A 279,388-nucleotide genomic window follows, 5' to 3' on the forward strand; every position below is an offset into this window, starting at 1 on the left:
TATTTTTTGGGTATTTGGGCTATGTCTCTTACATAAATGTAGCATAGGCTGGAATAGTAGGTACTTACTTCATGCAAATACACAACATATTCCTCACCATCCTTAACTGTATAAGAGCTGATTTAGAAAGGAACCTTTCAGATCTGGAAATCAGAATGAATAGGTAAATCTAAACTATTTAATACTAATAACTACAAGAACATTCCAATTAAAATATATTTAATTGTCAACCATGAAGAATCTTGTTCCATTTTATACTCCCATAAAACTTTCAAGTAACAGTGCACCGAACTACATATTTTATATTACGTGGCAGTGTAATTTGTTATTTGTTAAAGGCAATACTTATTTCAACATTAATTTTCCATCAGATTTCTTAAGATATTGTGTTCAGTACTTTACAATTCTGATAATAGTTTTGTATATATATATACATAAAGAAGACATCCAAGAAAATTCAACAACAAATTGGATTTAAAATAAACTCATTTCATAGTAAACAAAACATTCCAATAAAGTTGTATTATACACATTAACTCACACACAAGTTCTATACATATTACAGAGTTAACTTTTTCTCACTCATTTTATTCTTTCTATAATTCATTTATTTATGCAGTCCTTATACTTCACTTTTCATCACTTTAATCAATGCACCCACATCCACAGTTACACATATTTGCAATACAGTGTCACATACCTGGACAGGATATGTTTATTCAATTCATTTTGAATGCAAAAGTTCAATCACAACACAATCATGCCAACTTCAAGGCAGGCTGTTAAAGAAATTTGGCACAAATGCAGTCTGTATTTACTAACAAACCACAACTACCAATGACATACTCAAAATATATAATCCTTCTAGAAATGCTTTGGTGAATGGCAACCAACAGCAACTAGCTTCAGTACATTCCATATAAAAGAGACTCTTGGGACCAAATGTAATCCAGTATGGTACAAATGGCACACTGTGTGTATAAACACAGTGATTATCAATGGGACTGATATATATTTTTACAGGGGCTCATTAGTAAGCTGCAGGCTTAAAGCTAAATCAAACCCAACACTGTACTCAGGCAATTCAGCTCTTAGTCATTAGGTACATATCTACACTGGATCAAGAATGGCACTTTAGAATGCATACTATGTATTAGTTCCATTAACATGGTTATTAATTTTCTGACTCAACCACTCTTTTCATTGTTCTCTATGTCTTCCATTGCAGTGGCACTAACTTTAAATCATCATCATAGTACTGGCAGTTTACACTTTACTCTGCTTCTGTGACAATTTACCTTGGTACTAACATAAATATGATACCACAAAAAACTCCACAACTGACCCATATGCAACTTTCATACTGTCAACTTCTGCATAAATATGTTTTAGTACATGACAGATAAAGGCTGACTTGCAGAGAGATCACTCATTATTAAAATACAGGTGCAAAATTTTTACTTTTGTACAAACCAGAACACCAGACTGGCACAAAGAGAAACAAGATAACAAAAGTATATAACAATATTGAAAAATGTTTGTAATAACACCATTTATCAAAATACTTCTATGGAGTCTTCTATAAGCTTACCATTTGCTCATATTTGAGAAAGTAAAACATTTAACAGTTTACAAAAGAACAACACATCTGACAACATAGAAAATGTTATATACACTGTACCTGTCAGTGCAAATATAAGGTAAGCACATCGTGTCACAAGCCTTTTCTTCTCCCTCCCCAAATTGTACTTACTTTTCCTTTCAAGTATTAAGAATTTGATTAAATCTCTAGACATTTCACATATGCCAGTGGTTACATGAGCTATCATCTGTATTAAGAACTTCTTGAATCTGCTCCAATATCTACACTTCTTGCATCTGTGCTGGATTCTGACTGGCTGCCATTTTCTGAAGATGCACTACTTGACTGTCCAGACTCATCAGACCCATTTTTCTTCAGTTTAGGTTTGTATTCAGTAATAAACACAGTCACATTATTTACAGTCACTTCACGAGTTTGCGCTGTGCTTCGATCCACATTTTTCAACCTAGGACTAATAACAAAACAGAAAAGAGAAATACAACAATGTACCAACCAAAACAAATTACACATTACCTAAACATCAATAACAAAAGTTTTCATGACAATACACACTGAAAATTATTAAGTTTTCAATTAAAAAAAGAAGACAGGAATAAAATACTAACATTAACATGAAGTTGATGCAGTTAACAAATCCTACAGAGAAACAAAATTTCATTTAGACAGTAGCGTAGCCAGGATCGACCAATGGCGGGGGTATTGGTTACAAAAGGACGATAGAACATAATGAAGGTGTGTGTGCATTGCGCATAGAATGGGTGTCATTATAAGGGCACTGACACAAGTGAATTATGTTAATATTCAGATTGCAGTACTAGTACTGTACACTACAATATTTTATATTAAGATACAAGAACAATACGTTCAAGGTCAAGTGCTTTACGGTGAATAGTATGTTCAGATTACAATCTAAAATCCAACTTTTGAGTCTTCTTAGAAAACAGACTCAAGAGAACTGTTTGTTTTACAATTATGTCTCTGAATGTTCAAAAGAGCAAACCAAATGAGTTAAATTTTACATGTTTATTGTCAGTTTCTTTTTATTTTATTTTGTAAAACTTCCAAGGGAGAGGTGTCCAACTCCCAGTAACTCAATCTTGGCTATGCCCCTGCAATTAACTAACAATATAACAAACCTCCATTATCTACACATAACCTCCAACACAAAATATCAGAAATACGATTACGATACTGGTGTCCTTAACAAGTCCTCTTACAAAACATGTACCTGTTGCAGTAAAAAAAGTTGTAGGGCAATGAGGATCTCAAACAGGGAGAACATGGTACTGACCAAAATACCCTCTTTGTGCTATTGTTATTAATTTCCCTATTCCTTGTATCTTCACCTCTCTAGACCAGACGTCATCACGTAGTTGCTCTAGGGAGCCAGTATTACTTGCTCCGCTCGGGACGGCTGTTTGTTACGTAACAAGAGAGCAGCGGACAGGCGGGTTGCATACCGTGGCCGTACTGTACTTGCCGCTCGGAAATGTTCCCATATGAACAACAGCTTTTATAATAATAATAATAATAATAATAATAATAATTTGGAGCATGGTTCATGTGAGACGAATAGGACACAGATTACAGAGTATAACAGGACAAGAAAATTATTTATTTATTTATTTATTTATTTATTTATTTATTTATTTATTTATTTATTTATTTATTCCTGACTTACACTTGTGGCGAAGTTAGGGCTCACGGCCCTCTCTTACACTTAAACACTATAAACAAAATTTAAAAATGTAAACATAAAAGGACATAGAAATTCTAAAAAGAAATAATACTACAGACAGATAATTCTAAGAGTAAGTTAGGCCTACATATCAGTACATCAATTAATGTGACAATAATAATAATAATAATAATAATAATAATAATAATAATAATAATAATAATAATAATAATAATGAAGAAGAAAACCCATTCACACAACATACATACAATCACTCACACAACTCAGTTTTATGTTCCCAGGAAAAACTTTCTGCAGGCAGATTTGAATTTATGAGAGGAAGTAAGCTGCCGAATGTCCATTGGGAGTGTATTCCAGAGTCTCGATGCGGTAACTAAAAAGGAATGATTGTAGGAATTTGTTCGACTTAGTGGAATTTCAAGTAGGGAACCAGAACGGGTACTAATTTCATGGAATGAGGAAAGGAAACGAAAATTAGAGGAATGTTCGTCGAGAGCACTTGGTAAACAAGTGTCATTAGGTGAAAATTCCTTCGTTCATTTATGCGTAGCCATTCCAATGTTTTGAAATATGGTGTAACATGAGCGTCATGTGGCAGTTGGAAGGCATATCATATGCATGAGTTTTGTGCTCGCTGAAGTCTCAAAGCTTGTTCAGCATTTAGATTGACTAGTACCGTATCACAGTAGTCTAAAATTGGGAATAGTAGTGCTTGGATTAATTTTAATTTAAGTTTTTGAGGAAAAGAATTCTTGTGACGTTTCAGGGCATATAGAGCTGCATGAACCTTTCTACATACATTTGTTACGTGTTCATTCCAGGTCAGATTCTCATTGATGGAGATTCCAAGATTAGTTACATTTTTAAGGTAAGGTACAGTAATGTCCTTGATTATGATTGGAGGAGGATTGATATTGCGTATTATATGTAATAATTTAGAGTTTCCTATGATAATACTTTGTGTTTTACGAGGATTTAGGAGTAAGTGGTTGTTTTTAGCATAGGCGGTAAGCCTTTCAATAACCGAATTAATATGCTGAACTGTTTCATGTAAATTGTTTGTATATCTGCATATCATCAGCATATAAGTGGTAGTTGCAATACTTAAGTGTGGAAGAAATGTCATTAATATGCAAGGCGAACAGTAAGGGCCCTAGAACAGACCCTTGAGGGACACCGGACGATTTTACAGCCCATTGGGATCTTTGATTGTTTACCACTACGCACTGGCGACGATTTGTAAGGTACGACTTAAAAAAATTAAGGGCTATCGGGCCAATATGCAGAGAGCGTAGCTTGGATAATAGTATGTCTGTATTTACCGTGTCGAACGCACTACTAAAATCAAGGAGTGTCAGTATCGTCACCTGCCGTTTGTCCATTGCTAGTCTTATGTCATCTGTTACCCGAAGAAGTGCAGTCGTAGTACTGTGTCCCTTTCTGAAACCAGATTGCAATGGGTCAAAAAGAGAATGTCTGGTTAAGAATTCTACTAGCTGCTCGTGTACAACTCGTTCAAGAACTTTCGAAAGAGGGGGAAGAATCGAAATAGGCCGATAATCAGATGGCTCATTTGCTGTGGTACCGGTATGCTTTAATATTGGGGTTACTAGAGCATCCTTCCATGCAGTTGGAAACGTCCCTGTGGTGAGACAGTGATTTACAATGTGGGTAATAATTGGTAGGACCACGCCAATAATGTTTTTTATAAAGCCTATTGGGATGTTATCTGCTCCTTTAGCTTGTGACTTAACTGAATTCAAAATACGCTTTACATCATTTACGCTGACAGAGTGAAAAGAGAAATTATTTTCGTTTTCTGTAGGGTCACTGATTCTTTTATTTGGATTGATATGATTTTGAGGTTGAGATTCCTTTATTGGGTTAGTTACGAAGTGAGAGTTAAGTGTATCAAGAGATATAGTTGGCATGTGTGGCTCTTTGCATTTTCCAACACCCATAGCTCGAAGTTTGTTCCAGGTTTCACGTGCATTTAAGTTCCTTGTTACATTGACAAAGGAAATATATAGCAGTGTGCAATATTTCCTGAATAAATACACTTTCACGATTAACTGATGTATTGAAAAGGTGGCAATTGGCAAAACTAAAGGAATTGTATCACAAGTAAATCTTCAATACGGACAAGGAAAATGAATTTTATAACCTGCAATAACTGAAGTTTTGCGACACGTACACTTACCGAAACAAACTACAATTTATGTGACTTGTACATATTCTTTGCACTCTCATTAACATACATTTCAATATTTGTATGTCATTTATGACTATGACAACAAATTAAAACACACGAACTGAAATATATCACTGGTGTATTACTCCTTCACGGGACTTTTGGGCTCGTTTAGACAGTATTGTATCGATGTTTGGTACTAAACTTATCGTTTGCGTATTGGCAAGTCGCAAAACATGAAAAATTAACGTAAAATTCAGTCAAGCTGTTTGTGTTTGCAAACCCATCTTTCATTTGAGCATCGCACTGTAAGTCCATCAGTTCTAGCTGCAGTTCTGGTCTACCACTTTGCACATACACTGAGGAGGGCATAGCGAACACCTGCACATCCTTTTGTAATGCCTGAATATAGTGAAACCTACTCTCAAAATCGTCATTAAAAACCTCTTTATATTCTTCTCATGGTTTTTTTCTTTTTCTTTTTGCTCTTTGCTTTACGTCGCACCGACACAGATAGGCCATATGGCGACGACGGGATAGGAAAGGTCTAGGAATGGGAAGAAAGCAGCCGTGTCCTGGTGTGAAAATGGGAAACCACGGAAAACCGTATTCAGCGCTGCCGACAGTGGGATTTGAACCCACTATCTCCCGGATGCGAGCTCACAGCTACGCGCCCCTAACCGCACGGCCAACTCGCCCGGTCTCTAATTTTTTTTTTTTTTTTTTTTTGCAAGTTCCTTCACGTCGCACCGACACAGATAGGTCTTATAGTGACGATGGGACAGGGAAGGGCTGGGAGTGGGAAGGAAGCGGCCATGGCCTTAATTAAGGTACAGCCCCAGCATTTGCCTGGTGTGAAAATGGGAAACCACGGAAAACCATCTTCAGGGCTGCCGACAGTGGGGTTCGAACCTACTATCTCCCAAATACTGGATACTGGCCGCACTTAAGCGACTGCAGCTATCGAGCTTGGTTCTAATGTTTTTAATGTGATTCAACATTTTATTACAAATTAAACATTTTGCTGTGTTATTTTCTGGAAATATTAAACACTCTTCTTCCCAGGAAGTTTTGGACCTTGTTGGCCTACGCTGTGCTGAACTCTCTTCCATAGTAAATGCAACATTAACCGACTATATCTGAACGCCATGTGGTGTGAGGATAAAGACGGAACACACTACTGTCACCTCACACGAGTTCACGCGTATCGTGTCACCTGCAGTACGTACTACGTCATGCACTTCCAATACTTGCTCGCCAATCTACTGTCATTACTCAGGAGTGGGGAGCAAACTGACTCCGAAGGCATTTCGCTCTCGACTGACGATGCCTGCTCTAGACCATAAGCCATAGACAAGCAAGATTATGACATGATATGAATCAATGCAAAATTATGATGGGATATGAATCAATGAAGTGATCATTTATTTTGCAAGTTTCATTGGTACCAAACCTGATTCAAATCATCACCTTGAAGGACAGCTTATATTATACAAAGAATGGGATGGCTTAATGCTAAAATCGAGGATGGGCAGATTCTCACACATTGTGCACTGCAATGAGCAGATAGAATACCGTACATCCCTGCAGTACTGCAGAACCGAATTCAACTGGCCTTCACAGTGATTCAGGGAGAAAGAAACTGCTGTAGATTTGACTGCAGATAAACTGAAAAAGTTGTAACAATGTTTGAAATCACAAACACTGCTAGTTTATTTGAATGAAATGTAACAAATTAAACTATACAATTTCACATCACGTTGTACTTGATGGTAGTGACTTTTTTTAATGACAACATACTTCACCAAATGGCCATGATACTGCGACACACTTATTTTTACTACTATTATTACTATGAACTATGTAAAATAAGACATTCACTGGGGTAAACAGACTGATGATAACATGCCCTCCCTCCACCGTTTCCAGCTCCAGCACCACCACCAAAATATAGCTGGTCCATTCGCACTCGCTTTCTTCCAGTCTAAATACAAACAAGACCACTGCTGACATTACCCCGTTCACTTCGCTCAAGCTTGCATACAACCAAGGCCAATGCCAACATCACCCTAAAGGAAGTTGTGGCAGCATAACAGGTGCTTACTACATCCATCCGTACAAGGAAGTTTATTGTGCCCTTAGGACATGTTCGCAGCCATGCCGTGTGAAATGTATTCTCTTCAGCAAAGAATAGCAATTGTGGAGGTGTACTCGCGTACTGAGTTCTATTAAAGAAACGTGGGAATAGTTTGCAGCCAAATTTTCTGGTGTTCCTGCAAAGACCCGTATGAAACTTTCCACTACAATGAACTAATAACTGATGCTTGTAGGAAAGTATATGCTTAACTTCACACTCTCAAAATTCACCACTCGCTTCTTCCACATAATTTGAAAATAAGATAAATTCAGATACTTGTATTATCCATATTAATGTGATATAGTATTAGCTGATGCTACAGAGGAACAAACAAACTGCAGAAACCAATGAACTCTTGCATCCGTTTTATTTTTTCATTAAAGCGCACAACTAATACCACTCCCTATCGGATGGTTAAGGATTACGCAAATGATATGTTTACACACTGCTACACTCATATTCCTACTTTTGAATGAAGTAAAACTGCAGTACGTTTCCTCAAAACTTAGCTACCTCTCCTCCCATCATCACATTACACATTAAACCCTTGCTTATACTATTGTATCTATAAATTGTACATCAGTATTCAACCATTATTTTTCCTGTTTGATGCTACGCTATGGAATTCTCACCTGTTGAGAGGTAGGATCTGCACTACAATAGCCTCTTTTAAACAATCACGCCAAGATTTTCTCCAAGATGCATAGCCAACTTGTATGAATGCATGGGTGAATGTGAGAATGAATGACGTAGTGTGACATTTCTCTTCAGTATTTACTTATTTTTTCTCTCTTCAGCGTGTTACAGTTTACTGTATCTTAACCGAGAAAGCTGTAGTAAAAGACTACTCGCACAAAACACAAGTGAGGACACCATCCTACAACAGAATTACTCGTATGCGAATTCAGCGAAAGTAATTTCAAATCATCCAGATGGTGAAATACAACATGTGTCATGAGAGATAAGAAATATAACCCAGATTTACAAAGGGAAGATATATTTATTGTATCATTAAATAAGGAGAGCGTGTAAAGCATCTCCAAAAGTACCTTCTCCCAGATGACCATGCCAGCAAAAAAACAGCAGCGCTGACAACGACACACTCTGTGGAGTTTGCAAGAAAGACCTGAGAGAGACAGATCATTGTAGGATGCGATGGACCATGCAACTCATGGTTTCATAAGGATTGTACCGGGATATCCAGTGGCGAATTTGACATTTTAAAACTAAAATCGTGCTCTCTGTTGTGGATGTGCCCTCAATGCAAGACACTCATAAATACGGACGCTAAGAACCTGAAAGACCGTCTGAAATAAATATGAAACAAGAGAAAATTGCGACTCAAATAGAAAAAATACCTGAAATTGACCAAAAGATATTTTAACTCGCAGCTTGATTCAAAGACTGATGGAAGGATAAAGATAAAGGTTATTTTGAATGAAAAGGGTGCAATCCCTGTTCACTCTTCACCCATGAGAGGACCCAATCGGGCAGGATCAAAAAATGACAACAAGATATAACACGACATAGGAAAGACTGAGGAATCCAAGGATGCATAACAGTTGTCCGACTCGTTGGCTGAACGGTCAGCGTACTGGCCTTCGGTTCAGAGGGTCCCGGGTTCGATTCCCGGCCGGGTCGGGGATTTTAACCTTAACTGGTTAATTCCAATGGCACGAGGGCTGGGTATATGTGTTGTCTTCATCACAATTTCACCCTCATCACGACGCGCAGGTCGTCTATGGGTGTCAAATAGAAAGACCTGCACCTGGCGAGCCGAACCCGTCCTGGGATATCCCGGCACTAAAAGCCATACGACATTTCATTTCATACAAAGCGTTGACAACACTGGATCGCAATAAAGCTTTCCTGATTGGAATAGACTTCCAGGAAAAGGAAAAGGCTTACGAACCGTCCTTCTGGCCAAAAGACGTCACAGTGCAAAGATATCAATTTCGCCCCTCACATCACGGGGTCTCGCTCAACAGAGGATAATAAAGTGGGTACCAGCCAAAAGCTGACCATCCTACTATGGAATATCGAAGGATTGAAAAGCGTAGCAAAGATCACTACTAGTCAAGTACTTTTCACAAGTGATATAGTTATCCTAACAGAAACCTTTCTAACTAAACCCATGGACGTTCCGGGCTACTACGGAGTTCACACTTTGGCAACCCAAAAGCAGGAAGGCCGACCCTCAGGGGGTATCTCCTGTCTTTATAACAACAAAATGGGCAAAGTAACGAAAACACACACAGAGGACAACATGGTTATTGTCTTCACAACTAATACACAATCGTAGGACTTTACATACAGCCACAATCATCAATGGAAGATGCGTTTGAGTCGGTTGTCCGAGCAATCTCTCTAATCGAATCTGAAGAAAATGTTGTAATTGCTGGGGATCTAAACTGCAGGCTAGACAAGCCAGACCATAAAAGCGAGTTAATCTTTAATCTAATGACAGAAGAGAATTTCAAACTGGTAAACAGCAAAGAGCTCCTAACATACTTTGCGCACAATGGTGCGAGTGGCATAGATCTCGTGTTTATCAAGGGAAGATCACTAAGCTCTATATCACAAGGTGGACTCTGGTCGTCGGCCAACACACCGCTCAGGAAGCACATTCCCATTAAGACATGCTTTGAAATTAAATCAACAGTAAAAGAAAAACAAAATACCAACACGGCACCCACACTGGTGAGAAAAATCACTGAAAACAGGACGGAGAACTTACAGAAGGGTGCGGAGGAAGCGATGCACCACCTTAAAACCAACAACCTCGATCTGGCTGTGAAAACCATAGAAGACAGCATTAGGTCAGTCACCATCCCTTATAAGAAAAGAAATGCGAAGCATGGTTTGACAGGGAATGCTATGAACTAAGACGTATAACACTGCAGGCCCTCCATAAAGCGAGACATAGAGGAGAAACAGAGGACATTAAAGAATACTCAATGAAACGAAAAAAGTACAAACTCACTCTAGAAGACAAAAAACGGCATCATCAGGAACAAGAAGCAGAAAAATTAGTCGAAGACGCAAACGGAGTCCCGTTTGTTGTCTTAAAACGGAACAAAGTCCAGCAAACCACGACAATACAAATGGACGTATGGGAAAACCATTTCAATAACATCCTCAACCTGAAGTGCGCCACTCCAACCACAAGTGTATCAACACGAACAGGAAGTCAACTAAAGTTGCACCCAATCCCAATAACGACTCATGAGGTGAAACAAGCCATATCAAAAACCAAAAGCAGGAAAGCTGCTGGTCCTCATGGGATCTACAATGAACTAATCAAGGCAACCGAAGATGTACTCCAAGAAGTGTGGACTGAGTTATTTAATACCTGAATCTTGGAGGAGGTCCATGATTAAAAATAATCTATAAAGGAAAAGGAGACAACATGGACCCAAACTCATTTAGAGGCATTGCCCTAGAAAACAATGCTTTCAAGATCTTTATGAGAATAATTACGGACCGATTAGTGACAGAAACGGACCATCTCCTCCCTGAACGTCAGTATGGATTCACAAAACATCGCTCGACACTGCAGGCAATAACAAACCTAATAAGTGAAATAGAACAGGCCGCAAGATTTTCAAAAGGAAAATACTATGCAGTATTCATCGACTACACAAAAACCTTCGACACCCTAAAAAGAAAAGTAGTGACTGAGAATCTAGCACAAATGACTGAAGAAACACACAGCATTACAGTCCTGAACTATGTAATGCGAGTGGAATGTATTTTTTTTTAAGACTTTGTTTGTAAAATATCATGATGTTTTATTTTTATTGACCTAACCTGTACTGTATAATGTTGCAACATAGGCATTTGTAAATAGTAGAATTCTGCCTATAGTTACTGGAAAGATCCAGAAAGTTACATAACTTTTGTACAGGGTGTGTTACTTTGTTGGTATGTGTTCTAGAAAGTGTGTTCTGTCTATTCTGGAAAAATACGACTTTCGCGATCATGCGTATTCTAGAATGTTAGTCAAAGTTCGCGATCGAAAGTAAGGTTGTATTGGTGAGTCTAGGTGGCGATAGGGAACACGTGCACGCTGATTGGCTGCCTCCAAGGCCAGTAATTCCTATATATAGTGAGCGAGGCAGTGTTCGAATTAATTCTGTATCCTGAATTTGGTCGGTCTTGGTCTATCTGCCTGCAAGCAGCCTAGCTAGTTGACGTCCCCCTGTTTCCGGGATGGCACACTCCTCGGGTAAGCATTCTTGAATTCCTTTCCTGTGAAAATTTCGGTAATGTTCCAATGTGCTTTTCATACAGGGGTCTGCCCTAACCTCCCCTAGATTCACCAAATTAGTTACTTATGACGCCTTAGTTTTTCAGCTGGACTTACCTGTTCGTTTCCGAGGCATTCCCATTTCTTGTTTCACTAAAAATATGTATATTGTAGTTTAATATTATTTCCCTTGGGGTTTGCCTCTGGTAGTTCTGTATCACTTGAGGTACGCTAGATTTTGGATAACCTGTAAATTGCATTGTACTACTGCATTGGTAACTAGATGTATAGTTGTTTTGAAATTTGAATTTACACTGCTACAAAATAAGCTATGGATACCACTGAACTTATAGCTCGCAACTTGGAATGTATTTGTAAGATTATTTTGTAAATAATATTTTTCAGATCTAAGGATCACGGGGATTTATTTCAGAATCCGCTATCTAAGCCATGTCCATGCCTTTGGTAGGTTCCCAGCCCTTCCATCTTCCCGTTTTTGTCGTTCACTAGTTGGCCCTACTGATAGTTACGTACTTGTTTTGTTGGAGATCCGCGTAACGCTAGCTACTGTTTTTCCGAGTGTGTAGTGATTTCTTATATTGTGTAGTTTGCTCTTACCCTCCCCTTTTAACTCTGTTTGTGCCTTGTTTTGTGTTACCCCTGTAGTCTGAGGTAGCAAAGAACAACTAGAAAACAACATAGTTAACATAAGTGATGGCATCTCTCTTTCCCAAGATATTTACCAGACCAATGGAGTAGTTCAGGCAGACCCAATTAGTCCAATACTATTCAACATTGCAACTGCAGACGTATCGAAAATAGTCGTTCAGTGAAACAGTATCACAACACATATATGCTGACGACATGGTAATTGGGTCATCCAACCTGGAAGACCTTCAGGAAGTAGTGAACAAGCTGGAAACATGGGCAGAAGAAAATGATCTGCAGATAAACGAATCAAAGACAGTAACGATGATCTTCAGTAAAGGAGGAAGAGCTGCAACAAAGGACAAAATGAAATTTCAGAACAGAGACCTAAACATAACAAATTCCTTCAAATACCTTGGAATAATCTTACACACGACAATCAAATCCTACAGAATGCACATAAAGGAAAGGGCACCAACAACCATCAAAGCGATATACAGAATTAAAGACCTCCAAAAACTATCTTTAAAAACAGCAAAAGAGCTATTTCATGCTGCAATAAGCCCAATTGCCAGCTATGGCATTGAAATTATTTGGGAAAAGTTATCTGTTGCTGACCTTAGGACTCTAGAGAAACTAAAAGCCAGATTTCTAAAGCGAGTATTAGGTTTGCCTACAAACACGAAGTCCAGATTAGTGTACGAACTTTGTAAAGAACCATTCTATATTGAGGATCTAAGAATCAGTCTAGTTCTGCCATTCACAAGACAAAGCGCAAAGATAATTGAAGAGAGAAGAATGAAACGAGCCCAAATCGAGCTCGAATTCTATGCCACGACACCATGCTGGAGCGAAAATGGACAGAAGCGAACTACGAACAGCGACATATAGTTACAAGAATGGCAGTCCATGGCTTCCACCATAAGCTGTGTGCGACTAAGCGATTCCATGTGGTGAACGACAAGTGTGTGTGCTCTCTATGTGAGGAAGTGTGTGATCGCTACCACATACTTAAGTGCAAAAAAAGAACAAGATCAATCAACGAGTACAGTAAAGACAAATAACTATTAAACTCTTTGCACATTTGTGCGCATTTCACTTATTATTAAACCTGGAAAGTCAAGAACTACAGTGTCCTGCTAAGAGTTGATTAATGAGGATTAATTACCTGCACGATCTTTCTGTATGGTTTCCAAACACTTCCAGATGTTACCTTGATAAGTTACAACCATTTAAAAAAAAAAAAAGACTTATTTTTACATACAATGCTGTTCCATCATGTTTTCTTATATATATACACATATATATATCAATGATATGAGTAAAGAAGTGGAATCGGAGATAAGGCTTTTTGCAGATGTTATTCTGTACAGAGTAATAAATAAGTTACAAGATTGTGAGCAACTGCAAAATGACCTTGATAATGTAGTGAGATGGGTATGGTATGATGATAAATGGGGTTAAAAGTCAGGTTGTGAATCTCACAAATAGGAAAAGTCCTCTCAGTTTTAATTACTGCGTTGATGGGGTAAAAGTTCCCTTTGGGGATCATTGTAAATACCTAGGTATTAATATAAGGAAAGATCTTCATTGGGGTAATCACATAAATATGATTGTAAATAAAGGGCACATGGTTATGAGGGTATTTAGGGGTAAAGGATGTAAAGGTGAGGGCATATAAGTCTCTGGTAAGACCCCTACTAGAGCATGGTTCCAGTGTGTGGGACCCTCATCAGGATTACTTGATTCAAGAATTGGAAAAAATCCAAAGAAAAGCAGCTCGATTTGTTCTGGGCGATTTCCGACAAAAGAGTAGCGTTACAAAAATGTTGCAAAGTTTGGGTTGGGAAGACTTGGGAGAAAGGAGACAAGCCGCTCGACTAAGTGGTATGTTGCAGGGTATAAATTTTATTTTTTGTCCGTATTGAAGATCTACTTGTGATAAAAGTTCTTATAATTTTGTTAAATACCACCTAATCAATACAATAATAAGGTAATAAAAACTTACATATTTATTAAATTGATAATATGGTACATGTTTCGCTCCTTTTTGTGACCATCATCAGCCAATTATCATTTACTTAAGGTTATATAAGATCGTGAATCTATTCTATTGGATTAAAATATGCTTTGTAAACCTGACTGACAAATCTTATAATATTTTATAAGTCATATAACAAATAAAACTATGTTTTTAAGTTAAAACACATTTGTCTAAAATCTATCTAAGTCTACAATTTATTGACGAAACTCATCTCGTGAACATCCTTTTAAAATCATTTTTAAAACCTTTTGAGATCTTTCTAATTGTACTGATTCGATCTTGCTTGACTTGTATGATTGTCGCTGAAACTTCATTAACTATAATAACAATTTTCTACAGTTGATAAAACATTTCAATTGTTCTTGATGTTACTGGAGTAACATTTGTACAAAATATGTTGGCATTAATCCTATGTTGTCAATACCAGAGTGTAGTTTATGAACAAACTTATTGGTGAAATGGAACTTTCTAATGTGAGGTAGAATTTGAATGGATCTCGTATGTCTAGACAATTACGCAGAAGCAAGAAAAACATACCAACAAGCCCAATTTGGGAACTTACGAGATCCATTCAAATTCTACCTCACATTAGAAAGTTCCATTTCACCAACAAGTTTGTTCATAAACTACACTTTGGTATTGACAACATAGGAGGATTAATGCCAACACATTTTGTACAAATGTTACTCCAGTAACATCGAGAACAATTTAAATGTTCATAACATAGGCAATTATCAACTGTAGAAAATTGTTAATATAGTTAGCGAAGTTTCAACGACAATCATACAAGTCAAGCAACATCAAATCAATACAATTAGCCAGATCTCAAAAGGTTTTAAAAATGATTTTAAAAGGATGTTCACCAGATGAGTTTCGTCAATAAATTGTAGACTTAGATAGATTTTAGACAAATGTGTTTTAACTTAAAAACATAATTTTATTTGTTATATGACCTATAAAATATTATAAGAGATGTCAATCAGGTTTACAAATCATATTTTAATCCAATAGAATAGATTCACGATCTTATATAACCTTAAGTAAATTATAATTGGCTGATGATGCTTACAAACAGGAGCGAAACATGTACCATATTAACAATTTAATAAATATGTAAGTTCTTATTACCTTATTATTGTATTGAATAGGTGGTATTTAACAAAATTATATGAATTTTTATCATAAGTGGTATGTTCCGAGCTCTCAGTGGAGAGATGGCGTGGGAGGACATCAGCAGACAAATAAGTTTGATCGGTGTCTTTAAAAGTAGGAAAGATCACAATATTAAGATAAAGTTGGAATTCAAGAGGACAAATTGGGGCAAATATTCATTTATAGGAAGAGGAGTTAGGAATTGGAATAACTTACCAAGGGAGATGTTCAATAAATTTCCAATTTCTTTGCAATCATTTAAGAAAAAGGCTAGGAAAACAACAGATAGGGAATCTGTCACCTGGGTGACTGTTCTAAATGCAGATCAGTAGTGATTGATTGATTGATTGATTGATTGATTGATTGATTGACTGATTACACGACAAAACTCTTGAAAATCTTCTATAGCAATTTTGTTTTCATTAGATATTTCCCTCGTCGCCATAAGACCTATCTGTGTCGGTGCGACGTAAAGCCCCTAGCAAAAAAAAAAAGATATTTATCTTTCTAAAATGTATACATAATAGACCTCTCTGCTCTTGCAAGACCTACTGACCTGGAAGCATAAACTGAAACTGACCAATACGTCTGATAAATCTAAACCCTCGGTTTTTGCAACATGAGAGTAAAAAGTAAGTATTGTAGCAAGTGTTCACTTGCATTCAAACTATAGCCAGGCAAAAAATTAAACCCTCCATTAATGCAAGTGTTCACTGCTCACTGGTAAAGAATGTCTCAAAATAAAATAAAATTGCCAGGCTGAGTGGCTCAGACGGTTGAGGTGCTGGCCTTCTGACTCCAACCTGGCAGGTTCGATCCTGGCTCAGTCTGGTGGTATTTGAAGGTGTTCAAATAAGTCAGCCTCTTGTCAGTAGATTTACTGGCACATAAAAAACTCCTGTGGGACTAAATTCTAGCACCTCGGCATCTCTGAAAGCCATAAAAAGTAGTTAGTGGGACGTAAAAACCAATAACATTATTAAAATAAAATTTACTGCATTAAAGGTTGCAAGGTAAATGTAAAATGCATTCCAGACAGACTTGCAGGATGGTATAAAATTTATTTTTCAACTGTAAAATTTTGCAACATACGATGGGGCTGCATGAAACATCAGTGTGTCATGGCTGACCGGTTGCAAACCCTTGAATTAATCATTAGCAACAAATAAATAAAATAGCAAGTTACACCATAAATGCCTTGACCTTCGCCAAACTTTCTTTTCAATGACATGCCGTATGCTAGTTGAAGCAATGCTAACAGGTGCATATCCTCAAGTCCATTCCCCAAATGGTTCTTGTTTATTTTCATTACTGGAAATAACTCTTCACTAACAGAGTTATTCAGGTGGAACTAGATAAAAACATATTTTGCAGCTGAGTTATGGAGCTGTGGAAAGCATTCTCTAGGGAATTGTTCCCAAAACCATGCCTTTTCCTATGTCATAAATCATTAATGCCTTGGAACTCATGGTCACACCTTAGATCGTTCAAAAAACATTATGAAGCAACTGGAATGTCCTCTATTACTAGGGGTGTGTGATACTTTGGTATTAACGATATACGAGAACATTTTGGAAACTTGATTTATGTTCAGAAAACCTGAATCTCATGAAGAAAGTCAGGAAACTCTGCACTTTTTATTTGCTAATAATCATAAAATCTATTTCATGAAATCATGCCACTGGCATAAACTTAGCACAAGAAAGTCATATTCACCATGAAATACTTGCAAGAACAAGATTTGTGTAGACTAGAAAAAGACACCACCATCTGCTTACGCATGTGATGAGGAAGCGGAAAGTGGCCCAATCTTTACCAGTAGAAGTAGTAGTCGGAAAGCAAGTAACCTTAACCTCAAAAATGAACCATACATAGAATTAATCACGAAATGAGACCTACAGGCAAAATAAGCCGACCAAAGTTAGCATTCATATGTTTATGGATTAAAGCTGCCTGGGATCGCATTCCTGAGGATCTAACCATGAAATCCTTCGAGAAATGCAGCATTTCAAATGCAATGGACAAGACGGAAGATGATGCAGTTTGGAACCCGATGACGAGGCTCCAAGTTGTGCATGTGAATACGGCAGTGCTGGCAAAAGATTATTGTAGGCCTATCTTTGAATGTTGAGTAAAATGCTTTAAAATATTTTTTTGCAGTACTCGTTATAACGTATTTAGTCATTTCTTCACATTTACCAATATATATTAGACATTTGTTTTAGATCGAATTCCGGTTTCCTGTGGACATCTTGTATTGATTATTGCGTATTGCGTGTCTGAAGTCTACAATCTGCAGTTTATCTGGTCACATGTTCTTGTGTTTGTCTTGAGTTGTCATATCTTCTGGCGCATTTCAAGTCATGAGGAAGCCGTCCATGGTTACGGAGCATTCTCTTGTATTAGAATGTAAAGAATTTGATTCCAAAATGACAGTGTTGATGTGCAAATTATGTAACACGTGAGTAACATAGGAAAGATTTGTGCAACAAAGACCTGAATAGTGCAGTTGTCGATCGCTGAGAAGTAGAGGCATGATTATTCGCATTAACGATAAACGCGACAAAAAATATTTTGAAGCAATTTTGCGATATCTTCATGAATCATATGTTTATCGTTAAGAAGATATGAATATTATGTTCACAAATTAAAGCGAATTAAAGCGATAAGGCGATTTTAAAGCGAAATTCAATTATTTTGCGATAAGCGCGATATTACAGCGAAATCTGTAGTGAATAACGGACTTGACATTTTGTTCCAAGATTATGTATGAAAAGAAAAGGAAGAGCAAACAAAGATTCATCAATAGGGAAGAAATATGTTATCATGAATGTTCTGGAAAATCTCTATAAGACACGGCATCAAAGAAAAGGGCTTCTTGCCAAACGAAATGTTTGTAATGTTGTTCTTGTGGTGGCTGGTAATCCCACCCCAGCCTGTCTCCTCACGGCATGACATCTACTAGCAGCACAATTGACTGATGTATTTCGGCTTCGTGGTCAGGTAAAATTAAGAAAGTGATCACAGACAGTAGCGAAGAAAGGTCGCTCGGCAAGTGTTACAGTGCACAGCAGAGCTAAACAGTTTGCGAGTGAAGGTTTATAACATTTCGGAAAGCAATATTTTAATGTGTAAATTTTGTAATGTTTGTATCGAGTGGGAGAAAAAAGATACTGTCTCAAAACATTGTTTTAAAAATAAGGAACATTCAGGACGTAAATTTAGCACTTCAACAGTGAAACGGCAAGTAACAATAGAACCCTCATTAGATGTGCAAAAGAAAACTAAGAGTGAAAAAATAGAATTTAGTCACGAAACAACAGCGATGCTACTCAAAGCCAACATCCCGCTGGAGAAGGTAGACGACCCTGCAGTCCGGAAATGGCTTCAAAAGTATGTACCAGGTATGTACAGTCTACCAATTAAACCTCCACAATCAACGTTCAGTGACTAGGTTTTCTAAGACCTCTTTCTGATAAAGATTTTTCTTTTTTCTATTGGTTAGGATCTGGGGACCTTTGCACAGCCAACCAACTAAGGAAACAATACGTCCCCCCGTTGCTCAAAACAAAGTACTAGCAAGCAGCAAACAGTCTTTGGAAGGGAAAACGGACTTGGCTCTTAGTAATTTTTTTTTTTTTTTTGCTAGGGGCTTTATGTCGCACCGACACAGATAGGTCTTATGGCGACGATGGGATAGGAAAGGCCTAGGAGTTGGAAGGAAGCGGCCGTGACCTTAATTAAGGTACAGCCCCAGCATTTGCCTGGTGTGAAAATGGGAAACCACGGAAAACCATCTTCAGGGCTGCCGATAGTGGGATTCGAACCTACTATCTCCCGGATGCAAGCTCACAGCCACGCGCCTCTACGCGCACACATAGTAATTTATACATCTACCATTCATATAAATAATTCAGAACCACAATAATGAAACCTTTAAGGATTAATTTTAGAATTTCATTAAAGTGAAATTAAAGCGATACGGCAATATCTATTTTGCGAAATAACACAAAAATTAGTATCCTTCTCGCGAAATCATTAAAAAATTAATGCGAAAAAATCATGCCTCTCCTGATAAGTCTTGAAAATGCCAAAAAAGATTAAAATGGATAAAGAAGAATTCATCAATAACATGGTGTCAGCCTTCCTCGGAGCAAATATTCCTCTCAAATAAGCTTAACCGTCATAAATGTGAGCTTAGATGTGCACACATATACTGAGGATAAGGAAATAATATATTGTTTTTGGCATATAGGTTATATCCACTCTCAAATTTCAACCCTGATAATCATTTGTATTGTTTAAATTTTAAGAGCTGGAGATCTTCCACTCTCAAACCCACTACGCAAGAATTAAGTTCTCAAAGAGAAGAATGATTTATGAAAATAGTGTAGGAGAAGTAGTAAACATGAAGAAAATAACTGTGCACTGTGACGAGACAATGAATGGAAAGGGAAAGGCGATGTTCACTATCCTCTTCAGAGTTTCTAACTTCTTGTTGCAGGAGTCAAGATTCTTGAAAATGTGAATGTATTTTCATGCTGTCAGGCATTGGAAGTTTTCACAACATTCTCAGCAGACTACAAGAATATTATGGCGATAGTAACAGATGGAGCGATGTGCATCACCAATTGTGTATGTACACTGAAGGATCTTCTATCAGAAACTCTCATCCCTGTCCACATAAATTACATGGACTAGCAAAAATGCATGCCAGCAGACTTAAAAACATAAATGAATGTGTCATTGAAACAAAAAATGCTTTCCTGAACACACAAAAGTATAAGGATAGTTATGTTAGATACCTAAGGGGAAAGTTTCCAGATGCTGAAAAATCAGCCAAGTTGTTTCCCTCCCCGGTTGTAACTCCCTGGGGTTCCCGAACGACGTCTTTTCTCTATACAGAAGAATATCTGGAAGATATTACCAGCTATTTCAAAGAGTTGAACAGCAAATCAGTTTCAGCTGCACTTTCATATTTTAGCGGCTGTACTCCAGGAAAAATGAAGGCTATAAAGCAAGAAGTTACATTTGCAAGAGAACACTGCAGTTTTGTCATAAAGCTGATCATTACTCTGGAGGGAGCAACTTATCCATTAGCTCAAAAATTATATCCAATGCTTCATGAGCTATTAGAGGTGAGTGGCAACTTATCAAAAAGTCCATATCAAGTTGATTTATGTCGCAACAACACAGATAATTATTACAGCAACGATGGAATAGGAAAGGGGTAGGAGTGGGAAGGAAACGGCCGTGGCCTTTTTGCCTGGTGTGAAACCACGGAAAATCATCTTCAGAGCTGCCGACAGTGGAATTTGAACTTACTATCTCCTGAATGCAAGCTCACAGCTGCACGCCCCTAACTGCACAGCCAACTCGCTTGGTACAGAAGAAAGAAGCAGTCAGCAGTAGGATGGAGCAAGTGGCAAAGAAAGCTGTTGCCAAGGTGTAAGAACAACTGAAAAATCATCCTGCAGGTAAATTTTTCAAAGCTACTGCTGAACTCTTATCTTCCTTATCTTCTCAGCAACTCTGTCCACAGCACCCTTCTAGATAAAGTGAAAAACATTGCTGCACTAGATGGTATCTCAAAATCAGATTTCTCAAGGGGTTACCAGGTTCTACAAAGCCTAGCAAAAGAATCTGCAGGAGGAAAGAGTGAATGCGATTTGGTAAACAGTATTTTAACAGGCATGTTCCAGGACCGCAATAGTTTTGCCTCTAAATGTCTACGTTCACTGTGAATCTGTGTGTCAAACGTTGACAGTGAGAGAGAGTTTTCAGTGTATAGAGATGTTTTATCTTATATATGAGTTAGTTTGTCATACGCAAGTGTGGAAACTGTTTTAAGTCTTTTCATTCAGTGTCATGAAGGTTAGGCAATGTTCAAAAGTACTCCATGGTTTCTTTTTGTCTCTGCCTATAGATATGTATTTAGGATGCAATAATAATGGTTAGTAGGCATATTTTAGTAATGAGATTACCGCATATACATTGGTAGTCCACTTGGGCAAAGCCATTTCCCATGCTAGGAAAATAAATGAAAATGCACAACGTACATTCAATTTCAATACACGATGCCATTTAGTTTCAACTTAAAACATTTATTACCATCAGACAGTAGTAAAAATATATTTCCACTGAAGCTGCAAATTAAATTAGTTTCCAACCCATGAAAAAAAGCTTTAAAATATTGATTTTCCCACACATTTATGACTTAATTGGGATAAATCATAAGTAACAACAACAACAACAACTTACAACCATAGAAACTGCATATTCGCTAATGGGAACAATGCCCATGTATGTTCGTACAAGTCACTTGTCACCCCCCTTTCAAGATGGCATCGGCAGTGCGAGCTTCTAATGAGTGCTCCCAGATTTTGTTAAAAAACAAAGTGAAATATGTTGTACGATGTACAGAAAATGTTACAGATGATGAGAAGAACAGTCAAGGTATTCTCAGTAGTGAAAGTAATCACTCCTTCTCTCCAGAAGAAGACATTTGTACTGGTAATATCTATGAACGTGTGTGTGTGTGTGTGTGTGTGTGTGTGTGTGTGTGTGTGTGTGTAGACCTAAAATGACTCCATCTGTCCATGAAACTGTTGAATCACTACACAAAATAATAGAGGTGCTACATAAGGATTTGGTAGAAGCAACCTTGAAATTAAAAAATTATGGCCTGAAAAGGCAAATCTGATTGAAGAGGTGGAAAAACTAAAAAATTGTGACAGTGTTGGCGTTGGCGCATTGTGGAGTGAGGTTACGTTGCAGCAAAGGAAAGTGTCGCTAACTAGGCCTAATTCATCTGGAAATCATTCTGCAATAACGAACAGATTCAGCGCTTTACACGAAGTTCAGGAAGAGCAAGGAAGCACTTATTTCTCCCAATACACTGAATTCACGCCCATAACGTGGTCAAGAAAGTACGGAAGGAGAAGAAAGTGAAATTGTTTGGCGATAGTCACGGTCAAGGCCTTTCGGCAAATCTAGTAAAATTGCGAGCCGACAGTCAAGTGACAGGTTTTATTCAACCACGTGCCCCCTTTTCAGAAGTAGTGAAACCCCTCGAGGAATGCTGATCAACTCTCATCAAACGACGTCATAGTTATTGTCGGCGGAACCAACAATGTAGCGAGAAATGAAGGCCATCAGGCTTCAAGTAATCTTAAAAGGACTCCAGGTAAGCTCACCCATACAAATGTGATAGTGACAAACGTGCCCCATAGATATGATTTAAGTGACGGGTCAATTGTGAATAAAGCTCTCAAGGACACAAATGAGACATTCAGGCAAAATATGTAGTCATTTCAAAAATTTTACATTAGTAAATTAAACCAAACTTCTCATACGAGACATGGCATGCACTTGAATAGACTGGGGTAGCAATATGTAAGCAAGTTAATAAGTAACATCATTACAAGTAAAGATCAGGAAAAGACTGTCCTAGAACTACCTAGTCTGGGAAACGTGTTAGATTATGGACCCAATAACATTTCAATCCAGAATGTGGGTCCAGAATTAAATAATGACTTGGAGGATGGGAATAGGCAGTTCAAAATATTTCATGAGAACATTCAATGTCTTAAAAATAAAATTTTAGAATTACAAGTAATTTTGAATTCAATACAGGATGTTATGTTTATCTGTTTGGATGAACATTGGTGTAATAATTATGAACGTGAACTCATTAATATTGAAGGTTATTATCTGGCAAGTAATTACAGTCGGGTTAATAAAGAGCATGGGGGAGTTTGTATTTTTGCTAAGTCAGGAATTGAATGTAAAGAATGGTAAAAGGGTAATTCGCCTGTGTAGGGTCCACCAAGTTAGTAGTATGTAATTTGGCTTAGGCTGGACATTGTTATTTTTCTTTATAACGGATCAAATGGGTATTATTACTGTAGATCTAAAGAAAAATAATAAATCTAGTAAATCTAGTAAAAGGGTAATTCTGTTAACCATGTACCGTTCACCAGAAGCTGATGTGGAGATTTTCTTAGGAAAATTAGATCAAGTCCTTCATAACATTTTCGGTAGGAATAGCAGCACAGAAGTAATACTTTGTGGTGATTTTAATATAGATTTCGCTGAAGATAACCTTCCGTCAACATCACAACTACTGCATGTTCTTCAAAGCTGTAATCTAAAACACTTCATTTTTACACTCACCCGGGTAACTGCCGCCTCAGCTACAACGATAGACAACATTTGTATTAATTTTCATTGTTCTAAAATGCAACCGTCCAATATACATTTTGGATTATCAGATCATCATGCTCAAATTTTGCAAATAGAAATTGAGAATATTAACAAACATTCAACCAAAATGAAGCAAACACAATTAACTTTTTTTCTCTGCAGCTGCATGTGGCAGTTTCATTGAAAGTCTTAAACTTCAGACCCCCCCCCCTTTTTTTTCTTTCACTTTTACAGCCCAAAAACGTAAGGGGTCCAATATGTGATAACCTCAAATTTCATGCAGTGAACACATGGCTTCTAGGCTATAAAGAGCTATAAATTATACACGTAAACATTCTACACTATTCTTTAACAAACTTATGAATATATTTGAGTTGAACTAGCTATTTTCGTTAGAAGAGAGTATTTCTAAATGTAAAAAGACAATAAATGGTGAACACGACTTTAGGCCTACATATAATGTAAATATAGTCAGTTTTAGTTACTCACATCACGTCATTTGTTTCATCTCATTAATTCCTTTGATTGACGTCAGGAAGGGCACATGGTCGTAAAAGCTCGCTACGAAGATTCATCTCACTTCATACTCGACCCAGTAGAGAAAAGGGATAAGAGTTACATATTACCATATTATGCAATATTGATACAAAAGAACTTGATGGCCAGTCATTTGTCTCTGTCAGTTAGGCCTACCACACAGTAAGCCTGAGTAAACCTAATCACTGCTTTCATTTGAATTATAGCCTTGTGCCGCAAACTTCCCTGCTACCGGCATGTCGTCATTCCAAATGACTTCATCTTCACTGCCATCTCGTCAGCCATGCGTCAAGAGCATTCGAGGTCCCGTCATTTTTGAAACTTTTAAAAATAGTTTTGTTCACGACTATAGAGCCCAAACAGTGAGAATCTATTCCCAAATGGTTTCTGGAGATGGTCTCCGATATTCGCAGTTGGTGTATGTGTAGCAGAAGCCACTCCTTCTGAATAAAGCTGTGCTTTGATAGAAAGCGTGCCAAACAACCAGCTGATAACTACCGTATGTTACGAGTTGTACTTCCAAATGTACCACATAGTGACTGGAAGCATTCTTTGGATAACTGCTGCTGTTGAAAGCCAAACCCTTATTTTTGAGTATATTTCATGCTTTTTCTCCACATTTATCACATCAGGATTTACCTAAACAGCTATAAATGAGATAAGAGAGTTTAAGTTAGGTATAATATCAAGTGTCGCATAGTGCAAGAAGTTCCACGATGGTAAGATTAAAAATAAATAACAGGAAAGTTTGCTGCATTTATGGATATCTACAGGTGTAGTGGTAATGCATTTTGTTATCATAATATCATCATCATTATTATTATTTGTGATGTATGTTGGCTAGTAAAACAATCATTATGATTGAATTGTTTTTATCACATTTTAAACCAAATTCTCTCAACAACAACAACAACAACAACAACAACAACAACAACAACAACAACAAAAAACCTATATTGGCCCAAGTTACGAGATATTAAACGATCATTTTGTTAGTGATCTTGCCTGCTAAATTAATAGCAACAACCGTGAATATTTCTTAACTAAAGTAAACTCGTTTCCTTATCCCAAGGTCGTGCAGCTCTTTTTAGACAGGCCCCCAGTGGTAGGGAGTTGCATGTACAATTTTTACCGCATATCAACCTTCCCGCCATTTGTACATCTCTGGCAGTACGGTACTGGGAATCGAACTCAGGCTCCCGAGAATGACAGCTAATTGTGCTAACCATTACGTTGGCGGACATTCTTAACTACAAAACACAGATATGACTGATGCGTGCTTGCAATGCGTGGGTCAGACACGGAAGTATTCACCTATATGTGCGACATCATCAGAGCTGCAGTAGGCCTACGCTACGGAGGCAGACATTTCTTAACTATGGAACACAGATGTAACGCATGACTTCGACGCGTTTTCATTGCGTGGGTTGTACAGACAAAACTATTCACATTTTTGTGTGATGTCATCAGAGCTGCAGTAAGGCTTGTACCTGCTTCAAAGCGGAATCGTTGTTCTTCTTTGACAAGTTACGTTGGGGGGGGTCTTGTATGCAAGATTCTTTTTCCATTTTCTTTGTCTCGAAAAGCCAAGGGGGGTCTAATACACAAGTAAATACAGTAATATATGTTCATTCCGGGTCACTGTAGGCCAGAAAATGGTGGATTGCATTCGTCCTTTTTTGCCTTTTTCAACGATTTTTGGCATATAGGTCATTTTTAGGTCTTTTTTTAGCCTTTTTAAAGTCTTAATGGCTTTTTTTTTTGCATCTTCACCTTCTTTCGACTACATTTGTACCGCCCATTCTTAATTCGAATCATCATTAGTTCATCAATCACCTCTTAAAGATCTTTTCTGTAGTAAGACAGAAAATGCAATGACAAAATTAAACTATTACTTGAAAAAAATCAAATTGTGTGCAAGATAAGTGAAATATTAAAAGGAGAAAAAATTTTATGCGAGTGTGTTTGAAGAGGAAGATCTCACTTGCTTTAAGTGTGAACCCTTAACATCCGTTGATGTGGAGAGAAGTTTCCAAATGTCTTTCAATGTGCTGTCTAAAACACAACGATCCTATACACCTAAGAACCTGGAGATGACTATTGTGATATACTGCAAAGCCAACTGAGGTATGGTTTCCGAATTTCAATTTCTTTAACCCTAGTGTGGTTAAGACAAATATAATTCCAGTTACACCAATTTAAATTTCTTTCTCTAGTTTGTCTAATTCTAGGTGGGAAAAAAAAATCATTCTAAATTCTGCAAGTATTTAATATATAATATATGTTTTAATATATAATATTTTAAAATCCAAAATTCTGGTGATACGCAGCATACAGTATGGTGCAATAATTTGTGAGTGAAATACTTCTTTCAGACATTATATATTTTTGGATTAACCTAATTTTGAAGAAGGAATTCTGTGGTTGTTATTTAAAACATTATATTCAGTAAATATGCATTAAAAACTAAAATTATGAATGCATTTGGATCGCATTTTTACGCCCTTTTTTTTCCAGTTTTTAGGTCCTTTTAAAAAAATATATATATTTTAGGTCTTTTTTACAGGTCTTGTTTAGGCAATATATAGGTCTTCAACTTTCGAGCCCTAGTCATCACCATATCTCTTTCATATTCCCGATGTTTTTTCATTAACTGCCCCATACTGATGATGGGCTCTAGCCTTGATTTTCCATTCCGAAAGCCATACTGCTCTTCTTGTAAAAGTCCTTCCACCTTTCTTCTCATTCTCTTTTCAGTACCCTTTTAAATACCTTTGCTACCTGAGATATGAGTGTGATTCTTCAATAATTATAACATATCTTCTTGTCCTCCTTATTTAATTATTTCTTCCCAATTTACTGGTTGCCGAACATGACAATGTATACCATACCAATAGTGTTGAAAATCATAATAAACAGTGGTTGTCAAAATGGGTTGTAAATATGATTGCGAATAATTTGAAGCGACCCCCTTGATCGCTAATATCGATATTTAGGAGGACGTTATTAAGAAACCCCAGATTTTGCAGATGATTCACAAAATATTTAGGCATTGTTCCTTTCGTGCCGATTAACAGCCCAACAACTTAAATGTGATGACAATGATTGTTTTTTTTTTTCTTTTTTTTTTTTTTTTTTTTTTTTTTGCAAGTTGCTTTACGTCGCGCCGACACAGATAGATCTTATGGCGACGATGGGAAGGAAGGAAGGAAGCGGCCGTGGCCTTAATTAAGGTACAGCCCCAGCGTTTGCCTGGTGTAAAAATGGGAAACCATGGAAAATCATTTTCAGGGCTGCCGACAGTGGGGTTCGAACCCACTATCTCCCGATTACTGGATACTGGCCGCACTTAAGCGACTGCAGCTATCGAGCTCGGTAAAATAGTTATTAAAATAGTTTATTTGTTGAACATTACCAAGTATATGTACCGTATCCTCCCTTGTGAACCATGTGACCTTACCGCAGTGGGGAGGCTTGCGTGTCCCAATGAAGCAGGTAGCCGAGCCGTTGGTGGAACCATATCGGATGGGAATCTGTCGAGAGACCAGATTAAAGAATGGTTCGTCGAAAGGGGGGGGGGGAGGGGAAGCAGCCTTCAGGAAGTTGCAAGGGCGGCAGTCTAGATGACTGACTGATATGGTCTTGTAATAATGCATGGCTTAGCTGTGTTGATACTGCTACACAACTGAAAGAAACGGAAAACTACTGCCGTAACTAACTCCCAAGGACATGTAGCTCTCTCTCTGTATGAATGATCTACTGATGATGTCTTCTTCCCAGGTGAAATATTCCAGAGGTAAAACAGTCCCCCCACCATTCGGATCTCCAGGTGGGGACTACACGAGAGGGGGCAATCATCAGTAAGATGGATACTCACATTCTGCGAGTCGGAACGTGAAATATTAGAACTCTGAATCATTGTGGTAGGTTAGAGAATCTCAAAGGGGAAATGGGTAGACTAAAGTTAGGTGTAGTTGGTATAAGTGAAGTATGTTGGCAGGAAGAGCAGGATTTTGGTCAGGTGACTACAAAATTACCAACACAAAATCAAACTGGGAAATGCAGGAGTTGGTTTAATAATGAATAGGAAAATAGGGCAGCGGGTAAACTACTAAGACCAGCATAGTGAAAGGATTATTGTTGTCAACACAGACACCAACCCAATGCCCCGTAGACATTCGCTACATTACAAGTTGTAGGTTAGAATTGTGTGAAAAAAGAAAAATATCTTTTTTTAAAATATTATCATTTAAGTATCAGTAGGTTTGTTGAAAGAATGCTTACAAAGACAGGATATTAAAAAGTTGTATTTCAAATAGCGTATTTACGACTTGCCACTTTCACTCCATTTTCTGCAGCATATTCTAACAAATTTGACTTGGAAGGATGCCCTATAACTTGTTCTCTTGATCGTTTTCACTCCTGCCTGTGTAGTGAACACTTCCTAATCACACACTACGCCATAAGACCTATCTGTGTCGGTGCGACGTAAAGCCCCTAGCAAAAAAATCACACACTAAACGCAGCCGTGCACGACGTGGGCCGAGAAGCTGGAAGGGCATTGAGAAGTCTATAGTAGGGGGAACAAGTGGCTAAGGCCAAAGCACAGGTGGTACAGAAGCGTGGGTTTTACCATTAACTGAAATGCTGGACTTGCTGCCTAGTCACTTGAAAAATATTTTTTCGCATCTGGGAGACAGTGGGTTCGAACCGCACTGTCGGCAGCCCTGAAGATGGTTTTCCGTGGTTTCCCATTTTCACACCAGGCAAATTCTGGGGCTGTACCTTAATTAAGGCCACGGCTGCTTCCTTCTTATTCCTAGGCCTTTCCTGTCCCATCGTCGCCATAAGACCTATCTGTGTCGGTGCAACGTAAAGCAAATAGAAAAAATAAATATATTTTTTGCAATTTTTTTCCTCCAAAACTAGTTGAAAATTAAGGTAGAGGGGGTATGTGTTCATGTGTTAAAGGCAAGTAAATATGGTAAATGTAAAGAAATTCTGCAAAAGGTGAGCATAACTGCTGGTACAACTATGCTGCCTTTCAGCCTCGTGTAAAAATCTCAGCCCCATTTTTTAATTATAAGAACAATCTGAAGAAATCTAATGATTTCAAACTCTCATATTAGCCTAACAATATGCTTCAATTACATAAGCCCAACTTGACAGGTCGCATCGCCTGCATTATATTATTATTATTATTATTATTATTATTATTATTATTATTATTATTATTATTATTATTATTATTATTATTATCGCTCAATAAACTCACCCTAAGTAAGTTGCTTGTTGAAATGTCACACAGGGATATGAAAGATACTTACGGGTACCAACTCTTCTTAACAGATTTATTTTCTGGTCCAGAATTTTTTTTCTCAGGTTTTTCTTTGGCTGCAGATTCTTTGCCACCACTACCTTCCTTAAATACTCCTTCCTTTTTATTTGTCTTCGGAGGCGTGGGGCTATACTGCTGGGCCACTTGCTGGGCCACCAGTTGAGGGTTGATCCTGGGTTTCCTGAAATATGATCAATATATGGCATTTATCTCAACACTATCTGTTATATCATCCAAGAATGTTTACAATATGGTATAGAAATGACAAAAATAGATCAATAGCAAGTACAGTATATGATACAATTATTTTTTAAATGCCTGATAAGGACAAAATTAGATGCAGGAAAAAATTATCAGGATGATCAAGAAATCACACCTTTTTTAAAATAACATTTAGAATAAACCATAAACTTCAGCTAACGATGGGAACCCGCCAAGTGTAATTACCCGATTTCCCAGGAACTCTATTCAGTGAAAGAGGGGTCGAAATAAGCAAATAGGTGTTTCGGCTTATCCGTAGATATTCAACCGTTCTCGAAAAAATTACTGTCAAAGTCTCCAATTTGCTTTACGTGCCTATTCCTGGGCAGCAAGTTCAACCGATGTAGTGGCTCAGTGGTTTTCGCCACAGCTTCACACCTCTACGCCGTGTGTTCAAATACTGATTTCTTTTTTTGTTTCCTTTATTTACTTTTGTCCATGCACGACTACTACACTACCTTATTTGTCTACGTTCTGTTTGGTAGATGAATTTTAAAACATCAACAAATGAATTAAACCACTTACTCGAAAATGTTTTAGAAAAAATTATCTGTTATGCGTGGTTTGTCACAAACTTATTGCCAACATGTGAAATCTTCAATAATATTAACAACGTTCCTATCCTGAGTGATATTCCTACCCAGAAATATAACTGTGGCAAAATAGCCTCTGCGCAATGCTCGTGGTGTGCAAAATTTCTATGTTTCTATGACTGGTATCATTCAAGGAAATGCACTGTAACTCCATGAAGTGTTACTATAAGAATGAACATACAAACATTGTAATCCCTGAAAGATATATAGGCTATACATAATAAATGTATAAAACTTTTTGTGAAACCCAGTCATAATTTTACTATCAACATAACGCCCTTGTATCCACTAACTTGATTAGAAACATTTGTGTAGTAATTGTCAATGGACATAAGCAGATAAATGAAATGAAGAAAAAACTATTAATTGAGATTTGAACATGGTCCGCAAAAGTTACGCACTAAAAGGCACATAAAGCACGTCAGAAACTTCAACCGCCATTTTCATGGAAACAGTCGAGTGCCTACGGATAAGTCGAAACATGTTCGCTTATTTCGACCCCTCTGCCATTTCTGGGAAATCAGGTTGTTACACTTGGTGGGTCCCCTCGTAAGTACCAAATACAGAGTGATAAGTAGACAGCAGATTTTAGGCGAAAAGCCTATTCCCCCCTCCCTCAGTATATATTAGGTTAGGCTTTTATATTTGCATCTTTTGTACACATTTAGACCAAAATTAAGGGCTAATGCCTACTTGCCTTTAGTGCCTATAATGTGTGCTTTTGGCCTTAAATGGCTTTTTAAACATTTTCCACAAGAGTTTACTTGGTTTCTTTTTCACAGGATAAAAGTATTGGTAGTCAGCTTGCTGTTTATAAAATAAAGGAATGGACTGTATGACTTTGGTGATTACAAATACGGTATGCACCAAAATATACAGTACTCATTTTCGCGCATGCGCACACCTGAGCGTCTGCATGTTGTTACATCGCCATGATGAATTGTTAGTTGTGTAAAGAACGTTGTGCTCTGTGATTGGAAGTGACAATGGGTCTCGCGACGGAGGAAAAAGTCGTTGCAAGTTATGAATCTCATTCCGTATTGACTGTTATCACTTTACAAAAGAAAATATTTATAAAATCCTCCTATCAATACAAGTCAAGTCATCTGTTAGATGAAGCAAAGTCTATACATGTTTCAGCCTAATCTCAAGGCCATCTTCAGTAGTAAAACAATGATTACATAATATACAAACAAATTAAAAATCGTAATGATGTGAAGTGACAGTGATCATGATTGGTGAGTTAAAAACACGTTGATGTACAAAGTCCTCTCGTCTAATAGATCTTGCTGACTGTTAAATAAAAACACTATGCTGAGGAGTGTAGTGAGACCGTCAATACTGCGAATAAAACGTGTATAACATCTGTAATGAGAAAAATTTGTTTGTATATTATGTAATCATTGTTTTACTACTTAAGATTGCCTTGAGATTAGGCTGAAACATGTATAGACTTTGCTTCATCTAACAGATGACTTGACTTGTATTGATAGGAGGATTTTATAAATATTTTCTTTTGTAAAGTGATAACCGTCAATATGGAATGAGATTCATAACTTGCAATGGTAACGCCATCCAGGCTAGTAAGAAAGCAAACCTATATTGTAATTTTAAGATAAAGGTTGCCAAATTAGGTAAAGCTTTTTTTTTTTTTTTTAAGAAAATGCTTAACTAATGACGTCACACCTAATTTCTTAAAATTAGCTAAGAAAAATCATAGAGACACGGCTAAAACCCGCGCGACTCAACGAAAAACGGATAAAATTTGGATAAGAGAGGAAATTAAATTCCTTCAAAAGAAAAAAAAGCTCTTCTTAACAATAATCTTTACGACACTCATTTAGAACTTTCGACCTTATTATGTCCTCTCGAATGGACTTCTTTTCAGGCTCACGTCACCAATTGACTCGATAAGGTTTTATCGAAAAAACAAAGCACTCTTGACAAGAAGTGGAATAACTTAATAAAAGCTACCCACAATACCCCAAACACGCAGAATCACGCGGAATCGAACGTTTTTCACCCGCCGGTAGTGAAACTCAGTCAAGTTGACCTTGATCCTAAGGACCTCAAGATATTAAATAAGGGACCAAAACACAACTGGGACACGTCCTTCAACCACGACGATTTAATCATTACGTTGGTTGAATCTGAATTAGCGGTTAATAGGTTACCTACAGACGTTCAAAATGAGGTTAGATATGAAGTTAAGCGAAAGTTACTTTCATCTTTCGATCAGAAACATACCGGTTCTGGCAAACCCAATAAAGAACAAGTCACCAACATACGCAATCTCAAAAAGAAAATTAAAGATAACGATTTAATAGTAACTAAAGCAGATAAAGGTAATGCTACTGTAGTTATGGAGAAAAGTGACTACGTAAATAAAGCACAATTCTTCTTTACTAACAATAACTTTAACGCAGTAAAAAAAAAAAATCCCTACTAATAGAATACAAAGAGAGCTGAAAGCTTTAATTAAGAAGTTTTTATTTTTGTTTAATGACGTAGAAAAATCAAAACTGATCATCATGAATCCCAAGTTACCTACGGCGAAAGCGTAACCGAAGATTCACAAGGCGGATGTCCCCATAAGGCCCGTTATTAACTTCAGAAGTAGTCCGACGTACCAAATATCCCAATTTATTCACAATTTTCTTAAAACACATTATTCCTTTCAAGCTAACACGTCAGTTAAAAATTCCCTGGAATTCTGCAATAGAATAAAAAATCTCACGTTACCGAAACATTACACCCTTCACTCCTTTGACATAGTAAATATGTACGCGAATGTACCCGTCAATAAAACCATCGAAATAGTAAAAAACAATCTTTCCAAATTCAGTAAATTGACTATAGGGGAGATAGAAGAGTTTATTCAGATTCTCAAGTTTACATTAAATAATGGCTTCTTTACTTTTAATAACATCATATACCAACAGAAAGGGCTTCCTATGGGGTCACCGGCCTCGGGAATCCTCGCTGATATTTACGTAGATTTCCTCGAATACACTCACATTATAGGTAAAATTAATGGGATCAAACACTGGACTCGGTATGTGGATGATACTTTTATTATCCTGGATTCTCACATTACTGACAGCAGCACCGTTCTTGAATTACTTAATAACCTGGATCCACACATAAAGTTTACGATAGAATCCGAGAACAACAATTCCCTTAATTATTTCGATTTAACTATTACTCGCAATCAGAATAAAACCATTTCTTTTAATATTTACAGGAAGCCCACTCACACAATAAACACAATCCACCAAACTTCTCTACACCCAGGGACACAGAAGAAGACAGCTTACAATAGTATGATTTTCAGAGCTCTTAATGTTCCTTTATCCCGTAAGAATTTTAGAAAGGAAATCAACACCATTTATGCTATAGCCGAAGGTAATGGTTTCAGTAAAGCTTTCGTGAATAAAATTATCAATAAATTTAGAAATAAACCCAAGACCACCTTAGAAAAACGATCTTCCCATAAAGAGAAGTTCACCACATTTACCTTTAATAATAATAATAATATATATCCTATTTCAAACATCTTTAAAAAGCACAAGTTAAAAGTAGCTTTCAAGACCGTTCACACCAATACAAAAATGTTTTTTAATTCTCATACTGTCAACAGCAAAAAATTTTCTAACTCTGGAATATACAAATTAAAATGCCAATCATGTCTTTCAACGTATATTGGGCAAACAGGCCGCAGTTTCAATGTAAGATACTCTGAACATCTTAATGCCCTAAAGTATAATCGCTACTCAGCCATGAGCGAACATTGTAGAGAGAAAAATCAAAAATACACAACAATTGATCAAGACTTAAAGATCCTGCATTACGAACAGAAAGGTCCCTTACTTAATATACTAGAGAATATATATATAGATATCGACCAATATAACAATCCCGTCTATAACTTAAATGAAATCAACGAAATGAAAAATATTTTATTGGAAACCTTTGTTCCACTCATCTGCGAACAGTTCATTAATAAAAAAGAGTTTCACTACCGACATTCTAGAACAAGACCCGCCCTTCCATCAAAACCCTCCTTCTGCGAATCACAACGTCCCTCCCTCCCTGCCCCTCCCCCTCCATTACCCCTCCCAACCACATCGACAAAGATACACAGTAAGCCACACACAGGCTTAGTTGTCAATGTGACTTGAGACCGACAAGGTCATCTCCATTCGAGACGACAAGTTTTAGTTACAAGTAAGTCATATGAGTTTTCTTTTCGTACATCATTTTAACTTGTTTCTTCATCCACTCATATACTCCTTTTTTTTTTCTCATTACAGATGTTATACACGTTTTATTCGCAGTATTGACGGTCTCACTACACTCCTCAGCATAGTGTTTTTATTTAACAGTCAGCAAGATCTATTAAACAAGAGGACTTTGTACCTCAACATGTTTTTAACTCACCAATCATGATCACTGTCACTTCACATCATTACGATTTTTAATTTGTTTGTATATTATGTAATCATTAAACTACTGAAAATGGCCTTGAGATTAGGCTGAAACATGTATAGACTTTGCTTCATCTAACAGATGACTTGACTTGTATTGATAGGAGGATTTTATAAATATTTTCTTTTGTAAAGGAGGAAAAAGTGTTTATAGTGGAGTAATATTTTTGCTTGTATGGAAACGGTTATCAAGGTGGGCCGAGTTTAAAGTTAGTGGCGGAACAATATCGTAAACACTTCAATAAGCCAGCACCTAGCAACACAGTTATGCTATCTATTGTTAAAAAATTTCGTCGTACGGGTAGTGTATTGTGTCAACGCAAGGGACAGTCTGGCAGGGCAGTAACTGTGTCCACAAATGAAAATTATGGACGTGTCCTCAATCAGGTGTTGCAGTCTCCTAAGTGAAGTCTTTGGCGAACAGCCCTGAAATTAAACATCAGCCCTACGTCACTTCGATGATTGTTTAAAGACATACATGGATTTCCGTACCGAATACAGGTTGGGCAACGAATGACGGAGCACAATAGGCATGTCAGGGTGGAATATTGTGCACAATTTTTGGCCATGGTGTACGAGGATCCAGATTTCTTGTTTAACGTGTGGTTCTCCGACAGAAGTAACATTCACTTGGACGGTTTTATCAATCGCCAAACAACTCCCTTTCTTGGTTTCGAGAGGCCAGACATTACAGTCCAGAAACCGCTACATAGTGTGCGTGTGACGATTCGGTGTGCAGTGTCAGGAAACGATGTGCTAGGTTCGTATTTCATAAAGAATGATGATGGTGCACCTCTTACTGTTAACCAGGAATGCTATAGGAACATGGTGATCAGGCCATTTATTCCGGATCTAAGAAGGTCTTGTCGTGCCAGGAACATGCAGATGAATAGATAGTGGTTCCAACAAGACGGGGCGACCTGCCACACTGCTCAACATACTATGGCTTTGCTGCAAGAAACCTTTCCAGTACGAGTAATTTCCCGCAGGGCTGAGTTCCCCTACCCATCACATTCTCCCCATCTCACACCACCTGATGCTTACGTGTGGAGAATGTTAAAGGAGCAAATTTTTAATTGTCCAGATCCACCCAAAACTGTGTCCGCATTATGTCAGAAGATAGTCTCCTTCTTTGGGACTCTGCAGCAACCTATGTTCCAGAATATGTTGGAAAATCTGTGTGATCGTTATGAACACTGCCTACAGCGCAATGGAGCACATTTTGAACAATTACACTATCATCTCGATAAGTAAGGTAAAGACACTACGACGAACATAATTTCCAGTACTGTATATTTTGGGGCATGCTGTATGAAGAATATTTAAATAAGTATTCCCTGACTTCAGAAGTTTGTTTTGTGACCAATGTCATCTCAACATCCGATGTGTGCAGTCCACAATTAGCTCCTGCTTTTTTGGTCTGGTGCCCTTTCATTCTGGCACAAAATCACTTCTGTTCCATTTGGCCTACAAGCAACTTCCCACATCCTGAAATATACTTAATGCAAGCCTTTTCCCAACTGTACTGCTAAGCCAGTAAGGTTAACAACCAGTCACTCCCACCCCATGGTTAGCGGCATTCCCCCTTCCGTCACCAACTTGTAAATTTCAAGCTTTCACCAGAATTCCACTCTCAGTCCCCTACTTGAGTTTAGTTTTCCTCTAGACCTTGTAGTGTACTCACTTGTGAAAAACTCTATTGAAAATGCCAAAAATTAAGACATCCAAACTTCTTTAATTCAACAGTGGCTTCAAGAATTTCCACATTACACATCGGATGGCAATATTATTTTCTGCAATAAAGAAGTTAGTAAAGTAATATCATGACTAATTGAATACCTAGTGAGATCACTAACAGCGTTCAAGCGTGCTCCCGCCGAGAGGTGCTAGTGGAGCCAATCATCAATGCTACACGGTCAGCTATTTTAGTGGAGGTTACAGTGATACACAAATAACCAAATACAACACCCAATTGTTTAGACTTAAGAATAATACTGTCATAAAGTTATAAATAATCTCAGTCCCCAAGAAATAGACTGGCAGTGAATATGACTACAACTAGGCTGACCTTGAAGCTTACCACTCACTGTTGCCATCACTGCTTTGCTCACATCGTGGTTCTTGTTCCTTATCCTCTTGATACTGTCTTCATTCCTTTTCCTACTGGATGCCTTTCACGATTTTACCTCAGTGGAAACGTACTTTGGTAAATTTGGAAAAATATGGAGGCACCGCTCCTCGTTTTAATTTCCACCTCAGACAAGGAAGTTCAATGTTTTTACCATTCACAACGAAACAGCCCACCTTTATAAGTTAATTAGATCTGCCGAAACATGCAGGTCACACATATTCTGCTATTGCCCGACAATTGCTCATCTTTTCAAGGAGGGGCCAATGACCTTCAATGTTCGGCCCCTTAAAACAACAAGCATCATCATCATCTTTTTAAGAAATAACTCTCATCCACTTCGCAAGCAGATCATTTTCGCTTGGCGGTATAGAAAAAAAAAAAAAAAAAAAAAAAAAATCGCCCACCATCTTCCGTAACCCGATTTACAACCAGAAACAAAACTGCAGGCATTTTTCTCAAAATAACAGAAAACTAGTTGATTGCACACACAAAGCACTACACAGATACGAGGGTTGAGTCATAAGTCATGGCAACTATTTTTTTTTTTTTCTTGCGAACAGGAGACAACACGGAAAATCTAAGATATGCATTTGGAAATATAGGGCATGTACTTATGCACAGTGCCTGAAGACAAGTTCTGACTTCAGGAGATTCTCGTAGGAAAAAGACAGAACACAGGTCAATGGTAAACATTGTTTTATTATGGTGTAGACAGCAAATAAACAAGACTACGTACAAAGGACAGGTCTCCACTGGTTACAGGCCTTCGAAATAATCACCCAAGGTTTCCACTGTGTGTTGCCAGCGGTGGGGCAGGCACTGAATACCGTTCGCTGCATGTGTATCGCTAACGTGTGACACCTCTCTCCGAAATGCTGTTACGATGTCCTCTTTGTTAGCAAACCGTTGTCCACGTAATGGCTTCTTGACTTTGGGGATTAGATTATAGTCACACACGTAATGCTTCCTGCAGCTCTGCATGGCATTGGCGTGCATTTCTGCCACAGAGAACTGCTATTTTAATATATGATCATTGCTCCTGCTTGTTGATTTCCATTTTGTGATGCTCTCACTCACACATTGAACTTGAGGGCATGCTTAGACCCACACTGTTGTTTACATACACCACCTAGTGGCATCATACGCAAGTATATACCGTACATTTCCAAATGCATATCTTAGATTTTCCATGTTGTTCCCATTCGCGAGAAAAAAAATAGTTGCCATGACTTATGACCCGACCTCCATATTAATAGACTTTCAGAAAACATCAAAACAAATCCCCTAGATAGGCACACTCACAGCGGCACACTCCAGCGGGGCCACCAACGACAATGTTATGAGAGCAGAGTGATCAAACTAGGTATTCTATTCATCACGGTAACATCATTCTCGTTGTTGATGTTGTTGTTATTTTAATAAAGAAAGTAATGAATGCTTTCTATTATAGTGACATTTATAATTTTAAAATTTAAAATGACTGCTGAATTCCACATGAGTAGGCCTGCATATTTAAACGAGTTTTAAAATGTTCTGAAAGAAAATACTATAAAAAAGGGAGTAAATTGTAATAAAATTTAACAAATTTTTTTCAGCTGTCCAGTGAGAAAAAATGCCAACACGCACAAGGTGCTTTGCATCAAGTCAACATGGAAAGAAAAACTAAAGTAAAGCACATGCTGTTGATGCAGACGTCGGAGACTTCTTCAAAGAAAAATGAATTCAATAGCGATTTGTGTCACACTATTATAGCAGCAAACATCCCATTCAAAGCAGTGCAAAATGTTCAATTTGGAAATCACTTAGAAAAGTACTGCCACCAGATAATCCCTTCTAAGTAAACATTAAGAAAAAGTTCACTACAAGTTGTGTATGAAGATGCTGTTTTCAGGATAAAAGATCTTGAAGATGCATATTTGTGGATTTGTTGACAAACTAACAGAGTTTTGGGCATAACATTGCTGACTTAATTGCAGAAAGCTTAATAATGATGGACCCTCTAGAGCTCACCTGTTACACACCAAACACTTGGCTAAGACCAATCAAGACACAGTGGGCCAATTGTGGAAAAGATGACTAGTTTTAAGCCTTAGACAAGGTCTACCTAAGCATCATTTACAGTTCAAATACAGGATGGCCCACTTAAATCTTTCGCCGCAGATATATCTGGAACAACAAGAAATACTGAAAAATGACTTTCACGAGCATAAAAGCAGGGAAGGGGCTAATTAAAGTAAATACTATGAGCCAATCCAAAACTTAGGAAAATAGTATTTTCAACATCAACTTATGTTTTTTTAAACGAACACCCTGTATTATTCCTTGCGCAATCATTAACATGGAAAATCACATAAGTAACAGAGTTTGTTTCATCGCAACAGGTCAATTACATCCCAAGATATTGCAAAATTAAGTTGACGCTTGAGATAAACAAAACGCGCAGCAATTACACATCCCAGGACTCAAGCGCGAACCTCACGGTCCTCTAATCACGATGTGATTAACGTACTGCGATGCGACAAGCACTGTACTTAATGCTATTTGCACTGTTATCAAGAGGAATGAAAATAAGAGAAGGGTTTCCTGCCACAGCAAAAGGATATGTAAATAACGGTTTCTCTCTTGCGTATTTTATTTACCTACACAGTACAGTCCAGTACTCTGTATTGTACTACTTCAGAAAGTACATAATTCGTACAGCAAAGTTACAGTAACGAAATTTAATGTCACCGGTCAGTGTAAGCCGACCCATCACACTACCCAATACACCCCTCGCCTTTGAAGGTCTGTACTGGAACGGAACGATATGACATCACCGCTGTGTAGTGTGCGAAAGGTTCTCTACGAAGAAGGTTGACTTGTTGGAGGTACATTCGGATAAATGACAGGGGTGTACTGTACACAGTAATTGGTATCTGTTTTAAACCTGGGATTAATATAACTGTCCATCCTTTCTAGGAGTTTGACATGGATTTCACTAAGGAAGAAATGGTTGATGTGTTATTACTTTACGGAGAATGTCGTCAAAATGGCACACGAGCAGCACAACTGTACGCACAGCGTTACCCGAATAGACATTATCCAACCCGTCCCACCTTCACTAATATTGTTAGAAGACTTTGCGCGACAGGAAGCTTGTCTCCACGACCTCGGGTCCGAAACAAGAGAGTAACACATGAAGCAGCAGAAGTCGCTGTTCTGGCAACCGTTGCAATAAATCCTCATGCCAATTCTCGTGAAACAGAAAGACAGATTGGAATCCCTCGAACAAGCGTGCTACGCATTCTTCACAGGCACAAATACCACTTGTCACTACATCAAGAGCTTCACGACAATGATGTTTAAATTTGTGTGGAATACTGTCGGTGGGTTCTGCAGCAAGTCCATGACGTTATGCGTAGGGTACTATTTACCGATGAAGGCACGTTTACAAACCATGGGAACTTACACAATATGCATTACTGGGCAACGGAAAACCCAGATTGGCTTCATGGTATCAGCATGATGGATGCCCTGCGCATAACGCCATAGTGGCAAGAAATGCACTAAATCAACAGTTCCCAAATCGATGGATAGGACGAGGCAGTCCTGTTCAGAGATTTCCAGCACGATCGCCGGACCTCACCCCATTAGATTTTTTTCTTTCGGGACATGTGAAAAATGTGGTGAATCAGCAGGTTCCAACAACAAGGGACAACATGAAAGACCGTATTCAGTATCCAGTATTCGGGAGATAGTTCGAACCCCACTGTCGGCAGCCCTGAAAAAGGTTTTCCGTGGTTTCCCATTTTCACACCAGGCAAATGCTGGGTCTGTACCCCAATTAAGGCCACGGCCGCTTCCTTCCCACTCCTAGCCCTTTCCTGTCCCATCGTCGCCATAAGACCTGTGTCGGTGCGACGTAAAGCAACTAGCAAAGAAAAAAAGACCGTATTACCACTGCATGTGCTGCAATAACACCAGAAACACTGGCAGCAGTGAGTCGATCAGTGTTGCGGTGTTGCCATGCTGGGTAGAGTTTCGGTTGTGAGAAATCCGGTTGCATACCGGCGTACATTATCGTGTGTTTCTGAGAATTGTGTTCATTTTGTACGTACTACTATACAAACATACATTTATGTCATCACTTCACCATGTGCAAATTTTCACGTGTAATGTAGTAATTAAAAATGTTAAGCAACATGTCCAGTACCTGTCATGTAACATTATGTAATTGACGTTCAACTACGTACAGTAAACCAGCATTTTTTCTCTTCCGCTAGATCCTCGGTCAGCAATTGATTTTGCAATACCCCGACCGATCATATTCAGTTTCGTTACCGTTATGTCCATTCCAGTACTGTACAGTAGTAGAGATCAATAGAACATGAACAAGCAACTCCGTTCTTTATAATTCCATTGTGTGTGACTGGAAATAGGTATTGTTTCAAGCCTCTTCATAACAGTGCAAATAAAATTAAGTACAGCGCCTGTCGCATCCTAGTACAGCAATCATATTGCGAGTAAGAGGACTGCGAGGTTCGTGCTGGACTCTCGGGATGTGCAACTGCTGCGCGTTTTATCTCAAGCATCAAGTTCACGTTACAATATCTCGGTATCTAATTGACTTATTGCGATGAAACAAACGCCATTACTTATGTGATTTTTTATGTTAACGACTGCGCATGAAATAATACAGGGTGTCCATTTAAAACTATGTAAGTTGATCTTGAAAATACTATTTTCCTACGTTTTGGACTGGCTCATAGTATTTTAATTAGCCTCTTCCCTGCCTTCATGCCCGTAAAAGTCATTTTTCAATATCTCTTGTTGTTCGAGATATATCTGTGGTGAAAGATTCAAGTGGGACTAAATGCAACTATTTGCTTGTTGCAACCAATGAAATTTGTCGGCGCATGCACCAAACGTTAATCAGCTATCGTCTTCGTACACAAAGTATGGCTAAGCATGAGTAGGACTTGCCCACAGATAAGAGTATTGCTTTCGGTGAAAATTAATTTTCATAATATTACCAAGACACCTCCGTACAAGGAAGTGTACCTTTGATTACAGTGTTGTCACGGTGAGTGTATTCTAAATAGCTTCGGCGAAGTGAAGATAAAACTATAGTACTGTGTAACCGAGTGAGTTGTATGGGCCATATAGATGTAGCTTGCATTCTGGACACCATAGATGCAAAATGCACCATTTGCAGCCCTGAAGATTGTTTTCTGTACTTCCCCCATTTATACACCAGGCAAATACTGGGACAGTGTGTTATTTTCAGTGTGCCATGCGTACCGACGCTAAACTTTGAAACTGCGTGTACTTTGTGCATCAAATAGAAATGAGTATTTGAACGTAAACTCCGAGAATGTAACTTGTAACACGAGTATTGACTGTGAAATATAAACTAATATAAAAAGTTGATAGCTCATCCGAGCTGTTTGCTAGTTCGAGCTGTATGGAAAACATAAGAGTTCGTGGAAATTTGAGTGCTCATTGTACGGTCTTAATAAACTTGTCTGTGACCAATTATCTTTAATCCATGTGGGCACTACTTTTGACGGACAAATTCGGAAGTAGGAGATTTAGCAAATCAATCTCGCCCAGGTCATAGCATCATGCGATATTCGCACAAGGCAAATATAACAAAGAGTGTTCGTGTTTACAGACGCCAGTTCCAGAACAAGACTAGCTCAAGAACGAAGACGATGACCACGCAGCAGCCAGTCCCGAGGATCAAAGCCCAGTGTTCCAGTCTTGACGTCCACAGCGTCATGAGGGGCTAAGCCAACCACGAGTCCCGGCAGGTGGCCGTGAAGCGATGATGGTGGAAATCAGATGAGTAAATCTACACCTTCTAAGAATGATACATAATTTAAGCTCGAATTGTGCCCTGTTTAAATTAAATGTTAAGATTGTAGATATTCATTTTTCTTTAAGTAATTTATATGCCTTATGCATATTATGTTAAAGTTAAATTCATTTCACTTGGGGCTGACAATTCGAGAGTTCATTTAATAACTTTGATCAGAATGGTTTGAGGGAAAAGTAGTTTAATAGTTATGTGTTGTTTTAGTGTATTTCGGTGACACCTTTTTCTATGGTGCAAGCTTACCGATGTCATGATCATTTACATAACAAGAGGTAACACAACCTCATATGTTGTGCGGGGATATTGGCTAGATTACTGTGTAGTTAAGGCTAGGGAAACATGCTGCATGATTTGCAGTTTGGACCCAGGCCAGCAAGTCATTTACTTTACCACCATTGTAATGAGCCGAATTCTTTAAGAGTAATAGCCGAGGGTAAGAGGAGAATATTGGGGACATGTTTTAATGAGGCCGAGATGCGCCTGAAGTCTTTAGTACCGCCGCAGGTGGAGATATTGTTCGAGTTGCAAGACAACCATTTGAGAGGCTGATTGTAAGCCCGAGTTATGAACCTGCGTATTGTAAGATGAGAAGCCTATAGTGCTGATGAATGTTTGCGTCAGCTACGAAGAGCTAACCTTTTTATAAGTGAAATAGGGGAGCCTGAGATGGCCTAATTATGCTGCAAGTGAGATAAATTGCGAGGAAGGCCCATTGTGTATTTGCTTCTCTGCATGCTAGAAGAGAAAGCTGGTGTATTTTTGTCAGCCAAGAGGGCTGGTTTGTGTGTGAACTGGAGGTTGGAAGGTTGTTTGCGGGCGGTGTGGTATGATGCGTAGTCCTGTTACTCTGTATCTCGAGCGAGAGGTGGTCTGTCAGCTGATAAGCTTTCGTTTTCTTTGGCTCATTCATTCGTTCGCCCAGCTGTTGGACTCTGCCATGATGTTTCCTGAATCTCGCCACGTGGGCGCAGCCCATGTATTGACATCCTAGGAGTGTAGCGGAATGTCATACTGTATGATATTCAAGAGTGGATTTACATGTGTTTATTTTTCAGGAGGTGTATTTCAATGGTGTGTATATATTTTTGTTGTTGTCATATTCTTGTGTGTGTACACAACCTTGATTAAAGTTGTGTGACAGCACGGGCTGTTTTATTGGTCAGAAGTTTTGCCCTCTTCATTTGCATCCGGGCCATCCCGAGATTGTAGAAGCAGTGTTTTTGGGGGTCAGTTACGTCAGTCCCAAGACTGCATCTTATTTATGTGTTTGCCAACAAGTTCGGAAGATTTGTATGTAAATAATTGGGCATGTCAATGCGAGTCCTAATACTGTGTATCATCATTACTGTGTTTAGATTTTCTGAAGGCTGTATCCCATTCCGTAGATATATTCATCTGATTTATTTCCACGCAAACATGTGAACCATCCAATTATTCACCACTTACGACGCTGTATTTGGGTCTGTAACCCATATTGCAGCTCACATTTTGTGACGTCGATTGATGTTTATTATAAATTCATGTTAATGTGTGTGTGTATTTGATTGAAGTTATCTTATCTCATGCAAATTAGATTATTAAAATTTTGTTCAAACATCTAAACATACGACTTCTCACTTAATTAAGATATGTAGACTTATACCTGTCCTACTTTAAGTAAACTTTTAGTTAGATTTATCACCCACGTTTCTACCGGACGATGCACGCAGCTTCTCTGCTGAGCTAAGCCAAGGCATATAGGACAGGGTAAGGTACAGTACATTATAATACATGGTTTGGCAATATAGCAAGCTTCATAGCCTAAGTCACACCAAAGAATAATAATAATAATAATAATAATAATAATAATAATAATAATAATAATAATAATAATAATAATAATAAATTACAATTGAAAGTTTAATTAATGTTATTTGATTTACGTCCCACTAACTACTTTTTACGGTTTTCGGAGACGCAAGGTGCCGGAATTTAACCTGCAGGAGTTCTTTTACGTGCCAGTAAATCTACCGACACGAGGCTGACATATTTGAGCACCTTCAAATACCACCGGACTGAGCCAGGATTGAACCTGCCAAGTTGGGGTCAGAAAGCCAGCGCCTCAACCATCTGAGCCACTCAGCCTGGCGTTTGAAAGTTTAGAAAAAGAGCTTTTTTATTGTGAAGCAAACTATAGGAAATATGAGTCGTCTATTTGCAAAACCGGCCATCTCTCAAATGGTTACATTTTCCAGGAGAACAAAAAAAGTATAAAATCTAAACAAAGAGATTTAGAATAATTTGTATTTGCTATATCACTTATAAATAGCATTGTAATGAATGTTACAGAATGCCAATGTTATTCATATAATTATTTGAACTATTTAAATTTCAAACTAAAGAAAATGAAGAAATGAAAATGTACAAAAAATGCTTTATTTAAAAGTTAACTTTAAAAAGTCAATGCAGTATAAAAAGGCAATATATTTACACAAAATGAACCGGAAATAAATTTTCAAAAATTAAACACTAAATTAAACATTAATGCCATTGTCTGCACTGTGCTCATATGCATCTCCCTCATTTTCTGGGTTGTTTTGTGGAAGGTTATTGTTATCAATGAGTACTTTGTAAAACTTCAACATTTCTCTACTGAGTCCCAAAATGTTTAGTCAGTAGAGATTCAACATCTTTTGCCTTTAAATTCTTTACTATTTTACCAGTATGTATAACTTTTGGATTCATCATCAAAACATTTTTGCCTTTCTTACAAACGCCTAATTTTGTTTCAACGTCTATTCTGTAGTTGGGTTCACCTTGATTTAACACTGAATTGCCTCCTTTTGATTTGGTCAAAATAACCCTTTTCGCAGCAGAAAATCTGAAGTTCCATTTCCTGTAGGCTTGAAAATAGAAGTACATTCTGTATTCCAGTCAAGATCGGGTTCATTGTCATCTGTTCCTAGATGAAATAATTCGCCATACTGAGAAAGAACATTATGAAATTCCTCAGGTTGTATTAAAGTTTCTATTTTCTTTGTTTGTTTTTCAATGAGCCCGAAAACTCTATCGGATGGTAAAAATGAATGGCCTGTCACAGGGAAAATTAACTCAATTTCCTTAATGCTTTTAGGTGCCTTTGTGACGAACCAAAAAGAGAGCATTGATATAACAGAATATTTGTTCTGCCCCCCCCCCCCCCCATCCTCAGCAAAACACCTTATAAAATGAAACATTGGACATATCAGTAGTATTTAGCTTATGATAAAGCACTGATGCTATTTCACTGCCTTTTTCTGGCCCTTTCAGGTGTCACTTCATCAACCTTAGTGTCCATTTTTCCCAATATAATTATAATAGCTGCACAGTTCTAAGATAAAAACCACAACTTTCCTTACAACAGAACTATAACACCTACAATAGTCACCATGAATAAGCTGTTCTTTCCCACACAGTTGCTGTGATTCCTCTGCCCTCCAGCGTTAGAGGAGATGGCCGGTATTGCAACTCATAACCATACGCGGACAGCAGTGTTTGCAACTAACTCCAATTTTTGATGAAGTTGTAACGTTCCAGACGTTACAGTGTAATTATATTAATTTTATTATGTGTAATTAATTAAGGAATTTAACGTCATGATATTTATCTTAGTATGTAATGGTATTATAATTCATGTTTAATCATTTGCTCACTATCATTTCATTACTTTGTAACTACGACTTGTAAACGAGGGCTGAATATCCTAATATTCACTTAGATTCTTGCGACAGTCGGTTAAAATTAACTTGCAGTAGATTTCCTCTATCTTGCCACATCACCGAGGAGAAAGGAAGGACAAATTTAGACATCAAGTTCTGAGAAAAGCGAGCACGTGTTCAAGCGTGGTAACGTAAGCTACCGTATTACGACCAGAATTATTCGAACTGATCAACGCCTATATTTTCAAAGGAGCGTCATGTTGCCATGGATACTGAGTGAAAGGACGAATAGAAGAACAGTTGATATCTTGGTTATGGCCCGTCAACTCTAATATCTGGAGTGGGGAGAGACGTGTCATCTGATTGGACCACGTGTAGCGACCTGTAATTAGCGCGAGAGAAGGTTATAAAAGGGCGTGTTGGAGCTCGTGGCTTCATCTTATGATCTTATGATCTTCTACGAGATTCTCTCTACATTATTCTGATATACTTGATCTTCTACGTGATAATCTACTTGATTCTTCGTCTCAATACTTAGAAATTCTGAATGAGGGGTGTAGAGCCACTCTCATCAGGAATTACGTACAGCACGGCTACAAGACCGGTTTGAACCAGTCTAAGTCAATAGATAGTTTTAATCTAGATAGAAATGAAACTTCAGAGAACATTTTCAGTAAAGTTGGAAGGATTCTTAATTGAGTATCCTCTCCATATAACCCAAGGTGGTTCTTCTAACTATGACTTAGGGCTTATCTCCAATATATGGGATAGAACATAATAGGGAGTGTTAGTTTTGAAGTCATCTTCCAATTAGTGGTGGGTGCAATTTGCAAGGCAGGAATGGTACTTAGCTGCAGATGAAGAGATCTCAAAGACGACCGATGATGTTCCCGCTACAAGGATGGAAGCTTTCCCAGGACCAGCAGAACAAGACTACATGGTGAGCAAGCGAGTTAAAGATATTGCAAGTTTTCGCGAAGTAGAGTCATTCAATTTTTTGTTAAATTCATTTTCTATTTTTAATTCAGTTCTCGTTAAACCGTCGTCATTTATATTAAATATAATAAATAGTATTTTTCTTGTTCACTTTAATCAATCTGCCTTAATTAGCCTTTTGATTTTTAATTCTCCTACTTAATGATTAGTGCACTATCACCCCACCCCTGTGATAAGAGTCCGTCCAAGCTTGATTATAAATTTTTATCTTTAAGTCCTCAACTTAAAGATTGGCGCCCTTTGCTTGCTTGGTTGCATTTCTCATTCGATGATGGTTCTCCGAGAAGGGAAGTCACATAAATGCCGCTCCAACGTGTGGCGAGAAAATCATTAAGTACGGAGCAGTTAATGACAGTAACAATATCAGAATTCGTATTATGGGCAAAATTTGGATATCCACGTTTCATTAGGAGTGTTTGATTGTGGGAAGGGTCATGGCTGATCAGACGAAAGAGGAGAGGATGTTGCGCAGTGGACGGGCGATAAAAGGCAATAATGTATTGAGTTCAGAGGAAGAGTTGTGTAGTCTAGGAGAGGAAATTGAAGATAGAAGTGTAAGTAGTATGGAGAGTGAAGGCAAGCAGAAAGAAGTCAATATGGAGTCAGATGATAGTAGGATGGGGGGCGAAGCGGAAGTAAACACTAACAATGAAAGTAATAATAATGATCAGTTAATGGGAATGATGCAGTTAATGTTAAGTAAGATAGAGGACAGTAAAACTGAAATAAAAAATGAATTGGAACAAACTAAATCTGAGCTTAAAAGTGAATTAGAACAAACTAACACTAAAATTGAGAATATTAAATATGAACTTAAAGAACAGTTAGAGCAAACTAAAGCTGAATTAAGTAGGGAGATGAGGGAAAATAAGGAGGAAGCGAATCGGAGAATGGACGAACACAGTAGGCAGTTACGCGATCTGGTGGTAAAAAATGAACATTTTAATAAGCGATTAGAGGACCAGGAAAGTGAATATGTACGGCAAGGGAAAAAGGTAGAAGAAAAGTTTGCGGAACAGAGAAGTGAATTCCTGGAATTAATAGGGAAGGAAAACAACTCTACTAGGGAGGAAGTAATGAGGCAGGTCACTAGTATTGATAAGAGAGTTGAGACTCAAAGAGGGGAAATACGGATATTTAAAGACCACGTACAACAAGAGATTGATACGGTAAAGCTTAGAATAGAAGATGAGACCCGGGCAAGTGAAGAAAGGTTTGCGATAGCTGAAGAGAATAAGATTGAAATTAGGACATTGAAAGAGAAGCAGGTTAATTTGGAGAGAGAAATTGATAGGAGAGACAAAGATGTAGAATGCCGGATGGAGAAAGCAGAAAATAAGTTAAAACAGGTGGCAAAGGATAAACAGGTTTTCACGGGAAGGCAATGTCTAGGAAATAGCTACATTAGGGAAATTGAACTACCTAAATTTAATGGGAAACAAACGAACCCGCTAGATTTCCTTAAGATGATAGAAAAACGATTTGAAAAGCGTCTAGAGGAAGGGTCTATGGACTGGGAAGACGTTATGGAAAATATTGACCATGCTTTTGTAGGAGAAACTCTGTCTTGGTTCATGGTATATAGGCAGACGATGACGAACCTGAAAGAATTCAGAAATAAATTTAGAGAGAAATTCTGGAATGAAGCGATACAAGCTAGGGAGAGAGAAAGGGTGGTATTTGGGAGGTACAAACAGCATGAGGGAGTTACTATGACCGAGTACTTCCTGGCACATGTCATGATTTGTCAGAACTTAGATGGTATAACCGAGGGGTCTGATGTAGTAAGACTACTTTTGAGACATTTTCCAGACAGGGTGAGAGAAGCGGCCTGCATGCAAAAAGTTGGAACTATTCAGGAGATGGAGAACCTACTAGGCAGTTTTGATGCGTTAGGTAACCTTAGAAGTAGAACGGAGAATATTCAGAACTTTAGTCATCACAACGGAATGAGACATAACGGTAGAACACAGAATCACGAAGCTCGCAATCAGTTCAGACCTCAGCAGAACAGCAGGAGCGGAGCACCGGAATATAGGACAGGAAATCCCCAACGGAGGCCAGAGCAATGTACTAATGAGTCCAACGTCAATACACAAAGGGAACCTTTAAACTAACTAGAGGCTGTAATGTTAGGTCAGAATTCCAGCCTAGTACGAAGGTAGCGAAGTGTCTTGCCATGAAAGTGTTACCATATGACCTAGATGTTAGAAACGATTTGTTGTATGAACCCGAGCAGAATAATGGAGATTCAAGTAATAAAGTAGTCAATCCCGTTGTTAAATTGAAAGTCTGGGGGGCGTGGGTTAAAGTTTTGATTGATTCTGGTAGCCAAATATCATGTATTAGTTCTCAGTGGTATGAGTCATTAGTGAAACAGGGTATTCAGTTGGAGGAAATGCCTGTTAAGTCTACTTTCATCATTACGGCTGTTGGAAAGAGGTCTAAGCAAATTTGTAAACAAGTAGCTGTCCCGATCTGTATTAATAATTCTATTAGCGTTCAGATATGTTTGGTAATTCCGCATTTGATATATGATCTTATCTTGGGATCTGACTGGTTAACGTTAAAATTGGCTCAGTTAAATTACAATGATCTAGTGCTAAATTTGAGGTGAAATAATGAGGATATCAAGGTCAAGTTTGAGGAGGAAATTCAGAGGAAAACGGAAGTTAGTACAGTGTGGAGAATGAGAGAGGTTTCTAAAGTTAATGAAGAGGCTAGTGAGGGCCTGAAGTTGTGTCAGTTGTGGATTCATGAGGATAAAATATGTGGCTTGAAAGAAGCCGTAAGTAGAAATGAGTTAAATAAAATCCAGAAGGACAAGTTATTTGAAGTGTTATGTGAACACGTGGAGATTTTCTCCGAGAAACCTGGTGTTACCCATCTGTATGAACATTCTTTTTCTGTGCTGGATAAGACTCCATTCAGCGGACCGCGGTATCCGATACCACACAAATATGCAAAAGCCGTAGAGGATCAAATTCAAGCTATGTTAGCAGACGATGTGATTGAATTATCAAACAGTCAATATGTTAATCCCTTAATTGTCGTGCCTAAGTCTGATGGATCAATACGTTTGTGTATTGATGGCAGGGAGATGAACAGACGTATTGGTGCTGATCAGTTGAGATCACAAACCATTGAAGAGTTGATACAGAGTTTTCAGGGTAAGAGTTGGTTTTCTACGTTAGATCTTAGGAGTAGTTTTTGGCAGATACCTTTAAGATCAGAAGACAGGCCTCTTACTGCTTTCAGCTATAAGCATAGTTTGTACCAATTTAGGCGTGTTCCTTTTGGGACCCGTACGAGTTCGGCAGCTCTTATTCGCGCACTTAGTATTGCCTTGGGGGATGATACTGGAGATTATGCTACTATTTATATCGATGATTTGGTTATAGGATCTAGTACCTTTGAACAGCACTTGGACCACTTGGAGAGGGTTTTTTCTAAAGTAGAGTATGCTGGTTTTACTCTGAAACTTGACAAATGTGTTTTCAGTAGACGAGAGGTGACTTTTTTGGGGCACCGTGTATCGGCAATGGGAGTGACGCCTGAGAGCACAAGAATTGAAAAAATATTGAATACTACGACACCTAGAAATATTAAGGAGCTCAGATCGTATATTGGTGTATGCAATTTTTTCAGACGATTTGTAGTGAGATTTGGTAACTTACTAGAGCCATTTAGAGAACTATTGAAAGCTGGCAGTAAGTGGGAATGGACACAAGATCATGATAGAGCTTTCCTAAAATTAAAAGAAGGATTCAGGCAGGCGGTTGTTTTGAGATACCCCATGCCCGATAGGAAGTATGTGTTGCTGACGGACGCATCTCACTGTGGTATCGCTGGTGCATTATGTCAAGTAGATGATGATGGTAATTTAGGGATTGTGTCTTTAGCTTCCAGAGGTTTAAGTGCTGCTGAAAAGCGTTATACTATAACGGAACTTGAATTCCTAGCTATCGTATACTCCCTGAGTAAATTTAGGATGTATGTTTTAGGTACCGAATTTGAAATTAGGACGGATCATCATGCTCTTTCTTTTGTATCCAAGTGTAAATTATCATCTAACAGAGTTAGTAGATGGATACTCGCCCTACAAGAGTATGATTTTAAGGTAACTCACATTAAGGGAAAGAATAATGTCCTTGCTGATTTATTGTCACGTGATCCGAAGTTGTGCGAAGAAGGTAGCCTTCTAGAGCCACGTGAGGGCATTATTATATGTACATGTCTGTCTAAGGAAAATGAAACTGCTCTAAATAGACTACGTAACCTATTGGTTGAACAGTCGGTAGACGAAGAATGTCGGGAACCTTTGTCTGTACTTCAGGGAGGAGAGCAGCTCACTGTGTCGCATGGTAGGCACACGTACAAACTGGTTAACGGGTTTCTAGCCAGGAAATGTGGCGAGGATCTCTGGGGGATTTGTGTACCCAAAGCGCTACGTGTGGAATTGATTTGGTTTATCCACAAGGAATTAGGACATTATGGAGCTAATAAAGTTCTGTATGAGATCCGACAGAATTTTATATGGGACAAGATGGGAAGAGATATCAGAAAAATTCTTTCCACTTGCGATCTGTGTCAGCGTAGCAAAGTTCCTAACCGCTATTTAGAAGGACCTCGTCAGGCAGTAATCTCAGAAAGACCTGGTGACTTGGTGTGTACTGATTTATTTGGACCTGTGGTTAAGGGACAGTTCGGCTTCCAATATATTTTAGTCATTATTGATGCCTTCTCGAAATTGGTCAGATTATACGGTATGAGAAAAGCCACTGGAAAATCTTGTAGTCGTATAATCAAAGAGAAGTATATCCCTGAATTAGGTACTCCTCTTAGAATATTATCAGACAGTGGACCGCAATTTATTTCGAGAAAATGGAAGTCCATAATTAGAGAGCTAGGTATTACACAGGTTCATTCATCTATTAGATACCCTCAGGGCAATATGTGTGAGCGCGTTATGAAAGAGTTATCTCGCATGTTTAGATGCTTAGTGTTCGATAAGCATACAGCCTGGGTGGCTCATTTATCCCGCATAGAGACATGGATCAATGCTGTTCAACATGAAAGCACTAGATTGACGCCGTCACAAGTTCATTGTGGTTGTAAGCCTCAAAATGAACTAGTGAGAGTGTTAGGTTTGCCTGAGGAACCACCTCGTAATGCTGAATTTTACGTCCGACTGGCACGGGAGAACCTGATTAAATCTGGAGATAAACGTAAAAGGCAACAGAAACGTAAAGTACTTGATAACTTTGAGGTAGGTGAGATGGTTTTGGTGAGAGTTCCCATGTTATCAAATAGTGAGGATAAGGTAACGAAGAAATTTTTTCTTTTATATCAAGGCCCTTATAAAGTACATAGAAAACTTGGACCCTGTGCTTACAAGTTAGCGGATGGCGAGAGCGTAATGAATGGTTCATATAACATTAGTAGTTTACGGAGATACCTGTCGTGTGAGGTGGCTGAACCGGATTGTGAGATATAGGTCAGTAACGCGGGGAAGTTGCTACTTGTTATGTCAGACTACGAGCGGTATGTGTTTACGTCTCAATTGTGGTGGTATTTCCTAGTTGTGTTTGTAAACAAGGGAGGTGTTTGTGTGGCGGTAGATTTACGCTCGTTCATTGACAATAGATCATCTGTTTTCTGTATGTGAGGCCATGAAATTTTATATATTTGTTTTCTGAGATGTTACAGAAGGCTAATTAAAGCTGACGACGGCAAATAATTAATTTTCCCGTATGTGCATTTCTAACTTGCAATAATTTTACCGTGAGCTTAAATTACGTGTGTATTTGTGCGAAGTGTATTGCATCCTGCTTCAAGATAAGGTTGAAACATTCGAAAGAGTGATAAAAGTGTAAATTGTTTGTATCATTTGTTTTCCATAGTTTTAATGTAAAAGATTGGAAGAGACCGTGTTACTGCTATCTAGCAAAGAATGTCGGAGAGATGGGAAGTAAAAAGGACAAATAGACACTCGGCAGAGTCAGTAATCTGAATTGTATATATATTATGTTATATTCTCTAGGGTAATCTTGTTTTTTTACAAAAATGGAAAGTTGCTTATGTTGGGCATAATTTAGTGGCTAAACCTCAAGATGAACTGAAATAACAGACAGTCGCAATGGTAAGCAGTCTAAGCGAGATATGGAAAAAGAGAGATATAATTAATTGTATGAAAATACTGTCGCACGTAATGGGCAGGTAATTGAGGTATTTCAAGTCAATGTGGGAGTAAGTGTGTGAGTTCTCAACTCATGTAATATTTGTTAAGAACTCATGGGGGCGTGTGTAACGTTCCAGACGTTACAGTGTAATTATATTAATTTTATTATGTGTAATTAATTAAGGAATTTAACGTCATGATATTTATCTTAGTATGTAATGGTATTATAATTCATGTTTAATCATTTGCTCACTATCATTTCATTACTTTGTAACTACGACTTGTAAACGAGGGCTGAATATCCTAATATTCACTTAGATTCTTGCGACAGTCGGTTAAAATTAACTTGCAGTAGATTTCCTCTATCTTGCCACATCACCGAGGAGAAAGGAAGGACAAATTTAGACATCAAGTTCTGAGAAAAGCGAGCACGTGTTCAAGCGTGGTAACGTAAGCTACCGTATTACGACCAGAATTATTCGAACTGATCAACGCCTATATTTTCAAAGGAGCGTCATGTTGCCATGGATACTGAGTGAAAGGACGAATAGAAGAACAGTTGATATCTTGGTTATGGCCCGTCAACTCTAATATCTGGAGTGGGGAGAGACGTGTCATCTGATTGGACCACGTGTAGCGACCTGTAATTAGCGCGAGAGAAGGTTATAAAAGGGCGTGTTGGAGCTCGTGGCTTCATCTTATGATCTTATGATCTTCTACGAGATTCTCTCTACATTATTCTGATATACTTGATCTTCTACGTGATAATCTACTTGATTCTTCGTCTCAATACTTAGAAATTCTGAATGAGGGGTGTAGAGCCACTCTCATCAGGAATTACGTACAGCACGGCTACAAGACCGGTTTGAACCAGTCTAAGTCAATAGATAGTTTTAATCTAGATAGAAATGAAACTTCAGAGAACATTTTCAGTAAAGTTGGAAGGATTCTTAATTGAGTATCCTCTCCATATAACCCAAGGTGGTTCTTCTAACTATGACTTAGGGCTTATCTCCAATATATGGGATAGAACATAATAGGGAGTGTTAGTTTTGAAGTCATCTTCCAATTAGTGGTGGGTGCAATTTGCAAGGCAGGAATGGTACTTAGCTGCAGATGAAGAGATCTCAAAGACGACCGATGATGTTCCCGCTACAAGGATGGAAGCTTTCCCAGGACCAGCAGAACAAGACTACATGGTGAGCAAGCGAGTTAAAGATATTGCAAGTTTTCGCGAAGTAGAGTCATTCAATTTTTTGTTAAATTCATTTTCTATTTTTAATTCAGTTCTCGTTAAACCGTCGTCATTTATATTAAATATAATAAATAGTATTTTTCTTGTTCACTTTAATCAATCTGCCTTAATTAGCCTTTTGATTTTTAATTCTCCTACTTAATGATTAGTGCACTATCACCCCACCCCTGTGATAAGAGTCCGTCCAAGCTTGATTATAAATTTTTATCTTTAAGTCCTCAACTTAAAGATTGGCGCCCTTTGCTTGCTTGGTTGCATTTCTCATTCGATGATGGTTCTCCGAGAAGGGAAGTCACAAAGTAAATAAGCTGGTTGGAGGCCGAGCTTGCAGCTAATAGTTTGCTACCTTGTGTAAAAGTGGACAGAGAACACATTCAGCACAAAAAGTGGTTTTCAATTTTTTTGGGAGATGGCTGGTTTTGCAAATAGACCACTCATATATTGAGTAAGGGACATTGTATTTTATATTTAGGTATACCACGAGTTCCGTGTGAATTTGTAAACGCACCATTTTAAAATGTGAAATACATGTCCAGTTCTTCTCAAATAAAACATAGTTATGGAAAAACATTTTTTGGCAAATACTATTAAAGACTCCTCCTAATCCTGCTTTCTCCTCACATCTGCAAGGTCGCGGGTACGAACTGTGTCGAACACGTGGATTTGGCCCTGTTTAATGGCTGGATGCCTTGCCTGACACAACCCTATGGAGGGATGCAAACACTAATGTGTGTTTCTGTGGTGTGATGTCTGAACATGAAGAGGAGAGTGTTGGGACAAACACAAATACCCAGCCCCCGGGCCAGAAAAATTAATCAGACCAATTAAAATCCCCGGCATGGATGGGAATCAAACCTGGAACCCTCTGAACCAAAGGCCACAATGCTGAAAATTCAGCCAAGGAGTCATTTAATGACTATTAATGACTGTATGAAGAAAATACAAGTGCATATTTTTTAAAATTTGAAAGCCTAAAAGCAGCAATGAAAGAGCCTATTTTAGGCGGCAGATAGAACACCTTAGGTGCCTGAGACATCTCCTTTTAGGGGCTAAAATTCTGCTGTTAGTGATAAGCAATCTTCCTTTTCACTACAAGTATGGTCCTACAAAGCATACATTAAAAGAATTCATCACAACCTATTTAAGAAAATGCTGTAAAGGATGTAAGATCTGTCCAATTATAGAATCGTTCAAAGAATTATAGATAACTGGAATTAAGAGACAAATGTAGGACAAACCTCCCTCCCACCTCAAACATGAAAGATTCCATTCAATATGGCTCATCCGGAGTGTGGATTACTTGGAAACGATGAAGGGATTTCAAGAGAGGTTAAAAGTCATTTCATCTGTCAAAGCATCTAATTTCCAAAGAGATCCTTCCATCCCACTGAACAACATTCTTAAAATCTGGCTTGAAAAATAAAGGCACAACTAATAAAAGGAAGGTTTTTATGTCAATAAAGACTATGAAGTTGGGGAATGAGTTCCAAAAAATCTAAATGCCAAAAAATCTGAAGGAAGCATTGTGACAAATTATGATTATGATGACGAAGTTTGTTGTTTAAAGGGGCCTAACACCTAGGTCATCAGCCCTTAATGGTATGAAGTGCAACAAAATGAACCAATAATTAAAACTTCAAAATGTACCCACTGACTAAAATCTAAAACAAATGATGATTAAAAAAATGACCATGAATCCAAAACAATAAGTGGATTCAATTCACAATGCCTCATATTCTGAGATGATGTTTGTTGTCCAAAGGGGTCCAAACTCCACGTCACCGGCCCCTCATTGTACTAATCACTGGTAAAACAAAACCACAGTGTTCCTCCTATAGTGGTACCAATCACAGGTAACATACTGATGGTGTTCCTTGCATGGTGGTAGTCAACCACAGGTAATGTAGACTCATGGTATGTCACACATAATGGCACCACTCACAGGTAACACAAATCCATGGTGTTCCTCACATAAGGGTACTACTCACAAGCAATGCAGACTCATGGTGTTCCTCACTTAGTGGGACTAATCACCGGGCGCCAGTATTCCAATGATGTTCCTCATGTAGTGGAACTAATCACAAAGGCCATGTATATGCATGGTGTTGCTCGCACATTGGTACTAATCATAGGCAATGTAGACCCACGGTGTATCACACATTATGGTACCACCCACAGGTAACACAGACCCTTGGTGTTCCTCAGATAAAGGCACTACTTACACGCAACGCAGACCCATTGCGGTCCATACATAGTGGTACTAATCACGGGCAATGCACAATCCCGTGGTGTTCCTCACATAGTGGTACCAATCACAGGCAATGCAAACCCATGGTATGACTCACAGGTAATGCAGACCCGTTCTGAATACAGGGGAACCAACGCAATTCAGTGTGGCGCACAGCAGCTCCTCCCGCACTGACGCCAGTCCGTGATGCCGCACGCCCACTTCCCCACCTCGATGGAATACACAAGATGGTATTAATCACAGGCAACGCCCAGACCTATGGTGTTCCTCACATAATGGTACTAATCACAAGTAATGTTGACCCATGGTGTTCCTCATTTAATGGTACTAATCACAAGTAATCTCATGGTTCCAATTCCATCATCACTTGGTTGCCCCTTTTAGTTGCCTCTTACGACAGGCAGGAGATATTGTGGGTGCATTCTCTGTCTGCAACCCCCACCCACAGGGTGAGTGATGAATTAAGACACTGGTATGTGAATGCCACAGAACAATCTTTGATATTTTCATCACAAATTACAAACAAAAGTGCCAAAATTTGTCATAAAAGAAGTGAAACACTGTGCTTGGTTGGGATTAGACAAAGTAGCTACATAGTTATTCAAAATTTAAAAGACTATTATCACACATCACACAATTATCCAAGCTAAGAATTCTGCAAAATAGTATATATATTAATTTGGTTAACTGAATAGTGTTAAGTCTATGCCTACTTTATTGATTACATCTTCATAATGTCATGACTGACAGAGATAGGACGTTATGGGAGGTTGGTCGGTTAATTGATTGGTTTGTTCCCGAGCAGACGGAACGAGATGGTTCGGAAGTTCCAACTAGGAGAAAAGCAGCAGCTTGCTGTTCCCTTGAAGAATATTTAATTATCTTGTGAAGACTGAATTATGTACACTATGTACACAGAAGTATGATTCTAAAGTGGCTGAGTCTCAAGTAGAAATCGTCTATGCGAATCTGATTGCTACAAGCTTAAATCAATGAGAACCTTATGATTATTATCAATTGCATAATCTCTTTGTCGTCTGACAGAGATTTTTCTGGCACCTGCCCTGGCGAGTTCTTAACAGAAGGCCATGGGGTAAGGCTGCCTAATATTGTCATTTAGACTTTCACGGCCCCTGTAACTATTCATGGGGTATATTTTTGGGCTTATGCCGTGTAATTATTTATAAAAACACACTCAACGCGTTTCGAAAGGAACCTTGCCTTTCTTCATCACGAGACACAGAGAAATGAAACGACGCGTAACAGGTTGCTAGGAGAAAGCAACAAGGAACTTGAAATGGTGCCCTAAAATGTAAACGGGACGCCTTTTTAGCCCCAGATAGAGACAACGAATGGCAACAGTAAAGCACTACTCTCTAATAATTCTGATAATAGGTAGCCATGATTCACTGAGGTTGTAGCCTGAATCGCGGTTGAAATTATCTGGGTGTTTACGTATTTCAACAGCCTCCCTGATAATTCTTGGGCGATATTGCTTTATACGGGCAAGAACATCCACTTCTTGGAACAAAACATCATGTCCAGGTGTTAAGGCATGATCAGCAACAGCTGATTTATCAGGTTGGTTGAGTCTGATACATCTGGTACATACCGATCTTGAAGTCTGCCCAATATAAACCTTGCCACAAGTACAGGGAACTCTGTAGATACCAGGTTGTTGCAATTTAAGCAAACTATCCTTAGCTGGTCGCAGGAGTTGCCTAATCTTAATTGATGTTCCAAAAACAGTTCGTACACGGTACCTACATAAGATTTTAGCAACACGATCCATCGTGTTATGTATGTAAGGTAGGTAAGCAGTTCCTTTTACATCTTTTTCCTTAACAGACGTAAGAACCGTTGAGATCAAAGCTCTGCTGTAACCGTTGCTCTCAAAGGTGGTTCTCAAGGTGTTAATTTCCTCTTGCAGAGCTGACACTTCACAAATCCTCCTGGCCCTGGTAGTCAGAGTTTTAAGGATACCATGTTTCTGGGCAGGGTGATGGTGAGAATCTGCGAGGAGATATCTATTGGTGTGTGTAGGCTTACGATAAACGCTGTGTCTTAAGGATCCATCTTCTTTCTTGGAGACGAGAACATCTAAAAATGGTATTTTGCCATGATTTTCCATTTCCATGGTGAAACAAATGGAAGGGTGCTGGCGATTAAGGTGATCCAGAAAGTGACTAAGATTGTCTTCACCTTCCGTCCATACGACGAACGTATCATCCACATAACGCCACCAGATCTTCGGTTTGCAAGGTGTCGACGACAAAGCTTTCTCTTCGAAGTTTTCCATGAAGAAATTAGCCACAACAGGAGAGAGAGGACTTCCCATGGCCACGCCATCTGTCTGTTCATAATATTTCCCATTCCATAGAAAATAGGAGGTCATGCAGTGGTAGAAAAGCCTTGTGATCTCTTCAGTGAAAATATCATTAATGAGAGACATAACACCATCAACAGGTACTTTCGTAAACAGACACACCACGTCGAGACTCACCAAGATATCGCCTGGCTGAAGTGACATAGTTTTTAACTTCTCAATGAAATTTGTGGAATCCTTAATATAGGAAGGTGTGTTACCCAGGTGTGGTTGAAGTATACTACTTAAATATTTAGAAAGGGAATATATCGGGGAACCAATCATACTCACAATACCTTCCTTATGTATTTTGGGAAGCCCATATAGTCTCGGAGGAATAGCATCCCCTGGATGGAGACTCTTCGCTGTATCTTCTGGAGTAGAAGATTGCTTGACCAATTTGAGGGTCGCATTTGAGTAGCGGGTTGTGGGATCACGTCTGTTAATCCTGTATATAGGATCAGCTAACAAAGACAAGATCTTGTTGTCGTAATCATCCTTATCAATCACCACTGTCGCGTTGCCCTTGTCAGCGGGGAGAACGATTATATCAGAATTGTTCCTTAGATCTTTTAGCGCCTGGATTTCACCTTGTTTTAAGTTGGACTTAGGTGGATTAGTGGTCTTGAGAACTCTGGAACATTCTTGCCTAAGCTTACATAAACTTCCAAGCCCCACCCAATGTTCTAGAGGGCTATAGAAATCTCCTATGTTTCCATAACACAGAACATTCAACATAGTTATGGGATCCACCAATCACAGGCCTGGAACCCCATGTTCTTCGTCTACGAGTTGGCCAGCTCCTGAGTCTGACCTATGTTCTGTGGACACTGAATTATCATCCTCGTGACTCCTACTGTATTCCTTGTGAGTCTCAAGACTCTTAGCTTTTAACTATATTACATTATTACATGGAATAAATAAAAGTTGCTTAGTTTTTATGCCCAATTACACATACAATAAATCCCAGCTCCTTACGCTGGTTCGGCGGTTGATTCTCAGGGAAAGCTGCCACCCCGAGTTCATACCTCAGGAGGAGTACATGACAATAACAAAAAGCTATACATTCTGATAAAAGCTTTACCTTTCAGTATTCAGTCTGCAAGCCTCTGTGATTAAACCTACAAAATCCTTTATTTGAATTAAGACTTAACTGATCTCAAAGCCGATCCGTTAACCCTCAGCAGACGACTGTCGGGCACTTCATGACATCCTAGTTTCCTGTTCTGGACATATGTCAGAATATACCTGCCAGCTGTTTCCACAGTAACATATGCGCGTGAAGCTATTACGCATGCTGCTGCCATTTGTAGTTACTATATAGAACTTCCAGCAATGTCACAGCCTTCTAGGCATGTTTAAACTTTGTTCCATATGTTTTACAGGTAAGTAAAGAAAGAGTTGTTGTTTACGTTAGCAGGCTGTGACTATGGCGGTGCAAAGACAGGGTAGTGTTACTTTGTTTGATATAGCTAGATTTTTGGATGAAATTGACAGCACTGATGATGATACTTCTGAGTGTGATAATGACAGTTCTAGCAAAGTGGATATATTTGAAAGTGAGAATGAAGGCGATATAAATAGCAGTGATTCAGACAATGGTTGGAGAGTTTATCGCCCAGCTGACCTGGACTTCATAAAGAAACCACACACTTTAATTAGTGGTTTCTCATGTCCCACACTTATGAAACCATCTACTCCCGTACAATTTTTTTAATAATTGTTGCAACAAATTGTCGATGATACTAACCGCTATGCAAGAGAAAAATATAAATGAACACACCATTGACGGAGAGGAGCATCTGAGCCACTTGGACTGATAAGATAAATGCAGAAATGAGGGCTTTTCTTGGTGTAATACTCAACATGGGCATGAATCCTAAACTAGATATAAAGGATTATTTTGCTGAAGACTGGATAGACAAATGCTCATTTTTGAAAGATGTATTTTCCAGAGACAGTTTTCTAACCACTTTTGGGTGCTTCACGTGTGCACTTCTAGCCCTGCTGATACTAGAACCATGGGTGACAAAATATGTAACGTAACTATATGGAAATTTGGAGAGTATTATATTTCAGGGCTTAAATATATCTGACAAGAGCAAAGTGGACTTCAAAGGATCCATCATTTTCAAGTGTTACAATCCCAAGAAACCCACTGTGTGTGGACTGTGTATATTTGTAGCAGCAGATTCATAATAATAATAATAATAATAATAATAATAATAATAATAATAATAATAACAGTAGCCTCCGTGGCTCTAGACAGCAGCGCAGATACCGTGGTTCAAATCCCGGTCACTCCATGTGAGATTTGTGCTGGACATAGCGGAGGCGGGACAGATTTTTCTCCGGGTGCTCCGGTTTTCCCTGTCATCTCTCATTCCAGTAGCACTCTCCTTTATCATTTCATAGCATTCATCAGTCATTAATAAATCACTTTGGAAGTGGCGACCCTATTGTACTAATAGCCTATATATGGTTCATTCGTTACATCCCTGACCCGGTCAAAGACTGGAAAACAGGCTGTAGGTTTAAATTTTCAATAAAAATGACAGCAATAATATTTTGGCTTTACATCCCACAAACCACTTCTACGATTTCTAAGTGCCAGTAAAATTACCAACACAGGGCTGACATATTTGAACACTTTCAAATTTCACCGGACTGAGCCAGGATTGAACCTGCCAAGTTGGGGGTTAGAGGGCCAGCGCATCAACCATCAGAACCACTCAGCCTGGCAGCAAGTTCAGCAACAGCATTCATATGCTCATTCATTCCATACTACGGTTGTCCCACAACAAATGCTCCAACACATTCAAATCATCCATTTCCAACAAGAATTGTTCTTCAGTTACACTAACAGATGCTTCAGAATATGAATGGTATTGCTGGCTTCCACATCGACAATGACAGATTCTAGACCAGTTGTGATCTGGCAAAGGAACTGCTGAAATTAGGTTTTGACATAACAGGAACAGTGAACACCAACAGGAAAGGACAGCCAACTCAAATGAAGTCAATGGCTTTGAAGAAGATGAAGCATGATGTTTGGCATTTAGGAAGGAAGAAAAAATGGTTGCTCTTTCATGGAAGGTCAAAAGGATTGTGTCGATGTTGAGTACATGGCAAAATAGCAGTACACACACCTAAAAGTAGGAAGAATGTTGATCCTATTCCGAAGCCTGTAATAATGTACGATTACCCTGAACATATGGGGGATGAATGGATATCTTCGACCACTGTACGTCAACACACAAATTTGGGAGAAAATCTTACAAATAGTGGCATGAACTTTCCTTCTGTTTGCTGGAAGTCTGTGTGGTAAACAGCTTCAAACTGTTCAACATGGACAACAAATCACAGCAGCAGAAGCCATAAAGACAAGGGTAATACAGGAAAGAACTGGTATAATGTAAAACAAAAGCTAAAAGGTTTCCACCTACTGAATACTATTTATTGTAACTCAAAAAAAAAAAAAAAGTTACATATATTTGATGAAAATAGTGTTGGTCAAAATCAAAAAAGTTAAGGCAAGACATGAATTATAGATAGATAAAATTTATTAAACAAGCATGTGTTGCTGATATTTGGTGCAAGACAAATAGAGAGTTCAATGATAAACACTCATCACGATCACACGTCTTGTGTAAGTTCTCAAAGTTTTATTCCAGTCTGAAGAATGCACTTCACAAAAGACTAGGTGAAACACTTAAAATACTAGCACTTGGAGAATCTTCCTGAATTCAGTTCAGCTGAAACAAGTGTGAATAGAATAATGCTGATGGGAAAGTGTTGAGATGTTCATGTGTTTCCAATATGGATCATTGAAAAAGGAGAAAGAGCAAAATAAGAAAGAAAGAAAAAAAAATAGAATAGAGCTGAGTTGTAGATGGTAGGAGGAAGAGAAGGGAGGTATAGGGGAGGTATAGTGTAGCCTAAGGTAGGGTTGAGGGATGTGGAATGGTAGGTGATTACTGGAGAGAATTTGGAGAAAAATAAAAAAGGGAGGTTAGAGAGTTATATCCCTCGCCGGGAATAGAACCTTCACCCACTAATACTAGTGGATTCGGCTTCTAAAAGCTACTTTTATTATTACTGTTGCTGGGATACTGTATGAGTGTCAAGCAGTTAACAGACCTTAGATAAACTAGTGACCAATACTGTTCAGTCAAGACGTGAGTAACTTTTCAATAACAACTCAGAGTCCAGGATGACACATATCCTCAGGCTTGGCAGAATCAGCCCAAACCTTTCCGTGACGTATGTGCCCCACTCCCTGGTGCTATCAGAAACCCCTTCCTAAACTCCTAACTGTTTGCTACACATATTCCCCTCTTCCCTGGTAATCAACCAGTATGAAGGCAATGTATCCCACCCAGAGAGATTGACACATGACTGCCCTAAATCATATAAAACCCTGGACTCCAAACGGAAAAGGTCTCTTGTAATGTAGTCTCTTAAGAACTACCAACTGATTGAGTTGGCTGTTAGGCATCAGGCCTCAGAACTTGTAAATATACTTTAAATCTTCAAATGTAATAAGTGTTAGTCGATTAATAAATACAAACTTGGACATCTTCATTTCATTTGGAATAAGATATATACTCAGACTCGTGGAGGACCTGTGAGGACCTAGCTTAACAACTCAACAAGCTAACCACGAACTTGTTAGGCGACAAACTTAACTAGAGTACTTAATTCTTTTTCATTGAAAATAAGAATGAATAGATCAAATAAAGGGATTGGTTTTTCTGATATCTCATTAAGGCTGAAATTGGGATTAAAGTATTGATCCAGGTGGATGAAACAATTTTCAAAGATATTGAGCAGAGAGCTCTTATTAACTATTTTTACGATTTTTAGATCTTGATCAATATTCATGAATTTATGATTTCCATCATATGTTTTCCATAGCTGAAAATCTATTATATTTACAGGAATTTATATGTTCTAAGTACCCCGTGTCAAAGTTTCTACCTGTTTGGCCAATATAGGTGGAAGGACAGCTACTACATTTAAGCATATATGAACACCTGATCTAGAGAAATTATTATTATTAATTGATTATGTGCTGTGTAGAATTGATGCATTATTATTGTCTGTTTTAAAATATATTTTGATATCATGTTTTTTGAAAATGTTAGAAATCTGGTATATCCGTGGATTATTAAAAGTGAAAGTGGGAAATACGGTTTTATAGTTTTGTCTTATTTAGTGAGGGTAGTGGAAAGTCAATGTCTGACTTTACTTATTATTCCTTCAATGAAATGTTTATTATATTATGGCCTTGGCTATGTTTCTGATGGTGTTTAATTCATGCATAAGATATTTTTTTTAACATTGGGATATTGAATGCACGATGAACCCTACTGTAGTATGCAGCACGTTTGTGGACTTGTGGATGTAAAGAGTCTTGATGGATGGTGTTTATGGTATGTGTAAGTTTTCTATAAATTCTGTAACTAAGGGTATTATGGTGTCTTGAGATTGTTATGTCTAAAAAAATTGATTTTCTGTTCAATTTCTGATTCTAGAGTGAATCTGATATATGGATCATGTGTGTTTTAAGTTTGAAGGGTGGTGGTAGCATCGACTAAGTTCTCATCCATTATAACTATAGTATCATCTACGTATCTGGTCTCAAATTGAATATTGTTGAAAATACTGTATTACTGTTAAAAATTCTGGTATGTTCTAAATTATCAAGGTAGATTTCAGCTAAAATTCTATTTCTTTGCTTTTGCTCTTTCAACTTTTTCAATGATCCATATTGGAAACAAATGAACATCTCAACACTTCCCCATCAGCATTATTCTTTCCGTTCACACATGTTTCAGCTGAACTGAATTCAGGAAGATTCTTGTTCAAATTGAAAGAAAACTTTGAGAACTTGCACAAGACGTGTGATCGTGATGAGTGTTTAACATTGAACTCTTTACTTGTCTTGCACCGAATATCAGCAACACACACTTGTTTCATATATTTTATCTATCTCTAGCAAGACTGAAACTAGTTTCTTCAAATATCTGCAACTTCCTTTTTTTAATACAATAAATAGTATTGAATAGGTGGAAACCTATTAGCTTTTGTTTCACATTCATACCTGCCAACTTTACAAAACCTAAACTCAGGAGAATTTGATATGAAAACCAGGAAAAATCAGGTGATACAATTGGTCACATATTTACAGGGAAATTGAGTGGAATCTAAATCCACAAATATTTTACTCCCATATGTATTCTTATTCAATGAAACCTAAACATACAACACCGGAAAATTTATAAAAACATGTATGGTATGGTAGGCCTACCTTCCTTCCCACTTACCAGTTCACAGAAGCTTCTCCATCAGCAGAATATCCCTGTTGATGAAAAGAAGCGGCAAGGGCAGATTTTGCCTGTCTGAGAAACCCTCTGTCAAAGGTTTGTGGAAGGCAGTTACCCTGTAGCCTCTTTCCACCATGTGACACAGAAATATCACATCGACAAACAGTACAAAATGCAAAAAATAAAACTTTCCTGGATTCAATAATGCACGGAAACTGTTCCGAATACTGTTTCAAGAAAACAGAATATTGTATTTCTTGGCCATAGTGAACAATCAAACACCAACTAAAAACACTACAATATGACAAAAATTTGTATTATAATCTGTAAACAGCTGCTTAACACGAAAACAAACCACCTTCCGGGATTCGGGAAACCAAATAACATTCTGCCCTCTAAAAATTTCAATAAATACTGGATATGCTTTACTGAAACACGCGCGCACTTCAAACCAAACAGGACAGAACACCACTGAACACAAATATATAACAGAACACTCAACAATAGAAGCATCCGAACCAGTGTTGCCAATCACCGTTAGCCAAAAGTCACCAAATTCTAAATTAAAAGTCGCTAAATCGAATTAACTACCATAATCCACATGCACTTTATTTGTATGATAATTAATCATTCAAGAAATTAAATTCACGTATCTAGCCAGATGAAAAATAATTCTTAATTTTCCAACTCCTCCACAGCAGACAATGATGGTTGCATGTATACGCTTTCCTGAAAGTTCGGACCAATAACACCTTTTTCCTAAAACCCTTAGTGCATTTTTGCAATGCAGAATCGCTGAGACAGTTCAACACTTATGCCGATTGCTTAGACTTTTTTTATTCTTTTACTATCTGGTTTACCTCGCACCGACACAAATGGGTCATATGGCGACGATGGGATAGGAAATGGCTGGGTGTGAGGAGGAAGTAGCCGTAGCCTTAATTCAGGTAGAGCCCCAGCATTTGTCTGGTGTGAAAATGGGAAACCATGGGAAACAATCTTCAGGGCTGCCGCCAGTGGGGTTCAAACCCACTATGTCCCAAATGCAAGCTGACAGCAGCGCCCCTAACTGCACAGCACCATCTCACTCGGTTCGATTCCTTAGCTTTGTACATAATATGTATATAATATCATATTATGATGGTTTCCCCATAATCACACATTAAACTCTAAAACACTTCTAATAACTATTAAGAATACTAACACTGAAACTTCAAACAATACAGGAGTACTATGGTACATTATTATAACACTAAATGTCTCAAAATCTGACTGTTGTTATACGAGGCTACAAGGCTAAAAATTACAGACCTCTGTTCCCTCACAAGAATTACTGTATGTGAGCGAGACGATCAGTCTGAGATAAGCCTTCCAAAAATAGTATGAACTCATGCTCTACACGAGTGAATCAGTCATGCACTTAGATGCCATCACTTACCAAATGCACAGATTAATACACTACATCACGCGATTGCGTGCTTATGCGAAGCACAATCCTATTAATCAAGTAATAAAATTTGCTAGAATTGATTCCAAATGGCTCCTAAAATCTCTAGAAAAGTCCCTAGTCGCTATCTTTAAAATTCTGTCACTAAATCACTTTAAAAAACTCCGAATCTAGCGACTAGAATCGACTAGACTGATGTGAACGAACACTAACATACCATGCGAGAACAAGAGAATGACAATCAATATACGCGCCGCAATATATAGGTTTCAATAAACATTGCACACTCTTGAACATTTCTCGTATTAACAAACATCGATATTTCATTTGAATGCGGACGAGTGAAGGACTTCCGGCCACTGGTGTACAAAGTTGAAATGGCGGGATTTTAAAGCAAATGTTTGAAATTCACCAAAAAATAAGCCAAAATCAGGAGAATAATTGGAATAATTGGGATGCGGGAAAAACTGTTGAAAATCAGGAGTCCCCACCTAAATCAGGAAAGTTGGCAGGTATGTACATTATATTGCTCTTCATTACGGAATAATATGAAATTCATTACCTATGATTAAAGAACTGGTACGCAAGTTGGTTGGTGCTGTCCGTAACCAAAATGTCAACAGGAAAGGACGACCATCAACCAGTAATGAAGAATGACTGAATGGGAAGCCTCACTTCATATATTCTAACCCCAAGGGAAATTCTGTTGTGCAGTTTGCATCAATAGGCACAGAAAAAGGCAGAAAAAGAGAAACAGCATATTTCTGACACACATGCATCAAGAAACCTGGACTCCATCCTGGAATTTGCTTCGGGAAGTACCACACGGAGAAGAAGTAGGAAAGGGCCAAACTGTCTGTTTAAATACATGTTTATTGCTTATGCAGTGCATCTTGATTGCTAAATTAATCGTATTTTCATTTTGCCTTAATTGTAGACATACAGCATCTCTTAAAAAATGAAATTTGACTAGTGTAGGACCACACTGGGAAAAAAATTGTTTGCAAAGGGTTAACAAAAGCCAGTTCATATGCAGACATTGCTAGTTGCTTAACGTCGCACCGACACAGATAGGTCTTATGGCGACGATGGGACAGGAAAGGGCTAGGAGTGGGAAGGAAGCGGCCGTGGCCTTAATTAAGGTACAGCCCCAGCATTTGCCTGGTGTGAAAATGGGAAACCATGGAAAACCATTTTCAGGGCTGCCGACAGTGGTGTTCGAACCTACTATCTCCCAAATACTGGATACTGGCCGCACAAGCGACTGCAGCTATCGAGCTCGGTATGCAGACATTGACTAACATATACCATTCTTACTTTAGCCTTTATATCCTCATCATAAAAACCCTCCCAACCAAGTGTACCATCACTCCTGTTATGCTAACCTTTGCTAAATCAATCAATCAATCAATCAATCAATCAATCAATCAATCAATCTACATCTAGTGCTGTCGCCCAGCTGATATACTGTATTCCCTATCAATTGTTTACCAAGTCTTAAATGATTTCAAAGAACTTGGAAATTTATCAAACAATTCTCTTGATAAATTATTCGAATCCGTAATTCCTCTTCCTATAAATGCATCTTTGCCCCAATTTGTCCATTTGAATTCCAACTTCATCTTCATATTATGATCTTTCCTATATTTAAAAGCTCCACTCAAGCGCATTTGTCTACTAACGTCATTCCAAACTATTTCTCCACTGAGAGCTCAGAATATACTGCTTAGCCGAGCAGCTTCATCTCCTTACTCCCAAGCCTTCCCAGCCCAAAGTTTGCAACACTTTTTTTTTTTAACACTGCTCTTTTATTAGAAATCATCCAGCACAATCCCTGCTGCTTTCCTTAGGATCTTTTCCAGTTCTTATATCACAAAATCCCAGTGTGGTTCCCATACACAGAAACCATACTCTAATTTGGGGTCTTACCGGGCGAGTTGGCCGTGCATTTAGGGGTTTCCCATTTTTACACCAGGCAAATGACGAGGCTGTACCTTAATTAAGGCCACAGCCGCTTCTTTCCCACTCCTAGCCGTTTCCTATCCAATCGTCGTGATAAGACCTACCTGTGTCGGTGCGACGTAAAGCATATTGTAAAAAAAAATTTGGGGTCTTACCAGAGACTTATATGCTGTCTCCTTTACATAATTTCTTCTTCTTCTTCTTTCACAGCCTGTTTCCAGTCATTCGAGCGGGTCAGGTATGGAATGAATGAAGCGCCATCTAGCAGCGAGGATAGGAAATGTGCCGGGGCACACTCCTCTGGGGCAATGATTTATGGCTGACAGATGAAATGAAATGATATTGGAGAGTGTTGCTGGAATGAAAGGTGACAGGGAAAACCGGAGTATCCGAAGAAAAACCTGTTCCACCTCCGCTTTGTCCAACAAATCTCACATGGAGTGACTGGGATTTGAACCACAGAACCCAGTGGTGAGAGGCCGGCGTGCTGCTGCCTCTGCCATGGAGGCTGACCCACATAACCAGATAAAGAGATCTGTACTGGGCAAGTTGGCCATGCGGTTAGGGGCGCGCGGCTGTGAGCTTGCATCCGGAAGATAGTGGGTTCGAACCCCACTGTCTGCATCCCTGAAGACGGTCTTCCATGGTTTCCCCATCTTCACATCACATCAGGCAAATGCTGGGGCTGTACCTTAATTAAGGCCACGGCCGTTTCCTTCCCACTCCTACCCCTTTCCTATCCCATCGTCACCGGTGAGACCTCTCTGTGTAGGGTGCGACGCAAAGCCAAAAAAAGAGAGATCTGTAACCTTTATTTACAAGCTCATTAACATGATTACCCCAATAATACAGAGGTACTTACAGTGATCCCAATGAGTTCCTGTTATCCCATTCACTCAGTAATTAAAATTGAGAGGACTTTACATCTTGGTGAAACTTTCGAACTGATTTTTCAAGCCATTTAGCATCATACCATTGTCTGCTGTCCATCTCACAACTTTGTTGAGGTTTTCCTTGCAACTGCTCACAATTCTCTACATTAATTACAGTACTCTACACAGTATAACATCATCTGCAAATAGCCATATCTGCGATTCCAGTTCTCTACTCACTTCACTGATATATTTACAAAATGCAAAGTCCAATAATACCGCCTCGTGGGACCCCTGATTACAGGATCGGATCAGATCAGATCAGATCCCAAATTTCAAATAGTCAGCACAATGAGTCCTTGGATGTGCTGCTTGGCTTTTATGACTTAGGTTGCTGCCCCTCATAAGATAGCAGCTCACTTGATATTATGAAGTTCAGTGAACTGCTGTTCCACCCCTAAGACCTGGATTAAAACCCTTGGATAAGCAAGGGTAAGAGGCATCAATGCTACTTCTACAACACAGGGCTAGTAGTAAAAGGATGCATTAAAAGAAATTATCTTATTTCTAACAAATCTTTAGTTACTACAGTGTAATGTATCATAAACGAGTGTCTAATGATGTTTAGTGGTATTCCATGAAATTCTTACTCACCTGGTGGAAGTTCCTTTTCGAATGTCACACATTAGGCATTTAAATGCTTCTGCCGTATTCCTGTAAGTACAGACACTGCAATCCCAGAAGTGGTCTTCTAAAACTTTTGCGTGGCGTTTAGTTTTTCTGCAACAAAAATGAAATAACCTAAATCCTATTATATGACTGGATAGATAAAAGGAAGCATCAGAAAATAAAGTATTTCCTATTATGGACAATATATTTTCTTCAGTGTCTACTAAAGTGGTTTACAACTATGCATGCTTCCCCTAGTAAGAGTTCCTAACAGGCTATTTGAAGTGATGACATCCAACAAGTATGACACGTTTTAAGGTCTGCTCAAATAGGTACTCAGTAGTATTTAAAACTGAAATTATCTAGCTAGGCAGTTTGCTGTAATTGTTTCAGGTAATCAATGAAGGTGTCAACAGTGTTTGCATACATTTTTACATGTACAATACAGAGAACCATGATTTTTGCCTGCCCTTTATAAAATGAGCCTCAACTAGTATTGAATCTACATGCAAACTCGCTTTCTCAAATTCTAAAATGACATCCAACATTAGAGAATTCTGCTCTTGGATAACTTCTCAATATCACTATGTCATAACTAGAGCCCTGCATGGATATACAAAATATTATCCGCATCCGCACTTCCTCCATCCATACCCACATCTGCGAATGGTTATCCACATCCGCAAATGGTTACTCGCAGATAGATCTGTTAACATAATACAATAGGCCAGATACCTGGCACCGGAACCCCTACAGTCACCGGTTTATGATGGATTTTTTCTTGAGACAACTACCAACGTACTGACCTTTGTTCCTTCCTTCCTTCCATTAATTGCAGGCAGGAGCCAGTTAGGCTTAGGTCAGATTTACGGCTCTATGGTCTCAAGGCTCTTTAATATCACCATTCTCTCATACCACTGTCAAGGGTCACATAACCAAAAGCAAAAATATAAGAGTATACCAAAGTGAAAATCAATAAACTTATTTATAAATTATCAGCAAACTTATCTGCACTGCCATACAGTTTGCATCCGCGAAGACACTAACTTTGGGATATCCACATCCACGCAGGGCTCTAGTCATAACCCTTTGATTACACTGTAAATATGGGTGATACAAGCTTCACAAGTCCTGTATAGTGCACTATTTGGTATGCAACTTTCTAGAAAGTGAACAAGGATGGACTAAATTTGCACCTGAATATGTTCCTCATCCATTTATGAATCTACCAGCATTTACAATTGCAAACTGTCAATGACTTGCTATGCTAGGATATATAAGATATACCAGCAACAAACTACACCCATCTATACTACAATTAGTATACAAAGTCTCATTTGAATTCAGTGTGTGTGTGTGTGTGTGTGTGTGTGTGTGTGTGAGGAAGGGGGGGGGGGGGGGAAGGGGGAGTAAGTTTAACATGGGACTTATGGGGAGCTTTCAAATTTGAAATACACCCCAATAATATGAATAAGAATGATGGGTGCAGAACACAGAATGATCTAAAAAATTCTGATAAACTCAAACCAAAACTTCTGTTGTAAGGCACAAAACTTATTGAGAGGGACGGTACGGTTGTTTAAAATGTATTTCTTTACTTCAGTGATACTTGATTGTACTTGTCCCTCACCTTTCTTTCCTACCCTGCAAGTATGGTATTACAGATGCCCAAGAGAGATTCAGTTTACTATCTAGTAGGCCTAAGGTAAAACGGGACATTGAAATTGATGGGCAGTCAGATGGTTTGTTGTGGTTTGAGTAATCAGTCCATAGACTGGTTTAATGCAGCTCTCCATGCCTCAGTATCCTGTGCTAACCTTTTCATTTCTACGTAACCGCCACATCCTACATCTGCTCTAATTTGCTTGTCAAATTCGTACCTCAGTCTACCCCTACCATTCTTACCACCTACACTTCCCTCAAAAACCAACTGCACAATTCCTGGGTGTCTTAAAATATGTCTTGCCATTCTATCTCTTCTTCTGGTCAAATTTAGACAAATCGATCTTCCTCTCACAATTCGATTCAGTATCTCTTCATTCGTGATTCGACCTATCCATCTCACCTTCAGCATTCTTCTATAACACCACATTTCAAAAGCCTCTACTCTCTTTCTTTCTGAATTAGTTATTGTCCATCCATGTTTCACTTCCATACGTCACGCTCCAGACGAAAGTCTTCAAAAACATCTTTCCAATCCCTATATCAATGTTCGAAGTGAGCAAATTTATTTTCCTAAGAAAGGTTTTCCTTTCTGCAAAGGTTTCCTTAATATTCCTGTATGCAGCATCTACTTTTCCTAGGACCATACAACTCTCAACATCCTTGCACTTCTCCTTCAGCCATTCTTCCTTAGCTGTCCTGCACTTTCAATCCAATTCATTCTTGAATTGCCTGTATTCCTTTCTGCCCTCTTCATTTTTTGCATTCTTATCCTTTCCTTGTTCATGAAAAATCAAATGTCGTATGGCTTTCAGTGCCGGGATATCCCAGGACGGGTTCAGCTCGCCAGGTGCAGGTCTTTCTATTTGACTCCGGTAGGCGACCTGCGCGTCGTGATGAGGATGAAATGATGATGAAGACAACACATACAAGCAGCCCCCGTGCTGTTGGAATTAACCAATTAAGGTTAAAATCCCCCACCCGGCCAGGAATCGAACCCGGGACCCTCTGAACCGAAGGCCAGTACGCTGACCGTTCAGCCGAGTTGGACCTTGTTCATCAATCAGGTCTAGTATCTCCTGAGTTATCCATTGATTCTTAGGTGATTTTTCCTTTCTTCCTAAAATTCCTTCAGCAGCCCTGGAGACCTCATTCTTCACGACTGTCCATTCTTCCTCTATTGTGTTTCCTTCAGCCTTTCCATTCAGTCCTTGTGCAACATGTTCCTTGACACAATCCCTCACACTCTTTTCTTTCAACTTGTCTAGATCCCATCTCCTTGCCTTCCTTCCTTTCTTCATTTTCTTCAACTTCAGGTGGCATTTCATGACCAACAAGTTGTGGCCAGAGTCCACGTCTGCTCCTGGGAAAGTTTTGCAATTCAACACCCGGTTTCTGAATCTCCGCCTAATCATAATGAAGTCAATTTGATACCTTCCGGTGCCTCCAGATCTCGTCCACGTATACAGCCGTCGTTTGTGGTGTTTGAACCAAGTATTAGCAAGGACTAAATTGTTATTGGTGCAGAATTCAACCAGCCGACTTCCTCTTTCATTCCTTTGTCCCAATCCAAGTTCTCTTACTGTATTCTCTTCCTTGGCCTACCACTGCACTCCAGTCTCCCATCACAATAAGGTTCTCGTCACCTTTTACATCTTCTATCTCTTCATTTGTTCTTTCGATTTCTTTCTCATCCGCTGAACTAGTAGGCATATAAACCTGCACTATTGTGGTGGGCGTTCGCTTGGTGTCTATCGTGACAACAATAATCCTTTCACTAAATAATCCTTTCACTATGCTGGTCATAGGAGCTTACCCACTCCCCTATTCTCTTATTCATTAAACCAACTCCTGCATTTCCTCTGTTTGATTTTGTGTTTATAATCCTGTAGTCGCCTGACCAAAAATCCTGCTCTTCCTGCCAGCGTACTTCACTTATACTAACTACATCTAACTTTAGTCTATCCATCTCCCTTTTTAGATTCTCTAACCTACCACAACGATTCAAACTTCTAACATTCCACGCTCCAACTCACAGAATGTCAGTGTCATTCTTCCTGATGAATGTCCCCTGTCGTGTAGTCCCTACCCGGAGATTTGAATGGGGGAGTATTTAACCTACAGAATATTTTACCCTGGAGGAAGCGATCATCAGTACATTATTCATACAGAAGGAGCTGCATGTCCTCAGGAGTTAGTTACGACTGTAGTTTCCCGTTGCTGTCAGCCGTGTAGCAGTATCAACACAGCTACGCCATGTTGAGTATTATTAAAGGCCATATCAGTCAATCATCCAGACTGTCGCCCTTGCAACTTCCGAAAGCTGCTACCCCGCTTTCAATGAACCATTTGTTAGTCTGGTCTCTCGACAGATACCCAACCAATATGGTTGCACCTCCGGCTCGGCTATATGGTTCATTGGGGCATGCAAGCCTCTCCACCGCGGCAATGTCACATGGTTCATAGAGGAGGAGTCAGATGGTATCAAATTAAAATGCCTGTTCACTACTGTTGAGGGTATACAATTATTTGTACAGTATTATAAATTGGTCCTACATTTCTACATTGGTTTTCAATAGTGAGGATATATTCCAGGTTTCCTTCACTATTTTGATCTTCTCATTTTCCTTTCAGTCTCAGCATTACTAGTGGTAGAATTTACTGTATTTACGCTAATAATCCCCACACCATAATTTTAGGAAAGCTCATTTTAAATAATTAAATGAACTAAACTTCCTCCCATTAAAGAGTAACATAGGCATAAACAAACATTTCATATCACTCCACGAGGTCCACATGTTCCTTACGCAAATATGAACACGTAATTTACGGATATAGCTGCTTTGCCTGAACATATTTGAAAAATACATTATCACTGTTATAAAATATATTTGCCATGAAAATTATCAAGTAGGCCTAGGCATTTAATTAACCTGAACTTGCAGCAGGCTCAATTCCCTGTAGATCGAAAGATTCGTTGTTTCTTGCATCACTAGTATCCTCTCCTAAATTACTTATAAATTTGTTACACACCACGTCAAAAACACTTTTCACACACTGTATTTTCTTTATGCAGATATTAACACGACTGGTGATGGATAATTCTTTTTCGTGCAATGTAAACAGATGAAACAGACACACCGGCGAACTTGAATATGGTAAAACCTTGTTAATTCGAAGTTGCTGGGATGCAAAAATCGGACTTTGAATTACGTGATTTTGAATTAACCACCAACTCGTACTTCAGAAATGCCCACGTCAAAAAATATTCTAAGATCCGTTATTGCATGCAATTAACATTGATTCACAGTTTAAACCTTTCAAATGCAATGGAAAAGAACTACACCACAATGTATCCAACAAGGTGCATTTAAAATAATGCCCTTGGATAACTCACTGACAAACATTACCTCACGCAACGAAAGAAAAAGATCAAAGACGAGAAGTCTATGCTGGCACCCCTGTGCAAGTACTTTATTAATTGGATTACTGTACTGTATGCATTTTTAGATGCCTTGTATTTGCACAGAAAGTACCCGACGCCCTTAAAACATTGTGGCTTATCAAACTTTCCTATGGCGAAGAGAGAATATATCAAAGTATAATAAACATATATGTTTCGGTTGGGTGCGAGGTCATTCCGCAATAAAAGGGAACGAAAGAGCTGACCAATTGGCCAAAGAAGCTTGTAATTCTAACTTGTCAGAGAGTTATACTAAATGCCCAATTTCTTTTGTCAAAAGAACCGTAAAGGATGAAATGCTGTCTCGCTGGAATGAACTGTGGTTAGCAAGTAAGTATGGCTCAGTAACCAAAGACCTGTTTTTTCCAAATGTATATAGTAGGCTGGGATGTAAATATATAGTGTGCAACTTTCATTTAACTCAAGTGCTATCAGGTCATGGTAAATTTAATGCTTACTTCGAGCGATTCAAAATTCCAACACAAAATGGCTCACTATGCTTCTGCACTGAAGACATTAAAACTGTAGAACACATTCTGTTCAACTGTCCTGCTTTTGAGAGAGCACATTTTGAACTTAAGATGCATTTGTTAAAAAACATATATAATTTGATACTGTCTGCTTATTAGCTACTTAACATATGTATTGTATATATATTGTATGTCTGGTATTTTAAATATTAGTACGGTACTCTTAGTATTAAGGATTGTATATATCATATCTCATACTTTTATTTTTCCAATTCTGTTCATGTCTATTTTGCTGTTTATGTATTTTGAATTTTATCAGAGAAATTGTATATTTTGTATAAACTACAACCCTAACATACCTCATGGTAAAATAGGGTTCACAGCACTTTGGAGATTAAATAAATAATAATATGACGAGGGGAGGAAGTCTTTCGCTTCTGTCTGCATTGCAACACCTTTTGAAAGGTCTGTTTGGACTAGGCATAAAAATACAATGCAGTTTCATAGGCATTGATAATATTGTTCGTTGGTTACGAATCGATTATAATTATGAGCCACGCTTTTACGCCAACTGTCAGCATTGCCAGCGTTCGCGGATTCTGCTTCTTCGCACACTGCCTGTTACGTGATACTGTGGCATTATTTAAAACGCTGAATACAAAATAATTATGATTTCACTTGAACTTAGAAGTTATTAAACAAACTGTCAACACATCGAAGTGTGAGAAAGTGCAGAAAGCTACCTCTACACTTTCCGGAAGATGCATTCTATTATGACATGGAGAAATTTTGAATTTAAATTACCGAGTAAAATACTTTTTTTTTAATGTAAAGGCAGTTTTTAATTAAAAGTCTGAATTGTTTTCCATTTAAACATCTTCCATCTGCAGTTACACAAAGCATAACTGTACACCCAATATCGAAAAATATCGAAAACTAGGTGAACCAGGAGCGTTGCCCACATTGACGGAAAAAGCACCCCAATTTCGTGCCTCAATTTTTTTTTAATATGCAGGGATTATTAGTGTAAATACGGTATATCTCTTGCAATTTTTGTTCTTTGAAGTGATGTAGGGTGTTCTAATTTGGACTATTCATCATCATCATCATCATCATCATCGTTGGTTTGCCCTTCCAGCGAGCCGGGTAGTGTGTTTGAAAACGAGCATCTTCCACAGTTGCCTATTCAAAAAGATTTTGTTGTCCATGACAGATTCCCAATTCCATCCTCTTCTCTCCACATCTTCACTCATCTTCTTTTTGCTCTTCCAGCTGGTCTTCTAACTGTAATTCTTTTTAACAAATAAGCACATTCGTTTAACATGCTCAAACCATTTATGACCTAAGTCTTTCCTCCATCGATTTTGACTATTGTTCTTAATAACTAACTAAATTTTCTTTGCTTTAAGAAGCCTAATATCAGTATTTCTGTAACTCTTGAGAATGATCTATATCTAATAATCTATGGTTTTCGGAGATGCCAAGGTGCCGGAATTTAGTCCCGCAGGAGTTCTTTTACGTGCCAGTAAATCTACTGACACGAGGCTGACGTATTTGAGCACCTTCAAATACCACCGGACTGAGCCAGGATCGAACCTGCCAATTTGGGGTCAGAAGGCCAGCACCTTAACCATCTGAACCACTCAGCCCGGCAATCAATATCTCAGTCACACCATCCCACCCTTTCACATCCTAATAGTTTCAATGTAATATATTATATGATATATTATACAGGGTGAAGCGAAATTCGCACACTCGGGTGTCACAGCACGACTCCTCACATGCCAGCAATAAAAAAAAGTATCTCACAAAAATTCATCCTGCAAGTATATCCAGCAGAAAAAGGATGTTGAAGAGTGGCAATCTGGCAACACTGTAACCACATGTATGGTAACTACCTCTGTTAGCACATATTAGTCATGCTGTACAGTTGGTGCAGTGGATAGAGTCTTGGGTTAGCATGCAGAAGGTCGAGGGTTCGATCCTGGGTTGAGGCGCATTTTTTATTTGTTAATTTCCATCAGACATTACATACTGTAATACAGCAAGACACCGTATCTTAGGTCACATGTATCCTACATTTACAACATTTTGTAATGCTGAACGCAACAAATACGTGGTTAGACAAATAAGAAATAGACAGTTGAAACAAATGACCTGTCATAGGACAGAATAACTCCACAAACAATATCACTTTTGAGATGCTAAAGACGATAGCACAGTACAATAACACAACATCTACTAGTCATTTACATACTAGATGTAATTTTTATGTGCGCTCATATGTAGCACATTAGCAATAATACTGTCCATATTCATGACCGCATGACCTTCACAACAGAATACGTTGTCCTCAGAACAACAGATGTTCAAAGCGACCTCCCTTCACGTCCAAACCTTGTGCAACCCGCCGGATGATACAGCTCTGGACCCTTCGCAGCATAGCCGCATCCACAGTAGCAAGAGCAGCATGAACACTTGCTACCACTTCTTCCACATTTGTCGGCGGATAGTGTACACATGCTCCTTCAGGTGTCCCCACAGGAAGAAATCCTGGGGAATTAGGTCAGGTGAACGCGGTGGCCATACAACTGGACCTCCACGTCCAAGCCATTTCCCTGGAAATGTTCTGTCCAAATACTGTCGCACATTAATTCCAGAGTGTGGAGGTGCACCATCATGTTGGAACCATATCCTCTGCCGAACATGTAGTGGAACATCTTCCAGTACATCAGGCAGACAGTTTCAGAGGAATGCATGATACCTTTGTGCAGTCAACCGGTGGGGCAACATGTAGGGACCCAAACATCTGTCGCCCAATATTCCGGCCCAGACGTTGATACCAAAGCATACTTGATATCCACAGTTGCGGGTGATGTGCGTGTTAACCTCATAACAATGGTGGGCATTGTGCATATTGAAGACACCCTCACGAGTGAATGCTGCTTCATCCCACAATAGTACGGTGTTCACGAAGTCATCGTTGGGTTCATGTTGTTGTTGGAACTATTCACAGAATTGCATCCGCTGATGGCGATCTGCAGGATGCAGGTGTTGCGTGAAACAATAATAATAGGGGTGCAGCCCATGCTCGTGCAGCACGTTAACGACGTGCGTTGCGAGACACACAGCTGCCTTACTACGCTACGTGTACTTCGCTGAGGTTCTTGGTGTATGACCTCCAGAATAGCTTCCTCAGTAGCTGGAGTACGGCGAGTCCATGGACAACCTCTGTCACGCAATGGTGGAAGGAGAGAACCTGTCTCCCACAGGCGCAGCTCCAGAAGAGGAAACACATTTTTATCTGGATGGCGTCGACGAGCATATATAGCAGCATATTCACGAGTGGCAACACCAGCCCAGTTATCAGATGCACCAAGGACCAGAAGCACATCCACATATTCATCGTTTGTGTATGCCATACGCCTGCCACACTGGTTTAGAAGTTTACAATGACATTCGATACGTGTACACACGTGCATTGGAGTCTGTCACGGGCGTGTTACTCCGCTCGCCATACACTATGTAATAAACACACTGTCAGTCCTACGCGCTGTTCCACCTAACGCGCATTACCCCTCTGACAGATATTGTTCTGCATGATGCATCCCAACACCGCTACTTGTGAAATGGTTGGTTTCGAATTACACTGTTTCCCTAACAGTAATAGATGTTATGTTTCCACAATCCCATCAATAGAATAATAATAATAATAATAATAATAATAATAATAATAATGCATTGAGATACGTACTAAACAGCATGCAGTTACCAGACGCAATGTTGAAAGGCATAATTAATAGGACCATGGTGATAACACATACAAATTTTAACCGAGTTTGGGCATTGTTCGCAAAGCATATTGCTAGGCCTACTGGTAACATAAGGCTCTAACGAAATGTAATGGACCTGAATGAGGCAAGAATAATAGTTGGTACTAATATATGGGACCACTGGAGTAGGGTACAAAGAAAACTTGTTTTGCATCTAGTAGATGAAGTGGTGCGAATAAATTCACGTCCACAACGTGGAAAAGGCGTCTTTCAAAGCTGACCAATGAAAACGACTGTTCGCCCATTTCTAGGATCGTAGTATGTAAATGCAAATGGTTTCTAGAGGACCCGCTGCAATCGCTATTGACGATATACCATACCACCTGGACTACATTTACGAAATAAAACACATACGCCTCAACCCTCGATCGACCCCACGACCTCCTGCATGCTAACCCAAAACTCTATCCACTGCACCAACTGTACAGCACGACTAGTATGTGCTGACAGAGGTAATTACCCTACATGTGGTTACAATGTTACCAGACTGCCACTCTTCAACGTCCTTTTTCTGCCGGATATATTCACAGGACGAAAGTTTGTGAGAGACATTTTTTTACTGCTGGCATGTGAGGAGTCGTAATGCGATGCCCGAGTGTGCAAATTTCACTTCACCATGTATATTATATTATATTATACTACTGCAGAGTTTCTTTCTTGAGTAACTATTGGCTGATTGTAAGAGTGTAACTCTTGCCAGTATAAATCATAGAAACAAAGACAGTGCCAGTAGACTACCGGTACACATTTACGAAGCCTTACCTTCTGCTATCTCCAACCTCACTTCTGATTATTACCAGCATTTTTCGTATTATTTCCGGGCTATCCACAGCATCTTCTTCGTACCACACTAAAAGTTTAACTCTCACTGACCTTCCAGACTTTTATGTATGTGGAGTCACTTGGTTGATGTAAAAATTTCTTTCAAGAACATCCTTCTTGCTCCACTCTCTCTCTCTGACTGGTTCACCAAGGATATATATTACCATGTGCCTCTATCACCCATGTCCGATTATCCATTTGAGTACCTGCACCTTCCTGGGCAATATGTATTACTCTAACCTTAAAATCTTGGTTTATCCTTTTGTATTTTTTTTTTTAATGGGGAGATGGCATGACAATAGATAAGCGAGTTTAAGCAGGAAGTGCTTTGTAAATTAGATACTATCTGTGCTACATTTGGTATCTCCAATTATCCACTCTCCACTAATACTAGTTATGGCAACTAAATAAGAATTATGGGAGGATAGTGATGTACATTTCTGAGGAATCTGTCTTGCCCAGTGATTTTCGTCTTATTTGCGTTCTTGGAGTCTTCATCCAGGTCCTACGTCATTCCTACTTGTTCTTCTGTACTGAAAGTGTGAAACATTAGCACTGTATCTTTATTTGGTCCTCCTCTTACTTACTGTTTCTCAAGCTTTCATCTTTTTTGTGAATCTTCCTAACCATGTACTAGTTGAAGAAATGAAGTAAATTCACTAAGATTCAATTCATCCTTGCACAATCGTATCAATTGTTGAGTTATGTATGATTAAAAATATGCCTTCCTTACCAAAGATTCAGGAGAATTAATACGAAATTTAACCAAGCTGGAGTTTAGTCTAAGTAAGATATGTATAAGTTCTTATTTGCATATATCCAGTTAAATTTATGATAAGCTCAGGCTTTCACCTTTTATTTATGGAAAAGCCAAGTAAAGTTAATTCACAAAATTTTATTTTTCATCAGTCGTCATGTTAGTATAAGTTAGTAATGTATGTATATGTGCGTTGGCATATCTAGCCAAAGATTTGGAGTTTTTGTAAACAGAGCCAAATTCAGAGCTGAAGTTTGTAAAAATAATGTATTTTGCACTCAAATTGTATAATGCTGAATCTACTGAAAATTTGTGCTAAGCTTGTCTAGACTCCCTTCATGTTGTTCAGCAAAATTCATAACTTTGGTAGAATTCAAGCTGTGTAATTATAAAATTTTGTACGTGGTTGTGCGCTTCAGATAAGTGTAAAAAGGTCATAATGTTTACATATGGTCAGTTTCCATATTGAGCTGGTCTCGAGCACTCCTATTTTATGGTGTTTGTATTACAAATGTAATTGCTCCCTTGTTGATGCTTCACATTACTGACACATTAGCTTACCAATTAAATAGTTTAAATTTGGCATGTTAAAAAACTGAACTCCATTTTTCACCTTTCTTTATTTTGTCCTACCCACAGATAAGTTATATTTTGGGTCCCACATTATCCATTACTGCACTGTAATTTAGTATGATTCACATTTTCCACAGCGCATTCTCTCTGGTGTTTTGAGATGAAAAGTTAAGAGATCCGCTAGTATAACGGAACTCGCTCTGCGATTCCAGGTAGCATATCTAGTAGGAAGGGTTTCCAAGATATCTAATGTGTAGCATGATAAGTGTTCCTAGTGTACCTAGAAGAGACCAACTGTGTAGCACTAACACAGTAGCAGACAAAACATCAGTATTTTATTAAAGCTATTACAGAGCACATTATCTGAATATGTAAGAGCACGGTTGGTAAGAGGCACAACAGCTTTGAACAGGAATTTCATATATCTATATAAATAAAATTACCATTATGTCTGCACACTTCAAATTTTTGCCTCATTCTTAGCTTTTATGTATGATCAGGTATACAGAAGTCGAAAGTAGGTCCAGTTCTATTTTTATCAGTCTGTTTGTTTTTGTCAACGTAATAGGAAAATGGCTGAACCAAATTTCTCAAAACTCTGTATTTAAGTTCAGTGAGAGCTGGGGTGTGCACTAGGCTGCAAATTATTTGACTAATATACAGTAGTGTAGCAATAATAAGGGGAACAAAGAGAAAATGTCAAATTTCTCCATTAATTTTTTATGTACAGTTTTACGATACAGCTAAGTTGTGAACAATATAATTCCATTATTTGATATTTCATACTTTTTTACCACACAAGGAATAACAACTGAGATATTTGTGATTATTACATTTTTCACAAACATCTAAATATCCATTGAAATATCTATAAGACATACAACAAATATGACAGATAACCTTATTTCCAAGCTTTTATGTCCAATAAAATTTAGCCGCACGAGCTATAACAATGCACATATTCACAAATTTTCATTTTTATTGCAAAGTCCATCAAGGGCAAGCATCGCTGATGTGGGAATATTATACTATCGGCCAAGGTAACAAACTAACAGGAAATGGTGGTGGTTATAAGGTTTGTTTTGATAATCCAAAAATCCATCTAGTTATTAGCTCCTACTGATCAGGAAGATCTCCGTCGAAATAAAAACATGCAAGGAAGACCACTCTACGAATGAGTGGGAAAAGGAATCAATAAGACCCCATGCCTCAAATGTCCTAATACTGTTTAGCTGGAAGAAAACAAAATGTGATGGCCTACTATGTCATGAGCCCCTAAAACTTAGCAATAACAAAGAATGACTATTATTGTTAGCTGATGTGTGTTCTGTCTCTACTACCCCTCTTCTCTGCCAGATGCCATCACTGCTGTAATTACAAAAACTAACCAGTCAATAACAGGTATACAATAGTTACTAGTACCGCACTGGTAACTTCTCGACATTCTTAAAGCATCCTTTTTTCGCTGCTTAGCTTACGATGACAGGGATACACTTGTCTGGTAAAGATGTTGATTCCCATAGGGAACCTGAAATATTTGCTCCGAATGAGTAAATTTATAATACCAATATAGTTGGTCTGTTATTGGACATTATAAATCTTCCAGCTAACTCATTCCTGATTGCCAGCATTTTGCCCCAGTGTGCTAAGTTGGGTTCATCAGTTGGTAAATAGCACAACTAGAGCCCAACTTAGCACACTGGGGCAAAAGGCTGGCAATTAGGAATGAGTTAACTGGAAGATTTATTATGTCCAATAACGGACCAACTATATTGGTATTACGCTTGCCTGGCGCATCACTGTTACAGCACAACAAATCAGTCATGCAGTCCTTTGGACTTTTTTCCTCTGTGACAAGTTTCTCCTTTAACTGCCAGTGTGCAATCCAGTTCATAGTTGAAAAATAGGTGAGCTTCATCCACATTAAAGACGTCCTTTGGTTTGAATCATACAACCAGCTTTGGGAGATTTTCCTCCCATAGCTGAATTGTTAGGCAACACTCTCACCAGTAAACATTTTTTTCACCAGCCCATGACTCTCCATAAACCAGAAAGTCCATACATTTGAAGCTGAAAAATGTTCTCAACACCCACTTTTTTGCAGTCCTTGAAGCTTTTTCTCACAGGACGTTACCATCCACTGAAGTTCTCGACTGCCAAACTTGTTGATACCAAGAATAGAGGACTGCTCCCATACCGGAATACCCCTATTCCTTCTCTGTTTCTCTCTTCTTTGTATACATCCCACATTTTTCCACCTGTTCCTATTATCTCCTGTTTTTTCTCTACTATAGTTTTCAGTACGGAAGCAGGTAAGCGAAACCATTTTTAAACTTCAACTTTCTTTTCGGTGGGATTTCTTTCGACTTACTCTATAATCCAAAGGTTTCTTCTTTGCAAGATTTCACATGCTTTAAAGGTCGTTTCATCTTATAATAAGTAAACTGAATCACTCTCATGTAAAGTGCAAGTTTTCACCAGCTAGCAACACATAATAACAATGTTATTGATTATGCATCTCATTAACTACTTTTACAGCTTTTAGAGAAGCTGAGGTGCCGAAATAATGTCCCTGCTGAACAATAAAGCAAGTTCACCCCCTACTGCTTCCCCAGTGCTTGCTGTAATTACCACATAGAAGGGATGATAACATGAAGATTCATAGTTATCTCGTACCTGTCCTTTTGTGAGATACTGTTCCTTGAAAACAGTTTGATTGAAGATTTGGCGTTGATAGGACTGAAACTTCTGTAATCTGAAAAAAATCTTATAATGAAATAATAAAGGTCAAATCCACCTCTTCAATACAATTTATATAAATCAATATTTCAATCAATCAATTAAATTGCCTATTATCTGCAATTAGGGCTGTCGCTCAGGTGGCACTTTCATTATCTATTATTTACCTAGCTTTTTCTTAACTATTTTCATAGAATTTGGAAATTCATTAACATTTCCTTTCATAAATTATTCAAAACCCTTACTCCTCATCCCATAAATGAATATTTGGCCCACTTTGTCCTCTTGAATTTAAACCTTATTTTCATATTATGATCTTTCCTACTTTTAAAACCTCCGCTCAAGCTTATTCATCTACTAATGTCATTCCACGCCATCTCTCCAATGACAGCTCGGAACATGCCACTTATTACAAGTAATGAAAATCATTGCGTTTTATTGAGTTGTACTGAACAGGTGAAAGAGAAATAAATTTCTTACATTTATCATAACATGCCACTTAGTCAAGCATCTTGTCTCCTAACTTCCAAATCTTCCCAGCCCAAAATTAGCTACATGTTCGTAACACTACTCTTTTGTCAGAAATCTCCTAGAACTAATCATGCTGCTTTCCTTTGGATCTTTTCCAGTTCTCATATAGAGTAGTCCTGGTGAGGGTCTCATACACTGGAACTATACTCTAATTGAGGTTTTACCAGAGACACATATGCTCTTTCCTTTACATCCTTACTACAGCCCCTAAATAAGCTCAAACCCAGGTGAAGAGATCTGTAGCCTTTCTTTACAACCTCATAAATGTGATTACCCTAATGAACATCAAACACACAGGTATTTATATTGATCCCCATGATGTACTATCACTCCAACAACACAGTAATTAAAATTGAGAGAATTTTTCCTCTAGGTGAAACTTACAATCTGACTTTTTTCATCCTATTCACCATCGTATCACTGTCCACTGTTCACCTCACAACAAATGTATTTTCTTGTCTAGGTCTTTTTGTAGTCGCTCACAAGGCTGTAACTTATTTATTACTCTACACAGTATAACATCATTCAAAAATAACTTTATCTATGATTTCAGTTCTTTACTCAATATAATTTATATATCTGTACCCTGGAAGCAAACTACACTATGTCACAAAAGCAATATTTTTCAGGAGAGCCAAATAAAGAATTTGTTTGTCAATAAAGTTTTATCGCAATTATCCTGTGGCTGAAATGAAGAGCACTGACTAGTGTACATGTGCCAGTGTGAAAATTTAATGAAATAACATTGTTAGTATTTGAAAATGGGCTTAAATGGACATGATGTTCTTTGCCTCTGAAAAGAATTAACTTAGAAGTAACTTCTTGTGTAATGTCTCCAAATTAAAACCTTTATTTACTGCATACTTGGAAATTACTTAGACATTATTTTAGCAGTTTACACTTATTCAGATTCACAGTAGTAATGATGATGATGAATAACAGTAAAACCTCAATAGACACATAAACAAACATGGCAAGAATGCCCACAATTCAGTCATCATCGGAATCGGAATATTTCAGGTTCCAGTAAAACGCATGACACTCTGATGGTAGAAATGACAGTAATGACAACAGACCATGGTATTTGTCCTTGGAGATTGGCTTACTTGTTTCACTAATCACATTAAGGTCCACAGACAGCTTTGAAAATTTTCATGCATTCCTTTTCAGATTCACGTCCAGAAAGTTGATATTTGTGTCTAAAGATCTCTTGAAGTACAATACACCTACATTTTCTTGGTGAACTTCTAAGTGAACACATGCTGAAAGCAATAGAGGCTGCCTACTTGTGGTTACCTTTTGAAATATGAATGGTGAATTCTGAGAGGAAGTGTAAAGAGGTTTAAAATCCTTGAAGTCCTGCAATTCCATGTTGCAAACATTGTATTTGGTTGAGCATTGATGAACCAATTGCTGCCAGTCCCAAGGCATCACAATATAAAGTGCTTTCATTTTCTTCCCCTTTCTTTCAATCATGGCAAGCACTGCGTCCACCTCCATGTGTGTGCATGTCCTTTCAGTAAAAAATTTCTGCATTATGGCATTGATTTGTGGATACTTATGTTGAATCCAAGAAAAGCACATGATCATACACATATTCAACAGTTGTCAATCCAAATAGTAATTTCCTCCGCATCTGAATTTGGAATGGTGCAGCTAGCCCATTTCCAAAGAGCTGAAGCTAATTCGTTGCCTCCTCGGCCCCCTTCGGATTTGTCCCACATCAAGCAACAAGCAGAACTATCAGAGGAGTCAAATATTGTAAAATTGAATGCCTAGAGTTTTTGTTTGTAGAAACGAATGCATTTAGTGAAAAGAGGAGTAGATAGACAAGACACTTCTGAAGATCGGCCGTTATTACTTTATGCTTTGGGTTATCCTTTGCTATTTGTGTATCCATGCTTTTCATATCATAACACGTTTTAGATTCCCAAAGATGTGCCTCATATGCACATTGTAAGATTTTTTTTTTTTTTTTTACTACTGAGACACATAGCCTTCCAGTTTTACTGTAAAAGAATCATAGGTGTCGCAAGTATCTATCCCTGGTGGTTTGAAAGATAAATTAAATTTCTTATTAAATACATCTGCATATAGTCAATTTTTGATGATGATGATGATGATGATGATGATGATGATGCTTGTTTAAAGGGGCCTAACATCGAGGTCATCAGCCCCTAATGGTACGAAATGAAATAACCAAAAGTTCAAATTCATCCACTGACAAAAATAAAATTAAAAATGTCATGAAGAATGAATGGATGGACTGAACCCAACAAAAACAAACAAACAAACAAACAAACAAACAAACAAACAAACAAACAAACAAACAAACAAACAAACAAACAAACAAAAAACAGTGGATCAGACTCAAAAAAAAATCGTAAATAATAGTATTACTGACCAAGGGACCACTTATAAAGCACAATGATGCTTGATGTCTAAAGGGGTGCAAAATCCACGTCTAAGGCCCCACAGAATGGTACATGTCGTGAGTAAAGTAGAACCATAGTATTTGTCATGTTGGGGTACCAATCAAAAGTAGCGAAGACTCACGGTGTTCCAAACAAGACGGTACTACTCATAAGTATTGCACTTTGTACAGGGAATGCAGACCTATGGTGTTTCTCACACAATGGCACCACTCATAGCCAACGCAAACCGATAAGGTTCCTCACCTAGGTGTACTAACCACAGGGACTTGCACTATCCCGTGGTGTTCCTCACATAGTGGGTACTAATCACACGCAACGCAGACCCACGGTGCCGCTCAACTCTACGCCCAGACCTGCGGTGTTGCTCACATGGGTACGACGCATGGGTACGACGCATGGGTACTGGAAACCCCCCGGCCAGCCTATTTACTGCTACTAATCACAAACTTATTTCGTACCTACTTTAATGGTACTACTCGCAAGTACAGGCAATCCATGGTGTTCCCCGCATGATGGTACGAATCAAAAGTAGTTTATGGTTCTAATTCAATCATCCCTTGGTCGCCCCTTTCAGTCGCCTCTCACAACAGGCGGGGGATACCGTGGGTGTATTATTCGTCTGCGTCCCCCACCCACAGGGGGTAAAGAGAGAGAAAGAAGAAAGAAGGGATCCGTCACTTTGAAAAATGAAGTAACGGACGAAGAAAGGCAAGGGCCACGAAGGGCGTGAAAATGAAAGACTCCCTAGGCCTCGAATGCTCTAATACCGTCGGGGTCGGAAAAGAACAAGAGTTGACCAAGGGAGGTCGGATAGGATAGACGAAAGTGAGGAACCTGGCACAAGTGGAAGCAATGCCACGACTCAGCTAAGGGTCCCCGTGGTCGCCAATCCACACTCCCAAGTTGAGAGCCCCTTGAGCCCCTTTTAGTAGCCTCTTACGACAGGCTGGGGATACTACGGGTGTATTCTACATGTGTGTCCCCCATGCGCAGGGGTTAGTGTGTTTGGTCCGCGAGAGGTATTTTATTTCCCTCAAGTCCGCCGGCAAGCCAGTTAGGAACCCACTATCCGCCACCTGGGATGCGCCATGTGGGTGTATCACCTCTCCCCCTGCTACGCCAGCGTAGTAAGTTCGCGGAGTCTTTTTTTAGCCATATTGTGAGGTTCAATGTTATTTTGTTCACAGAATTCCTCATATAAAGCATACATTTTCTCAATATTTAGATGTGACTCCAAGAACTTCCTTTCCGATCTTTCCCTACTGTAGTAACTGTCGTATGTTGGAAAAGAATCAATATGATTGCAAACGTTATCTATAATCACTTAGGTAGTTTTCTTACTTGGAGTGTGTTTTCCTCTTTGATCAGGTTCTACCAATCCACCTGGCATTTACTTCTTGAAGGCAGTAATAGCAACTGTGTTGGAAATACAGGAGTGTATTGAGAAACATGGCTTTTTATACTGGTACTAGTCTCTTATTCACAGAAAATCTGTATAAGAAAGAATTGGCTTTCGATTTAGAACCCAGTCTACTCCTACAACGTGCAATTAGTTTTGTTTCTATGCACAAACAAATAAATTGCCTTTTCATATCATTACTTTTTTGTGCATCCCAGTATGAATGGAAGATTTCCGTCCTCTCTATTTCCGTAATTTTTTCATGACAACGCATCCTACAGGAACATGGTGGTTTCATTACTCTGTCCTGTACAATCTTGCCTGTTCCACTTTCATGAGCTTTCCCTGTTGCGTAGCTTGCTTTGCGCTTGTTTCATAGCCACTGACTTGGATTTCTAATAAGTTTATTTCCTTGCTGACGAATTACTGTTTTGTTTAAAACCTTGTGACTAACCGTGGGTTCACTGTCAGTTACACTATTCACAGCCCTAAGAGGATTATCAAAAATGTCAGTAGTGTGATTGTTCAGATGAAGAGAGGAACCATTATCAGAATCTTTTTCAGAACTTTCCTATTGTTCAGATGAAGAGAGGAACCATTATCAGAATCTTTTTCAGAACTTTCCTCAGGAGAAGGCACGTAACCTATATCATTTTCAGAGTTATCAGGTTCACTGCTGCTGCTACTTAATAGTAAATCAACATTCAATACATCTACAGGTGGCACTTGTTCCCTTACTTGTTGACTTAAAAGTGGGACACGAAGCCTGTCCTGATGTTGCAACCGTACCCTGATGTAACAGCACAAGACTGGTTAATGACATCTACTAAAGTAACCTTGCTTGTTCATAAGTGGATTACGATATTGTTGCAGAAGATGCAAGCTGTGTAACTGTTCGCCTCATGTCCAGTATAACTTTATTGCTTACCTGGCAAATCTATAGGATTTCTATCCTATACATATCCTCTGCTGATTGTAGAATCCTTTGTCCCCTGGACAACAATTTTTCATCAACTAAATAGGGTATTTTAAATTTCACTTCAGAATTAACTCATTAAACACACTGCACACAACACTGCAGCTTTCTGTTTAACAGTCTCACATTACTCTGACAACAGCTGTCGCATTACTAGTGTTACACAACACTCAACATTATCAACAATGTGGATGAGTCAGAGCCAAATGACGTTATGTCCAGATGGTGTTCTTTGCCTCTGCTCGGCATTGGACACTGTTGGCATAGTGTTGCACACAGTGCCCTATATCACTAGAAAGAGCAGAAAGCACATAGTAGCACTATCAATCAATCAATACTAATCTGCATTTAGGGCAGTCGCCCAGGTGACAGATTCCCTATCTGTTGTTTTCCTAGCCTTTTCTTAAATGATTTCAAAGAAATTGGAAATTTATTGAACATCTCCCATGGTAAGTTATTCCAATCCCTAACTCCCCTTCCTATAAATGAATATTTGCACCAATTAATGAATATTTACCCCACTATGCCCAAACATGAAAAATGTAAAAAACTGGACATAGTGTAGTTTGCTTTAGGGGTACAAATATAACAAACATAAAGGTCCAATAATATTCTCCTACTCTTATTCTCTGACTTCTATTTCCTAGACATTTAGCTGCCCATTCAACTACTCTTGTGTAGTCCAACAGCCCTCATTTTTGTCAGTAACCTCCTATGATCTAACCCATCAAAAGCCTTGGATAGGTCAATAGTGATAGACCATTTGATCTCCTGAATCTAAAATATCTGGTATACCTCGTTGGAAACCTAGAAACTGGGCTTAACTGGAATAACCTTTCCCAAACATGAACTGTATTCTATCACACCAGCTAGCAATTTTGCAAACATGTCTAATATAATCAGAATAAATGCTTTCCCAAAGCTTACAAAAACCACATGTTACACTGCCTGGCCTGTAATTATCTGTTTTATGTTTATCGCCCTTTCCATTGTACAGTACAGTAGGGCTACTATTGAAACTTTACACTTACTTGGTATCACTCCTGCATGCAAACAGCCATCAAGTGATTATTTCAGATATGGCACTATATTCCAATCCATTGCCTTTAAATAACTCCAGAAATCTTATCAATCCCAGCTGTTCTTCTGACTTTCAACTTTTGTATCTCATTTTTAATGTCATCATCATCATCATCATCATCATCATCATCATCATCATCGGTACATTTCAATAAACATCCAGTATTAGTCATCTCCTCTATCTGGTAATTCTTCACATATACACTCCTTCCATTCACTTATGATCCTTGGAATATCCTTCCTGGAACCTGTTTCTGCCTTAAAGTATCTATACATATCCTTCCATTGGTCCCTATATTCATGTGGCTCCCAATAATATTTGCCATCATGGTATCGTTAGCTGACTTTTTTGCTAAATTCAATTTTCTAGTACCAGTACGTTCTAATAGTACTAATAGTACTACTTTAATGACTTTCCTCTCTATCACATGTATTTTCAACTTTGACAAAGACAGCTTCATGATCATTTGCACTATCTATCACTTCAATTTCCCTATAGCGCTCATCGGGTTTTATCAGCACCACATCTAGAATTTTTTCCCTCTAGTTGGTTCCGTCACTTTCTGATTCAGCTGTCCCTCCCATATAAACTTATTCACCATTTGTCAATCATGATTTCTGTCGTTTGCATTACCCTCCCAGTTTACATTTTGTAAGTTTAGATCACCTACTACAATAACTTCCCTTTCTGGGTCCTTCACCCCATAATAGCTGATTATCTTCTCAGATAATTCAGCATCAGCACCAGCCTTGCGAGGTCTATACACCCCAAAAAGACCAAGTTGCCTAGAATTTCATGTTCCTCATCCTTAACTTTTTTGCAGCTTACAAAGTCTTCTTCCACCAGTATGAATACTACCCCTTCCATCGTTTTAAACTTGTCCCTACAATAAATCTAGTTCTGTGAGAAAATTTCCGCATCCATAATATCACTTCTCAGCCATGATTCAATTCCTATTACAATATATGGTAAATATACTGTATATCTATTAAATTACTTAATTCTATTCCTTTCTAAACAATAATTCTACAGTTTAACACTAACAATTTTATAACATCCTTACTAGACCCCCTGCTTCCTATATTGTCATCACCACTCCCTAGTCCACTGGGCGAGTTGGCCGTGAGGTCGGAGGCACGTGGGTGTGAGGTTGCATCCGGGAGATAGTGGGTTTGAATCCCACCGTCGGCAGCCCTGAAGATGGTTTTCCGTGGTTTCCCAGTTTCACACCAGGCATATGCTTGGGCTGTACCTTAATTAAGGCCATGGCCGCTTCCTTCCAACTCCTAGACCTTTCCTCTCCCATCGTCGCCATAACACCTATCTGTCTCGGTGCGACGTAAAGCCACTAGGGAAAAAAAAAACTCCCTAGTCCACCCATTTTCCCTGACTGTAAATCCTTATAACTCTTTTAAACAAGCAAGTGAAAGTGAAGGCCATCTGAACGTAGATCCCTATATCCTACACACTCATTAGGATCTACAAATCTCGCTCCCAATTTTGTACATACCCATTCCATAGTCTCATTAAAATCCCCAATCACCCCCCAGGCAGTATCCCACTGATAAAAATCCCTTCTTCCTTAAACTTGTTCTGTGCTGTCATAACCAGGTCCCACACATCCCCAACTACGTTAGTACCTATTCCTGCTTTCCTTACATTGTTGGTACCAACATGGAAAATTACCACCATGACCTTACCCTCCCCCTTCCCTTCTACTTTCCTTAAAATCTGCCTTAACTTAATTTCTGGATAACACTCTACCCTGGTTCCCTATCCTCCACACACTTACCCCACATGCCTAAAAATTGAATCACCCATGCCTAGAGCCTCAACCCCACCCTCCTTTTAGATCCCCTCCTAGTCTCCCTTAACTTCCATGGCTCCTGAAGAACCTACTTCCTCCTCCCTTCTCTCCCTCCCACTAATATGTTCCACATCTTTTTTCATATCCTCTACGTTCCCTTTTCCTGTTGCCTTGCACCTCCTCCATAACACTTCCCTGATCTCCATCTTCCCTCTGCTGATCTAGCTGCATTGACTCAATCTGATTCTTCACCGATAGCTCTCCAGGGCGCACTCACTGAGAAAAACCCATAGCCCTAATTGTCTTCCACAACTTTTCCCTTTCCTTCCCCTCTCTCCAGCCTTTCTATCGTATCCTGTACATTGACTGAGGAAAAGCTATCTTCATCCCGGTTTTCCAAGATAAGTCTAATTATCTTCCTCAAACTCGCTATCTCTTCGCTCATCTTCCTCAGTTCCCACTCACACCCACAGTCCTTAAATTTTCCTTCCTCAGCCATTCTTTTATCTTTTCAAAGAAATGTGAAATAATATGGAAATATCAACAGAAATAAAATAGCATACTCCATGAATAGAAGTATATATGTCAGAGGAAGGAAATAATGAATACTACACAAAGATTTCATGACATTATCACAAGCAAGAAAACAATTGTTAAAATAACTGCACTACAGTTATTCACCTTAGATGTATCCTAATTATAAAATACAGTGGAACTTTGAATTGCGAGCATAATTCGTTCCGGCAACATGCTCGTAATTATTACAAGTGATGAAATTCATTTTTTGTCCGTAATGAGAGTGTCATAAAATGTATATAGGAATATATTTAATCATTTATTTCACCTACTCAATACAATATAAGATGTTGGCATTTAAGTTAAGACATTTTTTAAATGTGAGACATGTTTCGCCTCTTACTGTGAGGCTTCTTCAGTCACTATCAAAACCTTATTATTTTTGTCAGGCAACAGGTTAAAATTATCCTAAAATGTGTTTGATAATGATTGTAGGTGAGAAAAATTTTACAGTTATTGTAAAAATGTTCGTGAATAACTAAAAATCTAATATAATGATAAATTCATGTGTAATTCACTTCATGAATAGGACGTCATTTGATGCTACAGTAGCAAGAAGATGGCTTCAAGCCTTAGTCAATAGCAAATATCCAACACATAGTGGAAAGCTTATAAAAAAAAAAAAAAACATTACAGTGAAGATATACTATACATTTAAATGATATTTAAAGAACTAGTGGATTCCTAGGTACTACACTTAAAGATAGAGGTGTCATATAATTATGAGTGACAGTTGATGGCTTAAAGCCGTAGTCAAACTTTGAAGTATAAGTAAAATAACATGCCAATATATAGTGAATAAATATGAAAAAATACATTGTTGAATATAAAATGTAAAGGAAAAAACATTCCAATTTTGCTGGGTAAAATATTATTTAACGTTAGCGTACATTTGCAAGTGAGGTTTAATGGTCAACAGTTCGTAGGTTATATATAGATTTGATCGGCGAGATTGTGTTGACACGAAGTTTGTAGTTAGCTTAAATTTATTTTAAGACATCCAAGTAAGTTTGTAGAGATGATGATGAGCTGTTATTCTCTAATTTTGATGAGAGGAAAAAAAAAAAAAACCTTGGGAATGTATTGCCAAAGTGTTGTTGGAGAGAAGATGTTGGTGCTTACCTATGGCGTTGTTAGTCCGTTTGACTTGTTGTGTGAAGCGTTATCAGGATACTAGTGATCACTAACGTTTTTACTTCTAGTGTTTTATGTGTGCAGTCTGGGCGGAGGGGGAAGGGTTGAAGGGGCGGGGTTGTAGGCTTGTGATTGGCGAACGGGGGGGGAGTTGTATAGTGGGGGAAGCGGGGGGGAGCATTTAATGGCGTAAGTTTGGCACGTGGAGGGGAATTACGTAAGTTGGGAGGGGAAGTGGGGTGTGATGTATTTGTTGACGTGGAAGGAGTGTTTACTGATACAATTTTGAAAATATTAAAAAAATGTTTGTCCTGAAAGTGTACTTTATTGAATAATGTTACTATTTGATCATAAAAAGGGCTTCTATTGTCTATTGGATCATTCAAATTCTTATTAGTATTGAATTTTTGATCCAAAAATATGTATAAATTTTCGAATTCGGTCATGAGTCCACCTTTTTTAGTCTTTTTAAAATTTGAAGGTCCTGTTCAATTGTGGTAAAGTTGTGCCCAGTTTCTTTCATGTGATTGCTCATTGCTGAGTGTTTATTGTGTTTCTGAGCATTGAAATGCTCGGTGTACCTAATTATGAAGCTTCTTCCTGTTTCTCCGATGTATGAACTGAGGCACTGATTACATTTTAATCTATAGATACCGGAGCCTGAGTATTTTTATTTTCAGAATTTATTGTATTTTGGTTGAAGAACATTTTTTGGTTTGAATTTTGAGTTTTGAAAGCTATTTTGATCTCTTGATTTTTTAAGGTATTGGTTATTTGATGTATGGGTTGGTGTATGTAAAGGTTGCGTACTTTGATTTTTCATTTTTTATTGGGGAGAGGTTTGTGGATAGTTTCAATTTAACCTTATTAATTAGTTTGTCTATGATGGAGGGGTTGTATCCTTTAAAAGTGGCTATTTCTTTTATTGTATTTATTTCTTTTTTTAAAATGGTCGTTGAAAGGGAAATTTTTAGAGCTCTGTATACCATACTGTAAAATGAGGACTGTTTGTGTGATTGTGGATGTAGGGAACTTTGTTTAATAGTTATAGGTGTGAATGAGGGTTTTCTGTAAACTTGAAAATCAAACTTATTGGAAGTTCTTGTTATTGTGATGTCAAGGAAATTAATTGAGTTTTGGTTCTCATCCTCTTTCATAAATTTAATACTATTATCTAGATTATTTAAATAAGTTCATATGTTTTCACTGTTGTTGAGATTTTTGTCAATTATTACTAGCGTGTCATCAACATAGCGTAGCCAGAGATTTAATCCATTGATGTTTTTTATTACTTTGCTGTTTTTGAGGTTATCCATATAAATTTCAGCAAGGATTCCGGATAAAGGGTCTCCCATGGCCAGGCCTTCCTGTTTGTATATTTTATTGTTGAAAGTGAAATAGTTGTTTTGAACGACAATGTTTAGTACTTGTAACAGTTCTTCTATTTCTATTTTGCTTAAACTGCTGTGTTTGGAAAGATTGTTTTTTATTATTTCTGTAGTTTTTTTAGCGGGAATGTTTGAATACATGTTAGTGACGTCGAAAGAGCACATTATGTGATTATGTTTTAAGTTGAATTTTTTAAGGGTTTCATATAGTTCTATTGAATTTTTGGGGTGTTTGTTACGGAATTTGAAATGTTTTTTGAGAAATTTTTGGAAGAATTGTGAAGTTTTATATGTCGGGCTATTTTGGCTGTTTATGATCGGTCGAATGGGAACGTCCTTTTTATGTACCTTCGGTAATGATATGACGGTGGGTAGTTTGAGGTTCATGTTAATGAGACTTTGGTATTCATGTTCATTGAATAAAAATGAAGAGTTTTTTAAAAGTGTTTTTAGATTACGTTGAGTTTTTGTACTGGGATCCTTTGGGATTGTTGTGTATGTCATTAGTGAAGAACTCTTCTGTTTTACGGATGTAATCCTGTTTTTTCATTAAGACTATAGTATTGCCTTTTTCGGCTTTAGTTACTATGATGTTATTAGTGTCCACTTTTTTTCTTAATTCTTGGATCTGTTTTTGTGAGGTAGAGTTATTATTAGAAATTTCTTTTACAAGGGCAGGTAATATCATTTTAATTTTGTATTTTACATTGCTCTGTTTGTCTGGTGGAATTTGTTTATTTATGTTTGCTTCAGCTTCGGCAACTGCGGTGATTGTATCTTCTGCTTTATGTGGGTTGGGCCAATTATGTTTTAGGCCTTGGTTGAACAATTGTGTTTCGTTATCTGAGAAGGTGATGTCAGATAGATTGATTGTAGTTGGAACATTGTTCCAAGGGGAGGGGGATATTTTTATATTACTGTTCTGGTTTAGCGATTTTGCTTTTTCTTCTTTTAAATGTGTTAATTTATGGTTTAGGGTTTCCTGTTTTTTGTTCAATGTAATCTGTATTTTATATGCAATGTGTTGTTGATAAGAATTCCATTCTAGAGGATATAACGATTGCGCGATAATCAAATGTTCATGATAAAGTTGTGTATTTAAATAGGATTTCTTTCTATACATTAGTTTTATTTCATTTTCGAGCCAAATGTTGTTAATTTTGTTTTAAATGTCTTTAAATTTATGTGTCAGAATGTTTTTCCTTTGAGTTGATTTCAAAAACTTCGGCACTAGATTGGATCTTACACATTCTTTCAGGAATTGAATATCTTTTGGGATCTTACTAATTTCAGTTTTAAGTTTTTGATACTTGTTTTTATTAGCCTGGTTGGCTTTATTATTACAAGTGATGAAATTCATTTTTCGTCCGTATTGAAAGTGTCATAAAATGTATATAGGAATATATTTAATAATTTATTTCCACCTATTCAATACAATATAAGATGTTGGCATTTAAGTTAAAACATTTTTTAAATGTGAGACATGTTTTGCCTCTTACTGTGAGGCATCTACAGTCACTATCAAAACCTTATTATTTTTGTCAGGCAACAGGTTAAAATTATCCTAAAATGTGTTTGATAATGATTGTAGGTGAGATAAAAAAATTTCCAGTTATTGTTAAAATGTTAATGAATAACTAAAGATCTAATATAATGAAAAATTCATGTGTAATTCACTTGATGAATAGGATGTCATTTGATGGTACAGTAGCAAGAAGATGGCTTGAAGCCTTAGTCAATACCAGATATCCAACACACAGTGAAAAAGCATATAAAAACAACATTACAGTGAAGATATACTATACATTCAAATGATATTTAAAGAACTAGTGGATTCTTAGGTAGTACGCTTAAAGATGGAGGTGTCATAATTATGAGTGACAGTTGATGGCTTAAAGCCGTACTCAAAGTTTAAAGTATAAGTAAAATAACATGCTAATATATAGTGAATAAATATGAAATAAAGTACATTGTTGAATATAAAATGTAAAGGAAAAACATTCCAATTTTGCTGGGTAAAATATTATTTAACGCAAGCGTATATTTGCCCGTGAGGTTTAATGGTCAACAGTTCCTAGGTTACATATAGATTTGATCGGCGAGATTGTGTTGACACGAAGATTGTAGTTAGCTTAAATTTATTTTAAGACATCCAAGTAAGTTTGTAGAGATGAAGATGAGCTGTTTTCTCTACGTTGGTATGATTTTGACGCGAAGGTTAAATGGCCGTTTTCTTCATCTGATGACAATATACTTCTTTTTTTTTTTTTTTTTTTTAAAAACATTGATAGTGGAAATTTATGTTATTGAGATATTGTGGAGGTTTGATGGGGCTATTGAATTATTGTTGTGATTGGTTGGTTCTGAAATGAAGAAAACTGTAGTTAAATTTGATGAGAATGAAAAGAAAAAAGAAAAAAAAACTTGCGAATGTTTTGTCAAAGTGTTGTTGGAGAGAAGATGTTGGTGCTTACGTTTTTACTTCTTGTGTTGTATGTATGCTGTCTGGGCGGAGGGGCATGGGTTGAAGGGGGCAGGGTTGTATGCTTATGATTGGCGAACGGGAGGGAGTTGTGTATAGTGGGGGAAGCGGGGGGGGGGGCGCATTTAATGGCTTAAGATTAGTACGTGGAGGGGAATTACGTAAGTTGGGAGGGGAAGGGGGTTGTGATGTATTTGTTGACGTGGAAGGAGTGTTTATTGATACCGTTTTGAAAATATTTAAAAAATGTTTGTCCTGAAAGTTTACTTTATTGAATGATGTTACTATTTGATCATATAAAGGGCTTCTATTGTCTATTGGATCATTTAAATTGTTATTAGTATTGAATTTTTGATCCAAAATATGTGTAAATTTTCTAATTCGGTCACGAGTCTACCTTTTTTCGGTCTCTCTAAAATTTGAAGGTCCTGTTCAATTGTGGTAAAGGTGTGCCCAATTACTTTCATGTGATTGCTGAGTGTTTATTGTGTTTCTGAGCATTGAAATGCTCGGTGTACCTAGTTATGAAGCTTCTTCCTGTTTGTCCGATGTATGAGCTGAGGCACTCCTTACATTTTAATCTATAGATAACGGAGCCTGAGTATTTATTATTTTCAGAATTTATTGTATTGTGGTTGAAGAACATTTTTTGGTTTGAATTTTGAGTTTTGAAAGCTATTTTGATCTCGTGATTTTTTAAGGTATTGGTTATTTGATGTATGATTGGGTTGGTGTATGTAAAGGTTGCGTACTTTGATTTTTCATTTTTTATTGGGGAGAGGTTTGTGGATAGTTTCAATTTAATCTTATTAATTAGTTTGTCTATGATGGAATTGAACAGGACCTTCAAATTTTAAAAAGACTTAAAAAAAGGTAGACTCATGACCAAATTCAAAAATTTATACATATTTTTGGATCAAAAATTCAATACTAATAAGAATTTAAATGATCCAATAGACAATAGAAGCCCTTTATATGATCAAATAATAACATTATTCAATAAAGTAAATTTTCAGGACAAATGTTTTTTAATATTTTCGAAACGGTATCAATGAATACTCCTTCCACGTCAACAAATACATCACACCCCTCTTCCCCTCCCAACTTATGTAATTCCCCTCCACGTGCCAATCTTAAGTCATTAAATGCTCCACGCCCCTTCCCCCCGCCTACCCCACTATACACAACTCCCTCCCGTTCGACAATCACAAGCCTACAATCCCGCCCCCTTCAACCCATCCCCCTCCGCCCAGACAGCATACATACAGCACAAGAAGTAAAAACGTTAGTGATCACTAGTATCCTGATAACGCTTCACACAACAAGTCAAACAGGCTAACAACGCCATAGGTAAGCACCAACATCTTTTCTCCAACAACACTTTGAGAAAACATTCCCAAGTTTTTTTTTCTTTTCATTCTCATCAAATTTAACTACAGTTTTTCTTCATTTCAGAACCAACCAATCACAACAATAATTCAACAGCCACATCCAACTTCCACAATATCTTCAATAACATAAATTTCCACTATCAATGTTTTGAAAAAAAAAAAAAAAAAAAAAAAAGTATATTGTCATCAGATGAAGAAAACAACAGCCATTCAACCTTCGCATCAAAATCATACCAACGTAGAGAATAACAGCTCATCTTCATCTCTACAAACTTACTTGGATGTCTTAAAATAAATTTAAGCTAACTACAAACTTTGTGTCAACACAATCTCGCCGATCAAATCTATATATAACCTACGAACTGCTGACCATTAAACCTCACAGGCAAATATCCGCTTACGTTAAATAATATTTTACCCAGCAAAATTGGAATGTTTTTCCTTTACATTTTATATTCAACAATGTACTTTATTTCATATTTATTCACTATATATTAGCATGTTATTTTACTTATACTTCAAACTTTGAGTACGGCTTTAAGCCATCAACTGTCACTCATAATTATATGACACCTCCATCTTTAAGCGTACTACCTAAGAATCCACTAGTTCTTTAAATATCATTTGAATGCATTGTATATCTTCATTGCAATGTTTTTTTAATATGCTTTCCACTATGTGTTGGATATCTGGTATTGACTAAGGCTTGAAGCCATCTTCTTGCTACTGTAGCATCAAATGACGTCCTATTCATGAAGTGAATTACACATGAATTTATCATTATATTAGATTTTTAGTTATTCATGAACATTTTTACAATAACTGTAAAAATTTCTTCTCGCCTAAAATCATTATCAAACACATTTTAGGATAATTTTAACCTGTTGCCTGACAAAAATAATAAGGTTTTGATAGTGACTGAAGATGCCTCACAGTAAGAGGCGAAACATGTCTCGCATTCAAAAAATGTTTTAACTTAAATGCCAACATCTTATATTGTATTGAATAGGTGGATATAAATTATTAAATATATTCCTATATACATTTTATAACATGCTCGTAATCCAAAGCGCTTGTATATCAAAGCAAGTTTTCCCATACGAAACAATTGAAACTCGGATGATTCATCCACAACACAAAAATATTCATTCGCATACCATTTCTGAAACAAAATATAACGTAAAACAAATTATGGTGCACTTTACCTTACAACAGAATCATTGTTGGTGTGAGGGAGACGAGAAATTACATGAGAAGTGTTACTCTGAAGCACGAATTTCACGAACGGAATCACTGCTATTCGTTGGCTCACTAGGATTGTTTCCTTTTCGTGCAACTTTAACGAGGAACCTGTCCAATGACTGTTGCTTTTTTGTCTTTTTGATGATTTCATGAAAATGTGACATTGCATTGTCATGGAACTGATTCATTGCTCGTACTGCTACTGCCTTACTCGAGTAGTGTTTTTCTGCAAAATTTTGCACCATTTCCCACATTTTGCACTTCTCCCGAATATCAATTGAAGTGAGAGATTCCATTGACTTTTCCTCCTCCTCTTCCCCGCGCGAGATCTCCTCCACAAACTACTCCTGTTATTCGCGATGCACATCCAACAGTTCGTTGGTGGACAGTTCCTGGCTATGTTCTTCCACAGTTCTCGAATGTCCACGTCATTCACCTCCAACACCATAGTCTTCCCTAAGGACACAATTTCATCGACAACCGGCGGCTCATTTTCCACCAACAATCCCCTCAAAGTCATGTCCAAGAACACAGTCAGGCCACAGCTTTCCACAAGGGGAAATGAGAGTTCTCTTGGTGACTCCATCCAAGGCTTTATTGATGATCTTCAGGCAGTTCATGGTGGGGAAATGATTTCTCCCAAACTCTCGGAGGGTAAGGATTGTTCCTTCGGTCACTTCAAAGCACCGCTGAAATAGTGCTTTTGTGTATAGCTTTTTGAATTTCGAAATGACTTGCTGATCCATAGGTTGGAGTAGTGTTGGCGGAAGGAACTTAACCTTAACGAACTTGAATTCCTCCAGTAAGTCGTCCTCAAGGCCTGTAAGATGAGCATTGTCCATAACCAGAAAGACTTTGAGCAGCAAATTATTTTCTGAAATTTATTCTTCACCACAGGACCAAAGACCTCGTTCATCCATTTAACAAAGGCACAGGGGAGGGGAAAACCTAGGCACACGTGACGCTTGTATTGCGGAACCTGACTCACTTATCAAGTTACAATTTATTTGAAATGTTTGCTCGTCTTGCAAAACACTCGTAGACCAAGTTACTCGCATTCCGAGGTTTCACTGTACTAGAAATAAGAAGCTAACCATAGAAATGTGTAGCTATTTAAATATGTATGGATATAGACTTATTTTTTCTTTTTTGCCTTTTGCTACTGGCTTTACGTTGGACCGACACAGATAGGTCTTACGGCGACGATGGGAGAGGAAAGGGCTAGGACTGGAAAGGAAATGGCCGTGGCCTTAATTAAGGAACAGCCCCAGCATTTGCCTGGTGTGAAAATGGGAAAAGCCTGTAATGTTCACCATTCAATAAATAATTTTTCCTACTATATGAGCATAAATTAAAACTGCCCTTAAATGCTGAAAAAAGTAAAGAGGATGTCTAAATTTCTCAAAATACTTCTGTCATAACTACACCAGAGACGAAGTGCAATTACTGGGATATAGGAATTAGATTATAAATTTTTACTCGAATGACTGAAAGCGGAGAGTACTACTATGCAGGAGACTTGGAAATGCCAACAAAGGGAATACAATAATCATTATTAGTACATGTTTTGGAACCTTTCAGGCCTTCTTTAGCTAATAATAGATTCAATAGCTTAAAATATATTTTTTTGTCCACAAATCAATTTTTTTGTCAATCTTTAAAAATCTTACTTTTAATTAAAAATACGTGTCAAAATAACAGGACGGTGAATTTTAAACATCTAGTTCAAAATGATATTGGAACCGTATCATTCATGGAAGCATCAAACTTAGGAATTCTTCATTAAAATTACTTCAAATCCACACCTTATAGACTATAACTTACTTTAATTACATTCTGTTATGTGGTATTCAAATAAATTTAATGATGAATTTAGAAGTTTTATGCTTTCTTGAATGATTCAATTTCAATGTCATTTTGAACTTTATGTTCAAAATTTCTCCATCCTATTATTTTGACATGTATTTTTAATGAAAAATAGGACATTTAGGGATTTTGAAGTGTGTGTGTTTGGACTTGACAAAAAATTTTAGTGTGTTTATTTTAACCCTTTCCACTCGTGTGTTGACCAAATAGGAGTGTTTTAGTTTCTCTTTGCTTGGCAAGACTGCTCCGTTTCCTTGACAATGGAAAGCAGTCGCAGTGAAGCAATACGGCAGCGCACAGTCTGTCCAAAGCCGAGATTCTTGCGTCTATTTTGGCTGATTTTGATGATAGTGATCATGAAAGTGATGAAAACTTTGAATCTGGTGATGAAAGTGATGCATCCGTTAGTGGTTCAAGTGACTATATGCGTCGCAAGAAATTATGGAGGAGGCGATAATATTATGACTCGTCCCGGTCCCAGTCATACAGCGCTAACTTCAAACATCGTGGAGAATGGGTGATGCAGGATTACCCAAATTTCCTTACAGGTTAGTCAGTAGATTCGTAAGTTATGCAAATAGACCTAAAATAGAACTAGAGCACTGGCAGCTATTTTTTACTGATCAGTTGCTAACCTCTACTGTCCACGAGACAAACATATTTACAGAAATGAAAATACAGCAACATACTCCACTTAGGAAGAGATCTATCTGGTTTTCTTGGAATGCTGTGACTTTAGAAGAGCTGAAGGCACTTATTGGTATAATTATCAACATGGGGACGAACAGTAAGGCAGAAATGCAGGATAATTTTAGTGAAGACTGGTTGGATAAACAAGTGTTCTACAAAGATGTGTTCTCTAGAGACAGATTTCTATAGATATTCTGGAATCTCCATCTTCTTCTCCTAATGCTGATAAGGCAGGCCCACAATCTAGAGGTTCACAGGTCAGAAATATAGTGTCGTACCTGGACACGAAATTCAGGGAACACATCATTCCAGGAAAGAATCTGAGTGTTGATGAAAGCACTGTAGACTTCAAGGGTCGCATCGTGTTCAAGTGTTACAATAAGCAGAAACCAATAAAGTGGGGACTCCGTATTTATGTACTGTCAGACTCGAGTACTGGACACGTATGTGCGATTGAACCATATTATGGTTCAATAACCACACAATCACTTGTTAGGCCCGATTTACCCTTCATTTGGTTACAAAAGATTTGCAAGCCACCAATCAAAAGGTTTCATGTCTTTACGGACCGGTTCTATACTGGTTACGACCTTGCAGCTGAGCTACTGAAACTAAAGGTCCATATTACGGGCACTGTAATGGTAAATAGGAGTGATCTGCCATTACAAGTGAGAAAAGCCGCAACAAAGAGAATGAAACAACATGACATTATTGCACTCCGAACAGATAACACTTCACGCTTGGTTTGGGAGGACAAGCGGATTATTGCTATGCTGTCTGCTTTCTTTGACAATTTCACTCACCCTGTCCAAAGAATAAAGCGTCAAGGTGCCGAGAAAATTGTAGAGAAACCTACTGTCATATGTGCCTATAATCAATACATGGGGGGTATTGATCTTTCTGACCACTATGTTAGCTCATACCCATTCACATGTAAGTCAGTGAAGTGGTGGGAAAAAATGTTCTTCCGGCTTCTGGAGATCACAATAGTGAATGTCTTCCTACTCTTCAAAGAAGGTAACAATGGAATGACCCATCTGAAGTTCAGGAAAAACTTGGTAAGACAACTTGTAGGAAATGTGCAGAACACACAGAATAGGAAAAGGGGAAGACCCTCCTCAACAGATGAAGAAGTGAGGCTGAATGGCAAGCTGCACCTGCTGTACCCCCATCCCGAAGGAAATACGAAGGATTGCAAGGTTTGCAGTAACAGGAAAGTTGTTGGAGGGAGGCGAGAGACAGTCCATTTCTGTAAAACCTGTGAGAAGCAACCAGGGCTCCATCCAGGCATTTGCTTTGAACACTTCCACACACTCAAGAAATACCATTAAGGAAGTGAAAAACATTTTGTGAAAAACATTTTGTGTGATGTAAATACCATAGATTCATTAATTTTGTAGTTCCTTCCTGCATATATTGTTACAATCAGTACTTAATACAAGGTTTTAAAATATGAAGAATGCTGACAGAAATAAATACGAGTTGGAAAAAATCAGGACTTACAAATAATTCGAGTGGAAAGGATTAAGCTAACTCTATGATTATTAGCTGAAGAAGGCACAAAAGTATCTGAAACATGTATTAATAATAATAATTGCTAATATAAATTTTAATGAATAGGTGGATTTGACTTTTATAATTTATAAGAAATTTTGTCAAATTACAGTTGTTAGTTAATACGGAACACATCATGAAGTTTATCACATTTCTGGATGGTTGATGTGGGAAATTATTTCTTCAAGGAACGGAAAAATTAAGGAATTTTAATACAGGATTTAATTAGGACGCTTGTGGGACCACATAATTTGAATGAATTATCTGAAAAAATATCTTCAGGAACAAATAATTGAGGTTCCACTGTATTTCCTCCATTGAAGGTATAGCTGAATGTGTTGGGGTAACACCATACTACCATATAAAACTCTCCTGAAATTCTAATATATCTAAATAAGTGATAATTACAGCCAATAGTGAGATTTCTCCATTTTCTTCAAAAGCTCAAACTCAGTCCAAGAAAATAAACTTCGAGAATAATAAACAGAGAATGCCTGTAATGTACAGTAAAATTTACTTATAAGGAGTCATTCTTCATCTCAGTTTAATTTCCGACTGACAAAGAAGGGAACTAACCAATAGTGGCTGGTGGTATCTGAAGCTGGGTGTTGCACGAAAATTTTCAGTGTCACGTTTTCATAGTTTCTAGAAACAACAAGAAACTCTATTATTGTTAAGTACATTCTTACTAGGTCGCCTATGTGGTGTAGTGGTTAGTGTGATTAGCTGCCACCCCCGGAGGCCCGGGTTCAATTCCCGGCTCTGCCACTAGGGTCTAAATTTGAAAAGTGGTACGAGGCCTGGAGCGGGGTCCACTCAGCCTCGGAAGGTCAAAATGAGTAGAGGTGGGTTCGATTCCCACCTTAGCCATCCTGGAAGTGGTTTTCCGTGGTTTCCCACTTCTTCTCCAGGCAAATGCCGGGATGGTACCTGACTTAAGGCCACGGCCTCTTCCTTCCCTCTCCCTTGTCTATCCCTTCCAATCAACCCATCCCCCACAAGGCCCCTGTTCAGCATAGCAGGTGAGGCTGCCTGGGCGAGTTACTGGTCATTCTCCCCAGTTGTATCACCTGACCCAGAGTCTGAAGCTCCAGGACAATGCCCTTGAGGTGGTAGAGGCAAGATCCCTCGCTGAGTCCGAGGGGAAAACCAACCTTGGAGGCTAAATGGATTAAGAAGAAGACATTCTTACTAAAACTGAAATATATCCTGGCAATTACAACTCAGGAAATAAGAGGTTAATTATCACTATAACTACAGCCACTCTTATTAAAAATGTTATTGGCTTTTTTACTAATGACTTTTTACGGTTTTCAGAGACGCTGAGGTGTCGGAATTTAGTCCCGCAGGAGTTCTTTTACATGCCGGTAAATCTACTGAACTGAAGCTGACGTATTTGAGCGCCTTCAAATACCACCGGACTGAGCCAGAATCAAACCTGCCACATTGCGGTCAGAAGGCCAGCCCCTCAACCGTCTGAGCCACTCAGCCTCGCACAGTTACTGTTGCCTCACATGAATTGAAAATTTGCCCTCCTGTTTTTCATTGAAGCAAGATGTCGGTAATATTGTGGGTGGTCTGGTATGGCGTGGAAAAGAAATTACCCAGTAAGTTGGCCTCGCGGTTAGGGTCGCCCAGCTGTGAACTTGCATTCGGGGGATAGTAGGTTCGAACACCACTGTCGGAAGCCCTGAAGATGGTTTTCCGCGGTTTTCCATTTTCACACCAGGTAAATGCTGTGACTGTGCCTTTATTAAAGCCACGGCCGCTTTCTTCCAACTCCTAGCCCTTTCCTATTCTATCGTCGCCGTAAGAATTATCTGCGTCGGTGCAACGTAAATGAAATTTGTAAATTGCAGCATGGAAATGAATTACCTTTGCGAGAGGAGAGAAAGTAAGAATGAAGTAATCTCCACAGAGTGGCGCAATCTAACGGAGATATTCGGAACTGGTTCTCGATAGGGGACTTGCTAGTCTCGTGCAACTCCCTGAGACCGATACTGGCGAGCATGCTACCTGATGCTATGCAGGCTTAGGCTCGTCCCTGCTGAGGTACATTGCGCTGCACTGTCCGCTAGAGAGTTGCCGTAAGAAGGCAAACCCCCTGAGTTTGATTCGAAGCCAGCAGCGTTTGTTGGTCCGTTACGAAGCATTAGTTCAGCGAACGACCGAAGATGGTTGATTTTAACATGTTTTCGAATATATGTTAGGTTTATTAAACTAAAACATCAGAAGAATAAACGACAAATGAAGAGTAAAATTATTGGGAGTTGTGCAACACTGCAACAGTACCACGCACCGCCCCTGGAACTAACTCGATCCATTTCAGATTTCTGAATATGGCAATGGGAAGAACAATCAGTAATGATATAGGTAAGACCAATATGAGACCACGACAACATAAGCTGGAGCTATCTATAAAAAAGATCCTATAATTTACAGGGTTAACTTATGTACAGATTTGCAGTGACTCAAAACATACTCTGGCTAAACCGTTCATAATTCTTGAATTTACTTTTGTACATTACTAAACTGTACCCCATTGGAAATAGTTCCATACAAAACATCGAACTCACACCAAGCTTTCTCTACACAAACATTCAGAATATGCCATAAATTTTCAACATCCTAGTCTCCCATCCTAAAAGAAATGTGTCAGGACAGTCAAGAAAATGAAGGACAAGTACACCGGGCAACACATTTGCACAATGGATAGTTTAATTAGTAAGAATCTGCACAGCTAGGAACACAAGGCTACGAGTCTTTGCAGACAAGAAACAGAAACAGGATGAACTGCATACAGTAAATCATCTCTTGGACTCTCAAAAAGATATTGGTCTTTTACCTTGTGTTGAACCCTTGAAGAACGTATGTCAGAAATGTTCCGACATCACGATTTTCTGCTGTGTTTGTATGTCAGAAATGTTCAGACATGGTGTTTACTCCATGAAAAAAGTGTTTTAATGGAAGAATTTAAGTAGGTAGTGATTCCTGGGCAATACCTAGACTTTAGAGAATCCGTGGCCTTTTGAATATAATTCCTGGCATGACTTTGGCAGGCAATCCGTAGAACGTATATCGAACGCCGTGTTTACAGTTGCAAAGTGCAAAATGGCCACAAGCAAATCAAGTGGGCTGAGCAGTACTGACGTAAGCACGATTGTGATTTAACTTGAGTGAAGATGATTATCTTTCCAAACTTGATTTGGGAAGTGAGTATCGGGGTGCTTCAGAAATAGTCAGTAACTCTGAAGTTAAAGAAGGCTCCAGTTCATTAGAAGATTACTGCTCTGGCTTGGTATCCTAGAAGCCTACAGACACAGCTTTTACAAAGTTTCTGCATAATTTGACAAACGAATACAGCCAGGGACATTTGTAACTTCTGCATATCCAGTGTTTGTGTAAGCCTGTAAAGTCATTTATTCCGTTTGATTTATGCAAAATAAACTGTTTTAGGGTTAGGAACAGATAGTAGTATAGCCATACATTTTCAGAAAAATAAATACAAGTAGAAGTATGTGACCACCTAAACAAATTCGAGCGCTAAGGATTTTTTAAAAAAATTCTGAGGTTAATGTTGTAACACATACTAAGTTAATGTTTTCTTTAATACCAACAAACAAAAGAGATGTTTAAGTTTTCTCTTTCACTGAACCAGTTTCTTCTATATATACTCAAAAACACTAGCTTTCTATGCATGAGCGTATGTGTTATAGGCCTATTGCTCCTAAGCTTTGAAGGTGTGTCCCCCGGGACTAATGTGGAGAAGTTCCATGCTTATCCATAAATTAGTATGCCACATGCTGAGGGCAGATTATCGTAAGGAATAGTACCGTAACTTCTGCAGCAACTTCTCCGGTATTTCGTATAGATATCCGTTCAAACTATCGCGAAGGTTATAATTTACTACATTAAAAAACACGATACGCCTGCAAACTTCTATTTAAAAAGAAGTTAAAGAGATTACACGGTAATAGTTAACAGTCGTATTGTTATTGATTATTGTCGCTCCTCATATTCAAATATTGCATTGTTGGCTACAGTCGTGAACAAAGGGTGTAGTGTAGTCAAGTAAATATAAATAAAAATCAGCTGACCTTGTATTCCATTCATTTGTACTTCTGAGTAGGTAGTTAGTATCCGGAATTTATATTTCGTTCCCTCGATCTTTCAGTATTTGTGAACGGTTAGCTAATAATAATCAAAGTTCATATATCCCAGTAATTGCAGTTCAAGTCCCCGGAGTAGTAGTAGTAGTTTTGATAGAAATATTTGAGAAATTATTGTAGACAACCTCGTATTTTTCAGTAGGCCTAATTAAGGACACTTTTTTTTTTTCTCCGTCCCGTGGAGTAGGGAAAATAATAGTAATCCACCAGCTGTAATAATCACATAACCACATTTCAGTAGAATTGAAGTGAAGATAAGGTATAATATATTAGATAGTATCTGGCCAGTTATATTCGTGTTTTTCTTCGTGTACGGCGAACCTTTTGATATTTAAGCATTTAACCAAACGCAGTGTAGTGTAGTGTAGATACATTGTAGTATAGATACAGTAGGCCTACATTTAGATAGTGCCGTATCTTGCCTGCTATATTCGTGTGTTATCTTTCGTGTATATCTATTAGACCGTAATACTAATAATAATTTGTCTAAGCATTTAGCTTCGTTGGTAATCTTTGAGTACAGTAGTTCTTGCAAATTTCATTTCTGTTGTGCTTACTAGTGACATACGGTACGGTACCGGTATCGTAATTAGAATAGTCTGAAAGTAGTTTAAAAATTACTGTAGTGTACTGTACAGTAGTATACGAGTAATATCCTATTAGAATTGAGTGTGCTTATTTTATTATTGTAAAATATTTGTGTGGTACTGGTGTAGTAGAGGTATCCGTAGAAACTCTTAATAAAATATTGTTGAAATTAGGATAGGCTTAATTGCAGTTTGGAATTGTGTAGTTCTTGTGTATTACTTTCGATATTCAGTAATTAACAGCAGCTTTTATCCTGTTAGGGGTTGTAGGATAAAAAAATAGAGCACGACTAAGTAGTATTGTAGTGTAGTCGTATATTAATTACCTTATTGTTGTGTACTATCCCAGACAATATATCCCTCCGTTCATTTATTTATTTATTTATTTATTTATTTTTTTTGCAAATAAGTTATTTTATTTTTTAATTTAAAATTTCCCCCCCGTAAAGAATGGCTAAGGAGCGCGAGTGTACTTATTGTGGGTGTGGTGAGGCATTGAGGGATATGAGGGAGGAGTTGGAAAGTTTGAGGGAGATAATTAGGATTCTCACAGAAGACAGGAAGGAAGATAGGACTCCCTCAAACAATGTACAGGTTACAGTAGGTGTACAAGAGGGAGGGGAAGGAAAGGGAGGAGTTGTAGAAGACAGGTGGTCTAATGTTCTAAGGGGAAGGAGATTGCAGGCCAAGGGCTCTATTCAGGATCAGAATGCAGGACAGGTGTCTGTGCGAAATCGGTACGAGTCACTCCAGGTAGAACAACAGAGGGAAGATGAGGAACAGGGAACTGTTGCTGAGATGCGTGGAAGTAGGAGGAAGGGAAAAGGTAGGAAAGGGAAATGTAGAGTAGAGGATAGGAAAAGACAGGTGGAACAGGGTCATGGGAAGGAGAAAAGGGAGGAGGAAGTAGCTTCTGCAGCTATCAGGAAAGATAGGGCTGACCAGGAGGGGAGGGGATCAAATGAGGTGGGTAGGGTTGAGGCTCTGGTCATGGGGGATTCCATCGTTAGACACGTGGGGAAAGTGTGTGGAGGAAAGGGAATCAGGGTAGAATGTTATCCAGGAATTAGATTGAGGCAGATGTTGAGGAAGGTAGAAGAGAGGGAGGAGGGGAAGGAGAAGGTGGTAGTGTTTCACGTTGGTACCAACAACGTAAGGCAAGCTGATATAAGTACCAACATAGTTGGAGATGTGTGGGATCTGGTAAATGCAGCACGGGTGAAGTTTAAGAAAGCGGAGATTGTTATTAGTGGAATACTGTGTAGGAGGGATACTGACTGGAGGGTGATTGGGGATTTAAATGAGACTATGGAGTGGGTATGTGGGAAACTGGGAGTGAAATTTCTAGATCCTAATGGGTGGGTAGGAGATAGGGATCTGCGCTCGGATGGCCTTCATTTAAACCGCAGTGGTACGTATAAGTTAGGAAATTTGTTTGGAAGGGTAATAGGGAGGTACATTCAGGGAAACGGGATGGCCTAGGGAGCGGTGATAAGGGAACAGGGAACTGGAAATCAAGTAGGGATGACATAAAATTGTTAGTGTTGAACTGTAGAAGTATTGTAAAGAAAGGAATAGAATTAAGTAATTTAATAGATATATATTTACCAGATATTGTAATAGGAGTTGAATCATGGCTGAGAAATGATATAATGGATGCAGAAATTTTCTCACGGCACTGGAGTGTGTATCGTAGAGATAGGATAGGAAAGGTGGGAGGGGGAGTTTTCATTCTGGTGAAAGAAGAATTTGTAAGCTACGAAAAAGTTAAAGATGAGACACATGAAATTCTAGGTGTAAGGCTCATTTGTAAAGATAACAGGCAACTTGATATATTTGGAGTGTACAGATCGGGAAAGGGTAGCACTGATGCGGATTCGGAATTATTTGATAGGATAGTCAGCTATGTGGGAAATGACATGGAAAGAAATGTGATTGTAGCGGGAGATCTGAATTTGCCAGATGTAAATTGGGAAGGAAATGCGAACGACAGGAAGCATGACCAACAAATGGCAAATAAGTTAATATGGGAAGGACAGCTGATTCAGAAAGTGATGGAACCAACCAGAGGGAAAAATATTTTGGATGTGGTGCTGATAAAACCAGATGAGCTCTATAGGGAAACTGAAGTAATAGATGGTATTAGTGATCATGAAGCTGTTTTTGTGGTAGTTAAAAATAAATGTGATAGAAAGGAAGGTCTTAAAAGTAGGACTGTTAGGCAGTACCATATGGCTGATAAAGCAGGTATGAGGCAGTTTCTAAAAAGTAACTATGATCGGTGGAAAACGGTAAATAAGAATGTAAACAGACTCTGGGATGGGTTTAAAGAAATTGTTGAGGAATGCGAAAACAGGTTTGTACCTTTAAGGGTGGTAAGGAATGGTAAAGACCCACCTTATTATAATAGAGAAATAAAGAGACTAAGAAGGAGGTGCAGACTGGAAAGAAATAGAGTTAGAAATGGCTGTGGAAGTAAGGAGAAATTGAAGGAACTTACTAGAAAATTGAATCTAGCAAAGAAGGCAGCTAAGGATAACATGATGGCAAGCATAATTGGCAGTCATACAAATTTTAGTGAAAAATGGAAGGGTATGTATAGGTATTTTAAGGCAGAAACAGGTTCCAAGAAGGACATTCCAGGAATAATTAATGAACAAGGGGAGTGTGTATGTGAGGATCTTCAAAAGGCAGAAGTATTCAGTCAGCAGTATGTAAAGATTGTTGGTTACAAGGATAATGTTGAGATAGAGGAAGAGACTAAGGCCAAAGAAGTAATAAAATTTACATATGATAACAATGACATTTACAATAAGATACAAAAGTTGAAAACTAGAAAAGCGGCCGGAATTGATCAGATTTCTGGGGATATACTAAAGACAATGGGTTGGGATATAGTACCATATCTGAAGTACTTATTTGATTATTGTTTGACCGAAAGAGCTATACCAGATGAATGGAGAGTTGCTATAGTAGCTCCTGTATATAAAGGAAAGGGTGATAGACATAAAGCTGAAAATTACAGGCCAGTAAGTTTGACATGCATTGTATGTAAGCTTTGGGAAGGCATTCTTTCTGATTATATTAGACATGTTTGTGAAATTAATAACTGGTTCGATAGAAGGCAATTCGGTTTTAGGAAAGGTTATTCCACTGAAGCTCAACTTGTAGGATTCCAGCAAGATATAGCAGATATCTTGGATTCTGGAGGTCAAATGGACTGTATCGCGATTGACATGTCTAAAGCATTTGATAGGGTGGATCATGGGAGACTACTGGCAAAAATGAGTGCAATTGGACTAGACAAAAGAGTGACTGAATGGGTTGCTATATTTCTAGAAAATAGATCTCAGAGAGTTAGAGTAGGTGAAGCTTTGTCTGACCCTGTAATAGTTGAGAGGGGAGTTCCTCAGGGCAGTGTTATCGGACCTTTATGTTTTCTTATATATATAAATGATATGAGTAAAGGAGTGGAATCGGAGGTAAGGCTTTTTGCGGATGATGTTATTCTCTATAGAGTGATAAATAAGTTACAAGATTGTGAGCAACTGCAACGTGACCTCGAAAATATTGTGAGATGGACAGCAGGCAATGGTATGTTGATAAACGGGGCTAAAAGTCAGGTTGTGAGTTTCACAAATAGGAAAAGTCCTCTCAGTTTTAATTACTGCGTTGATGGGGTGAAAGTTCCTTTTGGGGATCATTGTAAGTATCTAGGTGTTAATATAAGGAAAGATCTTCACTGGGGTAATCACATAAATGGGATTGTAAATAAAGGGTACCGATCTCTGCACATGGTTATGAGGGTGTTTAGGGGTTGTAGTAAGGATGTAAAGGAGAGTGCATATAAGTCTCTGGTAAGACCCCAACTAGAGTATGGTTCCAGTGTATGGGACCCTCACCAGGATTACCTGATTCAAGAACTGGAAAAAATCCAAAGAAAAGCAGCTCGATTTGTTCTGGGTGATTTCCGACAAAAGAGTAGCGTTACAAAAATGTTGCAATGTTTGGGTTGGGAAGAATTGAGAGAAAGAAGAAGAGCTGCTCGACTAAGTGGTATGTTCCGAGCTGTCAGCGGAGAGATGGCGTGGAATGACATTAGTAGACGAATAAGTTTGAATGGCGTCTATAAAAGTAGGAAAGATCACAATATGAAGATAAAGTTGGAATTCAAGAGGACAAACTGGGGCAAATATTCATTTATAGGAAGGGGAGTTAGGGATTGGAATAACTTACCAAGGGAGATGTTCAATAAATTTCCAATTTCTTTGAAATCATTTCGGATAAGGCTAGGAAAGCAACAGATAGGGAATCTGCCACCTGGGCGACTGCCCTAAATGCAGATCAGTATTGATTGATATTGATTGAACTTCACCAATTTACTAAAGAATTATTTTTAACAGATGAAGTATCATATAGAAAAACATGACACCTGTCACGATGACTGGCTCAGACAATACAAGTGCTAGCATTCTGAACACAAACTAGCAGGTTTAATCCCAGTTCAGTCCGATGGTATTTAAAGCTGTTCAAATACACCAGCCTCGTGTCGGCTGATTTACCAGCATATCGTCCCTGCTCTGGCAAACTAACGAATCTGAAAATTGTCAAAAGGTTAGGAGAGCTGAAAGAAGTTGTGATTACTCATGTCAAATCAATTTTTATATTTAATTATTGGTTTTATGTGTTAGGCATACATAATGAGCTGCAAATGTGAGACTTTGTCAGAGGGTAGACAATATATAAATAACAAAATCTAGACCAGAACTTCAGAACTACAGATTCCTTAGTTTGTCAGTTTCGCTAGTTTGCCAGAGCAGGGACGATATGTAAACCAACTCCTGTGGGACAAAATGTAAGCACTTCGCAGTCTCCAAAAGCAGAAAATGTTAATGGAATGCAGAACGAATAACACTTACTAAAAAATTATACTTACCCTGATGAAGATGACCATAGAATAAAATGCCCAAACACTAGAACTTTGAATGAAAATGAAACACATTAGAATGGCTACCCCAAAGTTTGGGAACATAAAATCATAACAGTATAAGGGACAAAGGTCAGGAATCCCTTGGTACCACCAACATAAAAGCCTACAAATATGAGCTGGAAAAGCCACTTATTCCCCAAGAAAGCATCACATTGAACTGACAATGTACTCATCATCATCATCGGTTTGCCCTTCCAGCGAGACGGGTAGGGTGTTTGAAAACGAGCGTCTTCCAAAGTTGCCTATTCAAAAACATTTCGTTGTCCAAGACAGATTCCCAATTCCATCCTCTTCTCTCTACGTCTTCCCTCGGTTGGTCCATCCATCTTCTTCTTGGTCTTCCAGCTGGTCTTCTACCTGTTATTCTCTTTTCCAAATAAGCACATGGTAACCTTGTGCTATTCATTCGTTTAACATGCCCAAACCATTTAAGTCTAGATGACCTAAGTCTTTCCTCCATCGATTCATTTAGACCTAGGTTAGATCGGATCTCATCATTTTTCACATGATCAAGTCGGGTCTTTTAGAGGGCAGTTCTAAGAAATTTCATTTCACAGGCTTGAATCCTACTATAATCCTTTGATGTTAGTGTGCAGGTTTCCAGAGAATATGTAAGGATAGGAATGAAATATGACTTGTACAGGGTCATTTTTGTTCTTTGTGGGACTTTCTGATCCCATAGTAGGTGTCTAACGATGCTGTACAAGTTAGATCCTTTGGTTACTCTGTTTGTTATTTCTCTCTCAGCTCTGTTATTACTAGCGATTACGCTTCCTAAATAACTGAATTGGTGTACTACTTCAACTTGGTGGTCCTGTATTTTTATGTTGCATTCTGTATAATGTCTGCTGATTTTTAATGCCACTGTTTTTTGATGGGTTCAATTTCATTCCATAATCATCAAACTTCTTACACCATGCATTCAGATTATTTTGCACTCCCTCCTCTGTTTCATCCCATATTGCCACATCGTCTGCAAACACCAGAGCCTGAAGATCTTTATTACCTTTTCCTTTTAGTTCCTTTAAAATGGTATCCATAACTGCTATGAATAGAAGTGGTGACAAGGCACTTCCCTGTTGTACTCCTTTGGTTGTATTGAACCATTCAGAGTGACCATCTCCAATTCTGACACAGCTTTTACAATTACTATATAGCATTTGGATCTTCCTAATAAGGTACTCCGGTACACCAAGTTTTCTAATACTTTTCCAAATAGTTGATCTAGGAACATTATCATACGCCTTTTCAAGGTCCATAAACACAATAATTAGGTCTTTTCCTCTTTCCCAGTGTTTCTCTGCCAACATCCTCAAAGCAAATATCAGATCTGTTGTGCTTCTTCCAGTCCTAAAACCATGTTGTTCCTCTTCTAAGATAGGCTCTAGTATATCCCTTACTCTGGCTTCAATGATCTTCTCCATAATTTTAAGGCCGTGTGATAGGAGGGTAATGCCTCTGTAATTTTCACTTTTCCCTCTACTCCCTTTCTTAAAGATAGGAACTATCACCCCTTTTGTCCAATCTTCACGTATTTCATTATCCTTCCATATTGTTCTGAGAACTCTATACAGCCACTGTATTCCTGGTGGACCAGCAGCTTTAATCATGTCAGCTGTAATTTCATCAGCTCCTGCTGACTTACCACTTCTCATCCTGTGGAGAGCTTGCTCTACTTCTGTCCATGTAATTGGGATATCTTCCTCTATTGTTTTCTGTCCTACATCCTCAAAAGAGATCTCTTTAGGGCCATTTAGGAGCTTGTCAAAATACTGCCCCATTGTATCCGTGATATCTTTCATATTGCGAACTATATTCCCATCTGCTGTCTCCAGGGCTGTAATTGGTTCTTTATCTGATCTTTTAATTTTAACTATTCCATATATCATTTTCATATTCCCTTTACTGTCTTCTTCCAGTTTAGTTGTAAATTCTTTCCAACTTTTCTCTTTTTCTTCCCGTACAATTCTCTTGACTTCCAACTTTCTGTATCTATATTCCTTTGCTATCTCTTCCAATTTATTGTTGTCTATTTGGTCACTGTTGATTCTTCTGTCAGACTTAGCCACATCAAGAAGTTTTTTGGCTTTATTCCTTTTCATTATGGCTTCTTTCACTTTATCATTCCACCAAGATGTTCTTTTCTCTCTCACTCTTCTGCTTGTTCTTCCACATATTTTATCTGCACTACCAACCAGACTTTCCTTGAAAACATTCCATTCTTCATTACCTTTCTTTGTGTCTGTTATTGGTATTTTAGCTCTGATTTCCTCTTGAAACTGCTGTTTGACTTCCATATCTTTCAATTTCCAGTCTTTAATTCGTGGTTTTTTCTTCTTGTCTACTTTAATAATAGGTTTGGTGACTTTTAGGTCTGCAATGAGGAGTCTATGGTCACTATCAAGGCTCTCACTAGGTATCACTTTTACATCATGCACCTTTTCTCCACTTGACCTATCTGTGATAAGGTCTATCACTGATCTATACTGACCGTCCCAACTGTATCTCGTTATCTTGTGGCTATCCCGTTTCTGAAACCACGAGTTCTTCACCAGAAGTTGGTTTCGTGTACATAGATCAAGCAGAAGTTCACCCTCCTCATTTCTATTACCAAATCCATATGGACCAATAATGCCTTCATAACCTGACCTATCAGTTCCTACCTGGGCATTAAAATCCCCAATTATCATTATGTTCTCTTCATCAATGATGTCCTCTAGTTTTTCTAGGAAGCTTGCGTTTTTGGTCATCGCTACAACCCTGCTGGGGAGCATAAACTTGGATTACAGTTTGAGTTTCTCCATTTAGGTATATTTTAGCTTTGATTAATCTCTCATTGATGAAGGAGACATCTGTTACACTATCAATGTCTTTATGGAGTATAAAACCAACTCCATTCCTCGCCACTGCAGGATTACCACTCCAGTATAATTTATATCCGTCCTCTAACATTCTTGTGTTGCAACCTTTCCATTTGGTTTCACTTAGCCCTAGGATGTGAATATGTCTACGGTTCATTAAATCCGTGATTTCGTTGCATTTTCCTGTTAGAGTCATAACGTTTAAGGTTCCAATCCGAAGCTTGCTTCTATGATCGGGTCTTCTCGTGCATCTTGAATGAACATCGGACATGACGTCGTCATTAGTTCCAAGAGTACTTGAAGTATTGTCGACATTCAGAATATGTTTCTTTCCGAGGCTCGTTTTCATTTTGAAAGCAACTGCATTGTACTCCTGTACTGACTTGCTAGGCCTAACGTACTAGAGGATTTTCTTTCAGGGTGGTCTCCCTTAGCCTTTGGCAGTCCCCTGCCTCACTGCAAGGCAGCAGCTGATGAATTTGTATGTTATTTCCCACACAAAGGTCTCATCTTATCCAATCTTCTAAGGGAAAACTCCTCTGCTCGCAGCTATTGGTTTTCCCTTAGTTTGCCTGGTTTGGTATCGGCCGCCAGACCCTCGGCCAGACAGTCGCAGGTAGTACCGTCTACTGTTGCATACGATAGCAGAATATATTCTGACCTGACACCAACTATACAATGTACTCATATCACAGCAAACCTGAATTTTGCAGAGAGAATGTACACTGCATACGAAGGCTGTACAAAAAAAAGCAGCAGTTTACAACTGCAAGGTCCCAAGGTGGAGACCAGAATCTCAATCGAAATATTACAAAGTGATGCTGGACAGCCCTTGTTGCGGATCAGCCATGGTCCATTGTTGGATGCGCTTGAGAATGGTCAGCTGTTGAGAGTACTCTTGCATTATTGTAGTGATAAAGTAGTTAAAACCTATTGAAATTGTTTAATTTTTTGTTTGTGTGATCCATTTAGGTCTATTTATATACTGGTAGAGGTATGATTTTTTTCACATTAATTTTTTAACGTTTTCGCGAGAAGGATACTAATTTTCGCGTTATTTCGCGAAATAGATATTGCCATTTCGCTTTAATTTCGCTTTGATGAAATTCTAAAATTATTCATTAAAGGTTTCATTACAATCACTGATTGTTGATCGTGGAGGTTTAACTGATAGATTGTACATACCTGGTACATACTATTGAAGCCCTTTCCGGACTGCAAGGTCGTCTATCTTCTCCAGCGGGATGTTGGCTATGAGTAGCATTGCTATTATTTCGTGAATAAATTCTATTTTTTTCACTCTTAGCTTTCTTTTGCATATCTAATGAGAGCTCTATTGTTGCATGCCGTTTCACTGGTAGAGTGCTAAATTTACGTTCTGAATGTTCCTTATTTTTGAAACAATGTTTCGAGACAGGTATCTTTTTTCTCTCACTCGATACGAACATTACAAAATTTTCACATTAAAACATTGCTTTCCGAAACGTATAAACCTTCACTCGCAAACTGTTTAGCTCTGCTGTGCACCGTAACACTTGTCGAGCGACCCATCTTCGCTACTGTCTGTGATCACTTAATTTTACCCGAGCACGAAAAGTCAAAATACACCAGTCAATTGTGATGCTTGTAGACGTCATTAGGGTTTCCAGAATTGCACAATGCCGTGAGGAGACAGGCTGGGGTGGGATTACCAGCCACCACAAGAACAACATTCGAAACATTTCGTTTGGCAAGAAGCCTGGAGCCAACCCCTTTTCTTTGATGCCATGTCTTAAAGAGATTTTCAAGAACATTAATGATAACATATTTCTCTCCTGTTGATGAATATTTTTTCGCTCTTCCTTTTCTTTACATACGGTACATAATCTTGGAACAAAATGTCAAGTTCTTTATTCACTACAGATTTCGCTGTAATATCACGCTTATCGTGAAATAATTGAATTTTGCTTTAAAATGGCCTTGTCGCTTTAATTCGTGAACATAATATCCATATTTTCTTAACCAGAAACATATGAATCGTAAAGATATCACAAAATAGCTTCAAAATATTTTTTGTCGCGTTTATCGTTAATGCGAAAAAATCATGCCCCTATATATATTGGTGATTAGTGCTTCTTGGTAGAAATTGGGAGTAGTGATACTTATTTAAATTTTAATGTAGTAGTTCAGTTGGTGTTCAGTAGATTATGTTTCTAGGTTTAGTAGGCTAGCTAGGTGTACCTTGTTTTGAATTTAGGTTTAGGAAATAGTTTAGGTAATAATATTAACTTTAAATGTTTTTTTTTTTAATATCTGTATAACTTAATACTTACAAAGGATGATTATCATAACGAGTTGTAACTTCCACAGCTTTTCCGGTATTTTGTACAGATATCCGTTCAAACTATCACGCAGGTAATAATTTATTCAATAAAGCAACATGATACGCCTATAAACTTCGATTTAAAAGTATGTTAAAGAGAATACACTGCATTTTGCTGGATAATTACTCAACAGTCTTTGGATGGTTGACAATCGTTGCTGCATTCCGACGAGATCATGATGATGATGCTTGTTGTTCTAAGGGGCCTAACATCGAAGGTCATCGGCCCCCGACGAGATCAAAGAGTACATGCACATGGTAGTTGTGTAAACAAATACAAGATATCAGCCGATTGCTGAAATCTGATAATTTGTAGTCTAAGATCCTGGCATACTTTGTACCTTCATTTATTCATCGGGTAAAAGTTAATAATCAAATACCAATATCCCAATAATATTGCAGTTCAAGCCCCCAGCGTAGTTCTGACGGAAATTACTGCAGAAAACCTCTTATTTTTCAGTATTAAAGGACACTTTTATCCTCTGTCCCACATAATAGCGAAAACAATAGTAATCCAGCAGCTGTAAAAATCATATAACCACATTTCAGTTGAGAATTGTAGTGTAGATACGGTATATTTTGATAGTGCCATATATTGCCTGCTATATTCATGTGTATCTTTGTGTGTGTATCTATGAGAGCATAGTAAGATAAAATAGTACTAATAATAATCTGTCTACGCATTTAGCTCTGTTGGTAATCTTTGAGTAGTTCTGGCAAATTACGAACTTGCAATTTTTATTTCTGTTTATGCTTAGTAGTAACATAAGAAATTTCAGTTTTCTGTATTGAACCAAGAATTACAATAAATAACCTTTATATATCCACCCTTGCCTGCTGCCATTTCTTGATGGATACAGTACTTTTGTATCCATCTCTTGGCACAGGCCAGAGTAAAGTGTAGCTTCCACCGAAGTCCCAGTCTCATTCATGGCAGTGACAATATGGAAGCTGCTGGGGTATGGGTGGTGCTGAGTAATGACATTCAGAGCACGACTAGTGCATCTGAGTGTTATGAAAGGTGTTGCTCATAGGGCCAGTCGTGCTGCAACAGCACTTTCTGACCCAGTGAGGAAAGCAATGGCAAACTACTTCACTCCTCGTCTTGCCTAGTACGCCTCATTTTGGTGCTGCCATTGGTTTTTGCGGTTTCCTTATAACCGCATAACCTTTGGTGGTGCTATTTGAGGATCAAACCAGCCTCTGGGCTGATGACCTAACAGATACAGACATATCCACCTTTTCAATACAATTTTAATGCTGTTATATAATTACAACATATTAAATTTTACAGGACTAGTTTCAACGCGCATTTGCGTCATCTTCACCTGTTCTTGGAAAATAGGCAACCTTATATATAAAATTCATGACAGATCTTAAAATGTTTGGTGTGAAACATAACAAAATCTACAATAAAACCTTGACACTTTAAAAACTATGATCACAAGTAAAAGACTTGCGAGTCAAACATGTAATAAAAAGTTCATTAGTTAAATGAAATCCTTATGGACGAGTAATTATAGAGTCCTTAAATTTGATGCGCGATTTGCTTTATGAAATATTATGATCCATTCAACTACAGAGTGTTTACTGCAGAACCATCTTGAAATCGTGAAGGTTTGCCAGATAGAATTTTCTGGATAAAACGCCATTAACGATGAAATGCTGGGAGTTGTGGCTCTATTCGACATAATGATATAAAGGTATGAAGGACTCACCTCAAACTGCCGTGGGACGATCCTACTGCAAACAACGTACTATGAACAATGAGACAGCTCTGATCAGGTATGCATAATCGGACGGTGCTAGGGAGGGGAAATAGGGGTGGGTCGAGGCAGTCCATGTGGGCCGGACGTGTGGAAGGAGTCTGGTGGGCGTGGACTACGAAACAAATGTTGGGAAAACTTATTGTGGTTCTCTTCGATTTCCTGATAACATTTTTCAAAAATGTTCAAATTTCAAACAAGAATTCAATTTTACATATAACACTCCCAGCATTTTATCGTTAATGGCGTTTTCATATATTTTCACAGGTTCTGCACTGAACTGAGAAACATAGGTTTTACAAACATCTTAAGAAGTCACTTAAATGCTTCCACCTCATAGGCCTAGGACATAGAAGATTTTATCCAGAAAATTCTATCTGGCAAACCTTCATGATTTCAAAATGGTTCTGCAGTAAACACACTGTAGTTGAATGTATCATAATATTTCATAAAGCAAATCGCGCATCAAATTTAAGGACTCTATAATTGCTCGTCCATAAGGATTTCATTTAACTAATGAACTTTTTATTACATGTTTGACTCGCAAGTCTTTTACTTGTGATCATAGTTTTTAAAGTGTCATGGTTTTATTGTAGATTTTGTTATGTTTCACACCAAACATTTTAAGATATGTCATGAATTTTATATATAAGGTTGCCTGTTTTCCAAGAACAGCTTAAGATGACGCAAATGCGCGTTGAAACTAGTCCTGTAAAATTTAATATGTTGTAATTATAAAACAGCATTAAAATTGTATTGAAAAGGTGGATATATAAAGGTTATTTATTGTAATTCTTGGTTCAATACGGAAAAATGAAATTTCTTACGTTAACTGAAGCAGCTCACCAGGCAAAAACCGCAGCCTACCAATATATGGGCTTAAGAGTCAAAGTAGGAAAAATAGGCAAAGATATAAAATTTATAAAACATTGTATTTCACAGAATTTGTCCCCCAAATTTCTGAGGAGTATTTTTAGAAAACAAAAGGTTCTTAATCATCAAAGTAAAGTTCCTTTAAAAATTAAAATGTCATGGTTAAAGAATGAATTAAAGTTTCTTCATAAGAAAAAATCCTTTTTAAACCAGAAATTGTATGAGGCTCACCTCGAGGCCACGAGTTTACTTACAAAGGCTCAATGGAACCTTTTCCAAGATCAGGTTCAAAATAAACTTATATTTTACTTAACCTCAAACAGACAACATTAGAGAAAAAACTCAACGTGTTACCTAACGAAGTAGCTGCCAACAAACCTCCCCTTAAAAAAACTAGGCATAATCCCAATGACGGATCATTGGATCAATTCCATACTCCAGTAGTTAACCTGTCTAAAATTGATTTAAACGAGGTGGAAAAGAGCATTCTGGCTAAAGGGCCCAAACACAACTGGCCTAATGTTAATTTAGCCAATACAGCCTCTAAACTAGTGACAGAATCTGAAGTTGCAATTCGAAAAATGCCGCAGGATTTGCAGGATGATGTTAGGACAGATGTTAAAAGACAATTACAAAAAAAATTTATCGCAAACAATAATAAAACTAGCGTTATGGCAAAAGCTTCTTTTACCGAAAGAAAACACATCATAGATCTTAAGAAGAAGATTAAAGACGAAGAACTCATCGTAACCAAAGCTGATAAAGGTAATACGACAGTAATTATGCATAAGGCTGATACCATTCAAAAAAACCAAAATATTTTTTGATGATAAGACATTCATAATCTCCAAGAAAGATCCAACACAACTACTTCAAAAACAATTAAAACAAACATTAAAGAAAGCGGTTTTCCTCTTTACGGAACAAGAAAAGACCAAATTGATTAACATGAACCCGGGGCTTACAACAGCTAAAGCACTTCCAAAAATCCACAAGGCCGGAGTCCCCATTAGACCAATAATAAACTACAGACCGAGTCCTTTCTACAAAGTAGCACAGTTCATTCAGAAGTTCCTCAAACAACATTATAGATTTACGGCTAATAAATCAATTAAGAACACTATTGAATTAGTTAATAAACTGAGTGCTTTCGAAATACGACCCTACCACACAATACATTTGTTCGATGTGGTCAACATGTTTCCGAGCGTTAATACCACTAAGTTAATACCGATCATTCACAAGAATTTAAAAACTTATTGTCACCTAAGTGAATTGGAGATACAGGACTTTATGAATTTATTAAAATTGTTAATTAACAATAATTACTTTACTTTTGATAGTGTAATTTACAAACAAAATGGGCTGTCAATGGGGTCTCCGGCCTTGGGGATTCTCGCAGAAATTTATTTGGATTTTTTGGAAGATTCCGCGATAGATAACGGAACACGTTCAGCAACATACACCATTGGTCTAGGTATGTGGATGATGTATTTGTAGTCCTAGATGAGCGAATAATAGACGCGAAGGCTACCTTAAATAAACTCAACAACGTAGACCCACACATTAAGTTCACTCTCGAAACTAAAAGGGAGGGATCAATTAATTTTTTGGATTTAACTATTAAGAGAAAGCCTCCAACTTTTTCTTTCAACATTTACAGGAAGCCAACACAGACTAGCGTTACTATAAGACATGATTCAACACACCCACAAGCTCATAAAAGAGCTACATACTTCAGCCTAGTAAACCAAGCTTTTAGAATCTCAATGTCTAAAGCTGGTTTAAACAAGGAGCTGAATACTATTCGCAATATATCCTACGCTAATGGCTATAAGGTTTCTTTCATCGAAAGCATAATAAATAAGATTAAATATCGTCCGCAAAACACACTTATCGGAGATAAACCAAGTCGTCATTCCTATTCAACTTTTACTTTTAACAACAATATTCATAGAGTCACCAATATATTCAAAAAGAATAATGTAAAGATATCTTTTTGTACTGATAACAAGAGTACCGAAGTTTTACATAATGCAGCTACTGTAAATAAATCCTACCCTTATCTTAGATCAGGTATACAGATTCCAGTGCAATGACAATGGCAGCGCCTATCTGGGGCAAACTGGGCGCAACTTTAAGATCAGATCCACTGAGCACTTTAATGCAGTAAAATATAACAGATTCTCTGCTGTGGGGCAACATGTCCATGAACTAAGACATAATTTTACAAACTTGGAACAAGATATTCAAATATTAAGAGACTTTAAGCAAAGGACCATTGCTGGACGCTACTGAATTATGTTACATTAATTTAGACCAGTATTTTAACGCAAATCTCAACCTTCATGATTTTTCTGAGACTCCGAAGGTTCTCTTTGATTTCCAGATAACATTTTTCAAAAATGTTCAAATTTCAAAAAAGAATTTAATTTTACGTATAATACACAATAAGTTTTCCCAACATTCGTTTCATAGTCCATGCCCACCAGACTCCTTCCACACATCCGGCCCACATGGACTGCCTCGGCCCACCCCTATTTCCCCTCCCTAGCACCGTCCGATTATGCATACCTGATCAGAGCTGTCTCATTGTTCATAGTACGTTGTTTGCAGTAGGATCGTCCCACGGCAGTTTGAGGTGAGTCCTCCATAACTTTATATCATTATGTCGAATAGAGCCACAACACTCCCAGCATTTTATCGTTAATGGCGTTTCCATATATTTTCACAGGTTCCGCAGAGAACTGAGAAACATAGGTTTTACAAACATCTTAAGAAGCCACTTAAATGTTTCCACCTCATAGGCCTAGGACATAGATTTTATCCAGAAAATTCTATCTGGCAAACCTTCACGATTTCAAGATGGTTCTGCAGTAAACACACTGTAGTTGAATGTATCATAATATTTCATAAAGCAAATCGCGCATCAAATTTAAGGACTCTATAACTGCTCGTCCATAAGGATTTCATTTAACTAATGAACTTTTTATTACATGTTTGACTCGCAAGCCTTTTACTTGTGATCATAGTTTTTAAAGTGTCAAGGTTTTATTGTAGATTTTGTTATGTTTCACACCAAACATTTTAAGATCCGTCATGAATTTTATATATAAGGTTGCCTATTTTCCAAGAACAGCTGAAGATGGCGCAAATGCGCGTTGAAACTAGTCCTGTAAAATTTAATATGTTGTAATTATAAAACAGCATTAAAATTGTATTGAAAAGGTGGATATATAAAGGTTATTTATTGTAGTAGTAACATATTGTAATTAGGATATGCCTGACCTAGTTTTAAATTATTGTAGTGTACTGTAGTATGCGAGTAATATCTTATTAGAAATTACCGTGCTTATTCTATTATTGTAAAATATTTGTGTAGTAGAGTAGACGTATGCATAGAAACTCTCTTAATAGAATTCTGTTGTAGTAATTAGGATAGGCTTAACTGCAGTTTAGAATTGTGTAATTCTTGTGTATTCTTTTCGGTATTCAGTAATTAACAGCAGTTCTTACCCTGTTAGGAATAATAATAATGTTATTTGATTTTACGTCCCACTAACTACTTTTTAAGGTCTTCGGAGACGCCGAGGTGCCGGAATTTAGTCCCGCAGGAGTTCTTTTACGTGCCAGTAAATCTACCGACACGAGGCTGTTAGGGTGCTGTAGGATAAAAATAGAGTACGACTAAGTAGTATTGTACTTTAGTAGTATATTAATACCTTATTGTCGTGTTATATTTGTATACTATCCTAGACGATGTTTCTTTCCTTTAATTTTTCTTGTACATAATAGTTATTTTATTTCTCCTTTTCTTTTCATATTCCGTAAAGAATGGCTAAGGAATGCAAGTGTAGGAACTGTGGGTATGCCCAGGCATTAAGGAGTATGAGGGAGGTGTTGTGGAGAGTTTGAGAGAGATAATTAGGATTCTCTTTTTTTTTTTTTTTTTTTTTTTTGCTAGGGGCTTTACGTCGCAACGACACAAATAGGTCTTATGGCAATGATAGGATAGGATAGGATAGGTCCAGGAGTTGGAAGGAAGAGGCCGTGGCCTTAATGCCTTAATTAAGGTACAGCCCCAGCATTTGCCTGGTGTGAAAATGGGAAACCACGGAAAAACACATTCAGAGCTGCCGACAGTGGGATTCAAACCTACTATCTCCCGGATGCGAGCTCACAGCCGCGTGCTACGATTCTCTCAGAAGACAGGAAGGAAGGTAAGCCTCCCTCAAACAATGAACAGGATACAGTAAATATAAAAGGAGGATGGGAACGAAAGGGGAAAAATGCAGAAGAAGGTCGTCTAATGTTCTAAGGGGAACAAGATTGCAGGCTAAGGGCGCTATTCAGGATCAGAATTCAGGACAGGTGTCTGTGAGAAATCTGTACAAATCACTGCAGGTAGAACAACAGAGGGAAGATAAAGAACAGGGATCTGTTGCTCAGAAGTGTGGAAGTAGGATGAAGGGAAAAGGTAGGAAAGGAAAATGTAGAGTAGAGGATAGGAAAAGACAGGTAGAACAGGGTCATGGGAGGGAGAAAAGGGAGGAGGAAGTAGCTTCTGCAGCTGTCAGGAAAGATAGGGCTGACCAGAAGGGGAAGGGATCAAATGAAGTGGGTAAGGTTCAGACTCTGGTCATGGGGGATTCCATTGTTAGACATGTGGGGAAAGTGTGTGGAGGAAAGGGAACCAGGGTAGAGTCTTATCCAGGAATTAGCATGAGGCAGATGTTGAAGAAAGTAGACGAGATGTAGGAGGAGAAGGTAGTAGTGTTTCATGTTGGTACCTACAACATAAGGCAAGTAGGTATAAATACGAACATAGCTGGGGATGTGTGGGATCTGGTAAATGCAGCACGGGTGATATTTAAGGAAGTGGAGATTGTCATCAGTGGAATACTGTGTAGGAGGGATACTGACTGGAGGGTGATTGGGGATTTAAATGAGACTATGGAGTGGGTATGTGGGAAACTGGGAGTGAGATTTCTAGATCCTAATGGATGGGTAGGAGACAGGGATCTGCACTCAGATGGCTTTCACTTTAACCGCAGTGGTACGTGTAAGTTAGGAAATTTGTTTGGAAGGGTTATAGGGAGGTACGTTCAGGAAAACGGGAGGTGGTATAGGGAGCAGTGATAAGGGTATAGTTATCTGGAAGTCAAGTAGGGATGACATATAAATATTAGTGTTGAACTGTAGAAGTACTGTAAAGAAAGGATTAGAATAATTTAATAGATATATACTTACCAGATATTGTAATAGGAGTTGAATAATGGCTGAGAAATGTTATAATGGATGCAGAAATTTTCTCACGGAACTGGAGTGTGTATCGTAGAGATAGGATAGAAATGGTGGGAGGGGGAGTACTCATTCTAGTGAAAGAAGAATTTGTAAGCTATGAAAAAGTTAAAGGTGACAAACATGAAATTCTAGGTGTAAGGTTCGTTTCTGAAGATAATAGGCAACTTGATGTCTTTGGAGTGTACAGACCGGGAAAGGGTAGTGCTGACATGGATTCAGAATTATTTGATAAGATAACCAGCTATGTGGGAAACAACATGGAAAGGAATGTGATTGTAGTGGGAGATCTGAATTTACCAAATGTCAATGGGAAGGTAATGCAAACGACAGGAAGCATGACCAACAAATGGCAAATAAGTTAAAATGGGAAGGACAGCTGATTCATAAAGTGATGGAACCAACAAGAGGAAAGAATATCCTGGATGAGGTCCTGGTAAAACCAGATGAGGTCTATAGAGAAACCAAGGTAATAGATATTAGTGATCATGAAGCTGTTTTTGTCGTAGATAAAAATGTGATAGAAAGGAAGGTCGTAAAAGTAAAACTTTTTTCTATTTGCTTTACGTCGCACCGACAGATAGGTCTTATGGCGACGATGGGACAGGAAAGGCCTAGGAATGGGAAGGAAGCGTCCGTGGCCTTAACTAAGGTACAGTCCCAGCATTTGCCTGGTGTGAAAATGGGAAACCACGGAAAACCATCTTCAGGGCTGCCGACAGTGGGGTTCGAACCCACTATCTCCCGAATACTGGATACTGGCCGCACTTAAGCGACTGCAGCTGACCTGTAATAATTAAGAGGGGAATTCCTCAAGGCAGTATTATGGGCACTTTATGATTTCCTATGGGGATCACTGTATCTTTAATAATAATAATGCTATTTGCTTTACGTCCCACTAACTACTTTTACGGTCTTCGGAGACGCCGAGGTGCCGGAATTTAGTCCCGCAGGAGTTCTTTTATGTGCCAGTAAAACTACCGACACGAGGCTGTCGTATTTGAGCACCTTCAAATACCACCGGACTGAGCCAGGATCGAACCTGCCAAGTTGGGGTTAGAAGGCCAGCGCTTTAACCGTCTGAGCCACTCAGCCCGGCACACTGTATCTTTAAAGGTGGTAAGGAATGGTGAATGCCCACCTTATTATAATAGAAAAATTTTTTAGTGAAAAATGGAAGGTTATGTATAGGTACTTTAAGGAAGAAACAGGTTCCAAGAAGGACATTCCAGGGATAATTAATGAGCAAGGGGAGTGTGTATACGAGGATCTTCAAAAGGCAGAAGTATTCAGTCATCAGTACGTAAAGATTGTGGCTTCCAAGGATAATGTCTAGATAGAGGAAATGACTAATGCTAAAGAAGAATTAAAATTTAAATATGATAACAATGACATTTACAATTAGATACAAAAGTTGAAAACTAGAAAAGCAGCTGGAATTAATAAGATTTCAGGGGATATACTAAATACAATGGGTTGGGATATAGTACAATATCTGAAGTACTTATTTGATTATTGTTTTCATGAAGGAGCTATACCAAAAAAATGGAGAGTTGCTATAGTAGCCCCTGTGTATAAAGGAAAGGGTGATAGTCATAAAGCTGAAAATTACAGGCCAGTTAAGTTTGACATGCACTGTATGTAAACATTAGGTAAGCATTCATTCTGATTATATCAGACATGTTTGTGAAATTAATAACGGGTTCGACAGAAGGTCGTTCGGTTTTAGGAAAAGTCATTCCAATGAAGTTCAACTTGTAGGATTCTAGCAAGATGTAGCAGATATCTGGGATTCAGAAGGTCAAATGGACTGTATTGCGATTGACCTCTCTAAAGCATTTGATAGGGTGGATCATGGGAGACTACTGGCAAAAATGAGTGCAATTGGACTAGACAAAAGAGTGACTAAATGGGTTGCTATATTTCTAGAAAACAGATCTCAGAGAATTAGACTAGACGAAGCTTTAACTGACCCCGTAATAATTAAGAGGGGAATTCCTCTAGGCAGTATTATGGGCCCTTTATGTTTTCTTATGGGGATCACTACGTACCTAGGAAATATCTTCATTGGGGTAATCATCTAAATGGGATTGTAAATGAGGGGTGCAGATCTCCGCACATGCTTATGAGGGTGTTTAGGGGTTTAGTAAGGATGTAAAGGACAGGATACATAAGTCTCTGATACGGCCCCATCTAGAGTATGCTTCGAGTGCATGGGACCTTCACCAGGATTACTTGATTTAGGAACTGGAAAAAATCCAAAGAAAAGCAGCTCGATTTGCTCTGGGTGATTTCCGACAAAAGAGTAGCGTTACAAAAATGTTGCAAAGTTTCGACTGGGGAGACTTGGGAGAAAGAAGACGAGCTGCTCAACTAAGTGGTATGTTCTGAGCTGTTAGCGGAGAGATGGCATGTAATGACATTAGTAGACGAATAAGTTTAAGCAGTGTCTTTAAAAGATATTAGAATCATTCCGTATTGACGGTTTTCACTTTTCAATGGCGAAAAAAGAGAGTATCCTCCTATTCAATACATCATATATTCCGTCATTAGACGAAGCAAACAAATTCAAACATGTTTCGGCTCGCTTGAGCCATCTTCAGTGAAAAAATTAGGGGGGTTGGAATAATTTACATAATATAAGTTGAAAAAATGCTAAAAAACATAATGAAAGAGCAAATGAAAAAACAAACAAAAGAGAGCCTAGACGGAAACAAAATTAGCACAAATATGCAATATTTACATCGATATGCAGAGCAAAAAACAACTTATTGCGACAAAATTCAGTGAAACAGGTGTTAATTTAAAATAATAATTGAAACTAAAAACTGCGTTAACCTAAGAAACAAGGGAATGAGAAAACAAATTATGCAGATGGAAATGAATAATAGTAGCACATGGTGAGGTTGTGGACCTCATAGTTTACAAATTATTGGTTTAGTAAAAATGACAAAACAGTTTGAAATTGCTGTCAAAATCATCCTAGTAGAAACACATCACATCAAATTGGTCAGGAGGAGAGCGGGAGCAAACATTTTGAGAAACCAAGCCTGATATAACCTGCAGGCGAAAAGCCTGTGACAAGGAGAAAAAACACCAATGAAATTTAAGGCTTTAGAAATAGCAGCATTCTCAATATCTTCTCAATCTAGCAGTCCCTTTCTTCATTATTGTTTCATAATGTTGGCTGGTGTGTTACCTTATTATAAAGGGGTCGGAAGGGCCGCGTATGAAAATTGAGAAGCTGTGTTAGGTAGAAGACAGATGCATAGTAAACTGTAAGTAATCTAGTGGAAACCGTCAATGAAGTTCTAATCTGTAATGGAAAAAAATGAGGTTGTATGAGAAACATGGGTTGATAAGTAAAAAGTGTGGAATGGTTGTGAAGAAAGCTTAAACTTACGGTGTGCAGTAGGTGGTTGTCCTCTCTAATGGCCTGGCCTTCTCAAAGTAACGGTCTCGTTCGCGTGATCAAGTCTATTGTTGGTTCGGCTGTGTTTGCTAGGATGGAAGGAGCGGAGGGGGAAGGGGAGGTGCAGGGCTGGTTTGAGGAAGGGAGGGGTGGTGAGTTGGAGGGATGGAGGTGGGGTTTGTTTGGCAAATATATGGAATGAATGTTTCAAGAGGATGTTAGTTTACTCGCCGACTTCTAAAGCTCGAATGGTGTGGCCTGCTCAAAGTGATGGTCTCGGTCGCGTGATTGAGTCTTTCGTTGGTTTGGCTGTGTTTGCTAGGATGGAAGGAGCGGAGGGGGAAGGGGTGGTGCAGGGCTGGTGTGAGGAGGGGGGAGTGGTGGTGAGTCGGGGAGGTGGAGTTTGTTTGTGTTATGGAAATTCTGACAAATGTATGGAATGAATGTTTCAAGTAGAATGTTCTTTTTCTCGCTGACTTCATTTAAATAATGCACACCGTAAGTTTAAGCTTTCTTCACAACCGTTCCATACTTTTAACTTATCAACCCATGTTTCTCATACAACCTCATTTTTTTCCGTTACAGATTAGAACTTCATTGACGGTTTCCACTAGATTACGTACAGTTTACTATGCATCTGTCTTCTACCTAACACAGCTTCTCAATTTTCATACGCGGCCCTTCCGACCCCTTTATAATAAGGTAACACACCAGCCAACATTATGAAACAATAATGAAGAAAGGGACCGCTAAATTAAGAAGATATTGAGAATGCTGCTATTTCTAAAGCCTTAAATTTCATTGGTGTTTTTTCACCTTGTCACAGGCTTTTCGCCTGCAGGTTATATCAGGCTTGGTTTCTCAAAATGTTTGCTCCCGCTCTCCTCCTGACCAATTTGATGTGATGTGTTTCTACTAGGATGATTTTGACAGCAATTTCAAACTGTTTTGTCATTTTTACTAAACTAATAATTTGTAAACTATGAGGTCCACAACCTCACCATGTGCTACTATTATTCATTTCCATCTGCATAATTTGTTTTCTCATTCCCTTGTTTCTTAGGTTAACGCAGTTTTTAGTTTCAATTATTATTTTAAATTAACACCTGTTTCACTGAATTTTGTCGCAATAAGTTGTTTTTTGCTCTGCATATTGATGTAAATATTGCATATTTGTGCTAATTTTGTTTCCGTCTAGGCTCTCTTTTGTTTGTTTTTTTCATTTGCTCTTTCATTATGTTTTTTAGCATTTTTTCAACTTATATTATGTAAATTATTCCAACCCCCCTAATTTTTTCACTGAAGATGGCTCAAGCGAGCCGAAACATGTTTGAATTTGTTTGCTCCGTCTAATGACGGAATATATGATGTATTGAATAGGAGGATACTCTCATTTTTCGCCATTGTAAAGTGTCTTTAAAAGTAGGAAAGAGCACAATATGAAGACAAAGTTGGAATTCAAGAGGACAAATTGGGGCAAATATTCGTTTATAGGAAGGGGAGTTAGGGATTGGAGTGAGTGAGTTCAATAAACTTCCAATTTCTTTAAAATCATTTAAGAAAAGGCTAGGAAAACAACAGATAAGGAATCTGCCACCTAGGCGACTGCCCTAAAAGCAGATCAGTATTGACTGATCGATTGATGGGCGGATGTAATGGAACATGTTCTCTCTGCACTGCAGTCAGAGCAACTCATTTTATACGGGGTTAGTGTAAGCGTTTTGGTCCGAAAGAAAGATCAAGCAACAGGTGTTCTCCACAGTTAGATACAGACTTTATAATTCCCGTAAATAATCTAGAGTTTGCGATTAGTCATTTCTGAGGAATATACTTTGGGTGAAGTAAATGCCAATGAACATGAAATGGGTAAGCAGATGATTGCTAACTTTTTTTTGCTAGTGTCTTATGGCAACGATGGAATAGGAAAGATCTAGGAGTTCGAAGGAAGCGGCTGTGGCCTTAATTAAGGTACAGCCCCAACATTTACCTGATGTGAAAATGGGAAACAACAGAAAACCATCTTCAGGGCTGCCGACAGTGGGATTCAAACCCACTATCTCCTGGATGCAAGCTCAGTCACGCGCCTCTAACCGCACGGCCAACTCGCCCGGTAGCAAATGATTGAACTAATTGAAAATCACCCCACGGGATGTAGTGTTTCTACAAACACATCTAGACACCAAGATGACAGCGACAGTGAAAGCAGTGACACCTGATCTTCATTCACCAACAGGAAACCCATGCTCCTAGCATGAGCTCTCTACCAGCTCTTGTGTTCAAGCACTGACTGTGAGAAATCAATGATCTACAATCCAGCTATTCAAAAGGCCAATCAACAGGCAAGTCTATCTCTTTAAGCTATCTTACTAGTTCAGAGAGAAAAGACAGAGATTATGTTAAATATCAACACAAGATCATTTGAAATGAATTTTATTTTGGTCCGTATTCATGATTTATCACTATCAATCAGGATGAGAAGATCCACCTATTGTATACTGTATACAGTATTGAATTGAATACAGTATCAATACAAGAGGAAAGCTGTAGCTTTGTGCCTGAGCGTAAGTGGCAATGCTCATTCAGCATTGTCCATAGCAGATATAGTATGGTGATGTTACCTAGGCAACTATTCATGTGGCAGCATAAGATGATGTGTGAAAAATTATATTCTCGTTTTATGGAAGAAAAAAGAACAAAATGGAATGTAAATGATGAAACTTATTACTGTGGGCCATCGATATTTCAAGAAGGCTCGTAATTAGAAGTAACTTTTGTGCATCTATTGTATGGATTAGCTGCATCAAGAAAACTTACAGAATTAAATGATGATGATGATTGTTGTTTTAAGGGGCCTAACATCGAAGGACATCTGCCCCTATACAGAATTAAAAGCAGGAAAATTATAAAATTCATATCTCGCCCATAGATGCATTAAGAGAACAAAGGATACGGGGTTAGTCAGGGTTAGCACAGGACATCTCAGTGACAGCTAGTGTGATTTCTGGATTTTGCTCTCTGTCTTTACAACACTGCTTAAAGCACATTTGTACATGAAATTATAGCACAACAGACTGTCTTTTGTTGACGAAAAGCATACAGAAACAGTAGCTCTATCTGTTAATGCCCTGATACATTTTTATACTTAAATGTCAACAATTACTATGGATGGTTGTCTGTTAGCAAATTATTCATCATGCTACAGGAGAGCACAGGAATGATCGGTCTGTGACTTCTGAAGCAAATATTTAAAGCTGATAACTTAAAAATCACTCCCACTAAATCAGGGAAAATGGTAAAGAATGAACGGAAATTCTGACTTAAGGAAGTTCTCTTCCCATTCTCAGATGACTCCTGGAACAAATATAGCAATACAGCCTGCCTTGAAGGCATTCCTCCAGGCAAAACCATAGAACTGTTTCCGATTCCTCCTGGTGCCACGGGAAGTATCCAGCAAGGGAGATCATTTCAGGGCCAATTTACAGAAATTTCAGCAGCCTGCAAAGAAATGCATGTTGACCTTTTCCGATACCATATTCTGAAAATACACTCCCATTTATTTTCCATTTTCCTTTTGAACGTTTGAGACAATGACCAGATATTCATAGTTTGCTAGCAGCTATACGGAGGAGTGACCCTCAGAGTTCTTATTGCCTGTAAGTGTCCAACGGCTGTTTCTGGTAGCTTTTTCTTGCAAAGTTCAGATGGATATTTGACGACCTTACAGTTGTAAGGGGCAACTGACGTTTTGTGTACAGCTTTTCTAAACAGCGTTCATTCTCTCTATGAAATTCCAAGTTTGTAATGTTATGAGTACACTGATAATTCCCTTGTGCTACATGCACACTGCCCGTTGTAGTTTATGACAAATGAAGGAAGCCAACACATCAATGCCAAGAAACAAAACAAAATGAGGGAGATGGAACAAGTACCAAGTTAATTTTAATCCACAAACAAGAACAAGAGTTTTAAAAAAGAAGAAGAGACTCTTGGATACCAGCTCAAAAGAAAGGGCCGAGAAAGACAGAAAATACACCAACATTTTTATTTGCATCAGGTTTAATGGGAATTAGAGTAATGATAAAATATGTACACTATTATTATTAATTTCATCAAACCTCTGGCTCAAGTAGAAATAGGAGAGGCAATTAAGAAGAATCCTTGCATATTGTATCCTACTGGTTTGGTTGACGACCAAAATAAGATCTGCTATGGCCAGCCGTGACCGTTGGTATAGACAATACAGGCGAGCATGTGACAAAGAAAACTTTGAGCAACACAGGATGCTCAGGAACAAAGTTAAACAGCTAATTAGAAACAGTAAATGCCACTACTTTCAACAGTTAGTGGGAACTAATAATAATTTAACCCAAACATGGAAGAAGCTACAATATTTCGGGCATGGGCAAAGCCGTAGAGGAGCACATTCCCACCACATCTCTAGATACAATGAGTAATTATTTTTCTCAGCCAAAAGTTCCATTACCGACTAACCCCACAAACTCTGCATGCCATTCTGAGCGCGACCAGTTCTCTTTCCGCACTGTTTGCGCAAATGATGTTAAAAGTGTGCTGTACTCTATCACTTCCGATGCGATAGGTAATGATACTTACTCACATATTCAACTAACGTTTGGAAAGACACACTAATAACACCAATCCCGAAGAAAACTACCTTAGATTCTCTATCAGATTACCGCCCATTGTCCATCTTACCACCCCCCACAAAAGCACACAAACGTGTGATTCATCCACAAATCACTGAACCTGACCCAGAATTCCCTCCTTGACTCTCTTCAATCCGCCTTTAAAAAAGGACATAGTACCACGACAGCATTACTGCAGGTTACGGACGATATCAGATATGCAATAGACCATCAAGATGTGACTGTAGCAATGCTAACTAGACCTAAGCAGTGCCTTCGACACAGTTAGCCCTGGGTTACTACTGCTCAAACTCAGTAGACTCAACTTTAAATGGACATCCCTAATTTTTTACCTACTACCTCGCTGACCGCCAGCAATGAGTATCAGTGGGAACAATGTACTCAGAATGGCATAATAAATCAATAGGTGTTCCGCAGGGGTCAGTTTTGGGCCCACTTTTAATTTGCTGTTAGTGTGAATGACATAGGGGACGCATAGAGATATAGCAAGTACCACATCTATTCAGATGATCTTCAGATTTATTATCACTCATATCCACAAGCCGATGACAGAGTAAATTTTGACTTATGACGACTCAATGACTATGCCAAAAGTAACAGCTTGTTAATAAATCCTAACAAAACTCAGACTATAACCTTTGGTACCAAAAAGAAACCTGTTAAAAAGTAGACATGTACCTCCATTATGTTAAATAATGCTGTTGTTGCACGTCAGTAAGAAACTTAGGTATTATAATGACTGAGATGATAAATTGAACTGAACAAGTGACAAATACATGCCATAAAATTCAGAAATCTCTTTTCCCTCTCAAACGCTTCTCTACTATATTTCGAAAACATTTTAAAATACAACTGGTAAAATCCCTTTGTCCATCCTACCACCCCTCACAAAAGCACACAAACGTGTGATTCATCCACAAATCACTGAACCTGACCCAGCATTCCCTCCTTGACTCGCTTCAATCTAGCTTTAAAGAAGGACATACCAGTCCTTCTTAAATGTTGTGGTTAAGTGTAAGAGAGGGTTTTGAGCCCTAACTTTGCCATGAATAAAGATGAATTAATTACTTACTTACACATTGTTTGTCAGTGTATGTTGGGTTTTATGAACCTGACTAATCTTTCATTCCTTCCTTATTATAGTTTCCAAATTTTCTTTTCTAGTTTCCAGAACATCTTTGATCTGATCCAGCCACCTCTTCCTGGGTCATCCAATTGCTCTTTTCCCTGTACATTCCTATCCGCCTGTCTTGGTGTTCGACATACTGTCGACCTCTTCACTTGTCAAAACTACTTGAGTTGTACAACACTACTTGCCACTGAAAGGCCCACCTGCAACTCTTCTCTGACATCCTCATTCCATTTTACCTGTTCTAGTCTTCTACATGACTGACAGCAGAAACTTTATTTCACGTGCTTATAATATGCTCAGTACTCCTTTATTAATTATGCAGCACTCCAGGCTGCATATCATGACTGGCAGGAGAAATGCTTTAAACATGGTCAGTTTGGCGATCACAGGACCTCTTTTCTCCCAAAATAGATCCTGCACTTTGTGGAAGAACTTGGACGCCTTTCTCACTTTATTCTGCAATATTATACTTTGGTACTTCCAACACCTGATATTGTTCTTCGCAGGTAACTCAAGGCTTCCACACATTCAGCTTTCTCTCCCTCTAGCATAAGATTGCACTGGAAAGCTGTCCTGCTCATCCTCATTGCTACCGCCTTGCTCTTACTTACTGTCAGCCAGTGCTCTTTAAATTTTGAGTTCCATTCATCTAATTCCTCTACCTTTAGTTCTGTCTCTCCCCATAATAACTAAATCATCAGCAAAGACCAATACATTGAGATTCCCATTTCCTACCTCTCTGGTTTGGTTTATCATCACACCCATAAGTGTGACACAAAGTAATGGGTAAAGTCTGCTACCCTGTTGCACTCCTCCCTCTGTGTTGAATCAATCTGATCTTCCATTACCCATTTCTACACAGCTTTTGCATCCTTCATATAACATTTGGATCTTTCTTATTAAGCAGTTTGGGACCATCAGTTTTTCTAGCAATCCCAGATCTTACATCTTGGCACATTCCCATAGGCCTTTTCCAAATCCAAGAATACAATTATGAGATTTTCCCCTTTCCCCAGTACTCTTCCATTAACTATCTTAGTGAAATGTAAGGCTTCTGAACCTGTGTTGTTCCTCTTCAAACTACTCTTCTAACAGTGATCTTAGTCTTTTTTTTAAATAATCCTTTCCAATAAGATAATAGAGCGATTTCTCTATAAATGGAAAACTTTGCCTACTTCCTTTCTCCAAAAACTTTCAGAGGTAGTGGGATGTAAAACAATAACATTTTCCTATTTCCTTTCTTGAACAACGGTATTGTAATCCCCTTCTTCCAGTCATCTGCTACTTTTGTTTTCCCTCCAAATGACTCCCAGTAATTGATGTAAACACTGTATTCCCTGGATACCTGCTATCTTGATCATGTCTGCTGACTGTCAATTCATCTGGGCAAGCTGACTTGCCTCCTTTCATCTGCTTCAAAACATTTTCAGTCTCTGACCGGGTAATCGGCCATTGTTACACTGCAGGTTCTGGCAAATCCTTTACTTCCTCTTTCTCCTCCACTATGTCATTGCCATTCAATAAAGTACCCAGTTTCTCTTTCAATTGCTTTTATATCTCTGCTATCTGATCTTTGGTTTTTCACTAATCCATATAGCATTTTCCTGTTTCCTTTACTGTCATCCTGAAAATTTTGAGTGAATATTTCCCAGCTTTTCTCCTTTTCTTTCTCCACAACATTTTTAACTCAAAGTTACCTGTCCATATATACCTGCTCCAACGTGGATGTATCTTTCACATCTAGAGGTTTATTCCCATGGATCCGATTTTGTTTCTCCGCATCTTTTTTTTCTTTTTTTTTCTTTGCTTAATTCCATTCTTTGGTGGCTTTCCTTAACCCGTCATTCCATCAGTTGGTTTCTCTTCTCTTTTACTTAACCACTTATTTTACAGCAGAGTTAACCAGTGTTGTTTTAAATGCTTTCCACTCTTCATTAACACTACCTGTTTTATTTGTTGGTAACTTTTCAGTTATCAGTTTTTGGTAGATGTTCTTGTTTTTTCTCTGTCCAAAGATTCAGATGGCATGACTTTTGTCAATATGTTTGACAGTTATCACATAATCAGTAAATGATTTGCTTCTCCCATCCCAGCCATATCTGGTGATCTTATGACTGTAAGTGACAAGAAAGCAATGAAATGCATTTTCTTTCATTAGGTGGAAATTAATACCAGTAAACAGCTCAACTGTTTTTCATTCAGAAGTTCAAAGAACAATTGAAGAACAGATGGGTTTGGTTGTGCAATTTTGAAGCAAGTATATTTTTAACGTCCATAAAAGTAGTTAGTGGGACGTAAAGCCAATAACATTATTATTAAAAGGGATTTCCAGGAACTACTAAAATTAATAGTGTATTAAAGTATCATTTATAATTTGCAATGACATATAAAGTTCTTCAAACATCATTCACAGCAACCTTTTAGATGCTAAATTGTTGATCAAACACTAAAAATCACTGAGATTGATTGATTGATTGATTTATTTATTTATTTATTTACTTATATATATAATTCGCTGGGGCCATCAAGGACCACGTTAAATCTTGTTGCATTTGACACTGAACTTGGCCTTCTTTAGAGCCCAAATTTCCCTCATTCTTTGTGAGTGGGCCTGCTTACGCTCCTCTGTCCAAGGGGCACCGTGTCTTCTCTTCGGTTGCTCGTCTCGGTTTAGCCCGTTCGTCAATATTTTCTTGCGGAAGAGATCTCTGTTAAGGGCGTCTTCAGCTGAGATATGTAGCATTTGCAGGTCTTCTTTGGTATTTCTAAACCAGGGAATTGTGGTTTTGGGGTTTGAATCAAAAAAGTGAAAGATTTCTTTAGTTAACTTTCTTCCGTCCATTCTTTTCAGATGACCGTAAAATCGTGCCCGTCTTTTTCTGATTGTGTCGGTAATTTTCTCTATCTTGCTGTAGACTTCCTTGTTGGATCTCTTTTGATGGATTCCATTTCTGTACTTTGATCCCAAGATTCCTCTCACAATTTTGCGTTCTCTTTTCTCCAGTTCTTCAAGGAGTCCTTTGTTGGCATTTAGAGACAGGGTTTCGGCTGCATATAGACCTACTGGCTTCAGAACTGTTTCATAGTGACGAATCTTGGTGTTTTGGGAAAGGCATTTTTTGTTGTAGATTGTGCAGGATGTTTGGTAGGCTATTTCCAGTTTGCATACTCGCTCCTGAACTGCTTCTTTGTCCAGTCCATTTTTCATGATGATCTCACCCAGGTATTTGAATTTGTCTACTTGGGTGATGTCCCCGTATTTTGTATGGAGTTTTGGTGGAGCCTCTTTGATGTTAGTCATTACTTCTGTTTTCTCAAACGATATCTGAAAACCAGTTTGTTCGGCAATTTCCTTTAAAATTTCAACTTGAGCTCTAGCGGTTTCTATGTCGTTTGAGAGAACAGCAATATCATCGGCAAATGCTAAGCAGTCTGTTGCGATCCCCTTGGATTTGGTTCCTATTCTCAATGGACTGTAGTTGGTTTCCTGTAATCTCACCCGCCAGGTTCTGATGATCTTTTCAAGAACACAGTTGAAGATTATCGGGGATAGCCCATCACCTTGTCGGACTCCTGTTTTGATGTCAAAGGAATGCGAGAGACATCCGTGGAACTTCACCTTGGATTTTGTATCGTCAGGGTGGCTCTAATTAATGCCAGCAGTTTCAAATCAACACCAAATTCATTTAAGATGTTTAGCAGGACTTCCCGGTCAATGGAGTCGTACGCTTTCTTTAAGTCCACAAAGACGGACACATACTGCTTGGATCTTAGTGTACAATATCTGATGATCGTTTTGAGATTTTGGATCTGTTCAGCTGTTGAGCGACCTTTTCTGAACCCTCCTTGGTATTCACCTATTTCATGTTCGACTTGTGCTTCCAAACTCTCCAGGGTGGCAAGTGATAGAATTTTGTAAGTCACGGGTAGCAAAGATATTCCTCTGTAGTTGTTGATGTTCTTCATGCTGCCTTTTTTGTGTAATGGATGGATCAAAGCTATTTTCCAATCTTCGGGTAGGGTCTCCTTGTTCCAAATTTCTTCTATTTGCTTTTGCAAGATATCAAGTGATTCCTCTGGGGCATATTTCCATAGTTCTGCTACTACTGAGTCTTCCCCCGGCGCTTTGTTATTTTTGAGACAGGCAATGTGGCGCTTGATTTCATCTCTGTCGGGTGGTCTGGAATCTGGGTACCCGAGTAAGGGTTCCTTGGTCTCAATGGCGCTTTGCGGTTTAGAGCAATTAAGTAAATTCTTGAAGTAATCTGCCAGAATGCTGCAATTTTCTTCATTTGACGTCGCCAGTGTGCCGTCCTCTAGCTCAAAGCATAGAGATGGTGGTTTATAGCCAGTGAGTTTGCGTTTGAAGGCTCTGTAGTACTCTCTGCTTTCATTCTTCCTAAAGTTTTGTTCTATCTTTTCAATGAGAGATTTTTCGTATTTACGTTTCTCAGTTCTCAACACCCTAGCTGCTTGGGCACGTTGGGTTTTGTAGGTTTCCCAATCATTTTCTGATTTCGTAGAGTAGTACTGTTTCCACGCATTGAGTCTTTCTTGGAGGACTGATTCGCAGGTACCATTCCACCAGGCATGCTTTTTGCTTCTCTTGATTTCTGCAACGTCTTTGGCGGCCTCAACAAGGAGACTTTTGGCGTTGTTAAAGTCACAGTCATTTGGTCTAGCCTTCTGGAACTCCTCGACCCTTTGCCGAAGTTTATCATTATCGAAGCGTGTGATCTGTTTGGTTGTCTTCCTTGTGTTTGCGGGAATTGGTTTGAATTTGATAAGAGATGTATAATGATCTGAGGCCACATTGATGCCTTTCTTTACCTTGACATTCATAATCTCAGGGCTGTTCCTCCTGGAGATTGCAACATGATCAATTTGGAACTCTCCGAGAGCTTGGACGGGAGAACGCCAAGTCATTTGCTTTCTGGGTAGATGGCGAAAGTGGGTCGACATGACCTGCAGGTTGTGATTTTCGCAAATGGACACCAGTCTTTTGCCGTTGGGATTGGTTCTTTTGTGAGCAGGGTAATTTCCTATAACTTTCTTGTACTTCTGTTCACGACCTAGTTGGGCATTGAAGTCACCCAAAAGAAGCTTGACATGGTGTTTGAGGATTTTGTTTAATTTTTCATCCAGTAGGTCCCAGAAATTATCAACTTCGTCTGGATCAGACTTGTTCTTATCGTTTGTAGGAGCATGTGCGTTAACTAGGGCGTAGGTTTTGTTCGCGCATTTAATTGTGAGTATAGACAATCTGTCATTCACAGGTTCGAAATTTGCAACCGATTTAAGGATCTTGGTTCTAACAGCAAACGCGGTTCCAAGCATCACAGCTCCGTTGAGGATTGCTCTTTGCGCTTTGCTCTTGAAAAATCGGTAGCCTTCGGATTCAAAAATCTCTTCATCTGGGTACATTGTTTCCTGTAGGGCCATTATGGATATCTGATTTTCGTGAAGAGCTTTGGTGAGGGTTTTCAGCTTGCCAGTTTGTGTAAGTGAATTTTGGCCTGAGTTTTTGACTCTTCGGGGTACACCGAGACGCTCCGACTCGTCTCTTGCATGATGTCGAGTCTCCCCCAGAATCCGAACGAGACTCGTGCGCCGTGGTGTTCACGACGAGGGATTTATCCAAAGATTTACCCCTGGGGTATGTTTCTTGAAATGTTGTGCCATCATGCTTTTTGACTTCACTTTGCTTTGGACGGGTACCCATCCTTTTACAACTAGGGTTGTTAGCCCTAGAGGTTGCCTCAAGATGTTTTCTGACTTCTGGTCATTTACCAGTCTTCGCCGTAACCCTGGCAAGGGACCAGTTTTTTTTTTTTTTCACGGTAGTATTTTATTTCCCTACTACCCTCCGACTCTGCTGGCGGCAGAGCCAGCGAGCTTCCCCAATTACAATGGGACGCGCCCGATGGAGGTAACCGGTAAATCCCCACACGGGTGGGTTTGTTTGTTTATTCATTCATTCATTTATTTATTTATTTATTTATTTATTTATTTATTGCTGCAGGCTAACATACTGACAGACAATGTATGTGAATCTCAAATAGTACTGAATTGCATATCTGACAAAAATGGTGCCAGAACGGTTAAGATATTCTTTTTGGATACACAAGTGAAGTTCCAAGGGCTTACAAGAACTTACTCTAAGGAAAACTGAATAAGCATATCCACTAAAGAGAATCTGTCAGACTTGTGATGGAACTCAGTTCCTTAGCGGTCAGAAATACGATGTACAGTTCTTAGGGAGGAAAGGTCTCCAAGTTAAAGACATTCCATTTTATGCCAATGAAATTCAACTCTTAACAAGCAATACCTTTCCACCCTCGAAGTGAATTTTTCAAGATATACAGCATCTTTATACTTAGTTTTAACAGCCAACTAGACATTTCCAACTTAGAAATGTTAACACTACGACTGAATGCAAAGGTAATTCAACAGAATGCTATGAACACATTTGTGATGCATAAAATAGTAACAGAAGTGCATTTGTTTACCTAGCAGGATTTGAGTAAGTACTGAATGACTAGCAGCTTTTATTTAGTTCAACATTTTACAACAAAATGATATTATCTGTTATTTTATTTGATTGTAAGTATTCAGAAATGTACTACATTTATAGTTGGCAATTATTTAGACAATTAGAGAGTACAAAGTCCATGAAAAAAGGAACTAGAAATGTGTATTTCAACACAAGATGTAAGGACTATGCTAATGTCTCACTGCAAGTGAAATTTGAGTCAATTTTAAAAAGTATAGAAGAAAATATATTTTTGGGTAAACTATGCAGTTCAAGTTTGTTTTACCTCTTGTTTTTGTCAAGAATTGTGAAGAGTATACTAGGATGTTTCCTGACAATAATCTACGTATGCCTCAACTGTCTGAGCCACTCAGCCTGGCACAGAAAATTAATAGTGTTTATACTCCGCACGGCCTTACTTCTAAATTGAAGTTTCGCAAAACAAATGAGCATCGCCTTCCCTCTGTTACCAGCGCGCTACGCCTGCGAGAACAGCTGATGCAATATGACCGCGGTAAACAGCCCTTTTAAATTGTAATACATTCTCAGAAAAACGAATGAATATGGATTGAAAACAAATTCACAAGAACTACACTTTCTAACAATATCTGGCACTAAAAGAGAATATATTATTCACAATAAAAGAGAATGAGGAAATAATACATCACTAACAGCTGATGGCTGGCACAGAAAGGAGGTTATGGCCTACAAAGGGAACACTCTACTGATCTCAGTGTCACTGGAACCCTCAAACAATATGAAAAACACACTAAATATTGAAGGAAAATGCAAAAGATCGCGAACCGTACCGAATACCATACACGCTGAGCGAGAGAGGTTAACCACGTGGCGAATGTAAATATTAGAGTTGGCAACTGAGTTTCGAGATCGTCCTCTGCCGATATAAATCGATATGAATGGCAGTTTGGGATTGGTTGGATGTCTATGCTTCAGCGCATAACCACCAGACAGAGCCAAAATCTGCTAAAACATCAATTTAGAAGTAGAGCCGTACGGAGTATAGGGTAAATTAGGTGAATTCAAAATAGATCCCGGGGAATCACTGGGCAAGTGGAAGGATTATTTTAAAAATCTTCTCTTCGTAAAAGAAAGGAGAAAATCTCCAGGGTAAAGAAATCAGAAGTACATGGATATGATTAGTGATAAGTTCCGAACAATGGACAGTAAGCAGGTTCAGGATATAAAAAGAGAATGGGTGGCATACAGGGATGCTGTAGTAGAAACAGCAAGGGAATGCTTAGGAAGAACTGTGTGTAAAAATGTGGAAAAGCAAACTTCATGGTGGAATGATAAAGTGAGAGTAGCTTGTAAACGTAAAAAGATGATGTATCAGAAATTGCTCCAAACAAGGACTGATGCAGAAAAGGAACTGTATGTAGATGAAAGAAAGAACGAAACAAAGTTATTGGATCGAAGAAAAAGTTTAATAATAATGTTATTTGCTTTACGTCCCACAAGCTATTTCTATGGTTTTCGGAGACGCCGAATTTAGTCCTGTAGGAGTTCTTTTACGTGCCAGTAAATCTACCAACATGAGGCTGACATATCTGAGAACCTTCAAATACCACCAGACTGAGCCAGGATTGAACCTGCCAAGTTTGGGTCAGAAGTCCAGCGCCTCAACCATCTGAGCCACTCAGCCCGGCTAGAAGAAGTTTTGGAAAGATTTTAGTAATAACCTGGAAAGAATAGGTCAAGCAGCAAGGAAACCTTACTGGACAGAAATAAAGAATCTTCGAAAGGGAGGAAAACAGGAAATGAAGAATAAAAATGAATGTTATTGGCTTTACATCCCACTAACTACTTTCACGGTTTTTGGAGTCGCCGAGGTGCCAGAATTTAGTCCTGCACAAGTTCTTTTACATGCCAGTAAATCTACCAACACGAGGCTGATGTATTTGAGCACCTTCAAACGACACCGGACTGAGCCAGGATCAAACCTGCCAAGTTGGGGTCAGAAGGCCAGCGCCTCAACCATTTCAGCCACTCAGCCCGGCACAGAAAATTAATAGTGTTTAGGGTAAGTTACGTGAACTCAAAATAGATCCCAGGGAATCACTGGGCAAGTGGAAGAATTATTATTAAAATCTTCTCAACGTAAAAGAAAATCTTCATGGTGATGTCGCAAACAACCAAGCTCATGAAGAGGTGGACAATGATGTTAGCAAAATTATGCTTGAGAAAGTGAAAAGGATGGTAAACATAATGGAAAGGCAGGGATGAAATGGTTTCAGAGAGTAATAAGATTAGCATGGAATGTTAGTAAGGTACTTCCTGATTGGACAAAAGCAGCAATTGCACCCATCTATAAGCAAGAGAACAAGGAGGATTGCAACAACTATCAAGATATCTCATTGATCTGTATACTAGGTAAGGTGTTCACTGGCATTTTGGATGGGAGGGTGCGATCAGTGGTTGAGAGTAACTTGGATGGAAACCAGTGTGGATTCAGACCACAGAGGGGCTGTCAGGATCATATTTTCAGTATGTGCACGGTAATGAAAAATGCTATGAGAAGAATAGACAGTTATTTTCCATAGATCTACAGAAGGCATATGACAGAGTACCTACTGAGGGAAAGATGTTAGCTGTACGGGGGGACTTTGGGATTAAGGGTAGATTATTAAAAGCAATCCAAGGCATTTATGTGGAGAATTGGGCTGAATGAGAATTGATGGTGGAATGATTTCTTAGTTCAAGGTATTTACACAGGTCAGACAAGGCTGTAATCTTTCACCTTTGTTGTTCATGGTTTACATGGATCTTCTGTTGAAAGGTACTAAGTGGCAGGGAGGGATTCAGTTAGGTGAAAATGTAATAAGCAGTTTGGCCTATGCTGACAACTTGGTCTTAATGGCAGATTGTGCCGAAAGCCTCCAGTCTAATATTTCGGAACTTGATATTATGTGTAATGAGTATGGTATGAGAAGATTTCAGTAGGTACGAAATCCAAGAGAATTGAATGTCAGTTTTGGGATACAAAGCTGGAACAGTAGATAATTTCAAGTATTTAGTAAGTGTTCTCTCAGGATAGAGTGAATCAAGGTTCAGTAAAGCTAACGTGGTAAGCTCGCAGTTTAAATCAACCGTATTCTGTAACAAGGAAGTCAGCTCCTGGACAAAATTATCTTTATTCAGACCAACTTTGCTTTACGGGAGTGAAAGCTGGGTAGACTAAGGATATCTTATTCATAAGTTACAAGTAACATACATGAAAGTAGCAAGAATGATTGCTAGTATAAACAGGTGGGAGCAATGGCAGGATGGTACTCAGAGCGACGATATTAAGGCTAAATTAGGGACGAACTCTATGGATGAAGGTGTACGCATAATCCGGCTTCAGTGGTGGGGTCACGTGAGACAAATGGAGGAGGACAGGTTACCTAGGAGAATAACGGACTCTGTTGTAAAGGGTAAGAGAAGTAGATGGAAACCAAGATGACAATTGTTAGACTCAGAGACCACAGAACTAGTTACAAATAGAGAATTGTGGCGGCAGTTATTAAATTCACAGAGGCATGCAGACTGAATGCCGAACGACATAAGTCTATAATGATGTATGTACGTATGTATGTACGTATGTATGTACGACAATGTTCAAGCTTACACTACTGCAAATGGACAGAAACTGAAAACTGATTTGCAGGTTTTATGTTCTTGAGTTGATCAGCAAGTTGCAAACAGTGCTGCAACCCGCTGAACTCCTTAAAACAGAACATCTTGCATACACTACTTCGAAAATAAACTTCATCACACAAATGGCGGCAGTTGAAAGTGAACATGTCATCCTAAAGAGGATTTTTTTTTCAGAAGACCGCTGATGATAATGCCTATGATTATTATTGTTTAAAAGGTCCAAACATTGAGGTCATCATCCCCTGAAAATACCAGTGGGGATGGAAAACTAAGAGTAATGAAATAAAATGGCATATGACTTAGTGCCAGGAGTGTCTGAGGACAAGTTCGGCTCGCCAAGTGCAGGTCTTTTGATTTGACGCCCGTAGGCGACCTGTGCGTCGTGATGAGGATGAAATGATGATGAAGACGACACAAACACCTAGCCCCCGTGCCAGTGAAATTAACCAATTATGGTTAAAATTCCCGACCCTACCGGGAATCGAACCCGGGACCCATGTAGCCAAAGGCCAGCACGCTAACCATTTAGCCATGGAGCCAGACACTAAGAGTAATATTATGCTCTTTCTGAAGAAAGGAATGATCTGTCATATCACTGAATTTATCTTCAGAGTTACAGTTTGCAACACTTCATAGAATGAACTTTACATACCAATAATAAATCACACTAGTAAACATTTGCATGTTCGTTTCACTGCAACATTCCTTTGTTATCTGACCTATTTTATAGCAAATCCTCACTAATCTGATTTCATACCTACTGAGCCACAAGCTGAGTTAAAATAACTACTAAATGTTAACCGATACTTAATCATGACAAATTAATCATAAAGCCAGAAGTAATTTTCCAAACTGAAGCACACATTTCAATTTCAAATCTCCTGTATTTAGAGGTCACTTTCAATAAGAGTATCTTAATGCCAACTGTTAAAGCCTAGAAGATTTTTTTTTTTTTTTGCATGGTTCATGTTTGTGGATTACTGTAGTCACGTCCTAGTTCGTGAACCATGGCCAACGGCTGAGTGGCCTAGTAAGTGGTCCTGAGAGTCGGGATACTAGTTGCTATGGAATGGGAGTGGGCATCTCGAACATATTCTGAGTCGTGGCCCTCACTTGGACTATGTGCAAGTAGGGTAGCAACCTGCTTCATGAATTTACCGAGCTCAGAACACTTTAAGCAAGCCTCGGACCTATGGGAGTATCGGAGTCCCACTCCCATTTCACAGGCGAGGGACTCCTTGGAAACAACTTGGCGAACGAAATCGAATTCGATGGGGAGCTATCAATATTAATGGGGCTTATGGAAGAAAGAAAGTAGAACTGGCTGAGTCAGCAAAGAGGATGCATTTGGATGTGCTAGGAGTAAGTGATATTCGGGTAAGGGGAGATAACGAGGAAGAGATAGGAGATTATAAAGTGTACTTGACGGGTGTTAGAAAGGGAAGGGCAGAGTCTGGGGTAGGGCTCTTTATCAGGAATACCATTGCACGCAACATAGTTTCTGTTAGGCACGTAAATGAGCGAATGATATGGGTAGATTTGTCAGTTGCAGGAATTAGGACTAGAATTGTGTCCGTGTATTCAACCATGTGAGGGTGCAGATGAGGATGAAGTGGACAAGTTTTATGAAGCATTGAGTGACCTCGTGGTCAGGGTCAACAGCAAGGATAGAATAGTGCTAATGGGCGATTTCAATGCGAGAGCTGGGAATAGAACTGAAGGATATGAAAGGGTGATTGATAAATGTGGGGAAGATATGGAAGCTAACGGGAATGGGAAGCGTTTGCTGGACTTCTGTGCTAGTATGGGTTTAGCTGTTACGAATACATTCTTCAAGCATAAGGCTATTCACCGCTACACATGGGAGACTAGGGGTACCAGATCCATAATAGACTATATATTAACAGACTTCGAATTCAGGAAATCTGTTAGGAATGTACGAGTTTCCCGCGGACTTTTCGATGATACAGACCACTATCTGATCTGTAGTGAACTAAGTATCTCTAAGCCTAGGGTAGAGAAAGTGAAATCTGTCTGCAAACGAATAAGGGTAGAAAATCTCCAGGACGAGGAAATTAGACAGAAGTACATGGATATGATTAGTGAGAAGTTTCAAACAGTAGACAGTAAGGAGGTTCAGGATATAGAAAGTGAATGGGTGGCATACAGGGATGCTGTAGTAGAAACAGCAAGGGAATGCCTAGAAACAACTGTGTGTAAAGATGGGAAAAGGCGAACATCTTGGTGGAATGATGAAGTGAGAGCAGCTTGTAAACGTAAAAAGAAGGCTTATCAGAAATGGCTCCAAACAAGGGCCGAGGCAGACAGGGATTGGTACGTAGATGAAAGAAACAGAGCGAAACAAATAGTTGTTGAATCCAAAAAGAAGTCATGGGAAGATTTGGGTAACAACCTGGAAAGGCTAGGTCAAGCAGCAGGGAAACCTTTCTGGACAGTAATAAAGAATCTTAGGAAGGGAGGGAAAAAGGAAATGAACAGTGTTTTGAGTAATTCAGGTGAACTCATAATAGATCCCAGGGAATCACTGGAGAGGTGGAGGGAATATTTTGAACATCTTCTCAATGTAAAAGGAAATCATCCTTGTGGTGTTGCGAACAGCCAAGCTCATGGGGAGGAGGAAAATGATGTTTGTGAAATTATGCTAGAGGAAGTGGAAAGGATGGTCAATAAATTCCATTGTCATGAAGTAGCAGGAATAGATGAAATTAGACCTGAAATGGTGAAGTATAGTGGGAAGGCAGGGCTGAAATGGCTTCATGGAGTAGTAAAATTAGCATGGAGTGTTGGTAAGGTACCTTCAGATTGGACAAAAGCAGTAATTGCACCTATCTATAAGCAAGGGAACAGGAAGTATTGCAACAACTATCGAGGTATCTCATTGATTAGTATACCAGGCAAAGTATTCACTGGCATCTTGGAAGGGAGGGTGCGATCACTCATTGAGAGGAAGTTGGATGAAAACCAGTGTGGTTTCAGACCACAGAGAGGCTGTCAGAATCAGATTTTCAGTATGCGCCAGGTAATTGAAAAATGCTACGAGAGGAATAGGCAGTTGTGTTTATGTTTTGTAGATCTAGAGAAAGCATACGACAGGGTACCGAGGGAGAAGATGTTCGCTATACTAAGGGACTATGGAATTAAAGGTAGATTATTAAAATCAATCAAAGGTATTTATGTTGACAATTGGGCTTCAGTGAGAATTGATGGTAGAATGAGTTCTTGGTTCAGGGTACTCACAGGGGTTAGACAAGGCTGTAATCTTTCACCTTTGCTGTTCGTAGTTTATATGGATCATCTGCTGAAAGGTATAAAATGGCAGGGAGGGATTCAGTTAGGTGGAAATGTAATAAGCAGTCTGGCCTATGCTGACGACTTGGTCTTAATGGCAGATTGTGCCGAAAGCCTGCAGTGTAATATCTTGGAACTTGAAAATAGGTGCAATGAGTATGGTATGAAAATTAGCCTCTCCAAGACTAAATTGATGTCCGTAGGTAAGAAATTCAACAGAATTGAATGTCAGATTAGTGATACAAAGCTAGAACAGGTCGATAATTTCAAGTATTTAGGTTGTGTATTCTCCCAGTATGGTAATATAGTGAGACTGAATCAAGGTGTCGTAAAGCTAATGCAGTGAGCTCGCAGTTGCGATCAACAGTATTCTGTAAGAAGGAAGTTAGCTCCCAGACGAAACTATCGTTACATCGGTCTGTTTTCAGACCAACTTTGCTTTACGGGAGCGAAAGCTGGGTGACTCGGGATATCTTAGTCGTAAGTTAGAAGAAACAGACATGAAAGTAGCAAGAATGATTGCTGGTACAAACAGGTGGGAACAATGGCAGGATGGTACTCGGAATGAGGAGATAAAGGCTAATTTAGGAATGAACTCGATGGAGGAAGCTGTACTCATAAACCGGCTTCGGTGGTGGGGTCATGTGAGGCGAATGGAGGAGGATAGGTTACGTAGGAGAATAATGGACTTTGCTATGGAGGGTAAGAGAAGTAGAGGTAGACCAAGACGACGATGGTTAGACTCTGCTTCTAACGATTTAAAGATAAGAGGTATAGAACTAAATGAGGCCACAACACTAGTTGAAAATCGAGGATTGTGGCGACGTTTAGTAAATTCACAGAGGCTTGCAGACTGAACGCTGAAAGGCATAACAGTCTATAATGATAATGTACGTACGTATGTTTTTTGTTTTTTTTGGCTATTTGCTTTACGTCACACCAACACAGATAGGTCTTATGGCAACGATGGGATAGGAAAGGCCTAGGAATGGGAAGGAAGCGGCCGTGGCCTTAATGAAGGTACAACCCCACCATTTGCCTGGTGTGAAAATGGGAAACCACGGAAAACCATATTCAGGGCTACCGACAGTGGAATTCGAACCCACTATCTCCCGGATGCAAGCTCACAGCTGCGCGCTCCTAACCCCATGGACAACTTGCCCAGTGCCTTGAAGATTAATGACTGGCATAATCATATGTGAAGTAGATATCTTCAAAAATCTTCAAACAGTATTGTCAAGTCATCAACAAGAGGAAAATAAATCAATTCATTCAAGGTTTAATGCAAGCACACCCTGCAATTGTGCAGGAATAACGCAAGGAAAGACAGACATTCAAGCTTTAGTGACAATTAGAATATGTTCTCTATTTCTTCTATGTAAATTAAATTTCTCTAACAAATCAAAATTTTTAAAAATTTGTCCTCCACAGCATGCACAGAAACCATGCTCATCCCAAACACTACTTCCCAAATATTCTTCCTTCAGTCGAATTATCCTTGGTTAAGATGGAATATCTAAAGTTCTTAATTTCAGACTCAATCTCTAGCCAGTGATTATGCTGAGCTACTTACCACTACATTCATGCAGCAAACATTCAATCAAAATCCAATACTGTCACTTATTTTTCTCACTTATTTAAAAATTAAAAGCAGTGCCAGAGATACCTGCTGGTAGTCTACAAAAACTACAAGAAAGGCAATGATTGTCCTGATCAATTAAATTCCAATTCTAATAAAATAACGGAAGGGAGATTCATCAATTTTAACCAATAGAACAGTATTTTTAACATAAATTTTTCTGAACATTTTTTTTCCTAGTGGTTTAACGTCACACATATCGAAGATTGGCGGTGGCGCAAAGATGGGAAAGGTCTAGGATTGGGAATTTAGTGGCCTTAAATAAGCTACTGTCCCAGCATTTGCCTGGTGTGAAAATGGGCAACCATAGAAATATCTGAAAATGTAGGAAATATAATATGCTTCAAGAAACCAACATCCTTTCATAATTATATTAAGAAATGACAGACCTATGACTTATAACGTCTAAATAGAAAATGGTTTGCAGATTCAGTGTCTCAAATTAGCTGAGATATAATACATAAAAGAAAAAATCCAATGACTGAATGAATGATTTAATATTCAGGGATGAATTTATATTAGATGTTCAGATAGTTTTCTCAATTCAGTAAGACCAGTGATACCATGAATTGGCAGGAGAGGAAGAGTCACAGACAAACTGCTCTCATTTTGCAGCTTACATTTGCTCCAGTATGGACATGTAAAAACACTGACATCAAAGTGTGAAAGTTTGAAACACAACTCAGTCAACTCTAAAAAGCTTCAAAACTTACATTCGGAACGTCAGGTGATTAATTCCTTATTAAAGAAAGATGATCATTGGGGCAATTTGCAGATGAGCTCAGTAAGTATGGATCAGCATACCCCAGAATTGGTTTTTTGGGCTGAAGCTGCAGTGACCAATCCAAGCAGTACTGCAACAGTCGAGAGTGGATTTTCACATTTAAGATCAATTTTCAGATCCCTAGAGATGTTAATGCTACTATAACGAAAAGATGATTCGCTTTAAATGATATAACAGACATCAAGAACTCGTGACTGTGAGGAATGTAAGCCAAATTCTGTTGTTAAAATAATAATAATAATAATAATAATAATAATAATAATAATAATAATAATAATAATAATAATAATAATAATAATGTCTCTACCAGAACACTGTATCTGTTGCTTTTATGTATCAAACCTTTCTATTAATTGTAACTCATTTTTCTTCAAAAAAAAGAATAATGACAATATACAACTGGCAGTGTTCTAAAGTAACTAAATTTAACATCCAGTCAAGCCATGCTACAAGTAGCACACGGCACATGAGTTACAGTTTCAAAATGCAACTTCAAGCAGTCCTGACACTAAAACACTCGCACAGCTGAGGAAAGCAGATGAATGAAGTAAGCTTTATATAATGAACAGAAATATTACAGGGAGATATCTATTAAGTGCAGTTTATTGGTTAATAATATAGCCCAAATGTAAAGCATTTCTTTAAAATAAAACAATTTTAATGATCCTTTATTGGTAATATCTGTCACCCTCCATGCTGCATACACTACTTGTATAAAGATCATTTGTAATCAGAAAGAATTATCTGATATAAGAGGAAGCTAGGATTCTTCCCAATGATCTTTAGTGTAATAATCAACAACTTTTGAATATGGCAGAAAAATGAGAGTAGGAACAGTAAAGAAGAAATAAACAGGGACAGATATATCTTTACCAAATGCCCAGATGAATACATCCTATGACAAATGCTAGGCGAGTCATCCTTGGTGAATGTCAAATATATGCCAGGAACTAAATTCTGACCTAATGCAATTTCAAGTGCTCTGGTACCTAGAGAAGGATGGCATACCTGCAGTAGTCCTAAGTAATACCAACATGTTCTGATTTATCCTTTAACTGCCCTGAATATTAAGCATGTTAGTCTATTGGATTTATGCATTATAAAACTAGAAACTGTGGAAAAACTTTACATTTCAAAGACTTTGTTCTGTTTCTGCAGAATGAAAATATGACTGTCTAATAATAGCTATTCCCAAAAAAGTAATTGTAAATTAGTTATTGATTCCTTATTGGAAAAATCTGTTACACCCTACAAGACATAAATTAAGCAATATATTAACTAGGGCTGGGTCTATACCACTTTTTCTCGATACTTGATACCGATACACAGTATTTTCCACGATACCTGATACTTCAATACTGTCATTTCTACTTCTAGTTTCAATACAAAATAGAATGTTGGGAGAACTGTGTAATGCCAACAAAATTAGGTGCACATAATTAATGAGACAAAATTTAAAACCATCAGTGTACTTATTTTTAAACTCTCCATTAGACATTTAAAAGCAAAATGTGTTTTTGAAACAGTCCACTTTTATAAGTTTTTGTTCAAAAACTACTAGCATTCTCACTCTTTCGGGGTCAAGTCTACTTCTTTTTCTGTCACATGTGGAGTCCTGCTGTGCTAAATAGTCTTTCAAAGAAAACTGTTGCAGGTGGATTACACAAATATTTAGCAGCTAATTTATTTTTAGTTTTGGGAATTTTAAATGTTTTCCAGTAATCCTGTGCACTAGAAAGAGGTGACGAATCGTTGTTGAGATATGCAGTGATTTCTTCTTGGGAACTTAACTGGCAGTGAATCTGACACACGAATATTTTCTTGCATAATGTTACTGTACGGGTACTACATTCCTGGCAATTTATTGGACTTTGCAGTAGGTGACATCTAAAATAAAATAAAGTTTGTGAAGTGATTGATTTTTATGTCAGTATTACATGACTATCCCTACATAGGTATCTGAAAATCTGAAAAAAAATTAAAAATAAATGTTACCTGATCATTTTTGGATGCAGGATATTCCTCTTGGTTTGCAAGGTCCACCAGTCAGTCTTTAGCACAACTGAGAGCAATGGGGCTGCAGAAAACTAGTCCTTTTAAGCGGGGATCCAATAATGTTGCAATGTAACATATTTCATTTTCTTCAATGTTCATTTCATCCAGCAATAACTGTCGAACAGTTGCAATTCCTGATCTACTTTCTGACAGCTTTACCAATTCAGAAATAACACTGTTCACAATGGGTATCACTTCGGACACTGACACTGAAGATGAACTTACGGCAAGTGTTGCTTGATCGAAAATATTTAATGTGTCAATCAGTATATTAACAAGATCCCACTGCGATACTGTAAGATTCACTGGCAAGGAGACATCAGAGGATGCAAAAACTATGTCCCTCTTTTGCTGCTAAAGTCTTCTTGGCATATGTAGAGTTGAATTCCATCGCATAGATTCATTCTGAATCAAGCGGTGTTACGGTAAAAACGATGCTTCTGTGCCGCTTTGAGAATCTTAGTGGATTTTGAGGAGTGTTTCAAACTCCAACTAGTTTCCTGCATGATGAAATGAGACTTTCAATATTTTTTGAAGTGAAAAGTCCATACTTCAAAACAAGTTGGAATGTATGAGCTAAACACGACAGGTGGGTAAGGTTTCCTAACTTCATAGCATTTACAACATTGCGACCATTATCATGAATCAAGATCGTTAATTTATCAATTAAACCCCAAGTTTTCTTTAAAAAATTGACTATATATTCACCAGCGTAGCTCACTTCTTCAAATGATATCACTTCAATGTATATATGTTTAAGATTATAGTCCAGGTCCACAAAATGAACGGTGACACTTAAATAATCGTCTCAGGCTGTTGCTGTCCACATATCCATCGTAACAGCTCCGCTGTTTGTATTTTGGAACTCTTTTCTTATTCTTCTTTCCACTTCTTCGTAGTTCTGGAATTATTTGATTAGACATTTGCTTACGAGAAGGCATAGCATATCTAGGTTCAAGATACTTAATCGACTCCTTAAATCCTTCATCCTCAACAATGCTGAATTGGTTGGTTATCTTTGCATACCACTGTAGTAATTTTTCTGGTAATTGTCTTCGACCGACTATCACCTGGTTTAAATGCAGATTTCTTGTCCTTAAGTGATTGAAGTGTAGGTTGAGACTGTTGAGAGAATGATGGTGATGATGATGCTGATGTCGTCGATGATCGTGAAAGAAGAGTCACAGGCTCATCTACTATTACTTCTTCAGAAGTTAAATTTCCACTTCCGCAGAAATTTTTATTAAGATGTTCTGAAAAATCAATTTTGTACACTGATGTGACATGTTTTTTAGGTTACTAGTGTTGTGATTTTCCACCACGCGAATAACACTTTTCAAAAATGCGACAAATAAAATGATCATCACAATTGGGGTCTGTTTGAAAATAGTTCGACACTTCACTCATATTGAACAATATAGAATACAGATGGTATGGTACCACAAAACGAAACGCGCAATCTTCTGAATCTTGTCACGTAGAGGTAGCAACTAAAAAGATAAATAATCAGTTTGGTGAGTGGTGGTAGGGGGGTGAGAACCAGTAGCGGCGAAAAAAGGGGAGCGACTGCCCCCCCCCCACTTTGTGGAGAAAAAATTATTCCATTTTAGCTGTCTGAAACTAGGAATATAGGAGTAATTTTTTATATAAAAGCACATTGTACAAGCCCTGTTTCCTTATCACCTGATTCTTTACTTTATTTTCATTAATTATTAGCGGAAATACGCACAAAATGTCGCTCGTCACGGCTAACTGATTTGCATAGTGCCACAGCAAGCAGTGGGGACTTTGCATATGCCGTGAGAAAGAGTAACAGGGGTATAATTTTTTGCCAAGATCATGGACACTGAGGTATGATTCACCGACTTGCCGCGCACATTCGTCCGTCTAGCAGTCTCTTTATTGTCTGTATAGTTTCTTAGTGTATAGGCCTAGTCAAATACTAAATGATTTTAATTGCATAATCACACCATACTTCTATTTAATTGTAATAGATGTATATATTGTTCCTTTGGTGAAATTTTTATTGTATAGTCTATTATTGAATCAGAATCTCAAATTATTGCCACACTTAAGTTGGTAAAACATTTACCTCTCTGCGGAAATTAGCTCAGAGAGCATAAATAATTTCCACTTTGGAGGGTTTTTTTTTTTTTTCAGTTTACATGCATACACCACGCCATCTTCCTCCCTGCCCCTCCCCACTACTTTTTGTTGTCTGTACATTTTTTGCCCCCCCCCCCACACACACACACACACTTTTAATTCCCAATCGCCGCTACTAGTGAGAACTAATGATCAAAGCAGGCGGTCAACCTCATTAGGCCTTACCTTACATTTGGTTTTCCCGAAGAAGTTGTCTGCTTATCTGCGTTGATTTTTCTAGTTAACTCTAGACAAGCAAGTGGGAAAATCCAGAAATTAAGGTAATGAGGACCAACCCCTGCCGTGGAGAAATTCCTAGCAACTGCAGCAGAGCTCCTGCAGATGATGCTCCCCCTCAACTGACAGCGCTAGCATTCAAATATGACAATTAAGAACAAACATATGATTTGATAATATAATCAAGTGATGTACCTTCACCAGAAAACTAAGTTGATCCATCAAATATTTCTTATAGGAGGAGTCATTTTTCCCAACACAACGAAGGTAATTTCTCTACTGTTCAAGATCACAAAGAAGCACTTCTTGGAAAATTTAGCTCAACGTGTAATTAGTCAGGTTCTTGCTTGACTTGCAGTGAGGTAATTAGATGTTTGGGTTTGTACAGAATAAGCAGGAATTGAAGGAAGGGTCTTCCTGACCGTATCTCTGCCCTCGTCTCCACTGTTTGCGTGGTCATTGTGACCACTTTACAATGTTCTACTTAAGGCAATAACATTTTGTGATTTTAAAATGAAATTAAAATTGCAGAATTACCACCGAAGTATCGAAAAAGTATCGAGCGAATTTTCTGAAGTATCATTCGATGTAGATACCATGCAAGTAAGCAGTTAGTTCTCTCCCTCTTGCAACAACATTATTAATCTTTGTCAACTCAAAAGGATTTGTTAAAACTGCCTTAAGACCAAGAGCCAATTTATTACTTTCATTGATCTGTCTCAGTCTCAACCTTGGCTTTGACAATATGAAAGTGAGTGAGGTATGAGTGATGCTAGAATGCTATTCCTTATGCACCCAGTCCCTTTTATGAATGGTGTAAAAATGTTGCCATGGGCTCGGTTGGTGTGTGCATTTCAGACGGCTTGGCAGACTGACATGCATTAGCAACTGGTCCACCAACTATATTGGTATTATGAATTTACTCACTTGGAACAAATATTTCAGGTTCCCTATGGGAAACAACATCTTTATCATCTGATGGCCAGGCAGGCATCAATTTTTCAAAATGAGACAAAGTGTCTCATAGTGCACTGGCACTGCCAGTGGCTCCAAGTAGCCTACAGAGTGGCCCCCACAGTATGCACTAGCCATGCATCTTGGTAGGTGTGCTATTTACCAACTGATGAGCCCAGCTTAGCACACTGGGGCAGAACGCTGGCAACCAGGAATGAGTTAGCTGGAAAATTTATAATGTCTAATAATGGACCACATACTGTATATTGGTATCAGGAAATTTTAACCTAGTTTAGTTATGTTCTGGCTTGGGGACTGGGTGTTCGTGTTAGATTTAAATACACAGCATCATTTACATACAACACATCACACTATAAACCTCCGCAGAAACATGCAACAGTCCCTCCGTAAAGGGCTGGCGTCAGGAAGGTCATCTGGTCATAAAAATGGGCAAAATTCTTATGAAGGCCAATCCTAGGAAGTGGGAGAAGGCAAGGAAGAGGGTATATTGCTTTTAAAGAAGATTTTAATTTTTAAGGGATCAACGCACATGGTTATCTACACTTTTGAAATCAATCAAATATTAAGAAATGCACCTAAACCTTAGAAGAACGTAAGTTCAGTATCTGAAAGTCCTGAGGGTAACCAGCTGGTTCATGAAACTTATTTTCAATGTTGGCATCTTAAACATCCACTCTTAAGCAAGCCTATTTTTTACTGAATTCTATATCTGTCCCACAGAACTGTACCACTAGTTCAGAGTAATTTTTCTCTTAGATAATTTTTTGGAGTTAATTCGAGAAAGGGTGTCATTCAATTCAAAGAAGTTACTCTTTCTCCTTAGAACTGGTCCAATAATAATAATAATAATAATAATAATAATAATAATAATAATAATAATAATAATAACAACAACAATTACGTGCCTCTCCCTCTGCTTATCTTACCCTTAACAGACGAGTATTATCTTACTAGCTAATTTATTCTTCTCTATATGTCTCACAGGATCTTGTCACCAGAGTCAATACATATGAACAGCTTAATCATTCAAGTTCCTTATCTCTACACTGCAATAAGCTCTCTTGACTGTTCCCAATTGTTTGTACCAGCTATAATTCTGGATACTTTCAAGTTGCTACCTCCAGCAAAGAAATCATACAAATAAGATATCCCATGTCTGTCCCAGTTCGTCCTTTACATCTATTGAGCAAACTCTGTCTGAAAATAGTGATGGAAAGCTGATTTTGTGCACGTACACACTTCCTTCTTACAAAATTCTACTGGTTGCAAATGAAACAATAGTCTATCCCAGCGAGCTTGAAATATGCTGAAGTGAGAAAGATAGACATAGAAAGAGCAATAGGGTTAGTTGTCACTAAGATACATATCCCTTCCAAGTCAGAAAATATACAAATTAAGTTTCATTTGAATGCAGTTGGTTTTGAGGGCAAAAAAATGTGCACAAAGATTTTTAAAAATTTTCACTTTTATTAACACACCACTTCTTGAGATATTTTTTGAAACACCACTGGCCGAGAGTAAGGGCCGAGCTCATCATTGTGTATTCTGCATTTTTGCCACCTTTATTGAGCTTCTTATATGTTATTGTATTCAACTGCTTTTTTCTGTTTATTTCTTAAGTTCAGCATATAATACAATCTTGAGACATTAATTAAAATATTCTTAACTTACATATATATAACACTGGAAGTTTAGCACAACTTGAAGCTTAAACAGGTTTGTTATACAGCAGTTTTGGTAAAAATAAACAATAAGAAAAAAATAACAGAGCTGGCATCATATTAGGATATTACAACAGAAACATCAGTACATGATATTATTACAAATAATACAATCAAACAGTGATAATATCTAATATAGAAGAGACATTAATCAGTGAGAAGTTATATTCATATGATGACCTATGCTGAGTCCTGTACTTTGCCTACTCATTTAGTCACTATCACTGGAGGGCAATATGGCATTTGCATGGCATATCTGACAAGATAAAACCAGTGTGATCACCACATATTGCCAACTGACGTTTACTACATCATACTGCTGTTTTTCCAATTTCTAATTTTTCTTTGAGCAATAGGCACATTCGACTTGCCAATGAGATTATGCAGGAGTACAACATTACAATGGTTGGTACTTTGTTCAGGAAAATTAAGCTGTTTTTCCAACTTCTATTTTTCTTTGAGCAATAGGCACATTTGACTCCCCTTCTGACGCTTGGCAAGGCAGGTCAACATTTTGCCATATTTTCAACCTAAGATCGGATTGAATGCCACTATTTGAGGCTCTTGTTATCAAGTGGTTCTCCACAAGTGCCAAAGCTATGATTTCCAGAAATTTCCTTCAAAGGATATTTTCTGATATGTTACACTGAAGAAAGATATGGGCACTGATTCCACAGACATCCAGCAAAGTAAAGAATATGCAAAAGGGCCATCGGTAACAAACATTTGCCAGCAAGAACTGGGCTTTCAGTTCATCTACCACATCCCTTCCTAACCTTTGTGAAGAAATAAAATGTGTTAACACATAGTTTATTCATGTTACCAGACATCAATGTCACCTGAATTGTGCATTCTGGAGATCACATTACATCCTCACCAAAAGTGAGTTCACAACTTCGGGTGGGATTTCACGCTTAATTTTCCTTAAAGTACCAACCATTGTAATGTTGTACTCTTGCACCCTCTCATTGGCAAGATGAATGGAAGAAAACCAATTGTCCATCATAATGTTGCAGCCAGTGTACTTGATTGGTTGTATGAACTTCTTCACAATACTATTTGGCCTGTTATCTGAAACACATGGGCCCTCCGGCTGAACACCAATATACACCTCCATATTGGACATATAGAATATCCATTAATCGACCACAGTGTAGATTTTGAGTCCATACTTCACTGGCTTTCTAGGCATGAATTGCTTAAAACTACATTGTCCATGAAAAATATCTAACATCTCATCCACTGTGACGTATTTTCCTATAATAATATGCATTTAAGGCTATCACCCAGGTGGCGAATTCCTTATCAATTGTTTACTTAGCTTTTTTTTAATGTCTTCAAAGAACTTGGAAATTTATAAAACATTTCCCTTGAAAACGTATTCCAATCACTTACTCCTCATCCTATGAATTAATATTTGCTCCAATTTTTCCTCTTGAATTCCAACGCCATTTTCAGTTATAATCTTTCCTATTTTTAAAAGCTCCACTCAAGCTTATTCATCTACTAATGTCATATATAAGAGAGTATACTTGAGGGTCCATCTGTTCAATACACAAAATAATCTATCCATTATCTCATTAAACTTTTATTTGCAGTACATGTTTCGTCCAATACTCGGATATCATCAGCCGCTACACTACTGACTAAGATTGAATGTTTTAAGAAATATTCCTGTCCAGTATACAATGGTTAAAAACATTAAAGTCAATGAAACCTAAAACTACATATTCTTGCTTATTTATTACTCCCATTCATGTTATTATGATTAAAAACTGATCAATGAATATGAACAAATTCTCAGAAGTGTTCATAATGCTAGCCTTATTAATTATTTTAAGAATGTCTAAATCCCGTTCAATTGTAGTGTGCAAGTGCCCAGTGTCATCCATATACATGCTCATTGTGGAAATTGTTTTTTGGCATTCACATGCTCCATATATCTGATTGTGAAGCTTCGTCCAGTCTGTCCGATGTATGTTGCCTTGCACCGATTACATTTAAGTTTGTAATTAACCGAACCCGTAAATTGACTGTTTAAGGAGTTCACTCTATTGTCGTTAAAGAAAAGATTACGGTTTGTGTTACGAGTTGAAAAGGCGACTTGGAAATCCTTCCTCTTGAATAAATTTGTTATTTGCACTATGTTAGGATTTTTATATGTAAAGATTGCAAATTGTGATTTTTTGTGCATTTCAGGAATTAGTGTGGAAAGTTTCTTTTTCTTTATTTCGCCTATAATTTTGTTGACAATGTCAACATTGAAACTGTTGAACTTCACCACCTTTTGTATGCATTGTAACTCCTTGTTTAACACTTCCTATTAAAAATGTGATTGATGAATATGAACAAATTCTCAGAATGTTCATAATGCTACCCTTACCAATTCTTTTAAGAATACCTAAACCATGTTCAACTGTAGTGTACGAGTGCCCAGTTTCATCCATATGTACACTCAATGCATAAAACTTTCCTCCCACATACCCCTTACTGGTCAGTTTGGTGGTGAGGACTTGTGACCGTGAGGAGCGTTCTCTTGTTTGAAAGGAATGATAGGAAGACATTACTCAGAAGGTAGGAAAAATTATTTCTTAAGGGATGGCTAATACATGCAGAACTACAGATTTAAGACTTCAAGAATATTAAAATGATTTATAACTTTAAATATGTATATATGCAGAAATATGTGAAGACCCTCAGAATATGCACTAACCTTCTATATATGCATCTGCATATGTGCATAGGCAATTTTATGCTATTGGCTTTTCGTCCCACTGACTACTTTTACCAGATGTGAGCTTGTATCCGGGAGATAGTAGGTTCAAGCCCCACTGTCAGCAGCCCTGAAGATGGTTTTCTGTGGTTTCCCATTTTCACACCAGGCTGTACCTTAATTAAGGCTATGGCCACTTTCTTCCCACTCCTAGGCCTTTCCTATCCCATCGTCACCACGAGACGTATCTGTGTCGGTGCGACGTAAAAAACTTGTTAAAACTACTTTCACGGTTTTTGGAGTATAGGCAATTTTTGTTCTAAATCCAGGCCCTAATGATTACTTATACTATCACTCCAGTTTCTCTATAGAGGTTGTCCGGTATTATCAGCACCACGTCGAATTAACATTTTGTAAAGCAAGATCACCAGCTAAAATCATCGTCCATTCTGTGCCATTCCCCAAGCTAACGATTATCTTTTAAAATAATTCCACATCAGCGTCACCCTTTCCAGGTCTGTACACCGTAAAAACATCAAGTTGCCTATTATCTGTAAGAGATGAGCCTTACAACTAGAATTTCAATGTTTCTCATCCTGAACTTTTCATACCTTAAATTCTACCTTCACCAGTAAGATTACTCCCCTACTTTCACTTCTATCCTGTCTCTACGATAAAGAGTCCAGTTCCAAGAAAAATTTTCCGCATACATAAGATCACTTCTCAGCCATGATTCAACTCCAATTACAATATACGGTAAATATATACAGGGTTATTCACCTAAGATGTTACACGAAAATTGCCGCATCAGACAACATGCAGTCAGGCAAGGACATATTGACACACAAGCAGTTTCCTTGGTGTGATTCCAGCCAGAGAATGGATACCGGGCATGTAAGCATTTCGTACACATGTGAGGGTTCGCAAAGTGTGCGTGACAGGCGAACTCATGACAAGACAGGGAGAGCTGATGTTTTTAAAAGGAATAAAATATTTACTTTCACTTCAAAGGAACATAACGAAAGCTATAATTGTCACTGGTTTGAGTGTACAGGCATACTACTGTATGAACTGAGAAATGAACATAACAGAGGACACCTGAAGAGCTCCTTCTAGAAAAACAAATGAACAATGTCCGAGGTAGACTTCACTGGAAATGTTCCTAAGGGCGTGGGCTCACACGAAGTCCAACACTGAGCGACTGTCCGCAGCTAGCCTCCCTTTTTATAGGTCGCTTGATTTGGCCCAGAAATTTCGCAATGTCACTAGGGACAGAACATTCCCGTTGAATCTCCAACGAACTAACAAGTAAGCCGGCCGACGAGAACAATACACGGAAAGGTCGGCTCCACCCCACAAGCCGGATGGAAGATTTCAGGTCGACTGAGTCGCCTGGAAGTACCGAAAGGGGCTACCATGGGGCTGGCACATAATAATAATGAAAAAGAACCGAGGAAAATGGCAACAATAATAAATCCTAATGAATATGAAGAAATGTTTTTGATATATGGCAAAGTCTTCAAATTAGAAACTGATTATGGAAATTTTGATTGGAAAAGTAATGTTCAGGATTGCTTAGTCAACAAGCCAGTGCCATTTCAAATTTAATACTGCAAAGAGGATCGTAATAGAATTGGGTATGCAAGTTCTACGAGTGAGAGGGAAACAGTTTTATAAAAGTGATTTGTGCTCACCTAAAACAATTTTCAAAAAGTTGCAGACTGTGTCGCAGATAACTCCACGTTTAATTGAACAAGAAGTTTCTGCGAAAAGAGAAAAGTTACAGAATGTGAAGACCTTACTTAGAAAGCACTTTGGGGATGAATGGATTCAAAATGAGAACTTAGCATTCTACAGAAATTTATTAGCCAGCGAACACACTGCCACTGAAACTCAGGACTTTTGTGAACATCAAGAAGTAGAAGTTGATAATCATGTGTGAAATTTGGGAGTTTTGTGAAAATCTAGATGCAGAAGCCGATTTTTATGTATGAGGCATAAGTCGACCCTTGTGTGTGATGTGAAGGTGAACTGCATCTCAAAATTAACATAATACGGTTATAGTGTGTATGCTGCAGGTTCATTTGATTAAAACTGCACAAAATGTACATTTATAATAAAAATATGCAAACACTATTTCTGTGGTTCAATAATGAATTTCAAAGTGAGACTTTTCCAAATTTTAATTGTAATTTTCTCAATATTGATTAAATTTCCTAGTACAAAATTTTTACATATGATTCACTGATGATAAATAAAACCAATAATGCCAAGAGAATAGCAGAATACTAACTTGATTAAAAGGAAAACTTATCTCTGTTCTCCTCGAAAAGAACTAGAATGGAAAAGTCACATTTTGAACCTAGACCCCTCATATATGTACCCGCGAAGAGTTAAAGTAATATCTAACATGTGTAAAATAATTTGAAGCACTCCCATCTGATTGCAAAAGTCGTAAAACCTACCACAGGTATCAGTTACAGCCCCACTTCATTACAACTTCCACATTTATGACTTGTCACTAATGCTCTCATTCTCTCTTCCCATTTTTACCCTCGACAAGGAGTGGTCACATGTCACTAGCAGTTGGAGAGTTTTCACCATGCTGATCAATCTTTGGCCTGCTGCAAAATCTTGAATAAGACTTTCCAACAAGTGCCCTTATCCGATCGACCCATCTTGCAAGTGCCCGCTCCTGAGGTCTCCCTTCTGGTACCTTCCCTTCTACACCATTTTCTCCATAGCTTCCTTCCTTCTTGAAATTTGGCCAAAGCATCTCGAGGATACTCTGCTGATCTCCACGAGCCTCTCCTTGACTCCAATCTCCTCAAGAACTGAAGCGTTGGTTTGGTGTTCCGTCCAAGATATGCACAGGACTCGGCAATAGACCCACATTTCCAGCGCTTCTATCTTCTTCCTGTGAACTGTTTTCATTGTCCATATCTCAACTGCATATGTGTGGCAATAGGAAATATCGGGATTGTAAGATGGGGATAACGCCACCTAATCAATCGTCATCAGCAGTTACTAGTTTCCTAGTTTACAGATTTCCTGGCTAATAGCTCACTTCAATTCACAGCAGTTTGTGTTTAAACTTCCGGTTACTGTACAGGCCAATTCTTGCATAGAACATATGTCCACACATTGCACAGCTGAGGGACAGGGGAGATCTTGGATGGGTTTGGCGAAGTTTGCATTCCTGTCGCTTAATATCATCATGTCTGCGGAGTTCTTGTTCGAAGTGTTGAACTGAGGCACAGACACTTTTCTGCCAAAGTAAACGGTCCTAGGCAAGTGTTTCCCACGTTTGTGGGTTTATTTCTGCCATCTTTAAAGTTTGTTTCAGATGGTCTTTGAAACGTCTCGGGGGGGCACCCCGTGGTCTTGAACTGGAGCCAAGTTCACTATGGAGGATCTGGCATGGTAGTTGGTGTCATTCATACAGCACATATGTCCTGCCCATCTGAGGCGATGGCCAATTTCCAATGCTTCTACATTCTTAGCACATGCTTTCTCAAGAACTTCAACATTAGAAACGTAGTTTTTCCACTTAATGTTCATGATGGAGTGTAGTTTTTGCTGGTAAATGCGCTCCAGCTTTTTGATGCCATGGTAAAAGAGCTCCAGCTTTTTGATGTCATGGCGGTATGAGGTCCACGTTTCACAGCCATACAAAAGTGTAGATATTACTACAGCCTGATACACCATTGGTTTTGTGCGAACTGTAAGGTTTTTATTCCTGAAGACTCTGTGTGATAGACGGCCAAAGGCCACATGGGCAGCACGAAGCCTGTTTTCCACATCCTATTCTGAAGTACAGCTCTTTAACAAGATACTCCCAAGGTAAGTGAAGTGGTCTACTTGTTCTAATTTTGTGTTTGAGATGGTAATGTTAAATTCTGGGATGTTAGTCCCTGGTGCAGGCTAAGCAAGTACCTTGGTTTTTTTGGCAATTATGGTGAGGCCAAAAAGGTCATATGAATCCTTGAAATTGTTGACTGACTGTTGCAGTTCCTCAGGTATAAGAGCCGGTGATGCAGTATCATCAGCATACTGCATTTCAGTTACTCTAGTAACACTGGTATGCCTTCACGAGTGAAATCTGGCCAAGTTGAATAAGCCACCATCAAAGCAGTATTTAATCTCTATGCCGGGGTTGTCTGTTTGATAAAGCATGGCCGCCAGATACAAGGCAAACAGATTTGGAGCACGTACGCAACCCTGCTTCAATCCATGTGTGATTGGGAATGGTTCGGAGAAGTTGTTTTGATGGAGAATCTGTCCAGTCATACCATCATGAAGTGCTTGCACCAGGCCCATAAAATGCTCAGGACAACCAAAGCGTCTCAGAACTGTCCACATACCAAGTATTGGAACACTATCGAAGGCCTTTTCCAGGTTATAAAACACAATATAGAGAGGCTTCTGTTGTTCTCTGCATTTCTCTTGCAACTGCCTAGCACAAAAGATCATGTCAACAGTACCTCTGAAGGCTCGGAAACCACATTGAGACTCTGGTAGAATCCTCTCGGAGATGACTTGCAGGTGGCTAAGCAGAATCCTTGCGAGAAGTTTAACTACAATGAATAACAGAGAAATGCCACACTAGTTGTCACATATACTAGTCACCTTTCTTGAAAATAGTGATGATATTGGCATTTTTGAGATCACGGGTACTTTTAGGATTTCCCAAATTGAAAGGACGAGTGTGAAGAGCCTTGTTTTTAGGGGTAAGCCTCCACCTTAAATTAGATCCAGAGGGATGTTGTCTGGTCCAGGTGCTTTCCTAGGTTTCAGCCTATCAAATGCCACACAGAATTCCTGATAAGCTGATGGCATCGCCATTCATGGGTGAGGAGGAAGTTGTGGCACATGCCGTAGAAAGTCATTGGCAGCAGTAGAGCTTCGGTTTAAAAGGGTGGAGAGTCTTTGGCGTTCTAGAGCCTTCTCCTGCCACCAGTTGTTCTTCATTTCTCTTATTTGGGTCTGACATTTCAGTATCAAATCTTGAAACACAGCTTTCTTCACAATGGATGATGGATCTTGAAGAAGGGATGGGTGGGCTTCCCGTTTGGTACTGATAAGGCTCAGAATTTCTTCACTATGTCTTCGAACCAGTCTTGCTTCTTTCTTTTCTCGTAGCTGATGCTTTCCTCAGCTGACTCAATGATAGCCCTTTGGAGTGTTAACCATTCTTGCTTCAAGTCATTTGTGCATACTGGATTGCTTGCCAATCCGTTCATGATGGCATTTTGGAAGTCTGTCGATGTGGATTTATCTGAGAGTTTGAAAGTGGCAAACTTGCGTCGGGGCTTGCTTGGGTGATGCACAGCTGGTTTCGGATGGAAAGATATTCTGAGTCGACAGATCAGAAGTTTGTGATCTGTCCAACAATCATCAATACTCCTTGCAGTCTTAGTGATGAGAACATCTTTCCCATCACACTGTCTAGTGATGACGTAGTCAAGGAAGTGCCAGTGCTTTCATCATGGGTGCATCCATGTGGTCTTGTAACAGTTAGGTAGGCGAAACAGTGTTAGTGATGAACAGCTCGTGTTCTGCACACAGGCCGAGAAGTAGCAGACCATTGGCTTTGCAATTACCAATACCATGTTTGCCCGCTACACTCCCCCCCAAACCGACTGTCCCTTCCCACTCTGGCATTGAAGTCTCCAAGCAGTAGCAGTTTGTCTGACGGTGCTATCTTGGTGATGATGGAGTTCAGCTGGTGGTAGAAATGGTTCTTAGTTTCATCAGCTTTCAGGGTGGAGGCATATGCAGAGATGATTGAAGAACCTATCTCCGGAGAGTGGTATACGGAGTGACACGAGCCTTTCACTGAATGCAATGGGTGTGAACTGATGACCATTTACCAGTTTTGTCTTGATGCAAGTGTGATAAACTGATATAACTTGAAAACAATTTTCTTTAACCCATGGGTAAATAATGAAAATATCGAGCTCGAATGATTATTATGATTATTAATATTATGAGTTGTGATGTACGGCTATGAAGTGTTTACATCCATTTATTAGTATCATTATTATTTACGAGCTGTATATATATATATATATATATGAATTTAGTTAATGTAAGAACCTGTAATTAACCATATATGATTTATTATTGCCCATATATATGATGTGTAATCCACTACAGTATTATGCAACACACTACAATATCCAGAATAACACTAGGTAAGACGAGAACTATATAGAACCTTCCTTCCAATTGTAACTATGTATTAAGCATTCTACAATTTACTAGAAGATATGTTGTGACATATCCTTCTAGAAGCCTAGCCAAGCGACATATATAAGGAAGCAGTCTTGATGGTGGAGTTGAGTTACTGGTTAGCTGGAGTTGTTTTTGTGAACATGTGTTGTGTTTAGGCTGACATGCTAATATAAGCAGTCAGCAGTTAACTGTTTCAAGGTTGCAATCTCCATGTGCTTCATGATAGGCAATTGTTAAAAACGGTGGTTTGTTGATTTGTGTTGTTAATGTATAACCTGTAAATAAATGCAAATAAAGTCTGTGTATGCGAGTGACAGCATTTCGTGTGCGCCTTTATAATTACATCACCGTGGACAGGACGTAAGAATTTATGAGTGAATACGAGTGAAGTGCGAAATAGAACAAAATGCAAATGATACTAGAAAAATGTCCGTTCAACAACTCAAAGATGAACTCGCCAAGAGAAATCTCCCAACGAACAGCAAGAAGAAATTGCTGCAGACATGGTTACGAGAAGATCTCGTTGAAAAAGGAGAAGTTCCCGAACAGATTTCATCGAGGTCGACGAAGATGAGGTAAATATTCCAAAATGTGTTCTAATTTAATGACCATGAAGCAAGCACTCAATGACAAAATCTCACACATTGATTCACGAGTTTATTCCAACTTAACAGACCAATTTTCAAAAGTAAACGACCAAATTTCTCAAGCTAACTCAGTTTTAACCGGACGAATCTCACAAATGTACACACAGGTTTACAAAGTTGAACAGGGCCTAGAATAGAAAATTTAAATCGTAAATGACAAAATTTCATCCCAAATCAACGTCACCAATCAATTAACGCAGCAGACATCGCACAACAGGTCAAAACTGGGACAGGTTGAACAGATCGATAGTAGAGCAAGCCATCTGGAAGAGAATATCTCAAACCTCAAGGAGGAGGTGGAAATCCAGGTTTCTGGCAGAAAGTAACAGGATGAAGGGAGAAATTCTACTGTCGAGGGAAATTTTGGGAGCCGTATTTCTGATAATGAAGGAAGGTTAGAAAACCTGTTTTCGACGATCAAGGGAGACGTACAGAATATAAGGGAAAGCATCCTTCACACAGGAGATGATAGATTAATTCAAACATGACGTATCGCCACACCTCTATCCCCCTCAAACCTAACCAGCAATACAGGACACCTGGACCCGAAGGTGATTATAGAGAGCCTTCCGGAATACCACGGGCGACTGGAAAAGAACCTGACTGGCTTCGTTGAGGGATCGGTCAGTCTACGAGGAAGGACTAATCTACCAGAGGACATCTTTGTGCAACTCATCACACCGCGATAAAAGGGGCGGGCCGCTACTTGGTGGAATAACTTGAGGGGCTTAAATTTAAACTGGGCAGACTTCAAGAGGGAATTCTTTGCTAGGTTTAATTCCGAAGAGGTGTAAGGGAAGCTACTGACTGAGGCACAACCCACTGGCATGAGAGCTAGCGCCATCGACCTACAGAAGTACCAGTTCATCAAGCGTCTGCACCTGGAAGGAAGCAAGAACGAGATCTTACCAGATCACAGAGCTGCTCCACGATAAGTTTCCACCCCTAGTGAAGGTGTCACAAACGAGATCCTTTGATGATCTACATAGAATCATCGCCCAATTGGAGGAGGAACACAAGAGCAAAGCTACAGAAGAGACCAGCGCAGTTAGGAAGTGCTACCAGTGTGGAAGAACGGAACACCTGAAGAACAAGTGCCCAGCCTTGACGTCGGAAAACTAGGTCCAGCCCATTCAGGATTGAGGTGGGACGAGACCAGGAACAGGAATACGCCCAAGACTCAACAGACAAGCAACCCTGGTCAAGTAGGAGAGGGATTGGTCAGATTGCGAGTAGAACAGGCCAACCCCGTCCAGCTATCATCTTAAGGATAGGCAACAAGAATTTTTCAGCTATACTAGACAGCCAAGCAAGCCATTCATTTGTCAACGGGACTGTTGCCAGATTACTACCTCCGATGAAGTCTCGCCATCTCGGAAGGGTAGTGGGAGCAGCGGACGGGGTCACCCATTCCAACCAAGGATAGACTAACCTAACCGCCAATTGCATGAACATGCCTATTGTAACTGTCGTTGCAGTGATTCAGAACCTGATATCATATTAGGTCATTATTTCCTGTGAAATACAAGGTGATCCTAGACCAGGGATGGCGAACCTATGCCACGCGTGCCATTAGGTGACACGCGAACACGATTTCGGTGGCACACCACATGACCATCTTAACATTTTTATGTACGTTTTGTACTCTAGACTATACATATCTCATCCATCGTATAGTCATAGTGTTTCAGGTTTAAGAAATAAATACCGAATATCTAAATTCTAGTTCCGTTCGAACGTGCATTATGGCAACACTACAACACCCAGAGGTCCTGAAGTCAAGTGAAATAAATGTCAGATGCAGCCGACGAGCCATTCGCTCACCCATATCAAGTGAATTAGTGATATTTGGCTTGTGTGTGGTTGCCAGCATCGCGTAGTTTTTTGTAGTGAGTAACTGTTTATTGTTGTGAATTTTGTAAGACAAATAGTTGCCAAGAAATGATCCCAATATTGAGATATGGAGAAAGTATCGCACTTTATTTCCAAACCTCATATTGCACAAATGACTTTTTTTTTGAATGGTTAGATATTGGCAGTTTAGAAATGGAGTTGACTGAATTTTAAGAAAGCATGTATGGGTGAAAATTTCGTACAATTTGATGAAGCATTAGTGAAAATCGGGTGTGCTGTGGATGGTGAATACTCTCTCCAGAAGCCGGAGAACTTAATACTTGAACAGTGGAACAGTCTCCCACAAAAGTTTTTGGCCATGAAGAAACTTGCTACAGCGCTACTTACTTTGTTTGGGTCATCATACTCCTGCAAGCAGATATTTTCTACAGTGAATATTGTGAAGACAAGTTATGAACCTAACATAAATGACAAAGCTACTATTTTTGCGGTATTCGCAAAATACGACCATGAAACATGCAATCACATGTATTTGGTATTTTACAATATATATATATATATGTAATATATTATGAACACAATTTGGAATTAGGGATGGAAGTCGGTGGTAGCGGTGATTAGTAGGGGTAGAGGTTGTATCCATTACAAACGAAAATAACAAGTGGCACAGTAAACAGTTGAGAATAATAATCCAGACCTAAAATGGCACACTAGTTGGAAAAGGTTCGCCATCCCTGTCCTAGACTATGCAGCTCACAAAGTCTTTTTGGGAAAAACAGACGTCTGACGGTCGCCTGGCTCAATGGAAATCTCCGGACTCGGAAGGATGCGTAAGTCGCTGGAAGATATCCAATTAACGCATATTCAACCAATTGAAGAGGTGCGGAGACGCAACTTAAAGGACTTTCCGGAAGTCATCACCAATAAAATAGGACGGACTACCAAGGTAACGCACACCACTGAATGCAGCACTTCCTCACCCATCAAGCAATGTCCATATCTAAGCAATCCGGATAAGCGCAACTTCGTCATTCAGAAGATTCAAGAGATGGAAGGTCAAGGTCCCTCTACATCCTGTTGGGCTTCACCTATCGTCCCACCGAAAAGGAAGAATGGGAAGTATCGACTGCGTGTGGACTTCCGCAAGTTGAACGAGAAGACCGTTAGTGGTCGAGGAAAGTTCTGGACCACTGACCGCCTTCATGACACCGAGAGGATTGTACCAGTATACAGTAATGCCTTTTGGATTAAAGAATGCTCCTGCCACCTTCATACGACTGATGGATAAGGTATTGTCAGAATATGTTGGAGATTTCCCCCAGGTGTAACTCGACATTTTAATTCACAGCAAGAATTTTCAAGAACACCTTGTACATCTGAGGAAAGTACTGGAACGACTGAAGATTCTTTCTTTCCTTTTTTTTTTTTTTTTTTGCTTCACATCGCGCCGACTCAGATAGGTCTTTCGGCGACGATGGGATATATACGAAGGGCCTAGGAATGGGAAGGAAGTGGCCGTGGCCCTAATTAAGGTACAGCCCCAGCATTTGCCTGATGTGAAAATGGGAAACCAGGAAAAACCATCTTCAGGGCTGCTGACAGTGGGGTTCGAACCCACTATCTCCTGATTACTGGATACTGGCCGCACTTAAGTGACTGTCGGTAACTGAAGATGCATGGACTGACTTGCCACCTGGAGAAGTGCTACTTCGCCCAGTCCAGCGTAGAATATCTTGGCTATGCCCTAACATCTGAAGGCTTAGAAAGACAACCACAGAAGAATCCAGCTATCGAAGAAGCTGGACACCCGCAGGAATGCGACAAGTACGTCAGTTCCTTGGCTTGTGTGGAAGGTATAGCAGCTTCATGCCACACTTTCAACAGAAGGCAATACCACTCACCGATCTACTCCATAACAACCGGCCGTTTCGATGGACCAACAAGGAAGAGGTAGCATTCCAAGACATTAAGGCTGTGATGTGCAACACTTCCGGTCTAGCCCATCCCGACGAGTAAAGAAGAGGAATCAGAGGTAAGGCCTTTTCTGGATGATGTTATTCTCTATAGAGTAATAAATAATTTACAAGATTGTGAGCAACTGCAACATGACCTCGATAATGTTGTGAGAAGGACAGCAGGCAATGGTATGATGAAAAAATGGGGTTAAAAGTCAGGTTGTGAGTTTCACAAATAGGAAAAGACCTCCGTTTTAATTACTGAGTTGATGGGGTAAAAGTTCCTTTTGGGTATCATTGTAAATATCTGGGTGTTAATATAAGGAAAGATCTTCATTGGGGTTATCACATCAATGGGGTTGTAAATAAAGGGTACAGATCTCTGTACATGGTTATGAGGGCGTTTAGGGGTTGTAGTAAGGATGTAAAGGAGAGGGCATATGTCTCTGGTAAGACCCCAACTAGAGTATGGTTCTAGGGTATGAGACCCTCACCAGAATTGATTCAAGAACTGGAAAAAACTGAAAGAAAAGCAGCTCTATTTGTTCTGGGTGATTTCCGACAAAAGAGTGGTGTTACTAAAATGTTGCAAATTCAGGCTGGGAAGACTTGGGAGAAAGAAGACGAGCTGCTCGACTAGCAATAGCCATGCGTCTTGGTAGGTGTGCTATTTACCAATTAATGAGCCTAAATTACCACAATGGGGCGAAACGCTGGCAACCAGGAATGAGTTAGCTGGAAAATTTATGATGTCCAATAACGTATCAACTATATTGGTATTATAAAATTACTCATTTGGAACAAATGTTTCAGCTTCCCTATGGGAATCAACATCTTTTTCGTAAGTGGTATGTTCCGAGCTGTCAGCGGAGAGATGGCATTGAATGACATTAGAAGATGAATAAGTTTGAGTGGCATCTTTAAAAGTAGGAAAGATCACAATATGAAGATAAAGTTGGAATTCAAGAGGACAAATTGGGGCAAATATTCATTTATAGGAAGGGGAGTTAGGGATTGGAATAACGTACCAAGGGAGATGTTCAATGAATTTCCAATTTCTTTGAAATCATTTAAGAAAAGGCTAGGAAAACAACTTATAGGGAATCTGCCACCTGGGCGACTGCCCTAAATGCAGATCAGTATTGATTGACTGAGTGACCCTCAACGGAAGATGTGCCAGCAGACGGACGCCAATGACTACGGCTTAGGAACAGTGTTATACGAGGAGAGGAGTGATGGCGGAAGGGACGTCATAGAGTATGCCAGCAGAAAACTATCTCCCATCGAACAACGCTACTGTACTGCCGAGAAGGAAGCCTTAGCTGTGGTGTGGGCCAAGGGCAAACTCAGAGGCTACTTGGAGGGAAGGAGGTTCTAGCTCTACACAGATAACACTGCTCTCAAATGGTTGAACTCTGTCTCTGGCTCTAAATCTAAATTGATGCAATGGGCTCTGTTATTCACAGAATTTGATTTTGATGGGTGTCACATCCCAGGACCGACGAACATAGGAGCAGAGAGTTTATAAAGGCACCCAGTGATGGAATCTGAAGCTAGGAGCACTATTGTCAAGAGGGAGTTCCCACAAAAACACAAGAGTGAGCCTAAGGAACCTGTCCTTAAGACCATCAAGAAGGAACTTGATCTGGGAGTAACTCGAACAGTGGCCAGAACAAGACAAGCCCTGTAGGACCATGACACAGCGGATTAGGAGACAGAACACCTATAGTTGACTCGTCACGAGGGAATTCAAGATGTGCTACAAGAACTTCCAGCTTGACGGAGGACTCTTGATGTACAGAACGCAACTCTCCGACACGCCTGCAATACTAGTGATCCCTAGACAGCACATGATGGACATCCTCGAGAAGTTCCACGGCAGCACTGAAGCTGGACATCCATGAGGTGAAGAGACATATCAGTCTATCCGACGAAGATTCTTCTGGGTCAACATGCAGAAAGACATCCTGGACTATGTGAAGGAGTGCTACATCTGTGCCTGCACCAAGGCGAGTAACAGGAAGGCAGATTCGAGTCAGCGAGGAAGAAGGCCACAACGCCCTTGGGACGTCATAGCCCCGGACTTCATGGGGTAAAACAGGACTCCTAGCAATCACCGACCTCTTCACAAGATGGACTGAGGCCTTTCCGATACCAGAAGCTATGATGGGGCGCATCACCAGCCTCCTACAAAATGAGGTATTCAGCCGCTACGGTTATACATGGTACATTCTGTCAGACAACGGGAGTCAGTTCACATCAAGGAAGTGGCAGCAAATTATGACAGAATGGGGTGTGGAACACTGGACCACCCCTATCTACAACCCAAGGGCCAATCCAACGGAACGACGGAACCAGGAGCTGAAAAGAATGCTACGGGTCCACCTAATAGACAAAGAACATTGACTGTGGGACCGTCAGATACCACAGTCACTCTTTGCCCTGCGACGTCACATCAACCATGTGATTGGTTATTCCCCAGCGGAGCTGTTTCTGGATCAACAACTATACGACACCAGGGATTGGGAGATAAGTCCACCTCCCACTTCTGGTCAAGATGATGCAGCTGTTTCCCTAGCAGAGTGGCAGCAACAGGACATCAAGGAGAAGCAAGCTTTGGCCAAGAAGAGATACCTTACCCAGGCCAAGGCTCAAGATGTCGAAGGTCCTGATATTCCAGGATCCAATTATAATTTTACGTTCATCTGCCATATTTTGACCGCATGTGGGGTTGCCCACTGGGGTAGCTGGCCAGCCAGGCGAAAGGGTGACTTCCGATATTTAGCCCACATTTTCTAGGGCCTTCCCCATTTGGGGTGGGCAGCGGTGGTCCTAAATAGGCCTGCCCACGCAGGACCGAATTCATGAGTAGCCACCGGGTCTCATGAAGACGACCATCACACATCTGCCGCCAACATACAGGTCAGGACTAGAGGTTCCCAGTTTACCCCAAACCTGCCTTCACGATCCTTCCCCCATCGCCGCTGGACTTGATCGAAGTGAAGAAAGTAGCAGGAAAAGTGCTACTGGCATGGATTTTGTTTGAAGAGGATCCCGACTTGCCAGGAAGTGACCCTCACACTACGGTCTCCAAACCACATCCTGCGGCACGTGAGATGAGACGTGCAGGGTTAGGCACCAAGATTGCAACGTCCTGCTACAGACTCCAGTTATGAATGAGTAACGCCTTCACAGCCAGTCCGTCTGGCATGACCTCATCCGCCTCCACAACCATTGGGAACCGAAGCGAGAGGTTCCTCCTCCACTTGTTTACCGTTGGGTCTTTATGTGATGGATTCCAGTGTCATTTCCTCCACTGCAGGGACCATCAACCCACTTAAGGGAGCTCATCCGTCTGAAGGCGTTGGCCCAACACTCAGCATCAGCAGTCTTACAGCTGGGTACCAGACCAGCCAACCCTCCTCCTTTCTCATTCCGGACTCAGGACCGGACAATTATTGCTTATTTAAAGTAGCCTACAATGTATCTGTGCTTAAAAATACACTATTTGCAGTACCTGCATTAAGAACATGAGATAAAACAACATGTACAAATCAGTGGGCATTAATTAGTTTAAGAATGTGATTAAAAAGCAATGACGAACAACATTAAACAATAAAATTTGAATTGTGTCCTTAGGTCCCTTACAGCGCCTGTTACATCTATTATAGTTCTGTCTTCTTCATAGTGAAAATGCAATTAAAAGTCCTGCTGTGTTGCTGGTTGAACACTTTGTATCTTGTGTGATACTTATTCTAGTGAGGTGTAGGCTTGTTAAATTGGTGCTGAGGTATGTTGCTTTTTGTACTGGCAGGGCTGCCTTAAAGTCAAAATGAGTTAAGCTGGCACTGATTGATCTTATTTGCTTGTGGAGATTGATGTCATGTTCTTTAAGTAGAAGTTGCAAGCTTTGAATGTATGGGACGAATAAGTTTGAGTGGTATCCGGCTCCATGGCTAAATGGTTAGCGTACTGGCCTTTGGTCACAGGGGTCCCAGGTTCAATTTTCGGCAGGGTCAGGAATTTTAACCATAATGAGTTAATTCATATGGCACGGGTCTGGGTGTGTGTACAGTCATCATCATTTCATCCTCATCACGACGCGCAGGTCGCCTACGGGCATCAGATCAAAAGACCCACACCAGGCCTCTCCGGAGGCCAGACGCCATTATCATTATTATAGTTTGAGTGGTGTCTTTAAAAGTAGGAAGGATCACGATATGAAGATAAAGTTGGAATTCAAGAGGACAAATTGGGGCAAATATTCGTTTATAGGAAGGGGAGTTAGCGATTAGAATACCTTACCTAGGCAGATGTTCAATAAATTTCCAATTTCTTTGAAATCATTTAAATTCTAGGAAAACAACAGATAGGGGATCTGCCACCTGTGTGACTGCCCAAAGTGCAGATCAATAATGATTCATTTAAGTTTTCTTGTTGTTTATTGTATATTTGGAGTAGGTGAAATCATCTATGGGATAGTAGTTGTAGAGTCTAAATGGAAAAGAGAAAAGATTGCATATGAGAGAATGTCTGTTTTGTGTGATATGAGATGGAAGCTGTATGTGTTAGTTTACTCACTCAGTTCGCGAGGGCAGATGATGTTGCCCTGCTGGAAGCACGTTGTGCACGGCTCCTTGTACGGCGAGGGTTAGCGCTGTGGGTAGTCTAGGGGGGAGAGGGAGAAGTGAGGGAGGGGATGGGAGCAGTAAATCAGGTGGGCAGGGGCGTGTCTTGCAGGGGAATAGTTAAGTGTGTTTTTGTTCTTTATTCATTAGGTAAGGGCCTTTGAGTAATGGAGTGATTGTGCCAGCACAACAAGCAACATACCTCAGCACCAATTTGACAAGCCTACACCTCACCGGAATATGCATCACACAAGATATGAAGTGTTCAACCAGCAACACACCAGGACTTTTAAGTGCATTTTAACTATGAAAACGACAGAACTACAACAGGTGTAATGGGCACTATAAGGGACATATGGACACAATTCAAATTTTAATGATTTTAACTTGTTATTAATGTTGTTCATCATCCCTTTTTATCACATTCTTAAACTAAGTAATGTCCAATGATTTGTACATGTTGCTTTATCTCATGTTTTTTTTTTTTTTTTTTTTTTTACGTCGCACCGACACAGATAGGTCTTATGGCGACAATGGGACAGGAAAGGGCTAGGAGTGGGAAGGAAGTGGCCGTGGCCTTAATTAAGGTACAGCCCCAGCATTTGCCTGGTGTGAAAATGGGAAACCACGGAAAACCATTTTCAGGGCTGCCGACAGTGGGGTTCGAACCTACTATCTCCCGAATACTGGATACTGGCCCCATTTAAGCAACTGCAGCTATCGAGCTCGGTATCTCATGTTCTTAACCTTTTCCGGTCCAACATCGAGGTGACCTCGACATCATGGTATATCTTCATAAAAGGAAAGAAAAATTCCACCTAATCAATACATTTATTTTCTTGTAAAGTATTACAATCTAGAACCGGTTTCGACCCTTCATAGGTCATCCTCAGCTATATCAGAATCACATTTGCATTTCTATCTTATACCTCTGAAAGACCTTCATGATGTATTGTTTCATAATTTTCAGTGAAAACTTATCTAAAAAACTTACAAATTTCTAAGCGTTGTGTTAAAATTAAAAATTAAAATTACAAAACTTTGTCTATTATATACATGCCCTTGGGCTGACAGAATGCATCCTTGGGTTGATTAAGCATCTATCTTAGGTATTGCTTATTCTGTTGAATCGAAACCCTTTTATACTTATGTACAATCATGAATAGACTATCAGTAAAATTTGATGAATAAAGCTTGCGTGATAATTATAATAAAATATCATGTTACATCTTTATACCTTATTGCTGGAGTGATATTATTTTAGGCAAAATATAAATGCGTGTTGACCTCTATAAAATATTTTTACATAAACACACTAATGTATTTTAAAGTCTAATCATTGTACTTTAAAGTCTAAATTACTTATTGCTTGGATCTTGCGTTGTTATGTGGTAAAATATTATAACAATTTGTCTTATATAACATCAGATATTGATAATGTTTAAATATGCCGTGTATGGTTGGCTTTTAAACCAATGATTAAATGTCAGTTCCTTCTTGCATAAAATTACAAGTTTCATATTATGTTGATTATGTATTGTATAAAACATAAATGTCTATTAAATTGAATGTATCATTTACTACAGAAGTTTTAAAAACACTTGAATGTCTAGTAATATAGTCAGTGTGTTTAATGACACTGAAACGTGTTGGCCTTGATTCTTGCGTTATATTTCCATAATTTGCCTTTTTTTATATATGTCGAATGTTGATCTTTATAGGTTCCATTTGTAAATAACATCACATTCCTATAACTGTGAAATGGATCAATATAAGCTTGATGCGTGTTAAATTATGGAATATATGTGTAATTCAGTTCTGGCCTAACTTCTGGAGTTTTCTCCCATCAAATGCCGTAAGACTGTGGTGGTTCCTTTCCCTTTTTTAAGGCTGGTAAAGTTGCTGGATGTTTGAAATGCAAGTTTCTTGACTGTTTGACGAGTAATGTACCTCGTACTGCCCATCAGTTTCTTGGCCGTTTGACGAGTAATGTACCTCGTACTACGCTTAGAAATTTGTAAGTTTTTTAGATAAGTTTTCACTGAAAATTATGAAACAATACATCATGAAGGTCTTTCAGAGGTATAAGATAGAAATGCAAATGTGATTCTGATATAGCTGAGGATGACCTATGAAGGGTCGAAACCGGTCCTAGATTGTAATACTTTACAAGAAAATAAATGTATTGATTAGGTGGAATTTTTCTTTCCTTTTATGAAGATTGGTAAATGTCAATACGGAAAATGAAATTCATAAATCAAGATCATGGTATATGACGCCAATGTAGATGGTCCGTTATTGGACATTATACATTTTCCAGCTAACTCATTCCTGGTTGCCAGCGTTTCACCCCAGTGTGCTAAATTGGGCTCATCAGTAGGTAAATAGCACACCTACCAAGACACATGGCTAGTGCATACCTTGGAGGCCACTGTGTAGGCTACTTGGAGCCACCGGCAGTGCCAATGCACTATGAGAGACTTTGTCTCAATTCCAAAAATTGATGCCTGCCTGGCAATCAGACGATACAGATGTTGATTCCTATAGGGAACCTGAAATATTTCATGCCTCTTGGCAGGTGTGTTATTTACCAACTGATGAGTCCAATTTAGCACACTGGGGCGAAACGCTGGCAACCAGGAATGAGTTAGCTGGAAAATGTATAATGTCCAATAACGGACCATCTACATTGGCGTCATAAACCATGATGTCGAGGTAACTGGTAACTGGTCCAACATCGAGGTCACCTTGACATTATGTTTCGTTCTACTTGAGAAGTTACTTATCGAAGATCTTTGACCTGATTGAGGTCGATCGATAGCCGTGGAGTTTCTGGAGCAAATTTTTGTACGCGAAGGAAGCCGTTCTGTTATCTACATGGAAATAATATGAGATACACGCAGCCGTGTATCATCATGGTTACCTGCGGGCGCGGCCTGTCAGCTGTATTTACGTTGAGTAGTGCTGCACATGTGTTGTACTAGGCGCATTTATCTGTGAATGCGAATTGTCTCAATTGAACTTGCGATATAAAAGCGGCAAATATGACTGAAGAAGAAATACGTACGCACGTTTATTTAGACAGCAGTGACGATGATTATTTATTTGAATTGAACGAGGAATTTAGAGTACTGACAAGTGAAGATGAAGGTGTGGTGAACTCCAGCGTTGCAAGTTGTCAATTTTCCGTGGTAAAGCACAAAGGATACAATGTATCCACAAAGAGAGTCCGCAAAAACATACACACGGAGCCCCCACTTGGTTTCTTGGGGTTGTAGGTTATAAAGCATATTCTTGCCTTGAAACCAACAACAGATTCATCAACAGACAAGTATGGCCCAGGTGAGGAATATTCCCTACATTTACTGTCAACATATTTTAGAAAACCGAGCTCGATAGCTGCAGTCGCTTAATTGCGGCCAGTATCCAGTATTCGGGAGATCGTGGGTTCGAACCCCACTGTCGGCAGCCCTGAAGATGGTTTTCCGTGGTTTCCCATTTTCACACCAGGCAAATGCTGGGGCTGTACCTTAATTAAGGCCACGGCCGCTTCCTTCCCACTCCTAGCCCTTCCCTGTCCCATCGTCGCCATAAGACCTATCTGTGTCGGTGCGACGTAAAGCAAATAACAAAAAAAGAAAAAAAAAAATTTAGAAAATTACTGACTGAGTTCTGGTTCTAAGACTGATACCTTGATGTTGAGTGTTTTCTAAATGGAGCATCCAAAATCTTTGTAAAAAACTTTTTCTAGTGAAAATTTCACTGAAGAAAGCACACGACAAACAAATTCTTTAGACCGGAAATCTTTCATATCTGCAAAATGAGATATTAGCCTTTTGTGTAAAGCTGTAAATAACTCACTAGACTCATGTTTACAGAATATAATTAACCATAATAATATAATTATAGTTACTAATAAAAGTTCTGAGTTTAATCTGACTAGGTAAAAATGTGGAAAATTAATTTGGATCAGACTGTTGGAACATGTGACAGATAATTGGACTGCAAAGAGTTAATGCAGCTGAGGATTATCGATACAGATCAAAACCAGTACTACAAATACTGTATTTTTAAGCATAAATATATTGTACTTTTAATAAGCAGTATTGATTACGTGGAATTATTCCCAACTTTATCAATATGGAAATGAAAATAAACTATAAAGGAAATATCAGCGCATTTACCAGCTTCAGACTCGCTCGTATTCTTGGTGATGGTCCTATCCCCCTATATCTTGCAGAGTTTGGTAGTCGTCACGTGGCCCAGGGCAACGCGTGTCCTTATCTCATCCGAGCAGCCTCCATTGTTTGAGACCAGAATTCTCATGCAGATAAATCTCCCCACCACCTGAAACCCAGCAACCCTACTCATGTGGCAGGTTGTTGTTCACCGTCCAAAATCAAGACTTCCGTCTTGCTCTTGTTCAACTCAAGGCCATACACTTTGCTCTTATCAGGCAGTCCATGATTATCTCCAGCTCCCTGGCACTCGTCGTTACAATAACAGTGTCATCGGAGTACCTCAGTTTGCTAACTGTTTCGCCTGCCAGAGTTGACCCATACTTTGCACTGTTATTAATGTAGTGCCCTAATCAAACATGTGAGGTACTCTGGAACCGCGATGTTCCTAAGTGTCCCATAAAGAATCCCACTTCACAGTGTTAAATGACTTCCTGTAGCTGACAAAGAACAAGAATATTGGGATGTTGTAATCTTGGGCCTTCTCTATGATCTTCGCCCTTGTGCCCTTGACTGGGATGAACCCACTCTGCTCTTATTTGTGGCAGGAGGAAGGCTTTTAGTCTCTCATTGCAGATATGGAGAAGACCTTTGCTAGCGCAAGGAATCAGTACCACAGTCCTGTAGTTGATACAAAGTATGGGAGCTCCTTTTTTTGTTACATAGATAATCAAGCCTGCTCTTATCTTGTTTTAGAATGTCTTTGTTTAGAATCCGAGACTTGGAGCTACGGAATTTTATCTCATCATTTATACTTGACTGATCCGTTACCTTGAAACTCACTTTTTTTTTTTAACGTCGCACCGACACAGATAGGTCTTATGGCGACGATGGGATAGGAAAGGCCTAGGAAGTGGAAGGAAGCGGCCGTGGCCTTAATTAAGGTACAGCCCCGGCATTTGCCTGGTGTGAAAATGGGAAACCACGGAAAACCATCTTCAGGGCTGCCGACAGCAGGGCTCGAACCCACTATCTCCCAATTACTGGATACTTGCCGCACTTAAGCGACTGCAGCTATCGAGCTCGGTTTGAAACTCACTAGGATCAAACAATGTTTCTTCAAAGGATACTCTGCGACTCTGTAATCCATTTGATGCAATCCGTATCCTTTAAAAAATATCAGATCAATCGTACTACTACCATCGTGAGAGAAATATGTCTTATCATATTCCCGACTGACGAGAGTAAATCCTTCCTCATCCATTATTTGGAGCAGCTCTTCTTTGCTATAATTGTTCCTGTCTAATCTGCAGTTTAAGTCTCCTGCTACGATTGTGTTGTTTAATGGATCTGTCTTTGATAATGGTGTCATTATTGTAGCTATTATGTCCTCAATTGGAGTTAGGGCTCCACGTATAGTCCAATTATTACTAATCTCTCTGATTCAAGTATCATGAAGTTCACGTCTCTATATACACAATCACATTTTTTTGATTAATGTTATTGCTTTATGTCCCAATAACTACTTTATGGTTTTCGGAGACGCCGAGGTACCGGACTTTAGTCCCGCAGGAGTTCTTTTACGTGCCAGTAAATCTACGAGGCTGACGTATTTGAGCACCTTCAAATACCACCAGACTGAGTCAGAATTGAACCTGCCAAATTGGGGTCAGAAGGCCAGCGCCTCAACCGTCTGAGCCACTCAGCCCGGCAATTACATTATTCGACAGCGAAGAGGATTAATCTTCTCCTATGGAATGTAGAAGGGATAAAAAGCACTCTGGATTTAGCCCCGAGAAATCTTTTTAACGATCAGGACATACTTATCATATCATAAACCCTAGCAAGTAATATGATCAAACTTCCAGGCTTTTACTCTGAGCAGATTTGTGCAACACAAGGTCCAAGAGGAAGACCAATAAGGGGTCTAATTTGCTTCTTCAAGCCTTCTGCTGGAGTTGTGAATCTTTTGAGTACACATAATGTTTGCTTGTGTTTTGTGAAGGAAAGCAAAATGGACTATAAAACATGGACCATCAAGAGAAACTGTAAATGTTACTGATGCTGAATTTCAGAACAGTAAGAGGTGATCGGAAAATGTTCAGATAGTGAAACTTACAGAGGCCACCAGTCAGTAACTGATCAGTCGGCTAGTGAACCTGAATTAGATGCAGGCTGTAGCAAAGATAATGAAGAAACAAAATTGAAGATTCTACTTATTATTACAGAAAGAATAGATATACAAATGGGCCGTTCACGAACCATCAAGCGATTGATTCGTCATCGACTGGAGTCTCAAGACTCCACTACAGTCTAAGGGTTAGCTCACGAAAATCCATGATGGTTACAGGAATGGTTACCTACCGCTTAACTAAGCTGATCACACATACAATCAATTTAAATCAAAATTAAGTACGAGAATGATTCAACATATTACCCGTACATGAAACCAGCTTAGCTTGGCACAGTACAAAACACAATCGTGCAATATTCAACAAAAATAGTAGCACACTTCCCACAGTCCGAGATTCTACAGTCCATACAAACAACACAAACGTGTTCTAATAAACAGTGATTACCTACGAGTTAACTTGAATTGATCGTATACTGAAAACAATTAATTAATCATTACCAATCTGCATTTTGGGCAGTCACCCAGGTGGCAGATTCCCTATCTGTTGTTTTCTTAGAATTTTCTTAAATTATTTCAAAGAAACAGGAAATATACTGAACATCTCCCTAGGTAAGGTATTCCAATCCCAAACTCCCCTTCCTCTAAATGTATATTTGCCCCAATTTGTCCTCTTGAATTCCAACTTTATCTTCATATCATGATCTTTCCTACTTTCAAAGATACCACTCGAACTATAATAATGATAATGGCGTGTGGTCTCCAGAGAGGTCTGGTGCAGGTCTTTTGATCTGACGACCGTAGGCGTAGGCGAGGATGAAATGATTATGAAGACGCGAACCTTTTCTTGATCCCAAGTTCCCATTCAGCACTAGGGAGCTCAGGTACCAAGAAAAGGTTAAAACCAATCAATACTGATCTGCATTTAGGGCAGTCGCCCAGGTGGCAGATTCCCTATCTGTTGTTTTCCTAGCCTTTTCCGAAATGATTTCAAAGAAATTGGAAATTTATTGAACATCTCCCTTGGTAAGTTATTCCAATCCCTAACTCCCCTTCCTATAAATGAATATTTGCCCCAGTTTGTCCTCTTGAATTCCAACTTTATCTTCATATTGTGATCTTTCCTACTTTTATAGACGCCATTCAAACCTATTCGTCTACTAATGTCATTCCACGCCATCTCTCCGCTGACAGCTCGGAACATACCACTTAGTCGAGCAGCTCTTCTTTCTCTCAATTCTTCCCAACCCAAACATTGCAACATTTTTGTAACGCTACTCTTTTGTCGGAAATCACCCAGAACAAATCGAGCTGCTTCTTTGGATTTTTTCCAGTTCTTGAATCAGGTAATCCTGGTGAGGGTCCCATACACTGGAACCATACTCTAGTTGGGGTCTTACCAGAGACTTATATGCACTCTCCTTTACATCCTTACTACAACCCCTAAACACCCTCATAACCATGTGCACAGATCTGTACCCTTTATTTACAATCCCATTTATGTGATTACCCCATTGAAGATATTTCCTTATATTAACACCTAGATACTTACAATGATCCCCAAAAGGAACTTTCACCCCATCAACACAGTAATTAAAACTGAGAGGACTTTTCCTATTTGTGAAACTCACAACCTGACTTTTAGCCCCATTTATCAACATACCATTGCCTGCTGTCCATGTCACAATATTTTCGAGGTCACGTTGCAGTTGCTCACAATCTTGTAACTTATTTATCACTCTATAGAGAATAACATCATCCGCAAAAAGCCTTACCTCCGATTCCACTCCTTTACTCATATCATTTATATATATAAGAAAACAAAGGTCCGATAACACTGCCCTGAGGAACTCCCCTCTCAACTATTACAGGGTCAGACAAAGCTTCACCTACTCTAACTCTCTGAGATCTATTTTCTAGAAATATAGCAACCCATTCAGTCACTCTTTTGTCTAGTCCAATTGCACTCATTTTTGCCAGTAGTCTCCCATGATCCACCCTATCAAATGCTTTAGACATGTCAATCGCGATACAGTCCATTTGACCTCCAGAATCCAAGATATCTGCTATATCTTGCTGGAATCCTACAAGTTGAGCTTCAGTGGAATAACCTTTCCTAAAACCGAATTGCCTTCTATCGAACCAGTTATTAATTTCACAAACATGTCTAATATAATCAGAAAGAATGCCTTCCCAAAGCTTACATACAATGCATGTCAAACTTACTGGCCTGCAATTTTCAGCTTTATGTCTATCACCCTTTCCTTTATACACAGGGGCTACTATAGCAACTCTCCATTCATCTGGTATAGCTCCTTCGGCCAAACAATAATCAAATAAGTACTTCAGATATGGTACTATATCCCAACCCATTGTCTTTAGTATATCCCCAGAAATCTGATCAATTCCAGCCGCTTTTCTAGTTTTCAACTTTTGTATCTTATTGTAAATGTCATTGTTATCATACGTAAATTTTATTACTTCTTTGGCCTTAGTCTCTTCCTCTATCTCAACATTATCCTTGTAACCAACAATCTTTACATACTGCTGACTGAATACTTCTGCCTTTTGAAGAACCTCACATACACACTCCCCTTGTTCATTAATTATTCCTGGAATGTCCTTCTCGGAACCTGTTTCTGCCTTAAAATACCTATACATATCCTTCCATTTTTCACTAAAATTTGTATGACTGCCAATTATGCTTGCCATCATGTTATCCTTAGCTGCCCTCTTTGCTAGATTCAATTTTCTAGTAAGTTCCTTCAATTTCTCCTTACTTCCACAGCCATTTCTAACTCTATTTCTTTCCAGTCTGCACCTCCTTCTTAGTCTCTTTATTTCTCTATTATAATAAGGTGGGTCTTTACCATTCCTTACCACCCTTAAAGGTACAAACCTGTTGCGGATTCGGAATTATTTGATAGGATAGTCAGCTATGTGGGAAACGACATGGAAAGAAATGTGATTGTAGCGGGAGATCTGAATTTGCCAGATGTCAATTCCTCAACAATTTCTTTAAACCCATCCCAGAGTCTGTTTACATTTTTATTTACCGTTTTCCACCGATCATAGTTACTTTTTAGAAACTGCCTCATACCTGCTTTATCAGCCATATGGTACTGCCTAACAGTCCTACTTTTAAGACCTTCCTTTCTATCACATTTATTTTTAACTACCACAAAAACAGCTTCATGATCACTAATACCAGCTATTACTTCAGTTTCCCTATAGAGCTCATCTGGTTTTATCAGCACCACATCCAAAATATTTCTCCCTCTGGTTGGTTCCATCACTTTCTGAATCAGCTGTCCTTCCCATATTAACTTATTTGCCATTTGTTGGTCATGCTTCAGTCGTTCGCATTTCCTTCCCAATTGCCATCTGGCAAATTCAGATCTCCCGCTACAATCATATTTCTTTCCATGTCGTTTCCCACATAGCTGACTATCCTATCAAATAATTCCGAATCCGCATCAGTGCTACCCTTTCCGGATCTATACACTCCAAATATATCAAGTTGCCTATTATCTTTAGAAATGAGCTTTACACCTAGAATTTCATGTGTCTCATCTTTAACTTTTTCGTAGCTTACAAATTCTTCTTTCACCAGAATGAAAACTCCCCCTCCCACCTTTCCTATCCTATCTCTACGATACACACTCCAGTGCGGTGAGAAAATTTCTGCATCCATTATATCATTTCTCAGCCATGATTCAACTCCTATTACAATATCTGGTAAATATATATATCTATTAAATTACTTAATTCTATTCCTTTCTTTACAATACTTCTACAGTTCAACACTAACAATTTTATGTCATCCCTACTTGATTTCCAGTTCCCTGTTCGCGTACTATGCATACACCCAGTCCCCGTGCCAGGTGAATTAACTAATTATGGTTAAAATTCCCGACCCTGCCGGAAATCGAACCCGGAACCCCTGTGACCAACGGCAATACGCTAACCATTTAGCCATGGAGCCGGACACCATCAAACTTATTCGCTCCATACATTCAAAGGTTGCACTAAATTTTCATCACTGTCAAAAAAAAAAAAAAAAAAAAAAAAAAAAAAAAAAAAAAAAAAAAAAAAAAAAGCTAAACAAAACATAAACCAGTAAGTAAAGCAGATTACATAACGATTCCATGCAACAATTAACCTAGAAAAATCATACAACTACCTTTTAGAAAAAGGATTTATCATTGTACATACTGTGTTAATTTATGTAGGCTAGATTGTTTGCATTCCATGATAGGGTTTTGTTTACCCAGCACTTCTAATATATTAAAGGGCATTTACCCAAGATATATAAGGATATAAACAATAAATCATCAGTACGTTAAAAAGAAACACGAGAAGAGAAGCGTTATGTGTTCACACACATCTTTGCTTTCAAAATCCTCCCCAAGCCAAATCATAGGCACGGACTGTTGTCCGATTTCAAGCATTGATACAGCGCTGCCAACACCACATCCTAAAATATCCCTAAATCCCTTAATGAAAGGGAAAACAAAACCGCCGCCTCCATCCTCCTATACTGCCAGCCTATGGGAGGCATTTTATATATTGGAAGTGCGCACAAATGTGCATAGTACAACGAAAGAAATAATTTAAATATTATTTTAATTAATACTTAGTTTTGCATATTCACTTATGGTTTTTGTTCGCTTTGTACACAGGAATTTTGCGAATAGCCTACGACAAAAATTCTCCGCTAGATGGCAGGCATACGTGCACAAAGTTCAAATGAAATCAAAATTACTTTATTTGCAAATGAGGTTCTACCTTGGTGACAAATGGTACACTAAAATACATTATTGTCAAGCACTAAATATTAAATTAACAAGAGAAGAAAATTTTCCTATAATACAATATTATACAATTTACGCTACCGTAACAATGTTTTCTATTAAACACACAGCTCATCCTTAATAAAGTTATATTGTTTACAAAATTCTACTTATAATATCTCCTGTATTACTTACAAATATAGTCAACTGATATACAGTATGTGGAATTACTTCAAATGATACTATACAACTGGTATAAGATTAAACTTTACTTTTTTTACCCATTATGGAACCTAAATAGCATAACGACCTGCTGCGTCTTAACCAGAGCCCTTTTTGCCACCACTTTTCAGAGTTCCTGAAGGGCCTTCACAGCTACCGTAGCGGCCCCAGGGCCCTCGAAGTCCCCACTGCACTTCGCCCCAACAGGCAGTCCCCTACTTCGGCTGTCCAAACTCCTTAGACCAGGGGATGGAATTAATTTATTCACACACATTTTTTTATTTACAATAACCTGCACTGGTCGAATGCCCTCTAACACTTCATTTATTTTCTCGGTTGCTGTTTATTCTCTTCTTGAATATCTGTACAGATTTTGGAAAAGGATCAAACACTACGCCTGGTAAACTGTTCTACTCTTTCACAACCTTCCCAATGAATGAAAATTTACCCCAATCGCTTCTGCTAAAATTCCTTCTAATTTTATATTTGTGGTCTGTCCTGCCGATATAATTATGTTCCAACTGAAGCCTCTCACGGATTTCTCCCCATGCTTCTTCTCTTGTTTAGGCTCCATATAATCTATAAGTCTATTTTTCTCCCTTCTCTCACTTAAAATTTCCCACCCAAGTTCATTTAACATTTCTGATGCACTACTCTTTCTCCTGAAATCCCCTGTTACAAAACTTGTTGCTTTCCTTTGCACACAATCTATTTCTTTTTTTTTTTAGGTATTCTTGGTGAGGATCCAAAACACTGTTTGCATATTCCAATAATGGACGAACCATACTTTTTCTGCATTATTATGACGACAGCCTACAAAAGAATATGCAGTATAGTCATATGTTTACTGAAGTCCGTAAATTACATGAGTAGTATTAAATATCGGTAACATTACCTGTATGGAGTAGCAGTTGGCATCGTTATGTCACAATTTAAAGATTTTCCTGGACGAAGACTTGGAGCGATACACGGGGGCGGTTAACATATTGTGTTCTTGCCAACACAATATCAGTTAATAGAGGTCTTAAGAATGAGGTTTGCTGATATTCATTGACCTCAAACCGCAACAGAAGTCAACAAAACACATTCTGAAAGTGAAGAAGTGGTAAGTATTCAGATTAGGCTCGTAAGTTTGAAGGACTTCCGACAGTAGAGCAGAGCAGCAACTAAAAACAGAACATCAAACTCTAATTCGCGGGTACTTGGGCCGTATTCTTGAACAGAGGATGGAGTGCGACAATTCCGTCAGCAACATCTCCTTACATAGAGCTTCGACACCGAATAAATGGAACTAAATTTGCATCACGACCGACGAGGACTTGGATACGTAAGGGTTATACGTTGGATAAGAACATTTCTAAATTCAAGGGTTCAGAAAGTCAAAGTAGGAAATAATATATCACAGGAAGAGAAAGTTTGGAAGGGAATCGCACAGGGTAGTATAATCGGTCCGTTACTTTACTTAATATACACAAATGATTTAGGGAACAATATAACATCAAAAATAAGATTGTATGCAGATGATATAATTGTTTATAGGGAAATAAATAACATTGAGGATTGTTCAGAATTACAAAGGGACCTTGAGAGTTTCCAACAATGGGCTGAAGAAATGGAGGCAAATCAACTGTTACAACATTTACAAAAGGAGAATTAAAACAGAATTTAAATATACTTTGAATGAGGTAGTTATCCCAAATGATGGCAAATGCAAATATTAGGTGTGAGATTTGAAGGTAATTTACACTGGAAGGGTCATGTTGAAGACATTGTCGGGAAAGCATACAGATCGTCGCATGTCATAATGAGGCTAGTTAAAGGTTGCAACAAAGAATTAAAAGAGAAAAGTTACTTAAGTATGGTTCGTCCATTACTGGAATATGCAAATAGTGTTTGGGATCCTCACCAAGAATACATAATAAAATAAATAGATAGTGTGCAGAGGAGAGCAGCAGGATTTTTAACAGGGCATTTCAGGAGAAAAAGAATTGTATCAATGTTAGAGGAACTTGGGCGGGAAATTTTAAGTAAGAGAAGGGAGAAAACTAGACTTATAGGATTATATAGAGCCAATACAGGAGAAGAAGCAAGGGGAGAAATCCGTGAGAGGATCAGTTGGAAAATAATTATATCGCCAGGACTGACCACAAGTATAAAATTAAAAGGAATCTTAGCAGAAGCGATTGGACAGTGGCGGTTTCTGGTATAGCGCAATGGAGCAATGAACCTCCAGTTTATATCAAATTGTACTCAACTATGTAATTTTCATAACTCCCTTGTCAATCTCGAAGCTCTTGCTAAGTCCCTCTATCCGTAATATACTCGTACTGGCTTTCAATTCATGTGAGCTGCGCAAGGTCTGTGGCTGGATACTTGTCTGGAATGAACCCCCTTGCAAAGGCGATCCCTCCGTCCGTACATAGGCGAAGGGAGTGGCGAGGTGCGGGGGAACGAATGCCAGCACTTAGGCAAGACCAGGATATCGCAGAAACGGATCTCTGTTCTTTACGCATGCGCAATAGGCCACTGTCTCAAGACTATAGCTAGCCGTGTTGTTGGGGTTGGGGTATGTGCCTGCTGGGGTTGGGGTATGTGCCTGCCATCTGTTGGCCTTACGGAAATTTGACTAGGCAACAGAGAATAGTGCACCAAACTAGCGCTAGTGTTGAAAAGCATCGTTACTACCAAAAGTCACATTAAACTGTCAAATTCCAATTAATATCTTGTCCCAAATATATCATTACTTACTAAACACCTATTAATTTGCCTTCTTTGGAATAATTACCTTTTGGAGAGAAACTTAACTCAAAAATCATTGAGGCAAAGAATAGCGGCAAGGTAATACCAATGAAAACTTTTAAATATAGTTGTTATTATACTATTCCCATGACATCGGAACCAGAAAGGTGTTTCTCTACCCTGAAGAGAATAAAGACTTTCTAGCGCAGCACAATGACCGAGGATAGACTTATTGCTCTTGCTATGTTGTCAATTGAAAGGAACTTTGTTCGAGACTCTGCGGACTTCAATGAAGCAGTTATTTCTTATTTTGCATGGGGTAAAACTCGGCATGTAGGCCTACCGTATTTTCTGCTCCTCTCGTATTTGATCACATTTCTAGAACTTATGTCATCTTAGTTTAGGAGGTTACGGCCTACGATGGAAGAGAAGCTGGCGGAGATGGGGAGAGGAGAGGTTGGGGGGGGAGGCAATTTTTTCTTCTTTTGAACCCCCAGTGATGAAAGTCACGCGCCGCCACTGCGATTGGAGTAAATTTTCATTCATTGGGAAGGGCGTGAAGGAGTGGAACAGTTTACCAGGGGTAGTGTTTGATCCTTTTCCAAAATCTGTACAGATATTCAAGAAGAAAATAAACAGCGACAGAGAAAATAAACGAAATGTTAGAGGGCATTCGTTCAGTGCAGGTTATTGTAAATAAAAAATGTGTGTGAATAAATTAATTCCATCCCCTGGTCTATGGAGTTTGGACAGCCGAAGTAGGGGAATGCCCGTAGGGGTGAAGTACAGTGTGGACATCGAGGGCCCTGGGAACGCTACGGTAGCTGTGAAAGCCCTTCAGGAACTCTCAAAAGAGGTGGCAAAAGGGGCTCTGGTTAAGACGCAGCAGTTCGTTATGCTATTTAGGTTCCAAAATTAGTAAAACAAAAAATGCAATGTACATTTCAATCTTATACCAGTTGCATAGTATTATTTGAAGTAATTCCACATACTCTATATGAGTTGACTATGTGTGTAAGTGCAGGAGATATTACAAGTAGAATGTTGTAAACCATATAAATTTATTAAGGATGAGCCGTGTGTTTAATAGAAAAATAGTTAGTGTAAATTGTATAATATTGTATTCTAGGAAAATGTCTCTTCTCTTGTTACTTTAAAATTTAGTGCTTGACAACAATGTACTTTAGTGTACCATTTGCCAGCGAGGAAGGCACGTCATTTGCATATAAAGTGATTTTGATTTGATTTGAACTCCGGCAGATGCTTCATCAGAGCAACAAAACAAGGTTTTGGATATCTAAATCCTCGACGGTCGTGATGCAAAATCAGGTCCATATATTGGGTGTCGAAGCTCTAGGTAGGGGGGTGTTGCTGAGGGAAAAGTACCCTCCGTCCTCCCTTCAACAATACGACCCAAGTACCCGCGAATTAGAATTTGATTATCTGTCTCTAGATTGAATGAGACATTATCGTTTCTAAACATGAAGGCCTTGTTTTTGTGCTTGTCCGTCACAATTCTTATCACAGGGTATCCGCTACCCTCCGCTTTAATCACTTTCTGAAATAAGGTGTTAAGGTGTAAAGTCTACAAAGGCGAGAGTAATCCGAGGATATCAAACTACTTCCTTTATTTGAACCTTGCCTAGATATAACCCACAGCCACTCTCCTCTTAATTCCCCTATAGACGGTACTTTATTGAATCGTTGAATTGAATCTCTTCGGGCTGCAAACCACCTTGCCGAGATTTGCGAAATGGTACACAGCAGTTGAATATTTCGACGGGAAAAATCTGATGTTTCAGTTCTAAAAAAAAACGACTTGCACAAACGAAAGAAAACAAGTACACAACAAAAGAACTTTGAAAATATCAGTAAGCATAACATGATTAATTAATTTCACAGTTCTATACAAAATACCAGTTGTTCAAACGGAAGTGGACAGGCATTTTACGAAATAACTCAGATTTTCGTACACATATATGCATCAATAACACAATGCGACACCTACACTGACCGCGAGGATTGTGCGTCTACTACTGCACTCTTACGGGGACTTGAAGAAATATTAGTATTCGGACCCTTCTGTGTTAAACTAGTGACATAGAGCAGGCAGTATAGGAGGATCGACACGGCGGTGGACAATACTATATTTAGGCCCACGAGAGTTGAAATATGACGTTTAGCGCAACCGGTGAGAAAAAGTTGACTAACGCTGCTCGAAAATAGTCTGTTGTTATGGCAACGACAACGGAGATGCCACATTAACGGATGCTATCGCCACATGTGTGTCCGGTTCGACGGCTAAATGGTTAGCATGCTACCCTTTGGACACAGGGGTCCCGGGTTCGATTCCCGGTAGGGTCGGCAATTTTAACCATAATTGGTTAATTTCGCTGGCACAGGGGCTGTCGTCTTCATCATCAATTCATCCTCATCACGACGCGCAGGTCGCCTACGGGTGTCAAATCAAAAGACCTGCTTCTCCCGAGCCGAACGTGATTTCGGGCACTCCCCGCACTAAAAGCCATACGCCGTTTCATTTTTTTTTCCACATGGGTTGGCTTTCTTCTCAGTCAGCTTTTTTATATTATTCGGAGTAGTACTGTGTTAGGTGTGTTGGTTGTTGCTGGTTTATATAATAATTTAAGTGTTTGTTTCCTGAATATTATTTACGTTGTTCTTTTATTTTTTGTAAGTTAATCTGTGGCTAGCTGCACAGTTTTAATCTCTAATTAACATGTGCAGTTGTTTATGTTATTGTCAGTTTAGTGAATATGAAATCTCATATTTATCGGTCTTAAATGCCGGGATTATTAGCACGAGCTTAAGAACGAGTCAAAGTTATTGAATTGCATTAGGCCAACATAGATGATTAAATATTCAGACTGTATGAAAGTGTGATATGCCGCAGATTGAGGTAACTATGACGACGCATCGTACTTCGTAGTTACTGCTTTCGCCGCTCAAATGACAGACTTCAACTCTCGTGGGCTGAATTACAGACCCTTCTGTATTCTTCCGTGCAAAACTGAGGGACCAAGGCAGATATTTTAATACACCAATAGCGGACAGCTCCACCTCAACAACATTGAGTGGAGTGCGAACAGCGACGGTGGTGACATCTAGCGTGTTGGTGTGAACTGCATACTTGTCTATGCTAGCATTGAGAGTAATGCACTACACTCATTGGAAATATTTTTGTTAAAATAATTGAATAATAATCATAATCAAGAATGAAATTTTATAATACGAAATACCTCCTTCATAAACCTTCATACGAGCATTATGTTAGCAGTGCCTTTCGCTATGTTTTAAAAATTATAAAGCAGAATTTGTTTGAGGATCCACCCAGCCTCTGGAGGAAATATATAACAACTACCCTCTTCTCTTCTTTCTAGCCTTTTCTTAATTACCTCGCGCAGAATTTTATATGGACTAAGCCTAGTTTTCCGGCCGGATGCCTTTCCCAACAGCAATCATATGTGGAGGGGTATATTCACTAAAGCGTGCTTCTGTGGTTGTTTTTCGTATGACGTGTTGTATATCGTCGTTGCCGGGAAAAACCTCCTATGTGATAATATATTTGGATGTATACTGACCCACAGCATATGCATTATGAAGAGCGAGAATGCCTTGACAACATTCACACAATATTGCACCTTAGATGACAGAACCTTACCGGCAGCGACGATTTACTTGAAGATGTGTATGAATACGAACACAAACCCGTAACCTTCGATCTACAGAAATTAACAGACGCGATTAAAATCTCCGACACAGCCGGGAACCGTACCAAGGCCTTCTGAACCGAAGGCCAGTACGCTGACCATTCCGAGGTGGTGATTATTTGAAGAGGAGGAACAGCTGGCCAGCCATTCTCTATTAACACTAATCGGAAGGGAAATGGAAGAGGTCCAACACTCCGAAGAATGAAGGTATCATAAAAAGGGGGACACGAAGCGCTAACCATTCAGCCAAAGCGCCAGAGGGGGCAGATAACATAAAAACATCCATGATTTATTAGGATTTTTGGGAAAGAGAAGCTGTAATTAAGAAACAGGAGTTTTGGTCTATTATTTTGACTTCTTCTTCTTCTTCTTCTTCTTCTTCTTCTTCTTCTTCTTCTGTAGGGCCAATCTATCCGAACTCTACAGGGGAACTCACCCCATGCTGCTATATCGCTTTTGCTGTACTTTGAATGTTCTGTTTTACCTCTGAAGACAGAAATATATATAACACATTGGGGTTACGTGAGTGAACTACGATGTTCCTGACAAAGAAGAAGCGTTCAGAATTTCCTAAAGCCTCTTTCACAAATGTATGCGTGGAGAATGACCATACACACGTATTAAATTAATTGGACTAGTGCTCAAGCCTAGGCCAATAATACACTGAAATAATTTCCTTACGCCGGACTGAGTGATTCAGACGGTTGATGCGATGGCCTCCTGATCCAAATTTAGCAGTTTCGATCCTGGCTCAGTCCGGTAGTATTTGAAAGTTCTCAAATATGTCAGCCTCGTGTAGGTAGATTTACTGGCATGTAAAAGAATTCCTGCGGGATTATATTCCGGCACCTCGGCGTCTCCAAAAACCGTAAAAGTACTTAGTGGGACATAAAGAAAATAGCATTATTATTATTATTATTATTATTATTATTATTATTATTATTATTATTATTATTATTATTATTATTGTGCCATAAATTTTCTCTCCCCCTTTAAAATCTTGGTGTATATTCTGTGGGCTATTTAGCTCGTTTGGTAATAATTGAATTATGCTTGACCTGTTGAATCACGCCTTCGGGGGTGTAATAATTAGGGCCCGGATTTTTAGGTTCTTAAAAACCACGTTTTATTTTTTAATAGCTCAAAATAGTTTTTTAAGTTTTTATCCTTCTGAAATAGTTTTTAATGATCATTTCAATCATTACTAAAGTTATACTATTCATTCAAACTTGTTTGTACTTTATTGTAACCTTCACGCCTCTCTATTACAAAACTATACCAATCATTTCAAACTATGGGACAGAATGGCTTAATGAAAGCATTTCAAACATATCATACCAACTGAAATTAAAAATAACAAAGACTATTTATGCGCAAATACAATAAATTGTCCATCTAGGTTAAATTTTTGTCACTTCCAATGCATCAAGAAACATTTTCAGAAGCACAGAACACAGTTTTCACTTGCTGTTACATTATACAACTAAATACATTTCCAGATTTTTCAGAATAAAACTTTTTCTGTTATCTCTCAAAATATTCTTATAGCAGGAAAATGTACGCTCCACACAACAAGAAGTCATTGAAGCAATAGCTCTCGGTCCCCATGGTACCTCGTTAGTAATTTCTTCTCCCTGAAGTATTGCAACACACTGTTCATTGTTGAAAATCCAGGGTCCAATGTAGAATTTTGGTAAGCTTGAGTGAATAGGCTTCACCCACTGGTCCTGGTATTTCCTGCTTCGAAATGGAGTCCACAACTTCTATTGAATCTCTTAATGGCAACGATGCCGACGTAACACGCTCAATAGCTGCAGAAAGATCAGCAAAGTGTGCCCTAATGAAGGCAAGTGAAACAGCGTTCTTGTTCGTGAGAGCTGTTTTAGCCTTCACTATGCAGAGTGCATCATCGACATCAAAATAATTTATGACATTTTTAATGTCTTCCCCTGCACTGAGGCATGTCCTCCAATGAGTGATGATGGGTTTGGGAGGAAGAGGAGTTTGAATGTGAGAGTGCAGCTAGGAGCTTTAAAAAATACCTTTCTCATAGAAGAAACAATACTGTTTACTCGTGAAAAATTATTTCCAACCTCTTCAGTCAATCTGTGTAAGCCATGGGCTATGCAAGTTACATGCAGCATATTAGGGTAAAAACTCTTCCATACTTCACCAGCTTTGATCATATATGCCACACTATCACTCAAAAGAAGTAAAAACTTGCCATCTTGTTTTTCTCTTGACCAAAGAATGCGAAGAGCATCTCGGACGGTGCAAGCTATGGTCAGCGTATTCCACCGTACGTTTGCCGAAACCAGCGCTTCACATAAACGGATATTACCGAGCTCGATAGCTGCAGTCACTTTAAGTGCGAACAGTATCCAGTAATCGGGAGATAGTGGGTTCGAACCCCACTGTCGGCAGCCCTGAAGATGGTTTTCAGTGGTTTCTCATTTTCACACCAGGCAAATGCCGGGGCTATACCTTAATTAAGGCCACGGCCGCTTCCTTCAAATTCCTATGCCTTTCCTTTCCCATCGTCGTCGTAAGACATGTGTGTCGGTGCGACGTAAAGCAAACAAAAAAAACACCACTTACTTTTCACTACAGTAATGGGGATTGGAGGTATGCTAAATAATTCCTTACCTGCTTTTGGCAGACATGACAAAATATAATTTTGCCATCTGTAGTAAAGTCCGGATCGTTACCAATCCACTGGCGAATCAACCAACTTCGAGATGACTTGCCTTTAGGCATCGCTTCTTCTGAGATGCGTAAGCTTCTTAAACTGCCTTCAATAATAAATTGACTTATAGGGAAAACTAATTTTAGTCTGTCGCATAATAATGTGTATAGAGCTAAAGAGTGAACAGCGCCGTAGCTGGCTGTACTCGACCGTACACAATGAGAGATGCACTGAAGCTCGCAAGTTAGGCGGGCTTGTACCTGCTAGATACAGGTCAGTGAACGCCAGGGGGTTGTCTCTTGATTTGTGCTGTACCCTAGTGGAATAGTATCGTATCGCGTTGTTTCGCTCGCACTAGTTATACTTACAAACCACTTCCAGCTCCAAACCATGAAGTCATTTCGAAAAGGCGTGCATGTTTATTTAAAAATCATTCAATTTTATTAATATTTGGTACTTCTATTTTGAAATAACGTAATGCTGTCTTGAATAGCCCATTTCGTTTTTTTAGGTTTTAACGTCTTATTTAGTTATTTTTAGGCTTTATAAGATTCGAGTAATTTGCTCCAATGGTAATGAAATGGATAAGTAAGTTAAAATACTGCAGTTACCTAGCAAGGAATAAAATAGTTTAAAACCTAAAAATCCGGGCCCTAGTAATAATAAAGGTGTTCTCTCCCTGCTCCTAAATTATGGCTCCAGGGGAAGGATTTTTCCCCTGGGGCACCCAATTTCGCCCTCCTCTTCTTTCTTTCTTTCTTTCTTTCTTCTTTCTTTCTTTCTTTCTTTCTTTCTTTCTTTCTTTCATGCCCCGCCCGCTTGCGCTCCCCCTCTCAAGGTTCGACCAGACTGACGGCGCGCATGAAGTAAGCTCTTCGGTTAATCCCCTCCGGCGGAGGATTTGCTCGCCTCGCCGGTCTCCTGGGACTCTTGTGCTGCACATTCAGCGGATCAATTGTCTTTTCCTCGACCCAAGGACCGTGAGGGGCATGGGAGGTAATGGGAGGTAAGATTCCAAGGTTTTAAACGCTGCTAGGATGATGGGAGGAACTAAGTAATAGAAATGTGAAGCTGTTTATTTGGCATGTACGATTTGTGTGGTGATAAGAGCAAGCTCGGTCTTAAGCTAACATGTTGAATCATATATTGAAACTATGAGTAATTCTTTCTTAAATTCGATGTCTGTTTTATATTTTTCGTTAGCTATTGGTGGGCACTTGAGCCTTCTTTATCGATGTATTGTATTGCATTGTATTGTATTTTATTTCATCCAACTGATCATAGAGTGACATGGGACACGTCATTAATCATATTTACAGTAACAAAGGATAAAACAGTAATATACGTGCCATGAGAAATGTGGTAAAGAGGCACAGATAAAGAAAAGTGATACATAAGTTAATTTTCAATAGCTAAGTATTCTTCAATAGAATAAAAACAATGGTTAGAAAGAAATTTGAATAATTCTTTCATTAATTTTGAACTTGTTTTTATATGCTTAATGTAGTCTGGCAATTTATTAAATAAATGTACTCCTGCATAACTCAAACTTGATTCATATAGCTTAGTTTTGTGTGGTTCTATGTGCAGACTGTCTATTTCTGGTATTATACCTGTGTATATCGGAGTTTATGGTGAAACTGTTTACATTCTCCTTCATATATACAAGTGTATGGAAGATATAAAGGCTAGGCAATGCTAAAATAAAATAAAATTTAAAGTATTTCATGCAGCTTGTCCTCCTGCCGACACCGGCGATTCTTCTATTTATTTTCGTTTGTAACTTAAAGATTACTTATCTGTATCGAGGTTTTCTCCAGTAAATGATTCCACAGGTTAGTATGGGATGGATATGTGCAAAATACATTATTCGGCAAGTCTCTAAATTAAAACTACTTTTTTAAAGAATTGTCATGAATACATTCTACTAAGCTTTTTCCCTATAAACTCTGTATGTTTTTCCCAGGTTAATTATTCATCCATTAACAGGTGAAGAAACTTTGTTGATGATGAGTACTCATCTATGTTCTCTCCAAATGATATTGGACTAATTTGCATACTTAGATTAATCTTATGGTAAAATCTAATAACAGAAGTTTTCTGTTTACTAAAAATTAATTTATTATCTTCAAGCCAGCTCAGGATATTACTCACTACATTGCCTGCTTTTAATTCTAACCCTTCAGAACTTTCATCAGCTGCAAAAAGCAGTAATATCATCTGCAAACAAAGTTAATTTCACTCCTTGAATATCATCGACGTCCGCCTCTGTGGTGTAGTGGTTAGCGTGATTAGCTGCCACACACGGAGGCCCGGGTTCGATTCCCGGCTCTGCCACGAAATTTGAAAAGTGGTACGAGGGCTGGAACGGGGTCCACCTCAGCCATCCTCGAAGTGGTTTTCCGTGGTTTCCCACTTCTCCTCCAGGTGAATGCCGGGATGGTACCTAACTTAAGGCCACGGCCGCTTCCTTCCCTCTTCCTTGCCTATCCCTTCCAATCTCCCCATCCCTCCACAAGGCCCCTGTTCAGCATAGCAGGTGAGGCCGCCTGGGCGAGGTACTGGTCATACTCCCCAGTTGTATCCCCCGACCAAGAGTCTGAAGCTCCAGGACACTGCCCTTGAGGCGGTAGAGGTGGGATCCCTCGCTAAGTCCGAGGGAAAAACCGAACCTGGAGGGTAAACAGATGATGATGATGATGATGATGATGATGAATATCATCGACAATTTGGACGATATCATTAATAAATAGTAAAAATAATAATGGTATTAAAACTGACCCCTTTGGAACACCATGATCTATGATTCTGGCACAGGAATACACATTCTTAATTACACATTTGCTCAAATCAGTGCCGGTATACGATATTTCAATAATCTGTCTTCTATCCCCTAAAAACGATTTGAACCAGTCATAGGCCATTCCCCGAACTCCATACATGTATAACTTTTCTAAAAGCAAGCTGTGGTCAATTATATAAAAAGCGTTTGTTAAGTCTAAGAAAATACCTAAACATGCACGCTTCCATCTAGTGTGTAATACAGTATATCCGGTCAATTATGTTAATGAATGCTGTGGTAGTTGATCTATTTTTACGAAAGCCATTTTGGCAACCAACTAATATATTATGCTTCTCTAAGAATGATAACAGTCTGTCGTACATAATTCTTTCTTTCCAGGCCTATACCTACCAGCATCTTCTTCACTACCCTTTTTATGTATCGCAACAACGTTGGTTACCTTAAATTTGTCGCGAAATTTACCAGTGGTTAGTGACAAATTTATTAAATAGCAGAGAGACTTGATTATGTATTGGTAACTGCATTTAATAAGGTAGTTTGAATAACCATCTACACCAGAAGACTTCTTTTTACCCATCTGTTTTATTACATTCTCTATCTCTTGCTCAGTCACAGGAGTAATAAACATGGATGATACATTCCTGTCAACTGTATTCAAGTTTGTTCTTGTCATTGATGTTTGAAAATTTTCCGTTAACCTCCAAACTGCTTCTAGAAAATAGTTACTAAAGATTTCTGCAACTTCTTCTGGATCACTGACTTCTTTCCCTGCATTTGTAAGAGTAAAATTATTTTTAGTGGAACTAGAGTACCTTTCTCCCTTTTTATAATGTTCCACATACATTTAGACCTGTTTTTAGAATGTTTTAGCTCATTCTCATTATGCAGTCTTTTGGCAGCCTTCAAAACTTCTCGATACATGTTCTTATATTTCTTATAATAATCCTTCAATTCAGATGAGGTGTTACTCCCTTTCCCACGTTTGCTTAAATACCTTAATCGTCAACCTGAATTTCTAATTCCTGTTGTAATCCACCCATTCCTATAATTCCTTACAATTACCCTTTTGACTGGTATTGACACTTGATAATAATAGTTGAACAAACCCAAAAACTCACTTAAGGCCTCCCAAGTTTCCTTGGCCAATAACTGGTTAAAATATGAAATATTTTCCTTGTTACACATTCTAGATTTCCTGAAAATTACATTGTTATTTTTTAAATAACGGTTTCCTATTACCCTAAAATTTAGATGCACATTTTGAGCAAAATGATCTGAAAAACCTGTATCATAAACTTCTATTACATAATTCCACATTTCCTTATTCAACACAACTTGATCTACTGCTGATTTGTATCTCCATATATTCTAGTTGGTTGATTTACAACTGCCTTTAGACCATACAAGGAAAGCAACATTTCTAGATTTTGCTTATCTCGCCCACCACTATTCCCTAAAGAAATCTACATTAAGGTCGCCCATGATTATTACATTTTTGTTCTTATTCTGTAGGTCATCTAAAATAATTTCAATATTATTACAAAAAGTTTCAACACTACTAGAAGGATTTCTATAAATGCATATAAGTATTAACTTATAATCCACTAGTACAACAAAACTTGCCTCGAAATTCTCCTCTACATTCAAATGTATCCAACTGCTTACATTTGATATTATTATTCACATATATACATGAACCTCCACACTTCATTTTCTTTCTACAAAACTTACTTGCAAGAGCATAACCTTCTAATACAAAGTTTGAAATCTCATCCTCTATCAACCAATGTTCAGTTAAACGTAAAACAGCACACCCTTGCTGGTTATCTGCCAACAGAATCTCCATACTTAGAATTTTATTTCTAGAGATTGAACATTCTGGTGGAACAAATTTAGCGCTCCCTTTATATTATTACTATTGCTACTTTTTACCTTAAAAAATTCTTCTCTAGTAATACTGGTCGTTTCCTTGTCCTACTTGACGTTCTTATTTTTGATTGTTTAGCTTTCCCTCCTTCAGTTCGTCCTGATGGTGCTCCAACATCCAACTTTTCCAGAAACTCCTCTCCTAGTTCATCCAAGTGGCTGCTACTGACGAGCTCAGTGGTTTCCTCACCAGTTTTCCCTGAGTACTCGGTGCTTTCTGATATTGCTGTCTCCGATTATTGTGGTAGAATCACGTGACAGGATTCGAAACTAATAGCCTTAAATTCTCAATTTCAAGACTACCGCGATAACCATTACGCAACAGGCCCACAAGTTTTCGTTTGTGAAATTTATGGTACTGTTTAACAATGTGGACCCACAATTTTGAATATACTAGAGTTCCATATTATTGGTAATGTTATTTGTTTTACGTCCCACTAACTTTTCAGTAGAGTATTTGATTGATTTTCTTAGTATTAGGTTCATAGAATGTAACTTCAACACAGGTGCGAGGTCATTAATTTTTTAATACTTACGGCCCTTATCAGTTCCCATGTCCATTACTTGCTGGGTGATTTGTTCAGCATATAACACTTTTCTTGGAATATAACTGCAATGTAAGATTATTTAGTGGCAAACACTGATAAATTATAAACAGCACGACAGTGCGCCAAGAATCATATAGGTGGCAATATGTTATTGAAGATTTGGTCACACCAAGTCTTATAGGCACCAGCACTATCGACTTTCTAGCTGAAAACAGTAAGCTGTCCGGTATTGTCATATTAAATTATTTGACCAAGGTCACTCTAAGAGGGTCTGGAACGCTGCCTCAATCCTTTGCGGTGACGACCGTATTGAGGCTTAAGCGTCGTTATAATGTGGGCGAGCCCGGTATGATAACGTGAAATATCTTTGCATTTTTAAGGAAAATGGGATACTGCGCTACAGCCAATTGTCAGAATAAAACAACTGTGATATGCAACGGCGAGTTCAGAGGGTACAATACAAAACTACAGGCGTGATGAATGGCAACACACCTATAATTCCGTCTTGTTCGAGGTTAGTTAATTATTACGTTGATTATTCCTGAAGGATGATAGGTTTATATGAAAGACATTTGTATTGATAGGTTCCATTATGTATCAGATGAATCTCACCTTGAATATATGAACGGATACATTCAAGTGGAATTCCATCCAAAAAATCCTAATTCACCCAAGTCTGTAAAAACGTTTTAGGAAAGCGCCCAAATAATTATATTTTTAAAACAAGTAAAAAGGTAATATGAACTGTATGATAATCTTATTCGTGTGTTCTTTTCCGAGTTAACTATGCAAGGTAGGTCTTTTAGGGAAAATTAAAGCAAGGAGCCTTTCACAAGTAAGTGAAAAAATTGCCAGGACTCATCTAAGAACCCCGTAGTCGCCAACTCGCACTTCAAAGCTCAGATCTCTGGCGCCCCTTTTCGAAACGTCTTACGATCGGCACGGGATAACATGGGTGTTATTCTACCACCCTCACCCAAAGGGTCAGGATTATAAAAGGCTTTAAAACTGGTACGCAGGTATCTACCGCAAGTGTTACAGACCTCATAAAAAAGAGAAATGTGATTCGAATAAGTGTAGCTCAGTATTCACATAATGCTTACTGGTAACTATCAGTGGCGGCTGGTTATATATGAAGATGGCTGTTGCACCAAAGTTTCAGCGCCATATTTTTATAGAAGAAACTTACAAAAATAACAAGAAACCCTATTATCGTTAAGTAATTAACAATATTCCTACTAAAACTGAATTATAGCTGGCATTTACAACACAGGAAATAAGAGTCGAATTATACTCTACAACTACAGTTAGTCTTAATAATAATTTTATTGGCTTTACCTCCGGCTAACTACCTTGTTACGGTTTTCAGAGCAGCCGAAGTTGCAGAATTTGGTCCAACATGAGGTCTTTTACCAAAGACATTAATATTATTATCTAGACTCACAGAGTGCGCTGGTGTTATGCGTAAAATTGAACATCTTCGCGCATCGCCATCTTGCGGGCACTTCAGTTTTGAATGCATGGTTAACACGTGGTTTTGTTTACATTTCGTTGTGTGTTTTTCATGGTGTTTCCTATCGGTTAGTGGATCTGTGGTTGTGTTATGTATAAAGTGATTAATATATAGTATTGGCAACTATTTTTAGTGATAACTGCGAGCTTACATTGATCGGTGATATTAAAGAGTAGGCCTAAGTTAAGCCGTAAGTGTGGAGTGGAGAAGTATTCACGATGGTGACCTCTTGTGTAGCTTTCAATTGTACAAATCGGCTTCGTAAAGGATCTGGTATTTCTTTTCACAAGTGAGTACAAATTGAGATGTTATAAAATTACCATAATCGAGAATGGGCTATAGAGTGGTGGATCAGGGATGTATGGACGTGGCATTCTCAATGTTTAGGCTTCTTCTTCTTGGCGTTTTTCATTTCATTAGGGACAGTTCTTAAGAATTAAACAGCTATTCTGAAAAAGCTCACATTTTGTTCTTACAGACTATGTAGGGCTATCTGTATTAAAATTTCGGTAACACGGCCTAGAATCCGGAAAATATGATAGATAAAAAGCTTGGCAAACCCATCTATTTTAGGTCAAAATATGGTTTCAAATTATTAACAATTATGAGATAAATGATTTATTGATACCATTATCCATGTTTTTTTAAATTTTTTTTGCTAGGGGCTTTACGTCGCACCGACACAGATAGGTCTTATGGCGACGATGGGATAGGAAAGGCCTAGGAGTTGGAAGGAAGCGGCCGTGGCCTTAATTAAGGTACAGCCCCAGCATTTGCCTGGTGTGAAAATGGGAAATCACGGAAAACCATCTTCAGGGCTGCCGATAGTGGGATTCGAACCTACTATCTCCCGGATGCAAGCTCACAGCCGCGCGCCTCTACGCGCATATCCATGTTTTCACATCATTTTTATAATAAAAGAATTGTTAAATATGCTGTTCCAGAGAAGTTTGACTGGGCTGACTCCTACTTTGCACTAGAACACATTAATCAAATTACCTGTTTAACTGTTGTATTCATATATGCTTAATATTCAAGCTCCTTTATCTTCTTCCTTATGTGAATCATAATGCTCCTGTAATAGACAAGTTAGAACACATTTTCAATTTTAATTTGTCTTCGGAAAATCTCCTTTCAGTTCGAGTTTATAAAATCAGTAGGCCTAATATTGGTATTTAAGATGATAATATTATGAGAGGGAATTTTGCATCCTAAATGATATATTTTTCCTCTCTTAAACTTAAACAACTGCTAAAAATACATTAAACTCAGAGAAACTCAAACTAAGCTAGGTATTCTTTTCAATGTTAGATACATTTAGAATTATGAGGTAGAGTGGCACTAGTGTAAATGAGCTTTTTCAGGAAGAAGATTTTCAAAATGTAAAATAATGTAGTGAAATGTGAATGATTGCTGACTCCACCACTCTGTTCTGAAATATATCACATGAGGTTCTATTTATTGAGCAGAAGAATATTTTGTGATAAATCAATAGGGTAATGTTCTGCCTTTGTACCAGGAATCGTTGAGAAAGAAATTAGGGATAGAAATGTATTATACATTTCTTTGGTTTTGAATATATGGCTATTATTTTTAGACATACTGCTTACAGGTTTCCATTAAATAAGCCTGAACTTCTGTCAAAGTGGCTTGTTGCTGTTAAAAGAGACAAGTTTGTTCCAACTTATTCCCATAGATTATGTTCAATTCACCTCTCAGAAGCAAGTTTTTGGAAATCTCAAGGGAACAAAATTTTGAAAGATGATGCAGTGCCAACACTGTTTGATTTTCCAGATCATCTAAGGAAGGTACTTGTAGGTCAATTAATTTGGATTAGATATTGTATTACTTCATATTTAAAAACAACAATGATAAGGTTTTGCATATGGTAGACTCAACAGGCCTATGTATTTTTATTTTTTTCAGACTGAAAAAGTTCCCCGTAGGATTTTAAAAAGGCAATTAGATTTTGGAGGGACTCAACAAAATAACACCATAGATCCCAGTCCATGTAGCAGTTCAGTCAGTACTGTTACACAGTGCATTTCATCTGAGCATAATTATTGTAGTGCGGAAAGCCCCACAAAACAAATAAAAATTTTAAGTGAAAGGCTTGAAATAAAAAATAAACAAATTGCAGCATTGAAGAAAGAGAAAGCTAGGAGTAAACAACAGTGTGACAGGCACAAAATACAAATCAGTGACCTTAAAAACTTAACCAAGGGATTAAAAGATCAGAACTTAATTAATGAACATACTCTTGAAATTATAAATACTAACTTTTCTGATGTAATGTTTGAGATAATTAAGAGATCTGCTGGGGCACGCACTAGTGAATATTCAGACACACTTAAGAAATTTGCTCTGACCCTTCACTTTTATTCTCCCTTTGCTTATGAATATGTGAGGCAGAGTTTCAATATGAGTTTGCCTCATAGAAATACATTAAGGAAATGGAGAAATTCATTATCTGGAGATCCAGGTTTCACTCCAGAAGCTTTTATTGCTTTAGAAGAGCAAGTATCACTTTCCCAGGATCCAATCTTTGTCAGTCTAACATTTGACGAGATGTCGATCAAGAGATGTATTGAGTGGGATGGTAGAGGCTTCACAGGATATGTCGATATGGGGGAAGGGATCTGTGTGAAATGGAAGAAGCTAAAGAGGTACTAGTGCTGATGGTTGTTGCAATAAATGCATCATGGAAGATACCTGTAGGATATTTTTTGATCAATGGATTAAATGCTGATGTTAGGATGAACATAATTTCAGAGTGCATAAGTCGCCTTCAGGACTGTAAAGTAACTGTTGTTTCAGTGGTGTGTGATGGACTGAGCAGTAACATAATAATGGGGAGCAAGCTAGGCTGTAATTTCCAAGCTGACAGGGTAGATACATCTTTCCAAGTAGGTGGAAGTGTTGTACAGATGATGTTTGATGTTTGCCATATGGTCAAGTTGATGAGAAACCTGTTTGGTGATATGAAAGTTTTAAGGGATCAAGATGATAATGTAATTGAGTGGAGATATGTGGAGTTGCTGGAAGAGCTACAAAGTAAAGAATCCCTTACCCTTGCCAACAAAGTAACTAAGCACCACATATTTTTCAAGAGTCAAAAAATGAAGGTTCGTTTGGCAGTACAAGTGTTAAGTGCTTCTGTTGGAAATGCATTGCTTTTTTTATGTAATGACTTGAAATTAAAAGAATTTCAGGGTGCAGAGGCAACTGCGAAGTTCTGTCTCTTCTTTGACAGGTTATACGACATCATGAACTCAAAAAATCCACTTGCTAAGGGTCAGAAGAGTGTTTTAAATTCTAAAAATAAGGAGTTAACTTTTGCTTTCCTTGAATGTGCTGAGGTGTATTTACTGGGTCTGAAGGATAAAGAAGGAAGACCCTTGTATCAGTTGCCAAGGAAGACTGCCATCATTGGGTTTCTTTCGCTGTGTAGGGGAATAAAGAACATTTATGTTGCATTAGTGGAATCCTGTAAGCTGAGGTATTTAGCAACATATAAATTCAGCCAGGATCATATTGAAATTTTTTTCTGCATGGTCAGGAGTAGGCTTGGTTATAACAACAACCCTTCTGCTCAGCAATTCAAAGCAGCATATAAGTGCCTGCTTATTGCCAATGATGTAAGCAGCAAAATTACTGGCAACTGTGTTGAAAAAAATCTAAAAACAAAGTTGTTGGTATGGGATGGAATGAAGAAGGCTAATGTTATGAGCAGCAGTGAAGACCAGTATCACCAGAGTTATGACCATCGAAGAAGATTTGATCAATTAGACCCTCTACCACCATTTGATGGATATAGCCCCATTTTCTTTTCCTCCTCAGCTGTGTCTGAATATTCAGAAAATGTCATTGTGTACATTGCTGGTTTTATAGTGAGGCAAATCAGTGACAGGGTTTATTGCGATAAGTGCAAGGAGGCACTTTATGGTGATGAAACTGTGATACATCTGGCCTTTTTACTTAGGAAAAATAATAGGGGTCTTGTAATACCATCGCCAGATGTCATTAAGATATGTCGTCATTGTGAGGTAGCAATTCGACAAGTGTGGAAAGAAGCAGGGGGAAGACCTTCCAAAGGTCCTGTTGCCCTCATTATAAAGAAGATGGTATTGCAGCAGCTGAATGTATCTTCCTTATTTCCCCAGTTGCAAGATCACCTCCTGGAAAATGAATTCCTGGATAATCATGTGTTGAGGATTATAACTTTAACTGTGGAAATGTACATGAAAGTGAGATTCCACCATGCTGCTAAAACATACAGTGTGACTCTACACAAGAAGATTGTCAGGCAGCATTTAACTAAATCCATTCACTTCATGAACCAGTAGGTAAGAATCCTTTTCCCTGCTAACTTTTATCGATAGTAGCTACTCCTTATATTAGAAGAATATCTCAGTAGAATTTAGATATCTATTTTCCAAACCATATAGAAATCATAATTGAAGGTATACTCACCCTGATATATTAGTTCATACCCTGGAAATAATAAAAAGGAAAAATTTCATTCAGATGGGAATTAGTAAAATTACTTGTAGTGAACACTGGGTATAGCTCTTTTTTTTTTTACAGATTTCTGCAGTCATGTTCCTTTACAACAATCTGTTCATAGTACTGAATAATACCTGCCGTGATTACCTACTCATCAGAAAGGAAAGATCTGCTATGTAAATTTCATAGAAAACATTCTATTTCACAGGTTTTCTTTTTGCCAATGTTACAGATCCTTGCTTTTGATACAACTGTTTGTAAATACTGTAAATATTGAAAGAATTGATGGATTATTGATGTTCTTCAGTCTGCTAAGTCACAGGTAATTTTTTTCTTATGATCTGTAAATCATATTGAGGTTGTAAAAATCATACTGAAGTTGTAAACTGCTGTGATTGGAAAATATCTTGGTATTTTCATGAAAGCTTAAGTGCAGAGTCTAGGATTTTATTACATGTGTCTATTCCGAATATATAAACACAAACATGATCATTATAGTAGGCCTAATGTGAGCTACCATACATATTATTTTTTGAAGATTATTAATTTAATGTACTGGTATACAATGTTTTTCTGTTTTTGGAGAGTGTTCTCTAAATTTAAGAGATTTGTTTAACTACCTAGGTATTTATTTACTATCATTTCTAGTGTCTTCTTATCCAGTTTTCTAAATGTTGTTTTATTACGTCTATTACTTATAGGCTAGCTATCCAAACGATTTGTGCACATTTGTTCACTAACAATGCAGATGTGTTCAGTTTGTTTGCATAAGTATCATTTTCGTGTTATTACCATCTTGATTCTTGTGTATTTATTGCGTGTATATTCAGCGTAGGCGGTGCCATTTGGACCTGGGAATGTCTGTTTCCCTGATGCTTGGAATGTAACAGTAGGCCTATTAGACGTTTACCGGAAAATAATGTGAAAGAACACACAGACTTAATTCACGGTCTACTTGTACTTTTCAGACCACAGGATTATTTCTCCGTATAACTTCTGCGACGTATTTCATTTAAAATTAGTACAGTAGTTTTGGTTTGCGAACTTACGGGAATTTCTGTACGAATCTTCTGCTTCTGCTTTCTAATGCGGCACCTTTCTAACATTTTATTTTGGATGTATCTAATGAACATATTTTCTTACCGTATTATCCTGTATCGCAGGAATAAAAATAATCTGTCGACAGGTGTTTTCATTCGTGCGTAATGATAGTGAATGCATGAATTCCATACTACGGTCTCCTCGGCGAGCTGTGCAGTGCCCGCAAGATGGCGGTACACGCATGGACAGCTCTTCCCCAGTTACACGCTACTGCGCAACCAGCGGTGTAGGGCCTTGTCTTTTACATGCCAGTAAATCTACGAGCAAGATGCTGACATATTTGAAAACCTTCAAATACCACCGGGAGACCAGCGCCTCATTCCTTTGAGCCACTCAGCTTGGCCCAGTACTCTTGCCTCAATTGAATTGAAAATTTACCCTACTGTTTTTCATTGAAGCAAGATTTAAATAATATTGTGGGTGATCTGATATGGCGTGGATAAGAAATATCCGACTGAGTTGGCCGTGCAGTTAGGGCCGCGTAGATATGAGCATGCATTCGGGAGATAGTGGGTTCGACCACCACTGTCGGAAGCACTGAAAATGGTTTTCCGCGATTTCCGATTTTCATACAGGCAAATGCTGTGGCTGTGCCTTAATTAAAGCCACGGTCGCTTCCTCCCCAGTCCTATTCCTTTCCTACCCCGCCGTCGACTTAAGACCTATTGCGTCGGTGCAACGTCAAGCAAAATTTGTAAATTTAAAAAACGAAAATGAAATTACCTTTGCGATAGCAGAGAAAGTAGGAATGAAGTAATCTCCGCAGAGTGGCGCAATCTAACGGGGACATTTGGAACTGTTTCTCGATAGGGGACTTGCTAGTCTCGTGCAATTCCCTGAGACCGATACTGGCGAGCATGCTACCTGATGCTATACAGGCTTAGGAGGTACATTGCGCCGCGCTGTCCGCTAGGGAGTGCCGTAGGAAAGCAAACCCCCTGAGTTTGATTGGAAGCCGGCAGCGATTATTGGTCCCTTACAAAGCATTAGTACTGTGATCGACCAAACACGGTTGATTTTAATTTGTTTTAAATAAATGTTAGGTTTAATAAACTAACACACAAGAATATCCAATAAATGAAGTGTAAAATTATTGGGAGTTGTGCAACATTGCAATAATACCACGCACTTCCCATGGTAAGAATTCTTTTTCTATTTTAACAATATGCTTCTTTACGTCACACCGATACAGGTAGGTCTTACGGCGACGATGGGGTAGGAAAGGGCTAGGAATGTGAAGGAAGCGATCGTGACTTTAATTAAAGAACAACCCCAGAATTTGTCTGGTTTAAAAATGGGAATCCATAGAAAACCATCCTAAGGGATGGCCGACATTGGGGTTCGAACCCACTAACTCCCGAAGTCAAATTGCAAGTTTCGTGACCAAAACCGCACAGCCACCTGCTCGGTATTTTCTTCTTCTTCTACTTCCCCTTCTGATGAATGATGATGATGTTGATGATGATGATGATGAGTATTACATTGAATGTTTTCTTGTCTAAAGCCAACTGGAGACTGTAGCCCTGCAAGTTATGATCACCAGTTTTCAAATTATGTTGACATAAAATAATACAGATGTCATTTGTGTGCGGGCGGTAGAACATATCCAACGTTTCCCCTGCCTGCACCTACACGGCTGATGCTATCAGAGTAGGCGATGCCCCGGACGGGCATCAAAGGCGGAGTCAATGTTCCTTGGTGACGGTGAAAGTCCGAATGCGATTATTGGGACGTGCTTGGCGTATTGAAATATCTTTTGGTACGGTTACAGCGAAAGCCAGTTGTTCAAATGACGTACTAAATTATAACGTCGACACTATTACTTTATTCTCAATTACGCACAAGTAATTTACGAAGGAGGATTATAAACATTGACAGGAAAATAACTTCCATGTAATTAGCGTACCATTAATTAAAATTTGTAATTACAAACGTAATTATTTCCAGGTGGCGCAGTAGTCATTCTTGAAATATTGTAATAATTTCCATACATTTCATCTTCTCCAGTGTTAACTGAGTATCAGCTGGCCTGAAGCAACTACAATATTATCAGACCCGAATACATACATCGATACGTGATCAAATGGCCACCATATTGGGCCAGGTGTAACCGGCGTGTAGATGATTTCATTCAGTTTGCTTTATGCCGGGCCCGGGTGTAATTGTTTGAGGTTATCTTGATACTGGAATTCGCGATTTACTTATCCACCGAATATTTTTGTGTGTTAAGTTGTATTCCAGTGTCTTTTCATTTGTTCTTTTATTGGTTTTTCTGGTTATTTTTGATGTATTCGAGATGTTTTTCAGTATTTAGAGCTTTTTACAGTAAGTGGTGTGAAAGTGTCAAAATTACCGATTTTACCTAATTTATATGTGAATTTCAGAAGAAATGCGTCAAACAATCCACTGTAATAGTGAAGGAAGGTACCGTAACTTTCTTTCTTTCTTTCTTTCTTTCTTTCTTTCTTTCTTTCTTTCTTTGAAGGAGGATGTCGAGTTATTTACTAACGTTCCATCCGTTTCACTGAGTTTTAAGTTTTCAAATTCATTTGAAGTTCAAGTTTTTCACAAAAATATGTGCTGGCCTACAGAGCATTTTAGATTTATATTGGAATGTAATTGTTGTGAAGATCTGAAATGTGATAAATAGGCGAAGTTTGAAACTTTGGTAAGTCATCTTACTAGTTATTCTTATGATAATATTGGTCTCACTGATAAACTTACTCTTTCGATGAATCTTTTAAAAATTTACATTTGAGTTAGTCAGTGACTTTAATGCAGAGAAAACTAAAAAAATTCCTGGAACAGTTAGAGATCTCTGTAACTAATGCAATAAGATACTTTCCAGAGTTACTGTATGAGTTGCGACATTCTCTTATTATACCAAACGTTGATAAGGCAGGTGCTGTTTTATGTGAAGCGGTTAATGTTGATATTGTTACGATGTCAATCTGTAAATTTATAACTACTGACGCCAAATTTTCAAACCTTAAAATGTCGTTTCTTTCAGGGAAGCGATTGTTGTTAAAAATGGCTCTGGACGGCTCTGTATCCAACACCAATAGAGACAGTATATATCATTAGCAGAAAAAAATCATTGATCCTGAGAATGTTGTTGGTTTGGAATTGTTTAAAGGTCAAGTTGTGGATTTTTCTGATGGTACAATCCAGTTTCTAAAATTAATTGAAAAATCGTGGTAAGTCTGTAATGTACAGCATCCCATGAATGGTAAATCTACCAGAAATTAAGGTGCTAGTCCAATTACTGTGCCTGATCACTTGAAATCATAATTACTTACATGTTTAAAAACATACATAGAAATATGGCACATGTCAAAAACAGAAGGGAGATTGACAAGTGAAACATACACTGCCTTGACAAACGCACTTACCGCAGTGATAGAACTGTGTAAATATATTTTCAGTAATTACAAATGCTCGTATGTGCTTACTACCAAATTGCAGACTGACAGGTTAGAAGGAAGATTTGTGCCTAAAGAAGATTGAGTAGTTGCACTTAAAATATTTCTGTGGAACAAATACTTGAGTCTGAGAGAAAGCTCAAAATGTTAGGTGTACGGAAGATGACGTCTGCGAAATTTTGGGAATTTTCTTTGAAACACTTTGCCGGTAATGTCTATAACAAAAGCCATGATGGAATTATATATAATTTATACATTAGATCCTGCATTACAAGAAGTACCGGTATTTCACTTCTCAGTACTGTTTGAAACACTGCGGATTTTGGTAGAATATGGCAATTTCGGTACTCTAGTGGAATTGTAAAATTGTACTAGGTAAGAGACACGAGCTAGCTAAACTTATAAATTAATAATCATCCACAGATAATATTACTTCAAGAATCCTGGTTGAAGCCTGGGTATTCTTTACGAATTGCGGGTTATAACGCAGAACGAATGGATCGTGATAGATATGGCGGCGGCGTGCTTATGCTTATTGCCAGTAGCCTAAAATATCAAAGGCTGGATGTTACATTCATATCAATGACACTTTCACAGTAGCGGTTAAAATCAAGGAATTTGTAATAGTTTATATATGTTGTCCTCCTCGTATTCAAGGTACAGCTATACAATGGTAACATTTTAAAATCATTTTAATGATTAGCCCACTTATATAATTGTCGGAGATATCAATGCCCACCATACCGCATGGGGTCCCAGGATATTTCAGCTAAGGGTCGGAAAATTCTCAACGCGACCCAATCCCAACACCTACTGATATTAAATGATGGTTCACCTAAACGACTTACCGCACAGGGGCAAGCTAAAAGACCTTTCAATTTGTATCCTCGCCTTGGGTCACCGTAGTTTTGGCAAACTCTTAAAGATACCCATCTTAGTGACCATTTTCCCATGTTTATCTCCGTTGGTGGGATTATAGGTTATACAACATTTGATCCCGCTACAAACTATCAATACAGGTATGAAAGGTCACTAAATGGATTCGATCTTGAATTGTTCCAGAACTATCCAGACTCCAAGATCAAACTTAATTCTTCCCATATAACTCAATATTCCTCGCTCCTTAAAATAATTACCGAATATCTTGATATCTACCATCCCACTCAACCAAAAATGTAAACACAATCCGGAAAAATTGTAATCCGATGATGGGGTAAACTATGTGAAGCGATGGTTAAAAGCCGAAAAAGACTTTTTCGGCAGCTTCGAAACAACTTCACACATCATAACTACATTATTATTAGAAATACAGTGCACAGATGAAACTAACTTTTAATCAAAAACGAAGGGAATCCTGGAGAACTTTCATATCTACTGTTAACAGACATACTAGTCCGCAGGTCACTTGGTCTGGTGTCAGATCAATCGGTAATATTAAACGAATGCATATTACTGTCACAGTCCATCCTGAAAGTCTACAGACCTTTTATAATGACCTCACTCCAGACTATGCTATACCCAATTTTGTAATACCTTCGTCTGGCCATAGTGGCCGCTTGATGTACTTATGCAACCTATGGTCCTGCAGGAATTTCTTACTGCCGTGAACGGACGGAAAGAACTCTACTTTCCCGGGACCCTGTTCTGTAACTTACGAAATGATACATTATCTTCCGTATAAAGCTCAAAAATGTTTATCAATTACTTCAGTTTGGTTTTAACGTCAGCCAAAATCCCCCGGAATTGGAATAAATTTATCTATCTTAGTACCAATAGACAAACACAAAACTGTAATTAATGATTATCCTCAGTATAGAGGAATAACCTTGGGCTCCTGCATTAGTAAGGTTTTTCTGCGAATAATGCTAAGTCGCCTACTATGCTGCATGGAATATTATAACTTATTGCCAAAATATCAATTTGCTTTTATTAACCCTCTACTGCATACTGTTGCCTTTAGGCAACAAATAACTTTTCACCTGTATAAATGGATAAATATTGTAGACAAAGGTAGTTTTACGGCACACATTCAACTGTACAATCAATTAAACACATATCCCAGTGATGCCTTGTTTTTTTAAAATACATAACATAAGACAAAACAGCCCTACAACCAAAGGTACTCCTTCCACAACATCCACGCGAACCAACCACCGTTTATTTTACGTGGGCCCTCCCCATCACACTACCACAGGCTTCAGGAGTACCTCTGGCTCAACCTCAAAGACATTCCCGACCTACGGTTCTGCAAGTTGTACTTGGGCCTTGCAGTACGTATCCATGGTCAGTAGGTAGTAATGTTCGGTCTTTGAATGTTAAAAGCTTAGCGTAAAATCGTGAAAAGTCGTATATATATTCAACTATGGCAATCCACATCACATATGAGTGTTAAGCTATTAGCCCCAATTAAGAATTGCTGGTACATCTAATACACTGAACGTATGTTGAACATTAAAGTTTGAAATTTTCTTCACCAAACGAAAACGAAAAATTAATTAATGGACGGAGCACGTTTGAGGCCATATATATATGTATATATTTGACGGATCGAATTTTAGCTAGATTCAGAAATCATGATACTATTGCAATTTTTAGATATTAAGCAGGCATATGATAATGTTAATATTCATATATTACTTCAAAAGTTGAGGGACATAGCGGCCGCTTGATGTACTTATGCATCCTGGAGAACTTTCATATCTACTGTTAACAGACATACTAGTACTTGCTTGCTTCAATGTTTTCATTCCCCACCCTGAAGGGGTGGGGCGGGCCACCTAGAGGGTGTCGCCCTCTCTCTGGCCAGGAGAGATGACGGGGTTGAGAAGGAGTGAAAAAAGAGGGAGATGGGGAAAAGGTGGTTTGAATAAGTAAAGGAGATGGGATAAAGGAAGTGTAGGTTCTCTAGCGCTTTATTGGCAGATTTGCATTTGCTGTGCTTTATTGACAAAGATACAATATATTAGATACAGAGCTTTACATGACGCTGTGACGGAAAAGATGGAGGGCTAGAAGATTGTAAAAAGAGGAGAAGTTAAGAAGGGAAGTGAGGATAAGGTTGAAAAGGTCCGGGTTGGGTAAGGGAGGCGTAAAGTAGTTGAGAGGTGGTGGAGTGGTGAGATGAGGACGAGGAGATTGGGGTGATGGAACGGGCCGGGGACGGCCGCGTGGCGTGGGCATACGGTGCGATGGGAGTGGAGAAGAATGGGAGGGTTCAACCCGAAAATTGCGGCCAAAGATGTGGATTCCTTGATCGATGAGGCGCTGAACGTCGGCGTGCGTCGGCAGCTGGAGTCTCACTAGAAATGTGGGACCGTCGGAGTTATAAATACGGGATGCTTGCTTGACAGGTACTCCTGCCTGGCGAAGTGCACGTGTGATGGCAGCAGGCGGTACGTTAGGGTCCATACCGCGCAGAACACAGCTGTAAGTTGAGGTACGATCAGATGGCGGTAATGGCGAAGATGGATGTGCCGCATTTTCAGAAGGATCGGTAGAAGTTCCCTCGGTAGATGGTGTTTGAGACGTTTCCTGGTGACTTGTCTGCTCAGAGTTGGGAGGGAGAGGAAGAGAGGTCAGGAGAGGAGATGGATGGGACGAGGTAGTAGTAGTAATAGAAATGATGGGATAAAGTTGCGTAGAAGTAACAGTGATAGTGGGAGTTGTCGTGGTAGGGACCGGTACGGTAGGCGAAATGTTGGGAGAAATGGTAGTGAGGCAACCAGAAGGCGATGGAAGTGGGGGTGGATTATATGGAGGAGGCAAGCGAGTGGCAGGCGGAGCAGGTGTTTGAGCGCTGATGTTTGCTGGGGTAGGCGATACTCGATGACGTCTGCGCTGGATAACCACGCCGATAGTTTGGACAGAGTTGCATGTACTGGCAGAGTGGAAGTGAAGAAGTATCTCCGGTGCAGGAACAGAGCCGTAATAAAGACGAGTGACACTGAAGACACCGAGCGGGCGAAGTTCATTAGCAATGTCTTCAACCGATAGAGCTGGGTCAACATCACTGACTAGGAGAGTATACATGGCTGGGGATGGCCGTCAACCCAACTTGGGGACAGCCAATATGCTAATTGGCTCGGCGAAGGACGAAGTATAGATGTAGCGTCCCCTCGGCCGATCAAAAATAAAGGATGAGACGAAGAAGCGATGCGTGCTGTGTAGTGTATCTCCTCGCCTCTTGCCCTCCTGTGTTGTCGACAGAGCTTTTTCCATACTAGTAATATGCATTCGTTTAATATTACCGATTGATCTGACAGCACATATGAGTGTTAAGCTATTAGCCCCAATTAAGAATTGCTGGTACATCTAATACACTGAACGTATGTTGAACATTAAAGTTTGAAATTTTCTTCACCAAACGAAAACGAAAAATTAATGGACGGAGCACGTTTGAGGCCATATATATATATATATATATATGATGATGATGATGCTTGTTGTTTAAAGGGGCCTAACATCGAAGGTCATCGGCCCCATATATATATATTGACGGATCGAATTTTAGCTAGATTCAGAAATCATGATACTATTGCAAGTTTTATATATTAAGCAGGCATATGATAATGTTAATATTCATATATTACTTCAAAAGTTGAGGGACATAGTGGCCGCTTGATGTACTTATGCAGCCTGGAGAACTTTCATATCTACTGTTAACAGACATACTAGTACTGCTGCTGCTTCAATGCTTTCATTCCCCACCCTGAAGGGGTGGGGCGGGCCACCTAGAGGGTGTCGCCCTCTCTCTGGCCAAGAGATGCGGGCGGGTTAGGGAGATGTGATGGAAGAAGGAGGTGGGTAAAGGATGTGGAGAGTTAGGAGATGGGAGAGGAATTGTGCCTATGCCTGGGTATTACACAATTGCTTTATTTAGGTCATAAGTACATGATACATAAAACATATATGATTTATGAAAGGGTGTGAGGGATAAGGGGATGTGCAAGGGGGAGAGATGAAGCGTAGAAGGAAGTGCCGGGGTAAAGGTGCAAGGTAAGGAGATGAAGGGTGGCTGTCATGTGATTAAGTGAAGTGAGGAGAAGTCGAAGGAGTTCAAACGTTGGGATGGTTGGGGGGATGAAACCAGTCGGAGGAAGGGGAGGACAAACTGGTGGAGATGGGTAAACAGGAGGAGGGTCCGGCCGGGGTCGGCGAGGAGGAAAGGTAAATCGAGTCGAAGGTTGGGGAGGCGAACGGGAGGGTTCCACACGATGGTGACGGCCATATAGCTTGATCCTATGAGTGATGATTCGGTTCACGTCTTCGGGCGTCGGCAGGTGGAGGCGAACTAAAAACGTTGGACCATCAGCGTTGTGTATCCGAAACGCTCGTTGTACGGGCAGTCCTTGCTGACGGAGGTGAGTAGCGATGTCGTCAGTAGGAATGCTTGGGTCCACCCCGCAAGCAACACAGCTGTAGTTATGAGTACGGTTGGGCGACGGTGGTGGTGATGGTGGATTGGCCATGTTTGTTGAAGTCCCGATGTTTGTTCGCTCGGCAGGTGGCTGGGAGGTTATACACTGAGGTCTTTGTTGATCAGTGGTGGGAGGGTTGGGGAGTGTAGACATCATAAGGGGTAAAGGATGAGATAGAGTTGTAGTGGTGGTAGGGTGGGTTGGGGAGGTGGATGCAGAGGTGGTGGTGACGGTGGTGGTAGTAGTTGTGGTGGTAACAGGGTTGGAATGACTAGGGAACAACGGTGGCGATGGAGGAGGGGGTGAGTTGACGACGGGCGAAGCAGTTGTAACAGGCGTAGCAGGTTCATCTTCTGGCAGCTGGGCTAATATATATGATGGAGTAGAGGTCACTCGGTGTCGGCAGCCATGGATGAGCGCTCCGCTTGCTTGAAGGCGATTGCGGTCGTCCTCAAAGGCGAAATACAGAAGTACATCGGGAGACGGGTCGGGGCCATCATAGAGCCGTGAGGCGCTATGGACGCCGGTCCCGCGGAGGGCGGTCTGGACGTCGTTGTTGGAGAGAGCAAGGCTCACTTCTTCGATGATACAGGTAAACATGGTGGGAGGCCGACTTCCAACGAGGTGTCAGGCCGTTATGCGTGTTTGGGATCGGCGGGGTGAAATAGTAGAGGTGTGGAAACACCCGGCCGAACAAAAAGAGACCTTGTGTGGAGAAGCGATGTTTGAGCGTCATGTGTTCTCCCCTCTCCAACCAGAGCCCATACTAGTACTTGCTTGCTTGCTTCAATGCTTTCATTCCCCACCCTGAAGGGGTGGGGCGGACCACCTAGAGGGTGTCGCCCTCTCTCTGGCCAAGAGATGCGGGCGGGTTGGGGAGATGTGATGGAAGAAGGAGGTGGGTAAAGGATGTGGAGAGTTAGGAGATGGGAGAGGATTTGCGTCTTGTCTAAGTGCTGGTATATAAGACTTTATTGATATTTTGGTGAGTTTTACAATGCAGACTGATGGATGAGGTGATACAATTCTTAAAGATGAGTATGATGTGCCTAAGTCGGTCGGACGTAGGGTCCGGGGTAGCTATGGGAGGTTAGGAACTGGAGGGTGGTGGTGATGTTATGGAGAGATAGAATGAGGAGGCGAAGAAGGTCGTATGTTTGGAGAGGTAGAGGGATGGGTCCAGTTGGGAGAGGGAACGGAGTTTGTTGTAGATATGGGGGAACACAGGGGAGGGTTGGCTGGGGGCGGCGGTGTGAATTGATCGATGGTTGGCGGTTTCGTGGGGGTAGGGGTGGGGAGTGGGAGGGTTCTACTCGATGGCGGCGACCATAGACTTGTGCGCCGGTACTGATGAGGTGCTGGGCGTCTTCTTTACTGGGCATCTGGAGGCGCATCATGAAAGTAGGTCCATGGCTGTTGTAAATTCTGATGGCTCTAAGTACATTGACTCCAGTTTTCCGTAGTTCTTGGATTATGTTTTGCTCGGTAACTTCTGGAGATATCCCACGTAGTACACAGCTGAAGACGGCTGGTGGGGGCGTCTGTTGTTGGTTTGCTGGTGGTGAGACTGCGGCGTCCGGCGGAAATTGCAGTGGTGGGGTGGCTGGGGTCTGCTGGGATGATGACATTACTGGGGATGGGTGGGAAGTTGTGACGGTGGTGAATATGTCTGGGGAGGGGGTTCAAGTTGACGGAGTTATGGTTGTGAGGGTAGTTGTTGTTGTTGTTGTTGTGGGTAAGGTTGGTAGGGGCGATGGGGGCACCTGGATGATGGGGATGTGATAAGGGTCGGCTTTTATTTGGTTCAGGATGCATGGGGGGGTTGGCACCACTGCGTAGGTTTTATTATGGATGTTTGCTCCGGTGGTGAACAGGCGGCGTTGGGCTGCTTCTCCTTCTAGTTGGACTAAAACGTGAGTAGATGGTGCTGCGGTCTGACCGTCCTGTAGTCTGAAGGCGTTGAGAACTGGAACGTCGTCTGCTTGGAGGTCTTCAAATATGTGATCTTCGGGAATGTGGAGTTCCACGCCAGGGATGAGGCAGTAGGTCATGATGAGGATAGGCGACTGCCAACTAGGCGTCTGCCTGTTTGTGTTTATATTGGGCCGACTGAGTGGGCTATTAAAGATGATGGCCACCCAGCCGAAAAATTTCGGGCGTGTGTTATGTGTTCTCCCCTCTCCAACCAGAGCAGGTGTGTCGTGACCAGAGCTATATACTAGTACTACTACTACTTCAATGCTTTCATTCCCCACCCTGAAGGGGTGGGGCGGGCCACCTAGAGGGTGTCGCCCTCTCTCTGGCCAAGAGATGCGGGCGGGTTGGGGAGATGTGATGGAAGAAGGAGGTGGGTAAAGGATGTGGAGAGTTAGGAGATGGGAGAGGAATTGTGCCTATGCCTGGGTATTACACAATTGCTTTATTTAAGTCATAAGTACATGATACATAAAACATATATGATTTACGAAAGGGAGTGAGGGATAAGGGGGTGTGCAAGGGGGAGAGATGAAGTGTAGAAGGAAGTGCTGGGGTAAAGGTGCAAGGTAAAGAGATGAAGGCTGGCTGTCATGTGATTAAGTGAAGTGAGGAGAAGTCGAAGGAGTTCAAACGTTGGGATGGTTGGGGGGATGAAACCAGTCGGAGGAAGGGGAGGACAAACTGGTGGAGATGGGTAAACAGGAGGAGGGTCCGGCCGGGGTCGGCGACGAGGAAAGGTAAATCGGGTCGAAGGTTGGGGAGGCGAACGGGAGGGTTCCACACGATGGTGACGGTCATATAGCTTGATCCCATGAGTGATGAGTTGGTTCACGTCTTCGGGCGTCGGCAGGTGGAGGCGAACTAAAAACGTTGGACCATCAGCGTTGTGTATCCGAAGTGCTCGTTGTACGGGCAGTCCTTGCTGACGGAGGTGAGTAGCGATGATGTCAGTAGGAATACTTGGGTCCACCCCGCAAGCAACACAGCTGTAGTTATGAGTACGGTTGGGCGACGGTGGTGGTGATGGTGAATTGGCCATGTTTGTTGAAGTCCCAGTGTTTGTTCGCTCGGCAAGTGGCTGGGAGGTTATACACTGAGGTCTTGGTTGATCAGTGGTGGGAGGGTTAGGGAGGGTAGACATCATAAGGGGTAAAGGATGGGATAGGGTTGTAGTGGTGGTAGGGTGGGTTGGGGAGGTGGATGCAGTGGTGGTGGTGACGGTGGTGTTAGTAGTTGTGGTGGTAACAGGGTTGGTATGACTAGGGAACAACGGTGGCGATGGAGGAGGGGGTGAGGTTACGACGGGCGAAGCAGTTGTAACAGGCGTAGTAGGTTCATCTTCTGGCAGCTGGGCTAATATATATGATGGAGTAGAGGTCGCTCGGTATCGGTAGCCATGGAGGAGCGCTCCGGTTGCTTGGAGGCGATTGCGGTCGTCTTCAAAGGCAAAATACAGAAGTACATCGGGAGATGGGTCGGGGCCATCATAGAGCCGTGAGGCGCTATGGACGCCGGTCCCGCGGAGGGCAGTCTGGATGTCGTCGTTGGAGAGAGCAAGGCTGACTTCTTCGATGACACAGGTATACATGGTGGGAGGCCGACTTCCAACTAGGTGTCAGGCCGTTATGCGTGTTTGGGATCGGCGGGGTGAAATAGTAGAGGTGTGGAATCACCCGGCCGAACAAAAAGAGACCTTGCGTGGAGAAGCGTTCCAAGAGGATCTACCCACCAGAGCTCTATACTAGTTGTTGTTGTTTCAATGCTTTCATTCCCCACCCTGAAGGGGTGGGGCGGGCCACCTAGAGGGTGTCGCCCTCTCTCTGGCCAGGAGAGATGACGGGGTTGAGAGGAAGTGAGAAAAAAGGGGGAGATGGGGAAAATGCGGTATGAGTAAGTAATGGAGATGAGAAGAAAGGACGTGTCAGTTATCGATTGCTTTAGGGACAGATTTACAAGGACAGATGGGCTATGTGCGAGGTGTGGAGGTTAGAGCGGTGTGCTTGGGTGGAGATGAAAGGTTAGAAGATTGAGGGTAGCGGTGAGATTACAAAGGGAGGTAGTGAGGAGACGAAGGAGTTCGTACGTCGGAAGGGGTGTAGCGAAGAAACTTGGCGGGGGAAGGGGCGGACAGACTGGTTGACGAGGTTCGAAGGATGGAGGGACTGGCCGGGGGCGACGAGACGTGTTTGGAAGGGAATGACGAAGTTGTAGGGGCGATGAACGAGAGGGTTCCACTTTATACCGATGACGGTAGATAGTTGCTCCGTTGTGAATAAGATGGTGTACATCGTTGGCAGTTGGAAGGTGTAGTCTAACCATGTATGTAGGACCGGAGTCGTTCTGGATCCTGGACGCACGGCGGGCGGGGACACCAGCTGCTTGAAGTTCCCGGAGTATTTCCCGTGATGAGATTTGAGGGTCGATGCCGCGAAGTACACAGCTAGGCATAGCTGTGGATGATGGTGGTAGCTGCGTTGGCGATGACAGAGAATTGGCTGTTGCTGCGGCGTCAGGGCATGGAGATAGTGGCGGTGGTGCGTGGGAATCCAAGACGTTCGTAGGGGGTTGCTGGGGGATAGATTGTGCGGGAAGTGAAGTAAGAGGAAGGGATGATATCATTATTGACGAAGGATGACAGGTTACTACAGTAGCGGGGGGAGTATTGGAAGTGGTAGAGACTGAAGTCGTAATGGTGGTGGTGGTGGTGGTAGTGGTGGTCGTGGAAGTGGGAAAAGGGGGCAGTGACTCTTCTTGCGGCGTCCTGGGTGGAGAAGCAACTTCGGCGAGCAGGTTAGCAGGATCTGTGTTGAGTTGGGCGATGATGTTCGGAGGAGTAGGCTCCACGTGGTAAAAGCGTTGATAGATAGTAACGCCGGTGTCGAGGAGGCGGGTCACATCGTCCACTCTGGTGAGATAAAGAAGAACCGTTGATGACCGTAATCCAGTAGTGCCATCCAACAGCCTGCAGGCATCGTAGATGGGGGCGCCAGTTGAGCGGAGTTCGTGATAGATGTCAGTATCGGTGAGAGCGGGATCAACACCGCTGAGAAGACAGGTGTGCATGGTGGTGTTGGGAAGGCTGACCTCCAACTAGGTGCCAGCCTATATGTTTGAATTGAGGTCGGCTGGGTAGCGAATATAGATGAAGGCCACCCGGCCGAGCAAAAGATCTGAAGTGGCTGCGACGGGAAGTATGCGTCCGCTCCCCAAGAGAAGTGAAGTCTCCTCTCCCCTATACTAGTATTCTTATTCAAATAGTTATTTCATTCCTGCCCGGTAAGGGGCAGGCGGGCCACCAGCTAAACATGTAGCTCTTTGGCCGGTGAGTGAGTACATAAAAGTAGAATTTTGAAACACATACAGAGAAGTATGTCTCGTACATACTGAAAACAAAACATAATCAAATACAGATTGAAGCAGAGAAAAAAAAACATAAACAAGTATATAACAAGGAAATATTATGTGATTTCTTCCATGTCAGTCTATTTTTCATTGATTTCGATTGGCACACAAAGTATAAACGCACAACACATCGTACTGAGAGAGAAATGTCTTCAATTCATCTTGACGTACGATACGAAAAACACTATGGTGGAAGCAGAAAGAAATGGACGTACACTAGTGGAACAATGAGGACGCGAAAAACACAGAATGATTGAAAATGAACACGGATAGAGATGACACTGGTAGTGTCGTAAAGCACTCAGACACAGATATTGGAGGCCGGTACCACTGCCGCGAGGAGCATCGTAATATCCAGTAAAAGAAAAATTAGAATAAAAAGGCAGTGGGACAGGGGGGGAAGTTACGTGATAGGGGTGGGGAAAAGGTAAGAGATAGCAGGAGAGCGGTCATTATTAAGGATAGCGGTGGCAAGAGGAGAAAGGTTGAGGGCTTCTTTAATCGCAGAGTGATTGATGGCTAGGGCAGATTGTAAGTATTTGAGACGAAGATCATGGACATGAGTAAGGATGGTGGGGAAAGAATAAAGAGGTTGGAAGTCAGCAGAAGGGGTGTCAAAGGGGAGATGGTATGCAATACGCATAGCATGTCTGTCAAGTTTAAGCAAGGTCACGTATTGTTGTCTGTCAGCTGTGAGCCAGGTCAAGGAACTGTATGTTACGACAGGGCGAATAAAAGATTTATAAACTGTGAGGATTTGGGAAGGACGGAGGCCCCACGTTTTACCAGTGAGAATACGAAGGGCTCGGAAGCGTTGAAGGGCACGTTTGTATACTTGTGTTAAATGATGTTTCCAATGAAGGTTGTTCTGGAATTGAATACCAAGGTAAATTAGGGTATTAGTTTCTGTTAGTGGAGTATTATACAACGTTAAAAGAACTCGGTGACGGGGTCTAGTGAGGCGGGATTTTTTCCGAAATACAATAAATTGGGTCTTGGTGGGATTAACAGCAATATGCCAGGCGTCGAACCAGGATTCTAGAACGGAGAGGTAGGTCTGTAAATAACGGGTAAGAGTAACAGTAGTAGGTGTAAGTGCAAGGATAGCCAGATCATCGGCATATTGATAGAGTCTTAAAGGGGGGTCGGGATGTGGGATATCATAAGTATATAAAATATATAAAAGTGGGGAAAGTGGGGAACCTTGGGCTACGCCCGCAGTCATACGAAAGGAATAGGAACGGGTACCACGGATGAGGATCTGTGCTGATCGATGTTGAAGATAGTTGAAAATAAATCGAATGATAGTGATAGGAATGGGAAGATGGCGTAACTTAAAAAGCAACCCAGCATGCCAGACTGAATCAAAAGCCTTATTCACATCGAGGCAAACTAAAGCGGCAGTTTTACGGGGGCGAAGATAGGCATTGAGAGAAGAGGATATGTGAAAGAGGTGATCGTGAGTGGAATGATGGGATCGAAAACCGGCTTGAGAGGATGGAATAAGACCTAGAGAGTCGAGATAGGAGGAAAGTCTCCTACTCAGAATCCCTTCTAGGATCTTGCTGAGGACAGGGAGTAAGGAGATTGGGCGATAAGACCGAATGTCAGATGGGAGTTTATGGGGTTTTAGGAATAGGAGAAGATTGGCGTTACCCCAATGATCGGGGTACGCGCCTGTATAAAGAATGTAGGTGTAAATAATGCTAAGAAGATAAAAAAGAATAGGAGGGGCTTCTTGAATATGACGATATGAGATGGTATCGGAGCCAGGGGAGGTGTTTTTCCGATGTTTCAGGAAAAGCCGGATATCAGTGGGTGTAATGGGAGCATTTAATGGATGAGTATAATCAACATGAGAAAAATGGAGGAATGAAGGTTGAAGTTCAGGGAGGTTAGGATCAGAGTAAGCAATGATGGTAGGTTCGTGAGGATGATGGAAATTAGGGGCGTGGGAGGGGGAAAACACAGTTTGATAATAGTCAGCGAAAAGATTAGCCTTGTCTTGGTCAGTTTGTGGATGAGTGGGGGGATGTGTAATAGGGTAGCGAGGAAGAGGGTTGGTAGTTTTGGTTAGTTTTCGAAAAGTCGTCCAAAAACGTCGAGGGTCGTGATAATCAGCTAGCTCAGTACACTTGTCCATCCACATTTTACGTTTAATAGCTTTAATATATGAGCGCGCGTGGCGTAAAGTTCGGCGGTGTTGTTGGAGCGTAGTAGGGTCCTTGGTTCGAGTATATGCAGTAAAGTAGTCATGAGCTAGCTGCAATAAGCGGAGAGCTGTGGGGGGTATAGGAGGTTTAGAGGGGTGGTAGGAGTGACGAGGAATATGAAGAGAATCTGCGGTAAGGATAGCTCGCTCTATTTTAGAAATTAGGGCGAATAGAGTGGGAATATTAGTAGGCGGTACAGCATCACTGAGTAAGTTAGTGAGAGTAGTGCGATAAGTATTCCAATTAGTGTGATTGAAACGACGAGTAGGGGGAGGGCGAGGAGGGGGTAAGGTCTGACGGGGAAGAACACCAGGAAAGGTGAGAAGGGCTGGGGCGTGATCGCTACCTATAGAAACGAGCTGCTGGATGGTGATAGATGTGGCAAGGGAGGGAGAAAGAAGGAGGACATCAGGGGTGGAATTATTGGCGGGGAGGGTGTGGAAAGGAAAATGGAAGCGCATGCCCCGGAGAGACGTACATAAATAAGTGAACTCGGAGATTTGAGTAGGGGTATATGAAGTAACATTAAGGTCTGCAACTATAATATATTCAGAAAATGTAGCATCTATGTATTTAATAAAATCAGAGGGAATGAAAGGTTTAGACGGTATGTAGATAGTAGCTACCGTAATGGTTTTCTGAGGAGTAATTACTTCGAGTATTAGATATTCAGAGAAATTAGTAGGGAAGTGAAAGTAGTGCTGAATAACAGTAAAATCCCGTCTGACGCCGATAGCCACGCCACCACGGCCTTGAGTCGGACGATCAGCGCGATAGAAAGTAAACCGGGGAAATTGAGGCATTTGAGCCGGCGTCAGAAATGTCTCATTCAGAACAAAAATATCCGGGGCATACAATGAAAGGGAGGTGTCCAGCAGCGGCCGATTGGACTTAAGAGATCTTATGTTGGCATAGTAAAGCTTCAATACGCTAACGCATAAAGTGAACAGTACTTAGGGGAAAAAATGCAAAATGCATTTTATTCCCCGAGTACGCCACGTCGACATGAGTGTTCAAAACCAATCGAGCCGCTAGCTGGATCTGAGTGAGGATGTGTGGGCGATGGAAGGGGAGGACGTTCTGTAACACCATCGTAATAAAACGAATGATGTTCTCAGAACTCGGAGGGAGGAGGAAGGAGGAAGAGGCAGGGGTAGGTAGGTCTTGAGATTGAACAGGGACAACGGTTTCAGGATGATCAGGTTCAGGAGCAGGTTTGGAACGACATTTATAACTGAAAGCAGGATGATTTTGATTACAATTAACACATTTTGGATTCGACTTATTGGGACAAGCATGAGTAGGATGCTCCTCACGTGAACAGATGGCACATACCTCCGGATGAACACATGGTGTCCCTGGGGCGTGGTCGAACCTCTGGCACGTCCCGCAGCGGATCTTCTGAGGTGGCGATGTTCTGGAGGGTTCCACCCGATGGCGCCGGGCGTAGATCATGGCGCCGTCACGGAGCAGGGCGTCGAGCGTCGAGACGTCGCGTGATAGAATGCGAACCAAGGAAGTGGGTCCTTGAGCGTTCCGAATACGGATGACTCGGTAGATGTGGTGACCCTCGAGTTGGAGTTGAGCAGCCACCTCATCGTCGGTGTAGTCTCGGTCGACTCCATAAGCAACCACAGATAGAATTGTTGCTGGTCGGGTGGGCGGTGCAGGACGTTGTGTTGGACGCTGTGTGGTGACATTAGTGGCCCGTGCATGTGTCCCCAGTTGATGAGCTCCGATGTTATTCATGAAGTGATGGTAAAATGGTTGGCAGGTTTTAAGATTATAACCATCTCTCGACCGTTGGATTTCAAGTTTATAATCCTGAAGATTGGGCGTAAATTTTGCAATTAGTTGATAGATGCACCTGACGTTGGCCTTGGTGATCCTATACTAGTAATATGCATTCGTTTAATATTACCGATTGATCTGACAGCACATATGAGTGTTAAGCTATTAGCCCCAATTAAGAATTGCTGGTACATCTAATACACTGAACGTATGTTGAACATTAAAGTTTGAAATTTTCTTCACCAAACGAAAACGAAACATTAATTAATGGACGGAGCACGTTTGAGGCCATATATATATATTTGATGGATCGAATTTTAGCTAGATTCAGAAATCCTGATACTATTGCAATTTTTAGATATTAAGCAGGCATATGATAATGTTAATATTCATATATTACTTCAAAAGTTGAGGGACATAGCGGCCGCTTGATGTACTTATGCATCCTGGAGAACTTTCATATCTACTGTTAACAGACATACTAGTCGCTCGCTCGCTCGGACGCTTTCATTCCCCACCCTGAGGGGGTGGGGCGGGCCACCTAGAGGGTGTCGCCCTCTCCCTGGCCAGGGGATTGGACGGGGTTGTGTGGGATTGGAGGAAAAGGGAGATGGGAAAAAAAAAGGATTAATGCGTTGGAGGAGATGTTGAAGTGCAAGAGTGACTGGAGGTGGGCGTAGGATTACTCTTTATTATATATGACGGGCATAGGGGGGGAGGCGGGACATTCTGTGAGCGGTTTTTTTTTTTTTTTTTCAATACAGACATGATGCAAAAATGGATACAACAGACTTCGTGGGTAACATAAATTGACAGAGAAAAGAAAAAGCACATAAGGTGATGAATATCATAAATACATGTTACAAAGTTTGGGAAAAATACCAAGCATACTTAGTGACATAGCCTTCCTTAACAGAGCCTAATGCAAAATATCGGACATGTACACCCCAGTTAATATACGTAAATTATACAGGAGGAGGCAGAAGCGAAGTATGTATATATAGTCTATCTGGGAGATATGTAAAGTAAGGAATAGGTGATTAATTATCAGTACATTAAGTATGAATTGTATAAAGAGATTAAAGAAAATAGGTACTAAGTGAAAAAGTAGGGGACTTGGTAGCAATGTAAATGAAAAAAGTTGCCCCTAGACAGTCTCCACACGCTGTCCGAGTGGAGGGGTCTGGTGGAGAGATTTGAAGATATGGAGTGGGGTGGGGATAAAGAGAGGGGTTTTGAGAGGGGAGTGCAGGAGAAGGGAGAGTATAGGATTGTTGCGGTCAAGGGAACGTTGGAAATAGCGGGCAGCAAGAATGGAGACGAAGGTATCTAGTTTGGGAATTGGGAAGATGTTGTACAAGTCAGAGGTGTGAAAGAGTGGATGAAGGCGGAGGGCGATGCGAACTAGGCGGCGTTCCATGGATAGGAAAGGTTTAAGGAGGGTAGGGTGAGAGTCTGCAACAGCCAGCCAGGCGGTGAAACCATAGACGATGGCAGAACGAATGAAGGCGGTGTAGGTGAGTAGGAGAAGGTGGGAGTTAAGGCCCCAGGTAGTCCCGGCAAGCCGGCGAACCAACCGGGCTCGACGGGAAGATTTGGTTTGAAGGGTCCGGAAATGCGGGCGGAAAGTGAGGAATTCGTCTATGGTTACACCAAGGTACTTGAGGGAGGGTTGAACGGTAAGTGGGGTGTCGCGGATGGTGAGTCGGAGGAGGCCAGGGTCACGGGTCACTGAAAAGCGACGGCGGCTACGACGGATTAAGATTGATTGGGTTTTGGAGGGGTTTATACGGAGATGCCACTTGTCACACCAGGAGAGAAAGGAGTCAAGGTAAGGCTGTACGAGGTTATTCATGCTAGAGACGGAGGGAAGGGGTGCTAGAAGTGCAGTATCGTCCGCGAACTGAAGTAACTGAATGGGGGCGGGTGGTTGAGGAATATCTGCTACGAACAAGATGAAGAGTATTGGGGATAGCGGGGAGCCTTGAGGAACACCATAGGACATAGAAAATGAAGAGGAGAGTTCACGATTAATGGATATCCTAGCAGATCGGTGGGAGAGATAAGAGGCGATGAGGCGAATGTAGGTAGTAGGTAGGGCAAAAAAGTGAAGTTTAAAGATGAGGGCTGCGTGCCAAACAGAGTCGAAGGCCTGGTTGAAATCGAAAGTTATGAGAAGGGAAGGTTTTCCATGGTTGAGGTGATTGGGGGCTATTTGGATGAGCTTAAGGAGTTGGTCGTGTGAGGATAAGCCGGGACGGAAACCTCCTTGGGACATACTAGTACTATGCATTCGTTTAATATTACCGATTGATCTGACAGCACATATGAGTGTTAAGCTATTAGCCCCAATTAAGAATTGCTGGTACATCTAATACACTGAACGCATGTTGAACATTAAAGTTTGAAATTTTCTTCACCAAACGAAAACGAAAAATTAATGGACGGAGCACGTTTGAGGCCATATATATATATATATATATATATATATATTGACGGATCGAATTTTAGCTAGATTCAGAAATCATGATACTATTGCAAGTTTTATATATTAAGCAGGCATATGATAATGTTAATATTCATATATTACTTCAAAAGTTGAGGGACATAGTGGCCGCTTGATGTACTTATGCAGCCTGGAGAACTTTCATATCTACTGTTAACAGACATACTAGTACTGCTGCTGCTTGCAAGTTTTCATTCCCCACCCTGATGGGGTGGGGCGGGCCACCTAGAGGGTGTCGCCCTCTCTCTGGCCAGGAGAGATGACGGGGTTGGGAAGGAGTGAAAAAAGAGGGAGATGGGGGAAAAGGTGGTTTGAATAAGTAAAGGAGACGGGATAAAGGAAGTGTAGGTTCTCTTGCGCTTTATTGACAGATTTACATTGTCTGTGTGTATTGACACAGTTGCATACATATATACAGAGCTTTATGGATGTTTATGAGAGTTACATGAGCGATTTCACACCCAGGTTGTGGATGGTGATGTGATGAAGTGACGGGTTTCGTGAGGTGGAGGGAGGATGTGGAGTGCTAGGATGTGATACAGGGATGAGAAGTTTACCAGGGAGGTGAGTAGGAGACTTAGGAGGTTGGATGGAGGAGGGGGTAGTGGAAAGATTGCAGGTGGGAGTGGTGGATAGTTGCTGGGTGAAAATGGTGGAAAACGGAAGTGTGGACTGGGAGGTTGCTGAGGGGGTGCAGGCCGGGGGCGTGTGCGGTGGCGGGGTGATTTATGTTGGTTAGGAGTTAGGGGCGGAGAGCGGGACGGTTCTATCCGGAGATGTCGACCGTTGAGGTATATCCCTTGGGTGATGAGGCGCTGGACGTCTTCGGGCGTTGGTAGTTGCAGGCGTACTAAATATGTAGGGCCATCATCGTTGTGGATCCTAATGGCTTTCTTCACCGGGATTCCTGCTTTTTGGAGTTCTTGGAGGATAGCTGTTGGTGGTAGGTTAGGTTCCACGCCACAGGCAACACAGCTGTATAGGTTGTTCTGGCTGGGCGGTGAAGTTAGCGGTCGTACAGTATCTGGTGTTGGTGGTTGTGTATTGTCTGCTTGAAGTGCTATTGCTTCATTTGGCGGCGTTGTTACTTCTTCCTGCGGGCCCTGAGCGTGGGAGGGTGGGGGGTGGTATGCCATTATGGGAGAGGGGTGGGTAGTAGTTGTGGTGGTGGTGGTAGGGGCGTTGGAGGTAAAATGAGAGGAGGTGGAAGTAGTGGTGGTGACGGTGGTGGTCCGGGGGGTGTAAGGAGAGAGCAACTGCTGTGGGTGTGATGTGCCAGTAGGGGCGGTGGCTGTGGCGTGCTTCTTCATTAGCCGGTCGAGTAATTTCCCTGGGGTATCTTGCACTCGATGCAGTTGTCCTTGGATATATACCCCATTGTCTAGAGCGTTGTAGACGTCCTCGAGCACTAGATAATATAATAGTACTTCTCTTGTTGGTTTGTCGAGATGATAAAGTCGAGTGGCAGCGTAGACGCCTGTGGGGCGAAGTTCCGTAAGGATGTCATCTGTTGAAATTGCTGGGTCAATATCGTGGGCAATGCAAGTATAGTACATTATGGGAGGGGGGCCGACTTCCTCTTGGTGTCTGGCCAATTTTGCTTTTTTGGGTCGGCTGGGCGCGTAATTAGAGATGTGGCGCCACCCGGCCGAAAAAAAATGTTTGGGGGGTGTTTTTAGGGCTATTCAGTCCACTTTCAGAGTTTGGAGATGTGATCCGATCTCAAACCAGAGCTCCCATACTAGTATATCTATCTATCTATCAAATGCTTTCATTCCCCACCCTGATGGGGTGGGGCGGGCCACCTAGAGGGTGTCGCCCTCTCTCTGGCCAGGAGAGATGACGGGGTTGAGAAGGAGTGAAAAAAGAGGGAGATGGGGAAAAGGTGGTTTGAATAAGTAAAGGAGATGGGATAAAGGAAGTGTAGGTTCTCTAGCGCTTTATTGACAGATTTACATAGTCTGCGTTTATTGACAAAGTTGCATATATACAGAGCTTTATGGATGTTTATGAGAGTTACATGAGCGATTTTACAACCAGGTTGCGTATGGTGATGTGATGAAGTGACGGGTTTCGTGAGGTGGAGGGAGGATGTGAAGTGCTAGGATGTGATACAGGGATGAGAAGTTTACCAGGGAGGTGAGTAGGAGACTTAGGAGGTTAGATGGAGGAGGGGGTAGTGGGAAGATTGCAGGTGGGAGTGGTGGATAGTTGCTGGTTGAAAATGGTGGAAAACGGAAGGGTAGACTGGGAGGTTGCTGAGGGGGTGCAGGCCGGGGGCGTGTGCGGTGGCGGGGTGATTTATGTTGGTTAGGAGTTGGGAGCAGAGAGCGGGACGGTTCTATCCTGAGATGTCGGCCGTTGAGGTATATCCCTTGGGTGATGAGGCGCTGGACGTCTTCGGGCGTTGGTAGTTGCAGGCGTACTAAATATGTAGGGCCATCATCGTTGTGGATCCTAATGGCTTTCTTCACCGGAATTCCTGCTTTTTGGAGTTCTTGAAGGATAGCTATTGGTGATAGATTAGGTTCCACGCCACAGGCAACACAGCTGTACAGGTTGTTCTGGGTGGGCGGTGAAGTTAGCGGTCGTGCAGTATCTGGTGTTGGTGGTTGTGTATTGTCTGCTTGAATTGCTATTGCTTCATTTGGCGGCGTTGTTACTTCTTCCTGCGGGCCCTGAGCGTGGGAGGGTGGGGGGTGGTATGCCATTATGGGAGAGGGGTGGGTAGTAGTTGTGGTGGTGGTAGGGGTGTTTGAGGTAAAATGAGAGGAGGTGGAAGTAGTGGTGGTGACGGTGGTGGTGGTGGTGGTGGTGGTGGTCTGGGAGGTGGAAGAAGAGAGCAACTGCTGTGGGTGTGATGTGCCAGTAGTGGGAGTGGCTGTGGCGTACTCCTTCATTAGCCGGTCGAGTAATTTCCCTGGGGTATCTTGCACTCGATGTAGTTGTCCTTGGATATATACCCCACTGTCTAGAGCGTTGTAGACGTCCTCTAGCACCAGATAATATAATAGTACTTCTCTTGTGGGTGTGTCGAGATGATAAAGTCGAGTGGCAGCGTAGACGCCTGTGGGGCGAATTTCCGTAAGGATGTCATCTGCTGAAATTGCTGGGTCAATATCGTGGGCAATGCAAGTATAGTACATTATGGGGAGGGCCGACTTCCTCTTGGTGTCTGGCCAATTTTGCTTTTTTGGGTCGGCTGGGCGCGTAATTAGAGGTGTGGCGCCACCCGGCCGAAGAAAAAAATGTTTGGGGGTGTTTTTAGGGCTATTCAGTCCACGTTCAGAATTTGGAGATGTGATCCGATCTCCCTCCACTTGTAGAGATTCTCCCATACTAGTACTTGCTTGCTTGCTTGAGAGTTTTCATTCCCCGCCCGAAGGCGGGGCGGGCCCCCTAGATCGTGTCGCGATCTCTCGGGCCGGGAGAAGGGAAAAGAAGTAGAAGGTGTGATAGAAGAGGAAGATGGGGATAGCGATGTAAATATTCATGAGGAAGGAACGGTGGGTCTTCTTAGCTGGGGAGATGGGAACGATAGGAATTGTGCTCGAGGAGTGAAGTTTAAATGAATGTAGCAGGGTGGAAATGGAATGTGAGGAGTTGCAGAATTGTTGTGATATTGTTAAGGGAAGTGATGAGGAGTCGGATGATATCTAGCGTTGGAGGTGGTGGAGGGAAGAAACTAGGTGGGGAAAGGCGTGGGCAAACGGGTGTACTAGGTTGGAAAGGAGGAATTGGCCGGGGGCGGCAATATGGTGGGTTGAAACGTTGGCGAATAGGTTGAGGTGGGGAGAGAGAGGGCTCAACTTTAAGACGATGGCGATAGATGTAAGCTCCATTGGCAATAAGTCGTTGGACATCTTCGGCAGTTGGAAGGTGTATGCGGACCATATACGTCGGGCCGGAGGAGTTCTTGATCCGAAAGACGCGACGAACTGGGACGCCTTCGGCTTGAAGTTCCTGGAGAATCGTTCGAGCTGAGAGAGCAGGATCCACTCCGCGTATCACACAGCTGTACATGGTGTGACAGGTCGATGAGGACTGCGTGGATGGTGGTGCGGCGGAGGCTGCTGCGTCGGCGGCGTGCGTAGATGGTGGTGACGAAGGCAGTGCTGCAGCTGTAGACGGAGATGTCTCAGTGGGTTGGTTCAGGTGTTGAGGTCCTTCAGGGCTAGGGCAGACAGGGAGGAAAGAAGTCATGAGAGGAGAAGGATGGCATGTTATAACAGTTGTGACCGGGACAGAAGGATAGAGAGGGATGGAGGGCGTGCTGGTCGTTGCGATGGTAGTGGTGATGGTGGTGCTGGTGGTGGTGGCGATGGGAGTTGTGTAGAAATGAGAGGAAGATGGTTGGGACGGAGTCCACTGTGGTGGTGTTTCGTTGGCGAAGTACGAAGGACAAGATGTCACTCGGTGGATCTGGCTGTCCAAGTAGATTCCGCTGGCGAGAAAATGTGAAACGGCGTCAGCTGAGTGGAGATGTAGCAGGACCCGACGTGTAGGGACGAAGTCTTGCAGTATCCTTGAGACGCTTCGGGCTGGGACGTGTGCCATTTGGAGTTTGGCAAGTAAGTCCTGGTCAGAGAGAGCGGGATCGATGTCATGGAGCACGCAGCTGGACATGGTGCTGGGGAGGCTGACTACCAACTAGGTGTCGGCCTAATATGCTGATTGAATCGGCGGGAAGCTAAGTTATAGATGGTGAGCCACCCGGCCGAGCAAAAATGATTTGAAGGTGCGACGGAGTTCGGCTGCTGCTGCTGCTGAGCTTTCATTCCCCGCCCGAAGGACGGGGCGGGCCCCCTAGATCGTGTCGCGATCTCTCGGGCCGGGAGATGTGGAGAGAACAGTGGGATGTTTGAAATGAAGAAGAGGGAAAAACGGTGTGAAAATTTGGATGACTGGCTATACGGATTGAGATTTATACAGGAGTGTCGAGAAGGAAGTTTCGTGGAAGTGTAAGGTGGTAAAGTGTTGAAGCGATGTGATAGAGGACAGTTGTGAGGTGTCGGAGATGTTCAAGGGTCGGTGGTGGTGGGAGGGAGATATTAGCAGAAGAAGGAGTTGGACGGACATAGATAGAGCGTTGGAAGGGAGGATGATCAGGCCGGGTATGGCGACGAGAGGTGGAGTGGTGATATCTAGGGCGGGGAGGTGAACGAGAGGGTTCGACGGGATGACGACGGCCGTAGAGAAGTGCTCCGCTGGAGATCAGGTGGGCGACGGCTGCTGCACTGGAAAGCTGAAGTCTGATTAAATACGTCGGACCGGTGGAGTTGTAGATACGGAATGCCCTCTTGACGGGTATGGCTTGAAGGCGAAGTTGTTCTTGAATGTCAGTTGCCGGGATGAGTGGGCTTACGCCGCGGACGACGCAACTGAAGACTTCGTTTGTGGCTGATGTGTCTGACGGTGTTGGAGGTTGATGAGCGGCTGCTGCTGTTACGACGGACAGTGGTGGTGTTGATATCGTGGTCGGCAAGGCAGATGTAGACAGCGTAGAAGGGCGGGTGAAGTAGCGGGGAGGAATACGTAATAGTCGAGGTGGATCAACAGGAGGTAGCGCGGGGAGAGAGGTGGATAGAAGCGGCGATGAATGGGACGACGTAACAGTTGTGATGGAAAGCGAGGAAAAGGTGTGAGCAGCGGTCGCAAAGGTAGTGGTGATGGTCGTGGTGGTGGTCGTCATGGTGGTTGGTGGTAGGGAGGCTGACATCCAACGAGGAGTCGGCCTATATGCTTTGTTGGCTCGGCGCGAGTGGAAAGTAAAGATGTGTAGCCACCCGGCCGATCAAAAATAACAGGAGTGTCTTCTGCGACGAGTTGTGGAGTTCACTTGAGGTTTACCCAGATTTGAGATCCTGGAGAGAAGATCAGAGTTCGGTGCAATCCAAATCAGAGGAGAGAGTCATACTAGTAATATGCATTCGTTTAATATTACCGATTGATCTGACAGCACATATGAGTGTTAAGCTATTAGCCCCAATTAAGAATTGCTGGTACATCTAATACACTGAACGTATGTTGAACATTAAAGTTTGAAATTTTCTTCACCAAACGAAAACGAAACATTAATTAATGGACGGAGCACGTTTGAGGCCATATATATATATTTGACGGATCGAATTTTAGCTAGATTCAGAAATCCTGATACTATTGCAATTTTTAGATATTAAGCAGGCATATGATAATGTTAATATTCATATATTACTTCAAAAGTTGAGGGACATAGTGGCCTCTTGATGTACTTATGCAACCTGGAGAACTTTCATATCTACTGTTAACAGACATACTAGTCCGCAGGTCACTTGGTCTGCTGTCAGATCAATCGGTAATATTAAACGAATGCATATTACTGTTACAGTCCATCCTGAAAGTCTACAGACCTTTTATAATGACCTCACTCCAGACTATGCAATACCCAATTTTGTAATACCTTCGTCTGGCCATAGTGGCCGCTTGATGTACTTATACAACCTATGGTCCTGCAGGAATTTCTTACTGCTGTGAACGGACGGAAAGAACTCTACTTTCCCGGGACCCTGTTCTGTAACTTACGAAATGATACACTATCTTCCGTATAAAGCTCAAAAATGTTTATCAATTACTTCAGTTTGGTTTAACATCAGCCAAAATCCCCCGGAATTGGAATAAATTTATCTATCTTAGTACCAATAGACAAACACAAAACTGTAATTAATGATTATCCTCAGTATGGAGGAATAACCTTTGGCTCCTGCATTAGTAAGGTTTTTCTGCGAATAATGCTAAGTCGCCTACTATGCTGCATGGAATATTATAACTTATTATAACTTATTGCCAAAATATCAATTTCCTTTTATTAATGGACGGAGCACGTTTGAGGCATATATATATATATATATATGACGGATCGAATTTTAGCTAGATTCAGAAATCATGATACTATTGCAATTTTTAGATATTAAGCAGGCATATGATAATGTTAATATTCATATATTACCTCAAAAGTTGAGGGACATGCCATTTTCTAAGACATTTACAACTATAATGGGACAGTTATTGTATTATCGATGCCTACACATTAAATAATCTTGGCAGCCTAATACCGTTAGATATTCTTCCACGGGATTACATAAAGGTAATGTGTTAAGTGGTATATTGTTCGCCATATTGAACCCTTGAACTTACCATTCCATCGTTGGTCGGCCACGGCTGCTACAGTAGAACAATATAGAACTCTTAAATCATGGGTCGTTGCGGGAATAAATTCGGTCACGATCTTAACCAAACAATGGGGTTCAGAAGAGAGCCTAACCACTTGAAATGAGGAGCAAATATGTGCTTACTAACTTTTATTAAAATCGAAATGACACGACAACATTGTTATTTTAATATAAATACTTGAGAGAAAAAAATTATAAATTATTTATTATTGAATGTTTCAACGCAGTCACATTGCATAGCGTTGATTGATTTCTCACAATATCGAAGAGTTGCTTCGGAGAAATTAATACATTAGTGGACAGCGGAACTGAAAAACTGAAAAAGGAAAGACCTGAAAACCGGGCACCTATTACTCCAAACGAAAACTGAGAATTAATCCATACGATCCGTGGAAAATCTGACTTTCAACCAGTAGAACGCCTGATTTCCTCTCAATTAAGGTTATCCACCAGTCGAATACCCTTTACGGATACGGAACACCCGCCGAATGGACCCTTAATCGAACCAAATTAACTATCAGTTGCTTTGGATAGGTTGCGAAATATTATGGAAAAGCATGGTGTTCACTACAAGTTAACAGCATCATTCACAATTGAAATAAAATTCCACCATGTATTTGTCATTCATGACACCCTTAAGTGATAAGGTAATCCCGATGCTAAATGTGCATCACCCAAACAGTTGTTCGGAAGGAACCAACAACAACATGATCCGCGAGGATCTTACGTTACGTCGTTCTAAAGGAACAAAACTGCGAAATGCAGGAAAAACTTATTCATCACGCATTTAGAAGAAATGCCAAACACTGAAGTTAATTAAAAAGTTGTAAAGCACTTGGAAAGTATGATTACCAAACCGATTTTCAGGTTAGAAATGGTTATGTTACGCTTAATGAAATTACCAGTCCACATTGAAAAAATATTACAACTTTAAGGAATTCTTTCCCCCAAAAAAAACAATGACTACCTTTACAGATCCGTCTACTTATTGTCTGTCCCAACACACTACCTATAAAATGATTACTTAATCGAATTCAACTACGAATAAACAGTCTTGCCTAAGCCACGGACGAAGGAGGTCGCATTGAGCCGAGGGTCGCGGGAGTGGGAGTGAAGTTCGGGAGTGAGGAGTGCTGGAAGGTTGCCGAGAGGTGGGCCGACAATGATTGGTATAGATCAGTACAGAGCGACGATAGGAAGATGGCAGTGGAAAATGAAGAAAGAAGAAAAGAAGCCACGTGGGTGTAAAATGGATATGGAGAGGAAAGGAGAAGTATTGTTGTCGGCAGCAGTGATTATAATTTTACTATGTATTGGGGGGGGTAGAGTTGAACCCAGGCCCGTCATCTAATAGAAAGGAGGAAAAGGAAAATATGGACGCAATCAAAAGAGCTGTAAGAGAGGTGGTGGAAGAAGTTTGCCCTTTCGAGCAGATAAAAAATAGGATCGAAGAACAAACTAGTAAGATTCGAGAAATGGAAGTATGGTTAAGAGAAAAAACGGACGACATAACAGCACAAGTGAGAAATAACAACGAGGAAGTGGTAACATTAAGGGAAAAAGTAGGACGACTTGAAGAGGAGAATTTTAAGCTGAAAGTAGAAGTGGAAGCAAATACTTTATATAGAAGGAAGAAGTGCTTGTTTATCTATGGAATGCCTGAGGAGTCGAGAGAAGACAAAGTACTTACAACCGTTAAAGTAGTGGAACTAATACAGGGGAAGATGAAAATAAATTTTAGTGAAGTGGATATCGACGATGTGCAGAGAGTAGGAAGAGCTAGAGGCAACAGGCCTATAAAGGTCCAATTGTTTTCAACGTTGATGGCGGATATTGTGCTAGCAAATGCGGGTAATGTACAGAGGGAGAAAATATGGATAAAGAGAGACGTGGGAAGTGACGCGATCAGAAATGAGAGGTTACTCAGAAAACACAAGATACTGGCTGTAAAACAGGGACTGAGAGCAACTATCAGAGATCAAAATCTAGTGGTGTCAGACAGAACTTGGAAGAGGATCTGGCATGTAGATAGACTGAAGGACTTAGAAACGAAATTAAAACAGGATGGAGAAAAGGAGAGTAGTGCAATAAACTGTAGGCAAGTGAGGCGAAATACAAATAACAGTGTGTTGAGGACGGGCTTAGAATTGAAGTCAAAGCAGGACGAAGAAAAAGGGAGTAGTGCAGCGACAAGGCAAGATGGGAAGAAGAAAGAAGAAAAGAAGAGGAGGAGAGACGTGGCAGGGGAGGAGAGCATCTCAGAAGTGAATGGGCAGTGCAGCCGGGAGAAAGAAGATCAAGATAGTGAAGTGGACGGTGAGAGTGAGCAGCAAGAAACTGGGAGAGTAGAGTGTAGTGTTGCAGTGAGCAAGAGAGGACAAGGGAAGGTCGACAAGAAAGGGCACGAGGAGACAGATCGACAGGAAGGTAAAAAAATTATGAGTCAAGTCAGAAGTAGGAGCTTAAAAGACATATGGGGAAAAGTACGTAAAGGGATGGAAGATACAGAGGACATGGAACGGTATATGGAGATAAGGGATGAGAGGTCGATAACTACTAGAAGTAAGAATAGGTTTTAAGTGTGGAAAGGGATGAGATTTTAGAAGTGGTGTTTTGTTTGAATAATTGCCTTGAGGTGTTTTATTAGGTGGAGTTGAAGTTGTAATTGATGTGTCTGTATAGTGAACTTGAAGGTGATGGTGGTATGTGTTGGTATAATAGGTATAATAGGTATAGGGTAATAAAGGAGTAAGTTGAAGTTATTTGCATGTGAATCTGTGCTGGCATGATATGAGGTGTTGGAGAAGTGGTGATATAAGATGGTGGATGTAGAAGGTGAGTGTTATTGTTGAAGCATGGTTGAATATGTAGGTAATGAAGTGTGTTTAGAAGGAGAGTGTAATGGCCGAAGAAGTAGGGGTGGTATATGAGGTGGAGTTGGTGTTATATTGCTGAAATGTGGTGTTGGAAGTTTTTGAGGGCTTGGTATGTATGAGTATGTGTTATGATTAAATTAGGAGGTGTTATATTGTTGAAATGAGGTGTTGGAGAAGTGGTTATATAAGATGGTGGATGACAGAAGGCGAGTTGTTATTGTCGAAGCATGGTTGAATATATAGGTAATGAAGTGTGTTTATTTATTGTTGAAGGAGAGTGTAATGGCCGAAGAAGTAGAGGTGGTATATGAGTTGGAGTTAGTGTTATATTGCTGAAATGTGGTGTTGGAAGTTTTTGAGGGCTTGGTATGTATGAGTATGTGTTATGATTAAATTAGGAGGTGTTATATTGTTGAAATGAGGTGTTGGAGAAGTGGTGATATAAGATGGTGGGTGACAGAAGACGGGTTGTTTTTGTCGAAGCATGGTTGAATATATAGGTGATGAAGTGTGTTTATTTATTGTTGATATTTGGAGATGGAGGAGTGGTGGTACACGTAACAGCAGAATTTAAGCGTGGAAATGGATGAGATTTGAGAAGTGGTGTTTTGTTTGAATAACTGTCTTGAGGTGTTTTTATTAGGTGGAGTTGAAGTTGTAATAGATGTGTCTGTATAGTGAACTTGTCGGTGATGGTGGTATGTGTTGGTATAGGTAAGGAGTGTATTGCTATAATATGTGAAAGGTGGTGTTAGAGAGGTGGTAGATATGAGTGTTTGGTATTTATAGGTGAAATTTTGGTTTGGTGGCGTAAGTGGAAGAAAGCTTGGTAGGTAAATCTGGTCATTTAATTATGATTAAAGGAGATTAAGATGAGGTGGTATTTTGAAGGATGAGATGGTATATATTGTGGAGGCAATAGTATTGGTGAGTGGTAGGGAATTTTTGGAGTCGGTGAGGTGATTTTAATGCGGGTTGGTAGAGATGGTTTTATCTATTACTGAAAGTTTTGGAGGTGATATTATTGCCTTTGTGTTTGGTACGCAAGTGCTGAAATGATGATTGATTAGTTGTATAGTGATGTAAGTGTTGAGTGAAATAAGGACAACTGAAGAGTATGGGAGTAAGTATGTGTAAAATGTATGTGAGTTTGTAAGAGTGAATACGGGTTGGCAAATGGTGAGTCATTGACGTATTGTGTAATATACAAATTTATTGGTGGCGAAATTGTGGAGATGGAGGGGTGTAGGAGATATGTATTGCTAAAGGACAAAGTTGCGACAGGTGAGGTGTGAGGTAAACATGGATATGGCTGGCGAGGCAAGGACTGCCTGAGCACAGCAACGCAGAGTGGGACATGTAGAAAAACAATGGAGGTGTGGAATGTGCAGTGTCAACAAGGACACTTGGTAGAAGGACTTGTCTGGCTCAGAGATCGCGCAGGTGATATTATATGTTGATATTGGCAAACGGTTCATAGAGGGAATCAACCGTTGGCCAGCTGATTATTAATAGTATTATTAATATTATTATTATTATATTATTTGTTTATTTATTCAGCAATTTATTTAGTTGTAGGGTGGCTTAGGTAGAACTCTATTATGAACATGTATTGGGGCTAAACGCCTGTGTTGTTCATCAATAAATAAATAATTTCACTTGAAACTACGAATAAAATGAAAGTACGACAAAGATTGAAAATAAAATAATATTACTGGCAGACGAATCGAAACCGCATTCGCAACTCAAGTCTCACGCTAATACACTGAGTGTCAATATGCACACTATCAAAATGAAACGGACGTCAGAACGACAAAACAATTAAGTCCGTAAAATAAAATAATATATCGTAGTCATTAAAACTCAACACGCATAGAGAATTACAGCAAAAATATTTAATCTCCATCAGGTCGATATCCAATATTTGGGCAACCCTCATTCACCGATAACGGCCCCATTACCTCAAGGAACACCATTCGAATGTTGGAGCTACGCACTAGTTGGCCTCATTATTGTCGATCTAACCCTCTTCATATTTCATATTTTACTGTAGAGGCTACCTTCGCCCAAGTCACTTCGCAAAACAAAAGAAACATCTAATCTGAGACTTGAGTATGTACAGCTGACATCCCAGACCTATCGCCGGGCTCACTTAAAATCTGTACATCCTAACATTAATCTCTATGTACACGATACCTTCCAAATTCTATCGTCGGGCGTGAACAAGGACATCTCATCATCAGTAACTCCAAGGATAACATGTGACGTCCTAAATCTATGGTTGAGCGTCAAATGGATCGTACTACGTATTGTAACTGTTCTTCCTCTTCAAAACACTTGAGGAGATGAAAGTTATTATCTTGGGACACATGAATATTAAATAAACTATTTGTGGCTTGCCCGCAAATTGCCACGCAAATAGAAACAATTAACATTCCATGGCTCCCCATTTCTCTATGTAATGTTTGGGCGCCATGGTTACAGTTTTAAATAAGACTGTAAACCAAAATTTATATTTACTAGCATAGAGACTTATACTTAAATCACAGGGGTAGGATTTTAAATAATTAACCATTAAGTATCGCTTAAGAAAGAAAATTAACGCAATATTAAATACAAATGAATTTATTATACAAAAAATGAGATGAATCGGAAAAGTTTCCTTAAAGCGTGGAGGGATTTAGAATTTACTGAATTTACTATTGCTTGCTTTATCTAATTGAAGCTCACCAATTGCAGCTTCCGTTGAAGTCATCTGGTTTCCGTGGTTACTCGTTCTCTTCTTCTCGATGTAGACTTTGCTCCATGGACATCCTTCCTTCCTTCTCTTATATGGTACGGGCTATCTGGACTAACACTCCCTACTTGCCTAGTCTTTAAATTAGGCATTGGCCCTATACTTGTAATAACTGATCAGCGTTGATCGTATGAGGAGAAAATTAAGAGATATGAATTTTTCCATATTAGAAGAAATCTCAATCCAACTGAGCTATACTATTTATACGGTACAGACTTGTACCAAATTTCCGTAGACTTGAACTAAACATAGTTCTTCGTCCACAATATTTATTGAATATAACACAAGCCATAAGCTTGTTTCGTTTCTCGTAGATCCGATAACATTACCGAAGCGACAAAAACATTGTACAAAAATACTTATGTCGCGGAGCGACCACACACTGTATCAAAAATCAAATCACGTCGTTCAAAATAGATGTTAACAGTAGAAGTACTAGTGATGGAGTATCTCGTTAGGATGTTAGCTTCACAGCAGAAGTTGTACTTAGTTAGGTGCCGTTCTCGTGGTGAGAATCACTATATATCCGGGCTCACCCCCACTCTTGGTAACAGTTCAATCTCAAAACTCATATACAACGAAGTATCTGATTAGATAGATCGAAGCACCAACTCCCCTTCTCTTCCTCGACAAGTCCAGAAGGCGTGGCGATGATATTGCTGACTAGCTTGCAAGCCTCGCGCACGGGTCGCTGTTTACTAGCCTTGGTCATAAAACAAACCCATGACTAACGCAAAATCCCAAGCTTCAAGAATAACCCTCCGTATACACAAACATGAGATGAAATGAAAACAACTATGTCTCAACATATTGACCGTATTTACAACATAATGAATTCTTATCCTACATAATATAATAATTTTAATACTAAAACGATGTTATTATATATACAATATGATTCCTAAAAGCCTTGATTACAAATGATTGACGTTGAATAAATATGTTATTACAAATAATTGCCGATGGCGGATAAACTTGATATCAAATGATATCGCGTAACATGATATTTTATTAATTTAGTAGGGCTGGAGAAGCCTGGACGGTTACAGTATCCCCTAGCATATCAGGCGAACTAACAATTTCAAACCAACTCTGACATTTCAATACACATGGGACCACGTCTCTTACTATTAAACGAATGAAAGTCGAAAAATGCAGTAAGTCTCCATCTCGTTACAATACGTGAACTCGAAAAAAAATATACGTGACGAACAATTCTCCAACTCAAACACAATCTCAGCCTGTGCAATGAAGTTTTTAGGGAAGCAATGATAACTCCCAGCACATGTCTACCATTTAGTGGAAGTATTCAAAATAATAATCATCACTACCGCATTAGAAACTCTCAAATCGCCTACCGTCTATTCCAAATATTTATATCAATGACATATCCAGTGAAACGAAATTCAATACAACACCAACCATGTATTCGAAATGCTCTTTTATCCTTGAGGTCGCATTATCTTAATATTCATACGGGCTTTACGTAACTAGTCACTTGACTTTTACTACCAAGATTTTTAACCTTTTACTGGAGTCGTTTTCACTTTGGATCTTATTAGAAATTTACGATGCCTCACACAGTAGTCGTCTCAAATTTCCGATTGGTAGCGGAATACTCTACAGCCTGTCACAATAGAGTCTGTTTCACAAATACTTCCTCGGCAAACATAGCCTGTCTCAAACTCATTCTCCTCGCCTTATCCCAGCGGTATCACTTAAAATCCAGGCTTCATTTCATCTTCAATATTCCTATCCCTCTCATCTCCACATATATAAATTCTTCGCTCTCAACCCATTTTTCTTATATTTCCAAGACCCCTTTTTTTCAATCCTCTAATGAAAACAACAACCATTATGAAATACACCTCTTTATTTTACTATTACTACGACTTTCGGACCTCGAGAATCCAAGAACACACCGCGACTTTCCGTATACACGATGTCCCAAAATGTTTACTTCCCATGAATAAATATAACTCTATCGAATTTCACTGAAATATTCCAAGTGCCTGTGATCCTTGTAAAATATACAGGTTAAATGCACTTTTAACATAGACAAATTTCTTTATCCCGCGGTAGACATTATTATTATTATTATTATTATTATTATTATTATTATTATTATTATTATTATTATTATTATCGACAAACATTTCTGAATTCAACTGATATTTGAAATTAAGACACTCGCTACGACTATTTTACAAATATAGCTTTCCTAAATTTTCTCGCTTTGGACAATATCTCATAGAACATTAACACCAGATTTAAACGTCGCATTTTACAGTTTCTTGACGTGAAATTTTCAAACTAAAATTTTCACACGCTGACCAAAATTATAATACTTTTCGCCTGATAATTACAAATATCAACCCGACAATCATCTTGAAAAGTATGTTGGGACAGAACAAAAAAAGTCTAACTACAACATAATACATATATAGACAGACCTGCACATGGCGTCATTCCCAGCATTCTGGCTACATTGTCGCCAGCTGACCTCGTGCCTTTAGCCGTACATTTGCACAAATAACATCATCATTTCCAACATATCACTCTTACAAACACTGCCTTTTTCACACGATATAAAATTACAACACAAATCACGCACTTTCCTCGTTATAATGTGTACCACGAACCTCCCGTGTTCTGCAGTCAACTGCTACTGTCTGCTTTCGTCCCAGAGTTGTCTCTCTCTGTCACCCACAAACACACCAGGAGTTCAACAGATAACGAAATGAAAACTACTCTGACTAGCTTCACAATTCTCTTACCATATTCATGCGCATATAAGGTGATGCAGTAACATTTGCTGTGTACTTTAACAGACGCCTATACTTTCACAATTTGTCGGCAATAGTTCAGAAATTTTCTGTCACCTTCCTTTTCTAACCGACTGGGTGGACCTCAGACACGAACATGTACTAAGTCGTTTGTAGATCAATCTGGTAAAATTTTCTGCTGACGACGGGCGTAAGCTACCGCCGCTTCAAAAACCAGATGGACACCGAAAAATATGCAATGGGGGGTTCCTCTTATAGTCTATAGGAGGGACGCTACACACACGACTAAGCTTGATTGCGTAATCTGCTAATTTCGCGTCCAATAGACCGATTTTTATGAGACTTGTCCCAGACTTCCGGACAGACAGCTAGTTCACTGATCTGACGCTGACTTGTACTTAGGCTTAACTGCATTTATAATTTACCCTGGGGGCTCTGTCTTCACGTAGGGTTTAAGAATAATTTAGATGATTTAGTTCTTTATTTACTGTATTGCCAAAATCCCTCGTTACGCAGAACTCCGTGAATTTAAAGAATTATCGGGCACTCGGAGACCGCCGAGGTGTCACGGTGTTTCACGAGCCTGCCGCGGGTGAGATCCTTCCCACGCGACATCGAGGCTCTTAGGAGCGCAACATGGCTGCCCTCAAAAATAAAAGTAGCTTGTTGATTTGAAATAAATATTGAGAAAATAAAAAATATTTTTCTCATCGTGGAATTATGGGTTCAATATATCCCAAGGATTTAGAAACACTTATCACTCGCGACGCACGTATTATTACATATGCAGACGATATTTTAATATATGATACTAAACGTACTGTACTTGAAGCCAGACAAAAATCTCAATTGCACTCTAACGTGCAAACAATTGGTTAATAGCACATGAATTCGTAGTTTCGCAAGAGAAAAGTGCTGTTATGGTTTTCACCAATAAACGCATTTGTGATCATTCTCCCATACAATGAAGTACTTTATTTATTCCGATCCGTACAACCTATAAGTATCTAGGTATATATTTAGATAATAATTTAAATTGGAGATATCGTTTTGAGTCCTTACAATTTCAAGAAACTAATTTTATGAATATTATAAAAGCTATAGTAAGGAGAAAATAGGGAGCGGTTTCAGTCACTGTCCTTACATTCTATAAAAATAGAATAAGATCTAGGTTAGACTATGGATGTTTCTTCTTTAATATGGCATCAGCTAACCTCGTACATAAATTGGATATTATTCAATACCAAGCGCTACGACTTTGCATTGGGACTTTTAAATCAACCCTCACTAATGCATTGCTGGTTGAAACTGGGGAAATGCCATTATTCCTACGGAGGAAGTTTCTATCAAACAAGTTTTTAATGCAGAAAATTTCGCTTACTTTATATTCGCTCTTGCCTAAATTACAACTCCTATCGGAATACTTTCAGAAACAACCTAACACCACTTAAAAACCCTGCCCAATTAGCAGTCCTTGCAACCATGAGAGATTATCGTACTCGTGTAATGCAATGGCCATCCCTACCTTATTATTCATTCCATACTATTTATCATTTTATAAACCGCAATTCATCATATCACATTTTGGATCTAATTCTAATTAAGGCCACCAGTATTCTCAAATTATCTCCTCCCATATCCGTGTATGTCTATCTCTACACAGAGAAGTATTAATTATTTAAACAGATGGTTCTAGAAATGCCCTAGGGGTTGGAGTAGAATACTATATACCCTCCACGCATACGTCTTGTAAATTCACATGAACAAAATATGCCTCCATCATTACAGAGGAAGCCTTCGCAGTTAGAAAGGCCTTACTATTTATAAAACGTAACACTATAAAGAAGGCAATTCTATTTTCCGATTCACAGAGTGTCTTGAAACGAATACAATTCACTCAAATTCCCAGTCTATGGTACATACTTAATAGTAAAAAAGTACTATATGAACTAGAACAAAACAGTCAGGATATTATCCTAGTCTGGATTCCAGGTCGTTCTAATATTGCTGGCAACATAAAAGCTGATATACTTGCCAAGGATGCTGCCTTGGGAAATGGGTTAATTTTTAATACTGCTGTTCCTGCTGCTGACATTCAACCTCTCATCAAAGAAACAATTTGTCAGGAATGGAAGGATATCTGGAAAGGATCGGAAAGAGTTAAAGATTTTTTAAATTTCAATATACAACCTTCCATCTGTCTTCGACCTTGGTTTTATAATGGTACATATTCACATAGGCATGTCACCACTATCATTCGCCTCCGCTTTAACCATGTTCTCTCACCCGGCTACGAATGAATTTAAATAACTCACCGATGTGCAGTTGTGGGAACGCTAAGCACATTATCTTCCAGTATGAACAATTTACACTACAAAGACAGCTCCTATTCCAAAATTAATTGAACGAAACGTTATATTTCCCACTTGTATTTCCTGCCTGGTATACAACCCCACATCGGAAATTGTAATAGCCATAAACGACTACTTAAATCAATGCACTATCTCTTTACGAGTAACATTTCACGACTGAAATTATCCCAACGAGCTAGAATAACATAGAGAGGCGGAAGCGCTGCCTGGGTGAAGCTAATAGAACGAACGTCCGCCATGTTTCCTGTGGTCACACAAGTAAGGTGGCATGGCCTTTAAATTACGAAAAGTGTAGAAAATACGCATGTTAGAATCGCTGGGAGAGAATTAAAGACCGTTGCCGAAAGCTTGAAGCATTAAAGCGAATACCGCCACTTCGTCATATTGCGGCACGAGGCCAACATCACGATCAGTTGATTGTAGGGTAGTTCGAAATCATCGCACAGTGACATACGAATAGGCCTCGAAATCGGAACAAGAGCGTTACCCTGCTTGGCTGTTGTGGTTAAGCGTAAATTAGAATAAAAACGATGGACATAAATATTTATGACAGGAAGCCTTAAAATCATAGGGACCTACAATAGGTTACAACCTCATTCTGTTCATATTTTTAAAATTATTGCATCCTCATGAGTACTGTGTTCCTTTCTTAGTCTGTTTACCCTCCCGGGTTGGTTTTTCCCACGGACTCAGCGACGGATGCCACCTCTACCACCTCAAGGACAGTGTTCTGGAGCGTGAGACATTGGGTCGGGGGATACAACTGTGAGGGAGGGCTGCACCTGCTATGCTGAACAGGGAGCTTGTGGGGGGGGAGAAGGAAGCGACCGTGGCCTTAAGTTAGGTACCATCCCGGCATTTGCCTGGAGAAGTGGGAAACCACGGAAAATCACTTCGAGGATGGCTGAGGTGGGAGTCGAACCCACTTCTACTCAGTTGACCTCCCCAGGCTGATAGAATCCCGTTCCAGCCCCCGTACCCCTTTTCAAATCGAACCCGGGCTTCCAGGGGTGGCAGCTGCTCACGCTAACCAGTACATCACAGAGGCGGCCCATGAATACTTTACCACAATAATCGTTTAGTGTTACTATTTATTATAATATAGGGGGAATATCATGTTTCTCCCATTACCATATCATACTGGGATTACTAGCTGAAAGGTAAGCTTGAACGTTGTCCATTATGAAGTGTGGCATAGTTTTAAATACCAAGGCAACAGACATCTACAATAAAGGCTGTATACAAAATAGCAGTAAAATACTGTATTTACCATTCTTGGTGTACGTTTGAACGAAATAAGTGATTTTTTGTCGTTACGTTTTCTTGGTGGTGGGCGCTCCATTTCCTTTATTTGTGAATGAAAATTAAATAGGGCTGGAAATATACAGAGCATAAGCAACTGAATTGAGTGGGATACAATTTATCTCTTTTCACACTCACAACGCATTGTTCCGTTAATTCCTTGTTCTTTAAACGAAATCTGAAACAAAATTCGACAAATAATTACCGTGGCTATCCGTACTTTCGCTAAGTAAACAATAAAATGGATTTAATTACAAACAGAAATTACAAAAATGAATCTCAGCTATAATTCAATAATACTTACTTAAAGTACGATATATCCTTGGTTTTATTACTCCGATTAGTACAACCATACGCTGAGCTTACGGCTGGCATTCTTGAAAGCGAGAATCTATGTTTTCACTTCTTAAAACTTAGGGAATTAAATTGGCATGCACGATCTCCCTTGTCACCTCAACATATGCTCTCGCGCCAATTCGCTTTGTTTTGACAACCGTTAACATGGCTGCCCCTTATCAACTTGCTTCAAGCAGGGAGCGCTGATGTCAGGCCTACAGCCCCTCTATGTTATTCTAGCTCGTTGAATTATTCAAATGTGATGAGTCAAATTATTCATTTCTTCACCCTCAATTATGGTGATAAAAGTGTGAACTTTTTCTTTATGCATGAATATAAAATAGTCATAAGGAGGACATGGTGACTAAAGTTATATAGCTACTATAAATGTGGTGACTGGGTTAATTGCCATGTGCAGAGCCCAATAACACAAGCGAAGAGGAAGAAGAGGAAAGCCAAAACACGCCTTTTTGCTGGAAGGTGCTTGCAACTGTGCTTTTTTGGGACTGCACTGGCATTTTGCTTGTGGATTTATTGCATGAACGAAGGACAATAATGCACCCTATTACTGCCGTCATTTGGTCAAGACAAAAGCTGCATATCGCAACAAACGTTGCCGGCAAACGTTCCGAGATATTCTTTTCCTGTACGACAATGCAAGGCCACGCACTGTTGTTGTAACACGGGAAAAACGGGAGGAAATGCATTGGACACATCTGGAACATACTCCTTTCCGTTCAGACTTATCATCTTTTGACTACTACTTGTTTGGACCACTGAAAGAAGAACTGAGAGGAAAACCATTGCATGACGAAGCAGCGAGAGAGGAGTACGTGCGCAACTGGCTGTACGCACGTTCTTCTTCTTTTTCCGAGAACGGCTTAAAACAGTTGCCAATTCCCTGGCAAATGTGTGTCTCAAACAGAGCCATCTACAGTTCAAGTCGAATGGTACGCTTGGCAACGCTGCGCCCATCTGTCAAGCAGTGGCCGAGAGGAAACAGGACTTTGAAAGACTTCACAACCATGCACAACCTTTAGACCAACACGATGATTATAATAAATGCACGCTTCTCGTAAAATGATACTAAGAAACACACACATCAGTAAATGCATTCAATGAAGTTAGAAATACACATTCTACGCGAATAAAAGCAAAACACTTCAAGAAGAGTTCTCACAAGCTCAACTATGGAGAGCGTTGACAGCTTCCTCCGCTTTAATGTTTTTATCCTCACTGCTGGCATAACTCTTGTTCTTCATCTGTTTTCTATAATTATTTATCAGGACATTGGAATATATAGACAGTAACCAATCTAGAAAACCGTAATTTACACGCCCACAGCGACCACATTCAAACCAGAACTGTTGATTTTCCTAAAGCAGTTCTGGATAGAGAGAAGAGAAATTCTTTATGGTTTTCACAATCCAGGTAGTCTTCCTTATAGTCTTCAGATACAAACAAGGTAAATATTCCTGTCACTGTTATTCAGAACACACACAACACAGTCTGATAATCTGTTTGATTACTCCGCAGGAGACCTAAAAATTGTCACAGCTTATCCTTCTGGATATTGTTCTTACTGCGTACCCAGAAATGTATATTTCCCCTAACATCTCAAAAAGCCCACCAAAAATTCACATGATAAAAGAGAGTCTAACTTGTTTGTTACTTCCATATAGGGGTCCAATATTACTTGTCTTGATGGATCAAGGCATTTCTAATTGGTTACAACCAAACTGCGCTTTTCCATACCGCCACCACTGCAAGCCTAGAACACCCTTAATCTTAATTTTCATCCCACTTTCTAGAACTGGCAGTGTAATAACATTGTAGCTACAACAACTAATATCTACTTCTAAGTTATCACTTTGAAACTTTCCTAATAGTTAATGCTATGCTTTCACAGTTACCGGGTGAGTTGACCGTGCATTTAGGGGCCCGCATCTGTGACCTCGCATCCGGGAGATAATGGGTTTGAACCCCACTGTCGGCAGACTTGAAGATGGTTTTCTGTGGTTTCCCATCTTCATATCAGGAAAATGTTGGGGCTATACCTTAATTAAAGCCACGACTACTTCCTTCTCACTCTTAGACCTTTCCTATCCCATCGTCGCCATAAGACCTATCTGTTTTATCGCGATGTAAAGCAAAATTCTTAGAAGTAATGAAGCTTTCAGAGTTCAAACGAAAATTTAGTAACTATCCTTCCTTTTAGTGCAAAGTTCGAATTGTTCCCTTGAACACGTAAGGTAGGACAATGTGTCTGTGCTTTCACTGCTTAGCTCACGAAATGCTATGAAATTGTCAAACGTTTTTAATCCATTACAGCACTTTGTACACGTTCAACACTAACACTACTAGCAGTGGCTCCTGTATAATTTAATAAATATTAATTTACTTGAGACCACTTGGATATTTTACCATCAGGTAAACATGTCATTTCTTTTCCCGACATCTGATCGATATTTACATGTACAGTGACATTCTCATCTTGTTGAATTTTGAGTAAATGGCTTACATTTGGCAAATCATTCATCTTCTGGTTTTCTTTACTTTTCATCTCCTGTTTTCAGAATTTTTAACACATTTCGATGAAAAATATTTTGTCAAATTTGGGAAAATAACTGGACATGCATCAAGAAGGCGGTCATTAAGGTGCCTTTACAAATTTTATCCCCTTTTGAAGAAGTTTCGTCTGTGAAATGTATTATGCTCACGACTGAATCCTTCCCAGGTTTCCCAGTTATCCCGTTTAAAGTGACAAGTCCATTTTTTCTAATTCCTCGTCTGAAGGAAACCTAAACGAGGTAACGAAACCACTTTTTTATGCCATAGTTGCTGCGATGCATGGGAACAACGTTTTCTGCGTATCTGAAAATACATGAAACATTTTATTAATAACCGAAATTCAGTCAGCGCCTTCACAAATAAAAATTTTATTAATCTAACGTCCCAATAACTACTGGTACAGTTTTTGGGAGATGCCGAGATGGCGGAATTTTTTCCCGCATGAGTATTTTTAAGTTCCAGTAAATCTGCCGACACTTATCTAACGTATTTGAGCACATTCAAATACCACCGGACTCAGCCAGGATTGAACCGGTCTAGATGGGTTCAGAAAGCCAGCTCTACCGTCCAAGCCACTCAGCACTGCTGCACCTTCAGATATTTCGGTAATAGGTCCTACTTATGGTTATTCAATCACTTACCTTATAATATATACACGAACATATCCGTGAAAAATAAAACGAAACATAAAGGCCGGTCTCCACTGATTAACATTTAACAACAACATGTTAAATGTTAAAAGTGTTAAATGTTAACTGGTGACACCATCAACATGTTCAATGTTAAATGTTGAATACTGTTTCATTTAACATTGTGTCCACACTTAATAAACATGATAAACTTGACTTTCTTTGTTTATATATAGGCCCTAAGTAGTTCATCATATCCATTTGTGGTAATACATTTAGGTGGTGTCTAGTATTTTCAAATAAGGACAAAGAAACAGATGAAGAGGATTTGGCCCTTTGTTATAGCCATTGTTGCTTCTTGTCATGACTTAGAAATGCAGTTTTATTAGACACATTTCCTCCCCTCATCCTGCTCATTGCTTCAAAAACAAACCACTTTGAAGTATAAACTTCGTCCGCTCCCGCACCCGACTTCTGATTTTTTTGCAATAGGCCTACTCGACTGTACTGGGAGCGGAGGGACGCTAGGTTGTTTTTCAATGCACTCGCGGGAACAATTATAGGTAATTTAGAGTTCCTGGAAACTGTCGGCTTCTTCGCTGTATCTCTGTATTCCTTTGGTGAGACATCCCCCACACACGGCCTTTCTATTATATCATTAATTAAGTCCAAAGTAATGTTGCTCCACTCCATTTCTGACTATAACTTTTAGTATAGTGCAGAGAGAACGACACACGTGCGAGTATCGGTACCGGTACCGGTACGGTACTGTATTTGTAACTTATAACAAAGAGAATGAGTGTTGCGGAGTGTTGTAACTATAATCCTACCTCACGAGAAGCTCGTCGTTTGCGTCGTTTGGCTATCTGTTAACATGGAAACGGCAAGGAAGTTGCTGAAGCTGTGCCAACATCTCACGAACAACGAATTGACTTGACATGTTTTCTACTTGGAGCGGAAAACACGCCAACATGTTAAAAGTGTTAACCTCAACATTCTGAGTTAACATGCAAAGTCAGTTGGAAGACACAGTCACAATATACATGTCAATTGTAACATGTTAAATTTAACATGTTGGTGTTAAATGTTAATCAGTGGAGACCGAACTTAAGACGAAGTTCACTACACATGAACATAGCTCCCGCGCATTGACCTTGGACTCGGCTGCATGTTGTCAAACTTACATGACTCCAGCTTGTAACTGTAGTCGGCTTTGGTCTCAGATCCGGGATACTATGTAGAAAAATTAGGTACTTGTTGTATTTTTGTTGGAGGATTCAATAGAACTGAAAAAATTTATTCCGGTTTATATTTGATTCACGTAGTATAAACAAACAGAAGCGCTGCCTCGTCCTAGTGCAAGTTTATTTTGATTAATTCTTCTTTTCGTGATGGCGTCACTGACTGACGGACACAAATCTGAACTGAACTTTCTTTCAACTTTTGCATACCTGATTAGTGGTGGGGACGGAGCGGTTCGGTTCGGAGCAAGTGCTGTGACGTCATTACCCGGTTAAACCGAGTACAGAACCGATTACAACTTTATAGCGGTAAATTTAAACTGTATATTGACCTTCTAAGCTACAGTTTACATTCATAAAGAAGATTATCAATTATTATCAGTGGGACAATGTTCCGTACTATCTATTATTGGTTATTTGCACAATTTTATAAAGTAAATATAATTTTAACAGATAACGTAACATACAGGGTAATTACTTCTCTGTGCTTAATATGAGGCATATCAAGTAGACATAAATAAAGCAATAAACATACGAATGAATAAAATACAATAGATATTAATGCATAAGGATAAACGTACCGTATTCCATAATGTGATAATTGCCGAAACGAAATCTAGTGCTTTGAAATGTGCCTAAACTCATGAAATGAAAAAAGAAAATCTGTTAAGATAACATCAGTAACGGGAATAGCCTAAGTAAAGTATACAAATGAACTCAATTCTTCATCTAGTGACAAGAATTAAAATCAAGACACAGACAGTATGGGAAGTACCAGTAGTATTCTGTATACCAAGCTCGATAGCTGCAGTCGCTTAAGTGCGGCCAGTATCTAGTATTCGGGAGATAGTAGGTTCGAACCCCACTGTCGGCAGCCCTGAAAATGGTTTACCGTGGATTCCTATTTTCACACCAGGTAAATGCTGGGGCTGTACCTTAAGGCCACAGCCGCTTCCTTCCCACTCCTAGCTCTTTCCTATCCCATCGTCGCCGAAAGACCTATCTGTGTCGGTGCGACGTAAAGCAACTAGCAAAAAAAAAAAAAAAATGTTCTCTATTGCATGGAACAGGTGTTATATAGGAGGAATTTCCATTCAGAAATATCAGAGTTTCAGCTCGTTTTGCACAAAGCGACGACCTTCGGTCTGAAAGAATTTGTCCAGCACACGAAAACACCTCCTATGCTGGCACAGATGATGCAGGTACGCTAAGGTAAGCAAGAGCAAGTTCACTTAAGGGTCAATGAATATTGAAATTTCACGACCGCATTGTAATCAAAATCGACTTTCAACCTATTAGGTCGTGTTACGTACATTTAGTACGTGCCGAAGAGATGTTAAGTACAGATAAAAATGGCCAACTGAACACCAGTGGGATCCGAACCCACAACCTCCCGAGGTCGCGTTGGTAGATCTACCGATTGAGCTATGGTGGCCTAGTTGTTTTCATGCTCAGTTGGAAAGGATCTAAGCTACAGGTCTGGCTCTATACTCTTACAACCCTCAGTGACTATATGTCTTCGCATACAAAAGTAGCCAAACTCCTATGCATCTTATTTTTTTCCCCTGCACTGTCTCATCCAAACGTAAGAATGAAATTACGATACTTTCACGATGTGCAACTGTATTTGTACCATGTCCTTACGATGCGCCCGTTTTATGTGAGTCCATAAATTTGACGTTCCTCCACATGTGCAATAGATTTGATTGCAAATTTTAAAAGTACCGGTAGCGGATTTTCTACCTGGACTGCTAGTAAAATACTGCCATGCTTGGGAGGACTGTTATGGCATTATTGCTCCTTTCTTATTACATACATCGGTAGAAAATATAGCGCAACAACTTTAAACAAAGATATATATAGTATAAGGAAACACAAATAGAACGGACGTCTCAGTCTGGAGTCTGAACAACAGCACAGTGGTGTTGCGAGTATAGACTGGCTCAAAAGTTAACTTAGAGCTGGGAACGGAGCAGTTGCTGGGTCGGAGGATACAACTGGGGAGTATGACCAGTACCTCGCAAAGGCGGCCTCACCTGCTATGCTGAACAGGGGCCTTGTGGAGGGATGGAAAGATTGGAAGGGATAGGCAAGGAAGAGGGAAGGAAGCGGCCGTGGTCTTAAGTTATGTACCATCCCGGCATTCGCCTGGAGGAGAAGTGGAAAACCACGGAAAACCACTTCCAGGATGGCTGTAGGGTAGTTCGAAATCATCGCACAGTGACATACGAATAGGCCTCGAAATCGGAACAAGAGCGTTACCCTGCTTGGCTGCTGTGGTTAAGCGTAAATTAGAATAAAAACGATGGACATAAATATTTATGACAGGAAGCCTTAAAATCATAGGGACCTACAATAGGTTACAACCTCATTCTGTTCATATTTTTAAAATTATTGCATCCTCATGAGTACTGTGTTCCTTTCTTAGTCTGTTTACCCTCCCGGGTTGGTTTTTCCCACGGACTCAGCGACGGATGCCACCTCTACCACCTCAAGGACAGTGTTCTGGAGTGTGAGACATTGGGTCGGGGGATACAACTGTGAGGGAGGGCTGCACCTGCTTTGCTGAATAGGGACCTTGTGGGGAGGAGAAGGAAGCGACCGTGGCCTTAAGTTAGGTACCATCCCGGCATTTGCCTGGAGAAGTGGGAAACCACGGAAAATCACTTCGAGGATGGCTGAGGTGGGAGTCGAACCCACTTCTACTCAGTTGACCTCCCCAGGCTGATAGAATCCCGTTCCAGCCCCCGTACCCCTTTTCAAATCGAACCCGGGCTTCCAGGGGTGGCAGCTGCTCACGCTAACCAGTACACCACAGAGGCGGCCCATGAATACTTTACCACAATAATCGTTTAGTGTAACTATTTATTATAATATAGGGGGAATATCATGTTTCTCCCATTACCATATCATACTGGGATTACTAGCTGAAAGGTAAGCTTGAAAGTTGTCCATTATGAAGTGTGGCAGAGCCGGGAATCGAACCCTAATCACGCTAACCACTACACCACAGAGGCGGATGTAAATGCATTTACAAGGGCATAATATATGGCAATATTCAGTCTACAATATTCTATCCACTTCTTCTTCTTCTTCTTCTTCTTCTTCTCCTTCTATCTGTTTACCCTCCAGAGTCGGTTTTTCCCTCGGACTCAGCGAGGGATCCCACCTCTATCGCCTCAAGGGCAGTGTCTGGAGCTTCAGACTCTGGGTCGGGTATACAACTGGGGAGGATGCTTAGTACCTCAGCAGGCGGCCTCACCTGCTATGCTGAACAGGGGCCTTACGGGGGAGGGGAAGATTGGAAGGGATAGGGTGGTAAACTGTTCCTTGGAAACCAATCGGTGTTTTCGGTGGGCGAGTGGAGGACGGAGCAACAGTACTGAATGTGTGCTAGCTTGCAGTTCCACTAGTGGTGCGCAACGGATGTGCTAGCGACATAGTAAATACTGCTTTATAAGTATGATGAAGGCGAATATATAACATATACACATTCTCATTTATCATTCGTGTTTCATTTATCGCTTGCTTTTGTAATAATTTGCTTTACGCCATGCCGTCTTATGGCGACGATGTGATAGGAACGGCTAAGGAGAGCAATTTCTAGGCGTGAAAATGGAAAATGACGTGAAACCATCTTCAGGGCTGCCGACAGTGGGGTTCGAACCCACTTTCATCCGGGAGATAGTGGGTTCGAATCCCACTGTCGGCAGCTCTGAAGATGGTTTTCCGTGGTTTCCAAGTTCTCCTCCAGGCAAATGCCTTCATGGTACCTAAGTGAAGGCCACGGCCACTTCCTTCCCACTCCCAGGCCTTCCCTATCCCATCGTCGCCATAAGACCTATCTGTGGTGGTGCGACGTAAAACAAAACAAAAAACGTATCCCCGACCCAAAGTCTCACACTCCAGTACACTGTCCTTGAGGTGGTATAGGTGGGATCCCTCCCTGCGTCCGAACGAACACCCAACCCTGAAGGGTAAATTGATAGAAAGATTATTATTATTATTATTATTATTAAAATTATTATTATCATTATTATTATTATTATTATTATTATTATTATTATTATTATTATTATTGTACTGCCATAACCACTTCTGTTTTTTTTGCGACGCTAAGATGCCGGCATTTTGTTCCACAGGAGTTCTTTCATGTGCCGGTACACCTGCCGACATGAGACTCTCGTATGTGACCACCTTCAAGTACCGCCGAGCAACGTCGGAATTGAAACCGCAAGCTTGAGCTTAGAAGGCTCTACCGTCTGAACTACTAGTTCCAAACAGTTCGTACTCTTCAGTAAAAATTGAAATGGCGTATGACTTTTAGTGCCGGGAGTGTCTGAGAACAAGTTCGGCTCACCAGATGCAGGTCTTTTGATTTGGTTCCCGTAGGGGACCTGCGCGTTGTTATGAGAATGAAATGATGATGAAGACGACACATACACCCAGCTCCAGTGCCAGTGAAATTCACCAATTAAAATGAAAATTCCCGACCCTGCCGGGAATCGAACCCGGGACCCCTGTCACCAAAGCCCAACACGCTAACCATGTAGCCATGGAGCCGGACGTACTCTTACCTAATAAATGAGCTACGAGTATAATTAATGTAAGAGCATCGTATATAATACATGTTTACATGCAATGGAATATAATTATTACTTAAACTTTTTTACTATTAATAATATTGTAAATGCATTTGCAACGGTTAACATTAGCCAATATTCAGTCTGCAGTATTCTATCCACCTGTACCTATAGCAAACTGGATGTCAGCAGATCAAAACCTGTTATTCGTAGCGTAACAATAAATGCGGCGATCTTGAAACGACTACAGCATTTGAATGACAAACGTAGGGGAACACATGCATCTGTGCAATTAGTAATGAAATCTAAATTGGAATTCCTCCTAATATCACCGTTACAACATTGCCCACATTAATGCATTTGAATTTTCCGCCAGTGAATTCAATCGGAGGACTACCGGAGGTCTCCGGAGGACGAGCGAAAAAAACTGCTCCGCTCCGCTCCTACCGTTCCCAACTCTAGGTTTACTGAACCGATTATAAAATGGAAGACAAATGCACGATGTCAAATCATCGCCAGTTCATATCAAGTTTGTTATAAAGTATATTGCGTGTTTTAAGAGTGAAAAGTGCTATGTGTTAATTTATAACAGTGCATTTTAACTGTGCTTAAACAGTGAATCACTCACTTTAAGGGAATTCTTTAAAAATGCAGTGTAACCGCCATCACAACAATGCAAGTTACAAAGTGATGTATTTTTAAATTTATATCGAGTGCTGTGTTATGAAAGTGGAATAGTTAATATAGTTAATATTAGCATAAAAAGAATCACTTCAAGCAGTATTAGTTATAGAAAAAACAGTGTAAATATTGTGTTTTTTTGAAACCGTTAACTATTACCTTACGTATCCTACTTCGATAAGCCACCTTTTATTCTGAGCCATTGTTGATGTGAAGAGGGTGAACAATCGATAGTGTCTGTTAAAATTTGAAAAATTGAAATCACGGCCTACTAGATAAGAAAATGGTGATTGTCAGATGTAGTGGGTAACTCCACGATAAAGTAAGCTTAAGTGCATCTTTAGAAAAGAATTATATATAAAAAATGATTTGTATATTTCACTAACTGTGAACAAATCTATAGCAAACGAATTATTGAGTTGTTTGGGGCATTAGGTAGCCTATATAAGATATAGTCAGTAATAATTTGGTGAGTGAACTCAACGCCATTGTTGTTCGGCGCTAACAAAGAGTATATTTATATAATAGACAAAGAGAAGGAATCAAAGAAACATGACTGGGAAAGGCAACAACAATGCCCCTTGCGGCACATGCGGCAAACAAGTAACAGATAGCGATGCCGGTGTTTGTTGTATCGATAGTTGTAATAAATGGTTTCACAAAGATTGTGTCGGTATCAGCGCTGGAGACTATACTACTCTCCAGAAACCTAGCTGCACACTGTTATGGCTTTGTAAACCGTGTAAAAGAGAACTAGAATATCTCAAAAGAAGCAGAAGCGAACTCAAAGATATCAGAAGAGAAATGCAAACATTACAGGAAACAATCCTAGCCGGAGTCAGAGAGGAAATGAGGAAATTCGTCGAAAACCTCACCTGCAAAGACAATCAAATCAACAAAGAGCAGACATCAAAGACACCTCCAGAGGTAGAATCAAACCAAACTCCACAGACCCCACCAGAAAAACAGAAAACGGACTCCTCTAAAGATCGTACAACTTCAGATATACCGATCCAAAATAAGAACTCAACTACTAGACCCGGAAAAACCTCAAAAAAGAACCCACCTACGGACAACTTGACTGCACAGGAAGAAAATTCCAAAGAAAAGTGCGTGGATGGAACAGCACAAGCCCGGAACTATAGACCTCTAGCTTGCTCGTACACTGACTTTGGAGACAAGGAGAAAACGAGTGATCTAAATGAATCTACCCTACTAACACTGACCGAAGACGCAGGACCCGATGACAAAACACACTGGAACACAGTGGTGAAGAAATCGAAACAGCATCGTAGGACCATCATCGGGACGAAACAAAGCAACGAAGAACTACAACCGGCAGCCAAAACAGCATGGCTATATATGGGAAAGATAAAAGAAGGAACCACAGAAGATAACATCAAAAACTATTTATTAAGAAATGGCATTACAGAGATAAAAGCCTGTGAAATGCTTAATACAGTTGGGCCCATGAAAGCCTGCAAATTGGGAATTCCTTTTGAATTTCTACAAACAACAGAAAAACCTGATTTCTGGCCTAAAGGTATTGTAGTTAGAAGATTTTCTTTTCGAGGCCAAAGACGCAACATTGGAGGGTCCCTCGAATAATAAAATAATCAAGATTCTTCTCTGGAACATCGAAGGACTAAAAAACGCCTTACTATTAATACCCCCAAAGACAATGGAACATTTCGATGTCATCATAGCTACGGAAACTTTTCTTTTAGAACCAACAGACCTACCAAAATTCTATGGATACCACACATTTGCAACGCCAACAGGAGGTAGACCGGCTGGAGGAGTCTCATGCTTCCTCAAACCAACTGTCGGAAGAGTACATGAAATCCAGAGAAGTGAAAACACAATCATAGTTAAAACCACTGACCTAACATTAATAGGAATATATATCGCACCAGATAATTCAATAGAAGATGTAGTAGAATCAGTACTTAATGCAATAGGGAAAGTAAATACTGCGGAAGAAGTGATAATCGCGGGTGACCTCAACTGCAGGATAGACAAGCCGAACGTAAAATCGGAGTTAGTTATTCAAATCCTGAGGGATGAAGGTTACACAATGATAAACAGAAAAGACCTTAAAACATACTTTGCTCCAAATGGCTCCAGCGCAATTGATCTTTTATTCTACAGAGGTGAAAGATTTATGATAAGGAAACAGGAAGGTCTATGGTCCTCAGGGTCAACGCCAATCAGAAAACATATACCCATCTGCACAGAAATTGAACACAAAGAGTCACGTAAAACACCAATCCTCGACGATAAGGACATCACACTTTCAAGAAATATTGATGGAACGAAACTGCAAGACCACCCGAATATACAAAAAGCAAGAGCACTTGTAGCTCGAGGACACCTAGATGAAGCAGTAGAAGTCGCTACAAATCTGATACAGGAAACCGCTTTGCCTGTGAAAGAAAGGAGAGCACAAAAGTGGTTTGACAGACAATGCTACATAGCACGAAAAGACACCTTAAGCGCGTTATGCTCAGCTAGAAAAATGAAGACCGCTGATTACTTGGAAGCATATGCCATCAAAAGAAGAAATTACAGAAAACTTCCAAAAGAGAAGCGAGCTGAATACCTGGAAGCAGAAGCCAAGAAGCTTGCAGTCGAAGCAGAAACAGACCCATTTCGGGCCCTCAAGAAAAAGCAAGAGTGTAGAGCGAGGGAAATACCAATGGAAACATGGGAAAAACACTTCTCAGCGCTTCTAAACAGGGACAGCAGAGCAAAAGGTGAAACCGCAAACCACCCTATCGATCCAGAACACGAAATTAGACTAACCACAGGGGAAGTACAGATGGTAATCAGCAAAGGAAAAAAAGGGAAGTCAGCAGGACCGGACAACATATATACAGAACACTTAAAAAGTACTCAAGACCATTTACTACAACTTTGGACAGAACTATTCAACAAATGTCTAAATTTAGGCAAAATACCGGAAGTTTGGAGAACGGCAACGCTGAAGATTTTGTACAAAGGGAAAGGAGAAACTGACAACCCCGACTCATATAGCATATGCCATCAAAAGAAGAAATTACAGAAAACTTCTAAAAGAGAAGCGAGCTGAATACCTGGAATACCCATTTCGGGCCCTCAAGAAAAAGCAAGAGTGTAGAGCGAGGGAAATACCAATGGAAACATGGGAAAAACACTTCTCAGCGCTTCTAAACAGGGACAGCAGAGCAAAAGGTGAAACCGCAAACCACCCTATCGATCCAGAACACGAAATTAGACTAACCACAGGGGAAGTACAGATGGTAATCAGCAAAGGAAAAAAAGGGAAGTCAGCAGGACCGGACAACATATATACAGAAAGCATAGAAAGCAACTTATACAAAGCATTTGCAACTATTGTAGCGAATCGCCTGAACAACGAAATATACCCATTCATACCAGAATGCCAACTAGGCTTCCGCAAAGGAAAAAGCACGTTACAAGCCGCAGCATGCCTGAAAGAAAAAATTGAAGAGGCACTGAGGCATCCAAAAGGGAAATACTACGTCGTCTTTGTCGACTATAAGAAGGCTTTTGATCTTATAGACAGAGATATCCTAATAGGAAAATTGAAACAAATGATTGGTGACAACAAGCTCGTGAGAATCGCTGAGACCATAGTAGACTACAACCTAATCCAAATTGAAGATGGAGCATCCTCATCCGGGAAAGTAATTCAAACAAACGGGGTACCCCAAGGAGACCCACTAAGTCCGCTACTATTCAACGTAGCAATGGCAGATATCACACAAATAATGACGTACTCCCCTGAGACTACTCTAATAATGTACGCTGATGACATGGCTCTGGGATCGAGCTCAAAGGCAGAACTACAATCGACAGTGATGAAGTTAGAAGCTTGGGCTTCAGATAACAAATTTGAAATTAACCAGGAAAAGACAGTGCAGATGGTCTTCAGAAAAGGTGGCAAGGCGGCCAAGGACGACGCCATATCATTAAATAATAAACCACTAGAAATAGTCAAGAAATTCAAATACGTGGGCATCACGTTCCAAACGAGCATGACATCCTTCAACAGCCATGTCATAGACAGAACGACAGCAGCAATCAGAGCCATCCACAACATCAAGAATATATCTATGCTACCCCTTAACACAGCGATGACTTTATTCAAGACCGCAATAACCCCAATTGTCTCATATGGAATCGAAATAATATGGGATAACCTGACAATCGGTGACTTGGAGAGGATAGAAAGGGTCAAAGCAAGGTTCCTGAAGAAGGCCCTAGGAGTAGGCAAACTGGCACCCTCCAGACTTGTTTATGTACTGGCACGGGAAACTTACTTCATTGAGGATCTACGACTCAATCTACCACTGCCATCTACCGGCCCATTCCAAGAGCTTCAGAAAAAACTTCTTAAGAAACGCGCGGAAATAGACCTCGAATTCTACGGAAATGACGCCATGATCGATAGAAACTGGACCAATCACCTTCAAGAGCAAAGACATGTCATAACAAGATATGCAAAACATGGCTTCCACCCAACGAGCTAGAAAGAGGACTATAGAGTGGCTATTCGACCGCCATATTTGAATCTTTTTGAACGCCGCGTCCGCCATATTATTAGCGATCAAAACAAGTGGGCCTGGCGATCGAGCTACAACTCGTTGGTGATTGAGAACACAAAGTGCACGAAAAGTAATAGTCACAATTTCTTCATTGCGAAAGTACTCAAAGGAGCATAATGTATTCTGCAAGTGCATACATAATTACGCATTAAACAAAGAAGAGAAATCAATGAATTTCCAGTACGGTTCCATAATTACAATAGGAATCAGATTAGGCCTACACTGTCATTAAGCATTACAACGCACGGAGAATGAAAATAATAGAACAAAAAATCACTGAAGGTACGAAATAGATAAACTCTAAATGTACATTAGCTGCAATAAAACCTTTTTTTGCTAGTGGCTTTACGTCGCACCGACACAGATAGGTCTTATGGCGACGATGGGACAGGAAAGGCCTAGGAGTTGGAAGGAAGCGGCCGTGGTCTTAATTAAGGTACAGCCCAGCATTTACCTAGTGTGAACATGGAAAAACCATCTTCAGGACTGCTGACAGTGGTATTCGAACCCCCTATCTCCCGGATACAAGCTCACAGCCGCGCGCCCCGCAATAAACCTATTACCGGTATTAAATGTACATTAGGCCAGCCCAACGATTTAAAAAGAAGACACCTCTTGATACCTCGTGCCTGTCAATAACCGACTCGTAAATGTATTTTTATTTTACAAAATATGGAATATACTTTCTTCTTCGCAAGTAAAACTGGCGTTTCATGTTCATTTTAAAGTTCTCCAGAAAAATGGTTTTATATTTAACTCTATTAAACAGACATAGGCCTATCTTTTAAAACATTATAAATTGCCTGGTCATGATTTAGGTGGTTTATTACAAAGGCAACCTTTTGTCGCTCATACATTCAAAGTTGTGAAATTTGCGGCACATTAGGACTCGGGCAAAAGGGAAATGTTCAATAAATTTCCAAGTTTTTTGAAAACATTGGACAAATGGCTAGGTATACTATTGATAGGGAAGCTGCCACCTGGGCGATCTAACACCTTCACTCACGTGCATCTCTGATGATCCTGATGGAATATGGTGGCAGTAACATGGGCATATGACATGCTGAAAGCAACAAATACCGATTCTTCCAGCGAGTTGTTTCACTTTGTCGACCAGCAACAGTTTATTTCTCCCTGAAACTTTTTAAAATTTTGAAGAAATCACTCTCACTCACTCGAACACTAGCGACACACACTTTCACATCCGTGTCACAATTTGAATACGATCAGTAGCAGAAATGGGTACTCTTGCCGTGCTTACCCAAGTCCTACACATGCTGTCTATATACCACCAACCTTACAAGCGATGATGTTGAACTGATGGACAAGACAAATGCCTATCAGACAAATATCAAACCTGATCTGGGGTTAGATTCTCAGTGTATCTCAGATATTGGCCTATAGTACATACTGTAAATACGTCCCAGGTACCATGACATTTTTACCATGTTAAATCAATGTAAAACCATTTTGAGCCATGAACAAAAATTCCTTCATCTATAGTTCTTTTTGGTAGGCTACATTTATTTCAATGCAATACAGATCATGATGAACCAATCCAACTACTGGTGTGCTAGCTGTGGAGACCTTAATTTCAATCATCATTAATTTGCATTTAGAGCAGTTTATATGTTGAGTGAGGGCATATGATTCTGCTGATGGTGACTCATCTGTTGGATGGGGATGTCAGGCTTGCTCAGACCCCTTGATAGGAGTAAGATAAGTGCCAACACCGGGTTTCATCCTATCCCTACCTTCGTCATACGCATATGCACAAGTCGTCCATGAGCATAAGCTAGAAAGTCCTGCCTGCTTCTGGCCTCTCCAGAGACCACATAACATCATGTAATGGATTAGAATGAATTCCAATTTCATCCCCAGTGAAAGCATGGTGCCTTTATAATAATCTGCTAATACATTGTCTGTTTCCTTCCTACTACTTACCCTAGTTAACTGCAAATACCAAACCACTTAAGCAGAAGTCATCAGACTGATGGCCATAATTGTAACATATTTATAATTTCATATTTTATAGCTTTGTACCGGCATTGTTTATCGTAGTGACATGCTGCTCATTTTGAGCCTTGCCTGTTGGCTCAGTTTTGACATAAGTTTTTCACTCACCTTTGCAGCTGCCCTTCAAATCTTGAGCCAGTAACATGCAAGATTTTGAATGAAACTGTAGCTTGATGATCTTGAAATCATGAGATTTAGAGTCTTGTGAAATTTTTACATTTTCTGTGTTGATCAATATGCTTTAATGTAATGTATTAAGGAGAAAGTAAGTCAGTCAACTTGTGTTCTTATAACTGACACATCTGTCTGCATGTATGTATAAATATTAATAAAGAGATGCAGTTTTATTTGGTACACCTATCTAGTACTTCAACAAGATACTGCTAGTTTTACATAGAGAATGTCACAGAGACAGTCAATGTCCAAGCAAAAAGTACTTTTCAGAAAGAGGAAGATATTTGCTTGCTTCATATTGCAAATTCCAAGACAGGTGTTAGTTGGACCGTGAAATTATTTCAAAGTAAAATGTGAATTACAACAGTAGTAAAATGACTGGAATCTACTGAACGAAGGTTATGAACTTTAATCCTGATTCTGACACTGTGAAACAGTTGACAACCTACCCACACGCACAGGCTCGTCAGTATTTTAAGGACCTAAAACAAATGGGTGTGGTGATGAATCAAGGACACAAGGTGCAGGAAACATGAACAGTACAAAATTTTCTTCATTAGGAAAACAGTAAAGCCTCTAATATATTTTTAGAAAGCAGTAACAATACAAAATTGCTTATTACATAAAGGAAAAAATCATAATATACTCATCAAAAATGTTAAGGATATTTGCAGTTTACCTACCAATTTATGCTGTATTTATGGTTAGACTGGAATGCATTGTGAAGAAGATTCAGTAAAAATTGTGACTGGCAATGGATTGTCCAGCTCCATGACTAAATAGTTAGCATGGTCCAAAGGGTCCGGGGTGTTCACCTTCAACAGTTAATTCCCATGATTCGGGGGATGGGCATGTGTGTGCCATCTCTAGCATTAGAATTCATCATAGGTAAGGCCCCATTCTTGCAGACACGCGAATCGCCTAACAGGCATCAAGTTAAAAGACCTGCATCAGGCCTCTTCGGAGGTCACACAACATAATTATTATAACGTACATTATTTAAATCATCAGAGGTGCCAACTTTGAAGTGGATTATCAGTAATTGCCCTCCGCCCCCAAGAAAAATTTCGAGTCAAGTCCAAAGCATACGCCTTCCTTCTTGATAATGACACACCCCTTTTGCCCTTCCCTCTAGCAATCTATCGAAAAGTATATCATATTACACAATAACATTTGCACGCAACCTGTTGGTTCTATGATAAAACATTCCTTGTAGCTTGTTTCTCACGCAGCAGCTGCTTTTCACTGTAGTTTTTCTTGAAGCATCCTTCCAACTGTGATACATTTTCGTTTTCTGAACCATAAGCGATACCAGTGCAGTGCAGATCTTTCTGTCAACTGTCAGGTACACTTAACACAGCAAATACAACATTACTGAAGGATTTGTAGAGGAGCTCCTTCATTCACAATTAATTTTACAACGCTTATGGGTAGCAAAAGGAAGTCACGATCGAATAAGTAACGTTGCCAACTCACAAGCACTGAAATAAAGTCGATTTAGGAGAAAGGCTCGAAAGGACTCAAAATTTTTCCTTTTCTTTTGTTTCCGTCAAAAATTATTTTTTCGTGATAATGTCAGCTTTTCCGTAATTATTTCCCCTTTGACGGTAACTCCGTTATTGTGAGGTGAAATCCGTAATAATTACGGACAATCCGAAATAGTTGGCACCTCTGAATCATGGCAGCCCTGCCTTCTTCACAGCTAGGGGCATTTGACTAAGAATTGGTAAACAAACCCAGTACACTAGAACTGAAGTGGCGTACAAGCAAACTTGTCAGTGTGACTCGCTTCTATGAACTGAAATACCTCATCCTACACTGTCTGCGGCAGATCGTATCACACTAGATAAGCTGATGATAACATTGTTGACATGAATCAAAGTGTTGGTTCCAAGTTGCGAGAAAAGTTCCAAGACCCCCATTCAGTAACAGATGGGCACTGCGCAGGCCATTCATGCAAATACCACCACCTCAAGAGCAATATATATAAATTTAAGCATGGAAACACCGTATACACACAGCTGCTACTCTGTGGCACGAGCTTTGAGACAACAGAAGAGTTATTATAAGTACCCACACTGTGCACAAGACTCCATGGTGGGGAACTAATCAAGATAACCCCCTCAGGACTCCTCCACATGGTGGATTGCATTCGATGGGCTAAAGCACATCAGACTTGGGCACGAGATCAATGATCCAGAATGTGGTTCACTGATGAAGTGAGAATTGGTTTACACCCTGATGATACCTCCCCGCGTGTGTGGAGGGCAAGAGAGGAATGTTACAATGAATGATTCTCGGTAGAATGTCACCAACATCTTGGAGGTTCGGCGCTATCCTGGACAGGCATTGTTTCACCGCTGGTTCACGTTCTACGTGACGGCTGATGTGTACAATGCAACACTCTCCAACCCATAGCAAGTCATTTTGCAGAGACTGTAGGAGATGTATTTACTCTATAAGACGATAATGCTTGTCCACATCGTGCAGCAGCTGTGAACATAGCTGGAAGGATATGTGATCGGCAGAATGGACTGGCCAGCGTCTTCCCTGGACAGGAACTGCATAAAGCATGCGTGATCCCTTCTTAGAGTAGGAATTTCAAACCATCAACATCCACCACTAACGATTCAGGTCATAAAACATGCTGCCATCAAGAGGTGGGATTGTTTGCCTCAAGAAATGTTCAATAATTTGGTACTGAACATGTCCCGCTGCATTCAAGAGTGCCACAGGGTTTGTAGAGGACAAACACTCTATTGACTTGTGGATGCATTAAAAACTATCTTTAATTTGTGGGGTTTAGTTACAGACCAAGTGTTTTAATTTTCACTGGATCCTAAGTTATTGAGTATATTTTCATTGTACTTATTATTCTATGTTTCACATGAAGCAATATGATATCGGTTCTACTTGAAAGCAACAGAATCTGGTATATACTGAATATTTTTTGATTGGTGTGTATTTTTACACAGACGTTAACTATATATATACATAATAATTAATTACAAAAGCAATCAGAATACTCTAGCATTAAGTACATTCAGCAATACAATATTTACAGAGAATGAAAATATTACAGCAAACATGAAAGTTCAAATATACATACACTAAATTTACAAACAAAAAATTATATTACACCTGCCAATAACCAACTGTTAAATGCACACGTGGAGCGAACATTCAAATAATATTTTCTCCCAAAAATATTATTTGAAAAAAAAAAGTAATGTACAGCAAGCATTATTTTCAGCTTATTAAGGACTTTCAACTTGTGAGGTTACTTTGATTTTAAACATGATTCTTCACTAGAAAATCAAGTAAAGGCAATATTTCAATCAAACAGGCATGTTTTCGGTTATACTTGGCTTTGAGGTAACAGTCTTTTCGACTGCAATTAGATGACCACATTGTGGCAATGACGTGCCTGGTGTCCAGGCTACTTGAAATTTCTGCTCTTGTTTTAATAAGTGAAGCTAATACAGGAAGCACGAAAAGGAAAAAGGGACTGAGCAAGTTGGCCGTGCGGTTAGGGGCGCGCAGCTGTGAGCTTGCATTTGGATTATTCCTGTTCCCACCTCTAGAGCGTAAAGAAGAAAAAAATAATTCCAAATGATCTTGGCTCAACCTACGCGTCAGAAAATATTTCATAATAGGGTCATCATTCCAAACATATGCCTCAGCCAACTCCTTAACAGCCACAAGATCAACAATGAGCCCATGAATTGGCATTTTCCTATTTGAGTTGCAAACAAGTGTTCCATCTGAAAGTTTCAGGTGTTGTAGATAATTGATACAATCCTTAATTTGATTGCAGACAGTTACTCTGTTCTTTCTGGAAATAGGAGATTTTGTGCCTTTACCCAATGGATGACAGGAATTCAAAATATCAAATATTAAATCAATAATCTTAACAAATTTAACAGTGGGTTCACATCCTGCAAATTCCTGAAACCCTAATGCATTACAGAAAGACATAGCACAACCCACTGACCTGCTAAATGTCTGAGCAGCAAGGGCAACTTTCATTTTTTGGGTTTCATAGTAGATATGTCGCCGTCTCAGTTTATTTGCAGCATGCAAACCCTCGTTTTCCTGGAGAGTAACTAGACTACAAAAATACTCCCATTTAATCTTATTTTCGTCACCACCTTGAATAGTGCCATCAACAAGAACTTCCCTTTCTGCCAGCAAGTTCCGCATTCACTTTAACATATGTGCAGCGTCAAAAATACAATACACTTTTCTCTGCCGAAAAGATGGGTGAGGGAACCAGCACTGTACGTTATCACCAGAAAAAGTTACACCTAATTTCTGCATAACAGATTTATTTGTAGGTGTTCCATCACAGACTACACTTACTATACTGACTCCTGTTTCATGCAGTTTCCTAAGATGCTGCTCTATTAAATTAGCTTTCATAGAAGCTGATGTGCCATCTACAAGGCAATAACCAACAGGTATCTTCCAGTTACGATTTAAAGCCGTAACCATAAAAACAAGAGCTTCCCTGGCCAAGGGACAGTCATCACTTCCAATAAAACCCTGTCCTAAATTTACATAACCACAAATTTGATTACCGTCCCACACAAGATCTTTCTTTATTGCCATTTCATCAAACATTAGAGATGCAAGGATAGGCTCGGCACTTCCCTCTACCTCCTGTGTAATTTTCCTGAAACTTTCCTCTGTGAAGCCTGGATTACCATCCAGAACTGATGCCCAACGACGGAGAGTCCTTGAATGAGGAAGTTTAACGTGTTTCCTGAGGTACTGATAGGCTCGTGAGGAATAAAAATGTAGCGTCAAAGCAAATCTTCTTATCTCCTCAGTATAATTCTGTCCACAACCCTTGATCTGAAGTTCTAGAAGTTCCTTCAGTACACCTGTAAAACATTTGTCTAAAATTTCAGAGCCAGATTCACACAGTCTTTTATTAAGTCCTGAAATTAGCTGCTGGTAATTAATTATTTTACTCCTCTTTCTATTAATGTTCTGTTGAAGACATTTAATTTTTTTCTTTAAATTGGCATTTACTTCCATTGCATTGTCATACATTCTTTTCATTTTGCGTGGACTAGGGACACATTACGCATTATCATTTCCTATGATCTTCAGTTCAGCACTTCCTGAAAAGAGGAGAAAAAAGTAAAAGTGAAACAAACGAATAAACACAATCCACTGTTACCTGTAGCATTACTATTGACAAATAAGGACTAGATATTTCTACAAGGAAAAAATTGTCAATTTACTGGATATAGCAGCATTCCGAGAGACTACATCTCTGATCACTTGAAACATGCTAAAGGAAAGCTATACAGTATTCAGACTTTACAAAAGCATTTGAAAGTATTAACAGACAATACATTAAAACCATGATGGTACGAAAGGACCACATATTGGTAATTACTAAAATAGTTAGCCTACCGTATTTACTCATGTATTAGACCCCTTCACGTATTACATCCCCCTTGGCTTTTCGAGACGAAGAAAATGAAAAAATAAAACTTGCATACAAGAACCCCCCCCAGATCCCCTTTGCCTGTCCCTATATCACTGGTTTTGTCCAGGTCCTATCCTAATGTCCGCACGGCAAGAACAACTCCTCACCAATCGTGCAACAATAATCACTACCACCAGCTATCGAAGCACCACTCACTCATCAGTTCCTAAGTACAGAGGTTGACAGTAGGCTACAGAGCACCGCTTGGCAACACCCTTCCTGAGAAGGCCGCGAGCATGTAAACAAACGACAGTCGTTATGTGGGTGTGAAAGTCTTGTCAACCGGGCTGGAGTAATGATGAGCTCACATCTTGTGCAAGTACAGGGCTGCCATATTCGCTAAAAGTGAGAGAACCATCAATTTCACTCTCGCTTCTTGAAATTGTTATCTAACATATCCAGACCAATGGTTTTGTCACTATCTTACCGTAACCTATCCAGATCAATGGTGGTGTCACGCAGGATACTAAAGGCCTAAGGGCTGGTAAGTGACTCTAACCTCTACGTCCCCCGGCCAATGGTCTAGTAACTAGCCGGACCTATCCAATCCAGACCAATGGTTTTGTCGCTCCTCGGACATAACCCATCCAGCCCAATGGTCTTGTCACTAAGATTGTGTAAGTTGGCAAGCCTGCCGAGTGTTACATGTGCCATCTCTAACCTCACTTTCACACACCGGTTATAGAAGTTTTACACCGAATACTGTAACAAACCATCCCATAGCGATAATGATGATAGGCCTAGACCGAACACTTCGTACTTTAAACCATTTGAAATAATTATTGTGTTAATGTCAATTATGTTAAATCGCATAGTTACCTGAATTGTTGAATTCCATATTTGTGGACGAAGATTCGAATAGTGGCGGCGTAGGACTGGAGGCTCTCATATTGTTTCGTATCGTAGGTGGAGGTCTAGTACGCTGTATTTTCATAAGGTGACTCGGAAAATCAAAAACTGTAGGGATGGCTCTGGACAGCAAGCGTCTTCTATCATTGTTGATCACTATGTATTTTTCTTCAAAATGTCGTGAACACAGGAAACTGTGCTTTGTCGGAAACCATTTATCACGTTTCATATTTATTACCCATTGTTTCGTGAGTTCCTTATCTTTCAGAGGGAACCTAGAGAGAAAAGCATAGATTGATTTACAAACACTGACAACGGGGAAACATACTCTGCTAATGACCAAACATTGCATTCTTTACTAAAAAAAAAAAAAAAACTTACCTGAAATATGATATATCCTTTGAGCTGCCTCTACGGAACGTGCAGTTGATTGCTGCACATATAGGCGGCATAATTTATGCAGTTAATTTATCAGATTCAGTGCAAATAAACCACGATAAGAACACACAATAACCAGAATAAACCGTAAAACACGGGCGGATATAATATGGCGTCGCTATTTTGCCTTGGCACCGCCTAGAGCGCTGTAGCAGACGTGTTAGCCACTCTATAGTCCTCTTTCTAGCTCGTTGCTTCCACCACAAAATATGCGCAAAGACAATATTCCACAACCCAACAGATGACTGTGTTTGTACACTGTGTAAGGAAAAGTGCGACCGCTACCATCTGCTAAAGTGCAAGAACAGAATAAAGACTCTAACAGAATACAGCACAATGTAAATTGGCACAACAAACTCAATACTCATTCGAGTGCTCCTTATATAATTACTGAAGCCAAGGATGATGCATAACTGAAGCACCCACAGCGCAATACGGAGTATTCGAGTTGAATCGGTGCTGCGCTGTGACGTCACGTAAACCTGAAGAACCGAGTTACTCTACGTATCTATTCGCTCCGTCCCCACCACTATACCTGATCATTGTTGAAAAGTTTGGGGGGTTGAGGGTAGTACGAAGTTGGGGATGGGCATGAGCGCAGCTCGAGCGGCTCGAGCTGATGACGTCACTGCTCGATCTAGGTCGAGCAGTACTCGAGCAGGAGTATGGCCTGCCATCTATGAGTGATTACCTTGTACTAACTCAGATGAGTGGCAATCTTCTTTGCTCTTTTAATACTAATAAAATGAAACCAGTGTGTGTACAGGAACACAACTGAACAAACTATATCCTCACCCGGCAATTTCAGAAATAGCTTGTTACATTTCGTACCATGAAAATAATAAGTTATTTATAATGATAACGCCTTAACATTATTAACGGAATACATTGAATCCCTTACACAACATAGGAGTATATGGATTATATGGTTGTTATCCTAGAGTAATATTATCGCCTGAGAAATGATACGGCGTAATATGTAAGTAAGTCCGCCTCTGTGGTGTAGTGGTTAGCCGCCACCTCCGGAGGTCCGGGTTCGATTCCCGGCTCTGCCACGAAATTTGAAAAGTGGTTCGAGGGCTGGAACGGGGTCCACTCAGCCTCGGGAGGTCAACTGAGTAGAGGTGGGTTCGATTCCCACCTCAGCCATCCTCGAAGTGGTTTTCCGTGGTTTCCCATTTTCACACCAGGCAAATGCTGGGGCTGTAGCTTAATTAAGGCTACGGCCGCTTCCTTCCCACTCCTAACACCTTTCCTATCCCACCGTCGCCATAACACCTATCTGTGTCGGTGCGACGTAAAACCAATAGCAAAAAAAACAGTTATATTATATCGGACGCAGGACTTCAGGTCTGTTCACATTTTTTTATTATGTAGGAGAAATAGTAAATATAGCATTATAATAAAACTGAACAGAATATATTATTAAAATGATACATACAATGTTCAGAAGAACCAAAAATGGAAGTAGCGACCAAGTAACGAAAGGAAAACCACACAAATACTATCACTATGCAGAGCTCATCGCCATGTCAAGCAGTCACTTCCATTTGATAAAAAAAAAAGTAATTCTGGGCATATATAGATTTAATAAACTGATGCGTCCACTATGACTTACGGTACGTATGTATTTCTGTAGAATGGACGCTATCGCTAATGACTCTACTTCTACTCTACGCGTAGTACCGGAAGGTGAATATCAACTCCTTCTTCTTCTTCTTGGTTAGTTTTTGGACATCGTCGTAAGACGCTACGTCCAGTCACTGGTTTGCGGAATAATGAATGTCTGGGAGAGATACCAACATGAGAAGAAATTAATACACTACAAGATAGAAGGGTGAGCTATGTAATGAAGTGAATGACAACCGGTAATAATGAAACTGAGGAAAAAACCAAATAATATGGAGGCTAAACTAACTAGGATAACCCAAAAACACAGGGATACAGGGTTCTAATGCTTCACGTCTGTGTGGTCTGCCACGACGTCTTACTACAAACAAACTCGACCGGACCACAAATAAGGGTTGGGAAACGAAAGTTCGTACCTATAGGGAAGGAAAAGGTTAGGATTGAATGTTACAGGTAAAAATAAAAAATAAATATATTAAGTCTACAACGCGAAAAGGCGGTTGAAACACTAAACACGAAACAGTTAACGGCAGTTGGCAACCCGCATGTAGAAGCTTAGCTACGAATGCGTGACGGTGATGTTCATATGTCTGACACTGAAAAATGATATGATTGACAGGACCTACTGCTCAAAAACATGGACATAAGTTACTTTCGATAAGATTAAGGCGATAGAGATGAGCAGACGTACACACATGAATTAAGCGGAAATGTATGATTTGAAGAATATGACGCCGAGTGTAGTAACCAACGGCGAACCACGGAGTAGTAGGAATATCAGACAGTATCGTGAATAAGTGCTTACCTTTCAACGGGGAAGTGCGGCGCCATTGCACACCACTGATCGTGGATGACGTGATGACCGTATTCCCATGAGTCTGTGTGTGAAACTGCGTTATAGTAGACCAATCCAATACCCTGGACGGCCTCGTTAGATAGGATATCCGCTATGACGTTGCCGTGTTTTCCAGAATGGCCCGGAAGCCATGTGAATAATACTTGAACATGACGGAGGGATAAGTCTGAACGTAATTTACGGAAATGTTGAATGTACCAAATATTAGAATGTTCGGGATCGTCTAAAGCCATCAAGGTGCTTTAGTAGTTAGTACAAATGAAAACTGTGAATATTCCAAAATATTATATGATGTTGCATATGTAATATGTTCCGATAATTCCATTACAGGATCCGCATGTGTTACTTAGCAGTAGGGGAAAGTCCAAATGATTGAAAAAGGTCATCATATATTTCTTGTAGCTCTTGTTTCCATGGGTCTTTAGGGTCCATTACTGCGATTAAATCTGCAAAATTGTTAAAGATTTTTGGAAGCTGTACATCAGAGTGATCGTTTGACTTACCATGTAAAGCCATGACAGAGGGAGATGTCGATATTGGCGCAGGAGACGTCGAAGGTTGCCCTTGAGGACTCGGCTTCCGGGATGTAGATACAGGCTCGTTAGAAGTAGCAGGTATCAAACGTACGACTGGAGTGCCAGAATGTTCTGGAACCGTCTTCGGATTACTGAGCAAATTAAGATATGATACCTTGTCATAACCTGGTTTAGCAGGTGGGCGGGAAGGGTTACTAACCACCATAGTAAATTTACGCTTTCGAGGGAAAGTTTCATCCGATTGAGATGATCTATTGGGTAAAGAAGGAAAATGTTGGGGCATCAGAAGGGGTTTAGATAAGGACTGTAATGGGGCAAAAGAGTTTTTCACTTCAAAATATGATTTGTTTTCAACACTCATAATGCGTTTAATTTCTTTTTGTTTTTTGTGGATTTCACAATGTTCTGCTCCCGCAAGATGATTTCCGCCACAGTTAGCACATTTAACGACTGGGTGAGTGCAGTCTTCAGTAGAATGAGTAAGGGAACACTTTCCACATCTCGGCTCCCTGGAACGACAATTAGTGGCGGTGTGTCCATACCGCTGACATCGTTTACATAATAAAGGAGAGAATATAAAGGCC

General features: G+C 39.6%; 1 protein-coding gene across 2 annotated transcripts; it reads right to left on the bottom strand.

The window, feature by feature from the left end:
- Positions 1-218: 218 nt before the first annotated feature.
- LOC136864273 (RING1 and YY1-binding protein) lies at positions 219-189,952 on the bottom strand. Of its 2 annotated transcripts, none has more exons than XM_067141045.2 (4): positions 189,734-189,952; positions 71,119-71,244; positions 29,793-29,984; positions 219-2,054 (listed from the first exon to the last, which is right to left on the bottom strand). In XM_067141045.2, the coding sequence occupies exons 1-4, from the start codon at positions 189,814-189,816 to the stop codon at positions 1,835-1,837; spliced, it is 621 nt and encodes a 206-aa protein (XP_066997146.1). In that variant the 5' UTR covers positions 189,817-189,952; the 3' UTR covers positions 219-1,834. The 2 variants fall into 2 exon arrangements, with proteins under 2 accessions (XP_066997146.1, XP_066997147.1); XM_067141046.2 differs by having other exon boundaries at positions 189,702-189,952.
- Between the last annotated feature and the right edge of the window lie 89,436 nt (positions 189,953-279,388).

The sequence above is a fragment of the Anabrus simplex genome, chromosome 2 (genome assembly GCF_040414725.1).
Source record: "Anabrus simplex isolate iqAnaSimp1 chromosome 2, ASM4041472v1, whole genome shotgun sequence".
NCBI lineage: Eukaryota > Metazoa > Arthropoda > Insecta > Orthoptera > Tettigoniidae > Anabrus > Anabrus simplex.

Excerpts from the sequence above, each read along its gene's own strand:
- LOC136864273 (XM_067141045.2), bottom strand. The coding sequence starts at position 189,816 with ATGCCCTTTAATATATTAGAAGTGCTGGGTAAACAAAACCCTATCATG. Across the intron at positions 71,245-189,733 it reads AGCCTACATAAATTAACACA|AAAAACTAAACGCCACGCAA; the intron begins GTATGTACAATG and ends TTTTTGTTGCAG. Across the intron at positions 29,985-71,118 it reads CGAAAAGGAACTTCCACCAG|GAAACCCAGGATCAACCCTC; the intron begins GTGAGTAAGAAT and ends ATCATATTTCAG.